The sequence below is a fragment of the Oncorhynchus gorbuscha genome, linkage group LG07 (assembly GCF_021184085.1).
Source record: "Oncorhynchus gorbuscha isolate QuinsamMale2020 ecotype Even-year linkage group LG07, OgorEven_v1.0, whole genome shotgun sequence".
In the NCBI taxonomy this organism is placed as follows: domain Eukaryota; kingdom Metazoa; phylum Chordata; class Actinopteri; order Salmoniformes; family Salmonidae; genus Oncorhynchus; species Oncorhynchus gorbuscha.
Genome location: NC_060179.1, coordinates 48,325,215 through 48,613,572, shown reverse-complemented (window position 1 = coordinate 48,613,572; position 288,358 = coordinate 48,325,215). Strand labels below are relative to the sequence as shown.

General features: G+C 43.2%; 4 protein-coding genes across 16 annotated transcripts in view; 2 read left to right on the top strand and 2 right to left on the bottom strand.

The window, feature by feature from the left end:
• The window catches only part of LOC124039945 (dynamin binding protein), a 115,484-nt gene extending 86,617 nt beyond the window's left edge, over positions 1–28,867 (top strand). The window contains 13 exon segments of the mRNA XM_046356529.1: positions 3,320–3,519; positions 3,952–4,051; positions 5,109–5,256; positions 13,702–13,719; positions 23,035–23,234; positions 23,353–23,483; positions 23,712–23,816; positions 24,558–24,686; positions 24,826–25,158; positions 25,422–25,610; positions 25,715–25,913; positions 26,240–26,919; positions 27,135–28,867. Of these exon segments, the coding sequence (XP_046212485.1) occupies positions 3,320–3,519; positions 3,952–4,051; positions 5,109–5,256; positions 13,702–13,719; positions 23,035–23,234; positions 23,353–23,483; positions 23,712–23,816; positions 24,558–24,686; positions 24,826–25,158; positions 25,422–25,610; positions 25,715–25,913; positions 26,240–26,919; positions 27,135–27,320 (2,618 nt within the window). The 3' untranslated portion in view covers positions 27,321–28,867.
• Positions 28,868–64,731: 35,864 nt separating this feature from the next.
• LOC124039944 (nebulin-related anchoring protein) lies at positions 64,732–172,180 on the bottom strand. 4 transcript variants are annotated; one of them, XM_046356525.1, is made up of 41 exons: positions 171,956–172,180; positions 171,414–171,508; positions 170,355–170,436; positions 159,503–159,610; positions 158,725–158,832; positions 158,440–158,535; positions 158,234–158,341; positions 157,896–158,003; positions 155,061–155,168; positions 153,863–153,979; positions 151,800–151,904; positions 146,839–146,946; positions 140,996–141,109; positions 139,792–139,890; positions 137,877–137,975; positions 136,045–136,152; positions 135,788–135,889; positions 125,826–126,023; positions 125,327–125,431; positions 125,133–125,231; positions 124,932–125,036; positions 123,230–123,337; positions 122,634–122,945; positions 121,812–121,916; positions 117,780–117,878; positions 113,518–113,622; positions 113,196–113,303; positions 111,247–111,360; positions 110,642–110,839; positions 110,023–110,127; positions 102,200–102,298; positions 101,994–102,098; positions 98,102–98,209; positions 92,294–92,605; positions 91,879–91,983; positions 91,567–91,665; positions 91,147–91,251; positions 74,569–74,676; positions 69,670–69,981; positions 67,823–67,981; positions 64,732–65,634 (listed from the first exon to the last, which is right to left on the bottom strand). In XM_046356525.1, exons 1-41 carry the CDS (start codon positions 172,019–172,021, stop codon positions 65,344–65,346), a joined length of 5,295 nt encoding a protein of 1,764 aa, XP_046212481.1. In that variant the 5' UTR covers positions 172,022–172,180; the 3' UTR covers positions 64,732–65,343. The 4 variants fall into 4 exon arrangements, with proteins under 4 accessions (XP_046212481.1, XP_046212482.1, XP_046212483.1 ...); XM_046356526.1 differs by having other exon boundaries at positions 64,732–65,631; XM_046356527.1 differs by lacking the exon at positions 137,877–137,975.
• Positions 172,181–176,593: 4,413 nt separating this feature from the next.
• casp7 (caspase 7, apoptosis-related cysteine peptidase) lies at positions 176,594–213,608 on the top strand. 5 transcript variants are annotated; one of them, XM_046356520.1, is made up of 7 exons: positions 176,594–176,708; positions 187,109–187,218; positions 199,623–199,774; positions 200,661–200,789; positions 208,705–208,880; positions 210,923–211,061; positions 211,308–213,608. In XM_046356520.1, exons 2-7 carry the CDS (start codon positions 187,109–187,111, stop codon positions 211,532–211,534), a joined length of 933 nt encoding a protein of 310 aa, XP_046212476.1. In that variant the 5' UTR covers positions 176,594–176,708; the 3' UTR covers positions 211,535–213,608. The 5 variants fall into 5 exon arrangements, with proteins under 5 accessions (XP_046212476.1, XP_046212475.1, XP_046212480.1 ...); XM_046356519.1 differs by lacking the exon at positions 176,594–176,708 and adding an exon at positions 185,109–185,409; XM_046356524.1 differs by lacking the exons at positions 176,594–176,708; positions 187,109–187,218 and adding an exon at positions 197,773–198,027.
• Positions 213,609–237,717: 24,109 nt separating this feature from the next.
• Positions 237,718–284,901, bottom strand: tdrd1 (tudor domain containing 1). 6 transcript variants are annotated; one of them, XM_046355139.1, is made up of 26 exons: positions 284,810–284,901; positions 284,102–284,264; positions 280,292–280,338; positions 280,119–280,176; positions 279,680–279,797; positions 279,165–279,228; positions 272,600–272,686; positions 272,086–272,265; positions 271,832–271,975; positions 269,235–269,427; positions 268,786–268,869; positions 267,195–267,371; positions 263,923–264,030; positions 262,985–263,155; positions 262,413–262,676; positions 255,301–255,435; positions 251,800–251,907; positions 251,449–251,619; positions 249,332–249,745; positions 246,584–246,700; positions 246,321–246,437; positions 242,594–242,761; positions 241,946–242,275; positions 241,502–241,570; positions 241,352–241,392; positions 237,718–238,302 (listed from the first exon to the last, which is right to left on the bottom strand). In XM_046355139.1, exons 1-26 carry the CDS (start codon positions 284,879–284,881, stop codon positions 238,240–238,242), a joined length of 3,663 nt encoding a protein of 1,220 aa, XP_046211095.1. In that variant the 5' UTR covers positions 284,882–284,901; the 3' UTR covers positions 237,718–238,239. The 6 variants fall into 6 exon arrangements, with proteins under 6 accessions (XP_046211095.1, XP_046211097.1, XP_046211099.1 ...); XM_046355141.1 differs by having other exon boundaries at positions 246,584–246,697; XM_046355143.1 differs by having other exon boundaries at positions 269,259–269,427.
• Positions 284,902–288,358: the final 3,457 nt, after the last annotated feature.

Here is a 288,358-nt window from a genome sequence, read left to right as displayed (position 1 = left end):
CAGGCCTTCATGGTCGAATTGCTGAAATAAACCTCTATTGAAGGACACCAATAAGAATATGAGACTTTCTTGGACCTAAAAAACTCGAGCAATGGACCTTATACAGGTGGAAATCCAAATTTGAGATTTGCTTCCAACCTCCGTGTCTTTGTGAGACGCAGAGTAGGTCAACGGATGATCTCTGCATGTGTGGTTCCCACTGTGAAGCATGGAAGAGGAAGTATGGCTGTGCTTTGCTGGTGACAGTCTGTGATTGATTTAGAATTCAAGGCACACTTAAACAGCATGGCTACCACAGAATTCAATTTGTGCACTCCCAGGAATCCCAATTCCACAATAAATGTTTGATTTGTAATGTCCATCATTTATGTCCAAATAGCTCCTTTTGTTAGCGCGTTTGGTAAACAAATCAAAACTCACGAAGCGCGTTCACTAGGAGCAGACGAAAAGTCAAAATGTTCCGTTACAGTCTGTAGAAACATGTCAAATGAAGTATAGAATCAATCTTTAGGATGTTTTGAACATAAATCTTCAATAATATTCCAACCGGAGAATTCCTTTGTCTTCAGAAAAGCAATGGAACGGGAGCTACCTCTCATGTGAATGCACGTGACCAGCTCGTGGCTGCTGGCAGACCTCTGACTCATTCCCCTCTCATTCAGCCCCCCTTGACAGTAGAAGTCTCAAACAAGTTTCTAAAGACGGTTGACATCTATTGGAAGCCTTAGGAAGTGCAACATGACCAATATCCCACTGTGTCCTCAATAGGGGCTGAGTTGAAAATCTACCAACATCAAGTTTCCCACTTCCTGGTTGGATTTTTTTCTCAGGTTTCTGCCTGCCATATGAGCTCTGTTATACTCACAGACATCAACAGTTTGCCCAGAGTTTTTTCTATCCAAATATACTAATAATATGCATATATTTGCTACTGGGACTGAGGATCAGGCAGTTTACTCTGGGCACATCTGGGCACCTTATTCATCCAAGCTACTCAATACTGCCCCCAGCCATAAGAAGTTTTAATACGTGTCACATTTCAATTTGCTTTTGGTACCGTGGGTCGAGTGTTCACACCAACTCACGAAACCCCCCTTTCTCAACTGTGTAAATTGGAGCCATGTCTTTGCAGAAGACGGTTTTCTGGTCCGTGTCAGACTTCTCATACCCAAACCAGGTCCATGCGACCGAAATAGCCCCTCTTTTAGGTACGAGCTCCGTGTCTCTGTGTCACGTTCACTCTCCTCCATGTTTGTTTGTGTTTCAAATTTCCTTTCACACGACACGTGTGGACGCAAAGCGTCATCCTATTAACAAAAAATATTGTCATAAAGAGTGTGATTTGCAACACAACAAAATAAACGATAGAGCATAATATGAAACGATAGACATTTTTCTATCGTCACACGATATATATTTTCATATCGCCCAGCCCTACCTCAGCGTGGTTGACCACTATGATGACACACCAAATGTGTTTGATGGATGGCGGGAAAAGAGCAGGAATAGGCTTTTATAGGCTACAGTCCAAGCTATGTCTTCCAATGGTGTAACTGCTGTCAGCAACCAAAGATGATCCAACTTGAATAAACGCTTGGAGGTAAGGATGACAGCAGTGGTGTAGCCTACGGTGATACAGATATCACTTATTATTGATATCTACATAGCGCATTGATGTGAATCACACTGCTGCTCTCTCATTTAGCTATTTGTGCCTTACGGATTGTGGTTGTTGTGGATGGCTGTTCACAAATCTAAATGTGTATTTGAACCCAATAATGGTTGAATTCAAGAAGTTTAAGCTGCCTATCAATCATTGTTTTTTAAACCAGTGGACAGCCAGTGAAAAACCCATAAAGTACAATTTAACGTCCATACATGGCCAACTATATCAACTTTAACATCGATTAATCCTGCAATAGATGGTGTTCAATTGGTAACATACATTTTTGTCTTCTAAAGCCTCTTAAGGGGAAAGTAATCTAAAAGCAACTGAATGTAATCAGATTACGTTACTGAGTTTGGATAATCCAAAAGTAACATTACTGACTACAATTCTGGACAGGTAACTAGTAACTGTAAAGGATTACATTTAGAAAGTAACCTACCCAACCCTGGTAACCACTTCATATTTGGACGCCCTCATTGCCCTATTATTAATAATAATAACAGTCCTGACCAAATACTGAACAAAAACGGGAAGGAGTTAGTGCATCTCTGTCGAGCCTTAGGCCTGTACAGGGTTTGGTGGCTTTGCTAATTTATAAACAAGACTCTTCTAATGATTCAGCAACATTACACATTTGCTGTGGTGTAGTGACACAGGTTGACATTGTCTACTCCTGAGACCCCCTCCTAGTAAAGAAAAAAGCTAGTTTTATAGTCCCATATACCGGAGGGGTGCAGTGAAATGTGTTGTTTGATAATGACTAATTATATTTTAATAGACAGACACACACACCGAATGACCCTAATCTGATAATATATTATACTTTTGGTATCAACCCTGGTCCTTTATCCTCTGTCCATGATCCCCCCCCACTCCTAAATTCCCAGTTTCCCTCTGTCCCATCCATACTCCACTCTCTCCTTTTTGCTCGATTGTATATCTTTGTTTATGCTTTCCATATTCCCAGATGTATTATTAATCCCTTATACCTTTCTTCCTCCATCTCCCTCTTTCCTTTATCCATGTCCCTCCTCTTCCTTATGTTCTTCACTCTCATCTCTCTATCTATGCTTCCACACACTCTTTATGTCCTCTCGATAGTTTCCATTCCTACATCCCCTCCTTTCCCACCCGTTAATTCCTGACTTTCTTTCTCCCTCTATCCCCACAGTCCTCTTTTCTCCTCTCCGTTCCCAAAACTGTCCTCCTTCCCATCCCTCGTCTCTCCGCTGTCCCACTGAGGCCCATATCTCACTGCTGTCATAGTCTATTGTGCCATTGACAAAGAGCTGAGTCCACTCCAGTCCAGAGCCCATTCAGAAGGCTCAGCAGTGCGTGAAACAGGCTCTCCGTCCGTTCCCATACACCACAGAGACCAGCCATTGACACCAGAGATCTAGATGAAAGTCTAGCCTGACATGTCTAAAGATAATGCGTCTTGTTCCAAAGTTGTTTATAACCAGGTAGTATAAATGCCTAATCAGAAGAGTGGAATTAATTGTATTTTTCTCCACTGCTCCTCCGGTGCTTAACGTTCACGGCAAGTATGCTTGTTGACATGCGAACTTTCACATTCAATTCCATTCACTAACTATGAAATCTCTTTCTCTCTTTCCCCCCTCTCTATTTTCTTGCTTTTTTTTCTTTCAGAGATGACCCTCCTGTCGACCCAGCCCAAGTGCCTGGAGTCAGCCCCGGTCTCTGCAGTTGTGGCCATCGAGGACCCCGAGCAGAGGATGCTGGAGAAAAGGTCAAAGGTCATAGAAGAGCTGCTGCAGACAGAGAAGGACTACATCAAGGACCTGCAGATGTGTGTCAAGGAGATTATCCAACCACTCCAACGCAAACAGGTACACACACTACTAGAACTAGTAGAAGAAGACAATTGACTACTTCAAAATGGACATGCCTCAATGGCGCTGCATGTGCGTCCACAGTCGCCATAATGGGACAGATGCAACATTGCGTCCTCTATCATTCTTTATGGATTTTAATGGTCAGCTTCATAACAATAAATATTACACCCAAATGAAGAAGACATTTGCCACTATTATAGACATTATAAGCTTTACAGAGCTTATGTATTGCACATCTAACTTATATATACACAGGCACCTACGCACACACTATTTTGTCATTCGAAAATGTTTACCCAACTGCCCAGAGACAACATATAAAAACAAATACATCTTGCAGAGTTGTTGATTCATGTGCATTGTCCATGTAAAAAAAAAGATTTAAAAAGTTCAGTAAATATTTCTGTACCTCTGCTCATCCTAAAGGTGCAGAACATTGACTATGACGGTCTCTTTGGCAACATCAACTCTGTGATCGACCTCTCGCGTCGTCTCTTCAAGACCCTCCAGGACACTGACTCCATTGGTAATGCCAACCCTAGACTGTTTTTATTTGAAAACGTAATGACTTAATGATTAGAAAAACTTGAAAGATGTGCCTCCCACTAAGTCTGACTGAGACCCAACTCAAAGTCCTCTGGGCTGTTTTGGCACATCGATAATAATATGTGCTTTAACTGGTTGGTTGTTCCTCACTCAAACAGCCACATGTACAGCCACACACAGCCCCGCCCGCTGCTCCCTTCCATGACAACTGTTGTATTTTCAACAACAATGAGAGGTCTCAATCCCCCAGGGAAAAATAATATTTGAGAGAACCAATTAAAAACCTCTCAATTTCAAGGCGAACATTGCATCAACAAATGGACTCCTTTCCAGACCAGTGTGTCACAGCTCTCCCTCGCTGTGTACCTCGTGGGTCACGTCAGCCAGGCTTCCTCCCACTATGGCCATCACACACTTGACTTTGGGAGATGCGGTTTGGTGGGACATGGTAGACTTAAATAAATCATCTAGACAAACGTCCCAAACCAGTTTTCCATTACTTTCTTTAAAGGATAAGTTCATATTTTTTTTAACCAAATCTCTATGTTTGATGTAAATGGCATGTTAATAGAAGAGTCCAGACATGTTTTTGGCGATTTCACTTGGTTTTGAGAAACGTACTATATTCCATTGTGTTGGACTCGAGCGATACTTCTCTGTGTAACCAACGCATGTGAACATGGTAAAGTATCACTCGAGTCCAACAAAATGGAATATAACATTGCGGAAAAAGTTTAGAATTACACAATGTCATGTGTAAAACACCTAAAGACCTGCATCACTATACTGAGAGTGTTGCCATTTCTAAAACGACATATTTGGGTGTTATTGGAGCCTTTGTTCATGTTTTATCCGTGCCCTGGTAGTGCAGAATGAGCATGAGGGACTATATTGCTGGTTGTGGTAAGTTTCTCAAAGCCAACATGCTATTTACATAAAACATTTAGATTTGGTTGAAAAATATGAACTTTACCTTTAAGAATTGATAAATGAGGAACAATAGAATGACAGTGGTATTGCTCTGTTGCATTTCCCAGGAAAAGTGTTCCTGGACTTTAAGGTAGAGCTCGAGGAGGTGTACAAGATCTACTGTCAGAACCACGATGACGCCATTTCTCTCCTGGAAATGTACGAGAAGGACGAGAGCATCCAGAGACACGTGCTGGAGTGCCTGGAGAAACTCAGGTGACTACACACAAACAGAGCAGATTTAAAGCCTGAGAGAGAGACCACAGTCCCGTCCAGAAGCCCATACCGCCATGGGCAGATCTGAAAGAATTGGATAAGTGTAAGCAATATGGCAAAATTTCCACCTGAGGGAAATTTAGAGGTACTACCACATTGCTTGAACCAATCCGACTATTTCAGATCTACATAGGTGTCTAAGGGGTAGAAGTTACTGTTTTTTGGGACAAGGCCAATAAGTGCTATCAGGTCAATTCCATTTTAATGCAATGCATTTGGCAGATAAATAGTCATCCAAATTAAGGTTTTAAAACTACAACTTTCAATTAGGAATATTTTATTTTATTTCATTGTAATTTCTGTTAACTTCCTGATTTCACTGGAATGAATGACATTGACTCCAACCCTGCTCTCAACAATGTATAGTGCCTTTTTTTCTCCTCTTTTGTCAAAATGCTGGATGCCACCAGTATTCTGTTCCCTACATGTACCCAGTCATTTCACATAAATGTAGAAGAAGAAAAGGAGACGAGGAAGACACTTCAGATTGTTGAGATATGCCCCATGGTTGCGTCACAATTATCTTACATAACCTCGACCCATCCTTTCTTTGCTTTGGATTGAAACCTGTTTTTTAGTTTACCAGCAACCATGAATGAAAGGACACAAGGAAAGGGAGTTATATTCCAAAGAGAATTGGGACATACTAAAACAAAGCATTGTTTAATGAGACATTGTACTATTATGTACTATTGCATGTGAATTGATAGAGAAGCCTTACTCACCCTTCTGCAATGAGCGGCGTGTTTGTGTGTGAGCCTGTCTACTTGTGACATCAACATCTAGAAAAAAAATCTACATTGACAAATGGATGCACCGTGTTGTTGAAAATGGATTGTAATGGAAACTGTATTGTTGTCATAGAAATCTCACCTCATTGAGATTGAGAGATGGAATACTTTGTACTGGGTTTTTAGACTCATGGAATAGTATAGCCTGATCACGTTCTCTTTGTACTGGGTTTTTAGACTTATGGAATAGTATAGCCTGATCACATTCTCTTTGTACTGGGTTTTTAGACTTATGGAATAGTATAGCCTGATCACATTCTCTTTGTACTGGGTTTTTAGACTTATGGAATAGTATAGCCTGATCACATTCTCTTTGTACTGGGTTTTTAGACTTATGGAATAGTATAGCCTGATCACATTCTCTTTGTACTGGGTTTAGACTTATGGAATAGTATAGCCTGATCACATTCTCTTTGTACTGGGTTTTTAGACTTATGGAATAGTATAGCCTGATCACATTCTCTTTGTACTGGGTTTTTAGACTTATGGAATAGTATAGCCTGATCACATTCTCTTTGTACTGGGTTTTTAGATTTATGGAATAGTATAGCCTGATCACATTCTCTTTGTACTGGGTTTAGACTTATGGAATAGTATAGCCTGATCACATTCTCTTTGTACTGGGTTTAGACTTATGGAATAGTATAGCCTGATCACATTCTCTTTGTACTGGGTTTTTTAGACTTATGGAATAGTATAGCCTGATCACATTCTATTTGTACTGGGCTTTTAGACATATGGAATAGTATAGCCTGATCACATTCTCTTTGTACTGGGTTTTTAGACTTATGGAATAGTATAGCCTGATCACATTCTCTTTGTACTGGGTTTGTAGACTTATGGAATAGTATAGCCTGATCACATTCTCTTTGTACTGGGTTTTCAGACTTGTGGAATAGTATAGCCTGATCACATTCTCTTTGTACTGGGTTTTTAGACTTATGGAATAGTATAGCCTGATCACATTCTCTTTGTACTGGGTTTTCAGACTTATGGAATAGTATAGCCTGATCACATTCTCTTTGTACTGGATTTTTAGACTTATGGAATAGTATAGCCTGATCACATTCTCCCCAATAGAAAACCTGTAGTTGCCTGACAACTCATCTTGAATTTAATTCCACTGTTCTATTGTCTGAAACTGCTGGTGTCAAAAAGAGGTCCGTTGTACAAAACAAATTAATCGGCGATTCAATCGTCTCGAACCAATCAGAGTATCAAAGCCAATGACGTGATTCATGATTCATGAAGGACGGATCTGGCCCACCCATCGGTTTCTGGGAACAATTAGAATGGTCAAAATGTGTTGGCGTTCTACAACATTCTGCGTTCTATAGCATTCTGCTGGGGAGGAAAGCAAATCCAGACTCATTGTGGACAAGAAATGCTAGTGGGCGTGGCGTTTGGTCAGAGCGATATGGATGACCTAGGCTATGAACAGAATATTAACAGCACTAGGTACGCAGCACAGTGCAGTCTAGTGAGCTGTGGGGGAAGCATGCGATAAATGTAGGCAGACGGGCAGGCTCCGCTCTGCTCTGGCTCCGCCTCCGATCATACTCATTGAACAAGCGATAAATGTAGGCAGACGGGCAGGCTCCGCTCTGCTCTTGCTCCGCCTCCGATCATACTCATTGAACAAGCGATAAATGTGGGCAGACGGGCAGGCTCCGCTCTGCTCTTGCTCCGCCTCCGATCATACTCATTGAACAAGCGATAAATGTAGGCAGACGGGCAGGCTCCGCTCTGCTCTGGCTCCACCTCCGATCATACTCATTGAAAAAGCGATAAATGTGGGCAGACGGGCAGGCTCCGCTCTGCTCTGGCTCCGCATCCGATCATACTCATTGAACAAGCGATAAATGTGGGCAGGCTCCACTCTGCTCTGGCTCCGCCTCCGATCATACTCATTGAACAAGCGACTCTTGCTTCCCCGTAACCAGTCACCAGCCTACTATTTAGCTATCCTTTGCCTGGTTAAGAAACACAAAGCTGTTTTACAAAATTAAAAACAGTACTATTGAGTTGAATAGTAAAACAACAGTCTAGCTATTTTGTGTCTCTCCCACTTGAGTATAGTTTATATAGTCTCGTTCTACCCTCCCACTTTCACCCCTGCTTCCCAATTTCTGACAATTCGCCCCCTATAGTTTACACTCTGCAATAAAAACCTAATCAAATATCAGTGGGCGTTTTACAAAAAAACTGCTGAATGCCTGTTACAATAATTGCAAATATAAGACTCTATCCAAATTGACAGGAGCAATAGCCAATTCCGTCTGGAGACCATTCATTCACTACTGAACTTAATATTATATAAAATATGTGTTTGTGAGCCTGTGTATGAATGACTTATTATTACATATTACAAGCAATGATGACCATTGGGAAATCGGAGGAAAATATTTGCATATCTTTGATGTAGCTAGATTCTTGTCTCTATTGATTGAGCTCGGATTTGGTCATGGTAGAAGAAATCATTTGGCCTTATACCCCTAAGCACACTCACACACAAACACTACATATGAGGAGCCCAATGCATGGGATGTCCTTTCTGTCCCAGTACATTGTAATCATGTGGAGTTTGAAGAATGTGCCCTGCCTAATTTCACCTCTCCAGTCTTGTTTCACCCAGTCTTTCAGCAGAGACTAGGGCTAACACTGTTTTGTTTATCCACTAGTGTGCTGGTGTGGGCTTTGTTTGAAGAAAGATACTATGATTCATTTAATAACTTGTTAGGGAAGTGCTCCCTCTGCGGGGATCAAATCAGCGGAAATTTCATGTGCGCCACGTATAGTTTTTGATAAAACTCAAACTTTCATTAAAATGCACATACATTGTACTGAATTAAAGCTACACTCGTTGTGAATCTAGCTACCGAGTCAGATTTGTAAAATGCTTTTCGGCGAAAGCATGAGAAGCTATTATCTGATAGCATGGTAGCCAGTCCTAACCAAAACGCAGAAATAAAATATAAAACATTCATTACCTTTGACGAGCTTCTTTCTTGGCACTCCTAGATGTCCCATAAACATCATTTTCGGTCTTTTTTCGATTAAATCGGTCCATATATAGCCTAGATATCGATCTATGAAGAGTGTGTGATCAACGAAAAAAAGTGTTTTTTAACGCAACTGTAACGTCGTTCGTCTGTTGAATGAAGAGAGTCAGACCGAAATGCAGCGTGTAGGTTACTCATGACTTTAATGAAAGTATCGCGGTACATGAAAATAACTGATATAAGAAAACAAACTAAACGTGAAACTAATTACAGCCTATCTGGTGACTACAACACAGAGAAGGGAACAAACACCCACAAAATACAAAGCGAACTCAGGCTACCTAAATACGGTTCCCAATCCGAGACAACGAGAATCACCTGACTCCAATTGAGAATCGCCTCAGGCAGCCAAGCCTAACTAGACACACCCCTAATCATACACAATCCCAATTAATACAAACCCCAATACGAAACACAACATATAAACCCATGTCACACCCTGGCCTACCCAAACATATACCAAAAACACAAAATACAATGACCAAGGCGTGACAGTAACGTAATTTTTTTAAATAAAAAAAGTTGACGATAAACTTTCACAAAACACTTCGAAATACTTTTGTAATGCAACTTTAGGTATTAGTAAACGTTAATAATATATCAAAATGATCACGGGGCGATGTATATTTTTTAGCTTCACGTCTTGAAATCATGTACGGATATATATCAACCAAAACATCCTGTCGGAGACCGGAAGAAATCGGCTTCCTTGTGTCCGTTTGACCAAGAAACAAATCCGAGACAAATGACAAGACTGTTGACATCGTGTGGAAGCTGTAGGTATATTGCAACCTCTGCTCCATTTAATGTGGGTCACTTTTAACAATTGGTTGAATTTGCGCATGGATATATTTTCCCATTTTCAGTGATCAGATTTTCCTGCACTTTTCGATGAAACGCACGTTCTGTTATAATCACAGCCGTGATTTAACCAGTTTTAGAAACGTCTGATTCGCAGCTTCCTTAATTAACAAGAAGGGCCTGGGCAACGGCGTTCTGTGTTCAACTTGGCTCAACTTTCTTCACAATTGCCTAGAATACATGTCGTAAGTAAGCTTGATGTACGAGTACATACCCTGAAAAGAGGGCCTTACCTAGGTCTGTGACCATATTACCGCCAAACCGGCAGTCATAAGTCATGACCGCAGTCAAATTCCATGTGACCGTTGAGTCATGTTAATCTCCTTTTATGCACTCTGGACATTTATTTATTTTACCTTTATTTAACTAGGCAAGTCAGTTAAGAACAAATTCTTATTTTCAATGACGGCCTAGGAACAGTGGGTTAACTGCCTGTTCAGGGGCAGAACGACAGATTTGTACCTTGTCAGCTCCGGTTACTAGTCCAACGCTCTAACCACTAGGCTACGCTGCCGCCCCGTTGATAGTGCCTGACCATCAGGTCGCGAATGGCCTCGTACTCAGGGCTCTATTGTCCCTCCATCAGGTTGTGAATGGCCTCATACTCAGGGCTCATATTGTCCCTCCATCAGGTCCTAATGGCCTCGTACTCAGGGCTCTCTTGTCCCTCCATCAGGTCCTAATGGCCTCGTACTCAGGGCTCTCTTGTCCCTCCATCAGGTCGTGAATGGCCTCGTACTCAGGGCTCTATTGTCCCTCCATCAGGTCTAATGGCCTCGTACTCAGGGCTCTATTGTCCCTCCATCAGGTCGCGAATGGCCTCGTACTCAGGGCTCTATTGTCCCTCCATCAGGTCGCAAATGGCCTCGTACTCAGGGCTCTATTGTCACTCTAACCATTCTGACATCAAAGCAAATGCAGTCAAACTTCAAACACTTATCACCAAAACAGTATCTACATTTTTTCACCTCACTAACCACGTTTCTATCCCACCATTTAATGCGGATGAATTACCTGATGCATCAACAAAGTGACGACCGGGCTGATGGAAACATGAAATGCCGGGACCATTTTATACATTGTCCCCGCAGACAATCTTTCTATTCAACATGGTAGGATCTTTTTGTGTCTGTAACATTAATTATGTGAGAAATGGTGACGGAAACGCCTTAATATTGATATAATAACCATCATATCGAAGTAAACTTGGAGTCACACAATGATATGCTGTGTGGTCCTCTCACTACGACTCGGGAAACCGTACAGTTTATTAGGCTACAAATTAAATAAGTTGTGTTGAACTTCACAGGTTGGTGAATGTGCAACGTGATGAGCTTGATGCTCCTTTCCAGTAAATATCAAGGGTCTTATTCTGGTGACATGATGATCAATGCTTGGCTGCCTTTTGACAAATACAAATCATATCGCTCTTTTGTCCATGATAATCTCATCGTGTAGGTAGCTTACCTGCACTGTATTTGCAAGCTGTTGGCTAGAGCGCATGTGCCAAGACCAGAGTGGGCACGTTTGCTATATAACGCAACAGTTTTTGTGACAAAAACACCAATAAAGTTGAAAATGCAATGGAAACCCATTTAACTTGTATATTTAATTTGGTACATGGGAATTTAACAGTAAAAGTCATCACGCACAGGCTTTTATCCACAAAAAGTAAGTTTGATGGAAGCATCTCTGGAGAGAAAATGTGCATATTGTTTTATGCAAAAAATATAAAAAATTAGCATGAAAATCTATCGCAAATTAGATGGAAACATAGCTACTGTGATGATCAGTTTGAAGAAAGAAGTTCGAGAATAGGTTGAAATTGAGTGGAAAACATGGTCGTTGTGGATGCTGATTCTAAGCCAAACACAACTAAATGGACAGCGCTTCAAAGGATGATGATTCATTCGGCAACACATTTTACTTGACACCCAGCGGCATAACACATTATGGCCCGGTCATAATGTCGTGGAAATGATTCCACAGGGACACTCAAAGTAAATCTTAAATGAATCGTTCTTTATTTGTTAGCGCACTTGATGGTTGGAAAGGTTCCAACCAACAAGTGCACCATAGTACACACATCAATCAGGAGCTCTCCCTGGCCAGACCCAGCAGTCGTCTTGTATACGGCTATACACAGACAAGTTATATTTGCATGATTTAGCATAATTCATTCATCATTACCATTTTGTTTCATTCATGTGACCGACCATATGCTGTTTCGTAACATGTGACAGACCAATACCTCACGAGGCTTCTCTCTAAGCTGAGACCTTGAAACTGAGCTCTCTCGTTCGTTCTCAAAACAAGGTCTGGGCGTACTGCCAAATTGCAGCTACTGAGAGTGAAGATTTGTACAGTCAGCCACTTGCGTGAACACATAAATTAGTTATAAGAAAAGCAAAAACATTAAAATTCCATAACATTAACCATGTCATGTCATAACAGTTTAAGCAACTTGTCATAACCTGTTATAATATGGACATAACGCCTTTATGACACATATCTAGACCTGTTGATGACAACTACATAAGAGTGTCAAAACACACAAAACCTACCACATACGGTAAAACATTCCATTACACTATAGCCTACGTGTCAACAGTATGTTTTGAAATTGAAATTGACCATATGAAATCATTATTGTTATTGCGCACACATTGATGTCAGACATGCACATGCCCAAATGCTATGTTGCTGATGACTGGGATGAATGCAGGATACGTTTTAAGGAGCTCCCACTTTTTGATTGATGACTGATTTGTGGTTGTTATTTACAATGACGGCCTATCCCGGCCAAACAGTAATGGCGCTGGGCCAATTGTGTGCGGCCCTATGGGGCTCCCAATCATGGCCGATTGTGGTACGGCCTGAAATTGAACCAGGGTCTGTAGTGACGCCTAGCACTGCGATGCAGTGCCTTAGACAGCTGTGCAACTCTGTGTACTACAACTTGTGCTACAACAACAGCCGTTGCTATTGCATTGGACAGTTTATTAACTCTAACTTGGATTCATGGATTTCTGCAGTTGAACTACGAACTTTTAAGCTCTTAAAATTAGCACTCCAGGGTGAAGTTTCCTCTATGTAAAGATCTAGGAACAGCTCTCCTTCCCCCAATCCTAACCTTAACCATTGGTGAAGGAAATGGAAAACTGACCCAAGATCAGCATGTAGGGGCAACTTTACCCTACACCCAAAGTTGGCACTACAGTATATGTTACAAGGGTATGCAAGGCTAGATTAGAAAAGTGTATCCTCTCATAATTGAGTGTAGCATCGAAATTGACATTGACATTTAATGTAGTGTATTTTGTTCAATATTTAAGTGGATTTGACAAACTGCAGGTTGTATGACCTCTGTACGGTTTACTGCTGTGTTTCCTAAGGTTGTTTGTGTGATCCTCCCAAAGCCTGGAATGTAGCTGTGGTCTTTGAGATGAACAATACCAACTTTCCTATCACATCTTAGTGCTAATAAACTCTGAACTGCTAGACAATAGCGGTGACTCTCTGTTAGGGAAACACATGATTACAGGCCAGGAAGGTATAATGTCAAAGACCCAGGCTCTTTAGCCAAGCTTTATAATGTCTTCTGTATGTGTTCTTGTCTCACTCTCACTCTCCCCATCCCTCTGCTTCTCCCACCCTCTTCCCCATCCCAGGGCGGTGTATCGCGACTGGTAAGTCTCCGTAAAGAGTGTTGCTATGATATCTGCATGAGAAACCGCCGGACTGCATGACTGTGGCTCACTAACCCCGAAATCAGCTTTGTCTACATGTGTTTTCTCCTTTAATAGTTTTAAAGCTGGTGTGTGTGTGCTGAACATGTTTATATTACTTAGATGCGCTTGACTTAAAGTGCCTTCAGAAAGTGTTCATACCCCTTGGTACAGCCTGAAATCAAAATGGAATAAATATAGATTTTTCCTCACCAATCTACACATAATACCCTATAATGAAAGTCAAAACATGTTTTTATAAATGTTTTCAAATTTAGAGAAAATTAAATACAGATATATAGAGGGGAGAACAAGTATTTGATACACTGCCGATTTTGCAGGTTTTACTACTTACAAAGCATGTAGAGGTCTGTAATTTTTATCATAGGTACACTTCAACTGTGAGAGACGGAATCTAAAACAAAAACCCAGAAAATTACATTGTATGATTTTAAAGTAATTAATTAGCATTTTATTGCATGACATAAGTATTTGATACATCAGAAAAGCAGAACTTAATATTTGGTACAGAAACCTTTGTTTGCAATTACAGAGATCATATGTTTCCTATAGTTCTTGACCAGGTTTGCACACACTGCAGCAGGGATCTTGGCCCACTCCTCCATACAGACCTTCTCCAGATCCTTCAGGTTTCGGGGCTGTCGCTGGGCAATACGGACTTTCAGCTCCCTCCAAAGATTTTCTATTGGGTTCAGGTCTGGAAACTGGCTAGGCCACTCCAGGACCTTGAGATGCTTCTTACGGAGCCACTCCTTAGTTGCCTTGGCTGTGTGTTTTAGATCGTTTTCATGCTGGAAGACCAGGCCACGACCCATCTTCAATGCTCTTACTGAAGGAAGGGGGTTGTTGGCCAAGATCTTGCGATACATGGCTCCATCCATCCTCCCCTCAATACGGTGCTGTCGTCCTGTCCCCTTTGCAGAAAAGCATCCCCAAAGAATGATGTTTCCACCTCCATGCTTCACGGTTGGGATGGTGTTCTTGGGGTTGTACTCATCCTTCTTCTTCCTCCAAACACGGCGAGCGGAGTTTAGACCAAAAAGCTATATTTTTGTCTCATCAGACCACATGACCTTCTCCCATTCCTCCTCTGGATCATCCAGATGGGCATTGGCAAACTTCAGACGGGCCTGGACATGCGCTGGCTTGAGCAGGGGGACCTTGTGTGCGCTGCAGGATTTTAAATCCATGACGGCGTAGTGTGTTACTAATGGTTTTCTTTGAGACTGTGGTCCCAGCTCTCTTCAGGTCATTGACCATGTCCTGCCGTGTAGTTCTGGGCCGATCCCTCACCTTCCTCATGATCATTGATGCTCCACGAGGTGAGATCTTGCATGGAGCCCCAGACCGAGGGTGATTGACCATCATCTTGAACTTCTTCCATTTTCTAATAATTGCGCCAACAGTTGTTGCCTTCTCACCAAGCTGCTTGCCTATTGTCCTGTAGCCCATCCCAGCCTTGTGCAGGTCTACAATTGTATCCCTGATGTCCTTACACAGCTCTCTGGTCTTAGCCATTGTGGAGAGGTTGGAATCTGTTTGATTGAGTGTGTGGGCAGGTGTCTTCTATACAAGTAACGAGTTCAAACCGGGGTAGTTAATACAGGTAATGAGTGGAGAACATGAGGGGTTCTTAAAGAAAAACTAACAGGTCTTTGAGAGACTGAATTCATACTGGTTGGTAGGTGATCAAATACGTATGTCATGTAATAAAATGCAAATTAATTACTTACAAATCATACAATGTGATTTTCTGGATTTTTGTTTTAGATTCTGTCTCTCACAGTTGAAGTGTACCTATGATAAAAAAATTACAGACCTCTTCATGCTTTGTAAGTAGGGAAAACCTGTAAAATCGGCAGTGTATCAAATACTTGTTTCTCCCCACTGTATCATTTACATAAGTGTTCACACCCCTGAGTCAATACTTTGTAGATGCACCTTTGGTGGAGATTACATCTTTGAGTCATCTTGGGTATGTCTGGAGCAGCTTTGCACATTTGGATTTGGGGATTTTCTCCCATTCTTCTTTGCTTTGGTTGTATGCTTGGGGTTATTGTCCAGTTGGAATGTAAATCTTCGCCCCCAGTCTAAGGTCGTTTGCACTCTGAAGCAGATTATTATCTGTCACCACCATGCTTCACGATAGGGATTGTGTTCGCAGGTTAATGGGCTGTGCCTGGTTTTCTCCAGACATAGCGCTTTGCATTCCGGCCAAAGAGTACATTTTTTGTCTCAACAGAACAGAACACAGAATCTTGTATCCTTCTGGCAGGTTCTCCCATTTCTACCAAGGAACTCTGTAGTTATGTCAGTGGTCATTGTGTTCTTGGTTACCTCCCTGACCAAGTTCCTTCTTGCCCAGTTGCTCAGTTTGGTTGGATGCTAGGCAGAGTCTGGGTAGTTCTGTATTTTTAAGCCTAACCTTGACCATGTGGCATTCACCCTTAACAGTGAAATTCAACCTAGAGCCTATGTGGGTTAATATTGCCTTTTGAACCTGTCTTCGATGACAATCCATCAGGCCACTATGAGGTCTACCTGTGATGATTCTAAGCTTCCTGGAGCAACCGGAAGTGGTTTAATTTACCCTAAAGGTGTTTTGATATACCCAACTTGCAGTTTGTGAAATACACCGCATTCAACCCTGTGCAAATCAGTCGTTTCTTAACGTAAAGACTTAAAACGCAGGATTCCGTAAGAGCCTACCCCAAGGAGGCTGTTTGTTCACTTTCAGCTTCCTGTGTCAACTGGAAGTGCCCCTATGGAGACCACTATGCCATTGGACTCTTTCAACACTCTAGAGATTGTTGTATACCCTTCCCCAGATATATGCCTCATCCTCTCCGTGCTCTATGGACAGTTCCTTGGACTACATGGTATAGTTTCTGCTCTGACATGCACTGTCAACTGTTGGACCTTATATAGACAGGTTAATTTTTCCTAAATCATGTCCAAAGAATTGAATTGGCCACAAGTGGACTCCAATCAAGTTGTAGTGACATCTCAAGGATGATCCAAGAAAATGGGGATTCACCTGAGCTCAATTCATAACAAAGGGTTGTGAAAACTTATAGAAATGAGATATTTCTGTATTTCATATTTTTTTTAAACATTTTTTCACTTTGTCATTATTGGGTATTGTGTGTGATAAATAAATAAATGTAATACATTTTAATTCAGGCTGTAACAAAGACAAATGTGGAATAAATTAAGGGGTATTAATACTTTCTGAAGGCACTTGTAGCTTGTCTAGGGGGGCAGGGTTTGCAAATATGATACTATTCCATTAGTTCCATTGTATCGGGGGAGTTAAATCCAGCACACCTTAAGTATTTGAGAGAAAGCAAATACTATTTTGGCACAAGTCTGGAGATCACACAATGTGCTGCTGTGTTTTATGCTCTGTGTGTGTATGTGCATCTGTGTTTACTGTTGTGACTGCCTTTGGTAAAGTGAAATATTGACTTCTGTTTTGTGGGTCCAGTTTTCTAAGGGCTAACAAAGATTGTTGTTGGTGACTGAACAGACGTAGTGGAGTACAGTAGTAATCCCTTCACCATTTACGTATGGACATAATTTTATTAACTGAAATAATCTACTTTAAGATATTCATCAGAAAATTGCTTTTAAAGCTAATAATTTATTTATTCTTTTGAAATAAATTATTTACCCCCTTTTCTCCCCAATTTCGTGGTATCCAATTGTTAGTAGTTACTATCTTGTCTCATCGCTACAACTTCCGTACGGGCTCGGGAGAGACGAAGGTCGAAAGCCATGCATCCTCCAAAACACCCCGGAAGCCAGCCGCACCAATGTGTTGGAGGAAACACTGTACCTGGCGACCTGGTTAGCGTGCACTGCGCCCAGCCCGCCACAGCGGTCACTAGTGCGCGATGAGACAAGGATATCCCTACCGGCCAAACCCTCCCTAACCCGGACGACGCTAGGCCAATTGAGACTCTCTGGCCGCCTCGAACCCAGACTCTCTGGTGGCACAGCTAGCAGGGCCCTAGACCACTGCGACACCCGGGAGGCCCCCAGCTAATAATTTAACATTCAAAATATACAGATCTTCATTTGCTTTGCTGTAATTAGCTTTACATATAGTATCTTACCTATAGATTAAATAGCAATCATTGAATCCTGTGTAAGGTTGCGTAAGTAGCTTTTTCTCTTGGAATACATTAAAACTAAGCCAGTAAATTGGATGTTATATAGTTACTGGACACATGTTGAGTCCCTCCATTTCCACATGAGTCTCATCATTCAAATATTTGCACTTTTGATGATAATGATTGAATGGCCAGCACATTCCTTACATTCACTATATATACAAAAGTATGTGGACACCACTTCAAATTAGCGAATTTGGCTATTTCAGCCACACTCGTTTCTGACCGGTGTGTAAAATCATAAGATACCACCTTTCCAACAAGCCCTGCTAGAGCTGCCCGGTCAACTGTAAGGGCTGTTATTGTGGAGTGGAAATGTCTAGGAGCAACGATGGCTTAGCCGTGAAATTGTAGGCCACACAAGCTCATAGAACGGGAATGCCGGGTGCTGGAGCACCAAAAAATTGGTTGCAACACTACCACTACTCCTTGGTTGCAACACTACCACTACTCCTTGGTTGCAACACTACCACTACTACCACTACTCCTTGGTTGCAACACTACCACTACCGATCACTAGTTCCAAACGGCCTCTGGAAGCAACGTCAGCACAACAACTGTTTGTTGGATCGTCATGAAATGGGTGTCCATGGCCGAGCGGCCTCACGCACACAAGCCTTAGATCACTGTGCGCAATGCCAAGCGTCAGCTGGAGTGGTGTAAAGCTTGCCGCCATTGAACTCTGGAGCAGTGGATATGCGTTCTCTGGAGTGATGAATTACGCTTCACCATCTGGCAGTCCGACGGACGAATCATCTGGGTTTGGCGGACACCAGGAGAACACTACCTGTCCCAATGCATAGTGCCAACTGTAAAGTTTGGTGGGGGGCTGTTTTTCATGGTTCTTGCTAGGCACCTTAGTTCCAGTGAAGGGAAATCTAAATGCTACAGCATACAATGAAATTGTAGCGATTCTGTGCTTCCAACTTTGTGGCAACAGTTTGGGGGAGGCCCTTTCCTGTTTCAGCATGACAATGCCTCTTAGCACAAAGCGGTTTGCTGAAATTGGTGTGGAAGAACTTGATTGGCTAGCACAGAGCCCTGACTTCTACCCCGTCGATCACCTTTGGGATGAATTGAAACGCAGACTGTGAGCCAGGCCTGTTCACCCAACATCAGTACCCGACCTCACTTATGCTCTTGTGGCTGAATGGAAGGAAATCCCCACAGCAATTTTCCAGCATCTAGTGGAAAGCCTTCCCAGAAGTGTGGAGGCTGTTGAAGCAGCAAATGGGGGAACAACTCCATATTAATGTCCATGATTTTGGAAGGAGATGTTCAACATGCAAGTGTCGACATACTTTGTAGGGCCCTATAAAATCTGTGATGTGGAGAACTTGGAAGGAATCATGAAATCTAGACATTAAAAAGGAATTCAACAATATTCAAAAATGTATTGAACTTAGTAGGGAATCAACTAAATGTATTGAACTTAGTAGGGATTCAACTAAATGTATTGAACTTAGTATGGAATCAACTAAATGTATTGAACTTAGTAGGGATTCAACTAAATGTATTGAACTTAATAGGGAATCAACTAAATGTATTGAACTTAGTAGGGAATCAACTAAATGTATTGAACTTAGTAGGGAATCAACTAAATGTATTGAAAATGTATTAATTTGCAGAATGCATTAGTGATGGGTATTTCCTACAACTCTCTGAAGAGGCATTGAAAATTCCCCCTATCTGTGTATGTGCGGTGCGTGCATCTACAACTCTCTGAAGAGGCATTGAGAATTCCCCCTGTCTGTGTATGTGTGGTGCGGGCATCTACAACTTTCTGAATAGGCATTGAGAATTCCCCCTGTCTGTGTATGTGTGGTGCGTGCATCTACAACTCTCTGAAGAGGCATTGAGAATTCCCCCTATCTGTGTATGTGCGGTGCGTGCATCTACAACTTTGTGTAGCATTTAGCGATGATGTTAATGAGAAGTCTTCTGGTAGATGGAAAGGCTTTCCCAAAAACCTTCCCAAAAATTAAATGTTAACTACACTGAACAAAAATATAAATGCAACATGTAAAGTGTTTCATGAGCTGAAATAAACGATCACTGAAATTTTCCATAATGCACAAAAAGCTAATTGATCTCATATTTTGTGCACACATTTGTTTACATCCCTGTTAGTGAGCATTTCTCCTTTGCCAATATAATCCTTCCACCTGACAGGTGTGGCATATCAAGAAGCTGATTAAACATCATGATCATTACATAGGTGCACCTTGTGGTGGGGACAATAAAAGGCAACTCTAAAATGTGCAGTTTCTTCACACAACAGAATGCCACAGATGTTTCACGTTTTGAGGGAGTGTGCAATTGGCATGCTGACTGCAGGAATGTCCACCAGAGGTGTTGCCAGAAAATGTCATGCTAATTTCTCTACCATAAGCCGCCTCCAATGTCGTTTTAGAGGATTTGTCTGTACATCTAACTGGCCTCACAACCACACACCACGTATGTGTATGGGGTCATGTGGGTGTACGGTTTGCTGATGTCAACGTTGTGAACAGAGTGCCCCATGGTGGCTGTGGGGTTATGTTATGGGCAGGCTCAAGCTATGGACAACGAACACAATTCATTTTATCAATGGCAATTTGATTGCACAGAGCTACCGTGACGAGATCCTGAGGCCCATTGTCGTGCCATTCATCTGCCGCCATCACCTCATGTTTCAGCATGATGATGCACGGCCCCATGTCACAAGGATCTGTACACAATTCCTGGAAGCTTCCATGGCATGCATAATCACCAGACATGTCACCCATTGAGCAGGTTTGGGATGCTCTGGATCGACGTGTAGGACAGCGTGTCCCAGTTCCCACCAATATCCAGCAACAAAAAACAAAGACATGTCACAAATTGAGTTCCTGCCCATGTCCAGTAACTTCTCACCCTCTTCAATGGCTGTGTGACAACATTCCACAGGCAACAATCACTGCATGAAGCTAATGGTGGTCACACCAGATACTGACTGTTTTTCTGATCCACGCCCATAACTTTTTATTTAAGGTATCTGTGACCAACAGATGCATATCTGTATTCCCAGTCATGTGAAATTCATAGGTTAGGGCCTAATTAATTAATTAAAATTGACTGATTTCCTTATATTCCTTAAACTAACTCAGCAAAATCTTTCAAATTGTTGCATGTTGCGTTTATTTTTTTCAGTATACGAAGTAGCCTATTCTTACCTGGCAGAATGATACCCACTGGATTGATCCAAATAATCATGGTATTTGTTTTGCAAACTCTACCATCAAATGACTCTAAACTCTACAAAAACACAGCTAAACAAAATCTTGCTAGGAATTAAGGGGTAATCCAGAACTCAGAATTGTTCTGCTGGTGTGGTTTGTTCTGGACTTAGAACCTCACATTTTAGGGTTTTTTTATATTAAAAAGTGAATTTGAGAGGGGAAGATGGAAACCTGGAACATCATTAAGGAGAGAACTGAATTTGGGGAAAAAAATACAAATAATTTTATAGGGCCCTACAGTACATATGCACTTGTAACTGGATCAATGGCACAAATGTGAGCTTGTGTTCAGTGTCATTGATGAAGGGCAGTGGTCACCAACCTTTTCTCAGTCAAGATCACTTCCGGAGTCTCAATGCAAGCCGATATCTACCATGCAGATTTTTTTTATCTAGAAGCCCAATACGTCACCACTGCATATTGGCTAAGCTTGAATTGCCCTGCCGATGTTGTTCTTTTCAGACCATTTTGAAATGTTTTTGTAAAGTTTGGTATATGATCACACTGGTAATAATAATATAAATGTTTTTGTATTACTTGTGAGGCACAGCTGAGTGAGCATAATGATTTCCTTTGTTTCTGGGTGGATGGCCTGCATCTGAGGGTCAGACTGAGGAGAGGGAGGGAGCAGTGGTGAGGCTACCTCGAGAAAAGGATAACAGTCTTCCAGCTGATGGCAAAACTCTAGTCGCACTGCATTATTTCTGCCTTATGGCTTATAAGTGTTGAAAGTGCTGAATAGCGACTTAAACATAACATAAAAACAGCAGCTTTTCGCTGTATTCGTTGAGTCTCTAGTCATGATTTTAAATGTTTTGAAATCTCACAGTATCGACTTTGCTGTGCATTCGAGTCTTCCTTTTAGTCAGATGTTCAAGGAAACTGTGCAGACACGGTAATCTGAGCTATCTGATTGGCCAGTGTTAGGCCTATATTGTAGGTGCACTTGATTTGCTCTCTAGGCCTACCGGGTATCGTTGGGTTTTTTACATAAATGTTTGGTTGACTAGGAATACCTTGGAAATTGACCGGTTGGTGACCACTGATATAGGGCATGACTTGGCGAGGGACGTGTCAAGTGATGTCAGAGTTGGTGGGTGTAGCAAGCTTGGTTTGTGGTTGTGTCCCTTCCCGAAGTGACTGGTGGGTGTAGCCAGCTTGGTTTGTGGTTGTGTCCCTTCCCGAACTGACTGGTGGGTGTAGCCAGCTTGGTTTGTGGTTGTGTCCCTTCCCGAAGTGACTGGTGGGTGTAGCCGGCTTGGTTTGTGGTTGTGTCCCTTCCCGAAGTGACTGGTGGGTGTAGCCAGCTTGGTTTGTGGTTGTGTCTCTTCCCGGAGTGACTGGTGGGTGTAGCCAGCTTGGTTTGTGGTTGTGTCTCTTCCCGGAGTGACTGGTGGGTGTAGCCAGCTTGGTTTGTGGTTGTGTCTCTTCCCGAAGTGACTGGTGGGTGTAGCCAGCTTGGTTTGTGGTTGTGTCCCTTCCCGAAGTGACTGGTGGGTGTAGCCAGCTTGGTTTGTGGTTGTCTCTTCCCGAAGTGACTGGTGGGTGTAGCCAGCTTGGTTTGTGGTTGTGTCCCTTCCCGAAGTGACTGGTGGGTGTAGCCAGCTTGGTTTGTGGTTGTGTCCCTTCCCGAAGTGACTGGTGGGTGTTCCAAAGCATCTCTTGCTCACATTCTAATTCTCTCTCTGTTTTGAATTTCAATCCTGTCCTTTCCCATTTCTCCTCACTCCTCCTTTACCTTCAAACTCTCTCTCTGTATTTCTCCATCCCCAATCCTCACCACCTTTCTCTCAATCTCCTTCCTATTATCCCCCTCTCAGGGGGAAGACCAACTACATCAACCTGGGCTCATTCCTGATCAAGCCGGTGCAGAGGGTGATGCGGTACCCACTGCTACTAATGGAGCTGCTGAGTGCCACGCCCGAGTCTCACCACGACAGGCCCCTACTGGCCCAGGCACTGCTGTCCATTAAAGAGATCAATGTCAACATCAATGAATACAAGAGGAGGAAGGACCTGGGTATGAGCAAAAGCCTGTACACGCTGGTCCCCTTCCAAAACTGAAGTTGGAGACCCTTGCTTTAGTTTACTAGTGTATTTAGCAACAGTTTTTAACTCGTGTCCCCTTCTCTCCACAGTGCTCAAGTACAGGAAAGGGGACGAGGACACCCTCATTGACAAGATCTCCAAGCTGAGCATGCACTCCATCATTAAGAAGTCCAACCGCGTGAGCAGCCACCTCAAACATCTCACCGGGATCTCCCCCCAGGTATGGCTAAAGGTTGACCAAAGGTGACCTCCATGGTCACAGTACATTTGTCCATGACTACATTGATTGAGTGTAAAAAAGAAGTGGCCGTAAGTCTCACTATGTCTGTCACAAAAATCTTTAAACCATCTCTAAACTAGCGGCAGTCTTCCCTTTGCACTCCTATTTGAATTTGGACTGGTGATGAAATCTGTAGTTGCTGATGATTCTCCACCCCCTTTTCTTCAGATCAAAGATGAGGCGTTTGATGAGGCAGAGAAGAGGTTCCGACTCCAGGAGAGACTCATCAAGTCCTTCATCAGGGACATCTCTCTGTACCTGCAGCATATTCGGGTAAATAGTAATATCCTACTACATACAGTCACACTATAGTATGTAGAATCACACTTCAAATGCATTCATTCACATACAAGTGAGTTGGTCATTCAAATACAAGCATTCAGAATGAATGCAAGCAGAAGACTGGGCTCCCGAGTGGCGCAGCGGTCTAAATCACTGCATCATAGCAACTGCTGTTGTCGTAGCACAAGTTGTAGTACGCCTGAGTTGCACAGCGGTCTAAGGCACTGCATCTTAGTGCAAGAGGCGTCACTAAGGTCCCTGGTTCGAATCCAGGCTGTATCACATCCGGCCGTGATTGGGAGTCCCATAGGGCGGTGCACAATTGACCCAGCATTGTCCGGGTTTGGCCTGGGTAGGCCGTCATTGTAAATAAGAATTTGTTCTTAACTGACGTGCCTAATTAACTAAAAGTTAAGTGAATAAAATAAAAATATGTGCATGTCAAAAAGCACATATAATGAATGGAATGCACTATTGCTTATGTTCAATCACTATCAGCGATACCCACCTAGACTGTTTCTACTGCACTGTAAACTTGCTCCAAAATGGACTTTTGACCAGGGTTTTCTTCCTTCGGGCATACAACTGAAAACTATTTTTTTAAAGTCCCTTTTTGCCTCAGTCCATTTTCCTCCAATTGGTGCCTAATGAACACGACCCAGATCAATCACTCTTCTTTTATCATGTCATCGGCTGGCCCATGTGTTGACTGGCGTGTGTGTTGTCCAATAGGAATCGGCCTCAGTGAAGGTGCTGGCTGCTATCAGTTTCTGTGACATCTACACAGACCGGAGCCAGCTGGACCCTGAACAATTCCAGAGAGCCCACCGTTCCATTAGCGACAAGCAGTTCCCCCACTTTGTGAGTGTTGACATCCAATTTTGTTCTAATCATAACTGTTATGAAGCATGTCCCAATATAGAAAACAAGCTGAAAGGTTCTTCCCTTTCCCGTGTGTGTGTGTGTGTGTACGCGTGCGTGCGTGTATGTGTGTAAGCAGAAGGAGCGAGCGGAAGCCTTGGTCATTTTCCCTCTCACCCAGCTTCTGCTCATGTTTGCCGGGCCCCACAAGCTCATTCAGAAGCGCTTTGACAAGCTGCTGGACTACGACAACTGCAAGGAGCGTGCTGAGCGCCTCAAAGACCGCCGCGTCCAGGACGAGCTGCAGGCGGCACGCAACAACTACGAGGCGCTCAATGCCCAGCTGTTGGACGAGCTGCCCAAGTTTCATCGTGCCGCTGAAGACCTGTTTACTGGCTGTGTGAGAGCCTTTGCACAGGTCCAGAGAGATTTTACCAAGCTAACGCTAGGGCAGCTGCAGCCTTTGCTACAGGTAAGTGTGTGTGTGTGTGTGTATATTTTTTGTATTCTTGATATTTAGAATTCAACTTTTGAGTGCAGAGTGCTAGAGGTATTATACTATTACAGTATATGCGTTATTGGCATAATTGATCTAGCTACCAGCTGAGTGAATGGCATCTGCATGAGACCACATTCATTTCTAGTTAATGTCTTACTGGCACACAAGGGTTACTGCTGGCTTTAGTAACTAGTGTCTATTGCTTTTTTCTCTCTCTTGATTCTCTCTTGCTCCAGTTATCATGCATTGGGGGCAATGAGGGGAACCTGATATCATTGTTCCAAGAGGAGTATGGTAGAGTCCTCCAGCTTTTACAGCGCTTCAGCTTCTGCCAAGAGAGCCTGCCACCCTCCACCTCCACACGCAAGCCTCTTGACAAAAAGACCCTGGAGAAACAGACCTCAAAGAAGCAGTTGCAGGGACCGGTGAGTGTTTCTGCTTACCTAGATGCCAGTTCCACTGGCATAATAATGATATATAGTGATGTACTAATGGTGTTGAATGTCTGTTCTCTCTCTTGATATCTTAGCCTAACTACATCCTGCAGACAGATGAGCAGAGAGCGGGACTGTTGGCCCGGTATGGCCCAGAGAAACTCTTCCAGGCGGAGAGGAACTTTAACGCGGCCCAGGACTTGGACGTGTCCATATCAGTGGGAGACATGGTGGGCGTCATCAAACAACAGGACCCCATGGGCAGCAACAACCGCTGGCTCATCGATAACGGGGGTAGGTGTGGGGTGCAACACAAGAAGCAGAGCTATTGAGATGGACAATATTGGTTGGGAAATAATGGGGCTGTAGGTACTCTACAAAATCATGTGGTAACAATAGATAGTTTTGCATACTTATTTGATTGTACGTGCTTGTTTCGATCCCAAAACCCTTGACTGCAGACTGTAAAATAACTTGTAACTTGTTATTTTTGTTTACACTGAAGTTGGTTGGTGGTAGTAGAACTCATTGATTAGTGTCGTATAGTGTGAAAATTAATGTGATTATGCATTGGCATGATTGCTGATCAGTGATTGATTCAGATTTTTGTCTCTCTGCAGTCTCCAAGGGCTTTGTGTACAGCTCCTTCCTGAAACCCTACAACCAACGCAGGAGCCAATCGGATGTCTCCATTGAGAGCCAGTCCTCCAATGAGTCAGGCTATGGTGGCTCATCTCCTGTGTTCTCCCGCCAGAACAGTAACAGCACGCTGACCTTCAACCAGGAAACGTCAGCCGTCAGCTTCTCCACTGCTCCTCACACAAGCCACTCCTCACCCCGCCCCAACCTTGACCTAAACCAGGACCCCACCCTCTCCCGCAGAACCCACCACAGAGACACTCCCTCGCCAAACCGCAATCCTGCAGACTCCCCCAGAAATCCCTCCAATCACCGGGACCTATTGGACCCAGCGCTCCGAAACTCCCCCAATCACAGAGACATTACAGACCCCACCTACCGACAGTCCTCTAATCACAGGGACTCGTTCGACTCAAGTAAAACAACAACAACCAATCACAAGGAGCTGTCTGACTCTTCGGAGACAGAATCTTGTTCTTCGCACAGAAACAACCGTTTGGGTCCATCTCAGAGATCTGGCCCAACTGAGGCGGCCCTTGGCTCGTACCAACGGAATGGAGACTTTGGTGGTCAGAGGAGGTCCCCATACTCAAGGGATGAGTTCATTGAACCAGAGGCGGAGCCCAAACCTGAGCTAGAGTCAGAGCTCGATGGGCATCAGGTATGACTGGCCTACAATAGGACTGCAAAATAAAGTCTGTTATTAGAGGAATGTAGATAAATCAGTCATTTGATAAATGGTTATGTTGTGTATTTATTATGTTGGAATAGGTAGAATTGTCTGAAACGATCTTGAATGCAGTATAATAATTTTAAATCATTCCTTTGTTCAGACATTGTTAACAGAAGACAATCTAATCATTTTTTTCATTCTAGATTTACTATGCCATCTACTCATTCACTGCCCGCTGTGCTAACGAGCTGAGCATCTCGGCCAATCAGCGTGTCCGCATCCTGGAGTTCCAGGACATGAACGGCAACAGCGAGTGGTGGCTCGGTGAGGCGGGGGGCAGGCGAGGCTACATCCCCTCCAACTATATTCGCAAGTCTGAGTACACCTGAAAAATTCCCCTGGGGGAAGGTGCCTCCTAACCCCCAAAGTCAGAGCCCCCACACTAGAATGAGCTCACCCCGTGATAGCAGACTGCTCTCCAGACTCCAAACAACAACAAACATACAAACAAACACTTAAACAAACAACCAAACCATCAACAGGATATCTGGTGCCTTAATATTGAAGGGGATCTGTGGTTGAGGTTTTTATTTGGGGGGGGGGGTGCTCTACCGTGCTGCTGATCCACTTCTTTGAAAGTTGTTAAATGACTATACTGTATTTATAGACTTTTTTCATTTTTGTTACTACTTGGGAGTGTCTCTTCTCTTTTCCCTCATATGCTGTGATACACTTGTGAGTTGCCCAGTCTCAGAACCAAATACACTGGGTCTATAGAGTTGGTTATATGTTAGATAACCTCATTGGGGAAGCTTATTGGGCTGTGAGTTAGGAATTTGAAGGGGTTTGGTTCAGACTTCAAAACTCAAATGTCCTGAGGCCTAAACTCAGACAACAGACTTCCAGTATAACATTTCAATTGTGTGTATGTCATTTAGAGCATTACCCTACAAAGTGAACAGTGAGACGAGGATGATAATGATTTTGTGCAGTATATAATCTACTTGTGAAACACTGGTGCTACATTCCAATTCTCTACCCTTCTCCCGAAGTGTGCACCCTTTCATTCCCCCTCGTGGATTTAAAAGGAATGGACTGGTGTGAGGAATATGTTGGTGGAAACTCTCCAGCCGTGCTTGCACCAATCCAATGCTTTTAAATGAATGGGGGGGTGAACGAGTGCACACTTCTGGAGAAGGGTAGCGAATCGGAACCCAGCCCAGGTTAAAAACCGCCGGTATTGTGAGTATGAAGTGGCCTTGAGAAGCAGGTTGGGTTTAGAGCAGTAGAGGCTGCTGAGGGGAGGATGAATCATAATAATGTCTAGAACGGAGCAAATGGAATGGCATCAAACACATGGAAACCATGTGTGTTTGTTGTATTTGATACCATTCCACCTATTCCACTTCAGCCATTACCACGAGCCTGTCCACCCCAATTAAAGGTGCCACCAACCTCCTGTAGTTTAGAGCATTGAACACTATTGTGGGTTGATCAAAAGGTAATATCTACTGTAAGTGTAGATTCCAACCTAAAGCCCATAAAAAATGTAAATAATCACAAACATGCTCTTATTTAAATTTTGAAAAATCTAAAGAACAAACAAGGATTGCAAGCACTCCTTTAAAATGATCTCTTTGTAGTTTGAATCTGAATGCAATGGTTCTGTAGCTCCATTCAACTGGGTTTGACAGAGTGTTTAAAAGCTGAGGGTGATTAAAGGTTTTCCTATAGTGAGGGTGGGAGTTTCACCAATAGGGACAAAGACCATCTGTCTCTGATTGGTCTCTCGCTCTCCTCATACATATACGGTACCAGTCAAACGTTTGTTCACACCTACTCATTCAGGGGTTTTTCTTTATTTTACCATTTTCTTCATTATAGAATAATAGTGAAGACATCAAAACTATGAAATAACACATATGGAATCATGTAGCAACCAAAAAAGTGTTAAATAAATCAAAATATATTTTATATTTGAGATTCTTCAAAGTAGCCACCCTTTGCCTTCATGACAGCTTTGCACACTCTTGGTATTCTCTCAACCAGATTCATGAGGTAGTTAACAGGTGTGCCTTTTTAAAAGTACATTTGTGGAATTTTTTTCCTACTTAATGCGTTTGAGCCAATCAGTTGTGACAAGATAGGGGGTGGTATACAGTAGATAGCCCTATTCGGTAAAATACCAAGTCCATATTATGGCAAGGTTACTACTTCATAGTTTTGATGTCTTCACTATTATTCTATTATTCTACAAATGAAGAAAATAGTAAAAATAAAGAAAAACCATTGAATGAGTAGGTGTGTCAACTTTTGACTGGTACTGTATATCATGCTGTATATTGAGAATGTATTACTTACTGCACTCCATTGTCAAGTGATGTTTTCATTTGAATAAAAAAGAAAATCAGCTTAGCTGAAAATATCCCCTGGGCTCTGTGTTTTTACTTCATTGTTATGGGCTGCTTTGTTAAAGGCCCAGTGCAGTAAACATTAAGTACAACAAGTACAACATTTTGTACAACAAGTGATGAAACAAACACTGTAAAAGTGTGAAAATGTTTTTGATCTGTGTTATTTCCTGATAAAGGGTGACGTTGTGCTGAAGGATGGCATACGCTCTAAAGTCCAGTCATGTCAGTCACATTACACCTAATTTTGTTCCAGCCAACTTGGCTCTTCATTAGTTTAGGGTTAGGTTTAAAATCTAATCTTGTTCGCAGACACTTCCAGCCAACTTGGCTCTTCATTAGTTAGGGTTAGGTTTAAAATCTCATTTTAAGAAGATACATTATGGATGTGCAGGGTTTTGCCGTAATTATGACTTTGTGTTAACTAGTGACGATGTCAAGTACTTTACTAAGGTCACTCCTATAGAATTATGTGGTCACTCCCATTAAGGTCAACTTTGAATGATTGATATCCAAGACATATATGTGCTGTGTGTGCAATAGCCTGGTGAAGATGCTACACCAATCAATACTTACCTTGATGAAAGCCCCCAACCTAAAGAAATTGAAAGTGGCTTTCTTCTGGAACCACATTACATGTTCCTCACTTCCCAAACACAACAAAAACGAGCCATACTGTGCGGTGCTGGGTCCAGTCGGGTCTTTCACACATTCAGCCCCTCGTCCACTGGAAGATCAGCCACAAAATGTTGGCACCATTGTAACAGGTTTTAATCAAGCCATGGTCTCCAGCATGGACAACGAAGAGGAATAACGGGTGCAGTAGTCTCATGTTGGACTACTCCAAAACATCTTGGTTCTGACACAGACACACAAACATAAGCTTTGTATTTGTATTTATTATGGATCCCCATTAGCGGTTGGCAGTAGCTACTCTTCCTGTGGTCCAGCAAAATGAAGGCTGTTTTACTTTCTTTTTTTTACATTACAATACATTCACAGATTTCACAACACAATTTGTGCCCTCAGGCCCCTACTCCACCAATACCACATATCTACAATACAAAATCCATGTGTACGTGTGTGTATAGTGCGTATGTTATTGTGTGAGTGTGTGTAAGCGTGTGTCTGTGCCTGTGTTTGTGTTTCTTCACAGTCCTGCTGTTCCATAAGGTGTATTTTTATCTGTTTTTTCAATGTAATTTTACTGCTTGCATCAGTTACTAAATGACTACTGACCCGTAGCACTCACGTCTGTAGCCATGAAATGCTTTTAAAGGCTGGTCATGGCTCACATCAACACCATCATCCCAGAAACCTCTAACCCACTGCATTTTGCATACTGCCCCAACAGATCCACAGATGATGCAATCTCTATTGCGCTCCACACTTCCCTTTCCCACCTGGACAAAAGGAACACCTGTGAGAATACTGTTCAGCGTTCAACACCATAGTGCCCTCAAAGCTCATCAATAAGCTAAGGACCCTGGGACTAAACACCTCCCTCTGCAACTGGATCCTTGACTTCCTGACATGCAGCCCCCAGGTGGTATGGGTAGGTAACATAAAATCGAGCCGGTCGGTCAAATATTTGTCTAATCGCCACACAAAAACAAAACACTAATTAGCCGCTCATGTCCCTATCATACATATCCTGTCGCAAGCTTTGACATCATTCCTCAAGGCACATTTCTCCATGCAGTAACCTAGTAAGTAGATATTATAGCTTTTTTAGTATGACATCGTGTATTTCTTGTATTCTTGTTTATTATTTTTTTAATTACCTAGGTAGTTACCTTTAGCATCTTTAAATGACTAGATTTACCCTCTGGCCTTTGTGGTGAACTAGCTAACCTTAGGTCTATCTGTCGATCTGAAGCCAGCTGCCAGTATGATTCTGTGCCAGATTGTAGCTGCCAGGATGGTTCTGTGCCAGATTGTAGCTGCCAGGATGGTTCTGTACCAGATTGTAGCTGCCAGGATGGTTCTGTGCCAGATTGTAGCTGCCAGTACGGTTCTGTGCCAGATTGTAGCTGCCAGGATGGTTCTGTGCCAGATTGTAGCTGCCAGGATGGTTCTGTGCCAGATTGTAGCTGCCAGGGTGGTTCTGTACCAGATTGTAACCATTACTCCGATAAGCACACGGGCATTTTATCGTTTTCCGACCTCTGTAATCGAGAGGCGTCGCTGGAGCCATGTGATAAGGTAAGCCCTGTTTGATAGCCGCTAACAAGCTGTTTTGGTTTGGTCAAAGATCTGTGGTTAGCTAGGTGCTATGAAAATTAGCTAGATAACCACTGACTGTAGTTATGTGCACAACGCACATTTAACTTCCTTACAATTAAAAAGAAAACCAGCATAGGCTAGCATAATGACTGTTGTGACCTTTTTATTGACAAGTATTTAGTGAGCTAACCAGCAAGCGGGAAAGTTTCTGTCTTTTTCCGTGGCTGAACCAACTAGGCTCGTAATTTAACAATTTTATTCGTATTTACAGATGGTATATATGTTTGTTATTAAGGCACATGAAAGTTCACATGTTCCAGAAGTTATTTCTCCCCAAAAAATGAATTTTGATATTGAGTAGTTGACAATTACATCATGGCGCTGCAGCGTCATAAGCCAATCCGCTTTTCTGCTGTTGTGTACTAGTAGACTTGTTTACGTGCTGCTGTGCGGTTTGTTGCTAATCTTACTTTGCTACCTGCCAACTTTACGGTTTTTACTTTTTAATTACCGTTTTATATTTACATTTTTCCCTCGCTCAACTTCTTTCATTCAACTTTTTCACCCCCAGACGCTTTCTCTGGCCACATATCCTGAGGCTGCGTTTATTGTAGCTGGGGATTTTAACAAGGCTAATCTGAAAACAAGGCTTCCTAAATTCTATCAGCACATCGATTGCGCAACCCGGGCTGGCAAAACTCTAGATTATTGTTATTCTAACTCCCGCTCCCACGCCCTCCTTCGGAAAAGCTGACCATGACTCCATTTTGTTGCTCCCAGCCTATAGACAGAAACTAAAACAGGAAGCACCCGCGCTCAGGTCTGTTCACCGTTGATCCGACCAATCAGATTTCACGCTTCAAGATTGCTTCGATCATGTGGACTGGGATATGTTCCGCATAATGTCGAACAACAACATTGATGAATACGCTTATTCGGTGGACGAGTTTATTAGCAAGTGCATCAGTGATGTTGTACCCACAGCGTCTATTAAAACATTCCCCAACCAGAAACTGTGGATTCATGGCAGCATTCGTGCAAAACTGAAAGCGAGAACCACTGCTTTTAATAAGGGCAAGGTGACCGGAAACATGACCGAATACAAACAGTGTAGCTTTTCCCTCCACAAGGCAATCAAACAAGCTAAGCGTCAGTATAGAGACAAAGTGGAATTTCAATTCAACGGCTCAGACACTAGAGGTATATGGCAGTGTCTCCAGTCAATCACGGACTACAAAAGAAAAACCATCCCCGTCGCGGACCAGGATGACTTGCTCCCAGACAGATTAAACAACTTATTTACTCGCTTTGAGGACAATACAGTGCCACTGACACGGCCCGCTACCATTTGTTGCAGCCAACGTGAGTAAAACATTTAAACGTGTTAACCCTCGCAAGGCTGCAGGTCCAGACGGCATCCCCGGTCGCATCCTCAGAGCATGCGTAGACCAGCTGGCTGGTGTGTTTACGGACATAATCAATCAATCCTTATCTGCTGGTCCCACATGCTTTTTAAAATTATTTTATTTCACCTTTATTTAACCAGGTAGGCTAGTTGAGAACAAGTTCTCATTTACAATTGCGACCTGGCCAAGATAAAGCAAAGCAGTTCGACACATATAACGACACAGAGTTACACATGGAGTAAAACAAACATACAGTCAATAATACAGTAGAAACAAGTCTACATACGATGTGAGCAAATGAGGTGAGATAAGGGAGGTAAAGGGGAAAAAAAGGCCAAGGTAGCAAAGTAAATACAATATAGCAAGGAAAACACTGGAATGGTAGATTTGCACTGGAAGAATGTGCAAAGTAGAAATAAAAAATGATGGGTTTCAAAGGAGCAAAATAAATAAATAAAATAAATACAGTTGGGAAAGAGGTAGTTGTTTGGGCTAAATTATAGGTGGGCTATGTACAGGTGCAGTAATCTGTGAGCTGCTATGACAACTGGTGCTAAAAACACAGCTTAGCCTTTTGTTAATCGCCCTGTCATCTCAGATTTTAAAATTATGCTTTACAGCGAAAACAATGCAAGCGTTTGTGTAAGTTTATCGATATACTAACAAAACATTATGTACACCTAGCGGCAGGTAACTTGGTCACGAAAATCAGAAAAGCAATCAAATTAATCGTTTAATCAGAAAAGCAATCAAATTAATCGTTTACCTTTGAGCTTAGGATGTTTTCAATCATGAGACTCCCAGTTAGACAGCAAATGTTCCTTTTGTTCCATAAAGATATTTTTTTATATCCAAATACCTCCGTTAGTTTGATGCGTTATGCCTAGGAATCCACCGGAAATAGTGGTCACGACAACGCAGACAAAAATTCAAAATTATATCCATAATGTCGACAGAAACATGTCAAACGTTTTTAATGAATAATCAATCCTCAAGGTGTTTTTCAAATATCTATTAGATAATATATCAACCGGGACAGTTGGCTTTTCACTAGGACCGGGAGGAAAAATGTCTACCCCTCTGTTTAGAGCAAAAATCACACCGAGAGCCAACAACTGACCACATACGCAATGTGGATGATTACGCTCATTCTTCAAAATAAAGGCCTGAAACTACGTCTAAAGGCTGTAGACACCTTAGGGAAGCCACAGAAAAAAGGAATCTGGTTGATATCCCTTTTCTATCCTAAGCTGTCAATTATATGCATATTCTAGCATCTGGTCCTGAGAAATAGGCAGTTTACTTTGGGAACGTTATTTTTCCTAAAATAAAAATAGTGCCCCCTAGCTTCAAGAGGTTAAAGCTAGTGAGGGAGATAAGTGTTTCCAGTTTCAGAAATTTTTGTAGTTCAGTCCAGTCATTGGCAGCAGAGAACTGGAAGGAGAGGCGGCCAAAGAAATAATTGGTTTTGGGGGTGACCAGAGAGATATACTTGCTGGAGCGCGTGCTACAGGTGGGTGATGTTATGGTGACCAGCGAGCTGAGATAAGGGGGGACTTTACCTAGCAGTGTCTTGTAGATGACATGGAGCCAGTGGGTTTGGCGACGAGTACGAAGCGAGGGCCAGCCAACGAACGCATACAGGTCGCAATGGTGGGTAGTATATGGGGCTTTGGTGACAAAACGGATGGCACTGTGATAGACTGCATCCAATTTGTTGAGTAGGGTATTGGAGGGTATTTTGTAAATGACATCGCCAAAGTCGAGGATTGGTAGGATGGTCAGTTTTACAAGGGTATGTTTGGCAGCATGAGTGAAGGATGCTTTGTTGCAAAATAGGAAGCGAATTCTATATATAAATTTAGATTGGAGATGTTTGATGTGGTTCTGGAAGGAGAGTTTACAGTCTAACCAGACACCTAGGTATTTGTAGTTGTCCACGTATTGTAAGTCAGAGCCGTCCAGAGTAGTGATGTTGGACAGGCGGGCAGGTGCAGGCAGCGATCGGTTGAAGAGCATGCATTTAGTTTTACTTGTATTTAAGAGCCAATGGAGGCCACGGAAGCTTGCCTGGAGGGTTGTTAACACAGTGTCCAAAGAAGGGCCAGAAGTATACAGAGTGGTGTCGTCTGCGTAGAGGTGGATCAGAGACTCACCAGCAGCAAGAGCGACATCATTGATGTATACAGAGAAGAGAGTCAGTCCAAGATTTGAACCCTGTGGCACCCCCATAGAGATGGGTAATGGTCCAGGGTTTACGGAAGGAATCCGGCATTGTAATGGCGAAAACAGTCCGATAACGGCAAGTATTATCCAGGCTAAAAACCAGCTGGTGTCTGTGCAGAAGGTAAAGGCCGCAAACAATGCCAAACAATGACTAAATAGCTAGTAGCTAGTTAGCTTCTGATGGCTAGCATCTGATGGAGGTTCTGGCTATAAGGTCGAAAAAATAGCGGATCCATGTCACATTGGGTGAGGCTGGTTACCGGAAGGTATATTTAATTTAAAAATGGAAAAGAGATTGAAAATAATTGAAATATATACAAAAAAGACGAAAAATACAAAAAGTAAACGTGAGGAAGCGAATTCTATATAAACCACGTCTGCACTGCTACGGCATCATATTTCGGAGGACGCATGACTCAACCTTCGCCTCTCCCAAGCCCGTTGGGGAGTTGCAGCGATGAGACAAGATCGTAATTGGATATCATGAAATTGGGGAGAAAAAGGGGGTAAAATACAAAAAATAAATACAAAATACAAACATTTCCCCAGACGTCAATAATCATTCCCTGGTGTGGTGAAAGCATTTTTGTGAACACAGAACATCCTATTTTGTTTTTTACTATTAATAAAAAAATTAAATGGGGGTAAAGAGATTGTGCCATTCTAGAAATGTTTTGGAATAATATAATATGTCAAATTTAAAGACGCTTTTATCCAAAGTGACTTAAAGTCATGTGCGTATACATTTTTACATATGGGTGGTCCCGGGAATTGAACCCACTATCCTGGCATTGCAATGCTCTACCAAGATGCATGACAGGGTTATAAAATGCTTTGTGAAGCCCCGATTTAATTAGATTTACACTGAATGTTCTGTATTTAGCGGTGCTTATACCACCCTTTATAAAGCCCAGGTTTATGTCATATTTCACATAGTGGGTTGTGTCACATTTGACATTGGTGGTTATGTCACACAGTTATGCCACATTTATGAACCTTATATAAAGCATGACATACGGTTAGAGATGATTTGTAACAAACTTATGCAGTGTTTATGACGCCTTCATAAGCTGCGTTAAAACGTTAAATAAAGAAATAACAATAGTAAGTGCCTATTAAGTGCCAAATAATGTCCAAAGAGGGATAGTTAAAGGGATAGTTCATGCAAAATCTATATTTGGGTCAAATTACCCTTGAGAAAAAAGAAGACACCCACACACTGCTCTTGCTAGTATCACTGCTCTTTATTAAGCTCTACGTATCGACCTCAAGGCCTTCTTCAGAGCTTTTGTGAGTGTTTTAAATTTTCACCCTTATGTAGACTTTGCTCCACCTACATCCGTTCAGCACATCAAATGGGGTTGGAGTCGAGGGAAAATAAGCATGTGTTACCAAATATAACAATGTGCATTTAATAAGTATTCTAATAAAGTGTATACATAAAACGTATTAAACACGTCTGTAAAACCACTATGAGGACATTGACCTATCAAGTAAGTTTTCATAAATCATTGGGTACAGCGCAAGAAAAACCGTCAAAGTAGGCTGAAGTGGTGGCATTAGTTCATGTTCACATTTACAGCATAACATGCGTTTCATCATTAAGACCTTTTGGGGTTCTGGAGGGTGAATCCAAAAGCATCATATTTTGCTCTGAGTATTATTTTGTCTGGTATCTTGACTTTCTCTACGTCACAAAATCTAAAGGTGGAAATGTCATGTCTTTGGACATTAGAATGTACTGAGGACTTGATAGTCCCTGTTGTTTCAATCGAATTTCAATCAAATGTATTGATAAAGCCCTTTTTACATCAGCCGATGTCACAGAGTGCTGTACAGAAACCTAGCCTAAAACCCCAAACAACAAGCAAAGCAGATGTAGAAGCACGGTGGCTAGGAAAAACTCTAGAGGAAGAAAAACTCCCTGGAAAGGCAGAAACCTAGAGAGGAACCAAGATTATAACAGTACATGGCATCAAGGAATCATCAGCCCAGGTAGTCCTGAGGCATGGTCCCAGGGCTCAGATCCTCTAGGAATGGAGGGAGAGAGAGAGAGAGAATTAGAGGGAGAAAACTTAAATTCACACAGGACACCAGATAAGACCGGTGAAATACTCCAGTTATAATAGACTGACCCTGGCCCCCTGACACAAACTATTGCTCCATAAATACTGGAGGCTGAGACAGGAGGGGGTCGGGAAACACTGTGGCCCCATCCAACTATAGCCCCGGACAGGGCCAACAAGGCAGGATATAACCCCCCCCACTTTGCCAAAGCACAGCCCCCACACCACTAGAGGGATATCTTCAACCACCGACGTATTACCTTGAAACAAGGCTGAGTATAGCCCACGAAGATCTCCCCACGTTACGAACCCGAGGTGGGAGCCAAACCCAGACAGGAAGGTCATGTCAGTGATTCAATCCACTCAAGTGACGCACCCCTCCTAGGGATGGGATGGAAGAGCACCATTAAGCCAGTGACTCAGCCCCCTTAATAACAGGGTTAGAGGTAGAGAATCCCGGTGGAGAGAGGGGAACCGGCCAGGCAGAGACAGCAAGCGCGGTTCTTTGCTCCAGTGCCTTTCCGTTCACCTTCACACCCCTAGGCCAGACTACACTCAATCATAGGACCTACTGAAGAGGAGTCTTGAATAAAGATTTAAAGGTTGAGACCCAGTCTGCGTCTCTCACATGGGTAGGCAGACAATTCCATAAAAAATGGAGCTCTATAGGAGAAAGCCCTGCCTCAAGCTGTTTGATTAGAAATTCAAGGGACAATAAGGAGGCCTGCGTCTTGTGACCGTAGCGTACGTGTAGGTATGTACGGCAGGACCAAATCGGAGAGATAGGTAGGAGCATGTCCATGTAATGCTATGTAGGTCATCAGTAAAACTTTGAAATCAGCCCTAGGAAGCCTAGGAAGCCAGTGTAGAGAGGCTAGCACTGGAGTAAATTATAATTGTTGGGGGTTCTAGTCAAGATTCTAGCAGCCGTGTTTAGCACTAACTGAAGATAATTTAGTGCTTTATCCAGGTAGCCAGAAAGGAGAGCATGTCTCTCAGTACATCATTCACTAATGCCTGAAAGACAGCTGGAGCGTTAGCGAGGCCGAACGGCAGAACCCGGTATTCAAAGTGCCCTAACGGAGTGTTAAACGCCGTTTTCCACTCGTCCCCCTCCCTGATGCGCACGAGATGGTAAGCGTTACGAAGGTCCAACTTAGTGAAAAACCTGGCTCCCTGCAGGATCTCGAAGGCTGAAGACATAAGAGGAAGCGGATAACGATTCTTAACCGTTGTGTCATTCAGCCCTCGATAATCCACGCAGGGGCGCAGTGTCCCGTCCTTTTTCTTAACAAAAAAACCCCCCCGCTCCGGCGGGAGAGGAGGAGGGGACAACGGTACCGGCGTCTTCGAGAGCCTTACGTTCGGGAGCCGACAGGGAGTATAGTCTACCCCGGGGGGGGGGCGGGGGGGGGGGGGGGGGAGTGGTTCCCGGAAGGAGATCAATACTACAATCATACGACCGGTGCGGAGGAAGGGAGGTGGCCCTGGACAGACTGAACACCGTGCGCAGATCGTGATATTCCTCCGGCACCCCTGTCAAATCACCAGGCTCCTCCTGTGAAGAAGAGAGAGGAAACAAGAGGGATGGCAGACATTAAACACTTCACATGACAAGAGACGTTCCAGGAGAGGATAGAATTACTAGACCAATTAATAGAAGGATTATGACACACTAGCCAGGGATGGCCCAAAACAACAGGTGTAAAAGGTGAACGAAAAATTAAAAAAGAAATGGTTTCGCTATGATTATCAGAGACAGTGAGGGTTAAAGGTAGCGTTTCACGCTGAATCCTGGGGAGAGGACTACCATCCAAGGCGAACAAGGCCGTGGGCTCCCCTAACCGTCTGAGAGGAATGTCATGTTCCCGAGCCCAGGCTTCGTCCATAAAACAGCCCTCCGCCCCAGAGTCTATCAAGGCACTGCAGGAAGCTGCCGAACCGGTCCAGCGTAGATGGACCGACAAGGTAGTACAGGATCTTGAAGGAGAGACCTGATTAGTAGCGCTCACCAGTAGCCCTCCGCTTACTGATGAGCTCTGGCTTTTACTGGACATGAAGTGACAAAATGACCAGCGGAACCGCAATAGAGACAGAGGCGGTTGGTGATTCTCCGTTCCCTTTCCTTAGTCGAGATGCGAATACCCCCCAGCTGCATAGGCTCAGCACCCGAGCCAGTGGAGGAAGATGGTAGTGAGGCGGAAAGGGGGGCAACGGATAACGCGAGCTCCCTTTCACGAGCTCGGTGACGAAGATCAACCCGTCGTTCTATGCGAATAGCGAGTTCAATCAAGGAATCCACGCTGGAAGGAACCTCCCGGGAGAGAATCTCATCCTTTACCTCCGCGCGGAGACCCTCCAGAAAACGAGCGAGCAAAGCCGGCTCGTTCCAGTCACTGGAGGCAGCAAGAGTGCAAAACTCTATAGAGTAATCAGTTATGGATCGATTACCTTGACATAGGGAAGACAGGGCCCTGGAAGCTTCTTCCCCAAAAACAGAACGATCAAAAATCCGTATCATCTCCTCCTTAAAGTTCTGATACTGATTAGTACACTCAGCCCTCGCCTCCCAGATTACCGTGCCCCACTCACGAGCCCGTCCAGTAAGGAGAGATATGACGTAGGTGATACGAGCTGTGCCCCTGGAGTACGTGTTGGGCTGGAGAGAAAACACAATATTACACTGTGTGAGGAACGAGCGGCATTCAGTGGGCTCCCCAGAGTAACACGGCGGGTTATTAATTCTGGGCTCCGGAGACTCGGAAGCCCTGGAAGTGGCCGGTGGATCGAGGCGGAGATGGTGAATATGTTTCGAGAGGTCGGAGACTTGGGCGGCCAGGGTTTCAACGGCATGTCGAGCAACAGACAATTCCTGCTCGTGTCTGCCTAGCATCGCTCCCTGGATCTCGACGGCTGAGTGAAGAGGATCCGAAGTCGCTGGGTCCATTCTTGGTCAGATTCTTCTGTTATGCAGGTGAGTGAGGACCCAAAAGCGGTTTAACAGAAACAGAGTCATTTAATGTCCAAACACAGGAAATACATATATCCTCTTCAGATGTATCGATAGACAAAATAGACAACCCGCAGAGAGGGCGACAAAATAAATCATATAGTCCTCTGATCTATACAGGAGAGTCCCCTTCTAGCAGTAGAGGAGAATAGCAGGGTTAGCGGCAACAGACTGCTGGTCTCTCCGGGTAGGCGCGGGTTGTAGAGGACAGAGGTACCTGATCACACGTAGCATCTGATGAAGAGGCAGATTACGACAGGACGGGACAAGGGTGAAGCAAACGAGAATCTGACAAAGACAGAAGCAGAAACAGAGAGAGAAATAGAGACCTTAATCAGAGGGAAAAAAGGGAACAGGTGGGAGAGAGTAAACGAGGTAGTTTAGAGGAGATGAGGAACAGCTGGGGGAAGGAAAGGGAGAGAAGGTAACCTAATACGACCAGCAGGGGGAAACGAAGTGAAGAGAAAGAACAGGAACAAGACATAACATGACAATACATGACACATTGTTAGTCATCAGGAAGGCAGTGAGTTGCAGTGCAACAGCTTTTTCTAAAAATGTTGAGAGGAATGGGAGATTCGATATAGGCAGAGAGTTGAAAAAAAGATTTTCTGGGTCAAGGTTTGGCTTTTTCAAGAGAGGCTTTACTACTGCAACTTTTAGTGAGTTTGGTACACATCAGGTGGATAGGGAGCCATTTATTATGTTCAACGTAGGTGTCACGACTTCTGCCGAAGTTGGTTCCTCTCCTTGTTCGGGCGGTGGTCGACGTCACCGGTCTTCAAGCCATCATCGATCCACTTTTCATTTTCGAGTTGTTTTGTCTTGTCTTCACACACACCTGGTTTCAATTCCATCATTACATGTTGTGTATTTAACCCTCTGTTCCCCCCATGTCCTTGTCCGGATTTGTTTATTGTAGGGCTTGTGCACGTTATGCTGGTGTGTGACAGGTTTTGTTACCCATTGATTTATTGTTCTGTTTACGGTGGTTTTATTTATTAAACTGCTCCGTTGTAAATCAGTTTTTGCTCTCCTGAGTCTGACTTCTCTGTCGCAAGTACGCACCCCCTTCAGAATTCGGACCAAACTTATGGAGTCAGCAGGAGCAGGTACCCGGGGTATAGGGGTGGAGAAGCGGGTCCGGGAGCACGCAGATATGATCCACCGTCTTGGCACCACCATGGACCGCGTTGTCCAGGCAATGGACCGCTGGGACGGACAGGGAGTTCTCCCAGTGCCTCCACCAGCACAACCGGAGTCTCCACTACTCGCCCCTTCTTCTCCTGGTTCCAGTGGGATTTGTCTCTCCCTTCCCCAGGAATATGATGGGACAGCTGCAAACTGCCAGGGTTCCCGGTTGCAGCTGGACTTATACCCGGCAACCGTCCACCTGGCTCCTTCGGGCCGTGAGAGTGTGTCCGCCCTCGTCTCGTGCCTCACCAGGAAAGCCCTGGAGTGGGCCAACACCATGTGGAGAGAGGGAGATGCGGTGTTGGACCAGTTTGAGGAGTTCACCCGGGCAGTCTTCGACCACCCGCCCGAGGGTAGAGCGGTGGGTGAACGCCTCTTCCATCTGACGGCAGGGGACGAGGAGCGCCCAGGAGTTCGTTCTGAAGGGCCCTGATCAACCATTATGGCTGCAGTCTGCGGAGGATGTCCATCGGAAGTTGGCCAGCAGAGACACCACCCTCACATTCGACCAGCTGGTGGACCTGTCCGTCCGGCTGGATAACCTGCTGGCTACCCGCGGACGTTGAGATCGGGGTATGTTGTTTCCATCCCCGCACCCCTTCTCTGATATCCATGGAGCTGGAAAGGGGCGGTGCGCAGGGAGACCGGAGGGGGTTCCAGCTCGTGCACTATCTGAGGCCACAGAGGTCACAATGCCGGTCGGTGCTGGGTTGGTTCCTCTGGGTATCGAGTCAGCAGGCAGGGCGCTCTGGCGTCACCCCAGGTGAGCCGGCACCATTCTCAGCCAGAGCCCTCTCTTGCACATATGTTTGTGTATGTCACTTTGCCTGAGTTTGCCACGCATTCCCAGCATAAGGCACTCGTCGATTCAGGCGCGGCTGGAAATTTTATAGATAGATTGTTCGCCCATAGTTTAGGGATCCCCATCGTTCCTGTGGCTGTGCCCTTCCCCGTTCATGCCTTATATAGTCGAGCATTAGGGTCAGGGTTGATTAGGGAGGCCACTGCTCCTCTGGGCATGGTGATGCAGGGGGGTCACAAGGAGAGAATTAGTCTTCCTTAGTGACTCTCCTACGTTTCCCATGGTGCTAGGCCTACCCTGGTTAGCTTGTCATGACCCCACTGTTTCTTGGCTACAGAGGGCTCTCACGGGGTGGTTGCAAGAGTGCTCGGGGAGGTGTTTAGGAGTTTCCGTTGGTGCTACTATGGTGGAAAGTCCAGACCAGGTCTCCACTGAATATGCCAATTTGGCTCTCGCCTTCTCCGAAAAGAAGGCGACTCATTTACCACCCAATCGACGGTGCGATTGTGCGATAAATCTCCTGGTAGATGCTGCACTTCCCAGGAGTCACGTGTATCCCCTCTCACAGGCGGATACGGAGGTTATGGAAACATATGTCTCCGAATGCCTTTGTCAGGGGTACATTCGGTCCTCCACTTCACCCGCCTCCTCGAGTTTCTTTTTTTGTGAAGAAGAAAGAGGGAGGTCTGCGCCCGAGTATTGACTATCGGGGTCTGAATCAGGTATAGTTACCCGCTACCGCTCATAGCCACAGCGATCGAGTCAATGCATGGGGCGCGCTTCTTCACCAAACTTGATCTCAGGAGCGCTTACAACCTGGTGCCTATCCGGGAGGGAGACGAGTGGAAGACGGCGTTCAGTACCACCTCACGGCACTATGAGTACCTCGTCATGCCGTACGGGTTGATGAATGCGCCATCAGTCTTCCAAGCCTTTGTAGACCAGGTTTTCAGGGACCTGCATGGGCAGGGTGTAGTGGTCCTTCTGTAGCTCAGTTGGTAGAGCATGGCGCTTGTAACGCCAGGGTAGTGGGTTCGATTCCCGGGACCACCCATACGTAGAATGTATGCACACATGACTGTAAGTCGCTTTGGATAAAAGCGTCTGCTAAATGGCATATATTATTATTATTATATTATGACATTCTAATATACTCCGCTACACGTGCCGAGGATGTGTCCCTGGTGTGCAAGGTGGTTGGTCGCCTCTTGGAGCACGACCTGTACGTCAAGGCTGAGAAATGCCTGTTTTTCCAACAGTCCGTCTCCTTCCTAGGGTACCGCATTTCAACCTCAGGGGTGGCGATGGAGAGTGACCGCATTTCAGCCTTCCGTAATTGGCCGACTCCCACCATGGTAAAAGAGATGCAGCGGTTTCTAGGGTTTGCCAATATTACTGGAGGTTTACCCGGGGTTTTGGTCAGGTAGTGGCTCCCATTACCTCACTGCTGAAGGGGGGACCGGTATGTTTGCAGTGGTCAGCTGAGACGGACAGGGCTTTAGGTCATCTAAGGGCTCTGTTTACCTCGGCTCTCGTGCTGGCCCATCCGGATCCCTCTTTGACATTCATAGTGGAGGTGGATGCATCCGAGGATGGGATAGGAGCCGTACTCTCTCAGCGATCGGGTAAGCCACCGAAGCTCCGCCCCTGTGCTTTCTTCTCGAGGAAGCTCAGACCGGCGGAGCGAAACTATGATGGGGGCCCGGGAGCTGTTGGCTGTCGTCAGGGCCTTGAAGGTGTGGAGACATTGGGTTGAGGGGGCTAGACACCCTTTTCTCATCTGGACTGACCACCGCAATCTGGAGTACATCTGGGCAGCGAGGAGACTGAACCCTCGGCAAGGTGGGCCATGTTTTTCTCCCATTTTGTGTTCACCCTTTCCTACAGACCAGGATCCCAGAACGTGAAGGCAGACCCTTTGTCCCGGCTGTATGACACAAAGGAGCAGGTGTTACGTGCAGAGCCCACTCCCGTCCTGTGTCCCGCTGGGCGTCTGTATGTCCCATCTGCTGTTCGTGACGGGTTGATCTATTGGCCCACACGTCACCCTCCTCTGGTCATCCTGGGGTCGGTCGGTTGGATAGTGCGCTGTTTGAGCGGGAGGTACTGGTGGTCTACCTTGGCTAAGGACATGAGTGTTTATGTTTCCTCCTGCTCGGTGTGCACCCAGTGTAAGGCTCCTAGGCACCTGACCAGAGGGAAGCTACACCTCTTACCCGTTACACAACGACCTTGGTCACACCTGTCAGTGGATTTCCTTACCGATCTTCCCCCCTCACAGGGTAACACCACGATCCTGGCCGTTGTGGATCGGTTCTCTAAGTCCTGTCATCTCCTCCCTCTGCCTGGTCTCCCTACGGCCATACAGACTGTGGAGGCCTTGTTTACATACGAGGATACATATGAGGATATAGTGTCTGATTGAGGTCCCCAGTTCACGTCTAGGGTCTGGAAGGCGTTCATGGAATGTCTGGGGGTCTCGATCAGCCTTACTTCAGGGTTTCACCCGAGAGTAATGGGCAGGTGGAGAGAGTAAACCAGGATGTGGGCAGGTTTCTGCGGTCCTATTGCCAGGACCGGCCGGGGGAATGGGTTCGTGCCCTGGGCCGAGATGGCACAGAACTCGCTTCGCCACTCCTCCACTAAACTCTCTCCCTTCCAGTGCGTACCGGGGTACCAGCCGGTTCTGGCGTGGGCCGTGCTGCGCCAAAAAGAGAACGCAGACCGTCACCGCAGTGAGGCCCCGGGTGTTCGCACCGGGGGACCGGGCCTGGCACTCGACCCTCCACCTGCCCCTCCACCTGTCCTGCTGGAAGCTGGGTCCGCGGTTTGTGGGGCCATTTAAATTCCTGAGGAGAATGAACAAGGTTTGTTATAGGTTACAGCTCTCCCCGATTACCGTATTAACCCCTCGTTCCATTTGTCTCTCTTCAGGCCGGTGGTGGCTGGTCCACTCCATGAGTCTGAGGTGCGGGAGGTTCCTCCGCCCTCTCTGGACATTGAGGGGGCCCCGGCGTACTCTGTTCGTTCCATAGTGGATTCGAGGTGTCGGGCGAGAGGCCTTCAGTATCTCGTGGAGTGGGAGGGGTACGGTCCTTAGGAAAGGTGCTGGGTTCCGGTCAAGGACGAGTTGGACCCTTCAATGCTGCAGGAGTGCCACCGTCTTCGTCTGGATCGCCCTGCGCCTCGCCCTCCGGGTCGCCCCTGAGGCAGGTGTCGGCGTGCTGCTGGAGCCGCGCGTTAAGGGGGGGTACTGTCACGACTTCTGCCGACTTTGGTTCCTCTCCTTGTTCGGGCGGTGTTCGGCGGTCGTTCAGAGATACTACTCCATGGCTATTCTAAACATTACAATGTTCTCATAGAGGATGCAAATAAGGAAACACACAATTCTAGCCCTGTTATGGATTGTAATAATACAATACGAAATATAGCTTTTCTATCTATCTTCAAATATAACTAATTGAAACACAAAAGCACTAATTCAACATGGTGGAGATAAAAACACAGTAAACAGAAGGCACAGTATGTGTGGATGGATGGTGTGGTGTGTGTTGTTTAGGGTGTTTGGGAAAGTGTGGTGTTGAGTGAGAAAGGAAATGGTTGTACATCCCAAAACCAATGTATTTCTGTGAGCACGGGTTGTGAGAAAGCTTTCAATGTTGTGCAGATGAGGGATATACATTTTTATAATGAATTAAACCATCTTATTTATTTATTTATTGTCCTATCATGGTGGAACAGCATTTTTTAAAAATAAAATATACATCTAATTTATTTATTTATGGTCCTATATTGATGGAATGGTCCACAACCCTATACCCTTGGCACCCACCTGAACAACCCAGATACTAAGGAGACGTCCCTATCTGTTTTAAGGGCCTGTTGTAAGCGGCCTGTATGCAGCCAAAATGTGGTCAGAGAACTTCTAGAGCAACACCGCCCGCTCAAGATTCTGAGCCTGCTTGGCAGGGTTGGTCCGGCAAAGCCTAAGAGCATAATATACATTTGTAATATACAAATACATAAATAAAACGGAAAAGCGGTTAGTGAATATGTATTCACCCCCTTTGCTATGAAGCCCTTAAATAATATATGGTGCAACCAATTACCTTCAGAAGTCACATAATTAGTTAAATAAATCCACATGTGTGCAATCTAAGTGTCACATGACCTGTCACATGATCTCAGTATATATACACCTGTTCTGAAAGGCCCCAGAGTCTGCAACACCACTAAGCAAGGGGCAACACCAAGCAAGCAGCACCATGAAGACCAAGGAGCTCTATAAACAGGTCAGGGACCAAGTTTTGGAGAAGTACAGATCAGGGTTATAAAAAAATATCCCAAACTTTGAACATCCCATGGAGCACCATTAACTCCATGAGAAAAAAAATTGAAAGAATATGGCACCACAACAAACCTGACAAGAGAGGGCCGCCCACCAAAACTCACGGACCAGGCAAGGCGGGCATTAATCAGAGAGGCAACAAAGAGACCAAAGATAACCCTGAAGGAGCTGCAAACCTCCACAGCGGAGACTGGAGTATCTGTCCATAGGACCACTTTAATCCATACACTCCACTGAGCTGGGCCAGAAAAAAAGCAATTTCTTAAAGAAAAAAATAAGAAAACATCTTTGGTGTTTGCCAAAAGGCAGGTGGGAGACTCCCCAAACATATGGAAGAAGGTACTCTGGTCAGGTGAGGCTAAAATTGAGCTTTTTGGCCATCAAGGAAAATGTTATGTCTGGCGCAAACCCAACACCTCCATCACCCCTAGAACACCATCCTTTGCATAAATTGCCTACATTACTACAAATATTAATAGCTAATTATGGAAAATAAGATAAACAGGATTTTTTTTAAATATATGTTTTTTATGGCTTTATAGTATAATACAAATTGAGGTGAGGGCGATGGAAATGCATATGGCAGTTGATCTGCTTCTGTTCTGTGGGTGGCACTGTGTGCTCTTTTCGAAAGATGTAAAAATGCAACTTTGCATTACCGTGTAGTTTACCAATTAAATGGTCTGACGGGGATGTGGACAAACTCGGGTATAAAAATCCTGAAGGAAAGAAATTCTCACTCCAATACATTTTTATAGAAAGTTAGCAAAAATAGATAAGATCTTGCTACCATGGAAAGGAAAATACCTGTCTATTAGTGGGAATATCACCCTGATGAACTCTTTAGTCATATCACAGTTTACCTATTTATTTGTGTATGGTTTTGCCTACAATGAGTGATCTGCTTTTTAAATTATATGAACAAGCCAGACAAAATTAAAAGGGCCTATTTATATAACGAATATGAATTTGGGGGGAAAGAAATTATTATATTAAAGCATTAGACCTCTCACTAAAGGCATCAGTCATACAAAAGTTCTACTTAAATCCGAAATGGTTCTCTAGTAAATAAGAATGTCTCACCCCATGTTCAAGAATGGCCTTTTTCCCATTATTCAGATTACAAATGTTCACTTTCGGTTATTTAAAAAGGAAATGATCTCCAAAATATTATTTTTTAAACGAGCCTTAAAACGTTGGTTGCAATTTCAGTTTAATCCACCTGAAAAGACAGAACAAATAATACAACAAATAGTATTTAAACTCCAAAATACTAAATGATTCAAAAAACGATTTTTTTCTATAACATTTAAAAAAAAGGTATACCTTTTGTGAATTACATCATAAATAGTACTGGTGGAGTTATGTCACACATGCAGCTAACACAGACATATGGAAATGTCTACACTATCGAAAATTACAACCAACTAATTGCAGCATTACCACAAAAATGGAAGAGGCAAGTAGAAGTGGAAAAAAGTAAGGAACTTGCATGTCGGCCCTGTATTAAAGAACATAAATGGTTAAAGAAAAGTGTGATAAATAAAAACATATACCAATTTTATTTAAGGACCAAAAAATTGACAGTTGTGCCATATAAATAGCTAAACAGTTGGGAAGAGATTTTCAATGTACCGATTCAATGGCGCATGGTTTATGAATTGACACGCAAAACGACGCCGGATTCAGAACATAGATTATTTTCATATAAATTATTATACAAAATTCTTGCAACCAATAGAATGTTATATATATGGGGGATACAATCTTCCCAGCTCTGCAGATTTTGCTGTGAGGAGACAGAGTCATTAGATCCTTTATTTTGGCAGTCTCCATATGTAGCTCATTTTTGGTCACAGGTCCAGGAATGGCTGAAGAATTGCAACATTTACCAAGAACAAACGCTGCAGATAGCAATACTGGGTGATTTGAAAAGTCATAGTCATTCAATCAGTAATATAATTATTTTAGCAGAAATGTTCATTTACAACATGAAGAAGCTATGAGAATAGAAAGGTTCAGTACTTTTGTGAAGCATCACAGCACAGTTGAAGAATATATGGCAAATAGAAAATGGATGATGTTAAGAGATAGATGGGAGAGGTTTAATGCTTAAAAAAATATATATTCTTGTTTTCCCCCCACCTTTATTTAACCAGGTAGGCTAGTTGAGAACAAGTTCTAATTTACAACGGCGACCTGGCCAAGATAAAGCATAGCAGTGTGAACAGACAACACAGAGTTACACATGGAGTAAACAATTAACAAGTCAATAAGACTGGAGCTGAAGGATGGGACTAATAACAAGACAACCAATGTCAAATATACGGGGTCTGTAAAATGTATATAGTTTCAGAAATGTTGTGAAGTAGCACAGTTACAAATAGAATGGACATCAGAAATAGAGGAAGGACTAAAAACAAACAAAATATAGCTATTGCAAAATAGATTGTGTCTGTAAAATATGTATATTATGTATAAACTGAAGGTAGAAGCCTAAGTGTTATTGTTTATTAGTTTATTCCAATTGGGGGAAGGGTGGTAGGGTTTGTGGGAAATAATAAAGGTATATTCTAAAAAAAAAGTATATATGTATTTATGAATATATTTATGAATGTTTGCGTGTGTGTATGTATGTGTGTGGATATATATATATATTTACCCCAAAAATATTTGGGGGATTGTAAAATGCAGACAATTACATTGATGGAAGCAACAATCTGTCTGAAATTTTAAAGCTGATCCACCCTTTAAAAAACACAGAAAAAACTAAACCAAAGGGCAGTACCTCTGTAGCCCAAGACGGAGGAATTTCAACGTGACACAGGAAAAACAAAATGGCTGCTTTCCCTATGTTAGCTTAGCATCTCGTGCAAGCTAATCCTACTTTGTACACTTTCAAGCATAACATAGGATCCCCTTAAACAAGGGAACGGTTTACTAACAACTTCTTACGTTCAAACTTTTTGGCGATAATTTGAGATGTTTTAACCGGAACGTGTGGAAAACAACAAAATACACCATGGTCTCCTCATGCTAATGAAGAGGAATTATTGCTTAGTCAAGCTAATATATTCTCAAATTTCAATTGGCTTTCCCTATGTCCTCGCTTGAGAAATTAATAATGACCGAGTCTACCCGCTTCTGAAACATGAGAGACAGAAATAGCATGTTTGGCCCAACGCGTCTATTTCTCAAATTTCTATAATTAGCTGGATTGTTATCCAAGTACTAGAAATGTAATCACTAACTTGACCAACTCCTAAGACACCCTGGCCTCATCAGATACAAGACACCGGGACAACTTCTATGGGCAAACACACACAACTATAACGAGTGCGCTGAGAGTCTGGAAGAAAGTATAGGGAGTGAGTGTTTTAATAAATAAACCCGAAACACAAACAACACACCGACATGAAACAGAGTCAATAACACCTGAGGAACGAACCAAGGGGGTGACAGATATAGGGAAGATAATCAAGGAGGTGATGGAGTCCAGGTGAGTGTCATGAAGCTCTGGTGCGCTTGACGATGGTGACAGGTGTGCGGGATAATCAGCAGCCTGATGACCTAGAGGCTGTAGAGGGAGTATAGGTGACAACAACCAATAACTCCTGTCGATAACTCCCATGCTGTATCACATAATCTCGGTGTATAATACAATATGCTTTTCAGTTTTATATGAAATCAAATCAATTCCTCATGCTATCTTAGATTCTTCGCACAGGGCGTCAAAATGCCGTGTCTGACTATCGTTAAATGTGAAGACTGTTATTTTATCAAATCAATTTTCTATGCGTAATTATTATTACGTGATTAAACTAAATCATGTAAACTTTAATTAACTAGGAAGTCGGGGCACCACGGGAAAATGTCTCTATTTCCCGAATCGACTCTTCAGATATTGTCATATCTTATATTATTAGTCTTGTATTCATGTATTATTATTACCTCATCAGTCATATTCTGAATGTCGCAAACCCTTGGATATCTGCACAAACCCAAGCATAAATTATAATCAGCAAAATACAAATTAGCTGAATTATTTATTTACTAACTAACTCATCAAATCACAGAAATACATGAAACACACAATTAGTTCATACATTGAGTATTACATGATACAAAGAAAAAGTCCCTAGTGGACGAAACCGATATGGCGGCTTGGTAGACAAAGGAAAGGGGTGGAGACAGCTCAAGAGCGGGAAACTCATAGCTGATAACTACACTCATAGAAATTGCTAATACTTTACATGAACGACCACTCATTTGAAAAGAAATTGCAATTGACATATTTACGAGTGTATGTCTTGTGGTTGCCGGTCCATCTGCTGGAGAGTCGATCAACAGAAAGTCTCTGGTTGGGTTCATAATGGAACTTGTTCTCACATAGAATAGAATAGATTAGATTTTAGAATAGATTTTTCAGCGGTTTTCTGTATTCTTGTCCTAGGCTTCGTACATTTCCGGCTGCAGACTTGTAGTTCGACAGCCTAGGATTTCTTACTCCTGTAGTGAATCGACAGTCTCAGAATTGAACCATTTCCAGCTGTGTAACCAATGCTCCATGCTGTATGGTCTTGTCCTTTGGTAGAGTTGTAGTGCCAACCATTTCAACATGTTTTCAACATATTTTCTGGTCTTAGAAATTCAACCATTTGCAACCTTAGCTTACACCGTGGTTTCATGGTTTGGCGTCACAGGGGCTTTTATACTTGGGTAGAAAAGGGCCATCTCATCATGTCTGTGCCCACCTGGGCGTGGCTACTGACTGTGCATAAGTAACCATAAAACAACCAATTCTCATTTAGAAGACTAAATCACATTGAAAAGATAACAAACGTATTCTTATACTTATTCATCTTATACGACCTTCAGATGTAATCCTGACAGCTGGGAAATGTACACATTAAGAGATATAGTTGTGTCTTTCCTGTTCGTCATGAGATCACCAAATGAAGCAAACTCGACATGACTGTCCCTTAAGTGTCCACAGACCCTTCCCACATTCTCAAAAACAGAAATATTGTTTAATTCTCCAATTTTGAGGATCAGGAGTTTTGGGAAGAAGAATGTCTTAGTTCTCCATAGGCTCTCTCCCTCCATACTCTGTGGCAGAGAGAGAGTTTCTGGTATGAATTTATGACTGTTGTAAAACCTGATGTGGGAGAGAGAGTGAGAGAGGGGGGAGCCACGATATACACCCCAAAAGGGCCACGCCGTGTCATCATTATATACAGTAAACACATTATTCTAATGATCTAATTTGTCACAGTGACTCGAGGACCATGTATTACATTTTTTTGGGGGGGGGAGCTGGGTGGGTCTCGAAACCTCGCTTTGCTGTATCTAAAAATTCTGAGCAGACCACCTTTAGTGGTGGACGCCACCTAACAGTGATAATGTTGGGAGTTAAATTACTTCTATTTGACAACAGGGTTTGCCTAAGATTTTTTTTTACAACAGTGAAAGACAAATATGTACATTTTGGACAATGAGTATACCAAACATTGGGAACACCTGCCTAATATTTAATTGAATCCACCCGTTTGCCCTCAGAACAGCCTCAGTGGCAGAAGGTAGCCTCGTGATTAGAGCATTGGGCCAATAACTTAAAGGTTGCTGGATCAAATCCCCAAATCCCCACTTTTCAAGTGAAGGCATTCAGTTGTACAACTGACTAGGTATCCCTTTCCCAATTGGGGCATGGACGCTACAAGGTGTGAAAAGCATTCCACAGGGATCCTGGCCCATGTTGACTCCAATGCTTCCCACAGTTGTGTCTAGTTGGCTGGATGTCCTTTGGGTGGTGGACCATTCTTGATACACACATGACACTGTTGAGTGTAAAAAACCCAGTAGCTTTGCAGTTCTTGACACACTCAAAGCGGTGGGCGTGGCAGGTTAAAGAAGGATACCCTATTCAAAAGCACTTCAATCTTTTGTCGTTCCCATTCACCCTCTGAATGGCACACATACAGTCTAATCCTTCTTTATCCGGTCTCCTCCTTTCGTCTATACTGATTGAAGTCCCAAAAAGGGATCATAGCTTTCACCTGGTCAGTCTATGTCATGGAAAGAGCAGGTGTTCTTAAAGTTTTTTTCAGTAAAAGCACACAGATGTGTGTGTAACGACTTAGCAAAAACTTTGAACTTTGTCAAGAATGCATTCAAAAGCCTAAGTCTAAGGCACTGCATCGCAGTGCTAGCTGCATCACTATAGATCCCGATTCAATCCCAAGCTGTAGACCGGGAGACCCATGAGGTGGCGCACAATTGGCCCAGCGTCGTCCGGGTTAGGGGAGGGTTTGGCCGGCCGGGTTATCCTTGTCCCATTGTGCTCTAGCGACTCCTGTGGCGGGCCAGGCGCAATGCACGCTGACACGGTCTCCAGGTGTGCAGTGTTTCCTCCGACATATTGGTTCGGCTGTCTTCCGGGTTAAGCGAGCATTGTGTCAAGAAGTAGTGCGGCTTGGCTGGGTCGTGTTTTGGAGGACGCACGGCTCTCAAACTTTCACCGTTTCCCGAGTCTGTACGGGAATGGCAGCGATGGGACAAGACTGTAACTACCAATTGAGCAGAAAAGGGGTAAATATAAATACAATTCTGAAAAAATAATACATTCAATATATAATTCAAATTAAAATCATTCAAAAGTTTATACACACCTACTCATTCAAGGGTTTTTCTTTATTTGTACTATTTTCTATATTGCAGAATAATATTGAAGACATCAAAACTATGAAATAACATATATGGAATCATGTAGTAACCAAAAAACTGTTAAATAAATCAAAATATATTTTATATTTGAGATTCTTCAAAGTAGCCATCCTTTGCCTTGATGAAAGCTTTGTACACTCTTGGCATTCTCTCAACCAGCTTCATGTAATCACCTGGACTACCTCATCTACAATGTAGAAAAAAATATTTAAAAAATAAAGAAAAACCCTGGAATGACTAGATGGGCCCAAACATATGACTGGTACTGTATATTGGTCCATCCCTCCCAGACAAGACGAAGTAAAAACTTTTAGCCTTCTCCCTCTGTTGGGCAAGTTTACCTATTTTAAGAACTTTGATTGTTTCAATCAATCAATCAATCAAATGTATTTATAAAGCCCTTCTTACATCAGCTGATGTCACAAAGTGCTGTACAGAAACCCAGCCTAAAACCCCAAACAGAAAGCAATGCAGGTGTAGAAGCACCGTGGCTAGGAAAAACTCCCTAGGAAAGCCAGAACCTAGGAAGAAACCTAGAGAGGAACCAGGCTATGAGGGGTGGCCAGTCCTCTTCTGGCTGTGCCGTGTGGAGATTATAACAGAACATGGCCAAGATGTTAAAATGTTCATAGATGACCATCAGGGTCAATTAATAATAATCACAGTGGTTGTCGAGGGTGCAACACGTCAGCTGGGACAGGTAGCAAGTCCTGAACAAGTCAGGGTTCCATAGCTGCATGCAGAACAGCTGAAACTGGAGCAGCAGCAGGGCCAAGTGGACTGGGAACAGCAAGGCCAGGTAGTCCTGAGGCTCAGGTCCTCTGAGAGAGAGAGAAAGAAAGAAAGAGAAAAGGAGAATTATAGAGAGCATACTTAAATCCACACAGGACACCGGATAAGACAGGATAAATACTCCAGATATAACAGACTGACCCTAGCCCCCCGACACAAACTATTGCAGCATAAATACTGGAGGCTGAGACAGGAAGAGTCGGGAGACACTGTGGCCCCATCCAATGCCCAGCTACGAATACTGGAAATATAACTGTGCATTTCATACTGGTCAGATGTTCATGTTAGAATAATGGTTAAGTGGCTAAAGTTTTCTTATGGGAAAAGCTAACAGCTACTGTGCTTAAACCTTTATACGTTTGGACCCATAGTATTTACTCCCAGTCCAGCTTTAAGTTCTTACCAGTGCATTGTCACAAACCTGATCCTGCCAGACAAAGAAAACACAGTATATCAAATACCAACTCAGTATATCAAGTTATCAGTGAGCATCATCAAGAAAAGCACCAGACCTAATGATAAAACAGCAGGCAGAATTTTGAGCTAGAATTGTGCCCACAAGAAATATGCAAAAAAATGATGTATATTCACTTAAGGTCAATTAAAGTTAACATGTTAATAATGCATTAACGCACAACATTGTCACGCACTGATCTGTTTCATCTGTCTTTGTGATTTTCTCCACCCCCTCCAGGTGTCTCTTATTTTCCCTGGTTTTGACCTTTTGCCTGTCCACAACCATTCTCTTGCCTATCCCTTTTGGATTGTTAATAAACATCTTGGACTCTAACCATCTGCCTCCTGTGTCTGCATCTGGGTCTTGCCTTGTGCCCTTAGAGTTCAAACCAGACCTGGACCAGCTCTGCCACGCTGTCTCCCTGCAGGGAGCCGCCATTGGGAAGCATGAGGAGCTACTTCAGGACCTTCTGGAAGGGCTTCGTTCACTGATGGAACGCCATGACCAGGGGTTTAGCCTTCCACCTCTGAGAACCCCCAACCACTCAGAAACGTTTTCCCTGTGAGTGGTGAGTCTGTACAGCCTACCCCGGCACCCCGAGAACCCCGCTTACCACCTCTGGAGCGATAATCTGGGGATCCTGGTACCTGCCGGGGTTTTCTTTCTCAATGCCCCCTTATTTTTGAGCTACAGCCATCTTCGTTTCCTTCGGACTGATCTAAGATAGCATATATTATTACGCTAATGTCGGGAAGGGCGCTATCCTGGGCGTCGGCTGTTTGGGAGCAACAATCCACCGTTTGTCGTCATCTCAAGGACTTTATGTCAGAGGTGAGAAAGGTTTTCGATTCTCCGGTATCCAGTGCCTGGAATCCAGAGTCCCTTTTTGATACCTTCCTTCACGGACTATCCGAGGTGATAAAGTATGAGCTAGCTGCTCGAGCATTGCCTGTGGACCTCGATTCCCTCATCGACCTCACCATTAAAATTGATGAGCAGCTTAGGGAACGCAGGAGTGAGAAGAGGTCTGTCCTGGATCACACTAGTTCAGCCGCAGTTGCTCGCTCACCTTCGAAGGAATCCAGAAGTGAATCCATTGAGAATCATCAGCGACGGGTGAGTCAGATACTCCGGAACCTATGCAACTGGGCAGAGCTAGATTATCGCTTAAGGAGAGTTCACATAGGCTGAGTTCCAACAGATGTCTGTACTGTCTGTACTGTGGGACTGCAGGACATTATATAGCCACATGCCCAGTTAGGAGACCTATCTCTATAGTAGGCACAAGTACAAGTGGTGAGCCAGACTGGGAATCTTCTTAATCCCATAAACCGTACTCCCTCTTTTGTTATACTGCTGCTGGGAGACCAGTCTAAATCTCTTCGGGTGCTCATTGACTCTGGGGCAGATGAGAGTTTTATGGATGCTACTCTAGTTTCTGAATTAGGTATTCCCACTCAACTTCTCTCTGTTCCCATGGACGCTAGAGCACTGAACGGACACTCCATTGGAAGAGTTACCCACAGCACTGTGCCTGTTAATCTACAGGTTTCAGGAAATCACAGTGAGGCAATACAGCTGCTTCTCATTGAGTTTCCCCATGTTCCAGTTGTTTTGGGATTTTCTTGGATTAAGAAACACAACCCAGTTATTGATTGGACCACAAGTTCAATCCTGGGTTGGAGTCCGTTTTGCCATTCCCAATGCCTCAAAGCAGCGCAGCCTTCCCAGAGACAGCCTCCTCAGGGTTTAAGTCAAGTCCCGGATTTCTCTACCGTTCCCACAGAGTACCACGACCTCCTGGAGGTTTTCAGCAAGGCACAGACTACTTCTCTTCCCCCGCATCGTCCTTATGATTGTGCCATTGATCTCCTCCCGGGCCGGAGACCAAGGCCACGGAGGAGTACATAGAGGAGTCTCTGGTAACTGGGGCCATCTGTCCGTCTGCATCTCCTGCCGGCGCAGGGTTTTTCTTTGTGGAGAAGAAGGACAAGACCCTGCGTCAGTTCATTGACTACCGGAGTCTTAATGATATCTCGATTAAGAATTGTTACCCCCTACCACTCCTCTCCTTGGCTTTGAACCTCTCCAAGGGGCCACCATTTTTTCCAAGCTGGACCTTCGGAATGCCTACCACCTGGTTTGGATATGAGAAGGTGATCAGTGGAAGACAGCAATCAACACAGCCAGTGGACATTATGAGTACCAGGTAATGCCGTTTGGACTCACCAACGCCCCCGCTGTCTTCCAGGAAAAACGGTAAACGATGTGCTCCGGGACATGCTAAACCAGTTTGTGTTCGTATACCTTGACGACATCCTGTTTTTGTCCTGGTCTGCCCAAGAACATGTTCTGCATGTCAGACAGGTCCTTCAGCACCTCGTGGAGAACCAATTGTTCATAAAAGCCAAGAAGTGTGAGTTCCACCACTCAACCATCTCCATTCTGGGATAAGTCATTGCTGAGGGAAATGTCCAGATGGATCCTGGAAAGGTGAAAGCAGTGGTGGATTGGCCTCAACCCAAGTCCAGGATGCAGTTGCAACGTTTCCTAGGTTTTACTAACTTCTACCGCCGTTTCATTCGGGGTTACAGCACCCTGGTGGCCCCCCTCTCTGCACTAACCTCTCCCAAAGTACCATTTACATGGTCTCCAGCTGTCAACAAAGCCTTTGTGAAACTGAAGCATCGGTTCACAACAGCACCCATCCTCATCCATCCGGACCCATCAATTTGTGGTTGAGGTTGATGCTTCTGATGTTGAAGTGGAGGCCATCCTGTCCTAGCAATCTGCCCAGGACCAAAAGCTTCTTCCCTGTGCCTTCCTGTCCCATCAACTTAACTCTGCAGAAAGAAACTACAACGTGGGTACCCGAGAAATCCTGGCGGTTAGGGGGGAGGGGGGGTTGTGCCTGATGCGGTCCGGTCTAAGGTCCTGGAATGGGCTCACTCCTCCAGGCTTACCTGGTACTCATTGGAACCCTGGCTTTCCTCCGTCAACGCTTCTGGTGGCCTACCATCTGTTTGTGCCTGATGCGGTCTTGTCTAAGGTCCTGGAATGGGCTCACTCCTCCAGGCTTACCTGGTACTCATTCCTGATATCTCGGCCTTCATCGCCGCATGCATGCTATGTGCGCAAAGCCAGACTCCGCGGCAAGCTCCATCTGGCCTCCTACAGTTACTTCCTGTCCCTCAATGCCCCTGGTCCCATATTTCTCTGAATCTCGTCACTTGGCTTCTTCCGTCAGATGGCAACACCACCATTCTGACAGTTGTGGACAGATCCTCCAAGGCCGCCCAAGTTTGTTCAAGAGAATAAATTGTGCTTTGGCTGTTTAAGGCCTGGGCATCGATCGAAAGATTGTGATAACAGGAACACCTGTGACACGTGTCAGAGGAGGCATCCATCCTGCCTGCACGAAGATCGTACTAAAGAAAGGTTAAGGGATAGGAAGACCCCACAAGATAAGGGGACAAGAGCGTCAAGTGAGGCCATATCTAACAGAGTCGTAAGGGACATTAACAACACTCACACCTCCACAATGATTCCAGTATGGGTGTCAACCACAAGTGAGCCAGATCGTGAAGTTCTTGTGTATGCACTTTTTGACACCCAGAGCGACACCACTTTTATCCTTGAAGAGACAACAAAGGCTCTCAATACAAGGAAGGAGCCAGTCCAACTGAAACTCTCTACAATGGCTTCAAGGAATACCATTGTGCCCTGCCAGAAGCTGTCTGGTTTGACGGTTAGGTTACTTGGAGAAGAAAATCCCTCTGCCAACGACCTACTCGAGAGAGTTTATTCCTGCAAACAGAGATCATATTCCTACTCCAGAGACTGCAAGAGCATGGTCTCATCTTGAACACATTGCAGAGGAGATTGCTCCTCAACAGAGCTGTGATGTCAGTCTCTTAATTGGCTACAACTGCTCCCAGACTCTCCTTCCAAGAGAAATTGTGTCTGGTAAGGGAAATCAGCCTTTTGCTCAGAGAACAGATCTTGGCTGGAGCATAGTCGGCTATGGAAATCCATGTATCGACTATTGCGACCCTATTGGAGTAAGTCATCGGGTTATCGTTAGACAGGTGATGCCAAGCCTTCAATCTTCTTCCAACCTCACAAATCAAGTACACTATGTTTGTAGAACACGTGTGAAAAGAGAGGTAATCACAACACTGGACATTATCAAGACGCTTGAATCTGACTTCAACGAGAGAGCTGCAGAAGAGGACCTCATATCTCAAGAGGATATCCGGTTCCTGAAGAAAATGAAAGAGGGCATCAGACGTAAGGACAATGGACATTATGAGATGCCGCTGCCGTTTAAGGAAGAAAGACCCAATCTGCCGAACAATAAAACATGTGCAGTTCACCGACTCAAGTGCCTGGAAAGGAGGCTAAGGAGAGACAAGCAGTACTACAAGGACTACACAGCATTCATGGAAGAGACTATAGCTTGTGGAGATGCTGAGAAGGTCTCTAAAGAGGAAATTAACAAGCATCCAGCATGGTACATCCCGCACCATGGGGTTTATCACCCACAAAAGCCTGGGAAGATACGAGTCGTCTTTGACTGCTCAGCTAAGTTTCGAGAGACGTCCTTGAATGATCATCTCCTTACCGGTCCAGAGTTGACAAACACATTAATGGGGCGTCCTTTGTCATTTTCGTAAGGGTCCAGTTGCAATCATGTGTGACGTAGAGCGCATGTTCCACCAGTTTCATGTGAAAGCAGAGGACCAAGATTATCTACGGTTCCTTTGGTGGGAGAACAGAGATCTAAAGTCTCAACCCTCAGTGTATCATATGAAGGTCCACTTGTTCGGCGCAGCTTCATCTCCTGGTTGCGCCAACTATGGTCTCAAACATCTTGCTGCCGAAGGACGAGGAAGCTTCAGCGAGAAGTCTATCCAGTTCATAGAAAGGAACTTTTATGTTGATGATGTGTTGACGAGCGTATCGTCTGAAGCTGAAGCGGCCCAGCTGGTGAAAGAAGCAAGAGAGCTTTGCAGCATCGGCAAACTTCGGTTGCACAAGTTTATCTCTAACAGCAAGGAAGTTATAGCCACAATTCCCAAGGAAGAACGTGCCCAAATACCTGGATATGGCTCTGGGTGAACCACACATGGAGAGAGCGCTTGGTGTACTGTAGTGTGTCGCATCAGACGAGTTCCAGTTTAGAGTAATTGTCAAGGAACGCCCACTCACAAGAAGAGGAGTGTTGTCTACAGTAGCCTCTGTATATGATCCGCTTGGGTTTGTGGCACCCTTTGTCCTGGCGGGGAAGCAGATCTTGCAGCGGATGTGTCGTGACAAAATCGTCGAGAGTCGCCCCTCCAAGGTTACGACCATTACACGACTGGAACTTTCAGCAGCGGTGGTAGCTGTTCGAACAAGTGACATGCGCAAAAAAGGGGCTAGAGATACAAGGTCTACAGGAATACTTCTGGACAGACTCAAAGGTAGTTCTTGGCTACATCAACAATGAAGCCAGAAGATTCCACGTCTTTGTAGCTAACCGTATTCAACGCATTAAGCAAAGCACAGATCCTGAACAATGGAGATATGTGACCTCTGAAGAGAATCCTGCGGATCATGCTTCCAAAGGTCTCACATCAGAACAGCTCATGGCTTCCAACTGGTTCACAGGTCCAGACTTTCTTTGGCATGAAGAACTTCCCAAAGGACAAGTCAAGGGGGAAGAGTTCTCAGACAATGATCCAGAGCTGAAATCCCTGGTCCATGATACCCAAGCAAAGGAAGAAAGATCATTACTAGATCACCTTCATAAGTTCTCAGACTGGGCAAGAGTGGTAAAAGCTATTGCCAGGCTCAAATGACGTGTCAAGGAAGCCATAGGCTTAAAATTGAGGTCCAGTGAAGCTACAAGCATAGAAGAAAGGAGAGAGGCAGAGCTCACCATTATAAAGATGGTTCAAGAAGCAGCCTTCTCCCATGAGATTCACAACCTTAGGCACCAGAAAGACATCAAGACCAAAGATAAAGCAAGCAAGTTGCATAAATTGAGTCCATTTCTGGGTGAGCAAGGTATCCTCAGGGTGGGAGGTCGCTTGGCTCATGCAACTCTTCATTCCCATGTGAAGCATCCCGCAATCCTGCCAAGAGATAGCCACTTGTCAGTGCTGCTCGTCAAGCACTATCATGAAAGAGTACAACACCAAGGACGTGGAATGACGATCAATGAGCTGCGATCCAACGGTATATGGATCCTAGGATGCAGCAATGCAGTTTCCCCTCACATCTACAAATGTGTGAAATGCAGGAAATTCAGAAGATGTACAGAAGGGCAAAGGATGGCAGAGTTTCCGAAGGAACGCATGGAGACCGCGCCTCCCTTCACATACTGCGGGATGGACTGCTTTGGACCTTTCTATGCCATGGACGGAAGAAGAGAGTTAAAGCGTTATGGGCTCCTACTCACTTGCATGGGCTCCCGAGCAGTTCACATTGAAATGCTTGACGACTTAACCACCGACGCTTTTATCAATTCCCTGCGTTCATTCATTGCCATACGTGGTAATGTTCGTCAAATCAGATGTGATCAAGGCAGCAACTTCATTGGCGCAAGACGCGAGTTTGTGGACGCCCTGAAAGAAATGGATCAAACACGACTGAAGGAACTTGGATGCGAGTTTATCATGAACACCCCATCTTCAAGTCACATGGGTGGTGTTTGGGAAAGGCAAATCCGCACGATACGAAGTGTCTTAACATCCACTCTTGATCAGTCAGACGGAAGACTCGACACCGCTTCTCTGCGTACCTTTGTCAATGAAGTCATGGCGATTTTAAATAGTATGCCCCTAACTACGGAATATCTGAATGATCCATTAGGTCCAGAACCTCTCACGCCAAATCACATCTTAACAATGAAGTCCACAGTTATCTTACCGCCACCTGGACAGTTCATCAAGGAAGATCTTTATCTCCGCAAGAGATGGTGCAGAGTACAATTCTTAGCCAATGAATTCTGGACAAGGTGGAAGAAAGAGTACCTCCTAAATCTCCAACACAAACAGAAGTGGAGTAAAGACAGAGAAACGCAAGGATAAATGACATTGTCATTTTGCAAGATGATACTGCACCACGCAACCAGTGGAAATTGGCAAAGGTTACAGAAGTGTACCCGGGACAGGATGGCCGGGTGAGAAGATTCAAGTTACTGATCAGCGACTCAACCCTAGATGAGAGAGGTAAACGCATCACCAAACCCACCTATCTGGAGAGGCCCATCCATAAGACAGTCACCCTCCTGGAAGCCGATCAAGAAACCTGCAGACCCCTTTCACAGAAATCACTGGTGATTGGTGGGAGTGTAACTGACAGACTTACAGGTTATGTCGTTGTCTTTTGTTTGAATTGTTTACGTGTCCGCTGTGCGGGGGAAATGATAATACAAGCGGAACTACATTGCTCATACTGTTGTAACGGGGATCCTTATTGTAGCAACACACTTTTGGAGGGAAGGCAATCCTGCGCTGCGTTAGCTAAGTTTTCATGTCATCGGGTGTAGTTCATAAAGGTTGAAGAGTGTATGTTAGGATGAAGTGTGAATTCATGCCAGGAATAATAAGTGTGAAGTTTGATTTCCTCCCTTCTGTAGTAAGCAGCCAATGAGGTATTTTTTCCTTTATTCATGTGTTTAATCTGAACCCGTTATAACGCCGGTTAAACTGTTATGTATGTAAGCACTTCAGAGTTATACCAAGCTAATAAGTCACTCCTAAGATAAGGTTGTAAGAGTGTGCTTAACAGTATTTTTCATTTACTTTATAGTTCTCACGGAAGGTGATAATTCTGACTAAAACTACAGAATAAAGCCGCCAGTTAAAATCAAGGAATGGTTGTGCTCGTGGTTACATTTTCTACTCCATGTTTTACTCTGATCATTGAGATTAGCTAGCAGCAGGCAGTAGCACTACGATAAATCAGTTTGATCATTTCACTCGTCTCTTCTACTGCGTGTTTTACTCTGATCATTGCGATTTCTTCTGCCTGCTGCTAGCTACTACGATAAATCAGTTTAACATCAAGTGGAGCGAGGGTAGGAAAAAAATGTACATGCAAAAAACACTTTTACTGAAAGCACTTTCTACATATTTCCTTCTCCCTCTCCTTTTACACTTTACTTGATTTGAAAGGTAAAAAATAAGGGTTTCATGACATTTTTTTAAAATGTAACCTTTATTTAACTAGGCACGTCAGTTAAGAACAAATTCTTATTTACAATGACGGCCTACACCGGCCAAACCCAGACGACGCTGGGCCAATCGTGCGACGCCCTATGGGACTCTCAATCATGGCCGGTTGTGATACAGCCTGGATTTGAACCAGGATGTCTGTAGTGACACCTTAGACCGCTGCGCCACTCAGGAGACCAATATTCATAAGCCATACACAACACATCAACATGCTGTACAAAATAACTATTTTATTGCATTTCATGAATGCAAGTCGACAGGATCATTATTGTGACATACAGAGCCTTCAGAAAGTATTCACAACCCTTTACTTTCCCACATTTTGTTGTATTACAGCCTGAATTTACAATGAATTACATTTAGATGTTGTGTCATTGACTTACACACAATACACCATAATGTCAAAGTGGAATTATGTTTTTAGAAATGTTTACAAATTAATTTAAAATTAAACGTTGAAATGTCTTGTGTCAATAAGTATTCAACCCCTTTGTTATGGGAAGCCTAAATGCATTCAGGAGTAAAAATGTGCTTAACAAGTCACATATACTAAATACAAATATAACATGCAACAATTTCAAATGAGTAAATTCAAACAAATGAATTAGGCCCTGCCAATTGCACGCACCCTCAAAACATTTGTGACTAAGTGTGAGAAAACTGCACATTTTAGAGTGGTCTTTTATTGTCCCCAGCATAAGGTGCACCTGTGTATGATCATGCAGTTTATTCAGCTTCTTGATATGTCACACCTGTCAGTTGGATGGATTATCTTGGCAAAGGAGAAATGGTCACCAACAGGGATGTAAACACATTTGTGCACAACATTTGAGAGAAATAACCTTTTTTTTGCATATGCATATTCCTAAGATCTTTTATTTCAGCTCATGAAACATGGGACTAACACTTTACAGCACACACAAGTACACTTTTATTAACTACACTTTGGATGGTGTATCAATACACCCAGTCACAACAAAAATACAGGTGTCCTTCCTAACTTGCTGGAGAGGAAGGATACCGCTCAGGGATTTCACTGAGGCCAGTGGTGACTGTTCCTGACAGTTACTGAGTTTAATGGGTGTGATAGGAGAAAACTGAGGACGGATCAACATTGTAGTTATCCCCACCACGATATTAACCTAAACGACAGACTGAAAACAAAGAAGCCTGTAAAGAATACACATTTTCGAAAATATGCAATAAGGCAAAAGTAAAACTGAAATACATGTGGCAAAGAAATTAACTTTATGTCCTGAATACAAAGCGTTTCCTTTGGGTCAAATCAAACACAACATCACTGAGTATCACTCATCCCATTTTCAAGCATGGTGGTGGCTGCATCATATGGTTAAGTTTGTCATCGGCAAGGACTAGGAATTTTTTGGGGGATAAACCCCCCCCCCCCCCCCCCGAATACAACTAAGCATACGCAGATGCTAGAGGAAAACCTGGTTCTGTCTGCTTTCCAACAGACACTTGCAGGCAAATTCACCTTTCAGCAGGACAATAACATAAAACACAAAGCCAAAATACACTTGAGTTGCTTACCAAGACGACATTGAATGATTCTAAATGACCTGGTTACAGTTTTGACTTAAATCAGCTTGAAAATCTATGGCAAGACTTAAAAATGCCTGTCTAGCAATGATCAACAACCAACTTGACAGAATTTTATAAATAATAAATGTGCAAATATTGTAGGATCCAGGTATGCAAAGCTCTTAGAGACTCGTGTCTGTAATCGCTGCCAAAGATCCTTCTAACAAGAATTGATTCAGGGGTGTGAATACTTATGCAAATGAGATATTTCTGTATTTCATTTTCAATACATTTGCAAACATTTCAAAAAACATGTTTTCAACTTTGTCATTATGGGGTATTGTGTGTAGATGGGTAAGGAAAATAATTGATTTAATACATTTTGAATTCGGGGTGTAAGGCAACAAAATGTGGAGGGGTATGAAGTCAAGGGGTATGAATACTTTCTGAAGGCACTGTAACAAAAATATAAACTTGTCATTGTTGAAAAATAAATTATGACATTCTCATATACTTTCTTATGAATGTTGTGTATGGGTTATGAATGTGTAATGAGGTAACCTTCCACATAAACCACTTGAAGCACTTTTCAATTCCCTTCCTGATTCTACATGCACAGTTCCCTCACAACATTATCTAATTTTATCTTGGGGTAGACATTGCTCTTAATAGATCTAGGATCAGGTAACCCAACTCCAATCCCTTACTTCATCCATCAGGTGAATTAAAAAAGACCAGACCCTATATCAGTTAGAAGCAACTTCCACCTACCCCCTAGGGCAGGGGTGTCAAACTCATTCCATGGAGGGCCAAGTGTCTGCTGGTTTAAGACCTAGACAACCAGATGAGGTGAGTTCCTTACCAATTAGTGACCTTAATTCATCAATCAAGTACAAGGGAGGAGTGAAAACGCACAGACACTCGGCCCCCTCCGTGGAATAAGTGTGATACATGCCCTAAGGCAACACCTTCTCACAACATTGTCTAAGCATTTTCTATGGCCGATGCCTCACTAGTTGTGGACATCTTGACTGTGTTCTCAATGGCTGAGACAGAGGTGGAAGCCATCATTGACTCTATGGCTGAGTTGGAAGACATCATTAACTTCTTGACGCTGCTATCCATGGAGGAGGAATTGGACTTCTTCACCGTTTGGATGGTCTTCTTCCTCTTGACGTGGAGGATCTCCATTGCGTCTAGATTGACTCCCGACTGCTGGAACTCTTTGCTGGTCTCAACAGGTTCTGACACCTGCTGCTGCTCCTCCATCTGCTGCTGGTGGATGAAGAGAGAGATTGGACATATTTACACCTTCCATATTAGTTTTGTGTGTGACCAGACTCCTTGCAGATATAAATGTGTTAGATCTGTCATTCTCATTGATAAGTGGAGATCAAATCCTAAAATCTAATTGTATGTCATATGCTTCGTAAACAACAGGTAGATCTGTGAATCTTCCCAACAATGAAGAGAAGGAATAAAGGAGAAATAATAGAATAATAATAATAACAAAAAGGAATCACACAATGAGTACTGATAACATGGCTATATACACAGGGCACCACTACGGAGTCCATGTGCAGAGAGCTTGGGGGTAGAAGCTGTTCAGGGTCCTGTTGGTTCCAGACTTGGTGCATCGGTACCGCTTCCCGTGCATTTGCAGAGAGAACAGTCTGACTTGGGTAGCTGGAGTCTTTGACAATATTTTGTGCCTTCCACTGAAACAGGATGCACCTGAACTCAGTTTCAAGTCTCATAGCAAAGAGTCTGAATACGAATGTAAATAAGTTATGTTTTTGATTTGTAATACATTTGCAAAAATGTATAAAACCTGTTTTCACATTGTCATTATGGGATGTTGTATGTAGATTGATTCCATATTGCAATAGCATTTTCATTTTTAACAATTGGCGTTGCACGAACAGGATTCACCTTTGAGAGAGACTTGGTGGGAAGGAGAATCGGTAGTGGAGGTGAACAGACTAAAATAAAAAAAAAGGTAAGCTAGTTTCTTACCAATACCTCCTGTGCCTCATAAGGGCCATCAACCCTTTCTGTATCTGTAGGAGAGTGAAGTTTCAATTTGTTTATGTGATTGTTGGTGAGAGGCGTACCCTGAAATAGAGGCCGGTCATCATAAGAATGCAGACTATTGGTAGTAGTTTTGAATTTGGGGGAAGGACTGTGAAATATCCGGAATGTCTAGCACAGATCTATAAAAGGTCTCCGGGTGGGGGCCTACGTGCTCCGGCATTACGGTCGGGTTAAGTCATCGTATGGTCTGAGGTGGGATTTCAGTATACAGAGTCTCACCAGAACGTTGTTCGGAGGGTCGTTCAACGCAGACGGGTCATATTAGGTGATCGATTCGGGTGCGTCCCTATCAGAGAATAGACGTGCAGTTGTGCCATGTTCGCCGCAAAGACAAGGGAAGGGGAAGGGAATACTGGAGTGGAGACTTGTTTTTAATATAGGTGAAAACAATGACTGTGTGCTGGCTTTCATGGGCGAGAGCTGTATTTCATGAAAGTATCCACAGGTGAATGTATACACTGTTCAAAAGTTTGGGGTTACTTTCTTTTTGAAAGAGAAGCACATTTTGTTGTCCATTAAAATAACATCAAATTGATCAGAAATACAGTGTAGACATTGTTAATGTTATAAATGACTATTGTCACGGAATAGCTACATAGGCGCACAGAGGCCCATTATCAGCAACCATCACTGCTGTGTTCCAATGGCACGTTGTGTTAGCTAATCCAAGTTTATAATTTTAAAAGGCTAATTGGTCATTAGAAAACCATTTTGCAATTATGTTCGCACTGCTGAAAACTGTCGTCCTGATTAAAGAAGCAATAAATCTGTCCTTCTTTAAACTAGTTGAGTATCTGGTACATCAGCATTTGTGAGTTACAGGCTTACAAAATGGCCAGAAACAAATAACTTTCTTCTGAAACTCGTCAGTCTATTCTTGTTCTGAGAAATGAAGGCTATTCCATGCGAGAAATTGCCAAGAAACTGAAGATCTCAACGCTGTGTACTACTCCCTTAACAGAATAGCGCAAACTGGCGCTAACCAGAATAGAAAGAGGAGTGGGAGGCCCCGGTGCACAATTGAGCAATAGGACAAGTACATTAGTGTCTAGTTTGAGAAACAGATGCCTCACAAGTCCTCAACTGACAGCTTCATTTAAATAGTACCGGCAAAACACCAGTCTCAACGTCACCAGTGAAGAGGCAACTCCGGGATGCTGGCCTTCTAAGCAGAGTTGCAAAGAAAAAGACATATCTCAGACTGGCCAATAAAAATAAAAGATTAAGATGGGCAGAAGAACACAAGACACTGGACAGAGGAACTTGAAACTTCTCTTGAGCTTTTTCTCAATTTCTTATTGCAAAGAGGTTGCAATAGCATTTTATTTAAACAATATACATAAAAGCATGCTGTATTTCGCTCTCTCACCATCATCATCATGTGTTGGTACTGGGCAATGGCCTCCTCAGTGCTCACGCTCTCCGCCAGGCCCAGTTCTGCAGCCCGCCGGGCCATCTCCACCTTATGGGAGCCAGGGGGGGTCCAGCCCACACCCCTGATCCAGTTCAGATCTGACTTGTAGTTCACCTGCAACAGATCGCGTTGGGTGGGGTGGGGGGGGCACAAGTCGATATTAGGAAGGTAATCCTAATGTTTTGTACACACAGTGCATATCTTGTACCAGTCAAAAGGGTTTTTCTTGAATTTGACCATTTTCTACATTGTAGAATAATAGTGAAGACATCAAAACTATGAACTAACTCATATGAAATAATGTAGTAACCAAAAAAAGTGTTCAACAAATCTAAATATATTTTACATGTTAGATTCTTCTAAGTTGCCACCCTTTGCCTTGATGAAAGCTGCGCACACTTGGCATTCTCTCAACCAGCTTCATGAGGTAGTCACCTAGAATGCATTTCAAGTAATAGGTGTGCCTTCTTAAAAAGTTAATTTGTGGAATTTCTTTCCTTCTTAATGCGTTTGAGCCAATCAGTTCTGTTGTGACAAGGTAGGGGTGGTATACAGAAGATAACCCTATTTGGTAAAAGACCAAGTCCATATTATGTCAAGAACAGCTCAAATAAGCAAAGTGAAATGACAGTCCATCATTACTTTAAACATGAAGGTCAGTCAAGAACTTTGAAAGTTTCTTCAAGTGCAGTCGCAAAACCATCAAGCGCTATGATGAAACTGGTTCTCATGAGGACCGCCACAGGAAAGGAAGACCCAGAGTTACCTCTGCTGTAGAGGATATGTTCATTAGAGTTAACCGCACCTCAGATTGGCAGCCCAAATAGATGCTTAACAGAGTTCAAGTAACAGACACATCTCAACATCAACTGTCCAGAGGAGACTGCATGAATCAGGCATTCATGTCGAATTACAGCAAATAAACCAGTACTAAAGGACACCACTAAGAAGAAGAGACTTGCTTGGGCCAAGAAACACGAGCAGTGGACATTAGACCAGTGGAAATCTGTTCTTTGGTCTGATGAGTCCAAATATGAGATTTTTGGTTCCAACCATTGTGTCTTGTGAGACACAGTAGGCGAACGGATGATCTCTGCATGTGTGATTCCCACTGTGAAGCATGGAGGAGGTGGTGTGAAGGTGTGGGTGTGCTTTGCTGGTGACACTGTCTGTGATTTATTTACAATTCAAGGCACATTTAACCAGCATGGCTACCACAGCATTCTGCAGCGGTACGCCATCCCATATGGTTTGCACTTAGTGAAACTATCATATGTTTTTCAACATGACAATGACCCAACACACCTCCAGGCTGTGTAAGGGCTATTTGACCAAGAAGGAGAGTGATGGAGTGATGCATCAGATGACCTGGCCTCCACAATCACCCGACCTCAACCCAATTGAGATGGTTTGGGATGAGTTGGACCGCAGAGTGAAGGAAAAGCAGCCAACAAGTGCTCAGCATATGTGGGAACTCCTTCAAGACTGTTGGGAAAGCATTCCAGGTGAAGCTGGTTGAGAAAATACCAAGAGTGTGCAAAGCTGTCATCAAGGCAAAGGGTGGCTACTTTGAAGAATCTAACATTAAAATATATTTTGATTTGTTTAACACTTTTTTGGTTACTACATGATTCCATGTGTTATTTCATAGTTTTGATGTCTTCACTATTATATTATTCTCTGCACTGGAATCCCAGTAAATTGAGTATACCTTAAACTCTAAACCTTTTCTACAATTTACAATGGGTACCCCCCCACAGACACACAAACACATTCATGCACGAGCACACACACACACTCACGTCACTCTGCAGCTTGTAGGCCTGCTTGGCGTGTTGAACGTTGAGTTGCTGGGGGTCAAAGGTGTAGTCATGGAGCCTCTGGTGGTAGGTCTGGTTGCTGGCCAGAGCTTGGCTCTTCTTGGCCTGTTGGAACACAGGCTGGTTGGCATGCATCTTGAACTGGGAGCGCGTCTCTTGAGCCTGCCTCTTGTACCCCAGGCAGCTCTGGAGCTTGCTGGCTGCCAGGGAGTGCACCATCTTTGGGTCATCTTCGACACTGAGCATCCCCACCTGCTGACCCTTCTCCTTCACAAAGGCTTCCTTGTAGCGGAACTGAGGGTGCAAAGACAGGACCATTTTAGAGAATCGAATTCCACTTGGCTCTACACTTGGCTCTCATGATCCTGACCGGTCTATAGTTTCAGCCCATCAACTGATGTGGAAAACAGTAAGCCGGTTTTTCATTTCCAAAAAGTCACAGAAGATGTGGTCTTATCTGCACTATCTGTTATAGATTCGAAGAAATCATTAGGCGCTGACAATCTGGATCCATATTTACTCAAATGCGGGGCACCTATAATTACTAGTGCAGTGACGCATATCTTTAATCAAACATTAGTCATAGGAAAGATTCCTAAATCTTGAAAAACAGCTTTTGTTTTACCACTCCTCAAGGGAGGTGATGGTAGTGAATTGGATTATTATCGGCCCATCTCTAAGCTCTCCTGTTTGGCTAAAATTTAGAGTCATTGGTGCTACAACAACTACAATAATTTTTAACTGTTAAAAATACTCTTTCGAGCAATCAATCTGGCTTCAGACCTAAACACAGTAGCACTATGGCCACTGTACGTGTTGTAAATTATATTACAAATGCCCTAGATAATACAAAGTACTGTGCCGCCTTGTTCATAGATTTGTCTAACGCTTTTGACACTGTAGACCATATGATACTTTTGGGTAAACTGTCATCAATAGGACTGGGATCGGATGCCTGTTGTTGGAGTCGATGACATCCAGTCGGAGCCATTGGAGTTGGTTAAAGGGGTCCTCCAAGGTTCTATACTTGGTCCATTACTGTTCTCTCCACATAAACAATAATGGTGATGAGGTAAGAACGTGTCAAATACAAGTCGCAAGTTTACATACATTTAGGTTGGAGTCATTAAAACTAGTTTTTCAACCACTCCACAACTTTCTTGTTAACAAACTATAGTTTTGGCAAGTTGGTTAGGACATCTACTTTGTGCATGACACAAGTCATTTTTTCCAAAACTTGTTTATAGACAGATTTCTTCACGTATAATTCACTGTATCACCATTCCAGTGGGTCAGAAGTTTACATACACTAAGTTGACTGTGCCTTTAAACAGCTTGGGAAAATGACGGAAAATTATGTCATGGCTTTAGAAGCTTCTGATAGGCTAATTGACATCATTTGAGTTAATTGGAGGTGTACTTGTGGATGCATGTCAAGGCCTGCCTTCAAACTCAGTGCCTCTTTGCATGACATCATGGGGGAAAAAAATCAAAAGAAATCAGCAAAGACATCAATAAAAATTTGAAGACCTCAAGTCTGGTTCATCCTTGGGAGCAATTTCCAAATGCCTGAAGGTACCACGTTCATCTGTACAAACAATAGTACGCAAGTATAAACACCATGGGACCACGCAGCTGTCATACCGCTCAGGAAGGAGACGCGATCTATCTCCTAGAGATGAACGTACTTTGGTGCGAAAAGTGCAAATCAATCCAGAACAACAGCAAAGGACCTTGTGAAGATGCTTGAGGAAACCGTTGAAAAGTATCAATATCCACAGTAAAACAACTCCTATATCAATATAACCTGAAAGGCCATTCAGCAAGGAAGAAGCCACTGCTCCAAAACCGCCATAAAAAAAACAGACTACGGTTTGCAACTGCACATGGGGACAAATCATACTTTTTGTAGAAATGTCCTCTGGTCTGAAGAAACAAAAATAGAACTGTTTGGCCATAATGACCATCGTTATGTTTGGAGGGAAAAGGGGGAGGTTTACAAGCCAAAGAATACCATCCAAACCGTGAAGCACGGGGGTGGCAGCATCATGTTGTGGGGGTGCTTTGCTGCAGGAGGCACTGGTGCACTTCACAAAATAGATGGCGTTATGAGGAATGAAAATTATGTGGATATATTGAAGCAACATCTCAAGACATCAGTCAGGAATCTAAAGCTTGGTTGCAAATGGGACTTCCAAATGGACAATGACCCCAAGCATACTTCCAAAGCTGTGGCAAAATGGCTTAAGGACAACAAAGTCAAGGTATTGGAGTGGCCATCACAAAGCCCTGACCTCAATCCCATAGACAATTTGTGGGCAGAACTGAAAAACTGATGATGATTGTGGACTTCAGGAAACAGCAGAGGGAACACCCCCCTATCCACATCGATGGAACAGTAGTGGAGAGGGTAGCTAGTTTTAAGTTCCTCGGCATACACATCACAGACAAACTGAATTGGTCCACTCACACTGACAGCGTCGTGAAGAAGGCGCAGCAGCACCTATTCAACCTCAGGAGGCTGAAGAAATTCGGCTTGTCACCAACAGCACTCACAAACGTCTACAGATGCACAATCGAGAGCATCCTGGCGGGCTGTATCACCGCCTGGTACGGCAACTGCTCCGCCCTCAACCGTAAGGCTCTCCAGAGGGTAGTGAGGACTGCACAACGCATCACCGGGGGCAAACTACCTGCCCTCCAGGACACCTACACCACGCGTTGTTACAGGAAGGCCATAAAGATCATCAAGGACATCAACCACCCGAACCACTGCCTGTTCACCCCGCTATCATCCAGAAGGTGAGGTCAGTACAGGTGCATCAAAGCTGGGACCGAGAGACTGAAAAACAGCTTCTATCTCAAGGCCATCAGACTGTTAAACAGCCACCACTAACATTGAGTGGCTGCTGCCAACACACTGTCATTGACACTGACCCAACTCCAGCCATTTTAATAATGGGAATTGATGGGAAATGATGTAAATATATCACTAGCCACTTTAACAATGCTACCGTATATAATGTTACTTACCCTACATTATTCATCTCATATGCATATGTATATACTGTACTCTACATCATCGACTGCATCCTTATGTAACACATGTATCACTAGCCACTTTAACTATGCCACTTTGTTTACTTTGTCTACACACTCATCTCATATGTATATACTGTACTCGATACCATCTACTGTATGCTGCTCTGTACCATCACTCATTCATATATCCTTAAGTACATGTTCCTTATCCCCTTACACTGTGTATAAGACAGTAGTTTTGGAATTGTTAGTTAGATTACTTGTTGGTTATCACTGCATTGTCGGAACTAGAAGCACAAGCATTTCGCTACACTCGCATTTAACATCTGCTAACCATGTGTATGTGACAAATAAAATTTGATTTGATTTGAAAAGCATGTGCAAGCAAGGAGGACTACAAACCTGACTCAGTTACACCAGCTCTGTCGGGAAGAATGGGCCAAAATTCACCCAACTTATTGTGGGAAGCTTATTGTCGGGACTAGGCTACAGTACTAAGAGCATAACATTTTCACACCCTAATTGCAGTCTAACCAATACCCAAACTGAGATTCAGTGAGAAAACAAATCTCTGATTTATCAAGACCAGTCCCCATACTTGTTTCAGAGCAGCGCAGCAGAGAATACTTGCTAATATTCAGTCAACACATATATCTTAAGAATATCATGGAATACAATTGAATATTTTAGTTTCTCATAGAATAAAAACCTTTGGTAAGTAAGTAGTAAGTAATACTGACGAGTTAGTGACAAAATAATAAGTGTATTTTTCCGGGTGTGAGCGTGCAGGACAGAAGAATAGCAATTCTTACCTATTGTTCTATATTCAATTGCCTTCTTCATCATTCGATTAATTGAATTAAAAATGTTGAAGTTGTGCAGAATTATCCGTTTCTATTTATTTCACGTTGCCCATTCATTGTCAATTAGACACATTAGCACCTTGGGACCCAAAAGCATAACCAGTGCTCTAACTCCCCCTTGGGCTGGTCTGGAGCAATGAAGCAGTGCACCAGGGTACCGTACCAAAACACAAATGACGCAGTATGATCCCGCAGTATAATCTCAAAACTTTTAGTTGAGCAACCACTGTATCTCAGCTGTTTAGCTAGCTCTCAGTCTCATTGACCACCAAATGTTGCTAATGCTAGCTCGCCACTTAATAAAACTTGTTTTCTAGCTAGCTAAGTTAGCCATGTTATAAATACAACTGTCTGTTGTCAACATCAGGATACGATTTGAGAGTTCAGTGCCTAGTCACACCACAAACATAATTTTACCAAATTGCCGTGAAGCAATTGTAATGACAGTCCACCACAACATACGCAAGAGTTTCCTGATTAGCAAGGGGTAGTCTGTGTATTTTCAATGTGTGTTGAAAACACATTTGAGATCATTGTGAGGGTTTTTCACCAGTGGTTAGAAGGTGAAATTGGGCTTCCTGGGAAAATGTTGTCCAAGGTTGCAACAGTAACCAAGAGGGGCGGGGCTTAGCAAAGGGTAAATTGCCACTGCCTGTTGCACACAACAAGCTTCCATTCCTGCTGTCACAAGGGGATATACGGCTGACTTGAGAGATGGGTGAGAGAAGTTGAATGTGATCTTTACGACAGAATGTTACAATAAGGTGAAATCAAACTTGTTTTAACCAAGTCAGACTTCTCAAAATCAACAAATTGGTGTAACGTCCAAGGTAAGACAAAAACCTTCCTCAATAAAGTAGCTATTAGCAAAATCAGTGCTAGTAAGTAAAATATAAGTGTAAGTGCAAGAAAGACAACTAAAACAGCAATGTGTTAGTATTTTTCGTTGCTTTTTTGTCGTGTAAACTAAACTCACATCACTGGCGATATTCGTGGAAGCCTTGGCCGTCTGGAAGGGAATAGCATCCAGCCTCAAGTCGTAGCCTGCCGACCTCATCTCATCCCCAGACGCTTTATAGGCTTTCTGCAGAGGCCGGGACAAAGAGATAGACAGGCATGGTTACTAAATCAGGATAGTTTGTGTGTTTCACTATGGACTGTACATACACAGTAGGTGATGCATGAAGATCTGGGTGGGTTACCCCCACTGTTTTAGCACATGGTTCATTACATTTTCATTCTTGTGGCATGTAAATGTCTATTTAGGCTTACTCTGGTGTTTTGGTCTGGTACTTATGTCAAGTACACTGTATATAACAAAGTCGATAACAGTACTTGTCTGGTACAAAATGGCACATTGCCAATCATGCATCCCTACAAACTGAGGAGTAATTATCGGGCATTGCATTCGGAAAGTATTCTGACCCCTTCCTTTTATCTGCTCCTCAATCTACACACAATATCCCACAATGAAAAAGTGAACAGGTTTAGAAATTGTTGCAAATGTAAAAAAAAGAAAAAAAGAAATACCTTAACATAAGTATTCAGACCCTTTGCTATAGGACTCGAAATTGAGCTCAGGTGCATCATGTTTCCCATTGATAATCCTTGAGATGTTTCTGCAATTTGATTAGAGTCCAGCTGTGGTAAATTCAAGTGATTGGACATGATTTGGAAAGGCATATACCTGTCTTTATTGTTTACTCCATGTGTAACTCTGTGTTGTTGTCTGTTCACACTGCTATGCTTTATCTTGGCCAGGTCGCAGTTGCAAATGAGAACTTGTTCTAAACTAGACTACCTGGTTAAATAAAGGTGAGCGTTAGGGATGGAGAGACTAGTCAGCATCAAGGGAAAGATGAACGGAGAAAAGTACAGAGAGATCCTTGAAGGAAACCTTCTCTAGAGCGCTCAGGACTTCAGACTGGGGAGAAGGTTCACCTTACAACAGGACACGGTACCTCAGCACACAGCCAAGACAATGCAGCAGTGGCTTCGGGACAATTCTCTGAATGTCCTTGAGTTGCCCAGCCCGAGCCCGGACTTGAACCCGATCAAACATCTCTGGAGCGACCTGAAAATAGCTGTGCAGCGACGCTCCCCATCCAAACTGACAGAGCTTGAAAGAATCTGAAGAGAAGAATGGGAGAAACTCCCCAAATACAGGTGTGCCAAGCTTGTAGTGTCATACCCAAGAAGACTTGAGGCTGCAAATGCTGCCAAAGGTGTGTGAAAAAAGTACTGAGTAAAGGGTCTGAATACTTATGTAAATGTGATATTTAAAAAAAATATATATAAAAACGTTTGCTTTGTCACGATGCGTTTGCTTTGTCACGATGGGGTATTGTGTGTAGATTGAATAAGTCAGGGGGTCTGAATACTTTCCGAATGCACCGTATACAGTGCCTTCAGAAAGTATTCACACCCCTTGACTTTTTCAACATTTTGTTGTTACAACCTGAATTTAAAATAAATTACATTTAAGGAAAAAAATATCACTGGCCTACACCACAATACCACATTTTAGAATAATTTACAATTTAATAAAAAATGAAAAACTGGCATGTCTCGATTCCATAAGTATTCAACCCCTCTGTTACGTCAAGTAAGTTTAGGAGTTAAAATGTGTTTAACAAGCCAAATCAAATCAAATGTTATTTGTCACGTGATGAATACAACCTTACAGTGAAATGCTAACTTACAAGCCCTTAACCAACAATGCAGTTAAGGAAATACCCCCAAGCAAGTAAGAGATAAGAATAACAAGTAATGAAAGAGCAGCAGTAATGTAACAATAGCGAGACTATATACAGGGGTGGGAGGGGGGACCGGTACAGAGTCAATGTGCGGGGGCACATGTAGGTAGAGTTATTAAAGTGACTATGCATAGATAATAGAGAGTAGCAGCAGTGTAGAAGAGGGGAGGGGGGGAAGTGCAAATAGTCTGGGTAGCTGTCACGCCTTGGTCATTGTATCTTGTGTTTTTGTTATATGTTTGGGTAGGCCAGGGTGAGACATGGGTTTATATGTTGTATTTCGTATTGGGGTTTGTATTAATTGGGAGTGTGTATTATTAGGGGTGTGTCTAGTTAGGTTTGGCTGCCTGAGGCGATTCCTAATTGGAGTCAGCTGATTCTCGTTGTCTCGGATTGGGAACCGTATTTAGGTAGCCTGAGTGCGAGTTGTATTTCGTGGGTGATTGTACCTGTCTCTGTGTTAGTCACCAGATGGGCTGTAATTAGTTTCACTCGTTTGTTGTTTTTGTATTTTCAGTTATTTCATGTAATCACCCACCACCATTCACAGACCGAGCAGTGTGTGAACTGGCAGGATTTAAAGGAGGACGTTATGGACGGCAGAAGCAGGGATTATACGACGTGGGAAGAAATCGACAGGTGGGCGGCCGACCTAGAGCGAGTGCAGGAGCCCGCCTGGGATTCCCTACAGCAATGCGAAGAGGGCTATACACGTATGGAATCGAAAAGGAAAGCACTGTTATACAGAGCGAAAACCGAAGGTAACGGGAAAGCGCAGAGAGAGAGTGGCAGAGTCAGGAGTCAGACCTGAGCCTACTCTCCCTGTTAATTGTGAGGAGCAGCAATATGAGGACTTCTGGTCTTGGGAGACAATATTAGACAGTAAAGGACCCTGGGCGCAGCCGGGAGAATATCGCCGTCCCAAGGAGGAAATAGAAGCAGCTAAAGCGGAGAGGCGCATGTATGAGGAGGCAGCACGGCGACGCGGTTGGAAACCGGAAAGTCAACCCCAAAAAAATATTGGGGGGGCTAAAAGGGAGAATAGTTATGCCAGGTAGGAAACCTGCGCATACTCCCTGTGCTCACCGTTGGGCTAGAAAGACCGGGCAGGCACCGTGTTATGCTATGGAGCGCACGGTGTTTCCAGTGCGGGTGCAGAGCCAGCTGCGACACATACCAGCCCTTCCTATTGGCCGGGCTAGAGTGGGCATCGAGCCAGGTAAGCTTGGGCAGGCTCGGTGCTCAAGAGCTCCAGTGCGCCTGCACGGTCCGGTCTATCCAGAGCCACCTCTACACACCAGTCCTCCGGTAGCAGCTCCCCGCACCAGGCTTCCTGTGCGTGTCCTCGCGCCAGTACCACCAGTTCCAGCACCACGCACCAGGCCTCCAGTGCGCCTCGCCTGTTCAGCGCAGCCAGTGCTTTTCTCCCCTCCTGCGCTGCCGGAGTCTCCCGCTTGTTTAGCGCAACCAGAGCTGCTCTCCTCTCCTGCGCTATCGGAGTCTCCCGCCTGTTTAGCGCAGCCAGAGCCTTTCTCCTCTCCTGCGCTGCCGGAGTCTCCTGTCTGTCCAGCGCCACCAGTGCTCCCAGTCGGTCCAGCGCGTCCAGTGCGCATCGCCTGTTCAGCACAGCCAGTGCTTTTCTCCTCTCCTGCGCTGCCGGATCTCCTGTCTGCCCAGCGCCGCCAGTCGGCCCAGCGTCACCAGTCTGCCAGGATCCGCCAGAAGTGCCAGTCTGCCAGGATCCGCCAGAAGTGCCAGTCTGCCAAGATCTTCTAGATCGGCCAGACAACCGGAATCATCCAGTTCTACCAGCCAGCCAGGATTTACCGGAGCCTACTACCTGCCTGAGCTTCCTCTCAGTACTGATCTTCCTCTTAGTACTAGGCTTCCTCTCTGTACTGGGCTTCCTCTCTGTACTGGGCTGCCTCTCAGTACCGGGCTGCCCCTCTGTCCCGGGCTGCCCCTCTGTCCCGGGCTGCCCCTCTGTCCCGGGCTGCCCCTCTGTCCCGGGCTGCCCCTCTGTCCCGGGCTGCCCCTCTGTCCCGGGCTGCCCCTCGGTCCCGAGCTGCCCCTCGGTCCCGAGCTGCCCCTCGGTCCCGAGCTGCCCTTCGGTCCCGAGCTGCCCCTCGGTCCCGAGCTGCCCCTCAGTTATGTGGGGATCAGGATGAGGACTATTAGGCCATGGTCGGCGGAGAAGGTGGATTATCCTAGGACGCGAAGGGGAGGAACTAGGACATTTATGGAGTGGGGTCCACGTCCCGAGCCAGAACCGCCACCATGGACAGACGCCCACCCGGACCCTCCCTATGCTCTTGAGGTGCGTCCCGGAGTCTGCACCTTAGGGGGGGGGGGGGGTTCTGTCACGCCTTGGTCATTGTATCTTGTGTTTTTGTTATATGTTTGGGTAGGCCAGGGTGTGACATGGGTTTATATGTTGTATTTCGTATTGGGGTTTGTATTAATTGGGAGTGTGTATTATTAGGGGTGTGTCTAGTTAGGTTTGGCTGCCTGAGGCGATTCCTAATTGGAGTCAGCTGATTCTCGTTGTCTCGGATTGGGAACCGTATTTAGGTAGCCTGAGTGCGCGTTGTATTTCGTGGGTGATTGTACCCGTCTCTGTGTTAGTCACCAGATAGGCTGCAATTAGTTTCACTCGTTTGTTGTTTTTGTATTTTCAGTTATTTCATGTACCGCATTATCTTCATTAAAAGTCATGAGTAACCTACACGCTGCATTTCGGTCTGACTCTCTTCAAACAACAGACGAACTTCGTTACAGTAGCCATTTGATTAGATGTTCTTATGGCTTGGGGGTAGAAGCTGTTTAGAAGCAAGCATCTTGGACCTAGACTTGGCATTCCGGTACCGCTTGCCATGCGGTAGCAGAGAGAACAGTCTATGACTAGGGTGGCTAGAGTCTTTGACCATTTTCAGGGCCTTCCTCTGACACTGCCTGGTATGGAGGTCCTGGATGGCAGGAAGCTTGGCCCCGGTGATGTACTGGGCTGTACGCACTAGCCTCTGTAGTGCCTTGCGGTCGGAGGCCGAGCAGTTGCCATACCAGGCAGTGATGCAACCAGTCAGGATACTATCGATGGAGTAGCTGTAAAACCTTTTGAGGATCTGAGGACCCCTGAGGGAGAGGTTGTTGTCCTTGCACCACAGGGTCAGGTCTCTGACCTCCTCCCTATAGGCTGTCTCATCGTTGTCGGTGATCAGGCCTATCACAGTTGTGTCATTGGAAAATTTAATGATGGTGTTGGAGTCGTGCCTGGCCATGCAGTCATGAGTGAACAGGGAGTACAAGAGGAGACTAAACACGCAGAGTCCAGAGTCCTTAGCTTATTGACAAGCTTTGAGGTCACTATGGTGTTGAATGCTGAGCTGTAGTCAGTGAATAGCATTCTCACATAGGCGTTCCTTTTGTCCAGGTGTGAAAGGGCAGTGTGAAGTGCAATAGAGATTGCGTCATCTGTGGATCTGTTGGGGAAGTATGCAAATTGGAGTGGGTCTAGGGTTTCTGGGATAATGGTGTTGATGTGAGCCAAGACCAGCCTTTCAAAGCATTTCATGGCTACAGACGTGAGTGCTACGGGTCAGTAGTCATTTAGGCAGGTTACCTTAGTGCTCTTGGGCACAGGGACTATGTTGGTCTGCTTAAAACATGTTGGTATTACGGACAGGGAGAGGTTGAAAATGTCAGTGAAGACACCGGCCAGTTGATCAGCGCATGTTTGGAGTACACGTCCTGGTAATCCGTCTGGCCCTGCGGCCTTGTGAATGTTGACCTGTTTAAAGGTTTTACTCATATCGGCTGCAGAGAGCGTGATCACACAGTCGTCTGAAACAGCTGATGCTCTCATGCATGTTTCAGTGTTACTTGCCTCGAAGCGAGCATAGAAGTTATTTAGCTCGTCTGGTAGGCTTGTTTTATTGGGGAGCTCTTGTCTGTGCTTCCCTTTGTAGTCTAATAGTTTGCAAGCCCTGCCACATCTGACGAGCATTGGAGCCGGTGTAGCACGCTTCGATCTTGCTTCTGTATTGAAGCTTTTCCTGTTTGATGTTTCGTCGGAGGGCAGAATGTGATTTCTTATAAGCTTTTGGGTTAGAATCCCACTCCTTGAAAGCAGCAGCTCTACCCTTTAGCTCAGTTCGAATGTTGCCTGTAATTCATGGCTTCTGGTTGGGGTTTGTATGTACAGTCACTGTGGGGATGACGTTATCGATGCACTTATTGATGAAGCCAGTGACTGATGTGGTGTACTCCTCAATGCCATCGGAAGAATCCTGGAACATATTCCAGTCTGTGCAAACAAAACAGTCCTGTAGCTTAGCATCTACTTCATCTGACCACTTTTTTTATAGACCGAGTCATTGGTGCTTCCTGCTTTCATTTTTGCTTGTAAGCAGGAATCATGGAGATGGAATTATGGTTAGATTTGCCAAATGGAGGGTGAGGGAGAGCGTTGCATGGGTCTCTGTGTGTGGAGTAAAGGCGGTCTCGAGTTTTTTCCCTCTGGTTGCACATTTAATACGCAATAGAAATGAGGTCAAACGGTGTAACTGACAGTTAGACTTACAGGATATCTCGTTGTCTTTTGTTTGAATTGTTTATGTGTCCGCTGTGCGGGGGAAATGATAATACAAGCGGAACTACGTAGCTAATACTGTTGTAACGGGGATCGTTATTGTAGCAACACACCTTTGGAGGGAAGGCAATCCTGCGCTGCGTTAGCTAAGTTTTCATGTCATCGGGAGTAGTTCATAAACGTTGAAGAGTATGTTAGGATGAAGTGTGAATTCATGCCAGGAATAATAAGTGTGAAGTTTGATTTCCTCCCTTCTGTAATAAGCAGCCAATGAGGTATTTGTTCCTTTATTCATGTGTTAATCTGAACCTGTTATAACGCCGGTTAAACTGTTATGTATGTAAGCACTTCAGAGTTATACCAAGCTAATAAGTCACTCGTAAGATAAGGTTGTAAGTGTGCTTAACTGTATTTTTCATTTACTTTATAGTTCTCACGGAAGGTGATAATTCTGACTAAAACTACAGAATAAAGCCGCCAGTTAAAATCAAGGAACGGTTGTGCTCGTGGTTACTGAAGGGAGCTACAGTGAGAACTCAGTGCTCTTCACGAGCAAGAGAGAAAGAAGAATCACATCCAGCTGTAAAACGTCTACAAGATTCCCAAATCCTGGTAGACCCTGTCATCTGCCAGATAAGAGTTTTGCACCTACCTGCAAACTAAGAAGAAAATCTCCACATAAGGAAGCATCGTGAGGCAACATAAGGTCAAGACTAACAGGAAAGTCAGACACGCAAGTACAAGTCAAGGTGTTTGAAGGTGGTCCTAGCCTTGTGAACAGCTAATAAGAGACTTTAAGATTACAATTCGTAAGGACTGGAGATAGTTGTCTATTTCATAAATACTCTGGTATTATGCATTTGCTCTTTCTATCTTAATGTATCACTGGTATGTGTATTACTGAAAAATATTATTTGATACTTACTAAAAATATATATATAGTCACAAACATTAAGGGTCAGCGTACACCTATTAATTATATATTCACATATAAGTTAATAGTGTAATTGTTTGGTAAGGTGTTTGTTCAAGCCTTTGTTACAAGCATTATACATGTTTATACCACGTACTGAGTTTTAAATTACAGTGAATTAGAGTATAAATTACCTACTCACTTATCCAAACCTTAGCTAGAATTGATTTGACTTGATTTAGAATGTCAGAAAGAGGTAGTTTCACTAAAGGTGATAGAGATGGGGTGGGTCAAGTTGAGCAGCTGCAGCAACACCTCGCAAACTTTGAGCCTTCATCAGAACAAACAGAACAGCAGGAAGAGGCCCAGACTGGTGTGGAGTCACTTCGGCCAGTGAATGATGATACAGAGGCTGCTAATGAGATAGCACAACAAGAGCCACGAAAAGGTGAGAGGGTCCGCAGGTTAACTGAAAAGGGCAGAGAACTGCGCGACGAAAGGTGGAGACAGCTCGAACATCGTTTCAGGGTCAGCTATGAGAAGTGAAAGGCTCTGGTAAAGGAAGCAAAACTGTCACTGACAGGCTGTTGCTCTGAAGACTTACTAGAAGACCTCTTAAACAAGATTAGCCATACCTCTACAGAGCTAAACCTTGTCTACGTAAATTTGCATCAAATCGACATTCCCGACAACGATATACGACGCAGAGTTGATACTTGTGAAGCAGTTACAATGTCTATTATCAAGACTGTAAGGTGTCATTTAAAAGGCAGGGAAGAAGGTCAAAGTAACCAGATAGAGTTGCACTGGAAGGACAGCAATTCCTTGTGCATGTCTGAACTCTCACATAAGTCAAGTCTCAACTATCAGCCCTCAAGTGCTTCCTCCCAGTCTCAAAGCAACTCAAAGGTCAACTCCAGACGCTCAAGCGTGTCATCTGTCAAGAGACAAGAGGCTGCGGCGGAAGTTGCTGCTAATCAAGCAGCTTTAGAAGTAATGGTTAAGCAAGAACGCCAACTAGAAGAGCTTCAGCGACTCGAAGATGAAGATAAGAAGAGGACAGCGGAGCAAGAAGCTGAGGCTGTGAAACGCAGCTTAGAAGAAGCTAGGCTGCGAGTCAAGTTAGAGGTAGAAAATGCTGCCAGACGAAGGACACTAGAAGACAAGCGTAGAGAGTTAGAGCGCCTAGAAGTGCTCAAGAAACTAAATGCTGCCAAGGCGCGAATGCAAGTGTATGAGCAAGATGAAAACTCAGAGGACGAGAAGAGAGAACTACTCTCTAACTGCAAATCTGTGAAAGAAGTCACGCACAGAAGTGGCTCATTTCACAGTCTCTCACCACAACATGTTGTGACAAGCACACAACAAGAAGATGGCACCAAGACCATGTTCAGGTTACTAGCGGAATCAATCAGTGAAAGCCGCCTCCCATACCAGAACCAGTAACATTCAATGGAGAGCCTCTCTCGTACACTGACTGGAAGGTCTCTTTTCAGACTCTGATAGACAGGAAGAACATACCAACAACTGAGAAGATATATTACTTAAGAAAATATGTCGGTGGGCCTGCCAAGAAAGCCATCGAAAGTTACTTTATGTTAGGAACAGAATCAGCCTACCATGCTGCTTGGACCATTCTTGAAGAAAGGTACGGAAACAAATTCTTCATCGCCAAGTCTTTCAGAGATAAGCTCAATGCATGGCCTACGATAGGATCCAAGGACAGTCTTGAACTTAGAGACCTTGTAGACTTTCTTCGCAGCTGTGAAGCTGCTATGTCTCAGAATAAGGGCCTGGAGGTGCTTAATGACTGTAATGAAAACCAAAAGATCCTCGCTAAACTTCCAGATTGGCTAACTTCAAGATGGAATAGAAAGGTCACAGACATCTTAGAAGAAACGGAGATCTTTCCTAGCTTCAGTCAGTTTGTGAAGTTTCTCACGAGAGAAGCCAAGATTGCTTGCAATCCTGTAACATCCCTTCATGCTTTGAAACCAAGTGAAGATGGGAAACTTAAGACGCCAAGGATTCAAAACCCCGGAGCAAGGGTATTAGCAACTAACTCTGATGAGAAAGATACTGTTACTAGTTGTGTCTTCTGTGAGAAGTCAGGTCACAGTCTCCACAAATGCTGGAAGTTCATGGATAAGCCCGCCGCAGAGCGACAGAAGTTTGTTCAAGAGAATAAATTGTGCTTTGGCTGTTTAAGGCCTGGGCATCGATCGAAAGATTGTGATAACAGGAACACCTGCGACACGTGTCAGAGGAGGCATCCATCCTGCCTGCACGAAGATCGTAGTAAAGAAAGGTTAAGGGATAGGAAGACAGAGCCCCCACGAGATAAGGGGACAAGAGCGTCAAGTGAGGCCATATCTAACAGAGTCGTAAGGGACATTAACACTCACACCTCCACAATCATTCCAGTATGGGTGTCAACCACAAGTGAGCCAGATCGTGAAGTTCTTGTGTATGCACTTCTTGACACCCAGAGTGACACCACTTTTATCCTTGAAGAGACAACAAAGGCTCTCAATACAAGGAAGGAGCCAGTCCAACTGAAACTCTCTACAATGGCTTCAAGAAATACCACTGTGCCCTGCCAGAAGCTGTCTGGTTTGCAGGTTAGAGGGTTTTACTTGGAGAAGAAAATCCCTCTGCCAACGACCTACTCGAGAGAGTTTATTCCTGCAAACAGAGATCATATTCCTACTCCAGAGACTGCAAGAGCATGGTGTCATCTTGAACACATTGCAGAGGAGATTGCTCCTCAACAGAGCTGTGATGTCGGTCTCTTAATTGGCTACAACTGCTCCCAGGCTCTCCTTCCAAGAGAAATTGTGTCTGGTAAGGGAAATCAGCCTTTTGCTCAGAGAACAGATCTTGGCTGGAGCATAGTCGGCTATGGAAATCCATGTATCGACTATGGCGACCCTATTGGAGTGAGTCATCGGGTTATCGTTAGACAGGTGATGCCAAGCCTTCAATCTTCTTCCAACCTCACAAATCAAGTACACCATGTTTGTAGAACACATGTAAGAGAGGTAATCACAACACTGGACATTATCAAGACGCTTGAATCTGACTTCAACGAGAGAGCTGCAGAAGAGGACCTCATATCTCAAGAGGATATCCGGTTCCTGAAGAAAATGAAAGAGGGCATCAGACGCAAGGACAATGGACATTATGAGATGCCGCTGCCGTTTAAGGAAGAAAGACCCAATCTGCCGAACAATAAAACATGTGCAGTTCACCGACTCAAGTGCCTGGAAAGGAGGCTAAGGAGAGACAAGCAGTACTACAAGGACTACACAGCATTCATGGAAGAGACTATAGCTTGTGGAGATGCTGAGAAGGTCTCTAAAGAGGAAATTAACAAGCATCCAGCATGGTACATCCCGCACCATGGAGTTTATCACCCACAAAAGCCTGGGAAGATACGAGTCGTCTTTGACTGCTCAGCTAAGTTTCGAGAGACGTCCTTGAATGATCATCTTACCGGTCCAGAGGTGACAAACACATTGCTGGGCGTCCTTTGTCGTTTTCGTAAGGGTCCAGTTGCAATCATGTGTGACGTAGAGTGCATGTTCCACCAGTTTCATGTGAAAGCAGAAGACCAAGATTATCTACGGTTCCTTTGGTGGGAGAACGGAGATCTAGAGTCTCAACCCTCAGCGTATCGTATGATGGTCCACTTGTTCGGCGCAGCTTCATCTCCTGGTTGCGCCAACTATGGTCTCAAACATCTTGCTGCCGAAGGACGAGGAAGCTTCAGCGAGAAGTCTATCCAGTTCATAGAAAGGAACTTTTATGTTGATGATGGGTTGACGAGCGTATCGTCTGAAGCTGAAGCGGCCCAGCTGGGGAAAGAAGCAAGAGAGCTTTGCAGCATCGGCAAACTTCGGTTGCACAAGTTTATCTCTAACAGCAAGGAAGTTATAGCCACAATTCCCAAGGAAGAACGTGCCAAGGGTGCCAAAGACCTGGATATGGCTCTGGGTGAACCACACATGGAGAGAGCGCTTGGTGTACTGTGGTGTGTCGCATCAGACGAGTTCCAGTTTAGAGTAGTTGTCAAGGAACGCCCACTCACAAGAAGAGGAGTGTTGTCTACAGTAGCCTCTGTATATGATCTGCTTGGGTTTGTGGCACCCTTTGTCCTGGTGGGGAAGCAGATCTTGCAGCGGATGTATCGTGACAAAATCGACTGGGATGACCCCCTTCCAGATGACCTAAGTTCCCAGTGGGAATTCTGGCTCCAAGGTCTACAAAACTTGTCTGAAGTAAGGATCCAACGAAGCTACTTGCCATCAAGTTTCAAGGAGGTGCAGAGTTATGAGCTCCATCACTTCTCCGACGCTAGTACCTCAGGTTATGGAGAGTGCTCATACCTCAGAACAATTAAACCTCCAACACAGACGGAAATGGAGTCAGACAGGACAGAAGAAACACAAGGATTAATGACATTGTCATTTTGCAAGATGATACTGCACCACGCAACCAGTGGAAATTGGCAAAGGTTACAGAAGTGTACCCGGGACAGGATGGCCGGGTGAGAAGATTCAAGTTACTGATCAGCGACTCAACCCTAGATGAGGGAGGTAAATGCATCACCAAACCCACCTATCTGGAGAGGCCCATCCATAAGACAGTCACCCTCCTGGAAGCCGATCAAGAAACCTGCAGACCTCTTTCACAGAAATCACCGGTGATTGGTGGGAGTGTAACTGACAGTTAGACTTACAGGATATCTCGTTGTCTTTTGTTTGAATTGTTTATGTGTCCGCTGTGCGGGGAAATGATAATACAAGCGGAACTACGTAGCTAATACTGTTGTAACGGGGATCGTTATTGTAGCAACACACCTTTGGAGGGAAGGCAATCCTGCGCTGCGTTAGCTAAGTTTTCATGTCATCGGGAGTAGTTCATAAACGTTGAAGAGTATGTTAGGATGAAGTGTGAATTCATGCCAGGAATAATAAGTGTGAAGTTTGATTTCCTCCCTTCTGTAATAAGCAGCCAATGAGGTATTTGTTCCTTTATTCATGTGTTAATCTGAACCTGTTATAACGCCGGTTAAACTGTTATGTATGTAAGCACTTCAGAGTTATACCAAGCTAATAAGTCACTCGTAAGATAAGGTTGTAAGTGTGCTTAACTGTATTTTTCATTTACTTTATAGTTCTCACGGAAGGTGATAATTCTGACTAAAACTACAGAATAAAGCCGCCAGTTAAAATCAAGGAACGGTTGTGCTCGTGGTTACTGAAGGGAGCTACAAACGGATTTAAGTTTCCCTGTATTAAAGTCCCCGGCCACAAGGAGCACCGCCTCTGGTTAAGCATTTTCCTGTTTGTTTATGGCGGTATACAGTTCATTGAGTGCGGTTTTAGTGCCAGCATCGGTCTGTGGTGATCTGTAGACAGCTATGAAAAATACAGATGAACTCTAGGTAGATAGTGTGGTCTACAGCTTATCATGAGATACTCTACCTCAGGCGAGCAAAACCTTGAGACTTCCTTAGATATCCTGCACCAGCTGTTGTTAACAGATATACATAGGCCCCCCAGAGGCTGCTGTTTTATCCTGCCGATAGAGTGTATAACCCACCCAGCTGTATGTTATTAATTTCGGCATTCAGCCACGACTCTGTGAAACATAAGATATTACAGTTTTTAATGTCCCGTTGGTAGGATATACATGCTTTCAGTTCGTCCCATTTATGTTCCAGCGATTGAAAGTTGGCTAACAGTACGGATGGCAAAGGCAGATTAACCACTCATCACCTGATCCTCACAAGGCACCGTGATCTCTTTCCGCCAAATATCCGTTTCTTTCTCCATCGAATGACGGGGATGAGGGCCTGTTCAGGTGTTCGGAGTATATCCTTCCTGTCTGACTCATTAAAGAAAAACTATTAGTCCAATTCGAGGTGAGTAATCGCTGTTCTGATGTCCAGGAGCTCTTTTCGGTCATAAGAGACGGTAGCAGCAACATTATGTACAAAATAAGTTACAAGCGATGCGAATAAATAAACAAAATAGCACAGTTGGTTTAGAGCCAATGAAACGGCAGCCATCCTCTCTGGCGCCATCTTCATTTTAACATAACAAGTTGAATGGACTCAGTCTGTGTGCAATAATAGTGTTTAACATTATTTTTAAATTACTACCTCATCTCTGTACCCCACAAATACAATTATCTGTAATGTCCCTCAGTGCATTTTAAACACAGATTCAACCATAAAGACCAGGGAGGTTTACTAATGCCTCGCAAAGAATGGTACCTATTGGTTGATGGGTAAAAAAAAGAAAAAGCAGAAACTTGAATATCCCTTTGAGCATCGTGAAGTTATTAATTACACTGTGGATGGTGTATCAATACACCCAGTCATTACAAAGATACAGGCATCCTTCCTAACTCCGTTGCAGAAGAGAAAGAAAACCGTTTGAGGATTTCAAAGTGAGGCCAATGGTGACTTTAAAATAGTTACAGTTCAATGGCTGTGATAGGAGACACCTGACGATGGATCAACAACATTGTAGTTACTTCACAATACTAACTTAACTTAAATATAATATAGAACTTTAAATAACATAAACGAAGGGAAAAGGAAGCCTGTACAGAATAAAAACATATTCCAAAACATGCATCATGTTTGCAAGTCAAAAAAGTAATATTGCAAAAACATTTAGCAAAGAAATTATCTTTTTTTTCAAATAATTATGTTCAGGGCAAATCCTATAAAACACATTACTGATTACCACTCTCCATATTTTCAAGTATAATGGTGGCTGCATCATGTTATGGGTATGCTTGTAATTGTTAAGGACTAGGGAGTTTTTCAGGATGAAAAATAAACAGACTGGAGCTAAGCATAGCCAAAATCCTAGCCTCCTGTTTTAGTCTACTTTCCTCCAGACACTGGGAGATGAATTCACATTTCTGCAGGAGAATAACCTAAAACACAGGGCCAAATCTACTCTGGAGTTGCTTACCAAGAACACAAGTGAATGTTCCTGAGTGGCTGAGTTACAGATTTGACTTAAATCTAGAGTTACCAGCCTCAGGAATTGCAGCCCAAATAAATGCTTTACAGAGTTCAAGTAACAGACACATGTTCAGAGAAGACTGCGTGAATCAAGCCTTCATGGTCGAATTGCTGCAAAGAAACCCCTACAAAGGGACACCAATAAGAAGACACTTGCTTGGGCCAACAAACACGGGCAATGGACATTAGACCGGTGGTAATCTGTCCTTTGGTCTGGAGTCCAAATATGAGATTTTTGGTTCCAGGTCTGTGTCTTTAGGAGACGCAGAGTAGGGGAACGAGTGATCTCTGCATATATGGTTACCACCGTGAAGCATAGAGGAGGAGGTGTGATGGTGTGGGGGTGCTTTGCTGATGACACGGTCTGTGATTTATTTAGAATTCAAGACACACTTAACCAGCATTCTGCAGCGATACGCCATCCCATATGGTTTGCGCTTAGTGGGACAATCATTTGTTTTTCAACAGGACAATGACCCAACACACCTCCAGGCTGTGTAAGGGCTGTTTGACCAAGAAGGAGAGTGATGAGTGCTGCATCAGATGACCTGGCCTCCACAATCACCTGACCTCAACCCAATTGAGATGGTTTGGGATGAGTTGGACCGCAGAGGGAAGGAAAAGCAGCCAACACGTGCTCAGCATACAGTATGTGGGAACTCCTTAATGACTGATGGAACATTTTGAGAGAATGCCAAGAGTGTGCAAAGCTGTCATCAAGGCAAAGGGTGGCTACTTTGAAGAATCTAAAATCTAAAATACATTTTGATTTGTTTAATGCTTTTTTGGTTACTACATGATTCCAAAATGTGGCCCATGGCTCTTTACCATCATGTAAGGTTGCACCCTCCTAGGCCTCACCATCTCACTGTAATTTGCATTTTAATTTTGCCTTATTGAAGAAGAGGAATAATAATATTAATTAAAGCTGCAGGTAGCGTTGCCGGGGTTCAGCTGTGTGCTCACTGTGCCACCATCAGGACAAATTGGACACATTGCATTAGGATGAGCTAATTCTGTACTGTTTACAATGCTTGCCAAATATCAGAACTCCACATTGAACAAGTCATGCAATATTTTGCTTTTGAGGTATTTTGGACCATTTTCAATGATGTTAACTACTTTAAATATCTTCCTTTCCAGGACTGCTGTACCGCTTGGCACCAAATTTTGCAGGATTTTGCTATGAGCCAATGAGCTTGCATTAATGTGCGTTGGACAGGAAAAAACATTCATGCAGCCAAAATATACCGTACTTTACAGGTTAGCTAGACTCATATCCCTGAGCATGTGTGCCAAATTCCATCATTCTGAGTCAAACAGATCAAGAGATATAGACATGTGCCCATTACAGGCCCACAGTGTGAGGAGAGGAACCTATGTACACGTTTTGTGGACCCTAGCTAACACGGGGTGAGGGGCGTGACCTTTCAAATGTAGCATTTTCAATCGCATGTTATAGTGCCACAATGTGGCCAATTGGCAAGGCATTTTATGAAAGGGTGTGTTGGCGCTTTTACCATCATGCCAGGTTGCACCCTCCTAGGCCTTATCATTTCACTGGAATTTGCATGTGGATCTGAATGTTCTTGAATATGTTCTCTTCACAGTGTTTGGAACATGTGTACCAAGTTGTTACAATACTTAAATCCGTGACTGATTTATATGCATTAATGAGAATAAATATGTGCCCATTATAGTGGTCAATCTCAATATGCTTGCATATGTTGAGTCTCACAGTGTTTGGATTTGTCTTGGATATTATGCATCTAATTATTTTGTTTGACATTTTCAGGCCCTGTACACACTCAAGATTTTTTTTATTTTTTTTACCTTTATTTAACCAGGCAAGTCAGTTAAGAACACATTCTTATTTTCAATGACGGCCTGGGAACAGTGGGTTAACTGCCTGTTCAGGGGCAGAACGACAGATTTGTACCTTGTCAGCTCGGGGGGTTTGAACTCACAACCTTCCGGTTACTAGTCCAACGCTCTAACCACTAGGCTACGCTGCCGCCCCGATTGACAACTTATGTACAACACATTTGACACAAGGTTGTGATGCAACTGATATTTTTTGTAGTACAATGGAGAGTTTAACAACCATTGTGATGTGTTTCGGCAACTCATCTAAACACTTTTGTGTAGACAAACTCTCCGTTGTATCAAACTCTCCGTTGTACATCAGTTGTAGAAACTGAGTGTGTACAAGGCATTAGAGGAAAAAAAAAGCATAGTTGGTCTCTTACATTGCTAATCTGCTGGGCGTTGATCCTTGCTCTGATGAAGTCTGGGTCGTCGGCATGTAAGGTGTATTTGTGCATGGCGTCCGAGTCTCCAGACTTATACAGCCTCTGTAACGTGATGAGAATAACATTGATAACAATTACACAGAATTTGCCTTTGAAGGGGTCACAGACATACACGGTTTTAAATACTATTGTAAATCTTTCAAAATACTTATAGCTTTTGCTTTAGTCTGCCTGGAGTGCCAAATGGGTGGGGTTTGCTCTTTTGAGACTAGGCAAGCTCAATCAAGCTCAGCTGTATATTACATATTTCCAAATAGTATTTGAAGCCTGGTCTGCTCAAATAGCAAGTTCCGTTAGATTTAGTAGCCCTTCTCAATAGAACACTGCCGATTTTACAAAATGAATAGGAGCTCATACCTCACTGCACTGGAGGTAGCTGTTCTTAGCATGAACCATGTCTGGAGAGTCCGCCACTTGGGTGAACTTCAGACTGTCTGGCAGTTGACGATATTTCTTCTGCAAGAGCAATTCACATGAGGATCAGTCACACACACACACACACACACACACACACACACACACACACACACACACACACACACACACACACACACACACACACACACACACACACACACACACACACACACACACACACACACACACACACACACACACACACACACTCTCTTATTTCTCAGGTAACATGGCCGCTAGTTGTGTACTTACATTACTGGTGAGTTCTCCGGCTTTCTTTGCCAACTCCATTTGAGGCGCCCCCACACCATCCCAGGCCACGCCCTTCATGAAGTTCAGATCCGACCTGTACAGTTTCTAGAAAACAGACGCAGGGAGAGGGTTGCTATTTATACCCTCATATTTACTGACACTCTTGTTTGAATATTGTTCTTAGTATGTCCTGAGAAAGACTTTGGTTGAGATGACAATGTACTATGGTAAAAATTATTCTATTTGATTGTATTCTCTTCTAGTCTATCTAAACAATGTTGCACCCTGGGACATGATTTGTTAAATTAATTTGAGGGGAAAGCCCCTGCTCCAATATCCTAATACTTAATAGTATATTTTGCTTAATCATGTTCTCCCTCTCCTCTTCCACCCACCCTTCTCCTCGCTGCCTCACCTCGCTCTGCAGGTTGTAGGCCTTCTTGGCCCATTGGACTTTAATATCGTCAGGTAGGACAGTGTACGCATGGAGCCTCTTCCTGTAGTCCTGATCGCTGGCCAGAGCCTGGGCGTTCTTGGCTGTCACTAAATTGATCATATCTGGATTGAGGTGGTACTGGCCGCTGGTGGAAAGTGCGTCTTTGCGGTACTCCTGCTCGCTCGTCAGCCGGCCCATCTGCATGCAGTGTAGCATGCGCGGGTCATCCAGAATGCTGCGGGCGCCGATGTGCTTGCCCTTATCCAGCAGGTGGTGGTGCTTGTATTGGACCTAGGTTGGTAGAAGGGAAAGAGAAGAGTGAACAGGCAATAAGTGTATCTTATGATTGACTGTCATACATTGGTGACTTCATTATATACATTTCATTATTTGACTTAGTTAATAAAACACCTTTTTTTCCGTTTATTTCCCCACACCCCATTGTTTTGTTGTGCACCTCATATACCAAACCCCCCTTTTTGCCCTCAAATACCAAACCCCCCGTTTTGTCCTCAGAACAGCCTCAATTCATCCGAGCATGGATTCTACAAGGTGTGGACCATTGTACAAGGTGGACCATTCTTGATACATACAGGAAACTGTTGAGCGTGAAAAACCCAACAGCGTTGATTAGTGTAGTGTTAGCTAGCTACATAGTGGTCTTTGCTGTCTTCGTATTCAAGATAATTGTGTAGTTTAGAGTGTGTAGTCTTAGAGTGATTATCTTAATTTACCGAGGTTAGCTAGCCAGCTATTTGTCGTCCTTAACGTAAGAGACACTGCCAGCTAGCCAACAGCTAGCCAACGTCTACCGAATAGAACTTCCGCACTCAACAACCCGGTCGCATTCCGCTTCGCTCCACAGGTAGTATCACATTTTCATTTAATTTCATTACAGTACAACGGTTTGATTTGTTTGATTGTAGCTAGCTAGCTACATAGCCGTCTTTGTATCAAAGATAATTGTGTAGTCTAGAGCATTTTCTAGGTTAGCTAGCCAGCTATTGTCGATCTTTTAACGCAACGTAACGTAATCAACACTGCTAGCTAGCCAGCTAGCCCCCGAATAGCAGCACTGTAGAAACTATTACACTCAACGGAACGACTTGATTAGTGTAGTGTCAACAACGCAGCCACTGCCAGCTAGCCTACAAAGTCAACAACGTAGCCACTGCCAGCTAGCCTACTTCAGCAGTACTGTATCCACTGCCAGCTAGCCTACTTCAGCAGTACTGTATCATTTTAATCATTTTAGTCAATAAGATTCTTGCTACGTAAGCTTAACTTTCTGAACATTCGAGACGTGTAGTCCACTTGTCATTCCAATCTCCTTTGCATTAGCGTAGCCTCTTCTGTAGCCTGTCAACTATGTGTCTGTCTATCCCTGTTCTCTCCTCTCTGCACAGACCATACAAACGCTCCACACCCGTGGCCGCGGCCACCCTAATCTGGTGGTCCCAGCGCGCACGACCCACGTGGCGTTCCAGGTCTCCGGTAGCCTCTGGAACTGCCGATCTGCGGCCAACAAGGCAGAGTTCATCTCAGCCTATGCCTCCCTCCAGTCCCTCGACTTCTTGGCACTGACGGAAACATGGATCACCACAGATAACACTGCCACTCCTACTGCTCTCTCTTCGTCCGCCCACGTGTTCTCGCACACCCCGAGAGCTTCTGGTCAGCGGGGTGGTGGCACCGGGATCCTCATCTCTCCCAAGTGGTCATTCTCTCTTTCTCCCCTTACCCATCTGTCTATCGCCTCCTTTGAATTCCATGCTGTCACAGTTACCAGCCCTTTCAAGCTTAACATCCTTATCATTTATCGCCCTCCAGGTTCCCTCGGAGAGTTCATCAATGAGCTTGATGCCTTGATAAGCTCCTTTCCTGAGGACGGCTCACCTCTCACAGTTCTGGGTGACTTTAACCTCCCCACGTCTACCTTTGACTCTTTCCTCTCTGCCTCCTTCTTTCCACTCCTCTCCTCTTTTGACCTCACCCTCTCACCTTCCCCCCCTACTCACAAGGCAGGCAATACGCTCGACCTCATCTTTACTAGATGCTGTTCTTCCACTAACCTCAATGCAACTCCCCTCCAAGTCTCCGACCACTACCTTGTATCCTTTTCCCTCTCGCTCTCATCCAACACTTCCCACACTGCCCCTACTCGGATGGTAGGATGGTATCGCGCCGTCCCAACCTTCGCTCTCTCTCTCCCCCGCTACTCTCTCCTCTTCCATCCTATCATCTCTTCCCTCTGCTCAAACCTTCTCCAACCTATCTCCTGATTCTGCCTCCTCAACCCTCCTCTCCTCCCTTTCTGCATTCTTTGACTCTCTATGCCCCCTATCCTCCAGGCCGGCTCGGTCCTCCCCTCCCGCTCCGTGGCTCGACGACTCATTGCGAGCTCACAGAACAGGGCTCCGGGCAGCCGAGCGGAAATGGAGGAAAACTCGCCTCCCTGCGGACCTGGCATCCTTTCACTCCCTCCTCTCTACATTTTCCTCTTCTGTCTCTGCTGCTAAAGCCACTTTCTACCACTCTAAATTCCAAGCTTCTGCCTCTAACCCTAGGAAGCTCTTTGCCACCTTCTCCTCCCTCCTGAATCCTCCTCCACCTCCCCCCCCCTCCTCCCTCTCTGCAGATGACTTCGTCAACCATTTTGAAAAGAAGGTCGACGACATCCGATCCTCGTTTGCTAAGTCAAACGACACCGCTGGTTCTGCTCACACTGCCCTACCCTGTGCTCTGACCTCTTTCTCCCCTCTCTCTCCAGATGAAATCTTGCGTCTTGTGACGGCCGGCCGCCCAACAACCTGCCCGCTTGACCCTATCCCCTCCTCTCTTCTCCAGACCATTTCCGGAGACCTTCTCCCTTACCTCACCTCGCTCATCAACTCATCCCTGACCGCTGGCTACGTCCCTTCCGTCTTCAAGAGAGCGAGAGTTGCACCCCTTCTGAAAAAACCTACACTCGATCCCTCCGATGTCAACAACTACAGACCAGTATCCCTTCTTTCTTTTCTCTCCAAAACTCTTGAACGTGCCGTCCTTGGCCAGCTCTCCCGCTATCTCTCTCAGAATGACCTTCTTGATCCAAATCAGTCAGGTTTCAAGACTAGTCATTCAACTGAGACTGCTCTTCTCTGTATCACGGAGGCGCTCCGCACTGCTAAAGCTAACTCTCTCTCCTCCGCTCTCATCCTTCTAGACCTGTCGGCTGCCTTCGATACTGTGAACCATCAGATCCTCCTCTCCACCCTCTCCGAGTTGGGCATCTCCGGCGCGGCCCACGCTTGGATTGTGTCCTACCTGACAGGTCGCTCCTACCAGGTGGTGTGGCGAGAATCTGTCTCCTCACCACGCGCTCTCACCACTGGTGTCCCCCAGGGCTCTGTTCTAGGCCCTCTCCTATTCTCGCTATACACCAAGTCACTTGGCTCTGTCATAACCTCACATGGCCTCTCCTATCATTGCTATGCAGACGACACACAATTAATCTTCTCCTTTCCCCCTTCTGATGACCAGGTGGCGAATCGCATCTCTGCATGTCTGGCAGACATATCAGTGTGGATGACGGATCACCACCTCAAGCTGAATCTCGGCAAGACGGAGCTGCTCTTCCTCCCGGGGAAGGACTGCCCCCGTTCCATGATCTCGCCATCACGGTTGACAACTCCATTGTGTCCTCCTCCCAGAGCGCTAAGAACCTTGGCGTGATCCTGGACAACACCCTGTCGTTCTCAACTAACATCAAGGCGGTGGCCCGTTCCTGTAGGTTCATGCTCTACAACATCTGCAGAGTACGACCCTGCCTCACACAGGAAGCGGCGCAGGTCCTAATCCAGGCACTTGTCATCTCCCGTCTGGATTACTGCAACTCATCCAGAACGCCGCAGCCCGTCTGGTGTTCAACCTTCCCAAGTTCTCTCACGTCACCCCGCTCCTCCGCTCTCTCCACTGGCTTCCAGTTGAAGCTCGCATCCGCTACAAGACCATGGTGCTTGCCTACGGAGCTGTGAGGGGAACGGCACCTCAGTACCTCCAGGCTCTGATCAGGCCCTACACCCAAACAAGGGCACTGCGTTCATCCACCTCTGGCCTGCTCGCCTCCCTACCACTGAGGAAGTACAGTTCCCGCTCAGCCCAGTCAAAACTGTTCGCTGCTCTGGCCCCCCCAATGGTGGAACAAACTCCCTCACGACGCCAGGACAGCGGAGTCAATCACCACCTTCCGGAGACACCTGAAACCCCACCTCTTTAAGGAATACCTAGGATAGGATAAAGTAATCCTTCTCACCCCCCCCCCTTTAAGATTTAGATGCACTATTGTAAAGTGGCTGTTCCACTGGATGTCATAAGGTGAATGCACCAATTTGTAAGTCGCTCTGGATAAGAGCGTCTGCTAAATGACTTAAATGTAAATGTAAATGTTGCATACCCCATTCAAATGCACTTAAATCTTATGTCTTGCCCATTCACCCTCTGAATGGCACACATACACAATCCATGTCTCTATTGTCTCAAAGCTTAAAAAGCTTCTTTAACCCGTCTCCTCCACTTCAACTACACTGATTGAAGAGGATTTAATAAGTGACATCAATAAGGGATCGTAGCTTTCACCTGGTCAGTCTATGTCATGGGAAGAGCAGGTGTTCTTAATGTTTTGTATACTCAGTGTATCTTGCATGCAAATAGGTACTCCTGTAGTGGCTAAGGTTTCCAGCTAAGGTTCCTTTTATTTTGTGTCTTGTCCTTTCATTTACTGTTTTTGTTGGACAATTTTGTGCGGTTTCTGAGTTTCCTTTTTGCCATCATTATCATCCTGGAATCTGTTCAAATAACCTGGAAATAATCAATGCGTTCATTACTCAAACCTTGGAACAACTGTACCTGGGAATAATTACAATCAATAAATCTCAAGTTGTTTTATTGGAAGATTTGCATTAATTGGAAATGAGTTGGAACCCTACATCTATTTTGGTGTCTATTATACAACTGGTGGGTCTAATCCTGAATGCTGATTTGGTTAAAACTGCCTTCCAGCCGGTGTCTATTCCACAAGTTACCACTGGCTAAAGCTATGATGTTAATATGCCTATTTACTCTGTTCCATCTGACTGCGCAATCCACTAACTCATCAGCCCAGCCAGGCAATTTATAAAATTGATCTCCACTAAGAAAAGCAGCTAGACATTCTCATATTTCTTTTAGACAGTTTTCAACAGCTGAGATTTGGAACCACATTCTACCGTTGTTATGGCTTCTGTTCTAATGTTCTAATTCGCCATGTCTATTAGACACCAAAATACAGGTAAGGGTTACAACTCATCTTCCAATAAAACAACTGTACATTTCTCGATTGCAATTATTAACATATTTATTACTCACTAAGTTCAGTTATGAACTCAGTTTCAAATGTTGAGTAATGAAGGCATTGATTGTTTCCAGGTTATTTGAACAAATCCAAGATAATAATGATGATAAAACGCAAACTCAAAAAGATACAAAATGATCCAACAAAAACAGCCAAAGGATAAGGAGAGATATGAAATGAAAAACATGGAAATGGTGCCATATTGCCATATATAAACTGGTTCTAGGTGTTAGTAACAGGAATGGCCAGCAGGTGGTACAATAACCTGAATAAAATGGGTTCAAAACATATTTATTTCTCCAGGTAATATTCTTTATATTTCTTACACAATTCTAGCACATTTTCTAATATTTAAAAATGGCTATTACAACTACTGTACTTTCAAAGAGTGCATTCATAAACGGAGTATTACTCACGTCGCTGGCTAAATCCATCGAGGTTTTGGCAGCCTGGAAGGGGATGTCCTGCATGGTCAGTTTGTAGCCCTGAGCCCTTAGAGTGTGCCATGACTCCCTGTACTTGGTCTGAAGAGGAAAACAAACCATCAGTAAGTCCAGGCCCTGGTTTGCCAGAGCCTTCATAAGCCTTAACGTAGACTGGATCAGTTATTCATATCATTTATCATCTAATGTTACAATTGTTCATTGGAGATCCCATCATAAGGTGCGTCATTACACCTGGGCGGTTTGTCAAAATCAACTTACTATCTAGACTCCCTTTCTGATGGTATCTACATTTTGGAAAACGATTACATCTCGCTGCCCAAATCATGTCAGTTTCTGGCCCCATCGCTGGCCCCTGGGCCCATCAAAATAGAAATATGTGATGCTTTTTACTCTCAATATTTGAGAATGTAAGCTCTACCTTATGTTTCTATGCAGATTGTAGACAGTGTGGAGCTCAACAGACACTAGGGATCCCTTGTTTTCCTTTAATCAGTTTACAGACAAGGACGTGCTTGATTCTTTGCTTACTATAGATGTTAAGTGCAGTAAATAGTAGTAAATAACTAAGCTACACTTTTATGCTGATGACACGGCTGTACATTTCTGCCTCCTCTCTGAACCAGGCTATAGCTGATCTGCAGATGGCTTTTAATGTCATACAAAAAACTCTTGACCTTAAACTGGTACTGCATGCAGATAAAAAAAGTAGGCCTATATAATATTCTCTAGAGCACAACTTTGACTATACAGACTTACATATTTGCACGTTAAATGGAACACAAATTGCGCAAGTCCCCTAATGTAAATACCTTGGAATTTGGAGTGATGACAAGTTGTAATGTAAAACACATTTAAAAAACATATGAGCTAACAAAGAAACTGATAATTAACCTGGGCTTCTTCTACATAAATATACTGTGCCTTGATAGCAGGAAAAAAAGTATTGAGTCAACTTTCCCATCAGACCTTGACTATGGCAACATTATCTATATGAACCCAGCTGCCACTACTTTAAAAACCACTGGATGTTGTTTATCATAGTGCACTCTGCTACGAGTGACCAATTTTGCACACATCACTGTGATCAATTTGTAAGTCGCTCTGGATAAGAGCGTCTGCTAAATGACTTAAATGTAAATGTAAATCTGTATCAGAATGTGGGCTGGCCATCACTGGCAACACAGAGAACGCAACATTGCCTTCTATTCACTTACAAAGCTTTCATGCAGAAACAACCATTTTACCTTACATCGCTCCTCCTACAGAAGTATGAAATACCTTACTTGCTCACAGTAATGGCTAACTCTTGAAATTCCTTTTTATTTACATGAACTAGTGCCTTTCAATCATTTTAGGGTTCTGGTAAAGACTAATGTACGTGTCTTTAATCATTATATTTGTATTTTGGGATTTCTCATGATCCCGCATTTAATGTTGTAATTGTATCACTAATTACATTGTATTTCTGGCAGCATTTTTTTGTGAAGCAGGGCTCCCTTGCAAAAGAGACGTGGTCTCAACGGGACTTCCTTGTGTAAATAAAGGTTCAATACAAAGATACAATTGCTGCAAAACCTTTTTAACAAACACTCTAGCTAAGACTTAGGCCAACTAATTTAGCATATCTGATTCAGATAGTTAAGGTCTTGTTGACAGGCAGCTAATTAGCAGAATCAGTTGTGTTAAATTAGGGTTGGACTGAAAACCCACAGGACGGTAGATCTCCAGGAAGAGGGTTGGGCAGCCCTGACCTACATGTTTCAAGCAGACCACCATAATCCCTGTGCCCAAGAATGCCAAGGTAACGTGTCTAAATGACTACTGCCCTGTAGCACTCACAGCTGTAGCCTTTAAATGCCTTGAAAGGCTTGAAAGGCTGGTCATCAACACCAACTATAGCTCAGTGTCCAACACCATAGTGCCCTCCAAGCTCATCACTAAGCTCAGGATCCTGGAACTGAACAACTCCCTCTGCAACTGTATCCTGGACTTCCTGATGGGCTGCCCCCAGGTGGAGAGGGTAGACAACAACAGATCCGCTATGCTGACCCTCAACACTTGGACCCCTCAAGGGTGTGTGTTCACACATGACTACATGGCCGCGCATGACTACAACACCATCATTAAGTTTGTTGACAACACGATGGTGGTTGGCCTGATGAGACAGCCTATAGGGAGGTCAGTGACCTGGCAGTGTGGTGCCAGGACAACAAACTCTACTCTAAACGTCAGCAAGACAAAAGGAGCTGATCGTGGAAAAGGAGTGCCGAGCACGCCCCCATCCACATAGATGAGGCTGTAGTGGAGCGGGTTGAGAGCTTCCGCTTGCAAAGGAATTATCATGGTCCACACACACCAACACAGTCATGAAAAAGGCACGACAATGTCTCTTCCCCCTCAGGAGGCTGAAAATATTCGACAGATCCTTAAAAGGTTCTACAAATGCACCATTGAGAGCATCTCGTCTGGCTGCATCACCACTTGGTATGGCAACTGCTTGGCATCCAACCGCAAAGAACTACAGCGGGTAGTGCTGTGTAGCTCAGTTTTTCGAGCATGGCACTTGCAGCACCAGGGTTGTGTTCGATTCCTGAGGGGGACCTGTACGAAAAAAAGTATTTAAATGTATGCACTGCTTACTGTAAGTCGCTCTACATAAGCGCGGCTGCTAAATGACTAAAATGTAGTGTGTAAGGCCCAGTACATCACTGGGGCTGAGCTCCCTGCCATCCAGGACCTCTAGACCAGGCTTTACAAGTTGTCAAAGACAAAGACAGCCCCCTAAGTCATAGGCTGATATCTGTGCTACTGCGTACCAAGCACTACAGATACCAAGTCTGTAACCAACAGGACTCTAAACAGCTTCTAACCCCAAGCCATAAGACTGCTAAATAGTTAGTAGTGCAACTATTTAACTCAGACTGCATCACATATGCTGCTGCTACTGTTTATCATCAATCCTGTTGCCTAGTCATTTTATCCCTAACTTCTGTTTAAGTACATATCTACCTCAATTACCTGGTACCCCTCCACATTGATTCAGTACTGGTACCCCAAGTACAGTGCATTCGGAAAGTATTCAGACCCCTTGACTTTTTCCACATTTTGTTACCTTACAGCCTTATTCTAAAATGTATTACATTTTTTTGATGCAATCTTGCTCTTGTTTACTGCATGTAGGCCTAAAATACCACAGACCAAAGAACTGGCGGGGAGTTTGAAAGGAAAGAGAGCACAAGAGTGCGATCACATTGAATGGTGATGATAAATTGATAGACTAACTATACTCATAATCTGTGCTCTGAGGAAGAAACAATGATATAATGTAACAACATCGCCCGAAAACGGCCACATTTTAGTTGAGATGTTAATTCTCCAATGGCATTGATCCTCTTAAAAAATATATCATCCAGATTGAAATATTTAAGGGCATGTCCAATGGTCCGCTCTGCCGTTGCTCTCTTGATGCACTGATGATGCACTGATGTTGCCCACTGTATGTTGTCAGGCTGGCCTGATTGCATTTACACTGAGCTGAGATCGGAACACAAAGTGAGCTCGTCCACCTCCGGAGGTCCTCAGGCAAATCTGCTTACATGCCAAACATTATGTGCATCGTTTGCATTTAGACCTGGCATTAACATGCGTTTCTTGTTATGCAAATTATTTTAATGCAAGGTGCAAATTGGGTCTTCTTCCGGTAAGTGGTCAGGCTGCGTGTTTTAATCATCTACACCGGATTAAAAATGTGGGCACAATCAGAACATGGACAAGATCAGGACAAAAGTACACGTTGTGACCACGTATAAACAAGGGCTAATACAATGAATTGTATCTCGGACTTAGGCTAAGACAGAAATACCTCGCTGAAGTTAGCCGCGTTGATCTTAGCCTGTGTTATCTCTGGTCTCTCCAATGTCATTGTGTAGTTATGCCTGTCATTCTCCCCTTTCATCTTGTACAGGCGCTGATGAGAAGAAAATGTTACAAAAATTGATATTTTGAATGTCTGTTCAGGACTATGTGAAGAGATGTCACCTCGGTGTAACGATAAGTGGCACATCTCACCTCGTTGGTAAGCTTATTACAGAGTTTGGCATGGACAATGTCTGGTGAGTCTGCGACAGATGTGTGCTTGAAGGAGTAGGGCTGCTGACGGTAGTTTTTCTGTTGGAGAGGAAAGAATGAAGAGGTTAACATTTTCATACCAGTATATTAGGTAGCGCTATATAATAACACCTTGCAATAAAGCATGTATAATGGATAGGTAAATAGTTTATTCATGTTTTGTGTGACTAATGTAATGTCTCACAAAAATATGGACCTTCTAGCAGTACCTGATGCTCGTTACGGTCTTAAAATAGCCTAGAACATATCAATGATAAAGGAATGAGCACACAACACAGCATGTATAGCCTTTTGCACTCGTAAAAGGTTGAAAATGACAGATTTGGGCACTGATTAGCACCTAAATTGGAATGCAGTGCCTGGCCAGTAACATGCTATAAATGATGTCAGGGCTCTGGCTCTGCACTTCACTTCACTTCACTTTGTTGTATGGGTTCTGACTGACAGCCGTTCTGAACATGAGCACCGCACACACCAAGAAGTTTCCCTCCTGCGAATTGGGCAACTTTTGCACAGTTTTTGTTGTCTGAGTGAGGGAAATGCTGTAAGAGTACTCAATATACTTTGAAAGATGAGACATTGATGATTATAATAAATACCGCTAACTATAATCATCATGTGCGCTCAGAGGAATCGAGCTAGAAATGCAAATGGTAGAGATGTTGCTGTTTATATTCAGAACCACATTCCTGTAAAGATTAAATACTGTTGAAGTAATATGGCTACAGGTTAATCTGCCTCACCTAAAGCCCATTCTGGTGGGAAGCTGCAATAAACCACCAAGTGCTAACAGTCAGTGTCTGGATAACATGTGTGAAATGCTTGATAATGTATGTGGTATAAACAGAGGTATATTTTCTGGATGATATAGATATTAACTGTCTTTCATCGAGCAGGAAAAAACTTCAAACTGCAACCAGTACCTGTAACCTGGATCAGGTTGTCAGTCAACCTACCAGGGTATTTACAAACAGTACAGGAATGAAATCATCAACATGTATTGATCACATCTTCACTAATGCTGCAGAAATCATCTTGAAAGCAGTGTCCAGATCCATAGGTTGTAGTGATCACAGTATAGTAGCAAAATCTAGGAAAACCAAAGTTCCAAAGGCTGGGCCTAATATAGTGTATAAGAGGTCATACAATACGTTTTGTAGTGATTCATATGTTGAGGATGTAAATAATATTTGCTGGTCTGTGGTGTGTAATGAGGAGCAACCAGACGCTGCATTTGACACATTTATGAAATTGCGTATTCTAGTTACTAATAAGTACGCAACCACTAAGAAAATGACTAAAAACGGTTAAATCCCCTTGGGTTTATGAGGAATTGAAAAATGGTATGGTTGAGAGGGATGAGGCAAAAGGAATGGCAAATAAGTCTGGCTGCACAACTGATTGACAAATGTATAGCAAATTGATAAATCATGTGACTAAACTGAATAAAAAGAAGAAACTACACTATGAAACAAAGATAAATGAAGTAAAGAATTCTAGTAAAAAGCTTTAGAGCACCTTAAATTACATTTTGGGGGGAAAGGAAAACAGCTCAAGCATTCATTGAATCAGATGGCTCATTCATCCCAAAACCAACTGATTTGGCCAACTACTTTAATTATTTTTTCATTGGCAAGATTAGCAAACTTAGGCATGACCTGCCAGCAACAAACACTGACACTACACATCCAAGTATATCTGACCACATTATGGAAGGCAAGCATTGTAAATTTAAATTCCGTAAATTTAGTATGAAAGACATGAACAAATTATTGTTGTCTATCAAAAATCACAAGCCACCGGGGTCTGACAGCATGGATGGAACATTACTCAGGATAATAGCGGATGATATTGCCACTCCTATTTTTCACATCTTCAATTTAAGCCTACTAGAGAGTGTGTACCATCAGGTCTGTTGGGAAGCTAGTCATTCCGCTACCTAAGAATAATAAAGCAACCTTTACCGGCTCAAATGCCTGAACAATCAGCCTGTTACCAACCCCTTATTAAACTTATGGAAAAAAATTGTGTTTGACCAGATACAATGCTATTTTACAGTAAACAATTTGACAAACATTCAGCATGCTTATAGGGAAGGACACTCAACAAGCTTAGCACTTACACAAATGAAGAGAAATTGATTAATTAAATGTGGGGGCTGTCTTGTTAGATGTCGGTTCGGCTTTTGACGTTATTGATCACAGTCTGCTGCAGGAAAAACGTGTGTTTTATGGCTTTACACCCCATGCTATATTGTGTTCTAACAGAACACAGCGTGTGTTATTTAATGGAAGCCTCTCCTTCATAATCCAGGTAGAATCAGTAATTACCCAGGGCAGCTGTCTAGGCCCCTTACTTTTTCAATCTTTACTAATGACATTCAGTAATGCCAGTGTGTCTATGTACGCAGATGACTCAACACTATAGATGTCAGCTACTACAGCGACTGAAATGACTGCAACACTTAAAGAGCTGCAACTCATTTCAGAGTGGGTGACAAGGAATAAATTAGTCCTAAATATTTCTAAAACTAAAAGCATTGTATTTGGGACAAATCATTCACTAAACCCTAAAACATCAACTAAATCTTATAATAAATAATGTGGACATTGAGCAAATTGAGGTGACTAAACTGCTTGGAGTAACCCTGGATTGTAAACTGTCATGGTCAAAACATACAGTGCCTTGCGAAAGTATTCGGCCCTCTTGAACTTTGCAACCTTTTGCCACATTTCAGGCTTCAAACAAAGATATAAAACTGTATTTTTTTTGTGAAGAATCAACAACAAGTGGGACACAATCATGAAGTGGAACAACATTTATTGGATATTTCAAACTTTTTTAACAAATCAAAAACTGAAAAATTGGGCGTGCAAAATTATTCAGCCCCTTTACTTTCAGTGCAGCAAACTCTCTCCAGAAGTTCAGTGAGGATCTCTGAATGATCCAATGTTGACCTAAATGACTAATGATGATAAATATAATCCACCTGTGTGTAATCAAGTCTCCGTATAAATGCACCTGCACTGTGATAGTCTCAGAGGTCCGTTAAAAGCGCAGAGAGCATCATGAAGATCAAGGAACACACCAGGCAGGTCCGAGATACTGTTGTGAAGAAGTTTAAAGTCGGATTTGGATACAAAAAGATTTCCCAAGCTTTAAACATCCCAAGGAGCACTGTGCAAGCGATAATATTGAAATTGAAGGAGCACTGCAAATCTACCAAGACCTGGCCGTTCCTCTAAACTTTCAGCTCATACAAGGAGAAGACTGTTCAGAGATGCAGCCAAGAGGCCCATGATCACTCTGGATGAACTGCAGAGATTTACAGCTGAGGTGGGACACTCTGTCCATAGGACAACAATCAGTCGTATATTGCACAAATCTGGCCTTTATGGAAGAGTGGCAAGAAGAAAGCCATTTCTTAAAGATATCCATAAAAAGTGTCGTTTAAAGTTTGCCACAAGCCACCTGGGAGACACACCAAACATGTGGAAGAAGGTGCTCTGGTCAGATGAAACCAAAATTGAACTTTTTGGCAACAATGCAAAATGTTATGTTTGGCGTAAAAGCAACACAGCTCATCACCCTGAACACACCATCCCCACTGTCAAACATGGTGGTGGCAGCATCATGGTTTGGGCCTGCTTTTCTTCAGCAGGGACAGGGAAGATGGTTAAAATTGATGGGAAGATGGATGGAGCCAAATACAGGACCATTCTGGAAGAAAACCTGATGGAGTCTGCAAAAGACCTGAGACTGGGACGGAGATTTGACTTCCACAAGACAATGATCCAAAACATAAAACAAAATCTACAATGGAATGGTTCAGAAATAAACATATCCAGGTGTTAGAATGGCCAAGACAAAGTCCAGACCTGAATCCAATCGAGAATCTGTGGAAAGAACTGAAAACTGCTGTTCACAAATGCTCTCCATCCAACCTCACTGAGCTCGAGCTGTTTTGCAAGGAGGAATGGGAAAACATTTCAGTCTCTCGATGTGCAAAACTGATAGAAACATACCCCAAGCGACTTACAGCTGTAATCGCAGCAAAAGGTGGCGCTACAAAGTATTAACTTAAGGGGGCTCAATAATTTTGCACGCCCAATTTTTCAGTTTTTGATTTGTTAAAAAAGTTTGAAATATCCAATAAATGTCGTTCCACTTCATGATTGTGTCCCACTTGTTGTTGATTCTTCAAAAAAATACAGTTTTATATCTTTATGTTTGAAGCCTGAAATGTGGCAAAAGGTCGCAAAGTTCAAGGGGGCCGAATACTTTCGCAAGGCACTGTATTGATACAACAGTAGCTAAGATTGGGAGAAGTCTGTCCATAAGAAAGCTCTGCTTCTTAACCACACTATCAACAAGGCAGGTCCTACAGGCTCTAGTTTTGTCTCACCTGGTCTACTGTTCAGTTGTGTGGTCAGGTGGCACAAAAAAGGACTTAGGAAAATTGCAATTGTCTCAGCACAAGGCAGCACAAGGCAGCACGGCTGGCGCTTGGATGTACACAGAGAGCTAATATTAAAAATATGCATGTCAATCTCTCCTGGCTGAAAGTGGAGGAGATTGACTTCATCACTGCTTGTATTTATGAGAGAAGGTATTAACATGTTGAATGCACCGAGCTGTCAGTTTGAATTACTGCTGTACAGCTCAGACACCCATGCATACCCCACAAGACATGCCACAAGAGGTCTCTCCACAGTCCCTAAGTCCAGAACAGACTATGGGATGCACACAGTACTACATAGAGCCATGACTACATGGAACTCTATTCCACATCAAGTAACTGACGCAAGCAATAAAATTACATTTAAAAAACAGATAAAAATACACCTTATGGAACAGCAGGGACTGTGAAGCAACACAAACATGGGCACAGACACATGCATACACACACACTGTAACATATGTACTATACACACACGTACATATGGATTTTGTACTGTAGATATGTGGTAGTGGAGGAGTAGGGGCCTGAGGGCACACAGTGTGTTGTGGAATCTGTAAATTTGTTATGTTTTTAAAATTGTATAAACTGCCTTAATTTTGCTGGACCTCAGGAAGAGTAATGGGGATCCATAATGAATACAAATACTGCATAAAGCAAGTCAACCACCAATGAGTCCAAATTTGCACTTCACATCTCCAAAACTCATGTCATATACCGTGGCAACGTTTATGATCACGATGTTTGATGTACAGTCACAAGATGACATGGCGTCATACCCTGGATTGTTCTGAACAGAATGAGCCTGTTTGTCTATTGTGAATAAATGTTGCCGCAGGACACGCACCTGAATGCACTCATGACTCCTTTGTATGTGCACCAAAATTACAATCTGTTTCTCTGAATTGCCTTGTCAAAGCCTAACACTGTAGGATTGTATTTTTTCATTTTGCTAGTCATATTGGCTATAGAACAAGCTTTTAAATTATGCCGACCTGACCAAGATTGCGATATATAATGGGCTGTGTTGGATTGCGTAAACAACAACAGTAATTGTGTGATGGTGGAGATCCAGTGTTGTGTTCCGAAACCAAACAACTACACGTGTGCTCTAGTTCCTAAACGGCACTAGGAGAGATTTTTTTTTAAATAATTGAAAAGCACCTTACAGTTCAAGACTCTTCTTACAGTCATAGAAGTGCATTGAAATTACTTAGGAACCCGCACACTTCAGAGAGGTTTGCGGCCACTGGAAGACAAGTTACTCACTCAAACAATTGTAAATGTTTTGTCATACGTTGCACCTGCCCCACATTTTCAAATAATATTCTTATCATGTTACTAAATATATCCAGAGTATTCAGATTTAATTATCAACAAATGCAGTGAAAGTACAGTAAATATAAAATCACCTGACACGATTCAACTTTGGTCTAATCATTTCCCTATCATCTCCAAAGGGTTTGCTTTCAATTGCTACCATGCTTTTGCACGTGGTGTTCATATTTCTTCTGTAGGAAACATTTCAATTTAGCCCTATCCATATACAGTACAATCGAAAAGTTCAGGCCCCTTGACTTTTTTCAAGTTACAGCCTTATTCTAAAATATATATATATTTAATTCTCTCATCAATCTTAACACAATACCCCATAATGGAAAAGCAAAAACAGGTTTATAGAAATTGTAAATTTATAACAAAAAAAATGAAATATAACATTTACATAAGTATTCAGACGCTTTACGCAGTACTTTTTTGAAGCACCTGTTGCAGAGATTACAGCCTCAAGTCTTCTTGGGTATGATGTTACAAGCTTGGCACGCCTGTATTGGGAAGTGTCGTTGCACAGCTATTTTCAGGTCTCTCCAGAGACGTTGAAGTGAGATCAAATTCGGGCTCTATCGGGGCCACTCGAGGACTTTCAGAGACTTGTTCCTAAGAAACTCACCCTGCCGCAGAAGCCACCAAGTTTATGGCTAAAATGTCCTGGTACTGGGTAAAGTCCATGATGCCGTTGACCTTAAAGCCCCAGGACCAGTCGATAATAACCCCATAACATCAAGTATCCACAGTAGAGATGGGGTTCTTTTCTGCTCATGCATTTTCATTTCAACACCAAAACCACCACTGGTGTACATGGCCAAAGAGCTCTATTTTCATGTCATCCAACAAATGTAAACACCTGGAGTTTGCTACACGGCAGATTGGAACCGATGCCTTGGTCAGATGACATGAAAATAGAGCTCTTTGGCTACACACACTAGTGGTGGATTTGGCATTGAAATGAGAACGCGTAAGCAGAAAATAACCCCACACCTCCTGTAAAATATGGTGGTGGATCTTTGATGTTATGGTGCTATTTTGCTTCCAATGGTCCTGGGGCCATTGTTAAGGTCAACAGCATCATGAACTTGGCTACTTGGCGAATACATTGGGAAAGATAACATAAACAGCCTTCATTGAGGAGAGGTGAGGCTATGCTTGGTTATTAATCAAATGTAACGAATTGGGGGAAAAAAAGTTTCTAAATACAAGGTTCAGCAGCACAAAAATAACATATCAGGTTCCATGAGCATATGGCCACTGTTCATCATGGCTGGATAGGCTGCGTTTCCACTCTAAAAATCCATGCCATTACCAACTGTGTTACCTCTAGGATGTGCTTTTTGTGATTCTTAATTCTCCTCATTTGCTCTGTATGAAACTATCACTTGTTTTTAAGGACACACCTCAAATATTGCTACCCCTCTCCCTCAGCGAAAGTGAGCTGATGTTAGACAGGTAAATTGCTGAACATGGTGCAAGGGGTGGGAAATTCCAGAGTGCCAGTTGTTACATGCCAAAATTGCCAACTAACATGCATTTGACAGGAGCACTGCCTTAGCGCCAGCCGAAAAAGTCCAGAGACTGTGATGTTGAAACAATTTAACATATAATAATATACCCCATTTAGCAGACACTTTTATCCAAATCAACTTTCAGTCATGTGTGCACTGCATACATTTCAACATTCTATTTCTATGGTTAACATACTATACTTAATAAGTCCAATGGTATCTTTATTGACCACAAAGAGTCAGGACCTCAGTTTAGCCTCTCATTTGAAAGACGGTCGGAGGGCTAGAGCAGTTGCCTGCATGGTACTGACAATGCACCTTTTAAAGGCAAGATCGCACTCATGGTAAGCGCTGCGGAGTCAAGTACAATGCGCTTGTCGATTACTCTGCTTTGATTTAATTCTGGCCCAAGTCTCCCCTGGGTGGCAGCTAAGGACAGAGTTATAGAAGAGTGGAGTTTGACTCACCTCACTAATAAGGTCTGTGGCCCTTTTGAAGCCCTCCATCTGGAGGGCCCCGGTGCTGATCCAGGCTACACCACGCAGGTAGTTCAGGTCAGAGCGGTACACTTTCTGAGGGCCACATACACACACACGCAAACAAAATGATTTGTTCAATATGCAAAGTAGCACACTGCTATCTAACAAGCACAATACACAAAAGTGTTTTCAATGTGCTTTTAAATGTTCTTTGAAAGTGTAGGGAATAACGCTCCTCTATCCAGAGACATTCAATGACCAGTCTAGAAACAGAACCCCTCTTATAACATCTAAACACTACGAGAGAAGGTTCCCTGAACAAAGCTTGGGCTTTTATTTGACTGTCTTATTGTTCTAGAAACATTCTGACAACAGCAACGTTTTTTACATTTTAATTCTATATCAATATATGAATAACTGAGCAAATGGCAGCTACAGCGGGAAAAAGTTACTGGTTAGCTGGGTGTATTCATTGGTGCACACTGTAGAAAACCATAGGATAACGTTTTTCAATGAAAACAAGAGTTTCTTATTGGAAAAATGTAGGTCACTCCCAGTTTCAACCATTTGGTTCCTAGTGAATAGACCCCTGGTGAGGGGTTGTTACCTCGCTCTGTAGTTGGTAGGCTCTCTTAGCGGCCTGCACCTTCATGTCATCGGGTTGAGTAGTGTACTGGTGGAGTGTAAGCCGGTAGTCCTGCTCACTGGCCAGGGTCTGGGCCTTTTTAGCATGGGCCATCTCCAACATGTCCATAGAAAGGTGGTACTGAGAGCGCTTATTCACAGAGTCCTGCTTATACTTGATCTGCAAAATTAGAGAGAGACAGAGAATACAATGCAATTACACCGAGTCCTCTAACAGTGCATGTCCCCATACATCACTTACACTACACCATTTCAATACACTCAACATTTAACGTTTTGCAGTCTTTTTCAATCCATTGGTGGTTGAGCATCAGGGTGTGCACATTTTTTCTCTAACAGAAACACACCTGATTCAATTAATCAAATGATCGAAAATAGTTTAATCAGATGGATTGTTGGTGGACTAGAACACACCCCTGGGGGTTTCCACCAGGAATTGTTTGAGAAACACTGCCTTACTGTATGAAGTGTATTCATCTACACTCCAATCACACCCTTTCATACTACACCCTATACACCCATATTACTCTGATACAAACCCATTGCTCATGTTGAGCTGGTACTCACGTCACTCTGCAGTTTGCTGGCATTCACAGAGTGAGACATGTTCATGTCGTTCTCCAGTCCCTTCAGTCCAATCATATGCCCCTTGGTCTTTTCAAACTGCTCCTTGTACTTGTGCTATAACAAATGTTTCATTTACGTACAATATGTTTTAAGTACTGCATGTTCAGATGTTTCACAGAGAGGATCACTTTGGAAATATACATTTAAATAATGCTTTTAAATTATATAGTCTGGAATCAAATTTCACCCAAAATAGAATATACATGTACAGCACATTCAGAAAGTATTCAGACCCATTTTGTTACGTTTCTGTCACCCTGATCTGTTTCACCTGTCTTCGTGATTGTCTCTACCACCTCCAGGTGTCGTCCATCTTCCACATTATCCCCTGTGTATTTAGAACAGTGTTCTCTGTTTGTCTGTTGCCAGTTCGTCTTGTCTTTTCAAGTCAACCAGTGTTTTGTGTTTCAGCTCCTGCTTTTCCAGTCTCTCTTTTCTCGCCCTCCTGGTTTTGACCCTTGCCTGTCCCGACTCCGAGCCCACCTGCCTGACCACTCTGCCTGTCCGTGCCCTTGACCCTGCCTGCCACCCGGTACCGCTGCCCCACCTCTGGTTAAATGAATCCTGCTTGACCTGTCTATTACCTGCTCCTGTCGGAATATTAAACTATTGTTCGAAGTAGTCTGCATCAGGGTTCATCAGGTACCTTCATACCTGACAGTTTCAGCCTTATTCTAAAATGGATTACATTGTTAACTCATCAATCTACATACAATACCCAATTATGACAAAGCAAAAACAGGTTTGGATTTTTTTGCAAATGTATTAAAAATAAAAAACTGAAATATCGCATTTGTATAAGTATTAAGACCCTTTACTCAGTACTTTGTTGAAGCATCTTTGGCAGCGATTACAGACTCAAGTCTTCTTGTGTATGATGCTACAAGCTTGGCACACCTGTATTTGGGGAGTTTCCCCATTCTTCTCTGCAGATCCTCTCAAGCTCGTTCAGGTTGGATGGGGAGCGTTGCTGCACAGCTATTTTCAGGTCTCTCCAGAGACGCTCGATTGGATTTAAGTTTGGGCTCTGGCTGGTCCACTAAAGGAAATTCAGAGACTCTTCCTGAAGCCACTCCTTGGCTGTGTGCTTAGGGTCGTTGTCCTGTTGGAAGGTGAACCTTCGCCCCAGTCTGAGGTCATAACCACTCTACCATAAAGGCCTGATTTGGTGTAGTGCTGCAGAGATGGTTGTCCTGCTGGAAGGTTCTCCCATCTCCACAGAGGAACTCTGTCAGAGTGATCATCGGGTTCTTGGTCACCTCTCTGACCAAGGACCTTCTCCCCCGATTGCTCAGTTTTGCCAGTTGGCCAGCTCTAGAAAGAGTCTTGGTGGTTCCAAACTTCTTCCATTTAAGAACAATGGAGGCCACTGTGTTCTTGGGGACCTTCAATGCTGCAGAGGTTTTTTGGTATGCTTCCCCAAATCTGTGCCTCGACACAATCCTGTCTCGGAACTCTACAGACAATTAATTTGATCTTGTTTTTTTCTCTAACATGCACTATCAACTGTTGGAACTTTATAGACAGGTGTGTGTGCCTTTTCAAATCATGTCCAGTCAATTGAATTTACCTCAGGTGGACTCCAATCAAGTTGAAGTCTCATGGCAAAAGCTTCATTTTGAGGCTCATAGCAAAAGGTCTGGATACTTATGTAAATAAGTAACCTGTTTTCACTTTGTCGATATGGGGTATTGTGTGTAGATTGATGAGAGAAAACATGTATTTCATCAATTTTAGAATAAGTCTGTAAAGTAACAAAATGTGGAAAAAGTGAACTTTCCGAATACACTCTAAAATATATTCAGCCTTAATTCATGAAAACATGTGTTGACAGTTTATGGTCTTTCTTTATATGCAACATTATATATATGACGTAAAATCAAACTCACATCACTAAGTATGTTCCCAGACGCTTTGGCTGACTGGAAGGGAATGGCATCCAAACGGAGCTTGTAGCCACCATCTCTGATTTTAGTCCACGACTCCTTATAGCGGGTCTGCCAAGACAAAAAAAAAATCAGAGTCCGTAAACTACCGAAACAAATGTATCCAACGATAGGTATTCAGAAAAAATAACTATCCACATTTGCTTGATTTATCTGCAAAACCAAGTGAGAGAACGGGTAAATTAATGGATCAATGGATGGATGAATAGGCAGCACTCTTCGTTATTCACCTTTGCAGGAGTGTGTGTATGTCTAGGGTACTGACCTCACTGATGTTCATGGCATTGAGCTTGGCCTGCACGTGTTCAGGCAGATCTCCGGAGAGTGTGTAGTTGTGCTTCATATGTTCCCCCTTTTCCCTGTACAGCCTCTGAAAAACACAGGTCAACCTTGTTGTGGTCACAAAACTATTGTACAGTCCTACAACGAATGAAGCATTTTCTTGTCTGTAAGAAATTACATGTTCAGGGCTATAATTCTTTGTTGTTGCTATTTTCACCGCGGGTAGCGCAAAACGGCTGGGTTTTGATACAATGTATTTATTTTAAATGTGATGAGGGCTTGACAATTCACTGGCCAATCAACGTTTTTCATTGCTTAATTCTGCATGCGGTTCTCTCAAGTTTTGTATGCTATTGAAAATCTTTGAGTTACCATCAACTACAATTCGGCTGGAGGGCACGGACTATTATTGTCCTAATAAATTGTGGATTGATACCGTTTAAATAGGATACAGTAACTAATAATAGCAACAGTAGAATGCATCCTGTTTTGAAAAATAAGTTTGCAGTCCAAATAGTTCGAGATGACTTCAACAAAATCAAAAATAATACAAAGGGAATGTACTGTTTTGTTGTTCTCAAACGTGGTCTTTCAATAAAGCTTTGGTGATTAAGAATAATTTCAAGGCAGTCTCACAAGGAGCAAAATCCTTTAGAAGAATGTTTTAAAATTGGGGGAAAATAATTAGTTTTTTATGTTTCTAATTATAGATACAAGTTTCACCAGCCCATCTGTTGTTCCATGAGCATAAGAGCATTGTGCGTCCCGGCTGGATAGGCTGCACTTCCGCTCTCAAAACCAATGCCATTACTAACCGTGTTACTGCTAAGACCTGCTATTGGTTAGTGTTAAATGTCCCCACTTGCGCTGCTTTAAATTGGCACTTTGGCGCACATTTTTGAGGACCGTTCAGATATTGCCACCCCAGTGCAAGTGAGTTGATTTTAGACAGGTAAATTGCGGAACCTGCAAGGGGTCGAACATGTCAGAGCGCCGGTATTTATATTGATTTGTACAACGGTGGGTCTAATTCTGAATGCTGGTTGTTTATTCCACACGTTATCACCGGTTAAAGCTTTGACCGACTAAATGTATGATGTTAAAATGCCTATTTACTCTGTTTCATCTGACTGCGCAATCCACTGTCATCAACCCAGCCAGGGAAGTTAAACTTGATCTTCACTAAATGCAGACATTATCTCACTTTTTTTTGACAAACATTACGTTTTCAACAGCGGAGATTTGTATAACCCTTTCTGTCAGTCTCTCCGACATTTGCAACATTGTTTCTATATTCCGTCTCAAATTGTCCCATAGTAGTGAACGTGTAGGCTGTCGGGACAAGAGAGACGCAGGCAACGTTCTTAAAAGGCAATCGGAATCAGCTGGTATCATTTATGCATATACAAAGAAATGTCAATTGAAAAAAATATTAAACGAAATTAAGCTATCTAGTTTGCAGTCTTCCCAACTTCAGTTTGAAGTTTGTTCGCTGTGTTGTTGGCTAGCTCCTCTGAACAACAGTGTCCTTATTTAGCAAGGAGACATGGGCAGGGCTCAATATCTTGCTTGATAAATGAAAAACACGGATGAACGGTCCCTTTTTGTCTTGGTTGAATTGCTTGATTTTAAGTTCCGTTATTTCTGTAGACAACTTGTCCTGGAGCGCTTGGTTAGTTTATCAGTTCATTGAATAGGCCATCATTAATAGCTCCTTGCAGAGCTGTGCGTTTCTCTTCAATCGTGTTATCCATTTTAAAATCCTAAATAAAAGCGTGAATTAAACGTTTGTATCTCGGAGCATCGTAGCACCATTAAGTGTAAAAACTTGACTTACCCAGTTGCGGCCCACTTTTTGGAAGCAAACCATCGATTTTGTCTACGTTATATTGGCATCGAATATGTCACCCTCCCTAGGAGAGGGGGTGACCTCAAATGTATTGTTAAAACGAGAGGCTGCCTGGATCTTTAATTTAAAGACACTTGCTACCTTCGGTCTCAACGTAGACTGATCTCTAGCCATTATTGTGATTTTGCTACTGTAAATGTTTCTAGGCTTATGTAGCCAAATTGTATCTATGATCGTACGCTATCCATTTGTTTTTTGTATGCTATTTCAATATAATAGAATTAACCAATGATCAGGCCACACCTGGCCATGATTAGACACCTTTGTTTCTTTTGACACTATATAAATGAGTCACCCCGCAGTGTTTGTCATTATACCTTGATGAAGACAGATTGTCTGTCAATACATTGGACATATACATTTGTTTGCATCTGAGCTCTTCGAACTCTCCTTTATTTTTGTAAAACCTTTACAATAAACACCTGCTGCGCCCTGCGCTTGAAACCAGCTCTCTGTCTTCCCTTGTGTTCATTACAGTAGGTTTATGTGTATGATATTGGATGTGAAAGTGTGTATGTCTGAATAAGAGTAAGGCAATAACGTGTGATGTCCAAATGAATAATAACCCAGACAATTTGCATTGTTGAGTGTGTGTGTGTTTAACATGAAATGAGCATAGCCTTAATATTCCGGATGATAATTGTAATCCATATCGTATCATCATAGATGCATCATATTGAAATGTAACATTTTCAGAGAAAAACACATCCCAGCATTTCCATTGCAATTGACATTTCACATGATCATGAAAGAGACCTTGCATTACTCTAGAGACGGCTTCACTACAGTACACATGTATTCCGTACAATATGTTAGTATTCCGTACAATATGTTATTATTCCATAACGTCCCTGTTCTGAAATCTTCCCATTGCTTGTTAAACATATCAACATGTAGACAGACTTACAAAGGATACAAACAAAAACATTACGTTTGAGAAGTTTCACAAAGTGTTCATTTGAGTGTTCGTATGTTAAAGCGTGTATGTAATTGAGTGTGTGTGCTGATAAAGTTCATAGTGTTTAAATATTTGTTCAGCTCCAATTTTTTTCCGTAACCTGACGTCCCGGTAGAATTGAGTACAGGTGTTATGGAGCAGTCCATAATGAGAAAGACACGCTTACCTCTCTCCCTCTGTTGCCTCTGTGCAGGATACAGCCTCTTGCGACGTTCGTTTATCTCCCGGGGAAATTGGTAATGGATTTGGTCCCTTTAAGCTCGCTTCCCCTGCTTTAGATCAGCACCTTTTGTTGGTCGTGTTCCAATTTTGCGTTGGTCTTGTCGCACTGAGCCACCTTGTTTGCCGTCTATATAGTTCGTGCAATCCACTTTGAAACTTCCTATCTGATCGCCCCCCCCCCCTCCCCTGGACTATTTGATGCGTCCTCAGGAATCCCCCCCAACATATTATTTTCACGCATGCTACGACGTATGTCTAGTAGCGTCTCTCTCATCATCCAGTTTTCCCTGAGTAAACAATCCATGTTGGAATCGTGTATTTTTTTTTACCTTGGCTGTGAGTGTCTTGTTTTCTCTTTGGGGCTTGAGAATGTCACTCTGGCTGAACTCTAAACTCCCCCTCAATCCTGCTTCCTCCTCACCCAACTGTTCCATTGTTGCATGGATTCCAGCAAGAACACTCGCCTCTACTTCAAAATGTAAGTAAGTCAGTGTCTTTAGATGAATCTGCCTTTCTATTTTTGTAGGGTTAGAGTTATTTTGTGAGGTAGCCGGATTCTTTCTACGAAGGAGTATGTTGTTCCTCCATAGCATAAAGCTGTTGATACTCGTCGATTTCCCTCAGGATCTCCTTAGTATCACATTTGGCTCAGAACTGCAAGCAGTTGTAACAATCTTTTAACGACGCGTCTTTTCCAGGACGACCGAAGATGTTATTGAGTTTGTTTAAAAATAAATAACAGACAGGCGAGAAATTCCAACCGTTTTCCCCATTCACTTTTCCCATTGTAAAATAATGAAATTAAGCAACCGCATCTAAGCAGAATGAGTACAATGTAAGTGATGTCATTTCAATGGATAAACAAATGCATTGCCTTAAGATGACCACTTGTTTTTTGCTGAGCTTGACCTCGTTGATTATATTCATAATGCATGATAAATAGCTTGTGGGAAGATGGGGATGCATGCTTATGGCATTGCCAACAGTAAGATTTGAGTTCGATTCCAACAAGGAAATCGCTGTAGGTTATGAATGGTGTCATTTATTTAGATTTTTTTAACCTTATTAGACGGAGTTAGTGCACATGTGTTATCGGATCCAAAGCAACCCGCCTAGTGTCCCTTTTTAGTCGCTATGTATAGACTGGTGGGCTTACGTCGAGGGCCAGTTTGTTGCTGAGTTTGGCCTGGACCATCTCGGGAGTGTCCTCCACGCTGGTGAACTTCAGATCGCTGACATGTTGACGGTACTTTTTCTGGAAAACACCACAGATAAAGCACAGTATGTGAAATGAAATAAAATCGAACTGTATTAAAAATGCATTTAAAATATAAAACACACTTTACAATTAAAACAAATAAGACGTTAAAGCAAATAAGAGGTAGGCTGGGTCCAAAATAACTCTACCCCCAGTTAATGTCAATCTATTTTAGACTGTTCTGGAGCTGAAATAGTTGTTAATTAAGGAAATTATAATAATGATCATTACTTTACATATTTAAAAATCACCCCTGCAGATATTCTCAGAAGTGAAGGATTAAGGCTCACTGCTAGCTAAAATAATGAGATGGGTCAATCATATTGCTTTCACATATCGTGTCGCGGTTGGATTTAGGTCAAGAAGGGAAAGGTGCAGAGCAATATAAAGACGTTATGATACGTAGACAGCTATACTGTAGCTGTGTTTCAATAAAACCTCACAATTCGCTCGATTTGGCTGCTGGTGGGCAAGGAGACCCCCAGCTCCCCAAAACCATTAACAACTATGTGCCGTTTTTAAGGGATAGTTAAATGTTAACTATTTGGTTTTAATACTGTATAATCACCTATTTAGCATAGTCAGAACTACACATTTCCGATTATTCAATATAAAACAATTGCACACTTAGCTCCATGAGAGTTATACAGTAAGTAACTTTTCATGATCAGTAAACATCAATGATAATTTAATTTCAGAAACGTGCAGGTACCTATCCATTTGGCATGTACTAAACAAACAACATCCTTTAGCTTTGCTTCATCAGAGATTAGTATTTTGGAACGAGGTTGACATCGGTAAATTGGACCACTGTTTTCACCGCTATAGATGGCAAGGAAATCAAATAATATTTGAATATAGTCATTTAGTTTATCCCCTGAAAGTTTGCTTTTTTACTAGCCATATTGACATGATCTGTTATTAGCTAGCTAGCCAATTTCACCTGGTTCATCAATCAATGTAGCCTATTTAATGTGTCAGCAGCAATCGTAATTAAACACTCTTAAAAACAATGTTGAAAAGGGGATCATGTTAGCTAGCTTCTCTAGGTAGGCCTACATTGGTTGGCGAAAAAAGTACATTAGGTCAACAGTACTTACCACTATGGACAAGGTTTCTGCTGGTAGCTTGCGAAGTAAACAGGCAAATGCTCGCTTCTGCTACTTGACAGGCAGAGCCCACAATAGATGCAAAAATAAACCACTCATACTTGTCAGAATTCACTTATTTTATATCACTCAAATATCCAATTAATGGTGGCCAATATTGAGCGACATTGTGAGGCTACCCTACATATCTGAAATTACATGATGAATTGATGTTTACTGATCATGAAAAGCATGCAGTTAGTTAATTGCTGTATAACTCTGATCATAGAGCTAAATGTGCACAATTGTTTTACATAGAATATTCAGAAATGTGGTCTGACCATGCTCTTCAAGAGGTGATGAGGTGATTACAACCAAATAGTTGTTTACATTTTTTTTAACATTCAATCTATCTGCAGTGAAGCCACTCAACATTTACATTACATTCCATCATCTAGCAGACACTCCCATCCAGAGCATCCGACAGGAGCAACCAGGGTCAAGTGCCCCACCCAAGGGGACAAGGACAGATCCCTCACCCAGTTGAATCGGGGAACCGAACCAGCAAACTCTCGACCACTGGCCCAAGCTCCCATCCATCCAAGATCCCCCAACAATTCCCCTCGAGCGCTGCCCAAGACCCTCCTGAAAAACCTCCCCCTCAACTCTCATCTCCCCAAGCCACTGTCCCCTTCCAACCAACCAACCAACCCACCCAACCAAAACCACCACCCACCCAATGCACCAAACAACCAACAAAAAGAACAAAAGACAAAAAAGACAAACAGAAAACAATGCAAAAACAAAAGACATCAAGGACAACAAAAACCAAAACAGCAAGGCCAACTGTATGCGTTTGTGTGCATGTGTGGCACTATTTCATGAGTGTGTGTGTGTTTCCGTGTGTGCGTTTTGAATGTGAGTGTGTGTATGCATGTGTCCACATGTACAAGCTCTTGCGTGGCATCAGCCTGAGGCAAACTGGCATTGGATCTAACAAAGTTCCTTTTTAGTATCAGTTATACATATTTTTTTCCTTTTTTAAAACTCTTTGACTGTCCATTCCACCCTCCGCCCAGCAACTTCACTCCCACTTTTCTCCAGTTCCACATCGCAACCCTAAGATTCCCTAAACCCACCCCACATACCTTTTCTGGCCAGCCTCTTTGTATTTCTATGAGCCATATATCTTTCAACTATGCTGTGATGTTTAACAAACCATTTTAATCTATCAAATAGAATCTACAGATTGCCAGTTGAAGATAAACATTTTTACTTAGAGTATAAGTATATTAGTAATTGACTGACCCGGTCTCTCCAGATCTCCCAACAATGCTATTTCTAGGGTACATTTTTGATTAATGTTGTGTTTTTTCAGCCATTCCTGAACCCGAGACCAGAAACAGGCTTACCTGAGGGCAATACCAGAAGAAATGGTCTTTTGATTCTGTATCCTCTCAACAAAATCTGCAGAGCCACGATGGTTGTATGCCCCAAATATTCAAAATGTTGTTGGTGGCAAGAATTCTGTACAAGGACTTTAGCTGAAAAGCATGAAGTCTTGAATCTTGCGTTGTTTTATATGTCAAATCATACACCCTGTGATATGAAATCCGTACATCAAAAATCTCTTCCCAACTATTTTGCAATCTGTATGGCACAGCCGTCAACATCCTTGTCCTCAAATTAAACTGGTATATTTTCATATTTTTGTTCCTCCGCCAGTTTTGCTCCATTATATTGGGCAAACAGACCAGTTCGCTACCTCCTCCTCCTCAAAAGAAATCATCAAAGACCAAACAGCTCTATTTTTGTTTCATTAGACCAGAGGACATTTCTCCAAAAAGTATGATCTCTGTCCCCATGTGCAGTTGCAAATCGTAGTCTGGGTTTTTTATGGCGGTTTTGGAGCAGTGGCTTCTTCCTTGCTGAGCGGCCTTTCAGGTTATGCGATATAGGACTCGTTTTACTGTGGATATAGATACTTTTGTACCCGTTTCCTCCAGCATCTTCACAAAGTCCTTTGCTGTTGTTCTGGGATTGATTTGCACTTTTCGCACCAAAGTACGTTCATCTCTAGGAGACAGAACGCGTCTCCTTCCTGAGTGGTGTGCCGGCTGCGTGGACCCATGGTGTTTATACTTGCGTACTATTGTTTGTACAGATGAACGAGGTACCTTCAGGCATTTGGAAATTGCTCCCAAGGAAGATCCAGACTTGTGGAGGTCTACAATTTTTTTGCTGATTTCTTTTGATTTTCACATGATGTCAAGCTAAGAGGCACTGAGTTTGAAGGTAGGCCTTGAAATACATCTACAGGTACACCTCCAATTGACTCAAACAATGTCAATTAGCCTATCAGAAGCTTCTAAAGCCATGACATCATTTTCTGGAATTTTCCAAGCTGTTTAAAGGCACAGTCAACTTAGTGTATGTACACTTCTGACCCACTGGAATTGTGATACAGTGAATAAGTGAAATAATCTGTCTGTAAACAATTGTTGGAAAAATGACTTGTGTCATGCACAAAGTAGATGTCCTAACCAACTTGCCAAAACTATAGTTTGTTAACAACAAATTTGTGGAGTCGTTGAAAAACGAGTTTTAATGACTCCAATCTAAGTGCATGTAAACTTCCGACTTCAACTATATATTTAGTGTCATATATAGTCGATTTAAGTATGAAAGTATGTGATTCTTAACCCAGTCATACAGTATGTCCTCTATTCCCCTTTATATCAAGTGTTTATGTTTGGTGCAACTTTGTATTTCCAGCTGTGAACAAAGACCTCATTGACCTAAGATTGAGCATTCTTTTCTAGGTTAAGGATTTAAATGTTACCTCGCTAACAAGCTCGCCAGCCTTCTTTGCTTGTTTCACATCCAGGAAATCTGCTGCCACCCAGCCCACGCCCTTCATCCAGTTCCGATCCGACCTGTACTGTTTCTGAATACACAAACAAGGAACAGCTCTCATGCCAGTTCGTCATTTTAAATACTCATTTGTTCTTAACTGACTTGCCCGGTTAAACACATGTTAAGTTAATTCATACATTAAATACAAACCTTTTAAAGGTGCATTCATTCTGTAAAAGGTCCATATGCAAATAACCTTCAACATCTATGATATAATAATATCTGTATTTAGGGTAAAATAGAAAAATGCCAGCAGACATTCCTGGTGCTTGAGTTGTTCTGATGCTGCATTCATGCCCTATCGGAGTAATCAGAGGAACGATTGTCAACTTGGAGCCACAACTTGGAAGCTTTCACTTGCTTCGAACTCATTTATAACGCTAACAACTAACTAGCTACAGCAAACATAATCTAAAAGTACAGCTATCACGTGGCCCGCAATCAAATAATGGTGTTAAAAAAACTATAATATTGTACAATTTTTTTTTTTTTAAATGTTATATTTAACTGCCCAAAAATGCTGTCATCAAAGTAATTTCTGTGGTAATAGGTTACGTCAGCGTTCAGCATATAGGGAAAGTTAGGGACCAGAGAGTTTTCAACTTGTATGTACAGCTTGGAAGCTGGCGTGAGCATTTTTTCCAAGTCGGGATTTATATTTACTATTACTCCGATTTGCTGTGAATGCAGCCTTAGACTTACGTGACTGAGAATGCTGGGAAATGTAGTTCCAGCAGGTAAAACTTACATCACTCAGTAGTCCGTAGGCCTTCTTGGCCCAGGCCACCTTCATGTCGCCGGGCAGGGTTGTGTACTTGTGCAGGAAGGTCCTGTAGTTGGTCTCAGTTGCCAGATCCTGGGCCTTCTTGGCGTGGGTCATGGTCAACATGTCCAAAGAGGCACTATGCTTGGTTTTAGTGTCCTCGTACTTCTTTCTGTAGTGGCGATCACTCTGCAACCGGGTGGCCAGAGCCGAGTGCGCCATCTGAGAGTCGTCAGTGACCATCTTCACCCCAATCATCTTCCCCTTAGTCTGCTCGTACTTCTCCTTGTATTTCACCTGGCCAGTCAGAGATTTCTCATTAGTGGCCGTTAGAAGAGATCCTTGAAAAGGACATTTAGCCCCATCCCTAACACTAACTTCTGGGACTAATCCCTGCCTACTATTCCCTTTCTGATTGGTATTTTGACCAACCACATCCTACTTAAAATGAGCATTTGTGATTATGTTGTTGCTGTTCTTGTATCAATGCATTTCTGTGAGTGACATAAATACTTAGCACAGTGCTATGCCTGGTACCTGGTCAAATAAAGGTTAACGAATACATTAAGGGGGTAACTCACGTTACTGGCCAAGTCTCTCTTAGCCTTAGCTGTAAGGATGGACAAGGAGTCCATGCGCAACTCAAAGCCCTTCTCTCGCTGTTGCTCCCAGCTACTCTTATACACTTTCTGAAATGAGAACAAGATCGAATGATAGAACATGTTAAAAGACAGACATGAATTGTAAATTGCCCAGAGCTGTGTTTGAATACTCATACTAACCGCACTGTGTGACATAAATTGCCCAGAGCTGTGTTTGAATACTCATACTAACCGCACTGTTTGACATAAATTGCCCAGAGCTGTCTTTGAATACTCATACTAACCGCACTGTTTGACATAAATTGCCCAGAGCTGTGTTTGAATACTCATACTAACTGCACTGTTTGACATAAATTGCCCAGAGCTGTGGTTGAATACTCATACTAACCGCACTGTTTGACATAAATTGCCCAGAGCTGTGGTTGAATACTCATACTAACCGCACTGTTTGACGTAAATTGAGTATATTATATGCTTATTGTTCATAGTATGGATACAGTTAATATGCCAAATGTTCCCGGATGTCGTACTAAATCCGGCAAAATACGAAGAATACAAGCAGTGGACACTTTCCGTGCTTTTAGGGCCCATAATGCAATTCTTCTGAAAATGGGTGGAGCTTCACAACGTTTTCAGATTTGAAGAAAATGGCAGAAACGATGCGACCGAAGTCCGACGAGAGTGGATACAAATTCATCGCTTCAACTAATTATGACAGATGTTAACATTTTGAGCAATGTAATAAAGTAATGACTTTCCAAATAAGTTACGTTATATGTTGGCTGAAGATTTGTTAGCTACGCCATCCTTACGAACCGCATAGCGTTACAGCGGTATGTTCATTTTTATCAGGATCCCCATTAGCTAACGCCGTAATGTAAGCTGATCTTCATAGCATCCAAAAACAGCAGTATGTACCGGTATGTTAGCTAGTTATCTAACGTTAGTTTGCTACTAATACAGTTAACTTGCCAGGCAGTATATTAACTATAATCTAACTAACTACCCAATGTTTATTGACTTGATTATTCATGTCATTCTTAGCTATGTGGTATAGTCGTTCTCAATGGACATTGTTAATTCTGTCTATCTACTCCGATTTCAGAGTACTCTCGTCTGAGTGCAGAATAACTGATGAATTTACGAACGCTCAACACCCTTTGAATATATGGAGTGTCAGTAAACGTCAGCAAAAAAGAGAATAATTAAATTGTTGCCAGCAGCACAGTCAGTCACCAATGCTCTGGATAACATGAAAACAGCTCTGCTAGAGTGAGTAAAATGGTCAGAGTGAGGTGTTCTCTCATTTGTGTCTGGGAATAGCTAGCAAGCTATCCAACGTTAGCTTGGGTGCTCGACTGCCGTACTCTTTAGCCAGAGCGTTCAGTGATGTGCTCTGAGAGCAAAATGTTCAGAATTTACGATGGACAATCTCACAATGCTTTGGATTTAAAAACGCCCAGAGCGCACTCTGAATGCACTCTGGCACTCCAGATTGAATTTACAAACACACCCAAAATTGTAAAATGTCTAGCTAGTAACAAGCTAGCAAGAAGTTGCGTAGCAACAGCATCAACTTCCGGTAGACAGAAAAAGCACTAGTACGCTCAACTGAAAGGATACCGTTTGTTCACAATATACTAAAATGAACTAATAGTATGTAGTCGGCCAGAGTCCTTACCCCACTGAGGAGGTCTGCATTGGCTTTGGCCTGCCTGAAGAGTGGCTCATCTTTATCCATGGTGTACTGGTGCATCATCTGTTCGTTGCCCGCCTTATACGTTAGCTGACGGGAGAAATAGCCAATCAAACACAAGCCGACTGAATACAGCCAGAAGAAAAGAGCAGGACAGGGTTATAGCAAATGATCAGCCAACCTCACCTTGCTCTGCAGTTCCTGGCTCTTCTTGGCGTGTTTGATAGAGGGAGTATCGGCCACCTGGGTGAACTTGACGTTATCCACTTTCTGACGGTACTTTTTCTGTGAGAGGAAACAAAGTGAGGAGTCAACACTAAAAAAACAAATCAAAAATACAATAATACACACACATACACACTCTACCCTATTATACTGACGTCACTGAGAAGCTCTCCAGCCTTCTTGGCTTGGGTCACATTCAGAGATCCATCAGCCTCCCAGCCAACTCCCTTCATCCAGGTCAGATCTGAACGGTATTGATTCTGAGGGGGAGAGTGAAAGAGAGGGTGAGAGAGAGAGGGGGGGGGGCAGGCAAAGTGTGAGACCGAAAAAGAGAGAGTTCACAATTCATTCATATTTGATAGTAAACACTAACTTGAATAACACTCATGTAGATGTTTTCCTAAATCCCTATTCACCTTCCCTTTGCTGTCCCGATCCTCTCACCAAACCTCAACCCTGAAGATCTCAAGTCAATTCAAACATACCTTATGACTGTACAACTATAAGACCAAAGCTTTCTGATTATTAGCCCTTTAAACATTGGCACTCAAATTCTATTATCTGCATGAGAGGATAAGCTGTTCATTTTAGTCTATCAAACACACATAGAACCCTCCACCAGTGGCGCCCATGGCCCACCCCTCTCTGCCTTACCTCGCTCTGCAGGTTATAGGCCTTTTTGGCCTGCTGTACTTGGATGTCGTCGGATAGGATGGTGTAGTGGTGGAGCTTCGTCCTGTAGTCCAGGTCGCTGGCAAGGGCCTGGGCTTTTTTAGCATGGCTCAGGTTGACCATGTCCATGGACAAGCTGAACTGGGACTGGTTCTCCTTGGAGTTCTTCTTGTACTCAATCTGTTGGGATTGTTGTGGATAACAGAGAGACAGACAGATAAGGGAGGAGATTGAGGATCAGGAGGTTGTGTGTGTGTGTGTGTGTTTTGTACACTGCATCATTTAGAGGGTTTTGTGAACTGTGTGCTGTGACTCACAATAGTATTGTGAGTGCCTTCAGAAAGTATTATACCCCTTGACTTATTCTGCATTCTGTTGTGTTACAGCCTGATTTCAAAATGGATTAAATAGATGTTTTCTATCACCCATCTACACACAATACCCCATAATGACAAAGTGAAACCAGTTTTAAGAAATGTTTGCAAAGGTATTGAAAATGAAATACAGAAATATATCACAACCCTGAGTGAAATCTGTGTAGAAGCACCTTTAGCAGCGATTACAGCTCTAAGTTTTTCTGTGGGAGTCTTTAAGAGATTATTCAAGCTCTGTCAATTTGGTTGTTGATCATTGCTTGACAACCATTTTCAGATCTTTCCATAGATTTTCATGTACTTTTAAGACAAAGCTGTAACTCAGGAACATTCACTGTCTTCTAGGGAAGCAACTGCAGTATAGGTTTGGCCTTGTGTTTTAGGTTATTGTCCTGCTGAAAGGTGAATTCATCTCCCAGTGTTAAATGGAAAGCAGACTGAACCAGGTTTTCCTCTAGAATTTTGCTTAGCTCCAATCTGTTAATTTTTTATACTGAAAAACTCCCCAGTCCTTAATTATCACAGGCATACCCATAACATGATGCAGCTACCACTATGCTTGAAAATATGGAGTGTGGTTTTCAGTAATGTATTGGATTTGCCCCAAACATAACACTTTGTATTTAGGACAAAAAGTGTATTGCTTTGCCACATTTTTTGCAGTATTGCCTTGCTGCAAACAGGATACATGTTTTGGAATAATTATATTCTGTATAGGCTTCCTTCTTTTCACTCTGTCATTTAATAATATAATAATAAATAATATATGCCATTTAGCAGACGCTTTTATCCAAAGCGACTTACAGTCATGTGTGCATACATTCTACGTATGGGTGGTCCCGGGGATTGAACCCACTACCCTGGCGTTACAAGCGCCATGCTCTACCAACTGAGCTACAGAAGGACTTAGGTTAGTGTTGTGAACTAACTACAATGTTGATGATCCATACACAGTTTTCTCCTATCACAGGCATTAAACACTGTAACTGTTTTAAAGTCACCATTGACCTCATAGAGAAATCCCTGAGTGGTTTCCTTCCTTTCCGGAAACTGAGTTAGGAAGGACACCTGTATCTTTGTAGTGACTGAGTGTATTGATACACCATCCAAAGTGTAATTACTAACTTCACCATATTCAAAGGGATATTTAATGTCTGCTTTTTTTAACCAATAGGTGCCCTTTGCAAGGAACTGAAAAACCTCCCTGGTCTTTGTGATTGAAACTGTTTGAAATTCACTTCTTGACTGAGGGACCTTCCAAATAATTGTATGTGTGGGGTACAGAGATGAGGTAATCATTCAGAAATCATATTAAAAACTATTATTGCACACAGAGTCCATGCAACTTAATGTGTGACTTGTGAAGCACATTTTTACTCCTGAACGTATTTAGGCTTGCCATAACAAAATGGGTTGAATACGAATTAACATTTTAGCTTTACATTTTTTATTAAACTGTACACAAGTATCGTTGTAACGGCTGTTGGTGGAAGAAGGTGAGGACCAAAGCGCATCATGGTACGTGTTCGTCATTTTAATGGTAAAGCTGAACACTACAACAAGCAACAAAAGAACAACCGAAACATCTCCGTCAGGTGCAAAACACACTGAACAGAAATGAACTACCCACAACAACCCAGTGAGAAAACGCTACCTAAGTATGGTTCTCAGAGACAACGATAGACAGCTGCCTCTAATTGAGAACCACACCCGGCCAAACAACAAAGAAATCCAAAACATAGAATGCCCACCCTGGCCTAACCAAAATGGAGAATAAAAGCCTCTCTATGGCCAGGGTGTGACAATCGTGGACAAAGATCCGGGTGCCTTGTTAGGATCCGTCGCCGAGAGGGTAATCTACCTATACCATCGGTCCAATTAGCCAAGGTACAATCAATCAGTAATAAAATATCCTACCAACGGGTCATTAAAAACTGTAATATCTTATGTTTCACCGAGTCGTGGCTGAACGATGACATTAAGAACATACAGCTGATGGGTTTTTAGGTCTTTCGCAGGATAGAACAGTGGCCTCTGGTAAGATAAGGGTTGGTGGTCTATGTATTTTGGAAACAACAGCTGGTGCACGAAATCTAAGGAAGTCTTAAGGTTTTGCTCGCCTGAGGTAGAGTATCTCATTATAAGCTGTAGACCACACTATTTACCAAGAAAGTTTATCTGTATTTTTCGTAGCTGTCTACATGCCACCACAAACCGATGCTGGCACTAACACCGCAGTCATTGAGCTGTGTACGGCCATAAGTACACCGAAACGCTCACACAGAGGCGGCGCTCCTAGTGGCCGAGAACTTTAATGCCAGAAAACTCATCCGTTTTACCAAATTTCTACCAGCATGTTAAATGTGCAACAGAGACGGGTACAAAGCTCCCCCTCTCCCTCCATTTGACAAATCTGACCATCATTATATCCTCCTGATTCCTGCTTGCAAACAAAAATTAAGGCAAGAATCCCCATTTGACTCGGTCTATAAAAAAGTGATCAGATGAAGCAGATGCTAAAATACAGGACTGTTTTACTACCACAGACTGGAATATGTTCCGGGATTCTTTCGATGGCATTGAGGAGTATAACACCACATCAATCACTGCCTTAATCAATAAGTGTATCGATGACGTCGTCCCCACAGTGACCGTACATACAAACCCCAACCAGAAGCCAATAATTAAAGGCAACATCCGCATCGAACTAAAAGGTAAAGCTGCCGCTTTCAAGGAGCGGGACTCTAACCCAGAAATCCCGCTATGCCCTCCGATGTACCATCAATACAGGACTATTTTATTTATTTTACTAGGCAAGTCAGTTAAAAACAAATTCTTATTTTCAATGACAGCCTAGGAACAGTGGGTTAACTGCCTTGTTCATGGGCAGATCGACAGATTTTTACCTTGTCAGCTCGGGGATTCGATCTTCCAACCTTTACGGTTACTAGTCCAATGCTCTAACCACTAGGCTACCTGCCAACTAAGATTGAATCGTACTACACCGGCTCTGATGCTTGTCAGATGTGGCAGGGCTTTCAAACTATTACAGACTGCCCAGTGACATTAGTCTACCAGACGAGCTAAATTACTTCTAAGCTCGCTTCAAGGCAAATAACATTGAAGCATGCATGAGAGCATCAGCTGTTCCAGACAGCTGTGATCATGCTCTCCGTAGCTGATGTGAGTAAGACCTTTAAACAGGTCAACATTTACAAGTCCGCAGGACCAGATAGATTACCAGAACGTGTACTCCGAGCATGCGCTGACCAACTGGCAAGTGTCTTCAATTACATTGTCAACCTCTCCATGTCTGAGTCTGTACACTGCACATTGTCTCTGTACCGGTACCCCCTGTATATAGCCTCGTTATTGTTATTATACTGCCGCTATTTAATTATTTGTTTTAATAACTGCATTTTAATATGTTGGTAAAGGGCATGTAAGCATTTCACGGTGTTGTATTAGGCGCATGTGATGAATACAATTTTATTTGATTAAAAGAGCTGGAGCTGGAAGCGCGACAAAGGGAGATAGATCTGGAAGCATTCCGAATCCAGTCAGGCCACCCTCAACAGAGTTTGATTTTGGTTGGAACAGCCGACTTGTACTGCCTTTCAACCAAAAGCAGGTTGATGTATATTTTACTCTGTTTGAGCAGATTGCCACATCCCTAAAATGGCATATTTGGTCACTGCTCCTCCAAAGAGTTCTTGTGGGAAATGCTTAGAAAGTGCACGCTGCTTTCTCTTATCCAGAGTTCAGATCATGACACTGTTAAAGCTGCTATTCTTCATGCTTACGAGTTGGTCCCAGAGGCATACAAACAGCTTGTCCAGAACAGACTATGGGAGGCGCACAGTACTACATAGAGCCATGACTACATGGAACTCTATTCCACATCAAGTAACTGATGCAAGTAGTAAAATGTTGAAAACAACTGGCCTTGATTGGGAGTCCCATAGGGTGGTGCACAATTAGCCCAGTGTCATCCAGGGATGGCTGGTGTAGGCCATCATTGTAAATAAGAATTTGTTCATAACTGATTTGTGTATTTAAATAAAGGTTAAATACATGTTTTTATAACAATTACCAACAATGACGAGACATCCTACAGGGAGAAGGTGAGGGCACTGGGAGTGTGGTGCCTATAAAATAACCTGTCACCAAACATCAACAAAACAAAGGAAGGGCCTCCCGGGTGGCACAGTGGTTAAGGGTGATGTACTGCAACGCCAGCTGTGCCACCAGAGACTCTGGATTCGCGCCCAGGCTCTGTCGTAACCGGCCGCAACCGGGAGGTCCATGGGGCAACGCACAATTGGCCTAGCGTCTTCCGGGTTAGGGAGGGCTTGGCCGGTAGGGATGTCCTTGTCTCATCGTGCACCAGCGACTCCTGTGGCGGGCTGGGCGCAGTGCGTGCTAACCAAGGTTGCCAGGTGCATGGTGTTTCATCCGACACATTGGTGCGGCTGGCTTCCGGATTGGATGCGCGCTGTGTTAAGAAGCAGTACGGCTTGGTTGGGTTGTGTATCAGAGGACGCATGACTTTCAACCTTCCTCTCTCCCGAGCCCGTACGGGAGTTGTAGCGATGAGACAAGATAGTAGCTACTAAAACAATTGGATACCACAAAATTGGGGAGAAAAAGGGGTAAAAATGTAAACTCTTTTCCAAGTTTAAAAGGATAAACATTCACACGCAACACCAGAAACGGCAGAGTGCATTGGCCACGCTGTCAATCCAGCATGACTTCTACTGTGTTCAAAACAATTGGAAACTCGGAACTGGGACATCTCAGACTTCAGTGAGTTCAAGACAACTGGGAACTCGAAAAACAAAAAAGCTGCAACTGGGAATTCCAAGTCGGGAACTCTGGCTTCTTTCTAGAGCTCCGACCTGAAGATCACTGACGTCATGATTCAACCTTTTTTTTCTGAGTTACCAGTTGTCTTTAAGGCACTATAAATCCAGAGAATGTCAGACTTTGATGATAAAGTTTGAAAATGCATTTCATGCTACTGCATACAGAGCATTCGAAATTATTCAGACACTTCACTTTTTCCATATTTTGTTATGTTACGGCCTTATTCTAAAATGGATCAAATTCAATATTTGTTCTAATCAATCTACACACAATAACCCATAATGACAAAGAGAAAACAGGTTTTTAGACATTTTTGCAAATTAAATAAAAAACAGATACCTTATTTACGTAAGTGTTCAGACCCTTTGCTATGAGACTAAAATTTGAGCTCAGGTGCATTCTGTTTCCATTGATCATCCTTGAGATGTTTCTACAACTTGATTGGAGTCCACCTGTGGTAAATTAAATTGATTGAACATGATCTTGAAAGGCACACACCTGTCTATATAGGGCATGTAAGAGCAAAAACCAAGCCATGAGGTCAAAGGGATTGTCCGTAGAGCTCTGAGACAGGACTGTGTCAAGGCACATATCTGGGGAAGGGTACCCATAAATATATGCTGCATTCAAGATCCCCAAGAACACAGTGGCCTCCATCATTTTTAAATTAAGTTTGGAACCACCAAGACTCATCCTAGAGCTGGCCACCCGGCCAAACTGAGCAATCAGGGGAGAGGAGCCTTGGTCAGGGAGGTGACCAAGAACCCCATGGTCACTTTGACAGAGCTCCAAAGTTCCTCCATTGAGATGGGAGAACCTTCCAGAAGGACAAGCATCTCTGCAGCACTCCACCAATCAGGCCTTTATGGTAGAGTGGCCAGACAGAAGCCAATCCTCAGTAAAAGGCACAAGACAGCCCGCTTGGAGTTTGTCAAAAGGCACCTAAAGGAGTCTCAGACCATGAGAAACAATATTCTCTGGTCTGATTAAACCAAGATTGAACTCTTTGGCATGAATGCCAAGCGTCACGGCTGGAGGAAACCAGGAACTGCTCATCATCTGGCCAATACCATCCCTACGGTGAAGCATGGTGGTGGCAGCATCATGCTGTGAGGATGTTTTTCAGGGGCAGGGACTGGGAGACTAGTCAGGATCGAGGGAAGGATGAACAGAGCAAAGAGATCCTTGATGACAACCTGACAACCTCCAGAGCGATTAGGACCTCAGACTGGGGGCGAAGGTTCACCTATCAACAGGACAACGACCCTAAGCACACAGCCAAGACAATGCAGGAGTGGCTTTGGGACAAGTCTCTGAATGTCCTTGAGTGGCCCAGCCAGAGTCCGGACTTTAACCAGATCAAACATCTCTGGAGAGACCTGAATATTGCTTTGCAGCTACCGTTTTGCGGGCTCCTAACCAATTGTGCTATTTGCTAGTTTTTCTTCAATTTTTTTTGTAGTATTTTGTATGTAATGTTGCTGCTACCGTCTCTTATGACCGAAAATAACTTCTGGACATCAATTACTCACCTCGACTGGACAAATATTTTTTTATTTAACTCGACGGAAATACTGCTTTCTCGAGAGACTGGAGTGAAGAAAAGACAGCGGAGGTCGAGCTGAGAATTAGTAGGCAAGTGAGTTAACCTCCATTACCATCCATTCTATTGGCCAATGTGCATTCATTGGAAAAACAAATGAATGATATACCAGCAAGACTATCCTACCAACGTGTCACTAAAAACAGTAATATCTTATGTTTCACCTAGTTGTGGCTGAACGATGACACGGATAATATCAAATCAAATTTGTCACATACACATGGTTAGCAGATGTTAATGCGATTGTAGCGAAATGCGTGTGCTTCTAGTTCCGACAATGCAGTAGTAACCAACGAGTAATTTTAAACTAACAATTCCACAACTGCTACCTTATACACACAAGTGTAAAGGGATAAAGCATATGTACATAAAGATATATGAATGAGTGATGGTACAGAACGGCATAGGCAAGATGCAGTAGATGGTATCGAGTACAGTATATCCATATGAGATGAGTAATGTAGGGTATATAAACAAAAAAGTGGCATAGTTTAAAGTGTCTAGTGATACATGTATTACCTAAAGATGGCAAGGTGCAGTAGATGATATAGAGTACAGTATACACATATGAGATGAGTAATGTAGGGTATGTAAACAAAAGTGGCATAGTTTAAAGTGTCTAGTGATACATGTATTACATAAAGATGGCAAGATGCAGTAGATGGTATAGAGTACAGTATATACATATGAGATGAGTAATGTAGGGTATGTAAACATTATATAAAGTGGCTAGTGATAAATGTTTTACATCAATTTCCATTATTTATGTGGCTGGAGTTGAGTCAGTATGTTGGCAGCAGCCACTTAATGTTAGTGGCGGCTGTTTAACAGTCTGATGGCCTTGAGGTAGAAGCTGTTTTTCAGTCTCTTGGTCCCTGCTTTGATGCGCCTGTACTGACCTCGCCTTCTGGATGATAGCGGGGTGAACAGGCAGTGGCTCGGGTGGTTGTTGTCCTTGATGATCTTTATGGCCTTTCTGTGACATCGGGTGGTGTAGGTGTCCTGGAGGGCAGTTTGCCCCCGGTGATGCGTTGTGCAGACCTCACTACCCTCTGGAGAGCCTTGCGGTTGTGGGTGGAGCAGTTGCCGTACCAGGCGGTGATACAGCCCGACAGGATGCTCTCAATTGTGCATCTGTAAAAGTTTGTGAGTGCTTTTGGTGACAAGCCGAATTTCTTCAGCCTCCTGAGGTTGAAGAGGCACTGCTGCACCTTCTTCACAACGCTGTCTGTGTGGGTGAACCAATTCAGCTTGTCCGTGATGTGTACGCCGAGGAACTTAAAACTTACTACCCTCTCCACTACCGTCCCGTCGATGGAACAGGGGAGTGCTCCCTCTATTGTTTCCTGAAGTCCACGATCATCTCCTTTGTTTTGTTGAAGTTGAGTGTGAGGTCATTTATCTGACACCACACTCCGAGGACCCTCACCTCCTCCCTATAGGCCGTCTCGTCGTTGTTGGTAATCAACCTACTACTGTAGTGTCGTCCGCAAACTTGATGATTGAGTTTGAGGCGTGCATGGCCACGCAGTTGTGGGTGAACAGGGAGTACAGGAGAGGGCTCAGAACGCACCCTTGTGGAGCCCCAGTGTTGAGGATCAGTGGGGTGGAGATGTTGTTACCTACTCTCACCACCTGGGGGCGGCCCGTCAGGAAGTCCAGTACCCAGTTAAACAGGGCGGGGTCGAGACCCAGGATCTCGAGCTTGATGACGAGTTTGGAGGGTACTATGGTTTTAAATGCTAAGTTGTAGTCGATGAACAGCATTCTCACATAGGTATTCCTCTTGTCCAGATAGTTAGTGCAGTGTGGTTGCGATTGTGTCGTCTGTGGACCTATTGGGGCGGTAAGCAAATTGGAGTGGGTCTTGGGTGTCAGGTAGGGTGGAGGTGATATGGTCCTTGACTAGTCTCTCAAAACACTTCATGATGACGGAAGTGAGTGCTCAGTTACCTTAGCTTTCTTGGGAACAGGAACAATGGTGGCCCTCTTGAAGCATGAGGGGACAGCAGACTGGGATAAGGATTGATTGAATATGTCCGTAAACACACCAGCCAGCTGGTCTACGCATGCTCTGAGGACGCGGCTGGGGATGCCGTCTGGGCCTGCAGCCTTGCGAGGTTTAACACGTTTAAAGGTTTTACTCACGTCGGCTGCAGTGAAGGAGAGTCCGCAGGTTTTGGTAGCGGGCCGTGTCAGTGGCACTGTATTGTCCTCAAAGCGAGCAAAGAAGTTATTTAGTCTGTCTGGGAGCAAGACATCCTGGTCCTCAACGGGGCTGGTTTTCTTTTTGTAATCCGTGATTGACTGTAGACCCTGCCACATACCTATTGTGTCTGAGCTGTTGAATTGCGACTATACTTTGTCTCTATACTGACGCTTAGCTTGTTTGATTGCCTTGCGGAGGGAATAGCTACACTGTTTGTCATGTTTACGGTCACCTTGCCCTGGTTAAAAGCAGGGGTTTGCGGTTTCAGTTTTGCGCGAATGCTGCCATCAATCCACTGTTTCTGGTTTGAGAATGTTTTCATAGTTGCTATGGGTACGACATCGCCAATGCACTTTCTAATGAACTCGCTCACCGAATCAGCATATTCGTCAATGTTGTTGTTGGACGCAATGCGAAACATATCCCAATCCACGTGATCGAAGCAGTCTTGAAGCGTGGAATCAGATTGATCGGACCAGCGTTGAACAGACCTGAGCACGGGAGCTTCCTGTTTTTAGTTTCTGTCTGTCGGCTGGAAGCAACAACATGGAGTCGTGGTCAGCTTTTCCGAAAGGAGGGCGGGGGAGGGCCTTATGTGCATTGCGGAAATTAGAATAACAATGATCCAGGGTTTTACCAGCCCTGGTTGCACAATCGATATGCTGATAGAATTTAGGGAGTCTTGTTTTCAGATTAGCCTTGTTAAAATCCCCAGCTACAATTTAACAAGCCAGTATCCCTTTCATTGCTACTTGCAGCTTTAATCATTATCATATGAAACATTTAATCTCAAATCCAAACTGCCGGAGTATAGGTTCAAATGAAAAATGTTAGCTTCACTGTCCAAATACATGTGGTGCAACATCATGTTTATTGTGTTTCATATTCTTACCTCACTGGTCATCTTGGACGCCTGAAGAGAGTGCAGGGTCTTGGAGTCGCTGACATTGCTTGTCTTATCTTTATTTTTCATGAAGGACTCTTTGTACTTAATCTGTAACACACGGCCACCGCCCAAATCACATCAGCCAGTCACGTATAATCAGATGACCAATCCCTCCCTCATTCTTATCCACTAATATCTCATTCTCATTACTTAAGAAAGGATTGTTCTTTGTGATTGTTCAGCTACAGGAAGGGAATGCTTACATCACTGGCCAGGTCCCGAGATGCTTTGGCAGCCTTGACGGTCAGCGTGTCCAGGCCGATGTCACATGTTTTGGACTTGGTCTTCTCCCAGTCCTCCTTGTATTTGATCTGGAATCATTTATATAAATAAAAACTACAGCAACCCTTATTCATATGGTATGTGTATAACCCTTTCGGAATATAGTGCATTCTGAACATATTCACACCCCTTGACCTTTTCCACATGTTATTACATTATAGCCTTATTCTAAAATGTTTTTTCCCTCATCAATCTACACACAGTAACCCTATAATGACAAAACAATTGTTTTATTTTATTTTTACAAAATATCTACTGAAATATCACATTTTACGTAAGTATTCAAACCCTTTACCAAGTACTTCATTGAAGCACCTTTAGCAATGATTACAGCATTGAGTCTTCTTAGGTATGACGCTACAGCTTGGCACACCTGTATTTGGGGAGTTTCTCCCATTCTTCTCTGTAGATCCTCTCAAGCTCTGTCACGTTGGATGGAGAACAGCGCTGCACAGCAATTTTCTGTGAGATGTTTAATCGGGTTCAAGTCCGGGCTCTGGCTGAGCCACTCAAGGACATTCAGAGACTTGTCCCGAAGCCAATCCTGCATTGTCTTGGCTGTGTGCTTAGGGTCGTTGTCCTGTTAGAAGGTGAACCATTGCCCCGGTCTGAGGTCCTGAGCGCTCTAAAGCAGGTTTTCATCAAGGTTCTCTTAGTACTTTGCACTGTTCATCTTTCACTTGATCCTGACTAGTATCCCAGTCCCTGCCACTGAAAAACATCCCCACAGCATGATGCTGCCACCACCATGCTTTACCGTAGGGATGGTGTAGGGTTTCCTCCAGACGTGATGCCTTCGAATCAGGTCAAAGAGTTCAATCTTGGATTCACCAGACCAGAGAATCTTGTTTCTCATGGTCCGCATCGTTTAGGTGCCTTTTGGCAAACTCCAAGCGGGCTGTCATGTTCCTTTTACTGAGGAGTGGCTTCCGCCTGGCTACTCTACCATAAAGGCCTGATTGATGGTGGGCTGCATAGATAGTTGTCCTTCTGGAAGGTTTTCCCATCTCCACAGAGGAACTCTAGAGCTCTGTCAAGAGTGACCATCGGGTTCATGGTCACCTCCCTGACCAAGGCCTTTCTCCCCTGATTGCACAGTTAGACCGGACGGCCAGCGCTAGGAAGAGTCTTGGTGGTTCCAAACTTCTTCCATTTATGAATGATGGAGGCCACTGTGTTTTTGAAGACCTTCAGTGCTCCAGAAATGTTTTGGTACCTTTCCCCATATCTATTCCTTGATACAATCCTGTCTCGGCGCCCGCCGGACAATTCCTTCAACCTCTCATGGCTTGGTTTTTGCTCTAACATGCACTGTCAACTGTGGGACCTTACATAGACAGGTGGACTCCAATCAAGTTGAGAAACATCTCAAGGATGATAAATGGAAACAGGATGCACCTGAGCTCAATTTCGAGTCTCATAGCAAAGGGTCTGAATACTTACGCAAATAAGGTATTTATGTTTTTATTTTGAATAACTTTGCAAAAATGTCAACCTGTTTTTGCTTTGTCATTATGGGCAATTGTGTGTAGTTTAATGAATGTGTAGTTAAATATTTAATTTTGGAATAAGGCTGTAAACGTAACAAAATGTGGAAAAAGTCAAGGGGTCTGAATACTTTCCAAATGCACTGTATATGCAAATGCGGAGCGAAAGCTATGTTGTTTGTATGCACGGTATAGAGTGTAATGTTTGGTATAGACCGTGGCGTGATAGAAAGATAGTGTACATGTGTATCTTTGGCTCTACTTGCATTGCTGAGTTGTTGAGCGTTGATCCTGGCCTGGACGATTTGAGGGGTATCTGTCACCGAGCTGTACTTGACTTGGTCAATGTGTTGTCTGTAGTTAACCTACATGGGGGAAATCAGAGATAGAGTCAGGTTTCCTTGATATTATGAAAGGGGTTCCGCATAGGTGGTTTTGGTTCCAGTACTTTTTGCTATATACATTAACAATATTGGTTTGTCTGTAAAAAATTGTAACCTACAAGTGGGGCTGTTATGGTGCCCATATTACCGCCACATCTGTGGTGAAGAGTCATGATGGCAGTTAAATTTCACATGACCTTTAGTCACTAATTAGGCTTCTCCAAGCTCTGATGCTGCTGATGGTCAATAGTAGCCTAGTAAACTTGATAACTGCCTGGTACTCAGCACTCTATTGTCCCACTAATCACTCTGACAATGAAAATGTATCAAAAATCTACTCAAACACTTCATGAGAGCCCATGAGTTCGTGTTGCGCAACATTTCTATAGGCTATGCAATTGCTTGAGAAAACAGAGTGATGGCCTCTATTAAAAAGAGGAGGATCAGTTTGTATAGGCTAGGACTACTATATTTATTTCTCAACTTTCAGAATATTAAGCACATTGCTTATCTTTACAACAGGAGCATAGCCTGGCTGGCATGAAAATTAACCATGGGGAAAGTGTTCCTCCATTCACTATTTAAGTGCATAGATGACATGTACTTTCCCCCTGGCCCTGTTTCGAGATAGGTGCATGATAATGGTCCATTCTAAATCTAAACAAATTTCACACATATATTATTTAGTATTTGTCAAGACCCGACCAAAACAATTATAGTCTGGTGGGTGCAAATATTAACTTTGCCTTAATGCTTGTGTGCAGTAAGGCAAGAAACGCATGGCTTTTTTTTAACATCTTTTTCAAAAAGTCGCACACAGATTTAAAGTGGCAAAATAACTTATTGAAATGAAGCACATGAATCCGCTTTACAAAGGGTGTAGAGCCTAACTGGCATACATAGAGCGTCTGCTAAATGACTTAAATGTAAATGTAAATACGCAGCACGTGAGTTTCAAGTTTGGGGAATTTTCACTTTCACCATACAAATTCACCTTTATAATGAAAGCATTACATGCATAATCACATTTGCCGCCACTTTTGAGAATGGTGTTTTCCCGCTAATGGAACATTTGATTTAAACATATGTAGATTGGACACTTCATTTTATTACGACCACAGCTTCAGTGCACATCAATGCATTATTTACCAGAAAGTAGGCAGGCACTCTTTAAAGTCAAGTAGGTTGATTCATTTCTCTTTTTATTTATAAGTCTCTTTTATAAAAACTCCCACCGTACCAAACATCATTAATAACCTTCAGACGTATGGTACCATACCTAGTCTCAGGGATGGCTAACTCTGGAAATCCCTTCGGTCTCCCCAAAGTTAGGTAAATCAGTTTTTAGTTTCTTAGCATCCCATGTTCCCAAAGTTCCCAACAACTGAATGTACTGGTCCCACTCAGGTAGTTCAAAATATTGATTGGGGACCTCTTTGCTGGGGAATGTGATTGTTTTTCTTGAGTATGTTTGTAATGTTGTGTATTTGTAAATTGTGTGTATGCAGAGCTCCCTTGTGAAAGAAACCTTGTTCTAACAGGGACTCCCTGTTAAAATAAAGATGAAATAAAGTGGTATATTGTAGTATTACTTATTAGTGTGTGTGTGTGTATTCGCTTGTGGTGTGTATACACTCACATCCACTGTACAGTTCAGCATTGGGTCAGGTAAGGTTAGACAAATAGCTGAATGATTTAACTGTGAAACGTGTCAGAAGGACATTTATTAATCAATGTCGAACATGCAATACTGTCTCACCCCCCTCCCCCACATCAAAAAGCATCAAGAAGCACTTACATTGCTGAGTTGTTGAGCGTTGATCCTGGCTTGGACGATGTCAGGGGTATCTGTCACCGAGCTGTACTTGACTTGGTCAATGTGCTGTCTGTAGTTCTTCTACATGGGAAGATGAGAGATGCAGGGTAGAAAGATACAGTATGTAAAGACATCTGTAGTGCTGCCTCTGAACATATTTTTTTCTACCCCTGAGTTATTTGAATCCTGTGGTGAAGATAATGGACCCCAAAACCATAGAATGTGGGCAGTGTTAGGTGTGAGACTTACGCACACAGTTGACAAACAAGTGCAGGGCAGGGGCAGCACTTTATGAAAGTTAGCAATTGTGCCTGATAAAATGCTAAGGGGTCCTTAATATTTCAAAACGAAAAGCATTGTCTTAGGGACAAATGATTCACTAATCCCTAAACCTCAACTAAATCTTGTAATAAATAATGTGGAAATTGAGAAAGGTGAGGTGACTAAATTGTCATGGTAAAAACATATTTATACAACAGTAGCTATGATGGGGAGAAGTCTGTCCATAATACAGTACTACATAGAGCCAGGAGTACAAGGAACTCTATTCCACATCAAAAAACTCATGCAAGTAGTAATATTAGATTTTTTTAAATGATAAAAATACACCTTATGGAACAGCGGGACTGTGAAGCAACACAAACATAGGCCCAGAGACATGCATACACGCACACAAGATAACATATGCACTATACACACACGTACACATGGATTTGTGTATTAGGTATGTGGTAGGCCCCTACTCTACTGAGGGAACACAATTAATGTGTTCGTGAAATCTGTTGTGAAGTATTGTAATGTTTTGAAAATTGTATAAATGCCTTAATTTTGCTGAACCCCAGGAGGAGTAGCAGCTGCCAAGGGGCCCATAATAAATACAAATACAAAATGAGAAGAATTGAGAAGATGTGAAGTCAACGGTGCGCTTATGATTTAGATATTATGGGTTGAGCTCACTCTATATATTAGTCTAGTTTAATGGATGATCCACATTTAAAATGGTTTACCCAGCTACTAGACCCCCTTAAGTTGGCTTCTTTAAAATAGCCCACTTTTGAAATATACAGTCCTCAAGAGGAACCCTTTGGGTTTTTCTATCTGCGAAAGCACCCTGTTTACTGGTTTTGGTTACTATGTCCAGTATGAGAGCCATGTTAAACTTATTTGAGGCGAAGGGGAAACTCACGTCCTTGAGTGGATCCAGTTTCCTCTGACTCTGGTAGCCTGGTGTGATGGTGGCTGGGTAGTTGTATTCCACATGGTCAGTTTTCTCCTGCTCATACTCCTGCTTGTAGGCAATCTGCAGGTCACAGAAACATTTGAATTAACGTTATTGATCCCCAGCAGTACCAATACAGACACACAGGCATGCATGAGACAGAACACAGAGATGTGAGAACTGATGGCTGATAGGCATTATATGTGCCACATTTACCAATAAAATAAACAACACCATGAAATAGATTCATAAAGAAAGAACCTGTGTGGCTCAGTCCTGTGAGGCTTAGTTGGTAGAGTATGGCACTTGCAACTTCAGGGTCATGGGTTCTATTCGCACTCGGGCCACCCACATGAAAATGTGTACATGTGTAACAGGTAGGGCCTCAGATGGTCAACCTTAAAAGGTTCTGATTAATTTCCTGACTTCCCTATATAAAGTGAATTCTAATCAGGCACTTGGAGAGACTCCTTTACCTTGGGTCATATTAATGTAGCTGCTTTGTTTGAATAAGGTTGAACATCATGGTGAAGCTGAAGCAGACTGCTCTAGGTGGTTCTTGGTGAAACTGATGTGACTCTAAGGATACACAAATTGTAATTGCTTATCCAACCTCTGTTTTTTCTTTGTTAATGTGTCATTCCACGATTAGAGTGCCTTTTTTGTAAAAAAAAAAAAAAAAAAAAAAGATATTTCACGCAATTTTAACATTCTGTTAAAAAGATCACATGTTCAACTTCATAAACAAGTCTCTCACCGTTGCCGCCTGCTATAGACCACCTTCTACCCCCAGCTGTGCTCTGGACACCATATGTGAATTGATTGCCCCACATCTATCTTCAGAGTTCGTACTGTTAGGTGACCAAAACTGGAACATGCTTAACAACCCAGCAATCCTACAATCTAAACTTGATGCCCTCAATCTCACACAAATTATCAATGAACCTACCTGGTACCTCCCCAAAGCCTTAAACACGGGCACCCTCATAGATATCATCCTAACCAACTTGCCCTCTAAATACACCTCTGCTGTCCTCAACCAAGATCTCAGTGATCACCGCCTCATTGCCTGCTTCCGTAATGGGTCAGCGGTCAAACGACCTCCATTCATCACTGTCAAACGTTCCCTGAAACACTTCAGGGAGCAGGCCTTTCTAATTGACCTGGCTGGGGTATCCTGGAAGGATATTGATCTCATCCCGTCAGTAGGAGGATGCCTGGATATTTAAAAAAAAGCCTTCCTAACCATCTTAAATAAACATGCCCCATTCAAGAAATTTAGAACCAGGAACAGATATAGCCCTTGGTTCTCCCCAGACCCGACTGCCCTTAACCAACACAAAAACATCCTATGGCGTTCTGCATTAGCATCGAACAGCCCCCGTGATATGCAGCTGTTCAGGGAAAATAGAAACCATTATACACAGGCAGTTAGAAAAGCGAAGGCTAGCTTTTTCAAGCAGAAATGTGCTTCCTGCAACACTAACTCAAAAAAGTTCTGGGACACTGTAAATGGAGAATAAGAACACCTCCTCCCAGCTGTCCACTGCACTGAGGATAGGAAACACTGTCACCACTGATAAATCCACCATAATTGAGAATTTCAATAAGCATTTTTCTACGGCTGGCCATGCTTTCCACCTGGCTATTCCTACCCCGGTCAACAGCACTGCACCCCCCACAGCAACTCGCCCAAGCCTTCCCCATTTCTCCTTCTCCCAAATCCGTTCAGCTGATGTTCTGAAAGAGCTGCAGCAAAATCTGGACCCTTTCAAATCAGCCGGGCTAGAAAATCTGGACCCTTTCTTTCTAAAATTATCTGCCGAAATTGTTCCCACCCCTATTACTAGCCTGTTCAACCTCTCTTTCGTGTGGTCTGAGATTCCCAAAGATTGGAAAGCAGCTGCGGTCATCCCCCTCTTCAAAGCGGGGGACACTCTTGACCCAAACTGCTACAGACCTATATCTATCCTACCATGCCTTTCTAAGGTCTTCGAAAGCGAAGTCAACAAACAGATTTCCGACCATTTCGATCCTCACCATACCTTCTCTGCTATGCAATCTGGTTTCAGAGCTGGTCATGGGTGTACCTCAGCCACGCTCAAGGTCCTAAACGATATCTTAACCGCCATCGATAAGAAACATTACTGTGCAGCCGTATTCATTGATCTGGCCAAGGCTTTCGACTGTCAATCACCACATCCTCATCGGCAGACTCGACAGCCTTGGTTTCTCAAATGATTGCCTCGCTTGGTTCACCAACTACTTCTCTGATAGAGTTCAGTGTGTCAAATCGGAGGGTCTGCTGTCCGGACCTCTGGCAGTCTCTATGGGGGTGCCACAGGGTTCAATTCTTGGACCGACTCTCTTCTCTGTATACATCAATGAGGTCGCTCTTGCTGCTGGCGAGTCTCTGATCCACCTCTACGCAGACGACACCATTCTGTATACTTCTGGCCCTTCTTTGGACACTGTGTTAACAACCCTCCAGGCAAGCTTCAATGCCATACAACTCTCCTTCCGTGGCCTCCAATTGCTCTTAAATAAAAGTAAAACTAAATGCATGCTCTTCAACCGATCGCTACCTGCACCTGACCGCCTGTCCAACATCCCTACTCTGGACGGCTCTGACTTAGAATACGTGGACAACTACAAATACTTAGGTGTCTGGTTAGACTGTAAACTCTCCTTCCAGACCCATATCAAACATCTCCAATCCAAAGTTAAATCTAGAATTGGCTTCCTATTTCGCAACAAAGCATCCTTCACTCATGCTGCCAAACATACCCTTGTAAAACTGACCATCCTACCAATCCTCGACTTTGGCGATGTCATTTACAAAATAGCCTCCAATACCGTACTCAATAAATTGGATGCATGTAAAAATATAGTTTGTAAACAAGAAATTTGTGGAGTGGTTGAAAAACGAGTTTTAATGACTCCAACCTAAGTGTATGTAAACTTCTGACTTCCATGCAACTGTTGGAATCATTCAATAGTTGTTAACATGATTTTTTATGACTTCCCCATCTCCGTACCGCACATATACACTCATCTGTAAGGTCCCTCAATCGAATAGTGAATTTCAAGCACAGATTCAAGCACAAAGACCAGGATGGTTATTCAATGCTTCGCAAAGAAGGGCACCGATTGATAGATATGTGAGATAAAAATACACTGAATATGCCTTTGAGCATGGTGAAGTTATTAATTCGGCTTGTATGGTGTATCAATCACTACAAAAATACAGGCTTTCCTTCCTAACTCAGTTGCCAGAGAGGAAGCAAACTGCTCAGGCATTTCACCACGATGCCAGTACTGATTTTAAAACAGCAATGGAGTTTAATTGCTGTGATTGGAGAAAACTGGAGGAAGACTGTACAGAATAAAAAATATCCCAAAACATGCACCCTGTTTGCAACAAGGCACTTAAGTATTACTGTAAAAAATATGTCAAAGAAATGGACTTTTTTGTTCTGAATACAAAGCGTTCTGTGCAGGGCAAATCCAACACAACACATCACTGGGTACCACTCTTAATATTTTCAAGCATGGTGCCTGGCTGCATCAAGTTATGGGTATGCTTGGGAAGGACTTGGGATTTGGGGGGGGGGGGTTAAAAATAAAACGGAATACAGCTTATAAACACAGACCAAATCCTAGAGGAAAACCTGGTTGTCTGCTTTCCAACAGACACAATAAGAAAAATTCACCTTTCAACAGGACAATAACCTAAAACACAAAGCCAATTCTACACTAGAGTTGCTTACCAAGACAACACTGAATGTTCCTGAGTGGCATAGTTACAGTTTTCATTTAAGTGGCTTGAACATCTATGGCAAGACCTGAAAATGTCAGTCTAGCAATGGTCAACAATCAACTTTACAGAGCTTGAAGAATTTTTAAAATAATAATCGGCAAATATTGTTCAATCCAGGTGTGCAAAGCTCTTAGAGGCTTACCGAAAAAGACACCAAATGTGCTTCGACAAAGGATTTACTCAGGGTGTGAATAGTTATGTAAATTAGATATTTCTGTATTACATTTTCAATACATTTGGAAGAATGTTTTCACTTTGTCAATATGTGGTATTGTGTGTAGATGGGTGAGAAAAAAATTAATTTAATCTATTTTGAATTTAGGCTGTAACACAACAATGTGGAATAAGTCAAGGGGTATGAATACTTTCTGAAGGCACTGGATAAAAATATTTTTAAAAGACTGTTTTAATACATGGTAGACTGTTTAAATAGATACCACATGCTACAGTTATTGATACAAAGAATATATTATTAAGTAACTTAATGACTAAGGTAAACATTTTTTCTAGAGTGATGAATCATGCTTCACCATCTGACAGTCTGACGGACAAATCTGGGTTTGGCGGATGCCAGGAGAACGCTACCTGCCAGAATGCATAGTGCCAACTGTAAAGTTTGGTGGAGGATGAATACATGTCTGGGGCTAATTTTCATGGTTCGTGCTAGGCCCCTTAGTTCAAGTGAAGGGTAATCTTAACACTACACCATACAATGACATTCTAGATGATTTTGTACTTCCAACTTTGGGGGAGGCCCTTTCCTTTTTCAGCATGACAATTCCCCCAGCAACAAAGCGAGGTCCGTACAGAAATGGTTTGTTGAGATTGGTGTGGAAGAACTTGACCGGCATACACAGAGCCCTGACCTTTACTGGCCAACACAGAACCCTGACCTTTACAGTTGGCATCATTCCCTCAAGCCTAAACATCAACTAAATCTTCTAATAAGTAATGTGGAAATTGAACAAGTTGAGGTCAACCACTCTCGTGGTCAAAACCCAGTAGCTAAGATGGGGAGAAGTCTATCCATAATAAAGCACTGCTCTGCATTCTTAACAGCACTATCAACAAGGCAGGTCCTACAGGCTCTAGTTTTGTCACACCTGGACTACTGTTCAGTCGTGTGGACAGGTGCCACAAAGAGGGACTTAGGAAAATTGCAATAGGCTCAGAACAGGGCAGCACGGCTGTCCCTTGGATGTACACAGAGATCAAACATTAATAATATACATGTCAATCTCTACTGGCTCAAAGTAGAGGAGAGATTAACTTCATCACTACTTGTATTTATGAGAGGTATTGACATGTTGAAAGAACCGAGCTCTGTTTAAAATACTAGCACACAGCTCAGACACCCATGCATACCCCACAAAACATGCCACCAGAGGTCTCTTCACAGTCCCCAACTCCAGAACAGACTACGGGAGGAACACAGTACTACATAGAGCTATGAGTACATGGAACTCTATTCCACATCAGGTAACTGATGCAAGCAGTCGAATCAGATTTTAAAAACAGATAAAAATACACCTTATGGAACAGTGGGGACTGTATGTAAAGCAACACAAACATAGGCACAGAAACATGCATACACACACGATAACATACATATAAATACACAAGTACACATCGATTTTGTGTTGTAGATATGTGCTTGTGGAGTAGGGGCCTGAGGGCACACACTTAGTGTGTTGTGAATTCTGAAATGAATGTATTGTAATGTTTTTAAAATTGTACATCTACCTTAACTTTTCCAGTGCCCGAGCTCACTAATGCTCTTGTGGCTAAATGGAAGTAAGTCTCTGCAAGTAATGTTCCAACATCCAGTGGAAAGCCTTCCCAGAAGCGTGTAGGCTGTTATAGTAGGAAAGGGGGGACCAACTTCATATTAATGCCCATTGTTTTACAATGAGATGTTCGAAGAGCAGGTGTCCACATACTTTTGCTCATGTAGTGTATTAGTTCAGAGTAAAAACAAAGAAAGTCTTACATTGCTTGCCAGCTTTCTGACGTTCATAGCGTGTACAGCATTCTTGTCCATCTCAGAGCCTTCATAGTGCCCTTTCATGTGGTTGGTATACTTCTCCTTGTACTTGTTCTGTAGGAAAATATAAAATGTCACTCTTTGACACCACTGAGTATAGGGCGACATCCATAAACGTCTTTTTTTTCTGTCCGGACCAGTGTTTTTTTTATTTATTTTTGGTCCGGACCGGCATTGATTTCAACGTCCACAGAAGTCCATACCGGACCGGCCTATATTTGGCCCAAACAAATCAAATCAAATTTTGTTAGTCACATGCGCTGAATACAACAGGTATAGACCTTACAGTTAAATGCTTACTTACAATCACCTAACCAACAATGCAGTTAATATATACAGTATATTAAATATATATATATATGGAAAAGAATACGAAATAAAAGTACAAAATCATTAATGAGCAGCAATAAAATTCAGAAAAGTACATTCAAACACCAGTAAGTTGAGGAAATATGTACATGTGGGCACAGTTATTGAAGTAACTATGCATAGATGATAACAACAGAGAGTAGCAGCGGTGTAAAAGAGGGGGGGATGCAAATAGTCTGGATAGCCATTTGATTAGGTGTCCAGGAGTCTTATGGCTTGGAGGTAAAAGCTGTTTAGAAGCCTCTTAGAACTAGACTTGGCGCTATGGTATCACTTGTCATGCGGTAGCAGAGAGAACGATCTATGACTAGGATGGCTGGAGTATTTGACCATTTTTAGGACCTTCCTCTGACACTGTCTGGTGTAGATGTCCTGGATGGCACTGAGCTTGGCCCCAGTGATGTACTTGGCCCCATTCGCTCTACCCTCTGTAGTGCCTTGCGGTCGGAGGCCGAGCAGTTGCCATACCAGGCAGTGATGCAACCAGTCAGGATGCCCTCGATGTTGCAGCTGTAGAATCTTTTGAGGATCTGAGGACCCATGCCAAATCATTTTACTTTCCTGAGGGGGAATAGACTTTGCCATGCCCTCTTCACGACTATATTGGTGTGCTTGGACCATGTTAGTTTGTTGGTGATGTGGACACCAAGGAACTTGAAGCTCTCAACCTGCTCCACTGCAGCCCCGTCGATGAGAATGGGGGCGTGCTCGGTCCTCTTTTTCCGTAGTCCACAATCATCTCCTTTGTCTTGATCACGTTGAGGGAGAGGTTGTTGTCCTGGCACCACACGGCCAGGTCTCTGGCTGTCTCGTCGTTGTTGGTGATCAGGCCTACTACTGTTGTGTCATCGGCAAAATAAATGATGGTGTGGGAGTCGTGCCTGGCCATGCAGTCATGAGTGAACAGGGAGTACAGGAGGGGGCTGAGCACGCACCCCTGAGAGGCCCCCGTGTTGAGGATCAGCGTGGCGGATGTGTTGTTACCTTCCAGAGAGAGCTTATTGATGAGCTTTGAGGGCACTATGGTGTTGAACGCTGAGCTGTAGTCAATGAATAGCATTCTCACATAGGTGTTCCTTTTGTCCAGGTGGGAAAGGGAAGTGTGGAGTGCAATAGAGATTGCATCTGTGGATCTGTTGGGGCGGTATGCAAATTGGAGTGGGTCTACGGTTTCTGGGATAATGGTGTTGATGTGAGCCATGACCAGCCTTTCAAAGCACTTCATGGCTACAGACATGAGTGCTACGGGTCAGTAGTCATTTAGGCAGGTTACCTTAGTGTTCTTGGGCACAGGGACTATGGTGGTCTGCTTGAAACATGTTGGTATTGCAGACTCAGTCGGGGATGGTTCGTCAGAGGGCAAACTATAGTTTTGGCAAGTCGGTTAGGACATCTACATCTTAAGTGTATATTTTTTCCCCCTGCCACTGTTTTGAGACAGGTGCAAAACAAATGTCACACACATTATTTACTACAGTACATGAAAAAACAAGATTGAATCAAGAATAGTTTGATGGGTAGCCTATCACTTATTAATGATATATTATCACTTGTGAATGATGCCCAGTTTAAGGCAAGAAACAGGCATGATTTTTTCCCTAGTTTTTCAAATCATAGTCACACACCTTATGTAGCCTAGCCCATAATATCAAAACACTAAAGTGGACAAACAACTTCTTAAAATTATGCACAATAATCCGCTTTACATGTGAAGAAATAGCCTAATAGTTCATCAGCATTTTAAGCTAAATGTTCTGATCTATTGCGTCAGGCTCATTGCTTAAAACTGTTTTTTTTTTGCTGCTAGTGGTTGTATTGATTTGGGATCTATCGCATCCCACAACTGTCCCAGACTACATTTGGAATATTCAGTGCCTTTGGAAAATATTCAGACACCTTGATTAAATAAAAAAGTTCCTCATCAATCTACACACAATACCCATAATGACAAAGCGAAAACCTTTCTGAAAATGTATAAACATTTAAAAACCTAAATAATTTACATAAGTTTTCAGACTTATGGGCTATGAGACTCTAAATTGAGCTCAGATGCATCCTGTTTCCATGGATCATCCTTGAGATGTTTCTACAACTTAATTGGAGTCCACCTGTGGTAAATTCAATTGATTGGACATGATTGGGAAAGGCACACACCTGTCTATAAAAAGGTCCCACGGTTGACAGTGCATGTCAGAGCAAAAACCAAGCCATAAGGTCGAAGGAATTGTCCGTTGAGCTCCGAGACATGATTGTGTCGAGGCACAGATCTGGGGAAGGGTACCAAAACATTTCTGGAGCAGGGAATGTCCCCAAGAACACCGTGGAATCCATCATTCTTAAATGGAAGAAGTTTGGAACCACCAAGACTCTTCTTAGAGCTGGCTGCCAGGCCAAACTGAGCAATCGGGGGAGAAGGGCCTTGGTCATGGAGGTGACCAAGAACCCAATGGTCACTCTGACAGAGCTCCTGGGGTAAAGGCTCACCTTCCAACAAGACAACGGCCCTAACCACACAGCCAAGACCATGCAGGAGTGGCTTCAAGACAAGTCTCTGAATATGCTTGAGTGACCCAGCCAGAGCCCGGACTTGAACCCGATCGAACATCTCTGGAGAGACCTGAAAGTAGCTGTTCAGCGACGCTCCCCGTCCAACCTGACAGAACTTGAGAGGATCTGCAGAGAAGAATGGGAGAACCTTCCCAAGTACAGGTGTGCCAAGCTTGTAGCGTCATACCCAAGAAGACTTGAGGCTGTAATCACTGCCAAAGTTGCTTCAGCAAAGTACTGAGCAAAGGGTCTGAATACTTGATGTAAAATGTGATATTTCTGTTTTTAATTTTTCATACATTTGCAAAAATGTCTAAACCTTTTTCCTTTGTCATTATGGGGTATTGTAGCCTTAGAATGTATTAAAAATCAAAACATATAGCCCAACATTTTTATCACAACTAAAGTTACATAACTCTAAAATAAGCATATAGGAGTGCCTGTTTCTTTGTTAACCGCTCAACACAGAATAGCCACATGTGCGCTCCCTCAAAGAAAATATCCTTTCTATTTTATTCAGCTATGTTAAATTGTATTCCATTTGGCACAGCCAGTTCAGGGCCTAACATAAGGACAACTCAGTGTATGCTATTCTGTTTTTCTGAAATAGACTATATTTTCTTCATATCATGTTTCTTTAGACCTGTCTAAAATATATAATGGATTTATTGTGATGTGTAGGCTATATTACATGCATTTATTATACTTTTTAAAATGTAGAAGTTCCAAAGGTCTGCATCAGTGGCTTTTAGGCTGTGCGTGGAACTAGGAGATGCTAAATGTGTTTATGTTAATAACCGGTCAATTACCGTGAGACCGGCAGGTATTTGCTTGACAATCACCAGCTGACAAATTGTTGTGACCTCAACAGCCCAACCCTCATACCATCATGGCCACCTAATCATTCCCAGCTTCCAAAAGGCTCATTCATCCCCCCTTCTCTCCCCTGTTCCCCAGGTCGTTGCTGTAAATGAGAATGTGTTCTCAGTCAACTTACCTTGTAAAATAAGGATCAAATAAAAATATTTGTGATGTATGAGTTCCGTGCCTTTCCGGCAGAACCACCATGTCATGTTTTGTCATATATTGTCTTGTCCTTGTGCTTTCCCTTCTGTTCGTTTCCCCCTGTTGCTCTTATTAGGTTCGTTCCCTTTTTCTATCCCTCTCTCTCCCCCTCCCTCTCTCTCTTCTCTCTATCGTTCCGTTCCTGCTCCCAGCTGTTCCTCATTCTCCTAACTCACTCATTTAGTCTTTTCACACCTGTCCCCTATTTTGTCCTCTGATTAGAGTCCCTATTTCTCCCCTTGTTTTCCACTTCTGTCCTTGTCGGATCCTTGTATGATGTTCGCTGTGCTGTGTCCTTGTCTCGCCCTGTCGTGTCTTGTCTCCTTCAGATGCTGCGTGTGAGCAGGTGTCTTAGTCTGCTACGGTCGGTGCCTTCCCGAAGCAACCTGCAGTCAATGGTCGAGTCTCCAGTCTGTCCTCGTTACTACGAGTGGATTTAAGTTTTTTCCTGTTTTGTTTTCGTCTTGAGTTTTCCAGGATTATTACTTTTGCCATTTACTGGAATAAAGACTCTGTTTTCGCTAAGTCGCGTTTGGGTCCTCATTCACCTGCATAACACACCATCCACAATGACACGTTGTGCTCCCAAAGCTAGCGTGCCTACCACTATCAAAACCATGGTCTAGGTTTGTGCAAGGACGACACTACTTCAGGTCTCAGGGAGGATGACATCACCCACGATGGTTACTAGTGCTAACTAGCTCACATCTGCTATTTAGAGTATTTGGTTTCCATTTACGAACCATTCTAGCATCTATTACATACTCATTCCCCATACTCCATACTCGCCAATCTATTTTTGCGTTCAAATCTTAAACTATGACACTTTGGCAATGCTTAGCTAGTGCTTAAACTAATGTAGTAGCAACACCATATGAAAAGCATCTTTGCACGTGCATCTGCCGTGTTGCTCATGCATTCCTCACATCACTGCTGAACTTGGCAGCCTTGGATGCATTCTTGTACTGGGGCGTCTCACAGTAGTTGATGCTGTGGCCTTTAGTGTTCTCAAGGTCCTTCTTGTACTCAACCTGCCAGGGAGAAAACAGAGCACACATTACAATAGGTGTTCCATCACAGTCAAGCAGACAATTAGGCAAACTTGAATCCCAAATGTGTCTCAGAGCTCGATCCTGACGCCCTAAGCTTAACCTCTAAGGAATGTGTATGGATGATGTCACTGTATAAATCTGCCCCCTGCAGAGACTTTCCTGACCATTGACCTCCACAGAAGAATTTGTTGAGATGATTTAAAGAGGAGAAATGGTTCAGAATAGATGGTCCAACTAACGTGTTGCATTTATCAACGTGCTCAAAGACAAATTTAATTACCTTTCCCTACATGTATATACCCACAACCAGAGGTGTGCACTACATGTATATACCCACAACCAGAGGTGTGCACTACATTTATATACCCACAACCAGAGGTGTGCATTACATTTATATACCCACAACCAGAGGTGTGCACTACATGTATATACCCACATCCAGAGGTGTGCACAACATTTATATACCCACAACCAGAGGTGTGCACTACATGTATATACCCACATCCAGAGGTGTGCACTACATTTATATACCCACAACCAGAGGTGTGCACTACATGTAGATACCCACATCCAGAGGTGTGCATTACATTTATATACTCACAACCAGAGGTGTGCATTACATTTATATACCCACAACCAGAGGTGTGCACTACATGTGTATACCCACATCCAGAGGTGTGCACTACATTTATATACCCACAACCAGAGGTGTGCACTACATTTATATACCCACAACCAGAGGTGTGCACTACATTTATATACCCACACCCAGAGGTGTGCACTACATTTATATACCCACAACCAGAGGTGTGCACTACATTTATATACCCACAACCAGAGGTGTGCACTACATTTATATACCCACAACCAGAGGTGTGGACTAGTCACATGACTTGGACTCGAGTCAGACTCAAGTCACAAATATGATGACTTGCAACTCGACTTTGACTTTAACACCAATGACTCGTGACTTAACTTGGACTTGAGCCTTTTGACTCGACATGACTTGATACCCTCCCCAAGCCCAGATATAAAAAATTATGCTATTAAAAAAAGTGTGCAGCTCATCAGCTCTTCATTTAACGGATTACAGTTTGAATCGGACAGCAGCCAATCAAATTGTGCCAGCTGAGAAAAAGTTGCGCGTGGCGGTGCAGTGGAATGTCGGTGGGTGAATTCAGACGGAGCCCTTGGAAAGATGATACCCAAAATTATTATTTTCAGATATAAACACTACGCTGTACTCAACAAAAACCGATTGCAACTTGCAAAAGATGCGGGAAGAAAATGACAGACGGAGGCGCAACAACTTCCAACTTTGTTCGACATTTGAAGCTTCACAAAGAACGGTAAGTCGTGGCTAATATAGCCGACAGCTATATATAACTTTGCTAGCGTAGCGTGTAGGCTAACGTAACATTAAGTCAACAAGCCTCCACACAGTCAGTCAGTGCGGAAGCGTGATCATTGCACCCAAGATTGAGCTACAACTGGCTGATGTTACTGCTGTTCCTAAAACCACTGACATGCGTTCGCCTACTGTAACCACACACACAGAGAGAGTGTGTGTGTGTGAGAGAGAAGGTTGGGCGATTGTGTACAAGCCTACATCGCCCGATTGCGCCCCATAGCGGGGGACTTTCTCATGGAAATATAATGTTTATTTGGAAAGTAAGAAATATATATATTTTAAAGCATTCATGATTTGCGTAAACGTAATACACTAACTATTACTCTTGTTAAAATATGAGATGATATTACATTTGGTGAAGAGCACATGATGACTTGTTTAGGACTCGAATCTCAAAGTTTGGGACTTGAGTGGTTAGACTTGAAACTTACTTGTAAAAAAAAATGACTTGGTCCCTCCTCTGCTCACAACCTTTCCATCTTTTTTTGCCCCCATTTTTTGTTCTCATTTCTCAGGTCTATCTCACCTCGCTGACGATCTTGTTGATTTTGCGGGCGCTCTTCAGGGCCAGGTTGTCCTCACTGGTCAGGTTGTGGAAGTGGGATGAGCCCTTCATCTTACTCAGGTCCTTCTTGTATTTCAGCTGGGGGGTTAAAAATGGAAAGAGAAGCAGAGAAAGATTAAAAAAGAGCTGAAGAATCCTCGGTCACACATTCCCATCTGTCAGATTACATAACTTGTCTATGAGCGCATCTTCATACATGCTGTACACAATCGGCAACAAACACACAGGCACGCACAACTGCGAAACACACACATGCGCGCATGCTCTCTCAATCACACACACACACACAGTCTAATTTGGTCTGTGGAGAGTTTGGAACATGACAGCACAGGATTCTTGGTGAGAGTCACGGGGAACGCTACTTATCCCTGTGACCATGACCTGAAATTCCACCCGGCAACACCAGACAAGGTGACGGATGAATGTGATCAAATCAAATTGTATTTGTCACATGCGCCGAATACAACAGGTGTAGACCTTGCAGTGAAATGCCTACTTATTGTGAGTTTTGAGAATCCCTGGACCTATTCGGAAAATGTGTTTGAAATGCATCTTTCCTTTCTCCCTTCATTGAAGTAATCACAGAACCACCGAAGTACATAGTTTTCACAAATACAGTCATGGCATATAAGTGATTACTTTCAAGAATAGAAGGAGGGATCCCTTTAAACTATCCTCTCTCTTTACTAGATTCCTCAATATATTGTCCAATCCATAGTGACTATACAGCTCCAAAATGAGACAGATATCAGACTGTCTGTCAATTGTGTTTCCTTATTGAAAATGAATTCACCCACATACCCTAACATATGATCCTCCGCTTTAGGGGTGTCTACTGCACAAAGTTGTATACAACGTTGTATACACAATACAACTTTTCACCCCAATAAATTCACTCACAATACAACATTGTGCAGCCGATACCCCTAAAGCAGAGGAGTTTAACCTAATAAATCCACCCACAATTCCACTTTGTGCAACAGACACCCCTAAAGCAAAGGAGTTTAACCTCAATAAATCCACCCACAATACCACTTTGTGCAACAGACACCCCTAAAGCAGAGGAGATTAACCTAATTAATCCACCCACAATACCACTTTGTGCAACAGACACCCCTAAAGGGGAGGAGCATACTTGTTCAGCAGGGACACTACTCACATCACTGGCGTGGGCCTGGGCTTTCTTGGCAAGCTGGTAGGCAGGAGTGATCATGGCTGGGAAACTGCCCTTCCCTCTCTGCTGCTCGTACTCTTCAGTGTAGGCAATCTGCAAGGAGGAACACACATCAGCACACAGTTGGTACTATAGATGGAATGGGAACAGGGAGAGTACGGCAGACTTTTGTTCTGGGCTAACAAACACATTTGATTCATAAGACCTTGATTAGTTGAACTGAGTGTTGTTGTGTTGGGATGGAAATGTCTGCACACCCTATTGTTATCATATAATATGTACAGTGCTACAACAATTCAGCAAATGATATAAGGGTATAAATACACGCACACACTACCGTCAAACTCACCTAGTATTCTAAACTCATGTCACTGTCTGACATATCGACACCAATGCGTAAACCTAATCCCGAAGCATTATGTGCATAGCGATCTTTTTGGCAGGCAAGAGAAAATGTTCTGTCTAGCTAGGTACCAGCATCATCCAGGTATGGCTCTGTTTCACCCACTTCAGAGCCGATGGGTTGCACCTACTTTTGCATACATACAATCATATCAAATAGTGACAACTACAATCCGAAGAATATTGATTAAATAAAAAAAGACGATCGGATATAGGGAAAGCTTGGTTGGAAAGTGAAAACAACTGGAAGTTTAAAGAATTAGGCATCTCTAAGGCATTAAAGAATCTCAAACAGTACAACAACCATGTCTGTGAAGATATAAGATATCAGCTACTCATTATAAGGACAATTTGTGTTGGAAAAAACTACTTTTCCACTTAAGTTTGGAGCCAGACCAATTTATACCACTCTGGAAGAGTGTTGTGGGTTGTTGTCTTTCTGAGAGGCATTGTAAAGTTAAACAACTATCTTTCCTCTTTGGAAATAAGATACTTTAGTAGTTTTATTTATCAATGAAACCACTACCAGTAGAATTGAACTTGCGGCCCTATAATCAATTACGCATTTCAAATTTAATTGAACGTTTCACAGGTCTCCCTCTTCACTTTCTCAGAAAGAAAAAAAATACATCCGAAAAATGTTGAAGTTGTATTGAAAAATTGCATTATTATAGAAAAAATAATGTACTTAAGCTTCCAGTTAACAGATACATAACTTCCTCTCAGATATTGGCTGAACATCCTCGCCAAGAGGCTAAAATCTCTTGGTTAGGTCCCTAGGTGTTGAACTAAGGAGGCTATAGTATTTTTAACAAGAGGGTCTACTTAAAAATATATATACAATTTGCTCGCTCGCCTCACTTTAAAAAAAAAGAAAGAAATCTGTTAATAATAATTGTATGGCCTTATCGATCCCCTGCTGGGAAAAAAAATGTAAGGGGAAGTAGCAATGGCAATACAAAATCAAATTCCACTCAGCATGCTGATCTGCGAGGATTGGATGTACAATGGTTTTTCCTTTAAAAGTTTTTAGTTTAGTGTAGACTGTGGTACTATCCTGACTATATTTTTGTAAGTTAATGGAGGTGTGAATGTTTCAGTCCGAGAGTCTCTCTTCTCTGGCACTAGAGCCCTGCATCAGGCAACAGCAAAATAAAAATAGCTGGCGGGTGGTTCTGGAGTTGAGAGAGAACTTAGGTAAATACAATGGTGCAATTACACTTGACATGTCGACTGATGGTTTTCTAAAAATAGGCACGGTGGGCTTTTGGTTTGTCTCCCTCTAAAAACAGAAAGAAATCATTCTAAATAACAAACTGCCTTTTTTTTACCAAAGTGTGAAAGAGTGATAGCCCCTCTATGTAAAGTGAGTTTCTGAAACGCGGAGTCCTTATTTGCTGATGTGAAGAAAAAACAGAATGAAAGAGTCCAGCAAGGATTTCTCAGCATAAAGTTGAGTGACTCACTCATTCGTGGCTTTGGATCAAAATCAAGAAATGTTTTTATTGTTTGACCAAGTTAATCTGCTCATGTTGTGTGTGACCAATTATTTGTGACATTGTGGTTACAATGACGAATGTAAATGAAATAAATCCTATTCATGATGAATAATCAGATGTGTGTTGCAAGCTTTACATTTTTCCCTATTTTTTGTAGGAATTTATTTAATATTTTTAGACAATACAAAACATACATATACAAACGACAACTACATCACACCTGTCCAGATCCACCTGCTCACACGCCCATCTCCATCTCCAACGCCCGCATCACTTTCTGCCACATTGCCTCAAACTGCACCATTTTGTTTTTCTCTGTCGCCCACACGCACATTAAATATTTTGATAATGAAGCATTAAAGGCTGACATTGTAATACTTCTGACAGCCATATTTCGAACTCCACCCATAACTTTTGGACTTCATAACATTCCCAGAAGGCATGAATTATTATAACCTAATGAAAAATGAACCTGGTAATCTATTTTAATTTACTGCAGGCCTAACATCTATGGGTTTAACCCTCTGAATTAATGATTATATTGAAGATAGAAGCCTCCTATTAATTAGTTCCGAGAGCCAATCGGTTACCCAACAAATAATATCAATTTATTTAGCCTAATTGTTTTTATGAGTACAGACAGTATATTATTCCGCTTATCCTCCATGTACTAATTAATACGTCTGCATCTCTATTCAACATTTGGCTAAAAAGAAACCACGCCATGAATTAAGAACAGATATATATTTTTCTCTCTAAGGTTTTACATTTCTAACTCAATATCACAGACCAGATTTGCCCTAACAAAAAATGCATCAACCCCTACAACTATATCAATTTACAAAAGGATAGTCTAATAGCTCGGCTAGGTGTGAAAAATCCCCCCAACTTGCAATGTATTCTATGTTGTTGTTTTTACCTGGCTGAAGTTCCCAGCATTTTCTCTGGCAGAAGAGAATTCTGCTGCCCCTGCATCTGAGGTGGCCTTTCCCTTCATCTCCTGCTCATACATCTGACGGTACTTCACCTAAGATATGATCACAGTGTCAACAATAGTGTACTGTATGCGTATGACTTTGCATTTGTATGTGTGAGCATCAGTTTGTGTGAGCATCTTTCTCTGTGTGTGTGTGTGTGTGTGTGTGTGTGTGTGTGTGTGTGTGTGTGTGTGTGTGTGTGTGTGTGTGTGTGTGTGTGTGTGTGTGTGTGTGTGTGTGTGTGTGTGTGTGTGTGTGTGTGTGTGTGTCCTCTACTCACACCACTGGCCATCTCTGTGGCTTTCTTAGAAACTTGGTAGCCAGGAGTGAGATGGGCGGGGAAACTGCCTTTACCCAACTGCTGTTCATACTCTTCAGTGTAGACATACTGGGAGGGAAAATACTATGTCATGGACACACGAAAAGTGACATAATTGCATTTGGAGGAAAGCATAAATCAGATTAAGTAGGGTTTGTAATAAATACATTGATCTGTCCTTGGCTTTTGGCCAGAAGCATTTCAGGGGTTTTGGCTATGGAGGAATATTTTGACACTTTCTCCTCTCCTTTATTGTACTCCACCTGAATAACAGAGAAACAGAAATGTTAACATATTATTTGCCCCCCCTCATAACACACTATAACACTGTAATAATAAAATGTATAATAATTACAGCTAATGTCATGAGCTGAAATCAACTGGTTATTTTATGGTAACACTACCGGCCTCCCGAAGTACTGTTCTGCCCCTATAGAGGGAGCTGCACTTACACTGCTGGGCAAGGTATTTGGTTTCTTGGAAATTTGGTATCCTGGTGTGATCATGGTGGATAAGCTGCCTTTTCCTTCACTCTGCTCATATTCCTCAGTGTATTTGACCTGTCATCAAGGAGAAAGTATGCCCCCAAACTTTATGACACAAACACGGTTAGGCCACTACTGAATAACAAGTACAGGAACGTTTCCTATGCCATAACTACGTGTTTTCTGTGTAATTTTGAACCATTTGAAATTGGCAAATTTGTCAGGGTGGGTGGTGTATGTGTGTATAACTATGATAAAGTTATGTGTAGGTTTGTCTGGGGGTTGTTTTCATGTTGGTTGGTTGTTCTGTGCTTACATCACTGGCCAGGGAGCCTCCAGTCTTAACATGTAGAATATGGTAGGTGTCAGCCACAGAGGTAAATTGTGTCCATTTTTCTTCATGTCCCCTTTTGTACTCCACTTACGATCGAATACATATTGTACTCATCTATATTTAGCACCTACCTGTACATCTGTAGCTGCATTGTATTGCAAAATCTGTTTGTTTAATAGGAAGGCAAATGCAGTTGTACTCCATTTTTAGTAATCACGTGGGCCATTTTAGACAATTTAATGTACATCAAAAGTATTTTGTTCTGTTATGTGTTTTATCATATGTGTTTTTGTGTTATGTTTCCCTATGTTCCTTTTTGAAATTCAATTCAAAATGAATCACTTTTTTTATATCTACTCTTCAGACTTGGTCCAACCTTGTGTTTGTTATACAAATAAGGAAGATACTCACATCACTGATGGTCTTTTGGGCCTGGGTCACGCTCACAATCTCCTGGTTGGTGATGGTGCCTGAGTACGAGTAGGTCTGCTGCTCCTCAAACTTAGCCTGATAGTCCTGCTGTTGAATCACAATGCACACAGAATCAACTAAGGACTCTCATTATATAGGGGGTGGTTCCAGAAAGCAGGATCAATGAGTTAGTTAGCTAACTGTTCAGGTAGTGGTTCCAAAAGCAGTTTGTTTTGGTTGTGTTTTGTTTTGCCCAATAGGAACCGAATGGTGAATACTGTCTTGGGAGTAAATTTTATCGTAAGTAAGAATATAATATGTTTCTGAACACTTGTACATTCATGTAGATGCTATGTGTCACACCCTGATCTGTTTCCCCTGTCTTTGTGCTTGTCTCCACCCCCCTCCAGGTGCCGGCCATATTCCGCATTATCCCCTGTGTATTTCTACCTGTGTTCTCTGTTTGTCTGTTGCCAGTTCGTTTGGTTCGTGAAACCTACCAGCATTTGTTCCCCTGCTCATGCCTGTTTCTTCCTGTTTTCTAATCCTTCCCGGTTTTGACCATTCTGCCTGCTCTGACCCTGAGCCTGCCTGCTGTTTGGTATCTTACCTCACCTAACTGGATTATTGACCCCTGCCTGCCCTGAGACTGCCTGGCGTTCTGGACCCTTTGCACCCTCTCTGGATTACTGACCCCTAGCCTGCCTTTGACCTGTCTTTTGCCTGCCCCCGTTTTAGAAATAAACTTTTGTTTCTTTGACACTGTCTGCATCTGGGTCACACCTGAAACGTGATACAATGGATAATCATGAATCAATCATTAATAATTATCAGTAAGAAAGATGCACAAAGATCATACCACCACCCCCACTTCAATAAACTGAAGTAATACATGTATTAATAAAATACAAAATAGAAAAATAACAAAATATTAAGGAGCAACAATGAAATAACAGTAGCAAGGCTATATACAGGGGGTACCAGTACAGAGTCAATGTGCAGGGGCACCGGTTAGTCGAGGTAATTGAGCTAATATGTAGGTAGAGGTGAAGTGACTATGCATAGATAATAAACAGAGAGTAACAAAAACGTAAAAATATATGCGTGCTGCAAATAGTTCCGGAAGCCATTTGATTAGCTGTGGCTTGGGGGTAGAAGCTGTTAAGAAGCTATTTGATTGGCTGTGGCTTGGGGATAGAAGCTGTTAAGAAGCCTGGTACACTCTGGTACTGCTTGCCATACAGTAGAAGAGAGAACAGTCTATGACTAGGGTGGCTGGAGTCTTTGTGTCATGTTTTGTCATTGATTATCATGTCTTGTCTCTGTGCTTCCCTTCTATTCGTTTCCCTCTGCTGGTCTTATTAGGTTCTTTCTCTCTTTCTATCCCTCTCTCCCCCTCCCTCTCTCCCTCTCTCGCTCTCTCTCTCTATCGTTCCGTTCCTGCTCCCAGCTGTTCCTCATTCTCCTAACTACCTCATTTACTCTTTTCACACCTGTCCCCTATTTTGCCCTCTGATTAGAGTCACTATTTCTCCCTCTGTTTTCCGCTTCTGTCCTTGTCGGATCCTTGCTTGATGTTCGCTGTTCTGTGTCCTTGTTCCGTCCTGTCATGTTTTACCTTCTTCAGATGCTGCGTGTGAGCAGGTGTCAAAGTCAGCTACGGCCGGTGCCTTCCCGTAGCGACCTGCAGTCTGTGGTCGCGTCTCCAGTCATTCCTCTCTACTGACGAGTGGATTTCAGTTTTTCTGTTTTTGCATTAGGATTATCGCTTTTGTTTAAGACGTGAATAAAGACTCTGTTTCCGTTAAGTCGCTTTTGGGTCCTCATTCACCAGCATAACAGAAGGATCCGACCAAGAATGGACCCAGCGACTACGGATTCTCGCAACACTGCCGTCGAGATCCAGGGAGCAATGCTCGGCAGACACGAGCAGGAATTGTCTGCTGCTCGTCATGCCGTTGAGACCCTGGCCGCTCAGGTTTCCGACCTCTCAGGACAGTTTCAGAGTCTTCGTCTCGTGCCACCAGCTACTTCCTGGTCTTCAGAGTCTCCGGAACCTAGGGTTAATAACCCACCATGTTACTCTGGGCAGTCCATTGAGTGCCGCTCCTTTCTCACCCAGTGTGATATTGTGTTCTCTCTCCAACCCAACACATACTCAAGAGAGAGAGCTCGGATTGCTTACGTCATTTCACTCCTTACTGGTCGGGCTCGGGAGTGGGGCACAGCTATCTGGGAGGCAAGAGCTGAGTGTTCTAACAATTATCTGAACTTTAAAGAGGAGATGATACGGGTTTTTGATCGTTCAGTTTTTGGTAAGGAGGCTACTAGGGCCCTGGCTTCCCTATGTCAAGGTGATCGATCCATAACGGATTACTCTATAGAGTTTCGCACTCTTGCTGCCTCCAGTGACTGGAACGAGCCGGCGTTGCTCGCTCGTTTTCTGGAGGGACTCCACGCTGAGGTTAAAGATGAGATTCTCTCCCGGGAGGTTCCTTCCAGCGTGGACTCTTTGATTGCACTCGCCATCCGCATAGAACGACGGGTAGATCTTCGTCACCGAGCTCGTGGAAGAGAGCTCGCGTTAACGGTGTTCCCCCTCTCCGCATCTCAACCATCTCCTCCCTCCGGCTCAGTGACTGAGCCCATGCAGCTGGGAGGTATTCGCATCTCGACTAAGGAGAGGGAACGGAGGATCACCAACCGCCTTTGCCTCTATTGCGGTTCTGCTGGTCATTTTGTCATTTCATGTCCAGTAAAAGCCAGAGCTCATCAGTAAGCGGAGGGCTACTGGTGAGCGCTACTACTCAGGTCTCTCCATCAAGATCCTGTACTACCTTGTCGGTCCATCTACGCTGGACCGGTTCGGCTGCTTCCTGCAGTGCCTTGATTGACTCTGGGGCTGAGGGTTGTTTTATGGACGAAGCATGGGCTCGGAAACATGACATTCCTCTCAGACAGTTAGGGAAGCCCACGCCCATGTTCGCCTTAGATGGTAGTCTTCTCCCCAGTATCAGATGTGAGACACTACCTTTAACCCTCACAGTATCTGGTAACCACAGTGAGACCATTTCCTTTTTGATTTTTCGTTCACCTTTTACACCTGTTGTTTTGGGTCATCCCTGGCTAGTATGTCATAATCCTTCTATTAATTGGTCTAGTAATTCTATCCTATCCTGGAACGTTTCTTGTTATGTGAAGTGTTTAATGTCTGCTATCCCTCCTGTTTCTTCTGTCCCCTCTTCTCAGGAGGAACCTGGTGATTTGACAGGAGTGCCGGAGGAATATCATGATCTGCGCACGGTCTTCAGTCGGTCCAGAGCCAACTCCCTTCCTCCTCACCGGTCGTATGATTGTTGTATTGATCTCCTTCCGGGGACCACTCCCCCTCGGGGTAGACTATACTCTCTGTCGGTTCCCGAACGTAAGGCTCTCGAGGATTATTTGTCTGTTTCTCTCGACGCAGGTACCGTGGTGCCTTCTTCCTCTCCCGCCGGAGCGGGGGGTTTTTTTGTTAAGAAGAAGGACGGTACTCTGCGCCCCTGCGTGGATTATCGAGGGCTGAATGACATAACGGTTAAGAATCGTTATCCGCTTCCCCTTATGTCGTCAGCCTTCGAAATTCTGCAGGGAGCCAGGTTCTTTACTAAGTTGGACCTTCGTAACGCTTACCATCTCGTGCGCATCAGAGAGGGGGACGAGTGGAAAACGGCGTTTAACACTCCGTTAGGGCATTTTGAATACCGGGTTCTGCCGTTCGGTCTCGCTAATGCTCCAGCTGTCTTTCAGGCATTAGTTAATGATGTACTGAGAGACATGCTGAACATCTTTGTTTTCGTCTACCTTGACGATATCCTGATTTTTTCACCGTCACTCGAGATTCATGTTCAGCACGTTCGACGTGTACTCCAGCGCCTTTTAGAGAATTGTCTCTACGTGAAGGCTGAGAAGTGCGCCTTTCATGTCTCCTCTGTCACATTTCTCGGTTCTGTTATTTCCGCTGAAGGCATTCAGATGGATCCCGCTAAGGTCCAGGCTGTCAGTGATTGGCCCGTTCCAAAGTCACGTGTCGAGTTGCAGCGCTTTCTAGGTTTCGCTAATTTCTATCGGCGTTTCATTCGTAATTTCGGTCAAGTTGCTGCCCCTCTCACAGCTCTTACTTCTGTCAAGACGTGCTTTAAGTGGTCCGGTTCCGCCCAGGTAGGTTTTGATATCCTCAAGAAGCGTTTTACATCCGCTCCTATCCTTGTTACTCCTGACGTCACTAAACAATTCATTGTCGAGGTTGACGCTTCAGAGGTGGGCGTGGGAGCCATTCTATCCCAGCGCTTCCATTCTGACGAAAAGGTCCATCCTTGCGCTTATTTTTCTCATCGCCTGTCGCCATCGGAACGCAACTATGATGTGGGTAACCGCGAACTGCTCGCCATCCGCTTAGCCCTAGGCGAATGGCGACAGTGGTTGGAGGGGGTGACCGTTCCTTTTGTCGTTTGGACTGACCATAAGAACCTTGAGTACATCCGTTCTGCTAAACTACTTAATGCACGTCAAGCTCGTTGGGCGTTGTTTTTCGCTCGTTTCGAGTTCGTGATTTCTTATCGCCCGGGTAATAAGAACACCAAGCCTGATGCCTTATCCCGTCTCTTTAGTTCTTCTGTGGCTTCTACCGACCCCGAGGGGATTCTCCCTGAAGGGCGTGTTGTCGGGTTGACTGTCTGGGGAATTGAGAGACAGGTAAAGCAAGCACTCACTCACACTGCGTCGCCGCTCGCTTGTCCTAGTAACCTTCTTTTCGTTCCTGTCTCTACTCGTCTGGCTGTTCTTCAGTGGGCTCACTCTGCCAAGTTAGCTGGCCACCCCGGCGTTCGGGGCACGCTTGCTTCTATTCGCCAGCGGTTTTGGTGGCCTACTCAGGAGCGTGACACGCGCCGTTTCGTGGCTGCTTGTTCGGACTGCGCGCAGACTAAGTCAGGTAACTCTCCTCCTGCCGGTCGTCTCAGACCGCTTCCCATTCCTTCTCGACCATGGTCTCACATCGCCTTAGACTTTATTACCGGTCTGCCTTCGTCTGCGGGGAAGACTGTGATTCTTACGGTTGTCGATAGGTTCTCTAAGGCGGCACATTTCATTCCCCTCGCTAAGCTTCCTTCCGCTAAGGAGACGGCACAAATCATCATTGAGAATGTGTTCAGAATTCATGGCCTCCCGTTAGACGCCGTTTCAGACAGAGGTCCGCAATTCACGTCACAGTTTTGGAGGGAGTTCTGTCGTTTGATTGGTGTTTCCGTCAGTCTCTCTTCCGGTTTTCATCCCCAGTCTAACGGTCAAGCAGAAAGGGCCAATCAGACGATTGGTCGCATATTACGTAGCCTTTCTTTTAGAAACCCTGCATCTTGGGCAGAACAGCTCCCCTGGGCAGAATACGCTCACAACTCGCTTCCTTCGTCTGCTACCGGGCTATCTCCGTTTCAGAGTAGTCTTGGGTACCAGCCTCCTCTGTTCTCGTCCCAGCTCGCCGAGTCCAGCGTTCCCTCCGCTCAGGCTTTTGTCCAACGTTGTGAGCGCACCTGGAGGAGGGTCAGGTCTGCACTTTGCCGTTACAGGGCGCAGACTGTGAGAGCCGCCAATAAACGTAGGATTAAGAGTCCTAGGTATTGTCGCGGTCAGAGAGTGTGGCTTTCCACTCGTAACCTTCCCCTTACGACAGCTTCTCGCAAGTTGACTCCGCGGTTCATTGGTCCATTCCGTGTCTCTCAGGTCGTCAATCCTGTCGCTGTGCGACTGCTTCTTCCGCGACATCTTCGTCGCGTCCACCCTGTCTTCCATGTCTCCTGTGTCAAGCCTTTTCTTCGCGCCCCCGTTCGTCTTCCCTCCCCACCCCCGTCCTTGTCGAGGGCGCACCTATTTACAAGGTACGGAAGATCATAGACATGCGTTCTCGGGGACGTGGTCACCAGTACTTAGTGGATTGGGAGGGTTACGGTCCTGAGGAGAGGAGTTGGGTTCCATCTCGGGACGTGCTGGACCGTTCGTTGATTGATGATTTCCTCCGTTGCCGCCAGGGTTCCTCCTCGAGTGCGCCAGGAGGCGCTCGGTGAGTGGGGGGGTACTGTCATGTTTTGTCATTGATTATCATGTCTTGTCTCTGTGCTTCCCTTCTATTCGTTTCCCTCTGCTGGTCTTATTAGGTTCTTTCTCTCTTTCTATCCCTCTCTCCCCCTCCCTCTCTCCCTCTCTCGCTCTCTCTCTCTATCGTTCCGTTCCTGCTCCCAGCTGTTCCTCATTCTCCTAACTACCTCATTTACTCTTTTCAGACCTGTCCCCTATTTTGCCCTCTGATTAGAGTCACTATTTCTCCCTCTGTTTTCCGCTTCTGTCCTTGTCGGATCCTTGCTTGATGTTCGCTGTTCTGTGTCCTTGTTCCGTCCTGTCGTGTTTTACCTTCTTCAGATGCTGCGTTTGAGCAGGTGTCAAAGTCAGCTACGGCCGGTGCCTTCCCGTAGCGACCTGCAGTCTGTGGTCGCGTCTTCAGTCATTCCTCTCTACTGACGAGTGGATTTCAGTTTTTCTGTTTTTGCATTAGGATTATCACTTTTGTTTAAGACGTGAATAAAGACTCTGTTTCCGTTAAGTCGCTTTTGGGTCCTCATTCACCAGCATAACACTTTGGCTATTTTTAGGGCCTTCCTCTGACACCGACTGGTATAGAGGTCCTGGATGGTAGGAAGCTTGGCCCCAGTGATGAACTACCCTCTGTACTGCCTTGCGGTTGGAGGCCGAGAAGTTGCCATACCAGGTGGTGATGCAACCAGTACACTCTCGATGGTGCAGCTGTAGAATTTTTTGAGGATTTGAGGACCTATGCTAAATCTTTTCAATCTTTTCAGTCTCCTGAGCTTTGTCATGCCCTCTTCAAGACTTGTCTTGTTGTGTTTAGACCATGTTAGTTTGTTGGTGATGTGGACACCGAGGAACTTGACGCTCTCAACCGGCTCCACTACAGCCCCGCCCGTTGATGAGAATGGGGGCGTGTTCGGCCCTCCTTTTACTGTAGTCCATGATTATCTCCTTTGTCTTGATCACGTTGAGGGAGAGGTTGTTTTCCTGGCAACACACTGCCAGGTCTCTGACTCCGCCCTATAGGCTGTCTCATTGTTGCCGGTGATCCAGCCTACCACTGTTGTGTCATCCAGTTGCAGAGGGAGTTGTTTAGTCCCAGGGTTCTAAGCTAAGTGATGAGCTTTGAGGGCACTATGGTGTTGATCGCTGAGCTGTTGTCAATGAACAGTATTCTCACGTAGGTGTTCCTTTTGTCCATTTTCAGATATGACACATTTCTAATTTTGTCATAAAGTCTTTTCATTTCAAGGTAGTGTACGGTTAGCTAGCTAGCCAACGTTAGCTGGCTGGCTCGCTAGCTAACGTAATGTGTATGATCTCATTATTTGTATCTCAGAGCCATTTGCTTGACCAGTTATAGCCTAATGTTAGCTAGCTAACATTGAACCTGGTTGGTTAGCTACCTGCAGATTCATGCAGTGTCGTAGCGTCATGAGTTGGGATTATGGTTCATTGTTTACTTAGCTAGCTACATGTCTTAACAAAAGACTCTCATCTGAGTGTGCCAGAGCGCAGAATAACTGGTGGTTTTACGAAAGCTCAACACCTGTTGATTATGGCCAGTGACAGTAAAATTCTGCAAAAAAATCATAATTGTTGCCAGTAGCACAGTTCCAGTCACCAATGCTCTGGATAACATGAAAACAACCTAACCAGCTCTGCTAGGTCAAGTAAAATTGTCAGATTGGGATTTGTGTCTGGAAGTAGCTAGCAAGCTAGTCAATGTTAACCAGTAAGCTTGGGTGCTTGACTGCTGTAATGAGGTCAGGACGTTCTGATCAACCCTACTCATCGACCAGAGCGTCCAGTGTGTGCTCTGAACACTCCGAGAGTGAAACACTCTGAATTTACAAACAGACAACCTGCGAGCACAGTTTCAGATCGACCCTTAAAGAGATGGGTGGGGCTAAAGCTTAAGAGTGTGTGAACGATGCTGAATGGGTGTAGACAAAAAGGGTGCTCCAATAGTAGTACCAAAACATTCAAGGCCATTTTCTCAAAAGTGAGTTTACAAGTTTATCAACTTTCAAAGCAAAATTACTTTCCCATTGTTCCTCAACTGTAGTGTATGATATACAGTTTTGTAGCTCTCTCTACTTTTATCCAATGTAAAAAACACAATTTCAAATTTGCTACATAAGACCGATTTGAGCCGGTAGGTCACATTTAACTCAATGGCAGCACCTGGTCGCTGGACCAGACAGGACTGGCAAAAAGTGCTATTCACTGACGAGTCGCGGTTTTGTCTCACCAGGGGTGATCGTCGGATTTGCTTTTATTGTCAAAGGAATGAGTGTTACACCGAGGCCTGTTCTCTGGAGCGGGTTCGATTTGCAGGTGGAGGGTCCGTCATGGTCTGGGGCGGTGTGTCACAGCATCATCGGACTGAGCTTGTTGTCATTGCAGGCAATCTCAACGCTGTGCATTATAGGGAAGACATCCTCCTTCCTCATGTGGTACCCTTCCTGCAGGCTCATTCTGACATGACCCTCCAGCATGACAATGCCACCAGCCATACTGCTCGTTCTGTTCATGATTTCCTGCAAGACAGGGATGTCCGTGTTCAGCCATGTCCAGCGAAGAGCCCGGATCTCAATCCCATTGAGCACGTCTGGGACCTGTTGGATCAGAGGGTGAGGGCTAGGGTCATTCCCCCCAAAAATGTCAGGGAACTTTCAGTTGCCTTGGTGGAAGAGTGGGGTAACATCTCACAGCAGGAACTGGCAAATCTGGTGCAGTCCATGGGGAGGACATGCACTGCAGTACTTAATTCAGCTGGTGGCCACACCAGATACTGACTGTTACTTTTGATTTTAACCCCCCTCCCTTTGTTCAGGAACACATTATTCCATTTCTGTTAGTGACTGTGTCTGTGGAACTCGTTCAGTTTATGACTCAGTTGTTGAATCTTGTCATGTTCATACAAATATTTACACATGTTAAGTTTGCTCAAAATAAACGCAGTTGACAGTGAGAGGACTTTTCTTTTTTTGTAGAGTTTATTTTACTCAATGTAGTCTTGCTAGCAGGAATGTTAGCCATGGCAATATTCTATGACTAACAAAGGCAAAAAAAGCTGAAGGGAGACTGAGTGCCAGACAGACATTCAGACCAAACATGCAGACAGACAGGGACAGGTGGAGTGCTGGGGGGGTGGAGAGGAGGCGAGGAGAGGCTGTTTTCCTGAAGGTATAATTTTAACCTCCTGAAACATAAACTAGGGCAGCAAGGGGTGCCGTGTCTCTGTCACAGCCACAGAAATAGATAGTCATGCACACCATTCCAAACCTATGCTGTCAACATGGGCCCAAAGCTCTCCGAAATCAAATCAAATCAAAGTTTATTTCTCACGTGCGCAGAATACAACAGGTAGACCTTACAGTGAAATGCTTACTTTGTTCAGGGACACATTCCATTTCTGTTAGTCACTGTGTCTGTGGAACTTGTTCAGTTTATGTCTTACGACTCTCTTTCTTTCATAAAGAGGGGAAAACTGCATTTCTCGTTGACAAGCATAATAAATGTACAGTTTATTTGCCTATATCATGTTGGCTCCATGTGAACACACTATTTGCAGCCTCCACACTTTGAAAGTTCCACAGCAGGTAAAATACAGTGGCTCCATGTGAACACACTATTTGCAGCCTCCACAATTTTTGAAAGTTCCACAGCAGGTAAAATACAGTGGCTCCATGTGAACACACTATTTGCAGCCTCCACACTTTGAAAGTTCCACAGCAGGTAAAATACAGTGGCTCCATGTGAACACACTATTTGTAGCCTCCACACTTTGAAAGTTCCACAGCAGGTGAAATACAGTGGCTCCATGTGAACACACTATTTGCAGCCTCCACACTTTGAAAGTTCCACAGCAGGTAAAATGCAGTGGCTACATGTCGCTCTTTTTAGTAACTGGTTCTTATATTCTGGAACAAAAAGACCAGTATAAAGGAGAAACCCCTTCTGTTTAGAACTGCATAATGCAGGTTAACGTTCTCAATTCTATCAAAACGACTGTTTAGGATCATTGAGCCCTACTAAATAAATCAAATACAGGGATACCAGTAGGTCAAAAACATATTTCTTCCTTCACTGCAAGAATACAGGTTACAATGTATCAACTATTAAAAAAACACAACAAAAATAAACTAATCTGCATACTGCTGTCTCTGGTTTCGGTCAAGTATAGGAATACAAAACATTGAAATTAGCTTCATTACTGGACAGCAGTTTTTTCAAAATTACAACAAGCCATCAATGTGACATCCTTTACCCATCCATTACATTACCCAACCAAAATCCTCCATGGTGTCTATTTATGTCTTATCTATGTATCAACTCGTGAGCCGTAACAATCAGAATGACTACCATTATTCACAATGCCACATGCTGTGTGTACACCAGTGTACTCATGTAGTCATACTTCCACAATACCATGCGCGATGACTACAGTGAATGACTAACTCATGTGAAATGTGCGGTGAGAGTCATTGAGTCATTTCAAGCCCAGCACACCTAAGTTCCACTGTCAATTGAGTGGAGGAGGGGGAGCTGTTTCAAACCGCTATTCTAGAATAATGACACGCACATGTCAAGTTCAATAGCCATGTTGAAGTAGAATACAAGGTCCTGCATGCGAAGTCTAAAAAAACAACTTCTTGATTCCTGATACATCTAGAACCAGTAACTGGGACTTTTGCTGCATGTTGGTGTGACATCATTGCTGACTCACCTTACTGCTGGCAATGGCTTGCTTCTTGGCATTGATGGGGGTCTCATAGACACTGGTGAACATATTGTTTCTTGGATTGTGTCTGAGGGATTAGAGGTGAGAGGTCATCATCAACCCATTTTAAGAATCTCACTTTTGGTTTAGTCCATACTCGTAGCCATTTACAAATACAACTCCAGTGACATGGGACTAGAACGCTAAAGATGCTGAATGGGTCATTCAACAAAATTACTGCCTTTTGCATACTCGTGCACCAATATTGCATTTTAAAAGCCTGTCACATTAAATGAAGTGCCCTTTAAAATAGATCACATGGAGAATTCAACAAATCCAATTTTTTATATGAATAAAGAATTGTGGCACAAGATTAACCACAAGATTTCTCAACATCATTGTAAAGCCCTAGTTATTTTTGTTGTTTTGAGCAAGTCATTTCTGAAGATGATTATTTATTTCATGTGATTAGTGATTCACATATGTCTGTCCCCCATTTTAAGGTCCACCCTGGTACGTGAACTGCACTCTTATTTTAATATGGTGAAACTAATCCTATTAAAATATTTTTTCAAAGGATGCATTGAATAAATAGTCAAATCATAATGTAAAAGCAGGTGAGCTGGTTCTATACTTTTTGGGCATTTACTGGTGTTTTGTGGTGGAAAACTGAGTAGTTCAAGCATATGTCAACCCTTTTACCCATAGAGAGACAGGCCAAATTTTTGATTATATAAAGTTGAACATGTGCTCTTTATGACAGAATGTTGAATTCAAACGTTTTCTTTTTTGGTGGAATGACTCAAATGACAACAATCATAGTACTTTAAAGTACTATCATCCAAACAGCTTCCTCATTTCATTCAGTGCCTAATTTCCCCATTCATTTGGGATTGAGGCAAAGGGCTTTATCTACACCGATGGCGAGGGATGTGGACTCATAGACCACTGTTGAGGTCTGAAAACGCGTAACAAACTTTGATTTTGGAGGGAACTATCCCTATAAATCCCCTAAACAGTGAAAGAAACCTCCGTAAAAAAGTGAAATAACACCTTTCTACTTACACAGAGCAGTATGGCCGCTTCTTGTGGCTAACAAAGTTCTTGGCTGTGAGCACCATTTTACAGACGTCACAGTGAAAGCATGCTTTGTGCCAGTTCTGAGAAAAGGGGAAAAAACACAAGTGTGTTACACACATAAAATCCTGGGTTCTGATCTAGGAATTATGACTCCAATCTAAATTATTGTAAAGAAACACAGTGAAGAGTGCTTTGAATTGACCTAAATGGATGTCTGACATCATAGACCAAGAGAATGCGATTTTAAACATATACTTGCTCACAATGCAAACCATGCCACTTTGACAGTATGAACTATGAAGGAGCAATAGCAGTCAGATGATGAATATGTTAAATTCATTCTTTGCCTTAAACCTTTTAGAAGGCGAAATCAGGGCCACAGAGTGATTCTTGGTAGTCTTAAACCAGTCTAGTTTGAAACAAAATTATACACCTCACACACATGGTTATGGGAAGACAACAAAACCATGTCAGATATAGAGTTGAAATCCAACTAGAGGTAAAGTATGGGAGTAACTCTGTCTTACCTGATCAATACAATTGATCTTCTCCGCTGGGTACACCACAAACCCACACCTGGCGCAGGACTGCATCTTCGTAACCTTTCTTCTTACCCAAAGTACTCAGGGAAAAAACTAAAAGGTAGCTTGAGTGAAGTGAATATTAGCCCCAAGAGAGAGCAAAAGCCCAGGCAGCAGTAAAGAGAGGCAGGATCTCCTAGACAGTCTCTGGTTGTAGTGCCTCTGGCAATGATAAACTTAGCTCTCGATTGTGACAGACAGATCAACCCTGTCTGTTACAAGACACCAGGACCCAGGAGGACCCACCCCCTTTTAAATGTATTTTTTATTTAACCTTCATTTAATCAGGGAGTCATGCTGGGACCACAGTCTCTTTCGCAGATGAGCCCTGCATGAATACATCAAAAAACAACAATTACACTATACTGTATATACAGTATCTATATACACATCAATTACACAATACATGAAAAGCAGACACAAAACACAAAAAGCAGTAACAGTAAAAAGGCCCTCAAACATCCGCTTGAATTTCCCTAGAGGCACCAACTCCACCAACTTTAAACTAAAAGCACATTTACCTAACTCGGTGAAGATTGGAAGGATCTCCATGGTTAGCCATGCCCGAGTCCGGGCCTGGAGCACCCCCCTCTCCATATCGATGAGACCGCAGTGGCGAAGGTGGAAAGCTTCCTCGGCGTGCACATCACTGACAAACTGAAATGGTCCACCCACACAGACAGTGTGGTGAATAAGGCACAACAGCGGCTCTTCAACCTCAGTAGGCTGAAGAAATTTGGCTCAGCACCTAAAAACCTCACAAATTTTTAAAGATGCGCAATTGAGAGCATCCTGTTGGGCTGTATCACCGATGTCATAGGACGGCCCAAAAAATCATCAAGGACAACAACCACCCGATCCACTGCCTGTTCACCCCGCTATCATCCAGAAGCCTAGGTCAGTTCAGGTGCATCAAAGCTGGGACAGAGAGACTGAAACAGCTTCTATCTCAAGGCCATCAGACTGTTAAAAGCCATCATTAGCACCTTAGAGGCTGCTGCCCTATATACATAAACTTGAAATCACTGGCCACTTTAATAATTGGAACACTAGTCACTTTAATAATTATGTATGTACTGTATTCTACTGTATTTTAGTCTATGCCGCTCTGACTTTGCTCATCTAAATATGTACAGTATATATACAAAAATAAGACTCAAACATATCAAAAAGAAGTAACAAAGACCAATAGAAACAAATTGTAGTATATAAATACTAATAAAAAAGAGAATTTAATTACTACACGATTACCCGAAAAACACACAAATAAATTGCACAAATCCTATATCACACAAATACACAAATAACACACTTGTAAAGAAGAGAACTTGATTATTGCACTATTGCACGCAAACTCAATTTCACAACTAATTGCATTACTAATTGCATTAGCACTGTACAAAGTTAGAGGTGCGCTATTTGATAGATTCCCCCGCTCCCCCTACCTCGGGCTTCCAGTGGTCCTTCTGTAGCTCAGTTGGTAGAGCATGGCGCTTGTAACGCCAGGGTAGTGGGTTCGATCCCCGGGACCACCCATACGTAGAATGTATGCACACATGACTGTAAGTCGCTTTGGATAAAAGCGTCTGCTAAATGGCATATATTATTATTATTATATATAACCTACCCCGCTTCCTCCCCATCTCGTACTTCTGAGTGGGAGACCTTCCCAGGCAGTAGCCTGCCTGGCTCACAAATTAGAATCAGGGCATCCACTCCGACAAGGTTAATTGACCCACAGTCCCACATGGTAAAATGATATCATTGACGTGACGTGCAAATGAATGATAGAAAACCAAGCGCAACCGATTGTCACCATTCAGAATATATTGTTATTTATTTATTTGTATTTAAAATAATAAATATTGTGTGGCGCCCCATGCCGCCCCTGGCAAGATGCCGCCCTGGGCAGCTGCCCATGTCGCCTATGCCTAAATCCGCCACAGGCTACCAATGATGTCCTCAAACACTACAGCTTGAGAGGGAGGAAGGAGAAGCGGTCCTTCCAGGACCTGGTGATTTACAGGTTAATAACCAGTAGGTTCAATACTAACCTACACTGACTGTACAAAACATTAAGAACATCTTCCTAATATTGAACAGCCTCAATTCGCCGGGGCATGGACTCTACAAAGTGTCAAAAGCTTTCCACAGGAATGCTGGTCAATGTTGACTCCAATGCTTCCCCCAGTTGTGTCCAGTTGGCTGGAAGTCCTTTGGGTGGTGGACTATTCTTGATACACACTGGAAACTGTTGAGCGTGAAAACCACAGTAGCGTTGCAGTTCTTGACACAAACCGGTGCGCCTGGCACCTACTACCATTCACCCTCTGAATGGCACACATACACAATCCATGTGTCAATTATCTCAAGTCTTAAACATCCTCCTTTAACCCATACTCCCCTTCATCTACACTGATTGAAGTGGATTTAACAAGTGACATCAATAAAGGATCAAAGCTTTCACCTGGATTCAGCTGGTCAGTCTATGTCATGGAAAGAGCATTGTTTTGTATACTCAATGTATGTCCGTCTAGGGTTCCGGCAACTTAAAATCCCTGGTATTCCTGAAATCCCGGTTGGAGTATTCCCAGAATCAGAAGGGAATAAGCAGGAAGTCGGTAATCCTCCAACCAGGATTTCTGGGAAACCAGGGAATTTATTTAAAGTTTTTGGCAACCCTGTCTGTCTGAATCTTTAGTACCTGTTTTTTGTAACTTTGCCCATGTCATAGCCATGCTGAAATCTCATGTTATCGTGACCTATTGCTTTTCTTAAATGATAGGCTACATCACTATATCTTTTCTGTTGCATTTCTCTCATTTGTTCCTACAATCCTGTCTCTAACTCCCCTTCTGTATGGTGTTACTATAGGAGCATGCCAACTTAACTTTCAAAAAGTTAAGAATACTGAAGTTGTGGAGGTCATTGGAGCCCTACTGAAGAAATGGAGGGAAGAAACAGAAACAGGTTCATTTTCACATTACAGAACAGGAACTGAGCCAAGCTAAGCTGTACTGGGCTAGCGTAGTTGCACATTGAACACAGTTGCAACATCATTCCTAGGGTTCTAATTAGCCACTTGATACGTGGGTTACTGATAGACTGTCTTTGACACACCTCTCCATCTCCTTCATGTCTCCTCCATGCATCAAATTAGATTTACCTTTCCTCCTTATTTCTTTAGAGTTTAAGACTCTGGGGATGGGGGTGCTAAGCTGACATATGTTTTCAAATGATCATACTATGGATTATTTAGCTATTTGATTTAGAATTGATAAAAAAATATTATTTTAAAATATTTGATAAAATATTGATTTTGGCCTTTTGTATGGGTTTTAGTAGTAACGCACTGAATAACACATTAATGGCAAAAAAGACAGTAAAATATTTTTTTCATAAGAAACAAGGTTTTGAAGTGTTTGTCTTTAAATCTAGGAGATACATAATTATATATATTTTTTACACATATTTAACCCCTTGTTTTGGGCAGGCACAAAACTACTTTCGTACTTCCATTCATTTTTAAAAACCGGTACCGGTTACCTTCAGACGGGTCCCATGACACTTGTGGGGGTTTTAGAGTAAAATGCAGAACATCATCATGTTCGTTTCCCCTTTCCAATTCGTTTGTAGCCCAAACGGTTCGGATGCTACCAAACAGAAGGTGCAGGATACCGACTTCAGACAAGTCTCCTCATACTTGTGAGGGTCGTAGAGCAAAACAGAAAACATCTCTAACTTAAACTGACTGACCGACTTTGAAGGGGATTTTTTGTTATGTTACTTAGATTGAGGCACCGGTGTGTCAATTGACTCTGGGGGGTTAATCTGCTGGTCTAGCAAATAGTTTAAATTGTTCAGATAAAACTTAAGGATCAGCACTCACTTGATATAATTTACAGTTAAAGCTTGGTGTTTCTTTTTTAAAATTCATAATTGCAATATGTCTTAATACACCACTTGAGTATGTTTCATATTGCGCCTTCCTCAGAGCATGTCCAGTTCTTACATTTGCTTCCTGGCCCCAACATGTTGATGGTTAGTAAGGGCTATTGGTTTGGTTGAGAGGCAGGCATCAATGTTCCTGAGCAGCCCGAATAGATCCCTCTTCCTGTAGAAAGGTCATATTCCCCTTGTGCATTTCCTTTCTTTTGTACACTGCTCCAATGAGTGACCATCTTCACAGATCAAACTACATACATGGGGTGTATATTCAGTTCGCGTTAGGAGAGTTTGACTTATGGGTTCTACAAGAGGCATGAGTCTACTGGTGGAATCAAGGGCTCTGACAGATACATGGTTGAGCACAAATATTTCTGGGGGTCTGAGGCCTTATTGAGAAATGGCCAGAGGACTAGGAGAGTCAGGGGGTCTGGAGGAGGATTAATATTGTCCTTGGTCCTTCTGTGTGTATATCCTATTCTTAGCCTGCACCAGTGCTTAGTTTGTAAATCGGGAGGTGACGGCACAAAAAGTGAGCACGAGAGCTCCGCCTCTGTGCTTTCTTTTCGAGGAAGCTCAGCCCGGCAGAGCGAAACTATGACATGGGGGACCAGGAGCTGTTGTCTGTCATCAAGGCTTTGAAGGCGTGGAGACATTTGCTTGAGGGGGCTAAACACCCTTTTCTCATCTGGACTGACCACAGTAATCTGGAATACATCCGGGCGGTGAGGAGACTGAACCCTCGCCAGGCAAGGTTTGCCATGTTTTTCACCCATTTTGTTTTCACCCTCTCTTACAGACCAGGTTCCCAGAACGTGAAGGCAGACGCACTGTCCCGGCTGTATGACACTGTTGTGTCTTTGGCTATGCCGGATTAAGAGATATGACATGCTATTCTATAAAATAATTTCTCTGTAATTAATATTACCTGATTGAGCTAATCATGTAAATTTAAGGGTATGGTTCTGGTGCCTTGGCATCAGAGTCAGATCGAGGCTCTTGCGGTGGACGACTGGTTCAGGCGCGTGGAGGAGACCTGGGACGCTGCTCGTGTTCACCTTCAGTGGGACGTGGTGCGCCAGAAAACCAACACAGACCGCTCTCGAACCGAAACTTTCCCCTTCGCCTGCCCTGCCGAAAGCTGGGGCCGTGGTTTGTGGGGCCATTTAAAGACCTGAGGAGACTGAACGAGGTTAGTTACAGGTTACAACCTTCAGTACCTCGTGGAGTGGGAGGAGATATGCTGGGTTCCGGTGGAGGACGTGTTGGACCTTTCAATGCTGCGGGAGTTCCCCCGTCTCCGTCCGGATCGCCCTGCATCTCGCCCTTCGGGTCATCCCAGAGGCCGGTGTTGGGGGGGGTGTCACGACTTCTACCGAAGTCGGTTCCTCTCCTTGTTCGGCCAGCGTTTGGCGGTCGAAGTCACCGGTCTTCTAGCCATCGCCGATCCACCTTTCATTTTCCATTTGTTTTGTCTTGTTTTCCCATACACCTGGTTTACATTTCCCTCATTACTTGTTGTGTATTTAACACTCTGTTCCCCCCATGTCTGTGTGTGAAATTGTTTGTTGTAAGTGCTTGTGCACATTTTTGACTGGTGCGCGACGGGTTTTGTACCCATATTTTGTAGTTCTGGATGCCATTGGGTTTGATAATTAAACTGCTCCGGTTATTACCCAGTTCTGTGCTCCTGCGTCTGTCTTCCCTGCCACCAGTTATGCAGCCCTTACAGTGTGGCATGGAATTAGAGTTTGGGTTTTGTTTCAGTGTTAGCCATTGAGCAATTTGTGTTAGTGAGAGCTATCATGTCATCTCAAGTCGCTCCTCTACTCACTGCTTTTAAACATTGAGGGCATGTATTTCTAGATATTTGATGTCCAGTTCAAGCTGTGTACTTTCCTTCTGTTTGTTTTCTCTCTCATTCCTTCAACACAAGTTTCTCTTCAAGAGTGTGTACAGAAATAGTTGCCATCCCTTCCTTAGTCATTGTGAGTGCAGAGGCTTTTGATGATGCAGGATAAAGGCTTCCCCTCCTTGATCCTTTGATTGCAGAATTTGAGGCACTGCTATCACAACCAATGTCACTGCTATACAGAAAGTAATCATCCTCAGGGTGCTTTCTGTGCAGTGCAGTTTTCACGGCCACATATTGGCAAAATGGCTCTTACAAAGTACACCAACAGCCAGTGACAATAATTTGTCCCAGGTGGTGACCATCTTTCCCAGTCAGGGTTCTGCCGAGGTCTTGCTCCCAGTCTGCTTCCTGACCAATACAGAATTCTCTCTCTCATCACCTTTGTGTATGTGACATGATTTGTGTTATGTCCTGATTCTCTAAATCAGAGGTTCAGCTCGAGACCCAAATTAGGAATTAACTGTCCAACAACCCAAACTAAGAAGAAATAGTATATGTGATTATCAATGTGACCCACCTCTCACATAACCAGGGCCTACTTTGGGTCCTGACCCATAGTTTGAGAAACCCTGCTCTACCTCCCGAAGTGTTCACCAAAGGTTACCCTCATTTAAGCATTGGATTGAGTCATGTTTTATTTCTCTATTCTGGTTTGGATTTTGGGAAGGACACTATCCTTAAAAACCCTAATATTAGTATTTAACTAATTAGGAACTCTTTGTTTAACAGGTTGCAGAGGAGGTGGTGGAAGAGTGAGCCCTTGAGTCCCCTGTACCATAGACAGTGTTCAGATGAGACAACATCCTGTGTGTGTGTGTGTGTGTGTGTGTGTGTGTGTGTGTGTGTGTGTGTGTGTGTGTGTGTGTGTGTGTGTGTGTGTGTGTGTGTGTGTGTGTGTGTGTGTGTGTGTGTGTGTGTGTGTGTGTGTGTGTGTGTGTGTGTGTGTGTGTGTGTGTGCTAATCAGATGGCAGATTCCTGAATTGTTAACTAAAATTGTAAGTGTTAAAACTTCTTATGGATCCCTTCGCGTGCCAATCCCTTTAGCGGGATCGATTTGACAACTACCAGTGAAATTGCAGCGCTCCAAATTCAAAAACAGAAACACTCATAATAAGAATTCAAATAGCATACAAGTGTTATACATCGGTTTAAAGATGAACTTCTTGTTAATCCAGCCACAGTGTCAGATTTCAAAAAGGCTTTACGGTGAAAGCAGAGCATGCGATTATCTGAGGACAGCGCCCAGCATACCAACACATGACAATCAGATTTCAACCAGGCAGGTGCTACACAAAACTCAGAAATAACGATATAATTCATGCCTTACCTTTATAGATATTCTTCTGTTGGCACTCCAAAATGTCCCATAAACATCACAAAAGGTAATTTTGTTCAATAATTTGCTTCTTTATATCCCCAAAATGTCCATTTATTTGTCACGTTTGATTCAGAAATACACCGGTTCCAACTCGCCCAACATGCCTACAAAGTATCTAATAAGTTACCTGTAAACTTTGTCCAAACATTTCAAAGAACGTTCCTAATCCAAATTGATGTATCCTAAAACGTAAATAATCGATCAAATTTAAGACAGGAAATACTGTGCTCAGCTTGCACCAAAACATTAGAGTGCATCTGGAGTGACACATGAAAATAACACATGAAGAGAACCAGGACAACTTCCGGCGCCGACAGAGATGGCCGCCTCGCTTCGCTTTCCTAGGAAACTATGCAGTTTTTTGTTTTTTTTACGTGTTATTTCTTACATCAGTACCCCAGATCATCTTAGGTTTCATTACATACAGTCGAGAAGAACTACTGAATATAAGATCAGCGTCAACTCACCATCAGTACGACCAAGAATATGTTTTCCGCGACGCGGATCCTGTGTTCTGCCTTACAAACAGGTCAACGGAATTGATTCCATGCAGCGACCTCCCAAAAAAATGACTTCGTAAAAGAGGGAAACGTAGCGGTCTTCTGGTCAGACTCCGGACACGGGCACATCGCGCACCCCTCCCTAGCATTCTTCTTGCCAATGTCCAGTCTCTTGACAACAAGGTTGATGAAATCCGAGCAAGGGTAGCATTCCAGAGGGACATCAGAGACTGTAACGTTCTCTGCTTCACGGAAACATGGCTCACTGGGAAGACGCTATCCGGGGCGGTGCAGCCAACGGGTTTCTCCACGCATCGCGCCGACAGAAACAAACATCTTTCTGGTAAGAAGAGTGGCGGGGGCGTATGCCTCATGACTAACGAGACATGGTGTGATGAAAGAAACATACAGGAACTCAAATCCTTCTGTTCACCTGATTTAGAATTCCTCACAATCAAATGTAGACCGCATTATCTACCAAAATAATTCTCTTCAATTATAATCACAGCCGTATATACCCCCCCCCCCAAGCAGACACATCGATGGCTCTGAACGAACTTTATTGAACTCTTTGCAAACTGGAAACCATTTATCCGGAGGCTGCATTCATTGTAACTGGGGATTTTAACAAAGCTAATCTGAAAACAAGACTCCCTAAAATTTTATCAGCATATCGATTGCGCAACCAGGGGTGGTAAAACCTTGGATCATTGTTACTCTAACTTCCGCGACGCATATAAGGCCCTGCCCCGCCCCCCTTTCGGAAAAGCTGACCACGACTCCATTTCGTTGATCCCTGCCTACAGACAGAAACTTAAACAAGAGGCTCCCACGCTGAGGTCTGTCCAACGCTGGTCCGACCAAGCTGACTCCACACTCCAAGACTGCTTCCATCACGTGGACTGGGACATGTTTCGTATTGTGTCAGATAAAAATATTGACGAATACGCTGATTCGGTGTGCGAGTTCATTAGAACGTGCGTTGAAGAGGTCGTTCCCATAGCAACGATAAAAACATTCCCTAACCAGAAACCGTGGATTGATGGCAGCATTCGCGTGAAACTGAAAGCGCGAACGACTGCTTTTAATCAGGGCAAGGTGTCTGGTAACATGACCGAATACAAACAGTGCAGCTATTCCCTCCGCAAGGCTATTAAACAAGCTAAGCGTCAGTACAGAGACAAAGTAGAATCTTAATTCAACGGCTCAGACACAAGAGGCATGTGGCAGGGTCTACAGTCAATCACGGACTACAAGAAGAAACCCAGCCCAGTCACGGACCAGGATGTCTTGCTCCCAGGCAGACTAAATAACTTTTTTGCCCACTTTGAGGACAATACAGTGCCACTGACATGGCCTGCAACGAAAACATGCGGTCTCTCCTTCACTGCAGCCGAGGTGAGTAAGACATTTAAACGTGTTAACCCTCGCAAGGCTGCAGGCCCAGACGGCATCCCCAGCCTCATCCTCAGAGCATGCGCAGACCAGCTGGCCGGTGTGTTTACGGACATATTCAATCAATCCCTATACCAGTCTGCTGTTCCCACATGCTTCAAGAGGGCCACCATTGTTCCTGTTCCCAAGAAAGCTAAGGTAACTGAGCTAAACGACTACCGCTCCGTAGCATTCACTTCCGTCATCATGAAGTGCTTTGAGAGACTAGTCAAGGACCATATCACCTCCACCCTACCTGACACCCTAGACCCACTCCAATTTGCTTACCGCCCAAATAGGTCCACAGATGATGCAATCTCAACCACACTGCACACAGCCCTAACCCACCTGGACAAGAGGAATACCTATGTGTGAATGCTGTTCATCGACTACAGCTCGGCATTCAACACCATAGTACCCTCCAAGCTCGTCATCAAGCTCGAGACCCTGGGTCTCGACCCCGCCCTGTGCAACTGGGTACTGGACATCCTGACGGGCCGCCCCCAGGTGGTGAGTGTAGGCAACAACATCTCCACCCCGCTGATCCTCAACACGGGGGCCCCACAAGGGTGCGTTCTGAGCCCTCTCCTGTACTCCCTGTTCACCCACGACTGCGTGGCCACGCACGCCTCCAACTCAATCATCAAGTTTGCGGACGACACAACAGTGGTAGGCTTGATTACCAACAACGACGAGATGGCCTACAGGGAGGAGGTGAGGGCCCTCGGAGTGTGCTGTCAGGAAAATAACCTCACACTCAACGTCAACAAAACTAAGGAGATGATTGTGGACTTCAGGAAACAGCAGAGGGAACACCCCCCTATCCACATCGATGGAACAGTAGTGGAGAGGGTAGCAAGTTTTAAGTTCCTCGGCATACACATCACAGACAAACTGAATTGGTCCACTCACACTGACAGCGTCGTGAAGAAGGCGCAACTTATTTACATATCAATTTGCTAAAATTTCTAAAAACCTGTTTTTGCTTTGTCATTATGGGGAATTGTGTGTGGAATGTGAGAAAAAAAAGATTTAATCAATTTTAGAATAAGCCTGTAATGTAACAAAATGTGGAAAAAGTGAAGGAGTCTGAATACTTTCCTAATGTACTGTATTTAACAAATGAATGATGGGTTATGCATAATACGTTTTCTAACTTATAGCCTCTGTCTCTTGCTCAATATGCATGCACCTGTGCTCTGCTAGCCTCTTCTAAAAAAAACGGTCCTTGGACTACAATAGCTCGCAGGACATTTTTTCCAATAGGTATTCGAAGAGGGATGCAAGCTATTTTTTTGCTGAGTGTTATATACAGCAGCCAATAGAGCTCAACGGTAGTTTGAAAGAAGAGCAATGCACAAAACGGTAGTTTGAAACAATACAATACACAAAACCTACTTTTGATCTGAAATCACAGATAAACCAAGTGAAAAGAGGTTTATTTTTGCCTCCATTTTTGCAAACGCACGATGTGCGTAATTCCAGTCATATAATAGAGTACAGTGCAGTAATACAGTCCACAGTCAAAAAGACTGGAGCTAGTTTAATGTATTTACCCAAGAACATATAGCTAGCTACATCTACGGGCTTTTATGTTTTTCTGTCGTGCAGTAGTCTATATCATATATGTATTGGATAATGGCACAATCATTTGGGTTTGGGCTCATTAAACGCAATTAAGGTATGACTCATCAGGCTCAGGTTGCATCAGGCTTGAATTTTCACTCACAACTCTAATCAAATCCAGACATAGGCCTATTAATATGCTTTATAATGCTTTTGAATGGCACTTCCGTTTTTGGCAGGAAATACCAGGTTACCCAGAAGAAAAGGGATTTATTCTCGGGATGGAACATTTGTAAAATACCAGGAAAATATTCAACCCTACTCAAGAGTGAATTTATAAAACACAACCTAAAAATAGGTTTTGAGTCCTACCTAAACTGTACATTCTAAAGATTGGAAAAGCAGTTTCTGACCCTTGTCCGGCACAAGGGACCCATAAAACCCGGTAATGGTTCCAATCGTTTTTCACCATAATTTTTTACATCTGGAATTTTCGAACTACTTCATATAAAGGTCTGTGTTTCATGTAAGTGTAAAGGTTTTGAAAACAAAGTCACTAAAAACAGACATCACTTTCTATTTTTTTTTAACCAATTTGTTTATGTATTTGTCTTAATTCATCTAAATTGTATATTTTACATGCGTTAGCATTAGTCCATCAGCCCAATAGATGGCGCTATTGCACTGTGGTAGTAGGAGAAACAGCAAGTTCTGGCCAAGCGCGCACCATTTTGCAGAATAAAGAAAGCTCCAGATCTTTGCTGACGTAAACTTGTGTGCGTTCCTTTTACTAATACAGGCCACTTCAGCTACAGACTGAGGCCGGTAACATAGGCTTAGCCTGGCGTGACGTTTTGATAACCGTGTAATTCTGTCTGGACAAGGTGAATATCAATATATTTGCCTAAATTTACGACAAAAAAATGCACAATTCTAATTTGCAACAGAAGCCCTCAGCAAGACTACAAAGTCCTTGCACGTTTATCTCTAGCAGACACTGTCAGCTACCGTTCACCAGTGCGATCCAGCCTTCTGTGTCCAATCCATTAACATTTTAAGTCCCCTTTCACTGTCTTAGCTAGTCACTGACTACACTTTAGCTAGTTAGTTAGCAGAGCAGTAGAAAAACATTATTCGGTTTTACTTAGCCTAGATAATATTGTTTGTCCAATATGTCGACTTTGGTGTCCATTTCAGACCTGGCATTTTTCAAGGATGAGCATAGAAGCATTAAAAGTGAGAAGTGTGGCGGAGTGCAGCTATAGTGAGGGGCAACTTAAGTGTGCCTTGAATTCTAAATAAATCACTGAGTGTCACCAGCAAATACTTTATACACAAACAAAAATGACACATTTTTGATTGATTTTAACTATCTTATTAAAACATCCATTGTGAATATCAACAAGTAACATTTTCCTGAATCATTATAATGCGATTCTTTTTTCCAGAGTGATTACAATTGCACTAGAATAGTTTTTTTTTTCATTTATATTTTTTGTATTGTAATGAAACAGGCAGGGAGCAGGTGTCGAACCCTCAACCTTCTAGCCCGAAGTCTGGCGCGCTGTCGACTGTTCCGCAAAAACATGCTCGAGCTGCAAGGTCAATCTCTGAGTTTATAAACCCAGGGTCGTTACAATATCTTTTAGTATTTTCTTGTTAATACCTGCGTTCTGTTTTGTATGATGTCGGAATGTAAGTTGTTGATCTGTATTATGAATAAAAAAAAAATATATATATTTAAATAATTCCATCCTCCCTCGCACGTGTACACTCCTCAGACGTCTTGATACGTTATCAGAAGTGTTCACTTAATTTGAGGGGATAGGGTATGTCTGGACCGTAAGCCCTATTTTAGCGATTGGCAACGCAGACGCCCTTTGTTAAAGCAAATAATTTAATAACATGTATGTTTACATTTATTTTGCAACGCTCGAATTGGCATATTAAGTCACAGCTTGCGACAAGATGTGTAGTTCTGTATGATAGCCACATTAGCAGCTAAGTAGTATTTCGTTTTGGGGGGGGGGGGGTAATTAGAGCCGAATATATAAATTACCTTGTCTGAGAGCAATTTACGCGGTTATCAACACGAAACGCATGTTGTAGTAATAACATTGGCACGAATGTAGGTTATGCCTTTATATTACCAGAAAATTAACAACTGAGGAAGAATGTTTCACTTGTCAAGCCTCGGCTTGGTCTGTATATCGCGTTGTTTCGCCCATGGCTTCAGAAACAGTACATGCCGCGTTCACCACAACTGTGAGAACTCGTAACTCGGAAATCTCTGACTACAGAACTCTCCGATTTAGAGAAATAGATTTGAACGGTCGTCCAACTCGGAATTGCAACTTGGCCTCTTTAAAAAAAATCATGGTGTAAAAAACTCGGGTCTCTTTCTAGAATTCCGACCTGAAGATCACGGACATCATTATTTGACCTCGTATTTTCCCCAGTTGTTTTGAACGCGGCATCAGTATGTTCAGAAACTCTATGCCGCTACTTTCACTTTCTTCCTGTGAGCTGAAGGTGAAGGTGCATCACCTTGACGAACACGAATTATTCTAGTTATGCTATATAGCGAACTAGCTATTATATTCTGCCCAGTTTTGACAGACACAAGGTATTTCCCTAGATGACAAACGGCTTAAAACAAAAGTAAGTCGTACTGTCTTGTTGATCATCTTGTTGTGGCACTAACTTTACTGCAATGCTAGCTAGCCAGCTTCCAAACTTCACTTCCGTCGGGGGCTCGTTCCTGAAAATGAATTACCTCTGGCTGGACAAAATATAGAGCATATATTTCTAGCTAGACAAATTGTGGTTGTGGTTTTGGTATGGGATTTGAAAACTTTGGACTTCAATCATTCTTCCAGACCAAAGGCCGGCTGATGGCGATATTGAGTCGTGTCAGTTTACCGTACCAATGCATTGTATGCAGCCGGCAATACATTGACATCCCTCGTTTCGTACATAAAACAACCCATTGAAGCTGCAAGGCTTCGAATTCCTCAACCTTATTGAATAGCGAGACTGTGGACAAAACGTGGAAAATATGCGTACGTTCTTTGTGAAACCATTTCTCACCACCATGCTAGAGTGGCTAGATGCTAATCCCGGATATTGTGTATCGCGTTCAGCCAAATCAGATTGTATAGCAGTCTGTTTTTTTTTCACTTAAGGTTAGGTCAAATCTAGTGCTGAGTGATTAACGTTAACGTGCTTTGAGGTCGGTTCGACTATTGAAAAATAATCACGGATTTTGGTTTCACTTTTTCTTTCTTAAACATGAATTGCATTATAAAGTGTTTTTTTTTTATGTAAATTCCAAAGCCCAAAATATTTAACTTACATTGAAAATATTCCATTGTCTCTGTCGGGTCCACATTGGGTAGACATCAATATAAAAATAGGGAATTACTATAAAATAGTACAATATTTCAGGTGTATATTAACTTAGTTTTTATATGGACTTTATTCATTTTAATTCCTTAAGTCATCATGGCGTCTCTGCTCAGGCAGTAGCAGCCCAACAGCCAGACACCTATGCTCCCCATACTGTACTCTTTAGTCATCCTCTTTAACTAGGCTAGCCTGCCTAAGCTTGCTGCAGAGCTGTCTGATAATCATTTTACTAGTTCTTCAAGTAGATAAGGCATACTTTACGAATTGTCTGTCCCTTTCTCTCATCATTGTGTTGTGTACATTCCTTTCATGTGATCTATGCGTTCTTATGCGTTCTGTGTGTAATTAGAATAGTAGGCATAAGTGTATCCATCTATGTTCGAGCCGGAAAAAAACTGGCGCAATGGATTATGGTCATTGTAGTTAATTGCCTCGTTTCTGCGGTGAACTAGGTTGAATATTTGCGAAAATGGTCCCAGATGGACTCAAACATACCTAGCTACAACCAGGTCTGCCATGAGAACAGCCTTATTTTCCTCTAATGAGATGCTGCTAATGCAGCAGGCGTAAAAGAAACAGAACCCCTGGGCTGATAGTTTCAACCTGATTGGATAAAGCCGATACATAACATTCGGGATTAGCGTTTAGCCACTAGTAGCATGCCTGCTCATTAAATAATGAAGACAGGCACGAATTAAGCATTTAAATACGTTGAGGAATTCCAAGCCTATGGAGAATGTTTTAGGTACAGTGGGGCAAAAAAGTATTTAGTCAGCCACCAATTGTGCAAGTTCTCCCACTTAAAAAGACGAGAGGCCTGTAATTTTCATTTTTTTTTTCAAATCCTGGAATGTAGCTTTAATGAATAGGCCCAGCTGGAGCTATGTAAGAAATATAATTTATGTTATTTCTGTTTATATAAATTGGCTGATGTTTTGTGTGTGTGACATAGATGGCGGCAGAAGAACCTGATGTTACTCAGCTAGAGGGAGAAGTCCAGGAGCTTGAAGATGTAACAGATGCCAAACCTGACCGAAAGGGAAGATTCCTCCTCTTTGGATTGTGAGTACCTTGTCCAAAAGACATGAGAGGTGCATGTTTCAACAGTCTTACCCTGGCAGAGCTATACACTACATGCAAGGACTCACTAGAATCATATTTTGAAGCTACACATAAACAACGGATTTAAGCTATACAATCTTAAATTTGGGGTTTTAAGGTAGGACAGTGGTACTTAACTCATAAGGCATTTATAATATTAAGATATTATGCCTGTCTAGGCCTGTAAAATGAACTATAAAAACATGAATGAAATTCAATTAACAGACTTTTCGGACTGATATTTAACTGAGTAATAATTTTAAAATCTATATTTAATGGTCGACCAACAGCCAGAATCAAGAACAGCCTATTAAAAAAAGTAGAAGCATAACATTTAAGAGTGTTAATGTTCAGACTATTGAAAGTCTGTTGGTGCAAATGAAAAAAATATATAAAAATAGTGTTTCAATAAATTAGTGAAGGGGGAAGAAGTGTATCCATGTGTATCCATGTGTGATATGTGATTTCCCCCTCAACCAGTTTTCACCACAAGGGGGTGCTACAAACCTTATCTACTGCTTTCAGTGCAGGTTACGTGCAATTAAACAGACCTGTGTTCAAATACTTGCATATTTAAGTATTTGTATTGTAAATACTTATTTTCTGTGTATTTTAGTATTTTCAAATCATGTGGCCGAATCAACTACAGTACTTCTAGGCCAAGTTGAAGTACTTTGAGACATACAATTAGAACCCACACATGCATACAAAATCATGTAAGTGCATGACTTTCTAAAAGGGAGGCTGCAGAGTTTAACAAAATACTTTTAAGCCAGTAGTTTTGAAAGTAGCGCTAGAGCCAAAAAGTGTCCTCGAAACACGTGACGTTGTACAAAATTTTTCATGTCATTGTTCTCGAGCCATGCAGAGTGTGCAATAAGAGAGTAAAAACATTTTGTCTTTTCAAATCAGTAGACTAAATGACAATCATTTACAAAATGAAGCAAGAGATTTTGTTTGCTGGCCAGGGCCTAATTGCCTTCCATGAGTGAATGTGATTATGTACATTTATACAATGGAAAAGTTATACTTTTTATGTTTGCATCAAATACCCTACTCCTTGAAAGTTGTGTATTGATTATACAGTGCCTTCAGAAAGTATCGTTCACTTATCAAATCCACTTCAATCAGTGTAGATGTAGGAGAGGACACAGGTTGAAGAAGGATTTAAAAGGTTTTAAAAGGGTGAATAGGCAAGACAAAAGATTTGTGCCTTTGAACGGGGTATGGTAGTAGGTGCCTAGTGGTTAGAGCGTTGGGACAGTAACGGAAAGTTTGCTTGATCGAATCCCCGAGTTGACAAGGTACAAATCTGTCGTTCTGCCCCTGAACAAGGCAGTTAACCCACTGTTCCCCGGTAGGCTGTCATATTAAAATAAACATTTGTTTTGAACTGACTTGCCTAGTTAATTAAAGGTTAAAAAATTTTTTTTTTAAAGGTGCTAGACGCACTGGTTTGTGTCGAGAACTGGAACGCTGCAGGGTTTTTCACACAAGTTTCCTGTGTCTATCAAAAATGGTCCACCACCCAAAGGACATGCAGCCAACTTGACACAACTGTGAGAAGCATTGGAGTCAACGTGGGCCAGCATCACTGTGGAATGCTTTTAACACTTTGTAGAGTCCATGCGCTGACTAATTGAGGCTACTCTGAGAGTAAAAGGGGGTGCAACGCAATATTAGGAAGGACTCAACATTGAGATGTAGAGTCCAAAATTGAAGGTTCAATAACTTTAAGTATAGCATGCTCATAAACATGTTTTTTTTAAATGAGATTGAGAAGTGTCAGTTCCTCCAGCAGTATAAAGGTTAAACCCTTGAGGCCATTTCCGAGATCCAGATTAAGTCCACTTCATGCTCAATGGAGATTTTACATTTTTAAATATTTTTCAGTTTCACATAACTGAAATGCATTAGGTCAGTAACTTTTATGATAAACCTTAAATCATCTCACAGCTACACAAACACAACACTCGTATAATCTACCTGGGGTATTGAAATCTGGGCCTAGGTTTGTGGCACATGCACAGATTGTTATTTGGAGATTTAGAAAATGGGAAAAGAAACCATGGAGGGCGAAGAGAAAATAACCCTAAACTTTGGCATAATTTAAAATAAATAAAAATGGATGTACCAATCCCAGAATGCACCTTTTAAAGCCTTAAAATGTTGATGGTGTTTTATTTGCATAAATAATATGCTATGTTGACGGAATTTTAAAGATTCAGTTAGGCCACATTTTATACGACAGTCCATCATTACTTTCAGACATGAAGGTCAGTCAATACGAAACATTTCAAGAACTTTTTGAAAGTTTCTTCAAGTGCAGTCGCAAAAACCATGAAGCGCTATGATGAAACTGGGTCTCATGAGGACCGCCACAGGAAAGGAAGACCCAGACTTACCTCTGCTGCAGAGGATAAGTTCATTAGAGTTAACTGCACATCAGATTGCAGCCCAAATAAATGCTTCACAGTAGGGATGGGCGATATGGCCAAAATCTCATATCCCGATATAGTTCATTTCATACAAAGGTACATATTGATACATCACATTTTCTGTAAATTCAATTAATAAATAGTTTAAATAAAATGACCACATGTAAAGGCCTATGTCTTACATTTTTAATTATACTCAACAAATAAAATGTACTTACTCGTATTTGATTATTTCTCATTTTATGTAGAACCTTTGTGCAAATTTTCAATTAAGCATGTATCAAAATATTAATGTATACAATCTAAAAATTCAATGGAAAACACTTAAACTATAGTTGCAAACCAAATTTAGGCCTAAAATATAAATATATATAGATATATACAAAATAAATTAGGGGGGGGGGGGGGGGGTCTTGCCTGTTTTGCAAGTTATTTTGGCATTAATATGTGTCACATTTCAATTTGCGTTTGGTACCTCACAAAACCCCCGTTTCTCGACAGTGTGAATTGGGGCCATGTCTTTGCAGATATGCGTTGTAACGGCAGCTATTATCTCCTTCCATCTTCGTGATTCTTTGCCATATGGTTTGCCACGGGCAAAAGCCTCTTGCAACGTTCTGAGTCGGGGGGTATGTTTTGAGCCCTCGGCTGTACTTCTTTGGGTCTCATCTGTAGACTCTCTCCGTACTGTTCCACATGATTCTTGCGTAGGTGGTAAAAGAGGTTAGTGGTGTTTTATCCTGTTGTCGGCCTGCGACATATTTTGCAGAGGATGATTTTCTGGTCCATGTCAGACTTCTCATACCCAAACCACATCCATGTGACCGAAGTAGCCCCTCTTTTAGGTACGAGCTCCGTGTCTCTGTGTCACGTTCACTCTCCTCCATGTTTGTTTGTGTTGCAAATCTCCTTCCACAAGGCACGTGTGGAAGAACACAAAGCGTTGTCCAATTGACAAAAAATATTGCTGTAAAGAGTGTGATTTGCGACACAATGAAACAAACGATAAAAAAACATCTATTGTTTCATATTATGCTCTATTGTTTATTTTGTTATGTTGCAAATCACACGCTTTACGGCAATATTTTTGGTTAATTGGACGACGCTTTGTGTCCACACGTGCCGAGTGGAAGGAAATTTTGCTTTGCTGGTGAGACTGTCTGATTTATTTAGAATTCAAGACACACTTAACCAGCATGTCTACCACAGCATTCTGCAGCGATACGCCATACCGTCTTCTTTGTGCTTAGTGGTACTATAATTTGTTCTTCAAAAGGACAATAGCCCAATACGCATCCAGGCTGTGTAAGGGCTATTTGACCAAGAAGGGGAGTGGAGCATTGGCTAATCCATAAGGAATCACCAAGTACTCGTAGTGGCCAGACATTGTGCTGAATGCCGTTCAGATTGTAGGAACTCCACCAGGTCCAGTCCAGTGAAAAACCGGGCCCCACGGAGCTGTTCGATGGCGGCCGGGAGAGGGTAGCGGTACTTGGTGGTGATGAAATTGAGACATCTGTAGTTTATGCACGGACGTAGACCTCCCTCTTTGACCACGAGGAAGAGGTGGGGCAGATGAAACCCTGTTGGAGAGCCTCCTGGATGTACTCTTCCATAGCCTTGGTTTCAGCCACCGACTGGGTAGACGCGGCTGCGCGGAGCAGTAGTTTCTGCTAGCAGGTTGATGGCACAGTCCCAGGGGTGATGAAGAGGGAAACATGTGGCGCGGGTCTTGGAGAAAACCTCTCAGAGATCCTGGTAAACATCTGCGATGTCGGCCTGGAGGGCAACCACAGGACTCTCAACTAACGTGGAACCACCGGGTAAGGGAAAGCAGGTCTTCCGACATCAGGGTGCCCAGGCAGTGATCTCCATCCTTGATTAGGAGATGGTGGGGTCGTGACGTTGGAGCCATGGGAAGTCGAGGATGGCTTTCTTGGTGAAGGGTCCCACAGTGATGGTGAGTGGTGCTGTGATGTGTGTGATTGTCCCGGATCCCAGTGGTCAACTATCTAGTGTTTGAACTTGTTAATTAAATTTCCTGCGGCACCGGAGTCCACTAGAGCTACAGAAACAACACATGAGGGACAGCCAGCCAGTGAAATTTAAACCAGAAAGGGTTTGGTGGAAAGTGATGATGGAATACTCACGCCTACCATGGCAAATGGATGATCACGGTGCCGTCCCTCAGCCCTCGTGGACCCCTGGTTGGGACGCACTGGACACCGTTGAAGCTGGTGCCCCTCCTGACCGCAATAGGGACAGAGCCCCAGCCATCTCCGACAGCATCGCTCTGCCACGGTGAGGTGTGTTGACCCTACCTCCTTGGGTTCAGGCTTTGTCTCAGGAAGGCCAAAGGAGGAGAGCGAGTTGCAATGGAGGTGCCGACGCTCCCGAAGAACATTATCCAGATGGATGGCCATCGTGATGAGTGCTTCCAATGAGGTTGTCTCGACACACCAGCTCCGTCTGGATCTCTTCGCGCTGTCCTCTTCTGAATAGGGTGCGGAGTGCCTGCTCATTTCATCTGCTGGAGGCTGTCATAGTCCGGGAGGTGAGTGCGTACTCTGCAGCGGTCTGGGCACAGGTACCACGTTCATCTGTACAAACGATAGTATGCAAGTATAAACGCCATGGGACCACAGACTTCATACCGCTCAGGAAGGAGAAGCGCTCTGTCTCCTAGAGATGAATGTACTTTGGTGCGAAAAGTGAAAACCAATCCCAGAACAGCAAAGGACCTTGTGAAGATGCTGGAGGAAACAGGTACAAAAGTATCTCTATCCACAGTAAAACGAGTCCCTACATCGACATAACCTGAAAGGCAGCTCAGCAAGGAAGAAGCCACTGCTCCAAAACCGCCATAAAAAAACTGTTTGCAACTGCACATGGGGACAAAGATCGTACTTTTTGGTGGAATGGCCTCTTGTCTGATGAATAAAAAATATGACTGTTTGGACATAATGACCACTGTTATGTTTGGAGGAAAAAGGGGGATGCTTGCAAGCCGAAGAACACCATCCCAACCGTGAAGCTTGGGGTGGCAGCATCATGTTGTGGGGGTGCTTTGCTGCAAGAGGGACTGGTGCACTTCACAAAATATATGGCATCATGAGGCAGGAAAATAATGTGGATATATTGAAGCAACATCTCAAGAGATTAGTCAGGAAGATAAAGCTTGGTCGCAAATGGGTCTTCCAAATGGACAATGACCCCAAGCATACTTCCATAGTTGTGGCAAAATGGCTTAAAGACAACAGTCAAAGTATTGGAGTGGCCATAACCAAAGCCCTGACCTCAATCCCATAGAAAATGTGCGAGCAGAACTGAAAAAGCATGTGCAAGCAAGGAGGCCTACAAACCTGTCTTAGTTGCACCAGCTCGGTCAGGAGGAACGGGCCAAAATTCACCAAAATTGTGGGAAGCTTGTGGAAGGCTACCCAAAACGTTTGACCCAAGTTAAGCATTTTAAAGGCAAAGCTACCAAATTCTAATTGAGTGTATGTAAACTTCTGACCCACTGGGAAAGTGATTAAAGAAATAAAAGCTGAAATAAAGAATTCTCTCTACTATTTTTCTGATATTGCACATTCTTAAAATAAAGTGGTGATCCTAACTGACCTAAAACAGGGATTTTTTTTACCAGGATTAAATGTCAGGAATTGTGAAAAACTGAGTTGAAATGTATTTGGCTAAGGTGTATGTAAACTTCCGACTTCAACTGTAGGTTTGTTCCCCACTTGCATCTGTGACCTTTGTAGTTTTAATCATGGACTAATCCACTGTGCCACAGTTAACATCCTCATGGTTTTTACATTCACCAGTCCTCTTCATTTCATGTTAAGTTTAGATGTTTCGACTTCCGTGCAAATGTACAGTACCAGTCAAAAGTTTGGACACCTACTCATTCAAGGGTTTTTCTTTATTTTTACTATTTTCTACATTGTGGAATAATAGTGAAGATATCAAAACTATGAAATAACACACATGGAATCATGTAGTAACCAAAAAAGTGTTAAACAAATCCAAATATATTGTATAATTGAGGTTGTTCAAAGTAGCCACCCGTTGCCTTGATGACAGCTTTGTACACGCTTGGCATTCTCTCAACCAGCATGTGGAGATTCCCACCGTGGTACCCACCGTGAAGCATGGAGGTGGAGGTGGTGTGGGGGTGCTTTGCTGGTGACACTGTCTGTGATTTATTTAAACTTCAAGCCACACTGAACCAGCATGGCTTCCAAAGCATTCTGCAGCAATACGCCATCTCATATGGTTCGGGCTTAGTGGGACGATCATCACTATCACGACCCAACACACCTCCAGGCTGCTTAATGGCTATTTGACCAAGAAGGAGAGTGATGGAGTGCTGCATCAGATGACATGGCCTTCCAATCACCAAATCCCAACCCAATTGATGAGTTGGACTGCAGAGTGAAGGAAAAGCAGCCAACAAGTGCTCAGCATATGTGGGAACTCCTTCAAGACTGTTGGAAAAGCATTCCAGGTGATACTGGTTGAGAGAATGTCAAGAGTGTACAAAGCTGTCATCAAGGCAAAGGATGGCTACTTTGAAGAATATAACATATATTTTGATTTGTTTAACACTTTTTGGTAACTTTTTTGGTTATTCTACAATGTAGAAAATAGTTAATGATGTCCAAAGTTTTGATTGGTACTGTATATTAACATGAATTTATTGCTTGCCAGATTTTGGTGACATGTCAATAGATATATGAAAATATCTACTAAGACATAGCAGTGAGACTTGAAATTCTTATCCTTTTTGTATAGATCCAACTCCATCCTGGTGGTGCAGTGTGCTAAGTACAGGGCTGGGAAGTAGCAGATCACGTAATCGATCAAGTAAAATCTCATTGATGACCTTCCTCAAGAAAGATGTAACTAAGTTTGGGCAATAGCCTAATAAAATATTATGATGTAAGTGAACTCAGCAAAAAAAGAAACGTCCCTTTTTCAGGACCATGTCTTTCAAATTTCGTAAAAATCCAAATAACTTCACAGATTTACATTATAAAGGTTTAAAAAAAATGTCTTCCATGCTTGTTCAATGAACCATAAACAATTAATGAACATGCACCTGTGGTACGGTCGTTAAAACACTAACGGCTTACAGACGGTAGGCAATTAAGGTCAAAGTTATAAAAGGCTAGGACACTAAAGAGGCCTTTCTACAGACTCTGAAAACACCAAGAAAAACGCCCATGGTCCCTGCTCATCTGCGTGAACATGCCTTAGGCATGCTGCAAAGGAGGCATGAGGACTGCAGATGTGGCCAATAAATTGCATTGTCTGTACTATGAGACACCTAAGACGGCGCTACAGGGAGACAGGAAGGATAGCTGATTGTCCTTGCAGTGGCAAACCACGTGTAACAACACCTGCACAGGATCGGTACATCCGAAAATCATAACTGCGGGACAGGTACAGTATGGCAACAACAACTCCAAGAGTTAAACCAGGAACGCACAATCCCACCATCAGTGCTCAGACTGTCCGCAATAGGCTGAAAGGCTGGACTGAGGGCTTGTAGGCCTGTTGTAAGGCAGGTCCTCACCAGACATCACCGGCAACAACGTCGCCTATAGGCACAAAATCGCTGGACCAGGCAGGACTGGCAAAAAGTGCTTTTCACTGACTAATCGCGGTTTTGTCTCATTTACATTTACATTTAAGTCATTTAGCAGACGCTCTTATTCAGAGCGACTCACCAGGGGTGATGGTCGGATTCGCGGTTATCGTCGAAGGAATGAGCGCTACACCGAGTCCTGTACTCTGGAGCGGGATCGGTTTGGAGGTGGAGGGTACGTAATGGTCTGGGGTGGTGTGTCACAGCATCATCGGACTGAGCTTGTTGTCATTGCAGGCAATCACAATGCTGAGCGTTACAGGGAAGACATCCTCCTCCCTCATGTGGTACCCTTCCTGCAGGCTCATCCTGACATGACCCTCCAGCATGATAATGCCACCAGCCATACTGCTCGCTCTGTGTGTGATTTCCTGCAAGGCAGGAATGTCAGTGTTCTGCCATAGCCAGTGAAGAGGCCGGATCTCAATCCCATTGCGCACTTCTGGAACCTGTTGGATCGGAGGGCGAGGGCTAGGGCCATTCCCCCCCCCCCCAGAAATTGTCCGGGAACTTGCAGGTGCCTTGGCGGAAGAGGGGTAACATCTCACAGCAAGAACTGGCAAATCTGGTGCAGTCCATGAGGAGGAGATACACTGCAATACTTAATGCAGCTGGTGGCCACATCAGAGACTGACTGTTACTTAATAATAATAATAATAATATATGCCATTTAGCAGACGCTTTTATCCAAAGCGACTTACAGTCATGTGTGCATACATTCTACGTATGGGTGGTCCCGGGGATCGAACCCACTACCCTGGCGTTACAAGATTTTGACCCCCCCCCCCCCCCCCCTTTGTTCAGGGACACAATATTCAATTTCTGTTAGTCACATGTCTGTGGAACTTGTTCAGTTTGTCTTAGTTGTTGAATCTTGTTATGTTCATACAAATATTTACGCATGTTAAGTTTGCTGAAAATAAACGCAGTTCACAGTGAGAGGATGTTTCTTTTTTGATGAGTTTAGATTAAATTGCCATATGTAGGCTATGCTTGTAAATTAAGTAACTTCCTATAATGTTACACTACACATCAATATTAACAGGACATTGCAGTAATGTTTTCAGAACCACTTCCATTGTCAATACTGTATGTTCTTAGAACATTATTGGTAACGGCATAACATTAAAGAATAACTTATTGGGGTGTCCCTTGATGGAGCGTTTTTCGGTCTTAAAAATGGCAGATTTGCTACAATATGTTGGGCAGCATCCATAGACATAATGGGAGGTTCCAATATTGTTTTCTTATAACCACTCATTGTATTCTGGCAATATCTGAAGTATATTGAGGGAACATTTTTGGAACAGTCAGAACATCGCTCTAACTTTGAGAGTATTATAGGTATGTTCTGGGCTTGTTGATATAGGTGTCTTGCATGACATCTCCATCAGCATAAGCAGAACATTCTAGTAATGTTTTCTCATAACCAATTTCATTGAATCTAGGCATGATCGCCGAAGTATGTTTAGGGAACGTTTTTTTTAACGTCATGTCCTAACATCACACTATAACTTTGAGAGTATTGTGGGAATATTCCCTGCTGGTTGGTAAGGGTGTTTTGAATATCATCTCCATCAGCAAAACACTCCAATGATTTCTCAGAACCACTTCTATATCTCCCACTTTTTGTTGCGGAAATGATGTTTGAACAACATCACTGGAACATTGTGCTATAACATTCCATGGTTACCTAATAATACACTTAGGGGAATGTTCTGTGGTTATATATGAATGTTCCAAGGATTGCCTATTTAATGTCAAATGTTTTCTTAGTAAAAAAGAAAAAGTAAAAAAGAAAAAGAAAAAAGGTGTTATCAAAAACATTATTGGGATGTTAGGGTTTGATCTAACTAGAAATGAATGGGAATGTTAGCTAATGTCCTGGGAATGTTCCCGGCTTGCTGGGTAGCTATCTGCGTCCGCATTGTGTCCGTCTCTGTCATGTTATTTTTCAAGAGCACAATTCCCGCTCACATTTAAGCCCTGAATACTGAAATTCTTGATTTGTTGCGAGGATTTTTGGTCTATAGAGCACCCCTCTCCCCTTTTCAAAGTGTCCCAAAAAATCTACCATGTTACCCAGACCTAGTGCTGTTCCCTAGACTACCCCACTTATGGATGTAGCTAGTCTGCTGTTTATAACCATACGGTAACCTATAGTCTGTTATACAGTTTGACCACATATACAGGAACTACTAATAACCATACAGTATAGCTTGTTAATAATCGTGATTTGTGTGTGTGTGTGTGTGTGTGTGTGTGTGTGTGTGTGTGTGTGTGTGTGTGTGTGTGTGTGTGTGTGTGTGTGTGTGTGTGAGAGAGAGAGAGAGAGAGGCTGATTCTGTGCTTGTCAGCAGCCATAAAGGCTACGTGCTGCCCTGCCTGACCCCCGCAGAGTGTGCAGGGTCATTTGAATAGGCCTTTAGAAAACTCTGGTTTGGTGTGGTGGCTGCTGACTCAGGGAGCTACAGTGCGCCTCCCCAGTGCACGCAGGCCAAGTCCAGTGTCTATAGAGTATAGTGAGCATGTCCGGATCCTAGTGCACACCAACCGCTCCGTACACCCCAAAAAATCAACACCTCGAGGTTTAGAGAAGGCAAAAAAACTCAAAAAGGAGCGAGACAAGAGGAGCAACGTATTTCAGATGCAGAGTGGCGTGGCGCTTAATGAGGAACCCAGGTAAGGGACTCCTCCCACCCCCACAGTGCCACAGAGGCAGGGCTCTTTGCCCACTCTCGGACCACTGCTAGGCATTCTGGCACCATGAGGTAGGGGGTGGGGGGCGATGGAAAAGTTCTGGATCACATGTGGGGTATAGTATGGCCTGTTTGGCCATTTCTGTGTCTGCGTGCATGTGAGCGTGCATGTGCGCGTGCGTCTGAGTATGGGGTTCCATTGTTGCAGTTCTTGGGTAACCTGATGACTAGGCTCTTCTAGAACACATGCTGATATTGTGAGCCCAATGGGCTACTGTGGCCTACCTATCTGGATGGGTCCTTTAAAGAATGGAAATATGACAGGTCTGTGAGAATTGTCACTCGGGAAGATTTACTCTGTCGGGGACATACTTTGATTCACTTATGACTTCTTAATACCCGAGCTAGCTGAACATGTTGTAACTTTATAATTCACCTGCCAGTGGATTACTTCAACAGATTTGGCCATGACATTAATGCCTCATTTGAAAATGTACGTGCTCAATGGTCTCTGAGTAAGTGGTTCAAGGATGTTTTTGATTCTCATGAATTCTGTGTGTTTGGATGACTTTTTGGCATTCCTGATTTGTTGAAGTCACCAGAATGTTTTGAAAAATGTTAGCTTGTCTAATGTTGAAGTAATCAAAGGAGTTGTGTCAAGTTAGCCTTTTCTCAAGGAAGCAGGGCATTCTCTGGATTACCTACTTCCCCAGAAATAGCCTGGAGTAAGAATACCGTTTTTACGGATGTCTCGCTCTTATATCAAGGTCTGATATTTTTAAATCCTTGGTTTTATGTTGAATACAGTGAGGGTCAATAATGTATATATTTTTTCAGTAGTGTGTCATGTCTAATGATTATAAAGTGGCATGTATTTTCTTTAAGAATGCCCTGTGTTTATGTGGGTACTGTTTGAAGGTGTACTGTTCTATCTAGTGCTTAAAACCTTTTTTAAGATTCACCCTTTGAAAGTGATGCCAAATTCTCTTTGCAAAGGAATTTTGTTGAGTTGTTTACCAGAGGTTATAGACGTAGGCCTGTCCAAACAAGTTGGTCTGTTGGTGCCAGTAATACAAACCATAAGTCAGTCACTATAATACATTTGATGTAACTTTACCTGAAACATTTATCCAGGCACCAATGGATACCTATGTGTCGTCTTTGTCATCACTAGCAGGCTTCCACTGGTTACGTAGCCCTGCACCTTGAGGCTGCTGCCCTATATACATAGACTTGGAATCACTGGCAACTTTAATCATGTTTAAATAATGTTTTACATACTCATGTGTATATACCGTATTCTATTCTACTGTATTTCAGTCAATGCCACTCCGACATTGAGCAATTCCATCATTTGACTTTTAAATTTGTGCGTATTGTTATATACAGTTGAAGCTAGGAACACAAGCATTTTGCTACACCCGCAATAACATCTGCTGAAGGTGTATTTACATGTTTTTTACCTTCTATTTAACTAGGCAAGCCCCAAGTGTTAATTAGGGAGCCCCAAGTGTGACCAATACAATTTGATTGAATTAACCTCTTTTTTTTTCTTTTCTCTCTGTCCCTATGGCTCAGTAAGAAGAATAAGGATGGCAAGACGCGGGAGCAGGACTACTCTTCTGAAAGCCATTACAGAATCGTTTCACCAACATTCCAGTATAAGATGAGCCACCAGCGAGTGGGCAAGTGCATCATAATCAACAACAAGAACTTTGACGAAAAGACTGGTATGGCATCACCTTTTATGTTGACTTGCATACATGGTTGTCTAACACTTTTATACTAATATATTTATGTAACGCAGTTACTCTTTATAAGATTGTTAATTTCCACTCAGGGCTCCAGACTACGACCATTTAGTCGCATTTTGCTTTGCTGAATTGGTCACACCAGTGCAAGCCTCACATTCTACCTGGTTACCTCAATCAGAACATTCCATTTTTTTGGTCAAACATTAAGGTGCATTAACGTCATGATTCCTGTAATGAAAGTGTCTGCCCTGCCACTGTGCCTGTTTCACTGGGGCCGGCTGCTGTAATGCGGGAGCCTCGCACATTCTCTCCCCCCCCCAACCCCCCCCCTCGTGCACCCTGAAAAATGCATTCTGATTGTGTAACATTTGCGGGAAAAAACGCTACTTTGGAAGTTAACTACCTGATAAAGAGAGGTGGATCTCAGCTTTCTGAAACGCTATTTTGGACAGTAAAATATATATATTTTTAAATACAGGATTGTCAACTCAATTCATGACAATCACTGGATTAGGTTGAATATCAACATTTCTTGAGTCATACATTGCTGATTGGACATAGTATTCAAGAAATAAGTTGTTACATCTAACATCTCGGTATTCTATGACACATCTTGAAAGACTTTTTAATGACTTTATAAGGTGATTACTCTTATTGTTTCTATTGCGTGACGCTGCAATTTTGTTTATTTTTGGGTGCGACCAAATTTTGGGCTCGTGCCACCAGTGCCAATAGGGGAAAATGTTAGTCTGGAGCCCTGCCTTTTGATATAGCTTGATTTTAGTGGCCTATTGTATAACACTGTGTAAGCTATACTCTGCACATGTAGAGTACAGTGAATGCTGTTCATATTGTCTGTCAGGGATGAATGTACGCAATGGCACGGATCGAGACGCAGGCGAACTGTTTAAGTGCTTTAAGAGCCTGGGCTTCGACGTCTGCATCTACAACGACCAGACGTGTGAGAAGATGGAGCGTCTTCTCCGAGAGGGTGAGTACATATTGTCTGTAGGCCTGACATCCATCCGTATCTATTCTAGGGGCGACTTCAGTGAGAGTACTGTCTCACTGTCACCTCCCCTACAGTTCCAAGTATCTATTCTAGGGGCGAATTCAGTGAGAGTACCCTGTCTCACTGTCACCCCCCCTACAGTTCCATACATTTTCAAACAGGGCACCAACACCATCACATTCTCTTTTAGTGCTGTTTAGCGCTGACCCAATTCAGTCGACTGGTCGATTTCTTTAGACAAGCAGTAGGGGGGGAAAAAATATTTATAATACTGGTGTACAAGACACCACTCAGACAGGCGCGAATCAGAGAGGACTGATCCATTTGTGGAGTCCATGGGGATGGCACAGTCCATCAGACTAAAACATGTGCTCCTGAAATGTTATATGGTTATTATGTAAGAACAGTGGTGCAACACTGACATTATTTTATAACAAATGCGCTTTCTCCCGCGTTGGACAGTGGTCGGTTCTGAAACGCATCAGTGCGCTGTTGAAATGGCGCCTTTTCCTGGACCATGTTGCTATGTGCATAATAGCCAAGTTAACCAGGGGAGGCAGCAGTGGAGTTAGGAGACGAGAAAACAGCCCGTGCCTTAATTGTCTTTGGAAAGTGAGGAGAGAAGAAACCCCAACATAATTAGGTCTATAATCAACAGCCTAACTGTTAAATGTGCCTGGCTTTATACATCATCCATAGACAGTTGCAGTCGGAAGTTTGCATACACTTGGGTTGGAGTCATTAAAACTCGTTTTTCAACCACTCCACATCTCTTGTTAACAAACTATAGTTTTCGCAAGTCGGTTAGGACATCTACTTTGTGCATGACAAGTAATTTTTCCATCAATTATTTACAGACAGATTATTTCACTTATAATTCACTGTATCACAATTCCAGTGGGTCAGAAGTTTACATACACTAAGTTGACTGTGCCTTTAATTAAACAGCTTGGAAAATTCCAGAAAATGATGTCATGGCTTTAGAAGTTTCTGATAGGCTAATTGACATCATTTGAGTCAATTGGAGGTGGACCTGTGGATGTATTTCAAGGCCTACCTTCAAACTCGGTGCCTCTTTGCTTGACGACATGGGAAAATCAAAAGCCAAGACCTCAGAAAAAAAATTGTAGACCTCCATAAGTCTGGTTCATCCTTGAGAACATTGTCCAAATGCCTGAAGGTACCACGTTCATCTGTACAAACAATAGTACGCAAGTATAAACACCATGGGACCACGCAGCCGTCATACCGCTCAGGAAGGAGACGCATTCTGTCTCCTAGAGATGAACGTACTTTGGTGCGAAAAGTGCAAATCGATTCCAGAACAAAAGCAAAGGACCTTGTGAAGATGCTGGAGGAAACAAGTACAAAAGTATCTCTATCCACAGTAAAAACGAGTCCTATATCGACATGACCTGAAAGTCCACTCAGCAAGGAAGAAGCCGCCACTGCTCCAAAACCGCCATAAAAAAGCCAGACTACGGTTCGCCACTGCACATGGGGACAAAGATCGTCGTTTTTGGAGAAATGTCCTCTGGTCTGATGAAACAAAAATTAGGCTGTTTGGCCATAATGACCATCATTATGTTTGGAGGAAAAAGAGGGAGGCTTGCAAGCCAAAGAACACCATCCCAACTGTGAAGCACTTCCAAAGTTGTGGCAAAATGGCTTAAGGATAACAAAGTCAAGGTATTGGAGTGGCCATCACAAAGCCCTGACCTCAATCGTATAGCACATTTGTGGGCAGAACTGAAAAGCTTGTGTGAGCAAGGAGGCCTACAAACCTGACTCGGTTACACCAGCTCTGTCAGGAGGAATGGGCCAAAATTCATCCAACTTATTGTGGGAAGCTTGTGGAAGGCTACCCAAAACATTTGACCCAAGTTAAACAATTTAAAGGCAATGCTACCAAATGCTAATTGAGTGTATGTTAACTTCTGACCCACTGGGAATGTGATGAAAGAAGTAAAATCCTAAAACAGGGAATTTGTACTAGGATTAAATGTCTGGATTTGTGATACACCTTAGCCAAATACATTTAAACTCAGTTTATGTAAACTTCTGACTTTAACTGTGCATCTACAAAAATAAGACAGATCCTGCTTATGTTGCCTGTTTTAGTATTTGTTTAATAGCCTACTGAGTCCTTGAGCAACAAGTCTAATGTAACCACATGTCAGATAAACAATTTCACAAATTCAGCTGTTTTTAATATTTGTTGTGCTGTAATAAAGTCGAGTTTTTTCCCCTCTGGTGTTGCTTAGAATTGATTTAGTGTTTACACTGTTCCAAATGGGTATTTATTATTATTATTATAATTAAAATAATAACCCTCCTTTTTCCTTGATCATCTCCTTATTTTATGATGATGACATCACTATAATATATTATAATAAGTAATTTATTATAATGATCATCAGTAGGCCTAAGAGCGCATCCTGTTTAATCCTGTCTTAATACTGGAATTAACTTAGGCCTATATCAATCAATCATTTACGAGTCATTCATGATTTGAAATGCAATCAAGCATTTTAGTTTTAAAATAAAATAACAAAGCGACCTATTGAATAATTAGCGTAAACAATAAATAGGCCTAAACCGTTCCATTTCAGAATTTGCATACACGACTGAATGCGACTACAAACAGTCTTTGCTGTCCTAAAGGTTTTACAAAAAAAACGTTACAACAGACTCTGGCACACTTATTTATTTTGTGTTTAATTGATAAATGATATTGTAACCTAACAGCACCTGTATGACAAGCACTCAGCGCTGGCTCCTTACTTTATTTTTCTTGGTCTCCAGTATTTTCCACAACAAAGTCACATTTACTCCCCTTTTAACGCCTGAGCAACCAGTAAACATTCCCCCGTTTTGAGTTTATTTATCATGTCTGCATCCGTTTTGCTGTCACGTGTTACGTGTTCAGAGTTTATAACCAATTTATTGATGTGATTATGATAGGCTATAGGTCAGGCCCTATTGGTCACGTGCATGCAATGTGTACACCTGTCACGTAAAGAGAGCAAGGGTTGAGGGAATAGGGAATGTTTTTGTTTAAATTAGGGATTTCGGTAACAACTTTTCAGTCCGAAAGGCTGTAATTATGTTGCAGCTTCAGCAACATGGGATACACACTGATGTTCGCTACAGCAGGGAGGAAAGAGAGACAATGGGTTCTAGTCAGTCACTCACTGCCTTTAAAAATAAATATATTTTTTTAACCACAGTGCTTTTTAACACAGCGCTGCAAGTCTAAGCCTGACACAATCAAATCAATTGCGGTCGGACTCCCTCTAGTACATTTACATTACATTTAAGTCATTTAGCAGACGCTCTTATCCAGAGCGACTTACAAATTGGTGCATTCACCTTATGACATCCAGTGGAACAACCACTTTACAATAGTGCATCTAAATATTTTAAGGGGGGGGGGGGGGATGAGAAGGATTACTTTATCCTATCCTAGGTATTCCTTAAAGAGGTGGAGTTTCAGGTGTCTCCGGAAGGTGGTGATTGACTCCGCTGTCCTGGCGTCGTGAGGGAGTTTGTTCCACCATTGGGGGGGCCAGAGCAGCGAACAGTTTTGACTGGGCTGAGCGGGAACTGTACTTCCTCAGTGGTAGGGAGGCGAGCAGGCCAGAGGTGGATGAACGCAGTGCCCTTATTTGGGTGTAGGGCCTGATCAGAGCCTGGAGGTACTGAGGTGCCGTTCCCCTCACAGCTCCGTAGGCAAGCACCATGGTCTTGTAGCGGATGCGAGCTTCAACTGGAAGCCAGTGGAGAGAGCGGAGGAGCGGGGTGACGTGAGAGAACTTGGGAAGGTTGAACACTAGACGGGCTGCGGCGTTCTGGATGAGTTGTAGGGGTTTAATGGCACAGGCAGGGAGCCCAGCCAACAGCGAGTTGCAGTAATCCAGAAGGGAGATGACAAGTGCCTGGATTAGGACCTGCGCCGCTTCCTGTGTGAGGCAGGGTCGTACTCTGCGGATGTTGTAGAGCATGAACCTACAGGAACGGGCCACCGCCTTGATGTTAGTTGAGAACGACAGGGTGTTGTCCAGGATCACGCCAAGGCGCTCTGGGAGGAGGACACAATGGAGTTGTCAACCGTGATGGCGAGATCATGGAACGGGCAGTCCTTCCCCGGGAGGAAGAGCAGCTCCGTCTTGCCGAAGTTCAGCTTGAGGTGGTGATCCGTCATCCACACTGATATGTCTGCCAGACATGCAGAGATGCGATTCGCCACCTGGTCATCAGAAGGGGGAAAGGAGAAGATTAATTGTGTGTCGTCTGCATAGCAATGATAGGAGAGACCATGTGAGGTTATGACAGAGCCAAGTGACTTGGTGTATAGCGAGAATAGGAGAGGGCCTAGAACAGAGCCCTGGGGGACACCAGTGGTGAGAGCGCGTGGTGAGGAGACAGATTCTCGCCACGCCACCTGGTAGGAGCGACCTGTCAGGTAGGACGCAATCCAAGCATGGGCCACGCCGGAGATGCCCAACTTGGAGAGGGTGGAGAGGAGGATCTGATGGTTCACAGTATCGAAGGCAGCCGATAGGTCTAGAAGGATGAGAGCAGAGGAGAGAGAGTTAGCTTTAGCGGTGCGGAGCGCCTCCGTGATACAGAGAAGAGCAGTCTCAGTTGAATGACTAGTCTTGAAACCTGACTGATTTGGATCAAGAAGGTCATTCTGAGAGAGATAGCGGGAGAGCTGACCAAGGACGGCACGTTCAAGAGTTTTGGAGAGAAAAGAAAGAAGGGATACTGGTCTGTAGTTGTTGACATCGGAGGGATCGAGTGTAGGTATTTTCAAAGGGGTGCAACTCTCGCTCTCTTGAAGACGGAAGGGACGTAGCCAGCGGTCAGGGATAAGTTGATGAGCGAGGTGAGGTAAGGGAGAAGGTCTCCGGAAATGGTCTGGAGAAGAGAGGAGGGGATAGGGTCGAGCGGGCAGGTTGTTGGGCGGCCGGCCGTCACAAGACGCGAGATTTCATCTGGAGAGAGAGGGGAGAAAGAGGTCAGAGCACAGGGTAGGGCAGTGTGAGCAGAACCAGCGGTGTCGTTTGACTTAGCAAACGAGGATCGCATGTCGTCGACCTTCTTTTCAAAATGGTTGACGAAGTCATCTGCAGAGAGGGAGGAGGAGGGGGGGGGAGGAGGATTCAGGAGGGAGGAGAAGGTGGCAAAGAGCTTTCTAGGGCTAGAGGCAGATGCTTGGAATTTAGAGTGGTAGAAAGTGGCTTTAGCAGCAGAGACAGAGGAGGAAAATGTAGAGAGGAGGGAGTGAAAGGATGCCAGGTGCGCAGGGAGGCGAGTTTTCCTCCATTTCCGCTCGGCTGCCCGGAGCCCTGTTCTGTGAGCTCGCAATGAGTCATCAAGCCACGGAGCGGGAGGGGAGGACCGAGCCGGCCTGGAGGATAGGGGACATAGAGAGTCAAAGGATGCAGAAAGGGAGGAGAGGAGGGTTGAGGAGGCAGAATCAGGAGATAGGTTGGAGAAGGTTTGAGCAGAGGGAAGAGATGATAGGATGGAAGAGGAGAGAGTAGCGGGGGAGAGAGAGCGAAGGTTGGGACGGCGCGATACCATCCGAGTAGGGGCAGTGTGGGAAGTGTTGGATGAGAGCGAGAGGGAAAAGGATACAAGGTAGTGGTCGGAGACTTGGAGGGGAGTTGCAATGAGGTTAGTGGAAGAACAGCATCTAGTAAAGATGAGGTCGAGCGTATTGCCTGCCTTGTGAGTAGGGGGGGAAGGTGAGAGGGTGAGGTCAAAAGAGGAGAGGAGTGGAAAGAAGGAGGCAGAGAGGAATGAGTCAAAGGTAGATGTGGGGAGGTTAAAGTCGCCCAGAACTGTGAGAGGTGAGCCGTCCTCAGGAAAGGAGCTTATCAAGGCATCAAGCTCATTGATGAACTCTCCGAGGGGACCTGGAGGGCGATAAATGATAAGGATGTTAAGCTTGAAAGGGCTGGTAACTGTGACAGCATGAAATTCAAAGGAGGCGATAGACAGATGGGTAAGGGGAGAAAGAGAGAATGACCACTTGGGAGAGATAAGGATCCCGATGCCACCACCCCGCTGACCAGAAGCTCTCGGGGTGTGCGAGAACACGTGGGCGGACGAAGAGAGAGCAGTAGGAGTAGCAGTGTTATCTGTGGTGATCCATGTTTCTGTCAGTGCCAAGAAGTCGAGGGACTGGAGGGAGGCATAGGCTGAGATGAACTCTGCCTTGTTGGCTGCAGATCGGCAGTTCCAGAGGCTACCGGAGACCTGGAACTCCACGTGGGTCGTGCGCGCTGGGACCACCAGATTAGGGTGGCAGCGGCCACGCGGTGTGGAGCGTTTGTATGGTCTGTGCAGAGAGGAGAGAACAGGGATAGACAGACACATAGTTGACAGGCTACAGAAGAGGCTACGCTAATGCAAGGAGATTGGAATGACAAGTGGACTACACGTCTCGAATGTTCAGAAAGTTAAGCTTACGTAGCAAGAATCTTATTGACTAAAATTATTAAAATGATACAGTACTGCTGAAGTAGGCTAGCTGGCAGTGGCTGCGTTGTTGACTTTGTAGGCTAGCTGGCAGTGGCTGCGTTGTTGACACTACACTAATCAAGTCGTTCCGTTGAGTGTAATAGTTTCTACAGTGCTGCTATTCGGGGGCTAGCTGGCTAGCTAGCAGTGTTGATTATGTTACGTTGCGTTAAAAGAACGACAATAGCTGGCTAGCTAACCTAGAAAATCACTCTAGACTACACAATTATCTTTGATACACAGACGGCTATGTAGCTAGCTATGTAGCTAGCTACGAACAAACAAATCAAACCGTTGTGCTGTAATGAAATGAAATGAAAAATGTGATACTACCTGTGGAGCGAAGCGGAATGCGACCGGGTTGTTGAGTGCAGAAGTTCTATTCAGTAGACGTTGGCTAGCTGTTGGCTAGCTAGCAGTGTCTCCTACGTTAAGGACGACAAATAGCTGGCTAGCTAACCTCTGTAAATTAAGATAATCACTCTAAGACTACACGCTCTAAACTACACAATTATCTTGGATACGAAGACAGCAAAGACAACTATGTAGCTAGCTAACACTACACTAATCAAGTCGTTCAGTTGAGTGTAATAGTTTCTACAGTGCTGCTATTCGGTAGACGGTGGACGTTTGCTAGCTGGCTAGCTGCTGGGCAGATAGCAGTGTAGACTACGTTAGGACGACGAAATACGAAGTTGCAATAGAAGTGCTGACTGTTTCACTTTGTTGTCCTCTTTCTTTTCCTTTTTCTTCTGTCCTTCTTTTGTCCTTATTTTGTCTTCCTTTCATCTGTTAACTAGATATTTTTTGTTGTTATTCTTTGTAAGCTAGCTAGCTTCTTCCAGGAGAGTCCCTAGCAACTGCTTAGCAACAAGTAAACAATTCTGCTAGTAATTCAGCTGGTTAAGATAACTGTACAATTTTATGAAAAATAGTAAATTTTTCAAAAGCCTGTCTTTTTTGGTTTGTTCCTTGTTTTGTCTTCTATTGAGTCTTGCAGTTTTCTCTTGATTTTTTTGATGTACTTCACTCTAAAAAACCATTTAAATCTCAATATATACAGGAGCTCATTTTTCAGCAGCTGCTCAATTTAGAACTCCGGAACACATGAACACACTCTAGTCATTTGTGTCTTAATTATGTAATCAAACAGTTTGCTTAAAGCATTAAAAAAAAAATTAAACACAAAGGATGGAAAAATATGGAAAGACACACGTTTGAAAATGTGGGCCAGTCGATTGGTCGAAAGAACAGTCGATTCTTGATTGAGGTGACAATAAATAGGAAACTGGGAATGGCAATGCATTTAAAACGTTTATTTAACCCTAAAAGTGTGTGTGTGTGTGTGTGTGTGTCCTAGCCTCAGAGGAGGACCACAGCGACAGCTCCTGCTTTGCTTGCATCCTGCTGAGTCACGGTGAGGAGGGTATGATCTATGGCACTGACGGAGCCATGCCCATCAAGAGCATGACCTCACTCTTCAGGGGTGACATGTGCAAGAGTCTAGTGGGCAAGCCCAAACTCTTCTTCATCCAGGTGAGGGCCAAAGCCAACACTGGGCTGGGCAGCTTCACAAAGCCCAGGCATTTGTTCTAGCTAGGCTTGATTAAAGCATTTATTGTTGAGCTTAGCTTCTTAAACTTATAGAAGAGGTAGATGATTAATCATGGTTAAATATTGTCAGTTGGCACCTGGTTCGAACCAGAACGTGAAAGGTTGTCTAACCCTAGAATACAAGATGCTGATTTTCTTTTTCATTTGTTTTGAGATTTTAGAATTTATTTGAGGTGAAGATTATTAGGTCATAGGGCAAACTAGTTTACCCAATGTCTGTAAGTGAGCTGTGCAGTGTTTTGAAATAAAAGGACTTGTAAATAAGGCTATATTATGGTTATCCCATTTACAGTGCCTTGCGAAAGTGTTCGGCCCCCTTGAACTTTGCGACCTTTTGCCACATTTCAGGCTTCAAACATAAAGATATAAAACTGTATTTTTTTGTGAAGAATCAACAACAAGTGGGACACAATCATGAAGTGGAACAACATTTATTGGATATTTCAAACTTTTTTAACAAATCAAAAACTGAAAAATTGGGCGTGCAAAATTATTCAGCCCCTTTACTTTCAGTGCAGCAAAGTCTCTCCAGAAGTTCAGTGAGGATCTCTGAATGATCCAATGTTGACCTAAATGGCTAATTATGATAAATACAATCCACCTGTGTGTAATCAAGTCTCCGTATAAATGCACCTGCACTGTGATAGTCTCAGAGGTCCGTTAAAAGCGCAGAGAGCATCATGAAGAACAAGGAACACACCAGGCAGGTCCGAGATACTGTTGTGAAGAAGTTTAAAGCCGGATTTGGATACAAAAAGATTTCCCAAGCTTTAAACATCCCAAGGAGCACTGTGCAAGCGATAATATTGAAATGGAAGGAGTATCAGACCATTGCAAATCTACCAAGACCTGGCCGCCCCTCTAAACTTTCAGCTCATACAAGGAGAAGACTGATCAGAGATGCAGCCAAGAGGCCCATGATCACGCTGGATGAACTGGCAAGAAGTGGCAAAAGAATGCAATTTCTTAGAGATATCCATAAAAAGTGTTGTTTAAAGTTTGCCACAAGCCACCTGGGAGACACACCAAACATGTGGAAGAAGGTGCTCTGGTCAGATGAAACCAAAATTGAACTTTTTGGCAACAATGCAAAACGTTATGTTTGGCGTAAAAGCAACACAGCGCATCACCCTGAACACACCATCCCCACTGTCAAACATGGTGGTGGCAGCATCATGGTTTGGGCCTGCTTTTCTTCAGCAGGGACAGGGAAGATGGTTAAAATTGATGGGGAGATGGATGGCGCCAAATACAGGACCATTCTGGAAGAACCTGATGCAGTCTGCAAAAGACCTGAGACTGGGACGGAGATTTGTCTTCCAACAAGACAATGATCCAAAACATAAAGCAAAATCTACAATGGAATGGTTCAAAAATAAACATGTCCAGGTGTTAGAATGGCCAAGTCAAAGTCCAGACCTGAATCCAATCGAGAATCTGTGGAAAGAACTGAAAACTGCTGTTCAAATGCTCTCCATCCAACCTCACTGAGCTTGAGCTATTTTGCAAGGAGGAATGGGAAAAAATTTCAGTCTCTCGATGTGCAAAACTGATAGAGACAAGCAACTTACAACTGTAATCGCAGCAAAAGGTGGCGCTACAAAGTATGAACTTAAGGGGGCTGAATAATTTTGCACGCCCAATTTTTCAGTTTTTGATTTGTTAAAAAAGTTTGAAATATTCAATAAATGTCGTTCCACTTCATGATTGTGTCCCACTTGTTGTTGATTCTTCACAAAAAAATACAGTTTTATATCTTTATGTTTGAAGCCTGAAATGTGGCAAAGTTCAAGGGGGCCGAATACTTTCGCAAGGCACTGTATATGTAAGGTGACTGTTGTTTTTCTTGATAGACAGATTACTAACTATACAGCCATATTTGTAGAACTTAATAAGACATATTGCCCTTTTTACTAGGTCCTTGAAAAGATATTCCTGATTTCAACTTTCATTTGATTCACCAGGCTTGTCGAGGTTCTGAGTTCGATGATGGCATACAGACTGATTCCGGGCCCCCCAATGATACCCTGGAAACGGATGCAAATCCCAGGCACAAGATTCCTGTCGAGGCAGATTTCCTTTTTGCCTACTCCACCGTGCCAGGTAACCCACAGCATTCTTGTACATTTCCAGCTAAACTAGTTCGCCCGCTCCTAAATGTTCCTTGCACCGATAGTCTGACAGAAATCCCACAGCCACCATGGTAGCTGGTAACGCACATCCACTATCCAGTTGTTTTCATAGTGTTTGTTACTGTGTGAGAGAATCTGTCTGTGCACTTGTAAAGTGTGTGAGCGTGTGTGCGCGCATCAGTGCCAATTGGAGAGAGTGACGCAACTACTCTTCCAGGGTACTATTCGTGGAGGAACCCTGGGCGCGGCTCCTGGTTTGTCCAGGCACTCTGCAACGTCCTCAATGAGTTTGGTAAGCAGCTGGAGATCATGCAGATCCTCACACGTGTCAACTACATGGTAGCCACCAGCTTCGAGTCCTGGTCCGAGGACCCACGTTTCAGCGAGAAGAAGCAGATCCCCTGCGTGGTCTCCATGCTGACCAAGGAGCTGTATTTTAACTGACCGTCATTGACCACAGACTGACAAGACTAACTAAACCACGCACTAACCGAGCGGTCTCAAAATTCAGGGTTGATCCAGGTCCAGCAGGATGCTGCGCGGTTTGGGAGAGAATGCCGTTTTGCACGTGTAGCGTAGCTGGGCACAAAACAAGCTCTCCAAATAAATTTCTACAGTGGCACGCTGCGTTCATGTGTTGGTGGTGATACTTGCCTCTTCAGGTTATTCCTAGGAATAATGATGTCACATTTGATCTGGTTTTTGTCAACAGGCTGTGTGAAATATCCATGTTATTTTACTGACCCGGGAAATTTGCTGCCAGTTTTGTAGGGTTGTTAAAAGGTTAGAGATCAGTTATATCTGAAATCTGTAATATCTGAAAATGTTCTTGTTCATTTTCCAGCTTGTCCAAATTTGGACATGCGTACAAGCATTTGATTGATTGGCCAAGATCCCAGCTAACGTTATTTATGCCTCAGGGCATTTATTTTTGTTTTGGAGGGAAGGGGGCATTTCTTGACATGAAGTAGATTTCTAGAGACATTGGCCATGTCCGAAAACTGGCTTGCCTACTACTCAAGCTGCATACTGTGGTACTGATAGTACTACATACTATTTAGAATGCACTGTTCAGTAAAAATAAATGCATTAAGCTACACATATCAGCATACTAGGTTCATCCTACTAAGAATGCCTAATCTAATGAGCAATTGCGTTGAAGTCCTGCTATTATCAGCTGTTGTCAGACACGTGAGTCTCGAAAGACTGTTCTCTTACTAAGGTGTGTGCAGCAAATTCTGCTAGATGAAAAGCTGAAATAAGTATGACATCTTGGCATTTTAAAGCGTACTAAAGTTCACATAATATAAAACTAAACTTTTTTGCATACTCAACATGCCTTCTATTTAGAATGCAAGTATGGGTAATTGGAGACTGCCACTGTGTTTATGAAACACCGTACCTGAACGTTCTACAAGTGTTTGGGGATTATTTGCTGACGTTATACAACCACACGGAAACCAGATCTAACATTCCCTGTAAGGATCCTAGTTGGTTGGGAGAGCCACGTCTCATTAAGTGTGTAAGGACATCAGACTATTAGAGGGGACTTGCTTATCGCAGCAGCATAATAGTTGTCTAAGAATGTAGGCTACACGGGTCAGTTTAAAAGCACCTTACCTTATGAAAGATCACGGCGATATGCTGAATTTCAACTGAATCAGGAGGGTAGCGGTTGGAAAATGTACAATTTAGATTTTTGGTTATTTGTCTTAATGTTTTTATAATATCATTAATCCTATAAAGGGATTAGGTCTCACTCAAAGAGCAATCACTTGTCATATATGTAACAGAGGTAACAAAGTCAAGTACGAATAATTTAACTATTCATACCAATAATGCACTCTCAGCAGTGACTGTTAAAGATTACATTTTACTGTCATCCTCAGGTTTCTTTGTGTGAGATTTATTTTTTGTGGATTTTGAGTTTCACTGGCACAATTGTCAGGAAAGAGTGCTAATCTGTTGCATTAAAAAAAGCGTTGTGTTTTTTGGTCAAGGGCACAGGAACTGTTCCATCATACCACAAGCAAGGAGGATTTGAGATTTTGCCAGTTTATATGTACACACATGAATTCATTAGGTTGAAGATGAAGCTTGTCAGTAAACTTTATCCATTGGAGTCAATGTATTTACAACGAGTATACAAAACATTAAGAACACCTGCTCTTCCCACGCCATAGACTGACCAGATGAAAGCTATGATCTCTTACTGATTAGTTAAATCCACTTCAATCAGTATATATGAAGGGGAGGAGACTGGCTAAAGAAGAATTTGTAAGCCTTGAGACATAGATTGTGCATGTGTTCCATTGAGAGGGTGAATGGGCAAGACAAAAGATTTAAGCACCTTTAAACGGGATATGGTATTAGGTGCCTTTGCACCGGTTTGTGTGAAGAACTGCAACGCTTCTGTTTTTTTTTACAAGAATGGTCCACCACGCAAAGGACATCCAGCCAACTTGACACAACTGTGGGAAGCATTGGAGTCAACATGGGCCAGTATCCCTGTGGAACGCTTTCATTTACATTTACATTTACATTTAAGTCATTTAGCAGACGCTCTTATCCAGAGCGACTTACAAATTGGTGCATTCACCTTATGACATCCAGTGGGACAGTCACTTAACAATAGTGCATCTAAAACTTAGGGGGGGGTGGGGTGAGAGGGATTACTTAACCTATCCTAGGTAGAGTCCATGCCCCAATAAACTGTTCTGAGGGCAACTCAGTATTAGTAAGGTGTTCCTAATGTTTGGTATACGCAGTATACATGATCAATATATGGCTTGTTATCAATGTCTTCTTATCAATGGCCAAGGATAATTTAACTTGTCTTTTGAAAGACCCCTTTATGTTGGCCTACAAATTCACTCATTTCGTTGCTTGTAAAATGATGTATGCCTGAATTTGTTTGTCAAAATGGAGGAATTCCATGAGACCAGATTCAGTTCACTTATCACAAAGCACAAATGACCACATTGTTTCACTGTATATCAGTGTGGTAAATTGTCAGTTATTACCACGGTTAAAGACACCTTGCATTGTCCTTCAATTAAAAAATCGAATTCATTAACATTTTACATACGTGAAATGTATGAAAGGTTATACAACTGAAACACAAAACGTTTGTTAAATGTTATTCTCATGACAATTGATAAATGGTTTGAGTGTCCAATAGTCACATACATTTGATCATTAATACCTTCAATTGACAGCACTTTGGTGGCCTTCTAAAGCACACATACATATTTAAGGTCGTCATGGCATATCCACTGCATGTTTGTCCCAAAGTCAGAAATCAGTCTTTTCTTTTTTTACCTGATTACACAATATTTCTATGAACCACAGTAGTGAACAGTATGCTGGCGACCGAGTAGACATTTTACACACACCTGTCAATCACACAGATGGCACTCATGAATCCTCTCGACACATGAATCTCTTATCAGTGATGTAGTGCCCATTCTGTATTGAAAGGAGTGTTAGCTCCACTTGTTTTGGAATGGAATTTAAGGGAAAAATCATATTTTTAGAAGTAATATTTTTAAAATGCTTTCTGGTGTTAAATGCTATTGTCCTCATATATTATAAAAGATTTGGAAAATGAATATATATAGTATAGGGAGATGAATCCCCCCCACCCAAAAAATGTTTTTATTGTGAATTTACTAAATATTGCCATACTATGCAGCCCCCTTTGAATCTGGGGCAATACAATGTTTAAATTACTTCACATCAAATGAATGCCTATGTTAACACACTTTTATTGTATTAATAAACATGAAGATTCTATTGTGAAATGAGTAGTGTGGTTATTTTTGTCATTTTGTGTCATAACGTTGTATAATCATGCTAATCCTGGATTTACAATCTATCAATTCAGTTCAACTGAAAACTTTCAGAGATGCCTAAGGGCCTGCACACCAAGTCCGAAGGGCGTAAAAACAATCGTTTCACCATTAGGTGGGTGTTTCAAGCTCTGGGAAATGTATTTAGGCTAGTCAGCGTGATCTGCTACAGCTAGGTGAGTGTATTGTTTTGCTACTAGAAAAGTAACCCTAACAAACCACAGGAATAGATTTTTTCTTTACACACACAACTAGAATTGTCATATCACTGGCGATCAGGAGTACCTTTTTGTTTACAAAATTAGGCCCATCCCTCTTGACATGTTATTTGGTCCCACTTATCAGTAAAATCTTGAGACCTCCCACAATCCTTAGTTTACAGTAGTGTTTGAGAGAAAGAATCCAATACTAACATTTGTTTTGGGAGTTCTAAAAATAAAAACCTTCCCCATCCGGCAGGAACCAAGTAATGTGAAAATACTTTTATTTTCTAAGATCTTACTTTAATTATAGCCTTTATTTAACAAGGCAAGTCAGTTAAGAACAAAATCGTATTTGCAATGACAGCCTAGCGGGGCACAGTGTGTTAACTGCCTTGTTCAGGGGCAGAACGACATTTTTACCTTGACAGCTCTGGGATTTGATCCAGCAACCTTCCGGTTACTGGCCCAACACTCTTACCACTAGGCTACCTGCTGCCTCTTGAACTGTGTGACTTAGATCACTGTGCTACACGGGAGCCCCACATATACAATGCATTCGGAAAGTATTCAGACCCCTAAAATCTTTCCACATTTTGTTACGTTACAGCCTTATTCTAAAATGCATTAAATACATTTCCCCCCTCAAACTACACACAATAGCCCATAATGACTAAGCAAAAACAAGTTAAGAAATGTGCAAATGTATGAAAAAAAACGGAAATATGACATTTACATAAGTATTCAGACCCTTTACTCAGTACTTTGTTGAAGCACCTTTGGCAGCGTTTGCAGCCTCGAGACTTCTTGGGTATGACGCTACAAGCTTGGCATACCTGTATGTGGGGAGTTCATCCCATTATTCTCTATGGATCCTCTCAAACTCGAGGTTGGATGGGGAGCGTCGATGCACCGATATTTTCAGGTCTCTCCAGAGATGTTCGATTGGGTTGAAGTCCGGGCTCTGGCTGGACCACTCAAGGACATTCAGAGACTTGTCTCAAAGCCACTTCTGTGTTGTCTTGGCTGTGTGCTTAGGGTCATTGTCCTGTTGGAGGGTGAACCTTCATCCCAGTCTAAGGTCATGAGTGCTCTGGAGATCTTAGTCCTATATTGATGCTTTGCCTGTTTGATGGTTCATCAGAGGGCCTAGCGGGATTTCTTATAAGCATCCGGGTTAGTGTCTTACTGCTTAAAAGTGGCAGCTCTAGCCTTTAGCTCAGTGCGGATGTTGCCTGTCATCCATGCCTTCGGGTTGGGATATGTACAGTACGTACGGTCACTGTGGGGATGATGTCTTTGATGCACTTATTAATGAAGCCGGTGACCGATGTGGTAAACTCCTGAATGCCATCGAATGAATCCCAGAACATATTCCAGTCTGTGCTAGCAAAACAGTCCCTTCAGCTTAGCATCCGCTTCATTGGACCACTTCCTAATTGAGCCTATCACGTGTACTTCCTGTTTGAGTTTTTGCTTGTAAGCAGGAATCAGGAGGATAGTTTTATGGTTAGATTTGCCAAATGGAGGGTGAGGAAGAGCTTTGTCTGTGTGGAATAAAGGTGATCTAGAGATTTTGGGTCATTGTCCTGTTGAAAAACCAATTACAGTCCCACTAATTGCAAATCAGATGGGGTGGCGTATCGCTGCAGAATGCCGTGGTAGCCGTGCTGGTTAAGCACGCATTCAGAAGGAACGATTTACCACAACTTTGAACTTTTAAGAAGGCACACCTGTTAAAATTGAAATTCATTCCAGGTGACTACCTCAAGGAATTGGTTGAGAGAATGCCAAGAGTGTGCAAAGCTGTCATCAAGGCAAAGGGTGGCTATTTGAAGAATCTAGTATATAAAATATATTTTGATTTGATTAACACTTTTTTGGTTACCATGTGATTCCATATGTGTTTTTTCATAGTTTTGATGTCTTCACTATTATTCAACAATGTAGAAAATAGTAAAAACAACCCTCCAAGCCTGTGTTCTAAAACTTTTGACTGGTGTTCCATAAGGAGTATTTGGACCTGATTCTACTGCTTGCATCAGTTACCTGATGTGGAATAGAGTTCCATGTAGTCATGGCTCTATGAAGTACTGTGCTCCTCCCATAGTCTGTTCTGGACTTGGGGACTGTGAAGAGACCTCTGTCTTGTGGGGTTTGCAAGAGTGTCTGAGCTGTGTGCTAGTATTTAAAACCGACAGCTCTGTACATTCAGCTTTTCAACACCTCTTACAAAAACAAGTAATGAGGAAGTCGATCTCTCTTCCACGTTGAGCTATGAGAGATTGACATACATGTAATTAATGTTATCTCTCTGTGTACCTTTAAGGGGCAGCCGTGCTGCCTTGTTCTGAGCCAACTGCAATTTTCCTAAGTCCCTCTGTGGCACCTGACCACATGACTGAACAGTAGTCCAGGTGCGACAAAACCAGGGCCTGTTGGACCTGCCTTGTTGATAGTGTTGTTAAGAAGGCAGAGCATTATTATGGACAGACTTCTCCCGATCTTACCTACTGTTGTATCAATATGTTTTCACCACAGTTTACAATCCATGGTTACTCTAAGTAGTTTAGTCACCTCAACTTGCTCAATTTCCATACTATTCATTACAAGATGTAGTTGAGGTTTAGGGTTTAGTGAAGGATTTGTCCTAATTACAATGCTTATACTATTGGAAATATTTAGGACTACCTTATTCCTTGCTACCCATTCCGAAACTAACTGCAGCTCTTTGTTAAGTGTTGCAATCATCTGCATACATAGACACACTTGCCTTACTCAAAGCCAGTGGCATGTCGTTGGTAAAGATTGAAATAAGCAAGGGGCCTAAACAGCAACCCTGGGGAATTTCTGCTTCTACCTGGATTATGTTTGAGAGGCTTCCATTAAAGAACACCCTCTGTTTTCTGTTAGACAAGTAAGTCTTTATCCACATTATAGCAGAGGGTAACACGGGCCATAAACCATATGTTTTTTCAGCAGCAGACTATGATCGATAATGCAAAAACAATGCACTGAAGTGTAACAAGACAGCCCCTGCAATCATTTTATCATCAATTTCTCTCAGCCAATCATCAGTCATTTGTTTAAGTGCCGTGCTTGTTGAGTGTCCTTCCCTATATGTGTGCTGAAAGTCTGTTGTCAATTTCTTTACTGTGAAATAGCAATGTATCTGGTCAAACACTTTTTTCCAGAAGTTTACTAAGGGTTGGTAACAGGCTGATTGGTCGGCTATTTTAGCCAGAAAAGGGTGCTTTACTATTCTTGGGTAGCGGAATAACTTCCCTCCAGGCCTGAGGGAACACACTTTCTAGTAGGCTTAAATTGAAGATGTGGCAAATAGGAGTGGCAATATCGTCCGCTATTATCCTCAGTAATTTTCCATCCAGATTGTCAGATCCTGGGGGCTTGTCATTGTTGATAGACAATCATTTTTTCACCTCTTCCACACTGACTTTACGGAATTCAAAAGTACAATACATGTCTTTCATAATTTGATCTGATATACTTGATGTGTAGTGTCAGTGTTTGCTGCTGGCATGTTATCCCTAAGTTTCATTTATCTTGCCAATGAAAAGTCATTGAAGTAGTTACATTTACATTTAAGTCATTTAGCAGACGCTCTTATCCAGAGCGACTTACAAATTGGTGCGTTCACCTTATGACATCCAGTGGAGCAGCCACTTTACAATAGTGCATCTAAATCTTTTAAGGGGGGGGGGTGAGAAGGATTACTTTATCCTATCCTAGGTATTCCTTAAAGAGGTGGGGTTTCAGGTGTCTCCGGAAGGTGGTGATTGACTCCGCTGTCCTGGCGTCGTGAGGGAGTTTGTTCCACCATTGGGGGGCCAGAGCAGCGAACAGTTTTGATTGGGCTGAGCGGGAACTGTACTTCCTCAGTGGTAGGGAGGCGAGCAGGTCAGAGGTGGATGAACGCAGTGCCCTTGTTTGGGTGTAGGGCCTGATCAGAGCCTGGAGGTACTGAGGTGCCGTTCCCCTCACAGCTCCGTAGGCAAGCACCATGGTCTTGTAGCGGATGCGAGCTTCAACTGGAAGCCAGTGGAGAGAGCGGAGGAGCGGGGTGACGTGAGAGAACTTGGGAAGGTTGAACACCAGACGGGCTGCGGCGTTCTGGATGAGTTGTAGGGGTTTAATGGCACAGGCAGGGAGCCCAGCCAACAGCGAGTTGCAGTAATCCAGACGGGAGATGACAAGTGCCTGGATTAGGACCTGCGCCGCTTCCTGTGTGAGGCAGGGTTGTACTCTGCGGATGTTGTAGAGCATGAACCTACAGGAACGGGCCACCGCCTTGATGTTAGTTGAGAACGACAGGGTGTTGTCCAGGATCACGCCAAGGTTCTTAGCGCTCTGGGAGGAAGACACAATGGAGTTGTCAACCGTGATGGCGAGATCATGGAACGGGCAGTCCTTCCCCGGGAGGAAGAGCAGCTCCGTCTTGCCGAGGTTCAGCTTGAGGTGGTGATCCGTCATCCACACTGATATGTCTGCCAGACATGCAGAGATGCGATTCGCCACCTGGTCATCAGAAGGGGGAAAGGAGAAGATTAATTGTGTGTCGTCTGCATAGCAATGATAGGAGAGACCATGTGAGGTTATGACAGAGCCAAGTGACTTGGTGTATAGCGAGAATAGGAGAGGGCCTAGAACAGAGCCCTGGGGGACACCAGTGGTGAGAGTGCGTGGTGAGGAGACAGATTCTCGCCACGCCACCTGGTAGGAGCGACCTGTCAGGTAGGACGCAATCCAAGCGTGGGCCGCGCCGGAGATGCCCAACTCGGAGAGGGTGGAGAGGAGGATCTGATGGTTCACAGTATCGAAGGCAGCCGATAGGTCTAGAAGGATGAGAGCAGAGGAGAGAGAGTTAGCTTTAGCAGTGCGGAGCGCCTCCGTGATACAGAGAAGAGCAGTCTCAGTTGAATGACTAGTCTTGAAACCTGACTGATTTGCATCAAGAAGGTCATTCTGAGAGAGATAGCGGGAGAGCTGGCCAAGGACGGCACGTTCAAGATTTTTGGAGAGAAAAGAAAGAAGGGATACTGGTCTGTAGTTGTTGACATCGGAGGGATCGAGTGTAGGTTTTTTCAGAAGGGGTGCAACTCTCGCTCTCTTGAAGACGGAAGGGACGTAGCCAGCGGTCAGGGATGAGTTGATGAGCGAGGTGAGGTAAGGGAGAAGGTCTCCGGAAATGGTCTGGAGAAGAGAGGAGGGGATAGGGTCAAGCGAGCAGGTTGTTGGGCGGCCGGCCATCACAAGACGCGAGATTTCATCTGGAGAGAGAGGGGAGAAAGAGGTCAGAGCACAGGGTAGGGCAGTGTGAGCAGAACCAGCGGTGTCGTTTGACTTAGCAAACGAGGATCGGATGTCGTCGACCTTCTTTTCAAAATGGTTGACGAAGTCATCTGCAGAGAGGGAGGAGGAGGGGGGGGGGGGGGGATTCAGGAGGGAGGAGAAGGTGGCAAAGAGCTTGCTAGGGTTAGAGGCAGATGCTTGGAATTTAGAGTGGTAGAAAGTGGCTTTAGCAGCAGAGACAGAGGAGGAAAATGTAGAGAGGGAGTGAAAGGATGCCAGGTCCGCAGGGAGGCGAGTTTTCCTCCATTTCCGCTCGGCTGCCCGGAGCCCTGTTCTGTGAGCTCGCAATGAGTCGTCGAGCCACGGAGCGGGAGGGGAAGACCGAGCCGGCCTGGAGGATAGGGGACATAGAGAGTCAAAGGATGCAGAAAGGGAGGAGAGGAGGGTTGAGGAGGCAGAATCAGGAGATAGGTTGGAGAAGGTTTGAGCAGAGGGAAGAGATGATAGGATGGAAGAGGAGAGAGTAGCGGGGGAGAGAGAGCGAAGGTTGGGACGGCGCGATACCATCCGAGTAGGGGCAGTGTGGGAAGTGTTGGATGAGAGCGAGAGGGAAAAGGATACAAGGTGGTGGTCGGAGACTTGGAGGGGAGTATCAGTGGGTTTTGTGATGAGCCATCTGATTTTCCCCAAAATGTCATTTAAAGTGTTCTAAAGCTTTTTACTATCTTTATATAATGTATCTTTGTTTCATAGTATAGTTTTTATTTATTTAGTTTAGTCACATGATTTCTTAATTTGCAGTACGTTTGCCAATCAGTTGTGCAGCCAGACTTATTTGCCATTCCTTTTGCCTCATCCCTCTCATCCATACAATTTTTCAATTCCTCATCAATCCAAGTGGATTTAACAGTTTTTACAGTCCTTTTCTTAATGGGTGCGTGCTTATTAGCCACCACAGACCAACAAATATTCTTTACATCATCAACATATGAATCACTACAAAACTTATTGTATGACCTCTTATACACTATATTACGCCCAGCCTTTTGAAGTTTGGTTTTCCTAGATATGGCTATTATACTGTGATCACTACATCCTATGGATTTGGATGCTGCTTTAATGCAGATTTCTTCAGCGTTAGTAAATAGAATGTGCTCCAGCAGGTATGTTTCACTGGTCACCCCCAACTGTTAACTGTTAGCACTTGGTGGTCTATAACAGCGTCCCACAAGAATGGGCTTTAGGTGAGGCAGATGAACCTGTAGCCATATTACTTCGCTAAGCTTTACAGGACTGTTGTCTTGATTATAGACCGCAACACTGCCCCCGTTGGCAATGTTATAATCATGTATTACTACCACTGTATCATCAACGGTATTATCTAAGTAAGAGATAGAATATGAATGTCATCTGTTACAAGCAAGTTATTTTCTTCATGGACCTTGTTTCTCAGGCTCATGTTAATATGGGCTATTTTTAGCACTTTTATGGGTTGCTAGATTGTTTTTAATGCTTTACTGGGAAGTTTATCAGAAGTAGACTTTATAATGCAGGGTGAGCTGCACAAAGTGGTCTTCCTACTAGGGAACACTGCCTCAGTGCTAAAAGTGCAACTCTGGTTCATAGGCTCAGGATTACTGCATGCAATAGCTGTAGGATTAACAGAGGTATCCTGGACAATTAGGGTGATATAAATTAAGTTACTTACATTGTGTCTGCCCCAAGGACACAATGCCCCAAGGATAATGTACATTTAATGCAGAATTATGATGACTCATTGTCACAATGTTAGGGATTAGCTGAGCTGGTCTTTGATAAGTCATTGTTTCAACGCAGCCTTGAAATGAGTCCAGGAGCCAAGATGATTTGGATGGACTGTCATTCCTGTAGAGTATCTTCTGTTTCCAGAAGGTGTCAGTGGCCCAACGATGGTACTGGACCTGAAATGATTGGCTGTTTTTTGGAGTGTTTTAATGCTAAAATCAGTTCCTTAAAATCCATTTTCAAATGTTCCGTGCTAGCTCTCCTGATTTCGTTTGACCCCACATGAACTACAACAGTGTCAGACCCTCAATAAAGCCAGAATGCTCACGTTTTGCTTATTACTTTCTTCATCGTAAGTGCTAAACAAATTGATAGAATATGGGTGTCACAGCACAATAAAGTGAGGGGTCTCCATATGTACAGGGCCTTTATTTTGGCTATTTTCCTCCTGCTTCAATAGTAATGTAATCAGTCTCATTTGGTTCCCCCTTTTCAAATGAAAAATGTAAGCAGGTGAGCAAAGGTTATTTGATTTCTGTAAAAAAAAAAAAAAAAAAGACACTGAACACCTCAATTGGTATACTGTCAAAGCCAGGAGATTTACCAGTTTGTAAAAGGTTAATTGCCATTAGTAGTTTGTCAGCGATCAGGATACTTTTTGAATTTTTGTTAACTGTTCGCAGAAAGTGTTTTTAGATGATAATTATGCAAATGAACCGATCTATCTAGATTTGTATTCTACACAGTATGAAAATCACCAACAATGAAGATCATTGTTTGTTACATTATTCATTACAGAATCATATTTTCTAAGAAAGAGGCATCAGAGTTTGTTAAGAAGGCTTATTGTCACGTGTGCTCCCTCTCCGGCCTCTAGGTCACCAGGCTGCTCGTTATGGCGCACACCTGTCACCATCGTTATGTGCACTTGCGTGTCAACAGATTCACCTGGACTCCATCACTTCCCTAATTACCTTCCCTATATATGTCACACGCTTTGGTTCCTTCCCCAGGCATGATTGTTTATGTTCCTGTGTCATGTCTGTGCGTTGTTCGTGTTTTGTATTATGTTGTGTTTATTGATTAAAACACTCACTCCCTGAACTTACTTCCCAACTATCAGCGCACATCGTTACACTTATCCGTATTTCATCAATAGTAAGGTACAATAGAATCCATCTACCCTCAGTGTCCTTTTGGATGAAGTTACCGTATGCTGTAAATGATTTAAAACCATAACTGCCAATACCTAGGTCATTTACAAATAATCATAGACACTGGTTTGGGGACATCTTAGTTGAGAAAGGACAGTTTTTTTCCATAGCATAGATATCATTTCATAGAATGGATAGCCATAAATAGTCTCATAGAAAGCTATAACATGGTATTTGGATGTCTTGTTTCCAATTTAAAAAATACACAAGAATATACTGTACATGTAAAACGAAAAACACAGAAGGAAACATGAAAAAAGGCCTGTCAGCAGGTAACACGCACTGGAAGGTATTGTAATAGTTGCTATTTAACTCAGAAGCTTGTTTGGATCAAACGTAATTGGATTGGAAGCGGACATACCATTGCAGCAGCAGTCAGACCAGGTGTGCAGAAAAAAAATCTGACTTGGTGTGCTTGGTCTACAACACAAAAAAAGTTTGACAGAAGTCATATGCCACCCCCATTCCCTTCACCCAACTTGGCATTTGTCCTCCATCTGAAGGCAGCCCCGTAAGGCATCGCAAATCCAGTTGGATCCCTGGTTGTCATAGCCTGGGCAGGACATGGAGGACGTTGGTGAAGGTGCCCACATAGCAGTGAAGAGGGGTCATGATGTCGGCCCCCAGAAAGAACACCAGGCCCCCGGGGACGCTGGAGTATATACCAATATGAGTGAAGTACAGTCCAGCAACCACGGGGTGCTCATGGCCCACCCTGTCATGTCATGCTTTGTAGTCCCCATCAAAGAACTCTTCACAGCCCTTGCATAGGATGCTTGGCTTGGCTAGGTGAGGTCTATCGCCCAGTAGGTCTTTCAACTCACCTGCACCTTAAAGTAGTGACGGACCTATCAGAAGCCCTGCTGTCTGATGGCGTTGAGGGTGGTGTCAGAGCGTGAGGGTTTCTCTGGGACTTCTTGCCAGGTATCTGTGTTACTTACCCAAATCACCCTTAGGGGAGGTAATACGTTTCAGGTGGGTAGAGGCAGGGTCAACGACAACGTCAGAGGCATCTGAGTAAAACACAAACTATACACATTGAGCAATTTGTTTCTTTTTCTAAAAGGTCTTTATTGAGAATAGGCACAATATTTCGGCATTCATCCCAATGCATCATCTTTTATGCACGAGCAATAAAAAAAAGTTAGTAGATTAATAATGAATTAATACATTATTTGGCGATTTATAGTGGCACATAATATCATGTTTTCCATATTTCAATGGGTATCATATTGTAGCAAACGGCGGGGCAGGGAAGCAAATCCGGATCGCTTGTGTGAAAGGCGAACATCCTACGCATCGCACCAATATGGTCAACCCACTTGCTGGGAATTGTAGCATGGCTCATATAGCAAGGATCACTATGCTGTCCTCTCTAAACGGGAAGGGACGTACCTCTGCTTTGACTACTCAGCCCCCTCACACGACCGGGTCACACATTCCGACAGCCTCACAGCCGCCATTTCACTTCTGACTCCAATGTAGTGAATGGCGGGGCAGGGAAGCAAACTCAGCTTGGTGACATGAAAGGCAAGCACCCTACGTATTGCACCAATAGAGTTAGTCCACTTGGTGGGAATTGTATCGGGCTCCTATAGTGAGGATTCCCCAGGATTCTCAAATTAGAAAACTAGTAGATTTCTGTTCAAAAGTTTGGGGTCACTTGGAATGTCCTTGTTTTTGAAAGAAAAGCACATTTCGGTGTCCATTAAAATAACATCAAATGTAGACATTGTAAATGTTGTATATTTGTTGTAAATGACTATTGTAGCTGGAAACGGCTGATTTTATTGAATATCTACATATATCTACATACAGTGGGGCAAAAAAGTATTTAGTCAGCCACCAATTGTGCAAGTTCTCCCACTTAAAAAGATGAGAGGCCTGTAATTTTCATCATAGGAACACTTCAACTATGACAGACAAAATGAGAAAAAAATAAGTATTTGGTCACCTACAAACAAGCAAGATTTCTGGCTCTCACAGACCTGTAACTTCTTCTTTATGAGGCTCCTCTGTCCTCCACTCGTTACCTGTATTAATGGCACCTGTTTGAACTTATCAGTATGAAAGACACCTGTCCACAACCTCAAACAGTCACACTCCAAACTCCACTATACCAATACCAAAGAGCTGTCAAAGGACACCAGAAACAAAATTGATTTTGGAGGTCGACACACTGGGAAGCTTATTGTAATTTAGATTCAAGATACCGATCTGTAACTCACGACAGTAAAACAGGGACTGTAATGAGAAAAGTTAATACTGGTAATATATGGTCCCGTTTGTAAATGTACATTCTATAACATCCTGACCAAACTGGACACGGGCATGCATGAGCCATCGTGCGCACGTTATTTTATTCAACCACACCAGAAGCGATTAGGACACGTAGGTTGAAATATCAAAATAAACTCTAAACCAATTATATTAATTTAGGGACAGGTCAAAAATCATTAAACATTTATGGCAATTTAGCTAGCTAGCTTGCTGTTGCTAGCTAATTTGTCCTGGGATGTAAACATTGGGTTGTTATTTTACCTTAAATGCACAAGGTCCTCTACCCAGACAATTAATCCAAAGATAAAATGCTAAACCAAAGTAATTTGTCATCGCTCCTCCATCCTTTTTCTTATTTGGACTTTATATGGCTTTTATTTGGACTTTATATGGCGGTTGGCAACCAAATTTACAGCATTACTACAACGACCGGAGTGTGGACCTAAGTTCATCTTTCAATCACCCACGTGGGTATATGCTCCTAAAAACCATTGAGGCGATGGCACATGGGTATATGCTCCTAAATCGGACTTGCAGTGCGTTGAGTGCCACAAATAGAAGCAATTGGCCACGCAGACACTTGTGAACAGTGTGGGTGCAATTATTGAATAACATGTACAGTTGAAGTCGGAAGTTTACATAGGCTTAGTTTGGAGCTAACTTCTCTAGGGTAGGGGGCAGCATTTTAAATTTTGGATGAAAAGCATGCCCAAATTAAACAGCTTTCTACTCAGGCCCAGAAGATAGGATATGCATATAATTAGTAATTTGGATAGAAAACACTCTAAAGTTTCCAAAACTGTTAAAATAATGTCTGAGTGTAACAGAACTGATTTGTCAGGTGAAAACCTGAGAAAAATCCATTCAGGGAGTAGGATTTTTCTTTGGTTTTGTAGTTTTCTATTCAATGCCATTACAGTATCCATTGACTTAGGACTCTATTTTCAGTTCCTATCCCTTCCACTAGATGTCAACAGTCTTTAGAAATCATTTCAGGCTTGTATTCTTATGAGGGAGTAAGACCAGTCTGAACGAGTGGACCCTAACGCGTCGCAGAGCTTTTTCATGGCAAGTGCATTTCTTGTTTACCTTTTATATTGACTATGTTTTTGTCTGATTGAAATATTATAGATCATTTAGGCTAAAAAACAACCTGAGGATTGAATATAAACATCGTTTGACATGTTTCTATGAACTTTACGGATACAATTTGATTTTTTTTGTCTGATTGTATTGACTGCGTTTGAGCCTGTGGATTAGAAAAACGCTAGTTATATAAACACACTAGTTAGAACTGGGCGGACCACCCACTGCATTTTTGGTTAGTTCGTTAGCTGTTAGTGAAGTAGGCTAGTCTAGCTTAGGGGTGTTTTTGGATACTTATTATTTATTTCCTTGGATCCAGCTCAGCCCCTTATCCTGCTCCCCCCATTACCGTGTGTTTTCAAATAAACCATGAGTGTTTGACGGTAATTTAATTGTCTGTAGTGATTTCATTCTCACTCTTACTTTTCCACTATTATAAATTGCATGAGTTATGTTACGGGTCTCGTTACCATCCCCCCTACACTGTCGGGCCAAAAGGGATACGTAACATAAGTGGGGGCTCATGCAGATTGTTATAGTGGTCTAGTTCAGTGTTGAGCGTCATAGCTGATGTAGAAGTAGTGTTTGCTATTTGTTGGCTCTTGTGTGGTAGTTCAAAATGGCTACATTTGATTTGACATCCTTTTTGGATAACCCTTCGTGTGAGGTTCTTGATAAATGTCGTAGAGTTGATTTAATGACCTTGGCTGACCATTATTAGTTATCGATTCCGCAGAATGTAGTTAAGGCTGAGGTTAAAAAGCTAGGGAGAGGCTAAAGTTCCAGCCACATTGCCCCATTTTGATCCACTCTCCCCAGTCAACCGGTGATGCCAGGAGGGATGTCCGTTCAATACAGTTCCAACTGGAGGCAGAAGAGAGAGCCAAAATTAGGCGGGAGACTCTCCAGTTAATCTTGTTGGAAGAGTTTAAAAATTGCTTAACCGAACGCATTGTAGTTTACCTAAATGACCAGAAAGTATCCTCCCTGTCAGAAGCGTCTGTGTTGGCAGACGAGTGTGTTGACTCACAAGAGTGTGTTTTCGGCTTTTAGCCCTAGTCAGCCAGCAGTAGTATATCAAGCATGCCAGAAAAATGTGCATCCCTGTTTCTATTGTCATAAGGTGGGACATATGATTAATGATTGCTTCCTGCTAAAACGCAAACAAGGGATGCCTCTTCGTGCCAAGCCGCCAACAGGTGTTGGTCTAATTTGTACGGTTGTGAGGTCTGCAACGAAACAGGTGCCTCAGGGTAACTGTGGTTTGAAAGTCCCAGTCCCCGACCGCAGTTATGAACCGTTCATTTGAGGGGTTTGTGTCCCTAGCGAATGACGAAGCGTCTCATCGTCCGGTTAAAATCCTTAGAGATACTGGTGCGGCGCAGTCGTTTATATTGTCCGATGTGTTGCCCTTATCCGACGATACATACTGTTGTTCCAGTGTGTTAGTTCAAGGTATTGAAACGGGTTTTGTCCCAGTCCCGTTGCACTTTGTGAAAGTACACTGAGTTAATCAGTGGAATATTCAGAGTGGGGTTATGTCCTATGTTGCCAGTAAAAGGTGTGACCTTTAGAATGGGTAACGATATTGCCGGAGGAAAGGTAGTACCCGTATTGGAAGTAATGGATAAAAGTGACTACTCAGTCTCCAATGAGCTGGCACAGAGTTATCCACGTGTTCCCCGCTTGTGCCGTCACTCGTGCTCAGGCACGACAAGCGGAAGACGTGATAGATTTGCCGAACACTGTTCTGTTCAAAGAGGTTGATCAAGAGGATGGGTTGTGTGCTACCTCTGGGATGCTGATCACCTCTGACAAACAACCCAGGAAAGAATCGAAGAATGTTGAACTTATTGCTGATGCAATAGAGTGACCAGTCACTCGTGAGCAGCTGAAAAGGTTGACAAAAAGCTCGCTAAATGTTTTTCTAGTGTTGTCTCATTGGAAGAGGTAAAGAGGAAGGTGGCTTACTTCATTGATGGTAATCTCCTCATGCGTAAATGGACATCCCATGTTGCCGCGGGTGGAGATTGGAATGCTGTTTACCAAATAGTGATTCCTACAGCCTTTCGACAAAATGTGTTATCCCTTGCTCATGATCACCAGTGGTCTGGTCATTTAGGAATCACAGACTTATGATCGGATCCTTCAACATTTATTTTGGCCAGGTTTAAAACAAGATGTGGCTCAGTTCTGTCAGATAACAGGAAAACCAAATCAGGTTACTCCTCCCGCTCCTCTTTGTCCAATACCTGTCATAGGTGAACCATTCAAACATGTGGTGGTTAATTGTGTTGGACCGTTACCGAAGACAAAAATCAGGTAACAAGTTTCTGTTAACAATCGTGTATGGCAACAAGATTTCCCGAGGCCATTCCTCTGAGAAGGATTACTGCTCCGGTAAGGCCTTAATTAAATTATTTATGACATTCGGGTTACCTAAGGTGGTACAAAGTGACCAAGGTACCAATTTCCTATCCAAGCAGGTGTTAAAATCCTTATCAATTACACACCGTGTGTCAAGCGCCTATCACCCAGAGTCTCAGGGTGCGCTTGAACTTTGGCATCAGACATTGAAGTCTATGCTACGTAAATATTGTTTGGAATCTGAGAAAGATTGGGATGAGGGAGTTCCTCTAGTTTTGTTTGCTGCTCGTGAAACTGTGCAGGAGTCCCTAGGTTTCAGCCCGGCTGAACTAGCGTTTGGTCACACAGCGAGAGGACCAATGAAAGTCCTTAAAGAACGGGTTTTGTCCCAAGAGTTGTGTACAGGAGAAGAGAATGTGTTGGACTACGTTAGTCCCTTTTGTGAGCGCCTACACCAAGCCTGTGCTCTTGCAAAGGAAGCTCTGTCTTCATCACAGAGGAGCATGACAAGTCACGATGATAACCAGGCTGTTTCTCGTCCACTACAGCTAGGTGACCAAGTACTGGTGTTATTGCCTGTTCCAGGATCTTCACTTTCAGCTCGTTTCTCTGGTCCTTATTTCATTGAAAAGAAAATAAGTGAAATTGACTATGTGCTTCAAACTCCTGATAGAAAATGCCAATCTCGTGTGTGCCACATTAACTTGTTGAAAGCATACCACACCCGACCCATCACCCAGTTAGATAGTTCAAAAACAGAGGAAGGTACTGCTGTCTCCTCTGCTTCTACTGCTATGATAGTGGACTGTCATATTGATGATGATGGAGATGGATTATAGTTGTGCAATACTCGGCAGCAGTGCGTTAGATTGCCCAACTCAGAAATGCTGCTGTCTATCCAATCAGGTCTGGTTCATTTAACGGACGGACAGGCCGATGATATTGTAAGGCACACAGTGTCTCTGTAATGAGGTTCCTACTCGCACAAACGTGTTGGAACATGACATTAATGTTGGAAATGCTACAACTAGAGGCGCGACTTTGATGTTGAGGTAACAGTGAACTAACAATGGTTAACTCTGTATTAGCTGGAGTTCCCAATTGTAGTGCATATCTTGATGATCTAGTGATTTATTCGTCTGAGTGGTCAAATCATGTTGACTCTAAGGGTAGTATGTGAACGGTTGGCAGCTGCTTCTCTAACCCTGAACTTGGCAAAGTGCGAGTTTGGGAAGGCTACTGTTACCTATCTCGGCAAGGAGGTCGGCCATGGACAGGTGCGCCCTGTTGATGCCAAGATCTTGGCTACAACTGCATTTCTTTAGGGATGGTTCTGTCAAAAAAATTCTGCTGGTAGTTGCTCCATTAACCGATTTGCTCAGTCCGGCTCTCATATGAGTGGTCCCATGATTGTAAAATAGCTTTTGAATCTGCTAAAGCACTCTTATGTAGTACCCCTGTACTTGTCTCTCCGGATTTTGAACAACCATTTAAACTTGAGGTAGATGCTAGTGCCAGAGGTGCTGGTGCTGTTCTACTGCAGCAGGACAAGAGTGGAGTGGATCATTCCATTTGTTATTTTTCACGCAATTTGAACAAATGTCCAACAAACTATGCGACAATAGAACAAAAAGCTCTTGCTTTGTTGTTGGCCCTGCAATACTTTGAAGTATACATTGGTTCCAGTGCCCTACCGGTGATTGTATATACACTGATCATAACCCCTTAGTGTTTCTCCACCAGATGTACAACCAGAACCAGCGCCTAATGCGTTGGGCCCTTATTGTGCAAAATTAGCATTTGGAGATACGGCATAAAAAAGGTTCTGAACATGTATTAGCAGATGCTTTGTCTCGTGTGTAAAAATTATGATTTTAGTAAGGTTGACTTTGTTGTTGATCTTGTGGGTATTCATTGTAATACTTTGGTCGCAATCCCTCCCTAGCTAGGGTTGCTCTTTTAAGGGTGGGAGTGTTACGGATACAGGTATCCTGTGTGTGTGTATTTATTTTCTCTCCTCCTCACAGGTGGCAATCATTCCCCAATCAGTTGCTAATCAGAAGACACAACTCCTCCTGTTTCCATTACCTTACCCTAACACATTCCCTTTCCCTTGGTTTAAAAACCCTGTCTGTTTGCTCGAGAGCTCAATCTCTCTGTCAATGCCATCTGTCTGTAGATCTTGTTCGGTTTTTGCAACTACATGTCACTTTGTCCCCACCTGGGAGTATTGGTTTTGTTATGGTGTTTGTTTGATGGTGGGAAAAGGGGGTACCAAGATAAGTCGCCCATGGGCATACATTACCCGTAGGAATACTTTGTATAAAAACACTAGTTAGAACTGGGCGAACCACTCACTGTATTTTTGGTTAGTTAGCTGTTGGTGAACTAGGCTAGTCTAGCTTAGGGATGTTTTTGGATACTTATTATTTCTTTCCTTGGGTCCAGCTCAGCCCCTTATCCTGCTCCCCCCATTACCGTGTGTTTTCAAATAAACCATGAGTGTTTGACAGTAATTTCATGGTCTGTGGTTATTTCGTTCTCAGTCTTACTTTTCCACTATTATAATTTGCATGAGTCATGTTACGGGTCTCGCTACCACCCCCCCTAGATTGTTGGGCCAAAAGAGATTTGTAACAACTTGTAAACATAATCATGTTTGAATCACCCCTGTTCTCTGGTTCTAAATAAATTACTACAATGGACATGGTTAATGTCACGTATCTGGCTATTTATAAAACATTTTGGAAAGGGGAGCAAAGACATGTCTTAACCCTCACTTCCAACACAGACACTTGGATACAAGAGACAACCTATTGTCTAGTTTGTTGGTGGTTTCAAACTGGTTGGTCTGATCACAGGACAGGACAACCCCTTCCTCTCAGCCTTGAGTGCCTAAACTAACCAACGGCATACACACAAAACCTACATAAAAAGTGCTTACATACAATGCAAGGTGACCACCTGGTTACCTTTTTTAATAACCCTTCAGGACAAACCCCTTCATAAATCGCAGTTTTAAGTAGAGTTCGATGCAAACCGCCCTACGTCTAACTACAATATAAAATGGGGTCTAGAGAAGCGCGACTTTGATGTTGAACAGTGAACTAACAATGTTTATGCAGATTTAGCCTTGGGTTTACGGTGTTATCTACTGTATACCATGAGTGAAAAGACCATTTTAAAAAACTAACCACAACCAACCCATATAATTTCCTCTCAACCCCCCACGTTGGGTGTAAGTTCACTTGTTGGCTTCAGGGGACAATGTAAGCCTTAACATCCGTCAATTGCCCACCGGCAGGACTGAGTTCCTAACATAAGCGTCTCTGACCACAATATGAAAGATTGTACGTGATGACGTACTGTATGTCCCTGAACAGAATACATTTTTCCATCACCAATGGAACTTCTTGAAAATTGTTGTCGGCAGCATCATTGAAAAGTTATCTTAAATGATCTCACAAATGCAATAAAACAAAGTTACATTTAATGTCTAACACTCCCCTACAGTAATCAGACGGTACAGATTTGACATCTATGGTCGTAAGTTTCTACCGAACACTACAACACATATCAATCACAGACATCCCCCAAATAAAACTATTTCATGCCAACTTAGTCTTAACATAACTACAGACCCCCATCAATCGGATGGGATTCAATCTTAGAATTGGGTATTTCAAAACTGAACATTTTATTCTGATCATTCAAAGTTGTAGTTGCATTTTTCAAAACTCCAAGGTAGTGTGATTAGGTTAGTTTTGATGCAGAACATCTGGAAAATCTTGATCCCACAGGAAGAGTAGATTCAGGGTGGATTTAGAAAGTTGAAAGCGACTAAAACCGAGGATTTTAAATAAAAACAAGGACATTCTTACATCTGAAAACCAAAGCTGACTAATTTTATTAAAAGATTTCATTGTTAAACTTATGGGTATAAGTCAGTTTTTATATTGAGAAGTGTCAAATAAATGAATGTACTTACTTACCGTTTCTTCTTTGCTGCGCAGGCTACACAGACAAGTAGCACAAGCTGGTGAGGGAAACCGCTGGACTTGCACAAAATGGAATATAACGTTGCGGATGAAGTTCGGAATGACACAATTGCATGTGTACAACATCTAAAGACCTGCATCACGATACTGAGAGCGTGTTTCTAAAAGCAAATATTTGGGTGTTTTTGGATATGCTTTTTGGATGCCTGCACACTGCACAACAAGCAATGAGGAAGTCTATCACGACTGGGGTAAGTTTCTCAAAAACAAGTAAAAATCACAAAAAAAGTGTCTTCGCCCTTTTATAACATGCCATTAACATCAAACATACAGATTAGGTTGAAAAATAGCAACATTCTCCTTTAAAGGTCGCATCTGCACTTCGCTCCCGCGGGTAGTATAACTTTTTCATTATATTTCATTATAGCACAACGGTTTGATTTGTCTAATCTTAGCAATTTCTTCTCAGCTAGCTACATAGCCGTCTTTGTATCAAAGATAATTGCGTAATTATCGTATTTCGCCGTCCTAACGTAGTCTTCACTAGCCAGCTAGCTAACGTCCACTGATTAGCTGCACTGGAGAAACTATTACACTCAACTGAACGACTTGATTAGTGTAGTGTTAGCTAGCTACATAGCTGTCTTTGCTGTCTTCGTATCATTGTATCCAAGATAATTGTGTTGTTTAGGTTTAGAGTGTGTAGTCTTAGAGTGATTATCTTAATTTACCGAGGTTAGCTAGCCAGCTATTTGTCGTCCTTAACGTAGGAGACTCTGCTAGCTAGCCAACGTCTTCTGAATAGAACTCAACAACCCGGTCGCATTCACAGGTAGTATCACATTTTCACTTCATTTCATTACAGTACAACGGTTTGATTTGTTTGATCGTAGCTAGCTACATAGCTAGCTACATAGCAGTCTTTGTATCAAAGATAATTGTGTAGTCTAGAGCGATTTTCTAGGTTCGCTAGCCAGCTATTGTCGTTCTTTTAACGCAACGTAACGTAAACAACACTGCTAGCTAGCCAGCTAGCCCCCGAATAGCAACACTGCAGAAACTATTACACTCAACGGAACGACTTGATTAGTGTAGTGTCAACAACGCACCCACTGCCAGCTGGCCTACTTCAGCAGTACTGTATCATTTTAATCATTTTAGTCAATAAGATTCTTGCTACGTAGCTTAACTTTCTGAACATTCGAGACGTGTAGTCCACTTGTCATTCCAATCTCCTTTGCATTAGCGTAGCCTCTTCTGTAGCCTGTCAACTATGTGTCTGTTTATCCCTGTTCTCTCCTCTCTGCACAGACCATACAAACGCTCCACACCGCGTGGCCGCGGCCACCCTACTCTGGTGGTCCCAGCGCGCACGACCCACGTGGAGTTCCAGGTCTCCGGTAGCCTCTGGAACTGCCAATCTGCGGTCAACAAGGCAGAGTTCATCTCAGCCTATGCCTCCCTCCAGTCCCTCGACTTCTTGGCACTGACGGAAACATGGATCACCACAGACAACACTGCTACTCCTACTGCTCTCTCTTCGTCCGCCCACGTGTTCTCGCACACCCCGAGAGCTTCTGGTCAGCGGGGTGGTGGCACCGGGATCCTCATCTCTCCCAAGTGGTCATTCTCTCTTTCTCCCCTTACCCATCTGTCTATCGCCTCCTTTGAATTCCATGCTGTCACAGTTACTAGCCCTTTCAAGCTTAACATCCTTATCATTTATCGCCCTCCAGGTTCCCTCGGAGAGTTCATCAATGAGCTTGATGCCTTGATAAGCTCCTTTCCTGAGGACGGCTCACCTCTCACAGTTCTGGGCGACTTTAACCTCCCCACGTCTACCTTTGACTCTTTCCTCTCTGCCTCCTTCTTTCCACTCCTCTCCTCTTTTGACCTCACCCTCTCACCTTCCCCCTACTCACAAGGCAGGCAATACGCTCGACCTCATCTTTACTAGATGCTGTTCTTCCACTAACCTCATTGCAACTCCCCTCCAAGTCTCCGACCACTACCTTGTATCCTTTTCCCTCTCGCTCTCATCCAACACCTCCCACACTGCCCCTACTCGGATGGTATCGCGCCGTCCCAACCTTCGCTCTCTCTCCCCCGCTACTCTCTCCTCTTCCATCCTATCATCTCTTCCCTCCGCTCAAACCTTCTCCCACCTATCTCCTGATTCTGCCTCCTCAACCCAACTCTCCTCCCTCTCTGCATCCCTTGACTCTCTATGTCCCCTATCCTCCAGGCCGGCTCGGTCCTCCCCTCCCGCTCCGTGGCTCGATGACTCATTGCGAGCTCACAGAACAGGGCTACGGGCAGCCGAGCGGATATGGAGGAAAACTCGCCTCCCTGCGGACCTGGCATCCTTTCACTCCCTCCTCTCTACATTTTCCTCCTCTGTCTCTGCTGCTAAAGCCACTTTCTACCACGCTAAATTCCAAGCATCTGCCTCTAACCCTAGGAAGCTCTTTGCCACCTTCTCCTCCCTCCTGAATCCTCCTCCCCCCCTCCTCCTCCCTCTCTGCAGATGACTTCGTCAACCATTTTGAAAAGAAGGTCGACGACATCCGATCCTCGTTTGCTAAGTCAAACGACACCGCTGGTTCTGCTCACACTGCCCTACCCTGTGCTCTGACCTCTTTCTCCCCTCTCTCTCCAGATGAAATCTCGCGTCTTGTGACGGCCGGCCGCCCAACAACCTGCCCGCTTGACCCTATCCCCTCCTCTCTTCTCCAGACCATTTCCGGAGACCTTCTCCCTTACCTCACCTCGCTCATCAACTCATCCCTGACCGCTGGCTACGTCCCTTCCGTCTTCAAGAGAGCGAGAGTTGCACCCCTTCTGAAAAAACCTACACTCGATCCCTCCGATGTCAACAATTACAGACCAGTATCCCTTCTTTCTTTTCTCTCCAAAACTCTTGAACGTGCCGTCCTTGGCCAGCTCTCCCGCTATCTCTCTCTGAATGACCTTCTTGATCCAAATCAGTCAGGTTTCAAGACTAGTCATTCAACTGAGACTGCTCTCCTCTGTATCACGGAGGCGCTCCGCACTGCTAAAGCTAACTCTCTCTCCTCTGCTCTCATCCTTCTAGATCTATCGGCTGCCTTCGATACTGTGAACCATCAGATCCTCTCCTCTCCACCCTCTCCGAGTTGGGCATCTCCGGCGCGGCCCACGCTTGGATTGCGTCCTACCTGACAGGTCGCTCCTACCAGGTGGCGTGGCGAGAATCTGTCTCCTCACCACGCGCTCTCACCACTGGTGTCCCCCAGGGCTCTGTTCTTGGCCCTCTCCTATTCTCGCTATACACCAAGTCACTTGGCTCTGTCATAACCTCACATGGTCTCTCTTATCATTGCTATGCAGACGCCACACAATTAATCTTCTCCTTTCCCCCTTCTGATGACCAGGTGGCGAATCGCATCTCTGCATGTCTGGCAGACATATCAGTGTGGATGACGGATCACCACCTCAAGCTGAACTTCGGCAAGACTGAGCTGCTCTTCCTCCCGGGGAAGGACTGCCCATTCCATGATCTCGCCATCACGGTTGACAACTCCATTGTGTCCTCCTCCCAGAGCGCCAAGAACCTTGGCGTGATCCTGGACAACACCCTGTCGTTCTCAACCAACACCAAGGCGGTGGCCCGTTCCTGTAGGTTCATGCTCTACAACATCCGCAGAGTACGACCCTGCCTCACACAGGAAGCGGCGCAGGTCCTAATCCAGGCACTTGTCATCTCCCGTCTGGATTACTGCAACTCGCTGTTGGCTGGGCTCCCTGCCTGTGCCATTAAACCCCTTCAACTCATCCAGAACGCCGCAGCCCGTCTGGTGTTCAACCTTCCCAAGTTCTCTCACGTCACCCCGCTCCTCCGTTCTCTCCACTGGCTTCCAGTTGAAGCTCGCATCCGCTACAAGACCATGGTGCTTGCCTACGGAGCTGTGAGGGGAACGGCACCTCAGTACCTCCAGGCTCTGATCAGGCCCTACACCCAAACAAGGGCACTGCGTTCATCCACCTCTGGCCTGCTCGCCTCCCTACCACTGAGGAAGTACAGCTCCCGCTCAGCCCAGTCAAAACTGTTCGCTGCCCTGGCCCCCCAATGGTGGAACAAACTCCCTCACGACGCCAGGACAGCGGAGTCAATCACCACCTTCCGGAGACACCTGAAACCCCACCTCTTTAAGGAATACCTAGGATAGGATAAGTAATCCCTCTCACCCCCCTTAAGATTTAGATGCACTATTGTAAAGTGACTGTTCCACTGGATGTCATAAGGTGAATGCACCAATTTGTAAGTCGCTCTGGATAAGAGCGTCTGCTAAATGACTTAAATGTAAATGTAATGTAAATGTAAATGTCTTCAACTCATAAAACGAACATTGATAATTTGACAAAAAGTGAGATCTACAAGGAGCAAATGAGGGCCCAAATATCTAGCGAAGTTATTTCACACATAGGAAAATAAATATTGTTCTCTTATCTTAGATTAAACACATTTCTAAATCGGCATGTAGTCTGTGCTGTTTGGTTAGCCATCAAGAAATCTGCTCAAGTAAATGCTTTCATTTAATGTCACAAAACCATTCCATATCCCAAACTGAACTTGAATTAAAACAAGTAAATGAGAAACCATGCCTCTTCAACAGATGGTGGAACACTAAATGAGAAGGCACATAATCATGTAATCATCCTAACATTACTGATGCACTGACCACATGGTCACAAAACAATAACAATTCTAAGATTGCTTACTTCTTTAAAGTACAATTATGATATAGTTTATGATGAAAGTGTAAAATATGATTACATTTCAGTTAAACAATACCTAAAACAATTATATTAGCAATTTTAAACCAAAGTTTAAAACTAAGTCCTGATCAAGAGAGCCGTTCCATCATATTATATCCATAATGTAAATACCTTTCACAGCCAAGATGCAACATTCACCCACCAAAAACCCTTGAGGGAACATCCCAACTGAACTGCAAAGCATAAATCACTTAAACTGAATACCTTCATGTATTCATGAATATTCCTAGAACATAGTTGTGTACTCGTTGCGTATGGTAGTCACTTTGACAATCCACCTATTTTCTCCATGAGGAACAGAATGTGCTCTTCCAGTTGATCAATCTGTGAAAGAGAAGGGGGTTCAAAACATGTTGGTTCTACACTTTGGGCAGAAGATGGTCCTTAACACTAGAACCGCCGGGCCGTGAGGCAAACTAATCCAGGCCAATGTCGCACCCTTGTCGTGTCTATTTTAACAGTCTAATAAATCAATTTAATATACACCATCACAAAGAAACTCATCATTTCGTTTAGGCAGGTCTTAAAAAACAATTCATTTCAAAAGAACAGCATATTTAAAGTTATGTAACTAGTCTGTGCTTAGGCTATATGCTGCCACGACTGCTCATGTGTGTATCGCATGAAATAGGTTATTCTACAAAAAAATGGATCAAAATAGAACCCTTGAGTTGTTTGGCAAACGTAGGTGTTTCAGAAACCATAGAATCTGCTCTCTCCAATAGTTTTTTTTTGTTTTTTTGTGGTGAAGTCTTCAATTTATTATCAATTACACAAGGTGCACTGTTCAGTCTCTTCATTCACAGTTGATAATATTGTCAACCACCAGAATATTGTCTATTTAATCTTGCCTTTATGCTACTTATTATTTTTTGTGTGGAATTCGTTTTGATATAGTTCAGGTGTACTTTCAATGGGCATTATGAGATGGGCAACAAACTGTTGAGTGTCCTCGTAAAACTGCTTATCACAAACTCTGCGGTATTGAAATTCTCACAAAGTAAGTGTGTGAAAGACTTATTTAGGAAAAGTCAAGGACGGAGGGGGACATGACTAAAAATGGCAGCGATATTACAATTGTTAAATCACATGACACTCAAAAGACCATGTTCAAAAGACGTTGGCTGTTCTAGTGTTAAAAGAGCATAAGGTTCAATGAATGAGATTTCACAGAAACAAATCAAATCAGAAACAAGGGCCAAATAAATGGATAGCCAGCGCACAAAAATACATTTTACTGTACAGGTGCATCAAAGCTGGGACAGAGAGACAGAAACTGAATGTCACCACTAGCCTTAATCACTGTTCTAGCCCGGCTACCACTCTGTACGCTACCCTTCCCCCTAGAGACTACTGCCCTATGTACATCGTTATTAAACATTGGTCACTTTAATAATGTTTACATTCTGTTTTACCCACTTCATATGTATATACTGTATTCTAGTCATGGTTCATCCTATATAACTACTGCTGTACACAGCTTTTCTATTCATATACTGGTCATACTGTCTTACACTATTACAGTCGTGGTCAAAGGTTTCTAGAATGACAAATATTAATTTTCATCAAGTCTGCTGCCTCAGTGTCTTTAGATATTTTTGTCAGATGTTACTATGGAATACTGAAGTATAATTACAAGTATTTCGTAAGTGTCAAAGGCTTTTAATTGACAATTACATGAAGTTGATGCAACGAGTCAATATTTGCAGTGTTGGCAGCCCATTCTTGTATAATCAATGCTTGGAGTTTGTAAGACAATGTAAGCATTGTCCAAACATGTCAAACTACTTTCCTAATACAACTTTAGGTATTTTTTTATACGTAAATAATTGATCAAATTGAAGACGGGATGATCTGTGTTCAATACCGGAGGAAAACAAAGTGGAGCGAGGTTTTCAGGTCACGCGCCTCTATCAGAGTACACTTCTCTCTACCCTCGTTCTGAACAGTGTTACTTCTTAATTTCTCAAAGGAAAAACCTCAACCAATTTCTAAAGACGCATCCAGTGGAAGCGATAGGAACTGCAGGAAAGTCGATTAGAAATCTGGATTCCCAATGAAAACCCATTGACCAAAAAAATAAAAAATCTGAACGGTTTGCCCTCGGGATTTCGCCTGCCAAATAAGTTCTGTTATACTCACAGACATGATTCAAACAGTGTTAGAGACTTCAGAGTGTTTTCTATCCAAATCTACTAATAATATGCATAGCCTAGCTTCTGGGTCAGAGTAGCAGGCCGTTTACTTTGGACACACTTTTCATCCGGACGTGAAAATACTGCCCCCTGTCCCAAAGAAGTTAATGAGAGAATCACTGACATGTCAGCTGGTCCTTTTGTGGCAGGGCTGAAATGCAGGGAAAATATTTATTTGGGATTCAGTTCATTTGCATGGCAAAGAGGGACTTTGCAATTAATTGCAATTCATCTTCATAACATTCTGGAGTATATGCAAATTGCCATCATACATACTGAGGCAGCAGACTTTGTGAAAATAAATATTTGTGTCACTCAACACTTTAGACCACGACTGTACAGTGCATTTGGAAAGTATTCAGACCCCTTCCCCTTTTGTTACATTACAGCCTTATTCTAAAATGGATGTAAACATTTTTTAAAGGACTCAATCTATACACTCACACAATACCCCATAATGACAAAGCGAACTTCTTGCAGGAAGAGACTTGGTGGTTCCAAACTTATTCCATGTAAGAATGGAGGCCAGTGTGTTCTTGGGGACCTTCAATGCTGCAGAAATGTTTTGGTACCCTTCCCCAGATCTGTTCCACGACACAATCCTGTCTTGTAGCTCTGCGAACAATTCCTTTAACCTCATGGCTTGGTTTTTGCTTTGACATGCACTGTCAACTGTGGGACCTCTCTCACCTCCACAGCCAGTAGTGCCATTCCACAGCTGATGGTCATTTTCATTCCCCCCCCCCCCCCCCCATTTAAGAATAATAACAAAATGTGGAAAAAGTCAAGGTCTCTGACATCGCTCGTTCTGATATTTCCTAATTTCTTAATTTTTGGGAAGACTGTGTGTGTTTATTGCACTGTTTGTTCTAGAAACACTCATTTCAATGTACCTGCAAATTTGTGTACACGGCCAATAAACTTAGATTTGATTGAACAAAATAAATCAAATTAAATTCTGAAGCCCTATTTTGAGAGTAAAATATAGCAACAATCTTTCTTGGATGTGTCAGATTAAACAATTTATTTACTTGAATCATCTCTCATTAGCACTGTGAATTACTTTATAAGTAATTTTATCTACTGCGTGACAAAGTAACAATTACTGTGTGACCAAATCATGGCCTGGTGCCACCACCTGAATTTGTTAGTAGCAATAGTAGAAAAATGTGTTTCACCTTTTGCACCAAGTCCCGGCAGCAGCATGGAGAGGCATAATCTGGAGAACAAATACTTGAGTCAGTGCTTAACCAACAGCTAGGTAAAATGTGCCAATAATGGGTCAAAGTGATCAAGTAAGCAGTATCTGATGAGTCATTTGGACATACCATTCACACTTTTTGAGCAAATTAGGCTCTGTGGTTCCTTGGGTTCAGTATTCGTCGGGGCAGCATAATCTGAAAATACATGAGATTTATATATACAGCTCATCTAAAAGGTTTAATGTGCAATATTTAATTAGAAGATACTACAAACACAATGAGTAAGATGCAAAAAACAAAACAAATGGTTACATTGCCCAAGACATCGCCACAGTGCGGTGATCCTGGAGCAGTATAGGGGTTAAGTGCCTTGCTGAAGAGCACAACAGCAGGAAATGCCATCTATGATACCTAGAATAGCACCAGATTTTCCTGTCACACATGGGATTCGAACTGGAAACCGTCCAGTTGTAGGCCATTCTAACCTCTAGGCTCCCTGCCACACACTACAATATCCCTTTGATACTGTCTATTAGTACCATAAGAACACGGATATCTGAACTGACACACCAGTTACTGGAGCTGTGGCCGGCGTGACTGGAGCTGTGGCCGGCGTGACTGGAGCTGTGGCCGGCGTGACTGGAGCTGTGGCGATGATGGGGGTCTTGGTCTGGCCTGGCTCCTGTCTGCGGGTCCTGGCGCTGACAGTTTGTGTGCTCTGCAGCCCCTCTAGGATCATAGTGTTGAGGTGGCCCCCGCCTCGCTCTATTTGCAGGGTGACTGACAGCAGGTTGGAGTTGCCATCGAAGTCCTGGACAGAGGCCAGCACGCCGTCACTCAGCAGGGCACTGAAAAGCTCCAGGACCTCTACGGGCCACACTGACGGGAAATGCTCCTTACCTACAGCAGGGCCAGGGCCAAAGAGGCAGACAACATGACATGTATCATCTCAGAGCACTTGTTAAATACAGGGATGAAGACTCAGAAACAAGACACACAGGCAGTTGACAGGAAGACACAAGTCATAGATCATATCCCTCTTTATCTACAGAAAATGAGTGCCACAGAAACTAGACAGACCAGTCACACAGACATAGATCACATCTCAAAGTGCTCCTACCGGCCCAGACAGACACAACGGGACAAGATCACAGCTACAGGGCTAGGCGTTAACATCAGACTGTGCAGCTGACTTCTGCCTTGTGTGGCCCCTCTTACCTGTGAGGGCACAGCGGGCAATCTGGAAAGGGAGCTCCAGGAACTCTGTGGGGATGGGCAGAATGCTGGCGAAGGGGAGCTTCTCGGAGTTGCCGTAGTCAGCATAGATAACACTGGCCTCAGTCTCTGTGGTCTCCAGGAACACGGCTCTGTACCAATTCTTATCACCTGCGGGGTGAAACAACAATAGCTCTCCTCATCTAGAGGAATGTGGTCTACATGTACAGCGCCACTGAGATTGTGTACAAAAAAAATCAGTTGACAGGTGATGGACAACAGATGACTGTCCATAAAAAAAACTCACAATATGTTTGCCTTTGTACCGTATGCAGCTCATCCAAAAATAGTTGACTTGAACAACTTTTGAAGGACAAAAAGAGAATGAATTAATATTCGATTTCATCCATGTTCATGTGGCTATAGTCAAAAGGAATGTGTAGTCCACAATTCATACAATCAGGTCAGTACTTAAACACACTAATGGCCATTGTTTTCAGGCTGGTTGTATTGGTGCTAGCTAGGTACCGAGCTAAAGCTAGCTACCTACCCCAGAAGTCCAACAAATGATGCTTTATTACAAACGCGGTATTGTAAACACATCGTTCCTGGCCGGTGTTTGCACAGGCGGAGGTAGCAGTCCTGCTGCTGGGTTGTTGCCCTCCTACGGCCTCCTCCACGTCTCCTGATGTACTGGCCTGTCTCCTGGTAGCGCCTCCATGCTCTGGACACTACGCTGACAGCTCATCCTGGATGAGCTGCACTACCGGAGCCACTTGTGTGGGTTGTAGACTCTGTCTCATGCTACCACTAGAGTGAAAGCACCGCTAGCATTCAAAAGTGACCAAAACATCAGCCTGGTCCCCACCTGCAGAACCACTCCTTTATTGGGGGAGTCTTGCTAATTGCCTATAATTTCCACCTGTTGTCTATTCCATTTGCACAACAGCATGTGAAATGTATCGTCAATCACTGTTGCTTCCTAAGTGGACAGTTTGATTTCACAGAAGTGTGATTGACTTGGAGTTACATTGTTGTTTAAGTGTTCCCTTTATTTTTTTGAGCAGTGTATATAGAATTCAAAGAACACTTAACCAGCATGGCTACCACAGCATTCTGCAGCGATATGCCATCCCATCTGGTTTGTGCTTAGTGGGACTGTCATTTATTTTTCAAAAGGACAATGACCCAACACACCTCCAGACTGTGTAAAGGCTATTTGGCCAAGAAGGAGAGTGATGGAGTGCTGCATCAGATGACCTGGCCACCACAATACCCAACCTGGTTTGGGATGAGTTGGACCGCAGAGTGAAGGAAAAGCAGCCAACAAGTATTCAGCATGTGGGAAATCCTTCAAGACTGTTGGAAAAGCATTCCTCATGAAGATGGTTGAGGTCGGGTTTACAAAGCTGTCATCAAGGCAAATCAAATTTTATTGGTCACATACACGTGATAAGCAGATGTTATTGCAGTGAAATGCTTGTGCTTCTAGCACCGACAGTGCAGCAATATCTAACAAATTACACAACATATACCCAATACACACAAATCTAAGTAGGAATGAATTAAGACTGTACACATATGGACGAGCGATGTCAGAGCGGAACGGACTAAGATACCGTAGAATAGTATAGAATACAGTAAATACATGATGAGTAATGCCAGATACGTAAACACTATTAAAGTGACTGGTGTTCCATTCCTTAAAGTGGTCAGTGATTTCAAGTCTATGCTTATAGGCAGCAGCCTCTAATGTGCTAGTAATGGCTATTTAACAGTCTGATGGCCTTGAGGTAGAAGCTGTTTTTCAGTCTCTCGGTCCCAGCTTTGATGCCACTGTACTGACCTCGCCTTCTAGATGATAACAGGGTGAACAGGCATTGGTTTGGGGGGGTTGTTTTCCTTGATGATCATTTTGGCCTTCCTGTGAAATCGGGTGCTGTAGGTGTCCTGGAGGGCAGGTAGTTTGTCCCCGGTGATGCGTTGTGCAGACCTCACTACCCTCTGGAGAGCCTTACGGTTGTGGGCGGAGCAGTTGCCGTACCAGGCGGTGATACAGCCCGACAGGATACTCTCGATTGTGCAGCTGTAAAAGTTTGAGTGTTTTTGATGACAAGCCAGACTTTTTCAGCCTCCTGAGGTTGAAGAGACACTGTTGCGCCTTCTTCACCACCCTGTCTGTGTGGGTGGACCATTTCAGCTGGTCCGTGATGTGGTCGCCGAGGAACTTTCCACCTTCTCCACTACTGTCCCGTTGATGTGGATATGGGGGTGCACCCTCTGCGGTTTCCTGAAATCCACAATAATCTCCTTTGTTTTGTTGACGTTGAGTGTGAAGTTATTTTTCTGACACCACACTGCGAGGGCCCTCACCTCTTCCCTGTAGGCAGTCTCGTCGTTGTTGGTAATCAAGCCTACAACTGTAGTGTCGTCTGCAAACTTGATGATTGAGTTGGAGGCGTGCATGGCCACGCAGTCATGGGTGAACAGGGAGTACAGGAGAGGGCTGAGAACGCACCCTTGTAGGGCCCCAGTGTTGAGGATCAGCGGGGTGGAGATGTTTCCTACCCTCACCACCTGGGGGCGTCCCCTCAGAAAGTCCAGGACCCAGGGTCTTGAGCTTAATGATAAGTTTGGAGGGTACTATGGTGTTAAATACTGATCCTTAACTAGTCTCTCAAAGCACTTCATGATGACGGAAGTGAGTGCGATAGTTGTTTAGCTCAATTACCTTAACTTTCTTGGGAACAGGAACAATGGTGGCCATCTTGAAGCATGTGGAAACAGCAGAATGGGATAGGGATTGATATGTCCGTAAACACACCAGCCAGCTGGTCTGCGCATGCTCTGAGGACGCAGCTAGGGATGCCGTCTGGGCCGGCAGCCCTGCGAGGGTTAACACGTTTAAATGTTTTACTCACATTGGCTGCAATGAAGGAGAGCCTGCAGGTTTTGGTAGCGGGCCCTGTCGGAAGCACTGTATTGTTCTCAAAGCGAGCAAAGAACTTGTTTAGTTTGTCTGGGAGCAAGACAATCGTGGCGATGGGGCTGGTTTTCTTTTTGTAGTCTTATGATTTGTTTTGTGTTGTTATCCAGATTGAAGGTTATAACACACAAGTTTGTGAAGTGCTATTATTTAGTCTAACTTACTGATATTGAATATTACATTTTTATCTTGAGGTGATCGACTGTGTCCAATCCATTTTGGGGGTTTCCTACCTCGTGCTTTGACACCTTATCAGAGCAATCCACCATTTAGTCCACCACCCTAGTTCCTCATGTAAGCATATTGCGAATATTGGCATTCAATTGGTTTGAAAACATCCCAAAAGAGATGTGTGATCCATCAGTAGAACTCTGTCTTTCCAGAAAGACATTTATAGCCATATTGAAACGTTAGGTCAAATCTGATCATAAAGTGAATGGACGGCCATATTGCCAAATCCTGAGCAGCGTGAAAAAATGGCAGTCCGTTCACATTACGATTAGATTTCACCTAACGTTTAAAATGAGTGCTATTGAGTTAATGAGGTTATTTTATAGTGCCCTTGAAATGGGAAATATCTGATTGTTGTTGAAGCACTGCATGTGTATGCATTGTGTGAGGCACGGAATGGGTGTGTATTTTAGCAGTGATAGTGCATGTGTGTGTGTGCAAAGTCCTGTCCACAAGGTGATGAAAGTGTGTGTGTGTGTGTGTGTGTGTGGGGGGGGGGTGACGACTCCTCACCTGAAAACTGGGCACAGCATGCAGCTCCTGGCATGGGTTTGCACCGACTAGGCAAGGCCTTGGTGGTGCAGTATACAGCCAAGTCCATCATCACACTCTGCAGTCTCTCCACATACACTAGACCACACACAGACATAAATTAGTGTTCATACCGTATACACAGAACATTTGTGGGTGAGTCTGGTGTAATTGTACACCTGTAAGAATTGACATGGATTTTTGTAGACACAAAGAACGAGAGAAATGAGAGAAAGAGTCCTCACCATGGCTGGGGTTGAAAAGGTAGAATAGACTGGGGCTGACAACGGCTGCTATGCAAGGCTGGAAGGTCTCATTGCGAGGCAGCTCCACCGTCCTCCAGTCCAGAGGGAATTTGTCTGCTGAGGTAGATATCGTTCATCTGATTAGCAATACTAGCGTTAGCATTGACTAATGGTTTCCTTGACTGATGTCCTTAAATACAATTATTTCCATAGCTCACAAGTCACCCCTCCACCCCACACATATGCATTAGGGCTGACCCCAATTAGTCGACTGGTCAATTGTTTGGTTGTTGGTCGACCAGACAAAAATATGTCAACTAATCCATAGCGGAGGCCAAGACTAAAATCCAATTTATGCTTGATGGAAAATTGTGGCCGAAGGCATCATATGTGACACAATTGCAGAGCCTCCAGAGACATGCACGGGACAAATCAATCGCAGTACCGCATCGCAATTCGCTTCCCAAAGTTTGTAGCAGTGGGTAAGGCTCTGTGTAACGCCGCATTGACATGATTGGTTGATGGTAGGTGAGGGTGGTACATCACCGTAAATGCTGCATGGACAATGCAGACGTCGGCTTAACCATGCGCCCAGATGCACAATCTAATTCTCTCTATCCAGAATGCTCGCTTTCGACAATGTGCATATGTGGGAACTCCATCAAGATTGTTGGAAAAGCATTCCAGATGAAGCTGGTTGAGAGAATGCTAAGAGTGTGCAAAGCTGTCACGAGGCAATGGGTGGTTACTTTGAAGAATCTCAAATGTAAAATATATTTTGATTCATTTTAACACTTTTTGGATTACTACATGATTCCACATGTGTTATTTCATAGTTTTGATGTCTTCACTATTAGAAAACAGTGAAAATAATGAAAAACCGTTGAATGAGTATGTGTTCTAAGTATGTGTTCTCCCTTTCGATAACCACTCAGCGTGAAATGGGAAAGATATCAAGTGGAAATGACATAAAATAGGTCTACCTGATTACTTCTTATCAGTGCTGGACTTGGACTGAAATAGGTTCCGGTACTCATTTTGGGTGCTGGTACGGTCTATATTTAGGTGCAGGAGCGCCAAAGTTTTGAGCTAATATTCTAAGAGGAACAGGAGCTAAAGCATTATAAAGCTCCGGTGCGCTCCTGCCCAAGTTAGGCATGACTTCTTATCCCTAGCACAAATAGCCTACAACTGTGTCTGGAAACGTTGCCCCAGCTCACCGGCGCTGGAAATTTTTACAATTTTTATTTAGATTGGGATAGAATTTTGATTAACCACATGACAATGGTTGAGATATGAAGACGTTATTATAAATGAAATTGTTTCATGAAAATGTGCCGATGAAAAGTAGAACTGGTAGATATGGTAAGATAAATTAGCATTCCACTTGAGAAAAGTTGCAGACTCTTACCGGCAACTTAATGAAAGTAATGGCGGAATCTGCGAAAGCCAGCAGGAGCGGGAGAATAGTTGGATCAGGTTAAAGAAAACAAATATTCTGGTTATCTAGATCTCTGGCGCCCTTGAGGCATTGGTCTTATTTCATCAAACCGTAAGTTCAATGCATATAGTTGATTTTATTAAAACACATCGCTGTTTGGCCGGGCGTCCAGCTCTAGGAATTGTCTTGGTGGTTTGAAACATCTTCAATTTAAGAATGATGGAGGCCACTGCGTTCTTGTGGACCTTCAATGTAGCAGAAATGTTTTGGTACGCTTCCCCAGATCTGTGCCTCAACACAATCCTGTCTCGGAGCTCGACAGATAATTCCTTTGACCTCATGGCTTGGCTTTTTGCTGACATGCACTGTCAACTGTGGGACCTTATATAGACAGGTGTGTGCCTTTCCAAATTACGTCCAAATCTATTGAATTTACCACAGGTGGACTCCAGTTAAGTTGTAGAGACACCAATGATTATCAATGGAAACAGGATGCACCTGAGCTCAATTTCAAGTCACATAGCAAACCCGCTGAATATTATGCAAATAAGGTAACTTGTTTTTTTTTGCAAAAATGTCTAAAAACCTGTTTTCGTCTTGTCATTATAGGGTATTTATTGTGTGTGGATTGATGAGGGAAAAAATATTTTAATCAATTTTAGAATACAGCTGCAACTTAAAATGTGGGAAAGGTCTAGGGGTCTGAATACTTTGTGAAGGTGCTGTACATACTTATTTTGCAATAACCTTACCAATGTTTCAGGAAAAATGATAAATTACTCCTTATCAAACCACATTTACAGAATCATGATTTACTTGTATTGATATTTCTAAGTTGGGCTTGAATTTATTAGCAACAAATATTGTATGACGGCACGAGTAAAGACAAACAGGAGATATTTGATAAACATAAATTGTTCTTGTAAAAGTGTGTGGCACTGGCAATGTGACTGAATTAATTGGTTCAGCACTGTCATGTAAGCTCATGCTGAAATAAAATGGAGAATTGTTTGATCTGAAGGCAAGACATGGACAGACAGATGAACTGTGAAATTGCAGCCAATCTTGTGCTGTTGTCCAAAAAAAGTGATTTCATTACACAAGCTAGGTTTCCACCTACATTTTCAATCAAATGATACAGATTTAGTTGTCAACATTTAAGAAAGTACACCGACAATTTGCTATTTCCATCAGGCTCATCGTGAGTTTTTTTTATCCGACAGGTACTTGACTTGTTTAAAAATGGTTGGATGGAAACATGGTTACAGTCTCTTCTTGATACCGAAAATACAGTAAATCTAACTCACCAGATGCAGTTCCATCGGATCCAAATGGGATGGACACTTTTGCCGGCTGCCGAGCACTAGCCTTGCTCTGATTGTTTTTCTTGACCTGCTTCTCAGTGGGCGGCTCATTTTCATTGGCTGCGGATTTGGGTGGTCCCACACTAGTGGTGGTGTCTCTCTGAATGGCAGGCTTCTGCTGGGGGATTTTAGGGACAGTGGGAACGGATTTAGCATGGGCCTGGCTCTGTTCAGGGGCTTTGGCCAGCTGTTCTGAGAGCAGTGTGGTGGCCACGTTTTGACCACTGCTGTCCAGTTGAAGTCCGTAGCCTCGCTCTGTGATGAAGAGGACACGTGCATGGAGCTGCTGGCCCACACACAGGGCCTGGAAGCGGACTATAGACTCAGCACTCCACTGGGGGCTCAGAGGCTCAACACCTACAGGGATTGGGGGAAGACTATTTTATAGTCATGACTTGCTATGTTTTTCCACATTGACATTTGCAACAGTTTCTCACCATATTTGTATGAGCAGGTTTGAAAACAATTACAATTTTATGAATGAGGATATCATGAACAAAATCCAAAAAATCCTGCAAATACACAAACATGTACATACAATCTTCTCTTTGTGCAAGACCGGGTTAAAAATGTTCTGTATTAACTTTTTTTTACTGCTCTAGTTATTATTGCTTGGATAACTTTAATAATTTACATGGTCCGCACTGCACAGAACAGTAATAATGATCACTTTAGTATCACCGTGAATCATTGTAATGGTTGTTAGTGTAATAATAATAATAATATGCCATTTAGCAGACGCTTTTATCCAAAGCGACTTACAGTCATGTGTGCATACATTTTACGTATGGGTGGTCCCGGGGATCGAACCCACTACCCTGGCGTTACAAGCGCCATGCTCTACCAACTGAGCTACACAGGACCACTGTCAGTAAGGTATGGGCTGCCAACTGGAGATTTGAGATGAATTCAAATGTAATTCATTCACACACACACAGTAATGGTTAACGGTTAATGTATAACACCAGTTAATGTTATAACTTACCGGAAAACATAATAAAACATGATAATGTAATAACTTATAATGTAAAGTGAAAGGTTATGCTACCACAGGTTTTTGTTACGTTATCATGGGAGTAACAACTAGATGAATAACATGATCTTTAACTGAACATGTAGCTAATAACATAGCAAAAGCTATGTTTATGTATTACTCTGTTTGTGCCAAATCACATCTGCTCTATGTGGGGGTTGTAACCAATAGGGTCCATCTGCGTTGTCCATCTCTCAGAGCAGTCAAACGTGTGTCTCTTGTTACCTTGCTATGGGGCGGCACACGTAGCCTTGAGGTTAGAGGGGCAGGCCTTTGAATCCTGGGTCTCATGGGAAAAATCTGGTGGATGTGAATCGGCAACTGGGGGGTTGCTGGTATCCAATTCTAAATTTAATCTCCTGCCGTTGTGCTCTCGAGCAAGGTACAAGCACAAAATGGTTTCAAGAAGTCATCTTGATCTCAGGGGAGTGTAAAACAAGGTTCCTCAACATGCAGGTGAGGTTCAAACCTTTGACCACCCCCTCCTAGCGGACACCCATCCGGGCACAGACTGGATTCAAAACTAGCTCTCAAGCAAGGTTACTCATCATGATACACAGCCTGTTGTGGGTCTGGCGTGTCAGGGTTTGGGTACTGTGACATCACAAAGACAAGCTCCGGTTGTACATTGGCCAAGTAAAGAAGTGTTATAGTGGTATTTTAAAAATCTCTTTCCACTAGACCGGTTTCAGTGTGCGCTTATGAGTTTCTATTTATGAGCATTCAGTTACTTTTGGGTGTGTGTGTATGATTGTGCACATTTCAATGTGTGCTTGCAAGTGTGTTTATATAGAAGTATTCCGGGAAGATGTGCATGAGATTGTGTTTGTAACTAGCAGTATATGCATCAAATTGAAGGAAGTAATACATAAAAACATTCATCAAAAAAGTTCTTACATTATTCATCAAAAAAGTTGTTAATCACCTGATAACATTACAACCACCGGATAATGTAATAACTTATTACATAAAAAACCTGTAAAGTTTGACAATGTAGAAATGTTACTACTTTAACAGTCACACACACCTGCTAGCCAGCAGCGGATAGCCAGGAAGTGGTGTTTGAGGAGCTTGGGTGTGATCGCTCTGAGGTGGGCTGGTTCGACATCACTGGTGTTGCCATAGTCCACAAAATACACCCGGGCTTTACTGCCAGCCCACACACCCTGCACCATACCACGGTACCATGCTCCATCACCTGTGGAGGGAGAGCACACACACCAGTATTAACCATAATATACAGTTTGACTACATTCACTGCACCAGTGGGAGTAAGAGAGAGGGCCTTTGAGTCCTTGGTGATATTTTTACTACCCCATATAGTATGATAGATATTCAGTTCGAGTGGCGTTCGATAAATCTCGTAGTTTGTTCTTACCAGAGAACAGAGCGCAGCAGGGCTCACCCACACTAGGGGTGAAAGGGGTGATGTCTGCCTCACAGTGCCGCTTCAGCTCAGCCCCCAGCTCCGCTAGAACCTGCAGGTCTTACAACACAAACAGATATCGCTGATGAAGCAATGTCAATTACAGTGAAAACGGGGAATGTAACACATAAAAAAGGTGAATATAATGTGTAAATGTGTACCATATTTAACCGTGTCTAACATTCAACTATTTCAAATACTTTACTGAGTGTTCATATAGGGAAATCAGTCAATTTAAATAAATTCAGTAGGCCCTAATACATGGATTTCATGACCGGAAATACAGATTTGCATTGTTGGTCACAACTTTTTTTTTTAAAGAAGAAAAAAAGAGGTTGGGGCGTAGATCAGAAAACCAGTCAGTATCTGGTGTGACCACCATTTGCCTCATGCAGTGCTGTTGATTGTGGCCTGTGGTCCCACTCCTCTTCAATGGCTGTGCAAAGTTTCTGGATATTGCCAAGAAATCGAACAAGCGGTCGTACACTTCTATAAAGAGCATCCCAACATGCTCAATTGGTGACGTGTGGTGAGTATTGCAGGCCATGGAAGAACTGGGAAATTGTGTACAGATCCTTGCGACATGTGATCGTGCATTATGCTGAAACATGAGGTGATGGCAGCAGATGAATGGCATGACAATGTGCCTCGTCACGGCATCTCTGTGCATTGAAATTGCATCCGTTGTCCGTAGCTTATGCCTGCCCATACCATAACACCACCGAAACCATGGGCACTACTCACATTGTTGAAATCAGCAAACCACTCGCCCACATAAAGCCATACACAGTGTCTGCCATCTGCCCGGTATAGTTGAAACCGTGATACATCCGTGAAGAGCACACTTCTCCACCGTACCAGTAGTCATCGAAGGAGAGTATTTCCCACTGAAGTCAGTTACGACGCCGAACTGAAGTCAAGACCCTGGTGAGGATGACGAGCAAGCAGATGAGCTTCCTTGAGACCGTTTGCACAGAAATTCTTCAAATTCTTTGTGCAAATCCAGAGTTTAATCCGCTGTCCTGGTGGCTGGTCTCAGACCATAGCGCAGATGAAGCCAGTCCATGTCCTACACATCCGGCGTGGTTACAGCGGTTGTGAGGCCGGTTGGTGGTACTGCCAAATTCTCTAAAATGACATTGGAGGCAGCTCACGGTAGAGAAATTAACATTTGATCTGGAAACAGCTCTGGTGGACATTCATGCAGTCAGCATGCCAATTGCACACGCCCTCAACTTGAGACATCTTTGGCATTGTGTTGTGACAAAACTTCACATTTTAGGGTGGCCTTTTGTTGTCCACAGCACAAGGTGCACCTGTGCAATGAATGACCATGCTGTTTAATCAGCTTATCGATATGCCACACCTGTCAGGTGAATGGATTATCTTGGCAAAGGAGAAATGCTCACTAACAGTGATGTAAACAGATTTGTGCACAACATTTGTGAGAAGTAAGCTTTTTGTACATATAGAACATGTCAGGAATCCTTTACTTCAGGTCATGAAAAGCTTGTGACCAACACTTCACATGTTGCTTTTATACTTATGTTCAGTGTACACTGCAATGGTATGTAGTGGTATAGAAGCAAAGTTTTAACTCAACATATCACTTAAGAAACAATATGTCATTGGAAATGCATTCTGAGGTGAGGCTCCCACAGCGTCTTTTATTTTGTAGCCATTTTACTCCATTACGTGATATCCAATTGGCAGTTACAGTCTTGTCTCATCGCTGCAACTCCCGTACGGCGTCCTTCGAAACACAACCCAACCAAGCTGCACTGCTTCTTGACATAATGCCCACTTAGTCCAGAAGCCAGCCACACCAATGTGTGGGGGGAAACATTGCATCTGGCCTGGCAACCGTGTCAGCGTGCACTGCGCCTGGCCTGCCACAGGAGTTGCTAGTGCGCGATGGGACAAGGACATCCATGCCGGCCAAACACTGGGCCAACCGTGCGCAAGATGCAGTAAATGGTATAGAATACAGAATATAAAAACGAGATGAGTAATGTAGGATGTAAAGATTATTAAAGTGGCGTTATTTAAAGTTACTAGTGATATTAAAGTGGCCAGAGATTTGAGTCTATGTTGGCAGCAGCCACTGTTAGTGATGGCTGTTTAACAGTCTGACGGCCTTGAGATTAAAAAATATCTTCAATCTCTCGGTCCCAGCTTTGACCTGTACTGTACCTGTACTGACCTAACCTTCTGGATGATTTGGGGGTAAACAGGCAGTGGCTCAGGTACTAGTTGTCCTTGATATTTTTGTTCTTCCTGTGACATCGGGTGCTGTAGGTGTCCTGGAGGGCTGGTAGTTTGCCCCCGATGATCAGTTGCTCAGACCGTACTAATCTCTGGAGAGCCTTGCGGTTGTGGGCAGAGCAGTTGCCGTACCAGGCGGTGATACAACCCGACATGATACTCTCAATTGTGCAGCTGTAAAGGTTTGTGAGTGTTTATGGTGACAAGCCAAATTTCATCAGCATCCTGAGGTTGAAGAGGCTCTGTTGCGCCTTCTTCACCATGCTGTCTGTGTGGGTGGACCATTTCAGTTTGTCCGTGATGTGTATGCTGAGGAACTTTACACCTTCTCCACTACTGTCCCGTCGATGTGGATGGGGGGGATGCTCGCTCTGCTGTTTCCTGAAGCCTACGATCATCTCCTTTCTTTTGTTGATGTTGAGTGAGAGGTTGTTTGCCTGATTGAATATGTCCGTAAACACACCACCCAGCTGATCTGCACATGCTCCAAGAACGTGGCTAGGGATGCCGCCTTGGCCGGAAGCCTTGCGAGGTTTAACACGCTTTAAACGTTTTACTCACGTTGGCCCAGGAGAAGGAGAGCCCACAGGCTTTGGTAGCAGGCCGTGTCAGTGTTACTGTATTGTCCTCAAAGCTAGCAAAGAAGTTGGTTAATTTGTCTGGGGGCAAGACGTTGATGTCCGTGACGGGGCTGGTTTTCATTTTGTAATCCGTGATTGGCTGTAGACCCTGCCACATACGTCTCGAGTTTAAGCTGTTGAATTGTGACTACTTTGTCTCTATACTGACGCTTTGCTCTTTTGATTGCCTTGGAGGAAATAGCTCCACTGTTTGTATTCGGTCATGTTTCCAGTCGCCTTGCCATGATTAAAAGAGGTGATTCGCGCAATGCTGCCATCAATCCACAGTCTCTGGTTAGGGAAGGTTTAATAGACACAGTGGCTAAAACATCACCGATGCACTTGCTAATAAACTCGTTCACAGAGAAAGCGTAATTTAGGAAGCCTTGTTCTCAGATTAGCTTAGTTAAAATCCCCAGCTACAATAAATGCAGCCTCAGCATGTATGGTTTCTGGCTTACATAGCTAGCACTGCCTTAGACCAGTGTGCCACTCGGGAGACCTACGCTCCCTAATTCTAATCTAGTAAAATCTCACTCCTACTGTGAGATGTTTAGAATTCCTGTACCTTCTTGGTTATATTTGTAGCAGTAGAACTCTCCAGGATTCTCCATCACACTGACCACCAGTGCCACCATCTGGCCCTCAGTAGGAAGCTCAGCACATGTCCACTGTAGCTTCTCTGCCACAGCAGGCTTGGCCACTGCGAGACAAAGACATGGAATAGCAAGGTTGAGATACTCCCATACAACTAAAAGGCCTCTAATTTTGAGAAAAACAGTATACAAATGCAAGATATCACCGTCATCATTGTGGACACGTTTCAAAACTAGCAAAGTTCACCTAGCTTTGATCAATGGCCTTTTCAACAACATAGCCTTCATGCCAAACTATTGACACACTATGCAATCTATAGCCTGTCTAGCCAACCGGTTTGTTGTAGAAAAGCGTATCACATTCTTGTTTCATACATAATGTGCAGGGACATGCAGCAGGTATCAGTATTTGCTTTCTCAAATGGGAGCCATACATTCATCAGAATTTCACTCAGCTTGACCTGGCTGATAGCAACAGTGTCTAACTGGAAGGGTCCCCTTCTTAAAACAGGCAACTTTAAAGAATCTCTACGAGTACCACTTCAGCGAGGCAGTAAAGCCCACGGCTCCCACAACAACGCTTGTGCAGTTCCCACACATGTGGAAACAAACAATAGCCCAATAATGATGTTTGCAAAAGACTGCAGTTAAGAACGTTGGGCCAGTAAATGAAAGGTCGCTAGGTCCAATCCCCGAGCCAACTATGTGAAGAAAAAAAAATCTGCCAATGTGTTCTTGAGCAAGGCATTTAACCCTAATTACTCGTGTAAAGCGTCTGCTAAATTAATAACCAAATGTAAATGTAGGAATGGTAGGCTATAGACTTTCAACAACGAGAAATGTATACACGTTTCAACGTACAATCAGGGTTCTCCTTAGGTGATGCTGATGTAGGCCTAAAATCAAGTTGGAGCATTAAGCATTTTTGAAACACCCGTTACTGCCATTTCCTGAAACCTAGGTCTTGGGATGGCCAGTATATGGTATTTTACTATATACCGGTGTTGATCTACGCACCAGTGTGGATTTTTATTGTACCTTCTATAACGATAAGTGTGCTTGCTGAAAGTGTATTATCAAGCTGAAACCATAGAAAGTGTTCATATTATTGGGGGTTCAGCAGCGAAGCCCAATTGTATCAGTTGGCAAATACTTTTTCCAGTTCCGCCAATTTGATTAATAAAATGCTAATTCCCTTAAGACCTAGAAGGATGCAAATGTGCATGATTGTATAAAAGGCCATGGGTCACACGCTCTCATGTAATGCCATTTACTAGTATTGGATAAAACACACTCTGGAGTGTCTAAAACTGTTTGAATGATGTCGGCGAGTATAACAGAAGTCAAATGGCAGGCAAAAACCTGAGAAGAAATCCAAACAGGAAGTGGGAAATCTGAGGTTGGTCGATTTTCAATCCAGCCCCTATTGAATACACAGTGGGATATTGGTTATGGTGCACTTCCTAAGGCTTCCACTAGATGTCAACCGTCTTAAGAAACTTGAATGAGGCTTCTACTGTAATGTGTGGCCGGATGAGAGCTCTTTGAGTCAGTGGTCGGGCAGAGAGCCAGGTCCTGGTAATGCGCATTTCACATGATAGCGACCTGCGTTCCATGGCTTTTCTACACACAAAGGAATTCTCTGGTTGGAACGTTATTTAAGATTTATGTTCGAAACACACTGAAGATTGAAATGTTTCTACGAACTGTAATATTTAAGTTTTCGTCCGAAGTTCGGCAGGACCTGCACGAGCTTTTGGACTTGTGTAATAAACGCCTTAACAAAAGTAGCTACTTGGATATTATCGAACTAAACCAAACATTTAATGTGGAACTGGGATTCCAGGGAGTGCATTCTGATGAAGATCAAAAAAGGTAAAGGATCATTTATAATGTTGACTCCAACATGGTGGATAAAAAAATATATATTTTCTGAACGCCGTCTCAGATTATTGCCTGGTTTGCTTTTTCCTTAAAGTTTTTAAAAAATCTGACACAGCGGTTGCATTAAGGAGAGGAATATCTATATTTCCATGTCTAACAATTGGATCTATCGACATTTATGAGTATTTCTGTAAAATTATGTGGCTCTCTGCAATATCACTGGATGTTTTTGGAACTAGTGAACGTAATGCGAAAATGTATTCTGAGATTATTAAAAATATAAATATGAACTTTATCAAACAAAACATAGTGGGGCAAAAAAGTATTTAGTCAGCCACCAATTGTGCAAGTTCTCCCACTTAAAAAGATGAGGCCTGCCATTTTCATCATAGGAACACTTCAACTATGACAGACAAAATGAGGGAAAAAAATTCCAGAAAATCACATTGTAGGGTTTTTAATGAATTTATTTGCAAATTATGGTGGAAAATAAATATTTGGTCACCTATAAACAAGCAAGATTTCTGTAACTGTAACTTCTTTAAGAGGCTCCTCTGTCCTCCACTCGTTACCTGTATTAATGGCATCTGTTTGAACTTGTTATCAGTATAAAAGACACCTGTCCACAACCTCAAACAGTCACACTCCAAACTCCACTATGGCCAAGACTAAAGACCTGTCAAAGGACACCAGAAACCAAATTGTAGACCTGCACCAGGCTGGGAAGACTGAATCTGCAATAGGTAAGCAGCTTGGTTTGAAGAAATCAACTGTGGGAGCAATTATTAGGAAATGGAAGACATACAGATCACTGATAATCTCCCTCGATCTGGGGCTCCACGCAAGATCTCACCCTGTGGGGTCAAAATGATCACAAGAACGGTGAGCAAAAATCCCAGAACCACACGGGGGGACCTAGTGAATGACCTGCAGAGAGCTGGGACCAAAGTAACAAAGCCTACCATCAGTAACACACTACGCCGCCAGGGACTCAAATCCTGCAGTGCCAGACGTGTCCCCCTGCTTAAGCCAGTACATGTCCAGGCCCGTCTGAAGTTTGCTAAAGAGCATTTGGATGATCCAGAAGAAGATTGGGAGAATGTCATATGGTCAGATAAACCAAAATATAACTTTTTGGTAAAAACTCAACTCGTCGTGTTTGGAGGACAAAGAATGCTGAGTTGCATCCAAAGAACACCATACCTACTGTGAAGCATGGGGGTGGAAACATCATGCTTTGGGGCTGTTTTTCTGCAAAGGGACCAGGACAACTGATCCGCATGTTACCTGTGCAACTAGAGGCGAAAGAAACTCTAGATCACCTTTACTCCACAGAGATACAAAACTATCCTTAGCCCTCCATTTGGCAAATCTAACAATAACTCTATCCTCCTGATTCCTGTCACCTTCCAACACGACAAAGACCCAAAGCACAGAGCCAAGACAATGCAGGAGTGGCTTCGGGACAAGTCTCAATGTCCTTGAGTGGCCCAGCCATAGCCCTGACTTGAATCCGATTGAACATCTCTGGAGAGACCTGAAAAAAGCTGTGCAGCGACACTCACCATCCAACCTGACAGAGCTTGAGAGGATCTGCAGAGAAGAATGGGAGAAACAGGGTTAATCGTCTGAATACTTATGTAAATGTGGGGAAGAACGGAGCCTGATGGGTGGCTGCCTTTTTTTTAGAGTCGTGGATGAACGAAGACTCAGATAATATAGAGCTTGCTGGCTTTTCCGTGCATTGGCAGGACATAGCAGCTATGTCTGTAAAGACAAGGGGTGTGGCTTGTGTCAATAACAGCTGGAGCATGATGTCTAATATTAAAAATGTATTTAATATGAGGTAGAGTAACTCATGATAAACTGTAGACCACACTATCTACCAAGAAAGTTCTCATCTATGCTGACAATAAGACCGCACTCAATGAGCTGTATAAGGCCATACGCAAACAAGAATATGCTAATCCAGAAGCTGCGCTCCTAGTGGCCGGGGACTTTAATGCAGGGAAACTTAAATCCGTTTTACCTCATTTCTACAAACATGTCACATCTGCAACCAGAGAGAGAAAATATTAATAAATAAAAACTCTAGATCACCTGTACTCCACACACACACATACAAAGCTATCCCTCGCCCCCTCTATTTGGCTAATCTGACCATAAATCTATGCTCCCGATTCCTGGTTAAAAGCAAAAACTAACGCAGGAGTTAAGAGGGAATCGCTCAATACGGAAGTAATCAGATGACGCGGATGCTACAGGACTGTTTTGCTAGCAGACTGGAATATGTCCCGGGATTCATCCAATGGCATTGAGGAGTATACCACCTCAGTCACCGGCTTCATCAATAAGTGCATCCTTGACTTCCTGACGGGCCACCCCCAGGTGGTAAGGGTAGGCAACAACACATCTGCTATGCTGATACTCAACACTGGGGCCCCTCAGGGGTGCGTGCCTAGTCTCCTCCTGTACTCACTGTTTATCCATGACTGCGTGGCCATACACGACTCAAACACAATCATTAAGTTTGCTGACGACAACAGGGTTAGGTCTGATCACAGACAATGAGACGGCCTTTAGGGAGGAGGTCAGAGACCTGGCAGTGTGGTGCAAGGACAACGATCTTCCCCTCCAATGTGAGCAAGACAAAGGAGCTGATCATGAACGATAGGAAAAGGAGAGCCGAAAAGGCTCCCATTAACATCGACAGGGCTGAAGTGGAGCGGGTCGAGAGTTAAGTTCCTTGGGATCAATGTCACCAACAAACTATCATGGTCAAAACACACCAAGACAGTTGTGAAGAGGGCACAACAATATATTTTCCCCTTCATGGGGTCCCCAGATTCTCAACCAGTTCTACAGCTGCATACTCAAGAGCATCTTGACTGGTTGCATCACCGTCTGGTATGGCAACTGCTCGGTATCTGACCGTAAGGCTCTACAGAGGGTAGTACCGTATGACCCAGTAAATCACTGCGGACAAGCTTCCTGCCTTCCAGGACCTATATACTAGGCAGTGTCAGAGGAAGGCCCCCCAAAAATTGTCAAAGACTCCAGTCACCCAAGTCATAGACTGTTCTCTCTTACCGCACGGCAAGCGGTACCGGAGCATCAAGTCTAGGACCAAAATGCTCCTTAACAGCTTCTACCCCCAAGCCATAAGACTGCTGAACAATTAATCAAATGGCCACCAGGACTATTTACATTGACCACCCCACCCCCCTTGTTTTTACACTGCTGCTACTTGCTGTTTATTATCTATGCATAGTCACTTTACTCCTACCTACATGTACAAATTACCTCAACTAACCTGTACCCCCAGACATTGACTAACGGTAACCCCTGTATATAGCCCCGTTATTGTTATTTTATTGTGTGTTACTTTTTATTTTATAAATATTTTCTTAACTGCATTCTTGGTTATGGGCTTGTAAAGTAAGGATTTCACCCGTTGTATTCGGCCCTAGTGACAAATACAATTTTATTTTGAATGTGAAATTTGTTATTTTTTTATACATTTGCAAACATCTCTTAAAATCAGTTTTTGCTTTGTCATTATGGGGTATTGTGTGTCGATTTAAAACAAACAATTTAATACAATTTAGAATAAGGCTGGAACTAAACAAAATGTGGAAAATGTCAAGGGGCCTGAATACTTTCCAAATGCACTGTATGAGGCCTGTGTTTACCATAGTCCTTATTTTCAGCATTGATCCAAAACCCCTAAAAAAAAACATTTCCCCATAGGCTTTGACCAACGAGCCATGGCGGAGTTAGGCTCCGTTTCACAATTTTGACTTTGTTATGCATTTAAATAGTTGAATGAGTGATAACACATTTAGGTGACGACTAAACCAGACATGGTTTTTCCATTGGGATTTGGTTGTGCTTTTAGATGGTTGAAAGCATAGTGATGACACATTGGAAATTCAATCTTATTGATCAACCAAATATTACCCAATTGTCCATGTTGAAATTGCATGGTGTGCCCAATGGGCCACTACTACCACTTTTAGGGGCCAATACAAAACATTTCCTAAATTCTAGACCTCAGTTGAATCTGGTAACGAATGTTGTGGCTGTTGAACAAGTTGAGGAGACTAAATTACTTGGTGTTACCTTAGATTGTAAACTCATGGTCAAAACATATCGATTCAATGGTTCTAAAGATGTGGAGAGGTCGGTCCGTAATAAAAGAGATTGCATTGTTTTTTTGACACCACACTCCAAAAAGCAAGTCGTACAGGCTTTAGTTTTGTCTCATTTTGATTATTGTCTAGTCATGTGGTCGAGTGCTGCAAGTAAAGCCCTAGTTAAGCTGCAGCTGGCCCAGAACAGAGCGGCATGTCTTGCTCTTCATTGTAATCAGAGGGCTAATATAAATACTATGCATGCCAGTCTCTCTTGGCTAAGAGTTGAAGAAAGACTGACTGCATCACTTCTTTCTATAAGAAACATGAATAGTTGAAAATCCCAAATTGTTTGCAGTCAATTTACACACAGCTCTGACACACACACTTATCCCACCAGACATGCCACCAGGGGTCTTTTCATAGTCCACAAATCCTGAACAAATTCAAGAAAGCATACAGTATTATACAGAGCCCTTATTGCATGGAACTTCATTCCATTTCATTTTGCTCAAATAAACAGCAAACCTGGTTTCAAAAAACAGATAATGCAACACCTCTCCCCAATTTGACCTAGTTAGATTGTGTGTATGTTTTAATAAGGAGGCTACGTGTCCCTATTTTAAATTGATGTAGTTCTGTCCTTGAGCTGTTCTAGTCTATTAATATTCTGTATTATGTCATGTTTCATGTGGAACTCAGGAAGACAAGATAAATCTTTCGCGACAGCTAAATAAATATCAAATTCACCATTAGGCGTTTGTACCCTGGCGCAAATGTCGCTTTCTCCTCACTAAATAAATGAGATCGAAGTTGATAATTGTACATGTGACTTCATGATTGAATTGCAATTAACTGAATGAAGAGGGTGAAATATATTGTTGCTAAATAAAGAAGGATCAAGCATGAGGTTGCCCATGCATTTACACCACTGAGTTAATTAGCTGCTAGATCACAAACTCTTACCATGATCTTGTTACTAGTTAGCACCATATTGATGACGTTAATACTAAATGAGTACAGCAGAAGCACTGCCGTACAGGTTGGCAGGTCTGACTTCTAGTTACCATGAGATGATTCTGTCCAGGCTCCTTCCGCCTGCCCCTTCGTGGTGGGCTCTTCGTCCTGATGGTTGGAAGGCAAGGCATAACCTGTGGCGACCAGCATCTCAGCCACATTGCCCTGGGGGTCGCTGGCCTCGTCGATCATGGCCACCAGCGCCATACCCTCCCGCTCGCCCAGGATCTCTACCCGCAGGAATCGGTTGCACACCATCCGCCTGAGGATAAGCACAGTCTCCTCTGACCAGACCTCTCCTGTGGGACGCACTCCTATAGGGGGAGGGGTGGGATTGTGTGTGTAACAGGCAATAATTTTATTATAATGTGATGAGTTTGTAAGTGATCACGTTAACACCACCACTATCCCTAACACACTATTTAATGCACTAGAGATTCCTTTGAGTTTGAGACGAAAAGGAAGGAATCAAAAAGGCATGAAATGGCAATACATTTCTTTATTGCTATAAGGTTGTTATTGACACCTTGGACAAATGGAATGACACATGAATAGATGTCGCCAGAAAATCAGAAATTCCAGATGAATCAATACATTGAATTGAACATGTAATAGGTCATACCTGCCAGGGCACAAGGGATGGCCTGCATTGGCAGGGCTAGGAGTTCAGAGCTGATGGAACACAGGCGACTCAGCTCCACCTCCTCTGAGTTGCCAAAGTCAATGTAGCCTACACACACCTTCTCTTCAGATGAGTAGGCCAGCACTTTGGCCCTGTACCACTGGTTGTCCTCTGGGAAGGTACACACGGAGAGAGATTGTCATAGAAAATTGCAAGATTGCATTATAATGCTTGTTTTATTCGACAGAACAGAATATTCTGTTAACTATTGTGTGTGAGTTCTACTGAGGATTGGCCTCTTTGAGATAACACTGACAGAGGAGATTTACGATGTCTTTGGGTGATAAAATCAAAAGAGCATTCCAGAGAACATGAGCTAATGGTTCTGTTCTATGCCGTACCAGGGAGAGAGGGCTCCAGTTTGGAGTAGGAGGGCCAGACACTGGTCTTTACAATGAGAACTGTTGACACAACAGTAAATGTCTGCTATGTTTTATAGATATCTTTCATACAAATATTAACCTTTGAACTGTTCCTAAGATCTGCGGTTTGTCATGCAAGTTGAGAGGGGTGTATCTTGGCTGTAAAAGATATATTTGTACTTTTCTGTTGGTACTGTCAATGGTTCATTAGAGATAGCGCATCATTGAAAGTCAAAAAGGCTATTGCAAAGGTCTTATTATTAAAGATGTAGTTTAAGTAGAACTCTGACTGGTGTGTGAAGTTTGGAACTCTCCCCATTTGTTATGCAGAAATATGCCACCACAAGATCACTACCAACCGCGATGAGATCATTGGCTGGCAATGCTCCACAAATGTCCTCAACCAGGTCAAGATTAAGATCAAAGGAGAGAGCTCATGTGTCCTTTATCTGACCGTGTATGTACCCTGAGTGAATGTGAGTACTCTAGCCTGACACAGAATTAGAGTGTCCTTACCATAGAATAGGGAGCAGCACACTGTGCCAGGGGCAGGTCTGAAGTTTTGGCTGGCTGGAGCCTGAGAGCAGTGGTCTCTCAGTTTCAGATGCAGCTCCTGGATCACACCTGTACAGACATACAACACTCAGCACCCATGATGCAAGAGACTGAATCACCTCCACAGGGTTACATTCAATTCACTAGGGCACATTAAAGCAAAACATTTAAAAAAACGTTTTTATCAGTACCTCCTAGGGTTGCAAACAGGGATGCATGATATATCCGTGAACATATCGGAATCGGACGATAATAGCTAAAAATCAGTATCGGCCCAATATCTAGTTTAACGGCGATTTTAAAAACCGCCGTCAAAGCTCCCGTGCATACCTATATGACGTAGGTACATGATGCCACGGAAAATTTTGCGCTACACGTGCAACACAGCATTCCCGAACCTAAACCACAATGTCTGCTGTGTGGATCGAGCAGTCAAAAGGTCGAGCAGTCATTTGTAAGAGTAAGACAATTTCAGCGAGACAACTCAAAGGTGAAATCCATTAAAGCCAAGATAATGGAATTCATTGCCCTTGACAATCAACCGTTATCTGTCGTGGGTAATATAGGCTTTCGCCCACTGGTCGAGCACCGTTACACGCTACCAAGTGCGCTATTTTTCAGATGTTGCCCTACCGGAGTCACACTGCAATAGTGTCACTGCTATTAGCTTCACGACATACATACTATGGAATCCCGTTTCTTTGCGTGTCAAAAAAGATACAGTAGCACTGTCAAAGCTGTACAAAACGTCTGCAAACAAGCAAACCCCGGCCACAAACGACCTGTTTACAATAAAGCATAATTTGTTTCGACCGCAACTTCTGGGGTAGCTAGCTTCAGCTTGGTACCTAACTAACACCAATACAACCAGCCTGAAAACAATGACCAGTAGAAACTGCAGTCATTTTCATTATTCTTAGCAATGATTTAGGAATCCTTGTGAGTAAGTATTAGCAAGGTTGCCACTTGTTCACCTATTGTAATTGAACTTCAATTCATGAAAATAAATAACTAGCCAGCAACTTAACCCTGTTGCCCAAAGCTAACGTTACAAGTAGCCAGCTAACTTCATCTGGCTCGTGAGGCTCCACCGGACGGCGATGTGAAGCAAGGCACAATAAGGATTAGGCACAATAGTGGAATTTACGGGTTGCCTTCAAAATAAAATTGCCATTGACAGTGATGCAAATTAATTCAAATAGTAGAATTATGCAAACTTTTATTTTGAAGGCTAACCACAAAGTTCAATACTGTGGCTAGCTTTACAGATGGGTCCGACCACCATTAATCAAATAAGAACGGTCTTATAAATTAGGGTTATTTGAGATGACACCTAGATGTCGTTTTGCTACGTTTTTGGGGAAAAACATTGTTTGCATCCATAAACTAGCTAACTTTGACCAGCACTGTAGGTGCGGGAGACAACTTTACCAGCATCATAGCATACGTATTGATGAATCGTTGTGACATGAAATACGAGTGATAGAATAATCTATGTGTAGTAACTACATAAAACATGTATGAATGTGTTAAATTATGTGACATGCAGTCATATTCAGGTCCTAATTGGTCAACAAGCTTATATTGTATATTTTTCGACAGGCAAAGACCCAAACGGTGTTTTATAGAAATCCTGGTTGAGAATGAAACGACTGAACAAACTAACAACGGAACAGCACCGCAAGTGAGTGAAATTAATAGGTTTTGATTATGTTTTACTGGTAATGGGGACATAAGTAAATCCCCCAAAATAACTCTTTGGTCTGTGCGGTGTGTCTAACCTTTAACTAGACAAGTCGGTTAAGAACAAGTTCTTATTTACAATGACGGCTACCCCGGTCAAACCCGGACAACACAGGGCCAATTGTGCACTGCCCTATGGGACTCCCAATCACGGCCGGATGTGATACAGCCTAGATTCGAACCAGGGACTGTAGTGACGCATTGGAGATGCAGTGCCTTAGACCGCTGCATCCATGTGTGTGTGTTAAATAGTTAACTGTACTAGAATGCTTAAAACAGCAGCAAAAATGTTAAATATCGGTAGTTTTTTTTGGTAAGGAAAATATCAGATATTGTTACCGGCAAAAAATATAATATTGGTGCATCAATAGTTGCAAAAGGGTTGGAAACATTACAGAAATGTTCTATGGGAAGTTAAGCCCTGTAATTTGGTGAATTTTACTTAAATTATTATTATTTTTTAAGTTCTAACAGCGAACCTTTTTTTGAGGGATACACATTGCAATTCTAGGTCTTGTGGCATTATTTGGTTAAAACTAGCCCCTATTCAATGGAATTGCAACACTCTGCATGCACAGTGCATTCTTCCATCACATGTACAGCTGATTCCCAAGATTTTGCACACTAATGAGACACTATTGAGCCCACACTACTACACTGTCTGAGCCAAGGACTACATGCTTTCTGGTAAGTTTTGATTAAAATACTGGGTGGGTAAATAAACGTCCTCTCACTGTCAACTGCGTTAATTTCAGCAAACTTAACGTGTAAATATTTGTATGAACATAAGAGTCAACAACAGACAAACTGAACAAGTTCACACAGACATGTGACTAGCAGAATAATGTGTCCCTGAACAAAGGGGGGTCAAAATCAAAAGTCAGTCAACGCAGCTGGTGGCCACACCAGACACTAAGCACTGCAGTGCATCTCATCCAACACGTAAATCTCTCTCTACTTGTTTTTGTAAGTGTTGACATGCTGAATGCACCGAGTCGTCTGTTTAAACTACTTGCACACAGCTCGGACACCCACGCATACCCCACAAGACATGCCACCAGAGTTCTCTTCACAGTCCAAGTCAAGAACAGACTACGGGAGGAGCAGGGTACTACAGAGGCATGGCTATATGGGAACATTATTCCACATCAGGTAACTGATGCAAGCGTAGAATCAGATTTATTTTAAGAACTAGATACATTTACACATTATGGAACAGCGGGGACTGAAGAGACAGGAACACACACAAATGATAATACATGCACTCTACACACGTACACATGGATTTTGTATTTTAGATATGTGGTAGTACAGTAGTGGTCTGAGGGAACACACAAGTAATATCTTAAATTGTAAAACTGCCTTATTGTTGCTGGACCCCAGGAAGAGTAGCTGTTGCCATGATAACAGCTAATGAGGATCCTTAATAAAACACAAAAAAATTAATTAAGCAAAAGCGTATTAATGGGTTGTCACTAGGTTGTACTCACTGGCGTTGTCCAGTTTCTGACAGATGATGTCATAAGGTGACTGCAGGTGCGTCACCATGGCAGCGAAGGTGTCTCCCAGTCCCTGGGTCAGAGGGTCAGGTGGCTGTGCCTCCATGTTCTTGTTCTTACCCCCCGACTGGCAGCGGAAGTTTTCCAAGGACGCACTCACCAGGGAGTCTGGCGCAGAGGGGAGCAAAGGGGGAATAGCAAAAAAAATATTAATACAAACTGGAGAAAACCTTTACCTTGTAAACTCAAAAAGAAACGTCCTCTCACTGTCGACTGCGTTTCTTTTCAGCAAATTTAACATGTGCAAATATTTGTATGAACATAAGATTAAACAGACAAACTGAACAAGTTCCACAAACATGTGACTAACAGACATGGAATAATGTGTCCCTGAACAAAGGGGGATTGAGAGCCGGGCTCCTCGCTGGCCATGGCAGAACACAGACATTCCTGTCTTGCAGGGAATCATGCACAGGACGAGCAGTATGGCTGGTGGCATTGTCATGCTGGAGGGTCATGTCAGGATGAGCCTGCAGGAAGGGTACCACATGAGGGAGGAGGATGTCTTCCCTGTAATGCTCAGCGTTGAGATTTCCTGCAATGACAACAAGGTCAACACGATGATGCTGTGACACACTGCCCCAGGCCATGACGGACGGACCCTCCACATCGATCCCGCTCCAGAGTACAGGCCTCGGTGTAACGCACATTCCTTCGACAATAAACACGAATCTGATCATCATCCCTGGTGAGACAAAACCGCAACTCGTCGGTGAAGAGCACTTTTTGCCAGTCCTGTCTGGTCCAGCGACGATGGGTTTGTGCCCATAGGCAACGTTGTTGCCGGTGATGTCCATTGAGGACCTGCCTTACAATAGGCCTACAAGCCCTCAGTCCAGCCCCTTTCAGCCTATTGCGGACAGTCTGTGCACTGATGGAGGGATTGTGCTTTCCTGGTGTAACTCGGGCAGTTGTTGCCATTCTGTACCTGTCCCGCAGGTGTGATGTTCGGATGTACCCATCCTGTGCAGGTGTTGTTACACTTGGTCTGCCATTGCGAAGACGATCAGCTGTCTATCCCGTCTCCCTGTAGCGCCGTCTTAGGCGTCTCACAGTACGGCCACATCTGCAGTCCTCATGCCTCCTTGCAGCATGCCTAAGGCACGTTCATGCAGATGAGCAGGGACCCTGGGCATCTTTCTTTTGGTATTTTTCAGAGTCAGTAGAAAGGCCTCTAGTGTCCTAAGTTTTCATAACTGTGACCTTTAATTGCCTACCGTCTGTAAGCTGTTAGTATCTTAATGACCGTTCCACAGGAGCATGTTCATTAATTGTTTATGGTTCATTGAACAAGCATGGGAAACAGTGTTAAAACCCTTTACAATGAAGATCTGTGAAGTTATTGGGTTTTCACAAATTAACTTTGAAAGACAGAGTCCTGAAAAGGGGACGCTTCTTTTTTTGCTGAGTTTAGTATAAGACAACACATTTCAGCAGGAATTTGAATCAGAATCCAATTATTATTATGGAACTTGGAAAAACTGTTGCAAAATGGTGACAAAATAAAATTGACACTGCTCACCAACGTCCTGTTCTGCGCGTTTCTTATTGACGTCCTCCCTCACAGCATAACCTTGGTCCACGAGGAAAGTGCTCAGCTGTTTTCCTGTCAGAGAAAGATAAGGTGTTTACATGGCAGACATGAAGACAGACAACGTGAAAAGCACTTCAATAGTCATACAAAGGACAATAGACATGAGGGGAGTATGGTTACTATATTATAGTGTTAAAGTCAGTTAAGCATTCAGCGATACAAACATGAGAAAAAAAATGAATGATGCAAAGACATCCATATAGTTCAAAGCGACACTGTAGGACAAATTACGCTGTATACGGACGGAGAGCTGTACTCCAATAGGAGCGCCCAAACAGATGCTCAAGGTTCCTAAAACTAATCATGCTTAGGTTTATTATGGAGATTTAAACGTGGTGATTCAGTCTTTCACCTATTATTCACTGTAGCCAACTGACCATAGCCTTCCTGTGATACAGTACCGATAGGAGTCAGCAGGATGTCCACTGCGTAGGTGCGGTCATTCTCCTGTGTGTCCACCACAGTGAGTGTCAGGCTCTTTCCAGCCACCAGCTGTCTCACAGCCATGCAACACACTCCCATCCAGCTGTCAGTCACCGGTGTTATCCCGGCGACGCTGCACTCCAAAGCCTTCAAGAAAAAGCTTGTGGTAAATAAATGTGAACAAGTGCAATTCATCAAGAATAAATACGCATTTGAAATAAAATAGGGCAGGAAATATTTGGGCATTGAATATTACTCCTTGGAAACAGATGAATTTGGAGAAGGAAAATTAACTTCAGTGCACACAATTTCACCCCTTGACTTTTTCCACATTGTTACTTTACAGCCTTATTCTAAAATTGATTTTAAAAATTCCCTCAATCTACACACAATAACCTATATCAATGAAGCAAAAACATTTTTTGTAAATGTATTAAAAATAAAACAAATAACACATTTACATAAGTATTCAGACCCTTTACTCAGTACTTTGTCGAAGCACCATTGGCAGAGATTACAACCTCGAGTCTTCTTGGGTATGAAGCTACGAGCTTGGCACACCTGTATTTGGGGAGTTTCTCCCATTCTTCTCTGCAGATCCTCTCAAGCTCTGTCACGTTGGATGGGGAGAGTCGCTGCACAGCTATTTTAAGGTCTCTCCAGGGTTCAAGTCCAGGCTCTGGCTGGGCCACTCAAGGACATTCAGAGACATGTCCTGAAGCCACTCCTGCGTTGTCTTGGCTGTGTGCTTAGTGTCATTGTCCTGTTGGAAGGTGAACCTTCACCCCCCAGTCTGAAGTTCTGAGCGCTCTGGATCAGGAACCTTCACCCCAGTCTGATAACCTGCTCAGGACTTCAAAGATCTCTCTGTACTTTGCTCTGTTCATCTTTGCCTTGATCCTGACTAGTCTCCCATGCCCTCCACAGATAAACATCCCCACAGCATGATGCAGCCACCACCATGCATCACCGTAGGGATGGTGTCAGGTTTCCTACAGACCTGACACTTGGCATTCAGGCCTAAGTGTTCAACCTTGGTTTCATCATACCAGAGAATCTTGTTTCTCTTGGTCTGAGAGTCTTTAGGTGCCTTTTGCCAAACCCCAACCGGGCTGTCACATGCTTTTTACTGAGGAGTGGCTTCCGTCTGGCCACTACCATAAAGGCTTAATTGGTGGAGTGCTGCAGAGATGGGAGAACCTTCAGAAGTTTCTCCAATCTCCACAGAGGAACTCTAGAGCTCTGTCAGAGTGACCATCGGGTTCTTGGTCACCTCCCTGACCAAAGCCCTTCTTCCCCCGATTGCTCAGTTGGCCGGGCAGCCAGCTCAAAACTTCTTTCATTTAAGAACAGAGGCCACTGTGCTTGGGGACGTTCAATGCTGCAGTCATGTTTTGGCACCCTTCCCCAGATCTGTGCCTCAACACAATCCTGTTTCGGAGCTCTACGGACAATCCATTTGACCCCATTTCGTGTTTTTTTTGCTATGACATGCACTGTCAACTGTGGGACCTTAAAAAGACAGGTGTGTGCCTTTCCAAATCATATGAATTTACCAGAGGTAGACTCCAATCAAGTTGTAGAAACATCCCAAAGATGATCAATGAAAACAGGATGCACCTAAGCTCAATTTCAAGTCTCATAGCAAACAGTCTGAATACTTATGTAAATATACCTTATTTACACAAGTATTCAGACCGTTTGCTGTGAGACTCGAAATGGAGCTTAGGTGTATCTTTTTATTTTTTAAATACATTTTCAAAAATGTCTAAAACCCTGTTTTCACTTTGTCATTACGGAGTATTGTGTGCAGATCTGAGGATTTTTATTTATTTAATACATTTTAGAATAAGGCCGTTACAAAATGGAAAAAGTCAAGGGGTCTGACTACTTTTCGAAGGCACCGTATACAAAAGTATATGGACATCCCTTCAAATTAGTGGATTCAGCTAAGTGTATGAAATTGAGCACACAGCAATCCAATCGCCATAGACAAACATGGGCAGTAGAACGGCCTTACTGAAGAGCTCAGTGACACCGTCATAGGATGCCACATTTCCAACAAGTCAGTTTGTCAAATTAGAGCTACCCCCGTCAACTGTAAGTGCTGTTATTGTGAAGTTGAAATGTCTAGGAGCAACAACGGCTCAACCGTGAAGTGGTAGGCCACACAAGCTCCCAGGGCAGACTAGTGCTGAAGCACATAGCTAGTAAAAAACGTCTGTCCTCGGTTGCGACACTCACTACAGAGTTCCAAACTGCCTCTGGAAGCAACATCAGCACAAGAACTGTTCATCTAGAGCTTCATTAAATGGGTTTCCATGGCCAAGCAGCCACACACAAGCCAAAGATCACTGTGCGCAATGCCAAGTTTCAGCTGGAGTGGTGTAAAGCTCGCCGCCATTGGACTCCGGAGCAGTGGAAGTGCGTTCTCCTGAGTGATGAATCACACATATCCATCTGACAGTCCGACGGATTAATCTGGGTTTGGTGGAAGCCAGCAGAAATCTACTTCTCAAAGAACTGAGGTGAATTTTCACAATGAACTCACACATGGTGGAATGGGTTCAATGCTGGCAGCGAGGGGCTTGATCCGATCCAGTGTCACATCTTCTTCGTTTCCAAAGTCAATGTAGAGAACTTTAGCATTTCCATCATCTGCAGCTACAGACTGGACAACACCTCTGTACCAGTTCTAGAGAGGGAGATAAGCAAAGGATTAGATAGTATTGATTTTTAAAGCCTCTAAGTAGTATTTTCACAACTGCATTTTTTCAAATTTTCCTCAGTGTTCTCCTTCATCACCTGATCCAAGGAGTATTTGACGGCACAGACCTCTCCGGTGTCGGGCTTGTAGTTTGTCCCTAGCAGGCCACCGTTGGTCTTCTGCAGTTCCACAGTAACGGCTCTCAGAGCCTCAACCAGCTCTGGGCTTTGGACGTGAATGAAAAACCTACCAGGGCTATGCAGCTCCACCACAGACACCTTGAGCCACAGACAACCAGGAGGAGAGAAGACTTCATCCGAGTGCACAAACACAATGAGACTCAACATACTACATTGATAATGTTGGCCTACGTCCCTACAGGACAATCGTCATTGTGTGGGTGGAACATTAAGGTATGTTGGATTAGTTTGTACACCTGTGCATTGTTCTAACATCAGACATCGCCATAGCATATTTTCTAAACATGCATTAAAAATAAGTCATTAATTCTGCCTCTTAAATTCTTTCAACGGTGACCTTTTAGGTCAGACTTTTTCCCAGACCTAAACATGACCTCAGGAGGACATTAAAGGAGCTGGCCAGAGCACAAACCTGAATTTCCATTCCTTTGGTGATGTCATTCTTACGGAGGTCCCGAAGGTACACTCGCTGGGAGCAAGTCACATCACCGTTGTTCACCTGCAAACGCCAGGTAACTAACTGTGTTAAGAGATCTCAAAATAATGTTCTCCTCAGTTGTCTGGTCACATGTACTAATAAATTCCATACAGTTGCCTGTCAAATATATAGTCAGCCCTGCACAATTCAATATTTTTTCTATGTAGAAGAAAGAAAAACAACTTAGTTCACATGTATATTTGCTTGATTTACTAACACACAGGAACAAGGGAAAAAATGGTCTGGACAAAATTAATCATTTACTGTGTAATTTCACGTGCAGTAAAGTGCAAGGGTGCCAATATCTTTGACCTCAACTGTACAAGTACATGAACTACAAAGTGAAAGGTTCAACAAATTGTATGAGGGGTAGGAATGGGCGGATTTCTCCATGCCCTTCTCCGGCCGTTGTAATGGTAAGCTCAACGTTGAAAAATGTTGTGCTACTATATCAACCCTAACCTATTATTATATTACCTGACCCTATCATACCAGCCATACCCTATTATACCAACCTGACCCTACTATACCAACCCGACCCTATTATACCAACCCGACCCTATTATACCAGCCTGGCCCAACCACACCTACCCTAACAACCCGACCCGTATACCAAAATGACCCTACTATACCAACCCGACCCTATTATACCAACCCTTATATACCAACCCGACTATACCGAACCTACCCTATTATACCAACCCGACCACACCAACCAGACCCTATTATGCCAAACCGACCACACCAACCCGACCCTAACACACCAACCCGACCCTATTATACCAGCCTGGCCCTACCACACCTACCCTAACAACCCGACCCTTATACCAAAATGACCCTACTATACCAACCCGACCCTACAAACCCGACCCTATTATACCAACCCGACTATACCAACCCTACCATAAATCAACCTATTATACCAACCTGACCCTACCATACCAACCTGACCCAACCCTATTATACCAACATGACCCTACTACACCAACCCTACCCTACCAAACCAACCTGACCCTACCATACCAATTGGACACGATGGGTAGATTAACAAAATGTTCATCTTTCATTTGCTGTATTGGACTTGTTAATGTGTGAAAGTTACATATTTCTAAAAAATATTTTTTTATTTCGCGTGCTGCCTTTTCAGCGGAATGTTGTCGAGGGAACCCCTGCCTTAGAAAGGTTAAATGAAATTCTGGGAAAAAAATGGCAAACTCAGCTCAATCATTCATTGAATCAGATGGCTCATTCATAACAAATTGATACTGCCAACTACCTAATGATTTTTCCATTGGCAAGATTAGCAAACATGCCAGTAACAAACACTAAACATCCAAGCATAACTGATCAAATTATGAAAGATAATTGTTATTTTGAATTCTGTAAAGCGAGTGTGGAAGAGGTGAAAAAATGAATGTTGCATATCAACAATGACAAGCCACCGGGGTCTGACAACTTGGATGGAAAATTACTGAGGATAATAGCAGAAGATATAGCCACTCTTATTGGCCATATCTTCCATCTAAGCCTACTAGAAAGTGTGTGCCCTCTGGCCTGGAGGAAAGCAAAAGTAATTCTGCTACCCAAGAATAGTAAACACCCCCTTTACTGGCTCAAATAGTGGACCAATAACCCTCTTACCAAACCTTGGTAAACTTTTGGAAAAAAACTGGTGTTTGACCAGATACAATGCTATTTCAGACTTTCAGCACACTGATAGGGAAGGACATTCAACAAGCACACAAGCGTTGCAAAATAAATGTACACATACATGTTATTCAATCATTGCTCACGAGCAGTTATTCCCACACTGCTCGTGAGCGTTCGCAAGCTTCTACGTGGCCAGGCACTAAAAATTGAACTTGGTTCTATTTGTGACCCTCAACACGCTGCAAATCCCTCTCCCATCTCCTCATTGGTTTTTAGGAGCATATACCCACGTGCCAGTCCCCAAATTAATATAATTGGATCAGAGTTTGTTTTGAAATTTCAACCTGTGTGTCCTGATCGCGTCTGGTGTGGATGAACAAAATCAACTTGCGCGGTTTGGTCAGCATGTTACACAGGTGACCGATGATTGGCTGAGAGAAATCGATAAAAGATTGTGGGAGCTGTTTTGTAAAGACTTCAGTGCGGCTTTTGAAATTATCGATCAGCTGATGGAAAAACTTATGGCTTGACACCCCCTGCTATATTGTGGACAAAGAGTTACCTGTAACAGAAAAAGGAGGATGTTCTTTAATGGAAGCCTCTCCAACATAATCCAGATACTCAGGAATTCCCCAGGGCAGCTGGCTAGGACCCACATTTTTGTTAAATCTTTACTAATGACATGGCACTTGCCTTCAGTAAAGCCAGTGTGGCTATGTACGTTGATGACTCAACACTACCCACTTCAGCTACTACAGCAAGTGAAATTACTGCAACACTGAACTTCTTTGGGATAGGGGGCAGTATTTTGACTTCCGGATGAAAAGCGTGCCCAATGTAAACTGCCTGCAACGGAAGCTACGGTATGCATATAATTGGTAGATTTGCATAGAAAACACTAAAGTTTCTAAAACTGTTAAAACAACATCTGAGTATAACAGAACTGAAATGGCAGGCAAAACCCTGAGGACAAACCATTCCCCCCAAAAATAAAAATAATTCGGCCTTTCACTGATTTCAATGGCTGGCACTTTTATAATAGGGTGAAAACGTACCCGATTGCAGTTCCTAGGGCTTCCACTAGATGTCAACAGTCTTTAGAAAGAATTTCAGGCTGGTTTTTGGAAAAATGAGCCAGAAAATAGTTTTTCTAGTTGGCCCCCATTTTGGCTGTAGTGTTTCCAGACAATAACGATTCTCAGTCTTAAATTTTATCACTTATTTGCGTATTAGGGTACCTAAGGTTTGATTAAAAACGTTGATTGACTTGTTTGGATAAGTTTATTGCTAACGTTTGGGATTCATTTTGTATGCATTTGAAGGGGGGAAACCAAGTGGATTATTGACTGAAGCGCACCAGCTAAACTGAGATTTTATGGATATAAATAAGGCCTTTATCGAACAAAAGGACCATTTGAGTGCCAACAGAATAAGATCTTCAAAGGTAAGGCATACATTATATCGCTATTTCTGACTTTCGTGTCGCAACTCCCTGGTTGAAAATGATTTGTTATGCATTTGTGTGCTGGCAGCTGTCCTCAGATAATCGCATGGTTTGCTTTCGCCGTAAAGCCTTTTTGAAATCTGACACGGCGGCTGGATTAACAACAAGTTTAGCTTTATTTTGATGTATTGCACTTGTGATTTCATGAAGGTTTAATATTTACATTTACATTTAAGCCATTTAGCAGATGCTCTTAATTCGAATTTGACGCTCTGCAATTTCACAGGAAGGTGTCGAAATGGTAATGGCGTCCCACTGATCCGCAAGAATTAACAAAGAGCTGCAGTTAGTTTCAGAATGGGTGGCAAGAAATAAGTTAGTCCTAAATACAATAAAAGTCTTGTATTTGGGACAAATCATTCACTAAAACCTAAACCTTAACTAAACTTGTAATAAATGGTGTGGAAGTTTGTGATTAAACTGCTTGGAGTAACCCTGGATTATAAACTGTCATGGTTCAAACATGTTGCTACAGCAGTAGCTAAAATTGGGGAGAAGTCTGTCCATAACAAAGCGCTGCTCTGCCTTTTTAACAACACTATCAACAAGGAAGGTCCTACAGGCGCTAGTTTTGTCGCACATGGACTACTGTTCAGTCGTGTGGTCAGGTGCCACAAAAAAGGACTTCGGAAAATTGCAATTGGCTCAGAACAGGGTGGCACAGTACTACATAGAGGCATGGCTACATGGAACTCTATTCTACATCACGTAACTGATGAAAGCAGTAGAATCGGATTTAAAATACAGATAAATATACACCTTATGGAACAGCAGGGACTGTGAAGAGACAGGCACATAATACATAACACAAGCACTCTACACACACTTGCACATGGATGTTGTATTGTAAATATGTGGTTGTGGAATGGTGGCCTGAGGGAAGACACCGAATGTGTTGGGTAAGGTGTGAAATGTAATGTCATGTAGTATTTTAAACTGTATGTAACTGTCTTATGTTGCTGGACTCCAGGAATAGTAGCTCAAGGCAGCAGTTAAATGGGGATCCATAATAAGTACAAATACAAAAATATATATATATATATATTTATTATTTATTTTTTAAATGTTTAAGTTGAAATACACTTACTAGCCTCCCGGGTGGCACAGTGGTTAAAGGCGCTGTGCCATCAGAGACTCTGGGTTCGTGCCCAGGCTCTGTCGTAACCGGCTGCGACCGGGAGGTCTGTGGGGCAACGCACAATTGGTCTACCGTCGTCCGGGTTAGGGAGGGCTTGGCCGGTAGGGATATCCTTGTCTCATCGTGCACCAGGGACTCCCGTGGCGGGCCGGGCACAGTGCGCGCTAGCCAAGGTTGCCTCCGACACATTGGTGTCGGGTTGGATGTGCGCTGTGTTAAGAAACAGTGCAGCTTGGTTGGGTTGTGTTCCGGAGGACACATGACTTTCAACCTTCGTCTCTCCCGAGCCCGTACGAGAGTTGTAGCGATGAGACAAGATAGTAGCTACTAAAAACAATTGGATACCATGAAATTGGTGAGAAAAAGAGGTTAAAAAAATGTAATACATTTTTTAATAAATAAAGAAACACACTTACTAACTCGTATCAGCTTCATTAATATTCCTTTAACAGCCTCACTGTAGTAAGCAGTGCTCTATTCTGGCCCTCATTCTAATTTTCTAAGCAATTCGAGTCAGAGCAGGAGTGATGTGCAGTTTGAAAACGATTCTTTAGAGCAGGATTAATATGCTCTCCTCTGGCTCAGTGGCTCCGGAGATGTGCTCTAACCACCAACTGTATAAGTATGCAGAGAGAAATAGATCATGCTGCAGGAAGCAAAGAGAAGAAAACTACATGCTTAGAATTGATAATTGATCGCATGGTGCAAGAATGAATGCAATGAAGTTATCATTGATGGAAATAGCTTTGTAGAACAAAAACACACAGCTAGTCTCTGCTCAACAAATTTCAACTCGACAATGAATCATTTGGGAGGGGGGGGGGGTCTGCTGCAGTTTGGCACAATATCGTTTGCAATCTCTCTCGCAGCAGTCAAGCAATTGCATTCCGCCGATAGTCATTCTCAATCGAGGAGTTTATTCAATCATTATCGGTCTAGCTCTGCAGCATGATTGAAATGTAATTTTCTGCTTCAGCCAACATATGCAGTATCAAGGAATTATCTTATTTAAATGCCTGTCAATCACAAATTGTGACTGCCCTGAATTTTTCTGAAGCGTCTCAGTGCTTCTCCTTCCAATAGGGGACTTTCTCTTTAATTCCCAATTAAATAGCCAGCATCAGCTGCGCAAAAAGGGTTGTGATGGAGACGTGAATGAGGATGTGTTCAACCCTCAGTTCCGAAGCTTCTCTATTCCGTGTGTTTTGTAGCCTAATAGAGTTTACCCAGGATCGGACCACTCTTTGCGTCCGTGGACTACACCCCTCTGTTCTTCGTGGCCTTTCTCCGCTGGAGATCTGTTGGCGGATTGGATTGTCTGACTGACTACGACCTTTTTGTATACGGTATTTAATTTGTTTTGATGTGATGTATACTGTGATGATTTATGTAGTTCGTTGTAGTTCAGGACTTAGTGAGAGTTGATACGCTTTAAAGTTCAGTGGTAAAATAATTGTTATATTGTTTGTATGATTAATACTGGGTTTACGCTACACTGAATGAACGGACAAACATTGCGTGACAAAAGTCACTTGAGTTCCCTGAACTCCTTTACCGGGCTGGACTCTTTAGGCCCGAGGTACAGGACATTTTTGGAGGAACCAGAACTCATTGTGTCATATTATTATATGTGTGTGTAATCATTGATGTTGTTAATACAACCCACGCAAAATAATAGTTGTTTTTGAAGTTCTTTCCAATGTTTTAAGGGTTTATGAAAAGTTTATTTCCATCCTGACTTTTACATAAGTCCTTTGTATTGGTGTAGACTTGACGGGCTCAGATGGGACTCACTCCCAAACCAAAAGGAGAAACCAATGTATTCTCTGGTAGGCACAACCTACCTGGCACCCCTATAAATAATAACCTCAAGTCAAAACCGTTACAAAATGTACATTGTTTGAAGCACACTTATAAGTCTGTCACAAATGACAGCGCCAATAAGCCCCCTATATTGAACGAGAGGCTTGTAGAAACATGATTCTTTTGAGTTTTTAGTTCATCGTTCACCGGTAGGGGGTCTTACATGCTCTGGGCATTACTGAAACAAATTAATCGAAAGATTTATTTTGACTGAACAAATTCAAAAGATTGAGTCAGTAAAAAGAGCCAAACTTCACATCACTACAGAGTAGGGCATCAGGAATTTGGCCAATTTAAACAAGTGTGTTTTTCTCCACAGCATCTCAACACAGAAGAAATTATACCTTGGAGTCTGACAGGTTCTGCCCATTTCCCATCGGTGAAGCTGGGATTTCCTTTGGCTTATCACTTTTTGAGATGAAGGGTGTAAAAAAAAAGGGGAGGGGGGGGGGCATTTTAGACATTTTTTAAAAGGACAATCTGCAGTTCAAAACAACAAAGCAAACACCCCACCGCTGATTTGGTAATAAGCTGAGATTAAAATTAGAGTTCTCACCATGTTTAAAGGCTGTACTGTGTTCATTTACAATTACATTGTACAAACAATGGATTCATGCTAATATTTTGGGTTCTGATGGAGTATGTTAAACTAAGTAAATTTCTTCAAGAATCAATGGGTATATCACTCATTTAAAAGTCCAGAAATGGATGTAGCAATCGCATACTGCCCCTTTAAGCTTAACATGAAGTAAAAAATGAAGCAAAAAGGGTTAAAGTTGCCTGGCCAGCACTTAAACATCCAAGTCAACAAATCACCTTTGATTGAGCCAACATAAACCATGATTAGTTAGATATTCACCTTGTGGGAGTATCTGGGGTACTGGGCTTGCACATATGCCTGTGTGCATTCCAGTCCTCTGACTGGCAAGCCACTGAGCAGTAGCAGGTCTTCTTGCAGCGCGTACAGCGAAGGTTACCTGGAAAAGATGAAGGTTTATTCAATTCTAGCCCAGGTTATAGACATCGATCAATAGCATCCAACAACTGGCTTTAATGATTTGTTGTGCACTGATAGGTGAATTAAGGGATGCGGATTTAATAAGAAATGTCTACCGATTATGGATACACCTTCCAATGCGGGACACGTGCTGCTAAACAGGTAGTAATTTGAGTGCGAGTTAACATGAAAGCTTCTCCTATGTTATACACTGTAACAGTAATCCTGTGCACAGTATGCTGTAGAACAAGACAAACAAAGTGATACATCAATGAGAAATTAGCAGGGAAATAAGACCAACCTTGCTGACTGCAGTAGTTGCACAACTTAACAGTGAATGGGGGCATAGAGGCTGTTTTCTACAGGGAAAATAAGATGTTACACATGTTGTCACTGCCTTTCAGACAGGCCTTACATTTGAGAGATTGATATTACAAAAATTGATATTACAATTGAAAAATAATAAATGCATACCATAGAGCCGTTTGTGAGTACAGTGGTTTCTTTTCGGCTGGCCTCGGCTTTGACAAAGAAAAAAGTATCATTATTTACATGCTAAAATTAGGGTGTTTGGTGACGCAACAAACGGACGCCATGCGAGAATTCGACAAAAAACAGCTGTCAAATAAATGTAAAAATACAAATCATTTGAAAACTTGCTTGTAAATATGACTGCACATAACGTAATAATTGAACACGTTCATTAATGTTTTACGTAGTTATTACACGTTGATTACGGTTTCACTCGTATTTCATTTGTCACAATGATACCTTTTGCTATGATGCTGGTAAAGTTGTCTCACGCACCTACAGTGCTGGTCATTAAAAAAAAGCTAGCTAGCTCATGGATGCAAACAATATTCTTCCCCAAAAACATAGCAAAACGACATCTGTTTCAGTAGCTATAGTTAGCTAGGTGTCACCTAAAATAACCCTAATTCATAAGACAGTTCTTATTTCATTAATGGTGGTCGCACCCATCTATGTGAAGCTAGCCACAATAAGGATTAGCCACAATAGTGGACTTTGAAGTTAGCCTTCAAAATAAAAGTATTTGTATTCATTTACATCACTGTCAAACTTTTATTTTGAAGGCAAACCGCAAATTATATTATTGTGCCAAATCCTTATTATGGCTAGCTTAACAGCGCAGTCCGGTCGAGCCTCACGAGCCAGATGAAGTTAGCTGGCTACTTGTAACGTTAGCTTTGGGCAACAGGGTTAAGTTGCTGGCTAGTTATTTATTTTCATGAATTGAAGTTCTATTACAATAGGTGAACAAGTGGCAACCTTGCTAATACTTACTCACAAGGATTCCTAAATCATTGCTAAGAATAATGAAAATGGCTGCAGTTTCTACTGGCCATTGTTTTCAGGCTGGCTACATTGGTGCTAGCTAGGTACCGAGCTAAAGCTAGCTACCCCAGAAGTCCAACAAATTATGCTTTATTACAAACGCGTTATTGTAAACAGGTCGTTCGTGGCCGGTGGTTGCTTGTTTGCACAGCTTTGACTGTGCTACTGAATCTTTTTTGACACGCAAAGACCCAATCGGCGTTCCATAGTATGCATGTCATAAAGCTAATAGCAGTGACGCTATTACTGTGTAACTCCGGTAGGGCAACATCTGAAAAATAGCGCACTTGGTAGAGTGTAACGGTGCTCGACCAGTCGGCGAAAGCCAACATCACCCACGACAGAGAACGGTTGATTGTCAAGGGCAATGAATTCCATTATCTTGGCATTAATGGATTTCGCCTTTGAGTGGTCTAGCTGAAATTGTCTTACTCTTACAAATGACTGCTCGACTTGTTGACTGCTCGATCCACACAACAGACATTGTGGGTTAGGTTAGGAATGCTGTGTTGCGCAAAATTTTACGTGGAGTCATTACGCCATTACGTTATATAGGTATGCATGGTAGCTTTGACATCGGTTTTTAACGTCGGCGTTAACTTATGGCTGCAGGGGCAGTACCGAGTAGCTTGGATGAAAGGTGCCCATATCAAAAGGCCTGCTCCTCAGTCATAGTTGCTAATATTTGCATATTATTATTAGTATTGGATAGAAAACACTAAAGTTTCTAAAACTGTTTGAATGATGTCTGTGAGTATAACAGATCTCATATTGGCAGGCAAAATTCTGAGTTGAAATCAAAACAGGAAGTCAGAAACCTGAGCTTGTATGTATTCACCAGAGTCCCCAATGAAATCCCCTTGAGATGTGAATGATGTTGTACTGCCTAGGGGTTCCACTAGATTAGAGGTCGACAGATTATGATTTTTCAACGCCGATACCGATTATTGGAGGACCATAAAAGCCGATACCGATAATTGGAGGACCATAAAAGCAGATACCGATTATATCGGAAAATGTATTTATTTGTAATAATGACAATTACAAAAATACTGAATGAAAACTTCTTTTAACGTAATATAATACATCAATAAAATCTATTTAGCCTCAGAATAATAAAACATGTTCAATTTGGTTTAAATAATGCAAAACTAAGTGTTGGAGAAGAAAGTAAAAGTGCAATATGTTCCATGTAAGAAAGCTAACGTTTCAGTTCCTTGCTCAGAACATGAGAACTTATGAAAGCTGGTGGTTCCTTTTAACATGAGTCTTCAATATTCCCAGGTAAGAAGTTTTAGGTTGTAGTTATTATAGGAATTATAGGACTATTTCGCTATACAACATTTGTATTTCATTAACCTTTGACTATTGGATGTTCTTATAGGCACTTTAGTATTGCCAGTGTAACAGTATTGCTTCCGTCCCTCTCCTCGCTACTCCCTGGGCTCGAAACAGCAACACAACGACAATTAGCTCGCGCTAACTAGCTAGCCATTTCACTTCGGTTACACGAGCCTCATCTCCGGAGTTGATAGGCTTGAAGTCATAAACAGCGCAATGCTTGACGCACAACGAAGACCTGCTGGCAAAACGCACGAAAGTGCTGTTTGAATGAATGTTTACACGCCTGCTTCTGCCTACCACCGCTCAGTCAGATACTTGTATGCTCAGTCAGATTATATGCAACGCAGGACATGCCAGATAATATCTAGTAATATCAACCATGTGTAGTTAACTAGTGATTATGATTGATTGTTTTTTATAAGATAAGTTTAATGCTAGCTAGCAACTTACCTTGGTTTACTGCATACGCGTAAGTCCTTGTGGAGTGCAACGAGAGAGGCAGTTCGTTATTGCGTTGGACTAGTTAAGGTTGCAAGATTGGATCCCCCGAGCTGACATGGTGAAAATATGTCGTTCTGCCCCTGAACAAGGCAGTTAACCCACCGTTCCTAGGCCATCATTGAAAATAAGAATGTGTTCTTAACTGACTTGCCTAGTTAAATAAAGATTAAATAAAAGGTGTAAAAAAATATATTTAAAAAATTGGTAAATGGAGCGCACAAAAATACAGATTTCCGATTGTTACGAAAACTTGAAATCGGCCCTAATTAATCGACCATTCCGATTAATCGGTCGACCTCTACGCTAGATGTCAACCATCAATAGAAATTATAATGATGTCTATGTTGTTTTGGGAGTGAATGTTAGAACAGAATATATCAGATGTCCATCAAGCAGCCATTTTGTGATCTCACTTTTCCCTCATGGTAGTCACTTGCGTTCCATTGCTCACGAAGACAAGAAGGAGTACTCCGGTTGGAACTTTATTGAAGCTATATGTTAAAAACATCCTAATGATTGATTCTGTACTTAGTTTAAAATGTTTCTTTGACCGGTAATATCACCTTTTGAATTTTTGGTCCGTTATAACACTGACCAGAATTAGAGTTTGGAGATATATACCAAACGGTATCGGGATTTCAGCCATAACAGGTTAAGCTAGACACCAACCGATGTTGGCATTTTTATCTAATATTGTCTGATTCCGATGTTCACCGATATATCGTGCATCCCTACTGACTAGGGATTAACATTGACCAGTCCGCAACCTTTTTGACCTTTTCCAATCACTTGAAAATAAGATCTCAGCTATGTTAAGTCGTATCCTCATGAAATAAAGTGTTCTGTGTTCCTGAGAAGCTTCTCTATAGCATGGAATCCAAAGTATAATACCAGAACCATAATATAATTTTGACCCTTAACACCCTACCTAATAAAATCACTACAGTATTCATAACAGACATTCAGCATGACCATTATGAATATCAAGCAGCCATTACAGTTAAATAAATCCAGGAGCTGTATTTCAAAATGACGTTATCACTAATCAACTATCATTTGACACATTGCATTGCACATTCATACAAATACCATCCCCGTTGGAGCTCGCCAGAGGCCGGTCTGGTGTTGGGCCAGGGGCCCTTGGGGTTGCAGTGGCACCTGCTGGGCTGGTTGACGGCCTCCTCAAAGGCATGTTGGGTTGCATCACTTTTTGGAAAGATCCGCGGTTCATGATCATGCTGTCAAACTTAAATCAAAGAGCATATTAAAACAGTCTTAGCTAGGTTGTTGAAACATTACCATATCACTCCAATATTGTTTTGGCACTTCGTTTGCGAGCAACCATGTAGCTAGCCAAGTTGTTTGACGAATGACTACTAGCTAGCCAACTGGTGGTGAACGTAGTTATTTTCCTCTCCTATCATCGTGGCAAGTTAAATGTGCCTTCGAAATATAGCTAGCAAGATGTGTCCCAATATAACTAGCTAGTTAAGTGACCTTGAGTTTGCACCATATCATTGGAAGACAACACTTCAATTAGTCTAGCTATCTAATCACTACTTAACTTTCTAGTAAATTAACTATTTAGCCATCTCCTGTAACGTTAACTACTAACGAAATGAACTGGCAAACTCAGCGTGACGCTAGCCAATTATTTTGTAGCTAAACCCAAAGGCTGCATAAAAATAATTGGAATATAAAGCCATTTATAGTGTAAACTTGAAAGACGTGCATTTTTCCAATGAGAACATAATTCTTTGTTATGTAATTTGGTGATAAATGTGATTGTACCTGTCTTTCACCGTCACACGCGGTGTTATGCCTTTCCGTTTCTGATATCCACCCACGCGCTGCGCTCCACATTTTGCGCGTGCCAAATTGCTATTTTTTGTTCTACGTCTACATTGTCTATATACCAAAAAATATATATTTATTGGTTTTGTATTATACTTTTATGATGCTATTTAGATCATCTATGCACTCTAGAGCCCTTTTGTGAATTAAAGAGGCAATAGGGTAGACAAATTAACGACCCTCCAAATTGTAATTTCAAGTGGCAAACTGAGGAAATATTGTTTATGTTTCAAAATGTATACTTGTGTTTTGTCTAAAGCATATTCATCGGTTGCACCTCTGTCGGTGCACGCGATACAATTGCAATCAGTCGATATAATTATCAACTATTATTAGAAATCAAGCGATATGAATCAAACAGTGGGGCACCGCCTGACCCACTAGTTGGTCAGAAAGTTCAAATCAACGTTTCACATCGCGGTGTAGATGTACTGTACTAACAATGACACAATAACGCGAGATCACATTTCCAGCACGCCGACACCCAGACCTCCCTTGCGCACCATAGGAAGCAAAACGGTAATTGATCAATAATAAGTGAGCATTGCACTGACATTGCTAGCCCGTGGTCGCGTTGCTAGCCATCGGGCCCGTCCCAGGTTGCAGGTCTACACCGGTGCGTTCATTGCAAGGCTACGTACGGTTGCTTTGCAAGCCCGCGGACACGTCGCTGGTCGACACGGGTGCGTTCCATGGTTCTTCATTGCTTCATAACTTCTGTGTGTATTATAACGGATACTTAACGGAACAGATTAGCATAAATTGTTCAGATTATTTGATGATTTATTGGCCTCTACTTTTTAATTTTTAATTTACAAACCCCAAATCACTATTGCAGGGCTGACCAACTCTGTTCCTGGAGCTACTACCCTGTAGGTTTTCGCTCCAAACCCAGTAATAACTAACATGATTCAACTTTTCATCCAGTTAGTTAGGTGCGCTAGATAACGGTCTGAACAAAAACCTACCCTCCCATCCAAACCCAGAATCCTATACTGGATTTCTCTAGACTTCCAAGACAAGATTTGGAAGGATGGCCACGCGAGGCTAGTGGTGAACATATCACCTAACCACATTCTGGTGGTGTTCCTGCCTGTGTAACAGTATAACTTTAGACCGTCCCCTCGCCCATACCCGAACTACGACTTCAAGGTCGCAGAGCAAGTGACGTCACCGATTGAAACGCTATTTAGCGCGCACCACCGCTAACTAAGCTAGCGTTTCACATCCGTTACACCTGATTACCTTGAAGACGTTGCATTGTATCAACCTATGGTTGTGCGCCATGTCATCTACTGTCGGGCATTGCATTCCTATATCATAGGATGAGGTTAGCACCTATCCAAGCTTTGTGAGATCTGACAGGCGTTTGCAATGTAGTCAGGCAGGAATGGAACCCATATGATATAGCGGTATAACAATCTAATACCCGACTGCGCAGTTGATGACGTGACATGCAAAGGACGTGGAATGCAACTATTGGTTGATGCAATACATTATCAGCAATTTGGTCAGGGCCTGGAACATGATCCTCAACTAGCTGAATCAGGTATGTTATGTTAGGGTTGTACTGAATACCCACAGGATGGTTGATCTCCAGGAAGAGAGTTAGGTTACAACAGATCTACCTATGTGAGTACTAGTTTGTATTTATTGGTGCAGATCTTAGCAGAACTCCACTTTTTCAATGGAAAACTAAAAACAAGCCTTTCTTATAGGACAAGTTCAGTTAGTCCCTTGCAGTTTCAGTCCATTTTCATTCTGTTTGGTGCCGATTTGAATACGAGCCTGTACTGCCTCCAACCAAGTCCCAGGCTTTTGTGGGCACGCTGCCCAACGATGGCTCATTTGCTCTTCTATAGTTTCAGTTTAGTTTTTGTGTAGAGTAGTCTGGTGCATTCGTTGTTGACCGATGGCCAACCCAGATCAAAAGGAATAATGTGACGGACTGGTGTGGTCTCCCATCTCGTCTGTGTGTTGTGCCTTTAGATTGGTCTGATACACTGGTCACAGAAAGACTCTTTATTGCCACACAGAGTTGGTGGTAATTTATTTTGGTACAGCATGATGGGAAAAAACTCGCACAAAGCTTTAGTTTGAATTTATTAGTAGACAAGTAGAACATTAAGGCCAAGTGTGAATTGCATTGACTATTGAATTCCAAGAGACAAAATAATATAGAACAGCAAAAGTACATGAAAAAAAAAACAGACATTAGGTTGGGCTGAGGATGGAGGCTTGGCTGAGGCTGAGGATGGAGGCTTGGCTGAGGCTGAGGATGGAGGCTTGGCTGAGGATGGAGCTGGAGGTTTGGGCTGAGGATGGAGCTGGAGGTTTGGGCTGAGGATGGAGCTGGAGGTTTGGGCTGAGGATGGAGCTGGAGGTTTGGGCTGAGGATGGAGCTGGAGGTTTGGGCTGAGGATGGAGCTGGAGGTTTGGGCTGAGGATGGAGCTGGAGGTTTGGGCTGAGGATGGAGCTGGAGGTTTGGGCTGAGGATGGAGCTGGAGGTTTGGGCTGAGGATGGAGCTGGAGGTTTGGGCTGAGGATGGTGCTGGAGGTTTGGGCTGAGGATGGTGCTGGAGGTTTGGGCTGAGGATGGTGCTGGAGGTTTGGGCTGAGGATGGAGCTGGAGGTTTGGGCTGAGGATGGAGCTGGAGGTTTGGGCTGAGGATGGAGCTGGAGGTTTGGGCTGAGGATGGAGCTGGAGGTTTGGCTGAGGATGGAGCTGGAGGTTTGGCTGAGGCAGGAGGTTGGGATGAGGCTGGAGCTGGAGCTGAAGGTTGGGCTGCACCAGGACCTGTGTCTAATTCACTGGAGGTTGGTAATAATATATGCATGTACACAGTATAATAAACATTAAGGACACCTGCTCTTTCCACTACAGACTGACCAGGTGAATCCAGGTGAAAGCTATGATCCCTTATTGATGTCACTTGTTAAATCCACTTCAATCATTTGAGATGAAGGGGAGGAGACAGATTAAAGAAGGATTTCTAAGCCTTGAGACAATTGAGAAATGGATTGTGTATGTGTGCCATTCAGAGGGTGAATGGACAAGACAAATGATTTAAGTGCCTTTAACTGGGGTATGGTAGTAGGTGCCAGGCGCACTGGTTTGTGTCAGGAACTGCAACGCTGATGGGTTTTTCACGCTCAAATGTTTCCTGTCTGTATCAAGAATGGTCCACCACCCAAAGGACATCCGGCCGATTATGGGAAGTTTGAGTCAACATGGGCCAGCATCCCTGTGGAATGCTTTCGACACCATGCCCTGATGAATTGAGGCTGTTCTGAGGGCAAAAGGGGGGGCACGGGTGCAACTCAATATTAGGAAAGTGTTAATGTTCTATAAACTCAGTGTAATTGTATGTTATATAGTTAGTGTGTATGTTATGAATGATGCTTGGCTTCGTTCAATACTCAATTCCAGATAAACAGTGCACTGCTGTCACACCCTGACCTGAGTATTCTTTGTTTTCTTTATA

Bases quoted from the DNA above. Each gene is read 5' to 3' on its own strand.
- LOC124039944 (XM_046356525.1), bottom strand. From the start codon at position 172,021: ATGCAGTCCTGCGCCAGGTGTGGGTTTGTGGTGTACCCAGCGGAGAAG. The intron at 155,169-157,895 runs GTAAAAACAACA...TCCTCCTTGCAG, and splicing joins ATGCTGGGAACTTCAGCCAG to ATTGCCTACACTGAAGAGTA. The intron at 139,891-140,995 runs GTGAGTTTCCCC...CTTCCCATGTAG, and splicing joins AACTGGATCCACTCAAGGAC to AAGAACTACAGACAGCACAT.
- casp7 (XM_046356520.1), top strand. From the start codon at position 187,109: ATGGCGGCAGAAGAACCTGATGTTACTCAGCTAGAGGGAGAAGTCCAG. The intron at 187,219-199,622 runs GTGAGTACCTTG...CCTATGGCTCAG, and splicing joins AGATTCCTCCTCTTTGGATT to TAAGAAGAATAAGGATGGCA. The intron at 208,881-210,922 runs GTGAGGGCCAAA...TTGATTCACCAG, and splicing joins CCAAACTCTTCTTCATCCAG to GCTTGTCGAGGTTCTGAGTT.
- tdrd1 (XM_046355139.1), bottom strand. From the start codon at position 284,881: ATGTGGAGCGCAGCGCGTGGGTGGATATCAGAAACGGAAAGGCATAAC. The intron at 272,687-279,164 runs GTATAATTTCTT...TGGCGTTTGCAG, and splicing joins AGAACCTGTCAGACTCCAAG to GTGAACAACGGTGATGTGAC. The intron at 272,266-272,599 runs GTTTGTGCTCTG...CTGTGGCTCAAG, and splicing joins CCAAAGGAATGGAAATTCAG to GTGTCTGTGGTGGAGCTGCA.